Source organism: Lutjanus erythropterus, chromosome 4 (assembly GCF_056507025.1).
Source record: "Lutjanus erythropterus isolate fLutEry1 chromosome 4, fLutEry1.hap2, whole genome shotgun sequence".
Lineage (NCBI taxonomy): Eukaryota > Metazoa > Chordata > Actinopteri > Lutjaniformes > Lutjanidae > Lutjanus > Lutjanus erythropterus.
The window spans coordinates 9842903-10089375 of record NC_139320.1 but is presented as its reverse complement, the minus strand read 5'-3'; the positions used below and the strand labels follow the sequence as shown (position 1 = coordinate 10089375).

The window sequence follows — 246473 nt, the reverse complement described above, 5'->3', positions numbered from 1 at the left end:
GAATGTAAAATTGATAGTATCTCTGTGTAGGACTACATTAAGAGTAGCCTATAATGTAAGCAAAATCATAGCGAGAGAGCAAATAAACAGTCCTTGTTGTGAATCTCCTGTCAGGTGAAGCTTTCATCAATCTTAAGTCTGAGTGTTCCTGTTTTAAAGACAAGTAAACGCTATGTTCATTCAGCGCATGAGGCCTTGTTGTGTAGCAACCTGTTGTGCTTTTGGCATAAATCAATAAAAGTATGTCTGACCACACACAACAATGTCTTCAGGGTCTTAATGCTCAAACATTTTAGCCTAGGGCACTGGCCTTTTTTTCATAAATCAATACAGTAGGTCTACATCATGACTTCCAAATGTCTTAATATATGTCAACTTTTCCAGACATTCAGTACATATAAAAAGGGAAAACAGAACAAAGGAACAAACAAACAACAAAAAATCCAAACAAACCAAAGCAAAAACAGGAAGACAGTGAATTACAACACCCAAACATTATAGAAAAGCACCTATATGTACCTTAATGAACTGGAAAAAAATATTCCAGATGTCATTGAATTTCCCTTCAGTATTATTTATGTAAGCCAATGAGTAATCAGAAGAGGCAGTTCCGCCATGAACTTAAACCCACTCAGTGAATTCTGTTTTTTGTGTCTTTTTCTAGTTTTGTACAAAAAAAAGTTCATTTCATTTCATAACAGGAAATTTAATCTCTGATACAATATTCATAGGAAATAATCTGCTGTTTTAAATAAACGTCCTGAAGCTATTGTGTTCAGTATTTGGGTTAATTGTACAGTTTAATGGTTGTTCTGTACATGTTATTGTTATGCATTAAATATAATATGAAATATCCGTAAAATATGAAACTATAAAACTTAGTCAGGGGTCATCAGTTTACTCAAAAGTATCCTTGAAGGAAAAAGGTTGGAAACCCCCGGCCTAGAGCATCAGATTTCACAAGCAGCCCTTCAATGGTATTTGAAATCAACCTGGTAATTTCGTCTCAATGTCAGTCAAGGTTACAAACTGCTACTTGGAACTATGAAACTATTTTGCAGAGCCAGGGATAAGTTGATCTTCTTATATGACTTCAAAGGTTGGCAGATATGTCCTCTTTATTAGCATCAGAGTACAAACTTTACTGTGTGAGACTGTAAATATGTAACTGGCTAGACTGAAACATGGCTGTGTGGGCGTGTGGAGGTGGTTTGTGTGTGTCAAGAAGGTGGGAGGTTGGTCTGCACCTGCCCCTGACGCAGACGGGGCCACACACAAACTCTCACGTACATACACCTGGACAGAGGTAATACAGAGCCTTCAGCAGCTCAGGTGAGTGATAACTTACTTTCCTAAACAGTTAAATGTTAAATCAAATGTGCATGTCATAGAAATCAATCTGATGTATCCACTTCAAATGATGTTTGAACTTAAAATGCCTAGAAATGAGTATAAACTACTACTGTGAGATTATAGGCAAGGCAAGGCAAAAATATATTATAAATAAGACATTAAGAAAACATTAAAATTGCACTTAAAAAACAAAAACAAAACAGAAAGTGAAAACAACTTAAATAGTTTAAGATTAAAGAAACTGCATCTAAAAGATAATGAAAACAAAAAGCAAAGCAAACAAATGCTTACAGATTAGTGTAAAAAGAATTAAGAACAATTACTGCATCTATTTCATTGGAAAGATGCAGTAGGACCAAGTTTCTCATGAGTACAACATTAATCCAGGCTCTGGATCTGGGTGGATTTAGGGGGATTTGGGGTTGGTTGAGCTCTATAATGTGTACTTCTGTGTGGAAATACAAAGTATTGGGATTCCTGCAATGAAAAGTAAGCTGCTCCCTTATTTAATGAGGCAAAATATAAAATCACACATGCTCCACTTAATATGTGTTGTAAAAGTGGGTTTAGAGGGCAGACGGTACTTCGTTGTCACTGTTCTTGTTAATTGAAGAAATCTAATAGCAGTGATGTATTGCTGCACTTTAGGGGTGGTGGTATGTTTATCTGCTAAAATCACTGGCTATCAATTCTGTCTAGGTGTCACCTCAGCCACTCTTTCTTTCCTCCATCTATAACCTCGATCAGCCTGTGCAAGGTTCAAGGTTAATGAATATTGGGGCTGTAATATATTAATGAGTAACTCTCTGGTATGCCCTTCTGCTCAGTGGTGCATTGAAAAGGCGTGGACGCATAATAAATAAAAGCACAATTCACAGTGGCACTTGCTCGAACAAAATGGAGACAGCCAGGGAAATTTTTACTCTGTTAATCTGTGTAAGTTAATGATTATAAGTCAGGAGATGTAGATCAAACGACAAGCTTGTGTACAATGTGTGAGTGTGTCTGTGTGTGTGAAGGATGGAGAGAGGAAGGGTGGAGGAAGGAGGATCAATATTGCCATTAGCCTCTTAAAGTTCTCAGCAAAGATCAAGACAATCATTGCGCTCTTAAGTCTGTAGCAGGGCACCCAGTGAGGCAATTTGTCAGGACGTATAGAGTTTCCGAACCTTTCAGCTACCTCTCATCTAAAGTGAATAAGCTGATATAAATGAGACTCTAACCTAATTAAAATGGAGGGACTGTTGAAACCAAATCTACACAAATCTTCCTCCAACACAGACCTGATTGTGAATACATGTATTGTCATTGTATAATAGATGTTCCTGGTTCAGTTATTTAAATCAGCAGACATGGATGGGCAGCCAGCTGGCAGCTTCTGTTATCACCAGGCTTTTGTTAACTGTTTGTATTATGTCTCTCCAGTTTTGACACCTGAACACACACACAGACGAGACATCATGTCTTCCAAAGGTAGGTCACACTGCAGCTGAACTGCTGATTATCTACAAGCAAAGAGCCACTTTAACATGACACAAGCTGAGTGACATAATACAGTATTTGCAAGGCCAAAGCCATTCTTTCTGTTTCTGAGTCAGAAGCACTGACAACAATGTGTAAATCATATGCCAGAGTAACATAAGGATGACTTATTATTTATATCCTGGGTAATGATAAACAACAATATTAAGCTTAAAATAGGTCATACAGTGTGTCGCCAGAGAGCCTGACAAAAACAAAAAACTGAAGGGGATCCTGAAGCCTCACAGTTCAGGGTCACCTTATCAGATTTGAGCATTCAGTCACAGCTAATTATGTAAGTAAAATTCACCAGAAAGGCTCAGGATTACAAACTTTCTGACAAAATGTGTTTTATTTATAAATGAAGAAATGCACTTGGGTGGAATTTTACAGAAAATCAAATGGAAAAAAATCTAATCTAATCTAATCTACCTAACACTGTCCATCTAAAATTCTATCTAACATCTATAAAATATATTAGCACCCTTTAATGGAATTTTTCCAAACTGGCACAGGAGGAGGATTTGGTTGTTACCATGTCTGATGTAGCTTAAAGCTACTACAAAGAACTTTCATAGTGTGTTGATTTTGAAGACCCCTGTAGACAAAAAGCTGTACTGTTTCCACCATAATAATAATAATTATCACAAAATATAATGCCAAAAATAAAATGATCTAAATAAAAATTCAGTTTAACTGGCTAATTCACTGCAACCTGAAACCAAGCTTGTTTCATCTGAGATCCAGGAGACTACAACCCCGTGACAGGCATTAATTGCAAACTGCACTTTATTGATCACACACACCGAGGAAATTCACAGGTTACAGCAGCTCAGAAAGTACAGATAGAAAAAGAGGTGGGTTACAAATAGAATAAAGATCAGGTAAAAATAGAGCAAAAACATTAAAGAATAAAAATATAGAATAGAATAAACTACCAACACAGACTATATACAATATTTACACCTTTGAAATTGAGACTGTTTCATAACCAGTTGAAAAATCCTTGTAGTAGCTTTAAAATGTACACATACCACCTCTGTCTGCATAATACATGGTGTCATCCAATCAAAGCCATATATTGATTGCATTATTTACCTGAGAAATTAGCCACAATATACTCTGACACCAACCCTGGAGCTGTCGAGATGTCAGCCCAGCTACACTAGGTCCCTCATTCTGCTAGTTGAACTCATTAGGTAGCTTCTGAGTGAAGGTTTCAGTAGATCATAGCCTCATAAGTGCTGTGGGTCAAGGAAGTACACTCCACAATTCCATTAGAGAAGCTGAGATATAATCAGAATAGCATCCGGGAAGGACATATTAAAACCTGGGCCCCCCTTTCTAGAATTTGTAAGTATGCCCTTCATTTGAGCCCGTTGGATCTTATGAGATGTTGATATCTTAAACATTGCTAAACAAGGAATTATGCCCAGCCATATTATATGTATTTTTACTTGTATTGTTATTATTACTATTGTCTCTTGTTCTTTTTTCACTGAGGCCTTTGAGGGCTCAGAGGTCTATGCTGCTAAAGTATGTCCGTTTTAGTTCTGTAAACTGAAAATGATGTAGCATAAACCTCTTAAAAATGGAAGACAGTGAACATAAGTATAAAAAACACTTCCTGAATGTTGAATGTTTCTCACAAGCATACAGCCTGAGAAAAGCATGTGTAGTCATGTCCATTCCTTGTCTATACCCAGGTACAGATGTTGACCTTGATGCAGACTTTGTATATGGTAAGTAACTGCAAATTTAAAGTCTATCTAACTGATGAAATAGTCTAAATATTTAACTTCTGCCAGTGCTTTAAAAAAAGAGAGTAGAGAAAGCATGCACAGAATAGAGTATCTGTGAGGGCATGTAAGTATTAGATAGGAAAATAAAGTGGGCATGTGTAGAGAGATATAGCAATAAAATAGAAAGAATAACAGGAGCTTGGAGTAGAAGGTGCACAAGATAATGGAAAATGAATGAAAGGAAACGCAGAGCGCTTAAAAGGTGCAAAGGAAATTGAAGGAGATGGAATAAGATGTGGTAGATTGAGAGACAAACGAGGGGGTAGAGTAATAGGTAGCATAGGTGACAGTGATGGTGTGATGATAATGTCTAATGTGACTTTGTAGACTACCATACACTACGTGTTGGAGGTCTGGTCTTCGCGGGGATCATTGTGTTCCTTTCCATCATTCTGTTGGCAGGTAAGTCAAAAGCTACATCCGGTTTGTGTGTTTAAGTATTTCCACATGAATTTCAGCTGAAGAGACAAGGAAAGTCTGACACAAGGAGTGAAAACAGAGACAAGAAGGTAAAAACACTGAAACAGAGCAGCTGTGAATGGGGTTAAGATTGTATCATACAATATGTTCCTGGCTGAATGCAAACAAAAGTGCCTTTAAAACCATTTTCATTGAGTAAACGGGGTTGAAATGTATCTCTTTCTCCCATCTTACAGCTCTGTTTCTATCATAGGTGTTATCAGAGCAGCTTTGTTTGAATAGGAAGCACAGTTCTGAGCTTTGGGAAGAAACAATCACTCAATCTATTGTTTTTTCTACAGGCAACAAGCTGGCCAACTGCGGCAAATCCTCGGTAAGAGAACTACAGTTAAACAAATTAAATATGACTTTATAGTGACATCTGCTGGTCATACACATGAAAAATAAATATAAAAAGGTCAATGACTATTTAATTCATGCATACTTTTGTGCTTACATGTGGCAGGCTATTCGACAACTGATATTAACATGAGATGAATTGAAAAGTGTATTAAAAGGCATAGTCCCTTGATGATTATGATAACTGCTGTTTTATTGTCTGCAGCCAAGAAAGGTTGAAGAGGAGTAAAATGAGCAGAAGCAGCCAGGAACCAGGAGAGTGCCAGAATGTGATACAGTGTTATCAGCTGTTATGTATGTAAGAATGTAAGGCTTTTGTATTAATAAAGTGTATGTAACCTTACTGTGTTTGTGTTTGTTTGACATCACTGCCGCTCTGGACCACCTTGATCATGAATTATTTAGCAAATCACCACAAATAAATCAATAAACAGGCTTTGTAGGCCCTCTTCATGAAGTAAGATTAACACCTGACATTCAAGTGAGCTTTACCAAAGAGATACAGCACACACCAAAACACACAATGTAGAACACTAATATAAAATTGACAGAAAACAACAATATAAGTGCCAGAGGTGGGAAACAAAATACTGTCAACCTAAACCGATTGGACAATATTAATAGGAAAGACAATTTCTTGTTGTGTAAATCAGTGCCTGCAAAGCATGACAGACTCAACAAGACGAAAAAGATGTAACAATATGATAAACAACGTAAAAGACAAAAGACAAAAAAAACAGCACAAAATATGTAACAAGACAAAAAAGATGTAAGACGTAAAAGATGTAATAAAACTAGAGATGTAAAAAGACAAAGAGACATAAGAAGAAATGCGACATATGAGATGTAACAAGACAAAAAACTATGCAAAAGATGTAACAGGACCAAAAAGATGAAAAAGACATGACAAGACAAAAATCAGCGTAAGAGATGTAAGAAGACAAAGAGTCTTGACAAGAGGAAACATACCATGACGTAACATGAAAAAAAAACAAAGAAATGGAAAACGACATGACAAGACGAAACAACACAAGACAAACTTAAAACATGTAGCAAGACTAAAAACAATGTAACAGATGTAATAAGACAAAGAGACGTTACAAAATGAAACATGACATATAAGGTGTAATAACACAAAAAACTAAAGATGTAACAACACTAAAAATGACATAACAAGATGAAAAAGCTTCCGGTTTCCTCTAATCAATTTGGAATGGAACACTTTTGGTGGTGGTTTTAGCAAGATTTTATAGTTGCTTGCAAAAAATAAGCCATTGAAAATCAGTGATGGGCAGTAGCGGCGTTACTAGTTTAACTACGTTTCTCAGTAACGTGGTCGTAACGCCTGTTTTCTACATCAAATAGCTTTTCAGTAGTGAAGCTACTTTAATGATCAAATAACGCGGTAGCGTCCACAGAAGCTACATTTCCCCACGCATTTCTAAACCTTAAATGCATCTCATCCATGTGACGTCACGTACCTGTCCTCCTGCTGATACCTGTCTTAGACTGGGTATAAAAAAATGCCCGCGAATTGTCTGATGCAGCGGGGTGGGATGGAGCGCGCGCAGCAGGAGATAATGGCAGAGAAGGGGGCAGAGACGTGTCGTGAATCTCCATGACCAAACTTTAACAAGTTCATGTTACTTATCGAATTCTCACAGAACAGTTACACGTTCCGGTGTTTACTGTGGAACCCTAAAAGGAAGTTCCTGTCAACATCCAAGACGTCCAACAAATTTAAGGACACACATTCAGGTATTTCCCGAAGTTAACACAACCATCGCTAGCTAAGCTAATCATCACAACTCAGTCAGCAAACACCAACAGCTAACATTAGCTAGCTAGCAACATGTCCTCTGACAGCAAAACAATAAAACTGTGTGTGTGTGTGTGTGTGTGTGTGTGTGTGTGTGTGTGTGTGTGTGTGTGAAGGGAATTTAGGCAGGAAGAGGTAAGAAGAATGAGAAGACAGGAGAAGCTGACTAACTTTAGGTTATGTTACTCAGAAATATCACTTGTATAGTTTTTTTTTTTTTTTTTTTTTTACAAACTTCTCTACAAAACCAAATTGTTGTGGTCAGTTTAAATAAATAATTTGATATTTGTTTAGAAGGCTCTTAGTACAGAAGGGGGCTAATAAATATACCACTAAACACAGACGGACAGATACTTTGTTTTTACTTTAAAAAATAACTTTGATGTAGTTAAGCTACTTGTGTCATTTTATTGTAGCTTAGCTTGCTACATTTCTCTGGTGGGTAACTTCAGTGTAGTGAAGCTTCATTTAATGTAGAATAACTTGTAGCTGAGCTCACTACATTTTCCAAGTAGCTTGCCAAACACTGTTGAAAATATACCAAAAAACAGAGGCTCATATGGCTCCTGAGACTTGTGGTAACAAAAATGATCACAAGGTGGCGCCATAAGACCATCATGACGGACAGGAAGAAGACGTTCAGCGGCCTCAACTTCCCTCGACAGGCCGAGAAGAAGCTGCTGATAGAAGGGAGAGAAATCAAATGACCCCAAACACTGTGGGAAAGAACAAGTAAGTGAAAAAATAGCTTTGATTATTTAAAATTTTGATGGATGTCACAGATACCATCAGGGGTTAGACTATAATTCATACAATAGTCTGAGAAACAGCAGATCACATCAGATAATAAATAAAAACAAATAGAGACACGATAAATTCACTAAAGCAGACAAAAATATAAAAATGGACCTTTTCCTGAGGCTATCAGATGGGCAGTAACAGACCACCCTCAGTGGTCTCAATTATTGACTTTATCTTTATTTACAGTCAACGATCCCTATGTGAAAAACAGTACAAACTGCAGCTGACTGTTTTTGTTACTTTAACTGCTCCTGGCTACTTAAACAGGACGTCCTTGTTTTGCAGCTCCATCAGGGGCAGCTAAAGCCATGCAGTGGCATCATACACCACTGTACTTTCATGGCTGCAGCAGAGATGACAAAGCGTATTAATCATACCGCCAGAAAACTGCGCCTGATTAATTATCCCTGAATAAATAAGTCGTTACAGGCGGAGACAGGAGCTGTCAGCTGGGTGAGTCCCAAGGACCCCCTGCTCGCTCTTCCTCTCTTTTTTTCTCTTTCAGCCTCCTGAATCTGAGGAAACCTGAAGGACCGAGCAGTAAAAGTTAACAGCCTACAGCCGGGCGGTGAACAGGCGGTTTTACCGGTTGAAGCCCTCAGGGGCTTCAGGTCAGCTGCTTTCCATCAGGGCTTCAGTTGAGGTAAGCATGATAAGACATTTATCACACAGTTCACCAGAGCTGATAACATCAGATACAAATGCACACACTGTGTTGGACAGGTGTGGGAGGGCTGATCACTTACTGTTCCCATAAGCATTTAGGATGACAGCTAACTGCTGAGACAAAAGGCATCAACAGGGTGACTGAGGGAAACAAACAGGTGGAAAGTTGATGAAATGTTCGTCCTTGCATGGATGGGTTTGACCCACATTTTTGAATTGTTGACAAAATCAAACTAAATGAGACGTGACTAACACAAATAAGAACAACAACAACAATAATGATAATAATAAACTGTTTCTCTGTTTGTCACTACAAGCTTCATAATTAACTCTTCTGGTTGTTGTGGTGCGGCTGTACACCTGTAATTTGGGTTTAGATGAAATCATCTCATAAATATTGTAAAATATTGTAATCTGGAAATTAAGAAAAGCTGTCAGACAAATGTGGTGGAGTAAAAATTGCATGTAAACTCTGTGATGCAGTGGAGTAGAAATGCAAATGCTCAAAGTACAGTACTTGAGTAAAGTCAGTTACATTTGGTGCAGTCGATTAGACTTTTTTAATAGCTGACAAAATGCTGCTCACTAGCCCACAGCCTAATATCACCAACCGTTGTAACAATGTAGCTCCACTGTTTATCAAACATTTAGATTACAGTTTTTCTCAATTGTTTAAACATGTTTCCAGAAACTAAAGCTCAGTTTCTCAAAACTCAAACCTGAAGAGAATTAACAATTTTGTCAAAGCTATACAAATCTCTTGCAAAATGAAGCACACAAGGTCAGGTTGCGAATTTCATTAGAAATATGGGCTCACCTTCCCCTTCCTCGCTCTCCTCCTCCTCTTGCTCTCACTCTTCCTTCTATTGTCCTTCCTGCTCCATTTTTACCAACACAGTAGACATCACCTGAAGTCTCTTCCATGCTCTGATGCATGAATGAAGAGTTTTGCCAATTGAGATTGATCAGGTGAGAAGTGAATAAGACCACTTGGATACTAGCGCGTGGCATTTGTGTTTTCCAGGTGAACAAAGTGTGCAAAACGTGATTTGATTGTGATTTGTGTTTAGATCTTTGCAGAGATGTGGTTTAAAAGTTCTGTTTGAGTGAAACCAATCATTTTTGAAGTCTGCTGTTTTTTTCCCAAGTCAATAAAACCAAAATAAACCTATATAAAGTTTATTGTGGGCTAGCAGAGGTTACATATTGTAGAAGATTGGGCTAATGGCCTAGGTGGAGGCCTGCACTCTCCGAGTGCACTTCTAGTCTTGTTATTGTAGCAACTTTTGTTTTTAACAATTCTCATGAAAATCTTAAACCTCATGAAAACCATCCTTAATCCCTCTTTCAGTGCTACCTTAATATATCCTTGGCTCTCAGTCCAAAGCCCATAAAAATCTTAAAATGCCCTGTAAATCTTAAAATGCAGGTCAGGAATTTAAAGTTTAATTTTACAGGGTAATTTTTAACAAACATTCCTCAAACAGGAGCAAATACAGTATTCATATCATCAGCCAAGGACTTTATGCACCAGTGAGTATTTACAGCAGCTGCACCGACTTGACTTGACTCGCACGAGGGATCTACTCAAAATAAACTGCAGAGTCCATGTTCATGGGGTGAAGGAACAAGATGTCGGCCAGTTCAACAGTGTGGTTCACTGATGTGTTTTATTACAGAGAAAGCTACAGTGTCGTGCTTTGGCTGCACAGGTAGTACTTGTTGGAAAGATCAATTAGTTTGTTTGTTTTAGTCATTTCACTGGATTTGTTGATGATGAAGTTTAGAATATGACCAATTTTGTCCTTCAAAGTAATGTCAGTGATCCCTTCTCAGGGTCACTGCCTGCTTTTAATGAATCAGTTGGCAACAGTTTCTTGAAGATAAACTTTGATTTACTTCTTAAGTTCAGTTTGATATTCCTGTAGTTGTAGAAGCTGAAGATTTAAATAAGCTTTTCTCTGCTGGGCAGCAACAACATTTTGTTGTTGGGAGGTAGGTGTGTGTGTGTGTGTGTGTGTGTGTGTGTGTGTGTGTGTGTGTGTGTGTGTGTGTGTGTGTGTGTGTGTGTGTGTGTGTGTGTGTGTGTGTGTGTGTGTGTGGAACAGGTTCAGCAGTAAGACAGAGGTACAGGAGTGTTAAAGCGTGGGAAAGTGATAAGATCAAAGCACAGAGGGTCAAGATGGAAAATCTGCCCTCAGCTAAGCTCTACATACAACGTCCTCTCACACCTGCCAGCACTGTCTCTCTCCGTCTGTCTGTCTGTCTCCCCCTCACATCAGTTTGTTGTTCACTTAATGTAATGTAACAGACCAGAACTGTTAAGATGTGAGTGTAAACAACAGTTTTGTTTCTGTTTTTTCATCCCTTGAGCATAATATTTTTCAAAATGCCCTGAAGATTTCTTCAGTTTGTCAGTTTGACAGTTTGTGTGCACTGTATTTCTGAGTTACTTTGGATACAATAACCGATTAATTATTATTTTTATATACATATGGATAATATCTTGACGGATTTGTGGTGTAGGGAACACACAATAAGGAAAATGAATGGAGTTTAAACAGTGTTTGGTGGTAATCAATTTACCACCACTTTTGGCCACTGTGTGTGTAAAATAACACCACGCTGTGATAATTTCACACTCTTGTTACCTTTCTGGTGTGTGTATTGATTGAACACACCTGTCTATGCTGTTGTAATTTAAGACGTATGGCATTAATTCAGCTCTAACATATTTTGGTTTATGTAAGTCAGAGGGCCCCATTGATCTCCCATTGTGCATGTGTTCTGTTGTTTTCATCATATGGTGCACACAGCACACTACACATGGCAGCTTCATTATTTGTCAGTGCTGTATTAAAGCTGTCGCTTTTTCCAAAAATCAAGTTCAAACAAATTTGAAATGACACTCAGTTCATTCAAATAGATTCAAATGTGAAATACTTTAAAACATTGCTTCTCAAAAGCTTTGGTGTTGGGATTGCCTGCTCAAGACTGGGCTTTGCATGCTAATGTCCTCCGTTTTTGGAGTAATAAATTACATTACATTACATTTATGCATTTAGCAGACGCCTTTATCCAAAACGACTTACAAAAAGAGGATTAACAATCAAGCTACATAGAAGAGGCCCTAGAAGAGTATCGCTAGATCAGGACAGGAGATGCTCTCTGAAGAGCTGGGTCTTCAGGAGCTTTTTGAAGGCAGAGACGGACGCCCCTGCTCTGGTAACGCTTGGTAGGTCATTCCACCAGCGTGGCACAACCCATGAAAAGAGTTTGGATTGTCTTGTGCGAGGTGCTGGGACAGCCAGGTGGCTTTCCTTTGATGACCGGAGTTGCAGAGGGGTAACATGAGCTTTAATGAGAGCATTTAAGTAGGTAGGTGCAGAACCTTTGAGTACTTTGTAGGCTAGCATTAGTGATTTGAATTTGATGCGGGCAGCCAGGGGTAGCCAATGTAGCTCAATGAACAGAGGGGTGACATGCCCTTTTAGGCTGATTGTAGACCAGACGCACCGCCGCATTCTGGATCATCTGTAGCGGTTTCACAGCACAGGCCGGGAGGCCTGTTAGAAGTGCATTGCAGTAGTCGAGGCGAGAGATAACCATGGTTTGTATTAGCAGTTGGGCAGCGTGTTGAGTTAGGTATGGTCTGACCTTCCTGATATTGAATAAAGCAAAGTGGCAGGACCGGGTGACAGAGGCAACATGATCCTTAAAGGTCAGCTGGTCATCAATCATGACACCTAGATTTCTTGCTACTTTGGTAGGAGCAAGGGATAGGGAGTCAATTTTGATGTAGATGTTATGATGTATGGTTGGCTTGGCAGGGAAAACCAGCAATTCGGTTTTTGAGAGGTTAAGCTGGAGATGATGGGCTCTCATCCATGCAGATATGTCAGAGAGACAAATTAACTCATGTTGTTGACTGATAGGTCAATAGGGCATGCAACAGGTCAATCTGATAGTGAAGTTTTAGGAGTGCCCTCTGCTGGACCACAAGGTAAGCTACTTTAAACAATATGTTGCGCTTATTGTCTGTAAATCTTGAATTTGAACAGATTATTATAGGCTGAATATGAACGTTGTCCCCCACATTCAAACAAATGTTCGAATTTCAAATAAAAAGTGACAGACCTAACAACAATCAATACTCCTGTCCAGGAATAACACCACAGTGTTGCATCTTTGTTGTTTGTCAGTTAGTTTGTGGTTCTGTGACTTAAAATGACTTTACCATGGCGGAGTAGTGCAGTGGTTAGCAGTTTCACCTCATAGCAGGTGGATCTGCGGTTCCAGTTCTGGTTCAGGCAGGGCTTTTCTGTTCGCATGGTCTCCCCGTGCTTGTGTGGCTTTTCTCCAGGTTCTCCCAACATTAAAAACATGTATGCTTGGTCAGTTCTTCAGTCAGTGCTTTAGTCAGTGAGGTGGGGGCTCCCTTGGCACTGCACAGCAGCTGCCCTGTGCTCCTAATACAAAGTTAAATGCATAGACTAAATCTCATTGTGTAATTGTATATCTGACACTAAATTTGACCTATACTGTTGCCCATTGAGTAGGGATGGATCTTGAGAACCACCACTAAACCAGTACCAGTTCCTGACTGGTCTGTACCAAAAAATCGCTCCTAGATAAATGATAGTATTAACTGTATTTATGTAATGTCAGATAAACAGATGAAATGGCGAAATGTTCAACAGTGTGGGCTCACTTTACTGAATTTATTTTTATTTACTTTAATTACTTTTCAAAATTTTGAAAATGCAGCTAAATCCTGTAACTCAGGAAACAATTGAACTCGTTACTTATGCAAAAAAGTAATAATAAAATAACTGTTGAATCATTTTACATCTTTTCATGTTGTCTTTATCTTTATTTTTAGTATCAATAATCAGCTCAGTAACAAAATCTGTATCCATAAAATCCTAATGATACCATGGGCCAAACTACAGACCCACAGCTACAAGATTAGGTCATAATGCAGGACTTTCCTCAGTTGATTTTACTTTAGTGGTGCAGATTCCCTTACAAAAATAAAATTAACCATGTTAGCAAAACCAGCTGAACTGCAGGAAGCAACAGACTTGTTTTGATTGGTACACTGACCTTGTCAGAAACAACGCTGAGCCACTGATTATTTAGAAACCAGTTAAATGGAGAAGTTTTGTCAGACAAAGTTTTTAAAAAAAAATAGCTTTCATTTAAAACTAAATTTAACAAATACTTAACAAATTGCTTGTAACAATTTGTTCAAACAAATTTACTTAAAGTGAGCAAGAATTGATCAGCTGGACATACTGTGACCTGGAATTGGGGTCACCTAGTAGTTTATTGCACTGAAAACTTAAAAGAGCAAAGATCAGCCAATAGAGGAGATTCAGCATGAGATCTTCTAATGATAACATCTTTAATTGTGACCACTGGGTGTCACTAGATATCTCTGATCAATATCTCTGCAAAAGCCACAACCACATTCATCTGGCTCTGTCTTTAATATATTCAAATTCAAATGATAAATGTTAATCCTTAACTGGGCTGTTCAAATTTCATTTGCCTTGTTATGCTTGAGGAGCACAGTCGAAGTCAGAAAGTGTGTTTGTGTGTCACCCACTGTGGAGCAAGAGCAACGGGTCTCTGGGTTGGTCCCACAGAGGACGCCTCCAGCGGCAGCCATCTTGGAAGTGGTGGTATCGCCCTGGCACGGTATGTTTTTGTCTGCGGGCGTTCTGTCTGCCTCCGAATCGCACCGTTCCCCATCTTTAGTTCTTTTTTCTTCTTCCTCTTTTTCAGTCTAATCGTCGTCCTCCCCCCATCTCCCTTGTCTCCCTCCTTCTCAGCCATGCAAATAGTCTCATTTGCAAACGTGAAAAAACAAGTGGGGGGGGGGAGAAAAAAGAGAGAAATGGAGAGATGAACCTCCAGCAGAAGAAGGTGCCCCCCTGCACACACCTCCTCCGCCCCTCACCCCATCCTCTCGTTATCCTCCCCAGCTCATTTGAATAAATTAACACCCCTTGATGTCTCGTGTGCACACACACGTACTCTCATGCAAAAAGCACACGTACGCAAAGCAAACATGCACTCCCCAAATACATGAGCACGCACACCCAACTGTACTGTAGGGTAAGAGAGCAGCCAGAAATATATGTCCTGCTTTTTGCTGCCATGTATGCACACATACACTCACACATCTGCCACAACAATCAAGCATGCTTGGTTAAAGGCAAACACACTCCATTGGTCGGCGCCTTCCTGTTAATGTACTGCAGCACGGTGGTGTGTGATTCATGTTAGCCTAATGCAGAGGCTCGTTCATACACAGCGTCATGCAGAGCTAGCTAGGCGGCCCCCACTGAGGTGACAGAGTTCTGCAGCAGCTTTTGACAATGTTTAGGACTGACACTTAGCACAAACTGCAGTTTTTTGTGTTTTCATCAGCCATGATGTGGTTTTTAAAAGAGCACAACTCCTCTGTTTGACCCATCGTTGAGTGCCTCCAGCTCCTCCAACCACCACCGTCCCTTTCCCTGGATCTCGTCCCATTCATGTTTGGATCCCTGTGACCTTGCACTGAGCTAAGCAGCAGCACCATGTGCCCTCTTCCTCTCCTAATTCTGACCTTGTTGAGGTTTCATTGGGCCGGGGGCTGTGCATTAATACTGGATACATTAGCGCTAATATGTTCCTAGCATGTAGTCAGGGCCTGAGGGGAGCTTTGATTGTCTGAGCATTAACATTAACATCCACATTAACTTATCCGCCTCATCACTCTCTCTGTCTGCCCCTCACCACCCTCCTCCCTCTGCTTGCTCTCTGTTTCTGCCCTGTTCATCCGTTTCTCTTCCTCAGTCAACAAACTCTCTTTCCTCTCCGCTCCTTTCCTATCTCCTTCCCTATCTCCAGGCAACGACGGAGCAGAGTGATGGGGAGAGTGATGGAGATGAGTCACATGGCGTGCTTTTTCTTTAGTGGTGTGGTGGCAGCCTGTCCTGGGTCCTGTCCTCAGTGACAGTCGCTCGAGCTGTCTGGGAGCTGCTTGCCTTTTCCCTGGCCTGGCTGGCCCAGCTCAGCCTGTCAGCCTCCATGATGATCACTGGCTGACATACAGTACAACCTGCTTGGCGCTGTCAGGCCGACTCACATCAGCCCCTTAACCAGCTTGCCACGCTGCCTTTTGAAGTCCTGACAGAGACTTTTCATGCGTTACCATACAGGGCTGCTGGGTGGAGCTTGGTTGGAGTGTCAAGGTGTTTGGTGTTGTTCTACGACTGATTTGTCATTGGGAAAGGAAAAAGAGTGTTGGGTAACGCTTTATAATAACCATTGTTAATCGTTTATTAAATTTAACTTAAGTTAATAGTTATTGAACTGTTACTAAACGTTCAACTAATGTTTATATATGCTTTATAAAACATTTTTAAGCAGTGGTAAAGTTTTATAAACATCAGTTGCAACTTCACAGTAACTATCCAGAGAATGTTTTATAGCAGCACTTACTCACTCCCAACTCGTCAAATATGACAGTTTGGTCAATGGTGCTACGCTTCAAACCATGAGGTTATAGGTAAGTTAGCAATAATAAATATGCAGCGTCTGGGTAGACTTTCAAAATGTAGGTGGAGATTCCCATTTCAATACCTGAACTGTCTATAAGCTCTATGGGCATATTTGTTATGTATTTTCATGGCAGTTTCCATTTAATACATTTAAGTGAAACTACTGAACATTTTATTGAACTACTCTCTGCTATTGATTATGTGTCTATCACTGATGGATATTGCTATTGTTTTATCACCCAGGCCTCCCTGAACTTTTTATTTTTTAACAGATATTTACTGGATAGATGGGTGTGATGTGATTTCTGTCATTGCTGTATGGCCTGGCTTAAGTTGAAACCTTTCTAAAACATGAATAATTCCATAGAGAGAATGAATGCCATAGAAAATGACTTCATCACAGGGAAAAAGTGCAAAAAGTAGCAGGGTCCCTTTTAGGGGACACTTCACCCCAGAATTAAAATTAAAACACATTTTTCCACTATCCTGTAGTGCTATTTATCCATTTATTTATTTTTTTTTGGTTTGAGTTGCAGAGTTTTGGAGACATTGACTGTAGAGATGTCTGTCTTTACTCTGTTATAATGGGATTAAATGCCACTTGTCTTGTGATGCTTAAAGAACCAAAAAAAAAATTACATATGAAAAATTCCAAACCAGTGTCTCTTTCCAAAAATAATGACCCAGTTACTCAAGATAATCCACAGACCTTATTGTGAGCAGTTTCATTTTATAGGAACTACTTTCTTTCTAGTAGAACCAAAGTTTTGATTTTGAACAGAACTGTGATCTGTAAACTTTCCCTTTAATCAATTACGTGTTATTGAACAGGTGCATAGATATGTATTCGCTGAAAGTTAGTGTATTACAAACATCAGTTGCAACTTTATAATAGTAATGTTTCTAGGCAGTTTACAAATTAATAACTGACAAAGTGTAACAAATATCTGGTCTCTCTATGTAAAGATTTCTTAAATGTTTAAAAATCATTTGGTAAAAATTAACAAGTACTTAATATTGTTAACAGTGAAATAACTATTGACTAATCTTTAACTGTCAATTTACCTTTTTATTAATGATGGTTATTATGAAGTGTAACTGAGTGTTGAGGTGTAGAACACATGATGCTGAGACAGATGATATTCCCTGAGGTCTGTCAGGTTTCTAAAGAGTGCCCATATCACTCACTGTGCACTACAGGCTGCACTTTAAACTTGGCCTATGGTTTGTGGCTGGGAAAGTGCACACAGCTGAAAATGTGTTCATCTATAAAAACAATTTCAGAGCACACATTCCGATGTACAGAATGGATAATGGAAATGCTCCTGCGTGCACTTTAAATATGTCCCTGTCATCGTCATGAGATTTGTGTGTGTGTTTGTGTGTACAAGTTTGCGGGTCTGTTCAAGAGAGAGAGAGAGAGAGAGAGAGAGGGTGCGTGGGTGTGTGTGTTTCCACCTGTTACATAATAGAGAGTGGAGGCAGAGTGTGCTGCCTTGCCTGCCACACTACAGCAGCAGCTCTTCAGTGGGAGTGAGAGAGGCCACAGCTTGCCTCAGCAGCTCAATTCCACAACCAGGACTACTTTTGGTTACGACTCTCAAAACACCACATTATTATTACTGAGAGAGACACACAGAAGAGTGATTGTGGAGGTTATGTCAAGTGGAAGGTGTTTGATGTCAGATAAGTAGAGCGACTGAGTGGACAACGAGTAGAGGCTCTGTGGTTGGTCTGAAAGGGATGAACAACAATCAGCTGAGCTTTTGATATTTATTTTATTGTGTGTTCATCATTCAAGTTTTGAACTGAATGACAGAAAAGAGGGGAGGAGCTTTGAACCTATCCAGTATTGAAATCTCAGAGGCCATGTGGTTCAGTAAATAGTTTTTTAAAATTTATTTATTTGTGAAATATGGTGCCTAAAACCTGTTTGAGAGGAAAAATTTTGGCGTAAAAAAAGTGCAAGCTAAGATTAGAGACAAGTTAAGATTAGATACAAGTTAAGATGAGTCCAAAACATGAACCCCACATGTCAGTTAATCAGTCGAAGTAGTGGTACTGTTGACAATAGATTAGGTGGAACATTCACTCCCACTTAGGTTGTGTCCGGACCGTATTACAGAAACTTCCTAACTTATCTTATCTCATGGTGCGTTCCATTCGGACTGGGAAGTCGGAATTTCCAAGTTCTCAGTTGGAGAGCAGACAGAAGTTGATAAGCGATATTGGATTGAGTTGGGATTTCTTAACAGATTTGCTTCTGTTTTACCAAATTTGAAAAAATCTTATCTTAGACGATCATCTTCTCTTAAGACTTATGATAGGAAGTTTCTGTTTTATCGCCTATCAGGTACTAAACTGCAGTGTAAACACATGTAAAATAGATTTGTGTGATTTGTACTCCTTGCCATTACTATTCCTGACTGTTTCCTTCTTCACTCCTCATGTTTTTAAGTAGTTTGCAGTCTGTTCAACTCACAGTGTTCTCAAAGCTATTTTCAACAAATAGCTAGTCAAACTAAAACCACTTTCAAAAAGAAGTTCAACTACACTTAAATCAAATAGCGATTGTTATCATTAAATCACATCAGTGCATGGCCAACAAGCTGTAGCATTGTGCCATATTGTATGGCAAAAAATGTCATGAGAATACTATGACTGTGTAGTTTGTAATTAACTACCTAAACAACATGACCCAAAGTATTTAACTACTTAAAAAGCTACTGAATGTAATTTAATTACCTCCCACTTACTGCAAGTTGTAGTTAAACTAATAATTGAACTCATCTTTCATTCATTCATTCTTTCTTTCATTGAATGAATGAATGAACACAGTTTGTTAGGCCGTGTGTGATATTTTTTCTTATATATTTTAATATAATTTCATGGTTAAGATAGATTAAAGCACAGGATGTTTGGTTCAGAGACACAATTCTCCAGTCAGTAACCAACAAAGCTGACCCTGATCAGTGCATCTGTGAGCACATACTTTTCTGCTTCCCGTGTGTGTGCGTGCGTGTGTATGTGTCATAAAGTCAAAGGGTTAGATTTATTCATTGAAGCTGACATCCCATTTATACCTGGTAATTAGGATGTGGTCTGTATTTGGATATGTTATCCAGACGCTGAGAAATGCACATTAATGCAAGGTGTAAATGCTATTGATCAGACTATGATCAGATCTGCCAAACCACATCTGAAGGTGGTCTGGCTTGCATTGTGTTTGGATCTTATTGTAGGTGTAAACATAATCCAAACATCAATCATCTATCTTATCTGGATACAGATCACATTTAAATACCATGTGTAAATGGGGTGTTAGCGATCATTCCTATGCTGTGTTTTAATATCAATACTATTCAGTCTGTTCTAAAGAAAAGTTATTTGAGCACATGATGAATTACTAAACAGGCCTACTGGGCACTTCAAACAGGCTTTGGCTGAGGGGCCCCCTAACAGCTTGGGCCCCTCAGCCAAAGCATCAATTTGAAGTGACATTTCCTTTCTGAAAGTCAATACCACAAAGAAACAAAAACCAACTACATAAACACAAAACTGGCTGATGCTGTTGCCAATATGAGGGAATGACGCAATTCTGATATTGATATATCAACAGATATTTTTTATACAGAATATAGAATATATACATGAACACACATTTTTGCAGCGATCCTCAAAGTGATGAACATTTGACAAAGATGGATAATGGAGGCAGGATATTTTACAGTTTAACAATAAACTTTATTGTCCAAAATGATATCAAAACACCAAAACAATAACTTTCACTAGTATTTTCAATAATTATAAAAAAAAACAAAACACAAATGGAGCAAAATAAATATTAAACCTGAATTACAAAAGTCTCAAATATACAAAGAATGACACTTATGAAGCTAAAAAAAAAAAAACAAATTAAATAAAAACTGTGCTTTATGTACTGTTAAAACAAGTTTTTTAAAGACATACATCAGAAGTATATGCCGATACCAATAGAGACTGATATACTCGTGTGGCTCTACACAACTAACACTATGACACACAAAATGACAGACACACAAAATGACTATAAAGACACAAATGTACCACACAGAGAGACAAAACGTCTACAAAAAACATAAAAACTGACGATGTGTGTCTTTCAATCAGGTGTACTCCCACAAAGGAGGGATGGGGGCCTTACATATCGTCTCATAATCTGTCCATGTTTGGACGCCACGAGTGTCAGTGGTGACACGAAAGTGCGCAGCGCAGAGCGCACCGCCTCTCTCCCCTTGAATGAAACGAAAGCTGCAGCTCCTCTGCGCTCTTCCTGCTCCTCCTCCTCACCTGAACTCCACACTCCAAGATGCTCCTGTTCTTTTCTAACTTTACACAGTGGGACAGTCTGTTGTTGCGGACAGTCTTACTTTCCCTCCGCGCGCACCAGTGACAGTGACAACTGATTTATGGAAATTATCCAGTCGATTTGCATGGGAGATACGCGCAGGTATTTTCCTCCAACGGCTGTGTTTTTTTTAAAACTTCCTCACATAAAAACAGCATTTAAATGATGGGAAAGACGGTACGTTTTGAACTTTGCCAGTGGAATAAAATCATCGATCCAGTGCGCGCAACACAGACGTCCCAGTGGTTTCCATTCGGTTCCCCTGTGGTGCGTACGACTCACCTCTCCATCAAGGCGCATCATTAGGATACCGGGGGTGGGGCGACGGCAGCCTGTCCCGGTAAGGGGAGGAGAGAACAAGGAGCAGAGGCGGTACTTTCTCCGCGGCTCGTTTCTCGGCGCTGGAGAGTGTGGGACCAGGGCTGGAGAGACCGCCGGGGAGCATCAGCAGAACCAGTCCAGCACGGAGCCTCGCCTGGCCGGACCGCTGCGCCGTGCACTCTTCTCGGGGGGACTGCACCACATTCCTGTGAAATATAACTGCTTTTAATGGCATGTGGCTTGTAACTTTACTTCTGCTGTATTCTTTGCAAGAAGGTAGGTTGGAAACGTGTCTCTCACTGCAAGTGTTGCTGCTTATCTGCATGCTGTCTCCTCTCCTGTGCAAGTTGGTTGTGCGTGTTTATTAGGTGATCAGGCTGATAAATGTTGTTGGATTGAATTGATGAAATTCTCACAGAAGGGGCCGAGGTGTCAAATTAAACTCTTAAATTACCTTTTGGGGGAGACCGGTAACTTTTTTCTTAATGTTTTGAAATGATGCTTTCCTGATCTGCGTTCATTTTCCTCCTGAGCAAGAGAGAGCTCAGATCTCTCCTCCCGTTCTCACTGACTCACAATGATTAGCTGATAATATGATTTTAAAAATGGTCAAAACAGCTCATCATGCGACTAAAATCAATATACACTTCTTTTTTAATGAACAGTGAGGAAAAACCACACAGATCTCCAAAGTGCACCCCGCGTTTGTAAAGATGAGAAAGACAACGGCATTTGCATTTTGCATGATGAATATGTGGAGGTGTCGTGAATATGGAGGCTGTTGAATAGAAATAAGGGGAGGCTGATAAGGATCTGCAGGCGCGCACACGGAGAGGGCGCTGATGCTGCTGTTGGCCACAGCTGGAGGCTGTTTACTCGCAAAAGTCCAAGAGGGCAGAAGAGTTTAATGTATATGCTGACTTTTTCTGTCCTGTCCCAACACAGATAACATTGTGTGTGCGCGTGTGTGCGCGCTTGGAGAGGGATGGAGGGAGGAAAGAAGAGGGAGGGGGGTTCCCTAGGGGTTGAAGCATCCTTTTTATCAGTTAAATTTTTGATAGGACCTCTAAAATAGTGCAAAAAGACCAACGTGTGTGTGTGTGTTGAGGAGTGTGTGCGCCTGTGTGTCAACAAGGGTCAATAGATTTTATGAGAGACGTGTGAATGAACTGATGCTGGGGGTATTATTGAGCGCTGGCCTTTAATTTTAGGATAATGTGCCCCAGTTGGATATTTAAAAGACGAGGCCGGTCATATATTACAGTTTATTTTCTTTGATGAAATGTAGGAGTGTGTGTCAGCTTGTATGCACACTCAGTTGTTATCATCCTCCTGGTCTAATTATTCATCCACCATTTTCTGTGGCACCAGATTCCACTGATTGGCTTCGCTCTAAATGCTGCAGATGGGAGAGAATGAATCAGGTTTCCCTTTTAAATATAAAATGTTCAGTTCTTTTGTTTGATATGAATTTATAACACTTTGTAACAACCTGACAATAGGAAAAAGAACCACATTTTTATTTTTCACTCCATTTTCGTGCGTTTTCTTCACGCACGGGTGGTGAAACTGAAGCATCTCGATTATAAATTAAGATTAATTAAGAAATTTGAATTCAAATTAAGCATCTGTCAATGGTTTTGGGTGTGTTTCATGCTCCTGGTCTCAATCATTGGCCTTGGCAGTGCCCTCTGCCAGGCTGCAGCTGCGGCGAGGACTTGTGTGCTGTTTTTGTTGTATGTAATTGGATTACAGGGTCTATTTCGATTATACACACTGTACATCGCCCTGTCCTGTGACTGAACGAGATGTACTGTGTGTGTGTGTGTGTGTGTGTGTGTGTGTGTGTGTGTGTGTGTGTGTGTGCGCACGCACGTGTGTGTATGTGGTGAGGGGAGGAGGGTTGGGGGCTGCAAACAGCCACTGGAGCGGAAAGAGTGCTTGAGATGGGAGAGATGTAGATAACGCAGTGGAAAACAAACTTCCATTTTCCGTTGTTTTTCAACGCCATGTTCCGCTCATTTTGCACGTATCAACTCTGATTTATTCTCTCGTGTGGCTGATGTGTATTTTAGATTTGTAGAATTTTTTATAAAGTTTATTTTAAGGGGGAAAGGTAACTCTATTATCATACATGCATATGCATTAGTACTGCGTATTTTCCTGGCTTGGCCGCGCCTCCTAGAATGGCACAATTCTCTGCTTATTTTTCTTTATTTTTACATCAGCATAAAAAATATATCTCTGATCACACCACACCATATTTTAAAGAATTTTTTTCTTTATGTTTTTGTGTCATTAACTCGACATTCATTAGGTTATTACTGACCGTTTGTTGCTTTGGCTTGGCTGCATATCAGCACACCTGCACCCATGAGTGCGGAAAGGAGGAGGGGGAGAGGAGAGGGATGGATAGATGGATAGATAGAGGGAGAAGAGTGGGGAAGGAGGAGGGATACACTCATTCTTCTTTGTCATGATTTGGGAGGTTGCTTGTCATTTTATGGAAATAAAATTGAGACAGCTGAGGAGGCTGTGTGTGTGTGTGTGTGTGTATGTAAGGGGGGATCTGCTTTTAGGCCTGACAGGCCACAACAGGGCCCGAGAAATAGGAAAAGGCTTAAATAATTATAACAATTTATACATTTTTAAATCAGATAGGAAAGCGAGAGTCGCTTTGGTGTGGGATTTAAGGAGATGCAATCAGTATTTGTACAAATTTCAGGGAAAAATGGCGTGGTGTGATCGAGATGGAGTGAGAGCTCTTGCTATAATTATTTCATCAATTAATGTGATTCCGGTTTTATCCAGTTTCGCTCGACAGCAGACCCCCTGCAACACACAGTCGACATTAAACTGAATATTGACTGTGTTACAGTGTTTATGCTGCATAGATGTCAAACACACTCTTCTTTATTATACATGCACTTTATGTTATCTGTGCATTTGATGGATTAAGCATCGTTTCCTCTTGATTTTATTTGTTTAGACATCTACTGTGTGGCCTGGCTGTCCGTTAATTATCTGATCAGATGAAGTAATGTCAGTACATTTTTAAATTGATTTCAGTAAATAATGCACAAACGTTCATCTCCATTTCATTACATATTTGAAGTATTGCGTGTAGTTTGGGTGTTTCTTCTGTTGTAAACTCGCCCGTTTGGCGTATAGTTAAGACAATTTTCTCATTCCTTGACAAGGACTCCTGTGTGTTCTTGAGGCCGGCCTAAAGCAGCTGATCTGCGGCGTTGCAGACTACGGTTAGTCGGTCGGGCTGTGTGTAAATTTGGAATCAAAACAGATACCGACTGGAGAAGAAGTGCTTGGAGGGGGAGCCCAGTAATTGCGGTATGAGTCAGACTCTGGTGGCTACTAGGCTACACCCGCGCGATGCACTCAGAGACGTTGCGTCTGGATTGGACAACTATAGCTTCAGTGGATGATCGAAGTAGGATGACAACAACTTGAGAGTTCGTTTTTCTCTCTCTGTCTCTGTCCTGAAATATCACAGTGTACAATCCGGATGAATTTGCACTCGTAGTTCAGCATTTACTATTTTGGTGCAGTGATTTGTGCAGAACTTGGAGGAGGAGTGGCTCCATGCGTAAGAGTTTCTGCTGATTTTTAAAATGCCACCTAAAACCCTTTAAGTGCCTTAGCTTAATTATACTACAGAATCAATAGACAGTAAAAGGCGAGACCCTCCTCTGAAGTTTTCAAACACTTATATCTGATCTATCTGTTTATAATCAGTGAACACAGTTATACCGTCCAGAAACTGATAATTTGAATGGAGTTTACCCACAATCTCTCCAGTGCGCATCGCTCCAATAACGCACGATCGTTTCAACAAGAAAAAGGGCCACTATATGTCTTATTTCTCCGGCTGCGAGTCCCGTTTCGCCTGCACCACCTGTCAGTTTTCTTGGAGAGAGAGAGAGCTCCGCGGTATAATAGCTACATGTCACTCTCAGGTTAACTCGCCTCCCTCGTTGTGCTCAGGCGAGCAAAGCCTGTTTTCATTGTCAAGTGTTGGCGCTCTGCTGTTGGCATTTGAACCATGAATGCAGCGCAAACACATCCATCTAAGCGAGTTTTATATATTCAGTCTGAACATTTTGTGTTTGGCTTGACACACACGAGCACGTGGGCCAATCGTGTACACTGATCGCCTCTGCACTTTTACCAAAACAAGAAATTCTCCTAACAAATTGATTTGGCGAATTTTCTTTCAGCTTAACGAAAATATGATTTTCTAAGTGAAGAAGAGGGCACGAAAGGACTTGGTAAGAGGGATAATCTTCAGTTCTCGCGCACCACTCTCTTTCTCCCTCTCTCTCGCTCAAAAAAAAAACAAACGAAAAAAAACAATCCCAAATGTCTGTTTATCATCACTCAGCTGCAGATCTTAAAGACCATAGCAACAACATTGTTGTTGCGCTGAGCTGTCGCTTAGAGAAGTGCATTTCTGACCGCTCACTCAACAGGTTTTACGCACAACAGTGGTGTCCGGTAGCCCGTTGCCCTCTCCATTACGCACAGGAGAGAGATTGATGCTCATGTCTTGGATGACAAAGGAATCCAACAATCACACTTTGGCATCTCACAATCTTTCACTCTGCTTCTCTTTCTCTCTCTACTGCTGCTCTGCTTACTATCAAACAATTTATGGCCCTGTCTCTGAGGGAGAATAGGAAGAAAAAAAACATCTCTACAAATCTGACACTCACTTCAACAGCGGAAATCATCCTTTTGAAGTGGGAGATGTGAATTTTCAAATGCTGAAATGGCTGCCTAATATTTTACTGACACTGCATAAACTGTGTATAGGGGTTGTTTACCACCACCACCACCACCACCCACCCCACCTCCCCTCTCCTGTACTGTATGTGTGTGCATCCTAATATCATGCCATGCAGTTTTCTGTCTTGTGTTTCTTCCCTGCGAAATGACACCATGTTAGAAATTATTTCCTTTCTGACTGAGCACAAAGGCAGAGAAACACAGTGTCATGCAGCCATAATACATATCTCAATCTGGAGACATTGTATAGTAAATGAGCAGCACCCTCTTTCAAACATGATCATCGTATCTTTTGCCTTTTATTTGCTTCTGTTTTTCTGTAGCATCACTGCAAAGGCTGTATTGCCACTCACTTCAATGCTTCAGCTGTTATTCAGCCTGAATGTGTTTTGTGTGCTGTTATCTGTAGTGCTACATGGTTCACCACATAGAAAATCTACTTGCTATTATGAACGTATATGTGCAATCTCAAATGTATTTATGACTTTGTGTGTGTTTGAAGGAGAGAGTGAGAGCAGGAGGGAGAAGGAGAGGGATTTATAGCCCTGTTTTTCTATGCACGTGATGGTATGAATCTCAGTGTGTGTGTGTGTGTGTGTGTGTCTCTGAATGAATGTAGATGAGACAGAAAAAGCTGCATTATGCATAGCGGTTCACCATAGGCAATATCCTTGCTTCTCCAGCATACATATTCATACTCCATTTTCATATCTACTGCAAGAACAGGAAAAAAAAAGTGCAAATGTATTTGAGTGTACAGCAAAGAAAGATTTGAGTCAAAAGAGAAACTGAAAAGGAAAACACGGGCGGAAAGAAAAGTGAAGGTTAAAAAAAGAAGAGGAAAAAAAGAATAAAAATATAGAGAGATTGTGAAGGGTTGTGAGACCAAAGAAATCTTTGGGTGTTTCACCCCAGATCACTTTGACCTTCCTCATTGTAATCAATGCATCCGGGCTTGAAGAAGCAAATCAAAATACAGTTCATGATCGGATGAGTGCTGCTCCTTTGCTCCTTCTTTCTCTGCTGGGGAAAAGGTGGAAAGGGAGCCTGGGGCTATGACAGATAACCATCTATGGTTAGATGTTGCCCAAATAAAGAGGAAAAACTCTTATTGTGCTTCATGATGTTTGCATGAGATGTTTACAGTTAGTTATGATATTTGACTGTTCCTTTAGTGTCCCTGTGCAGCTATACATTTTATTCAATTTTCATTGGAAACTCTGGGTTGAACAATTTGTTTATGCCCTTAATCATCCCGAGTTTGCAGGAGTACCATGTAGGAAGCTAAGCAATGTACTGCTGTGACAGGATCAGCTGCAAAATGTATTTTAGCCACTTAAAAAGAGATGCCCACCTAAAGTTTTAGTGTATGCTATCTTTGGAATATTTTCACTGCTTTTCCTTGCCATCAGACAGTTGCAGAAACCAAATCTCACTCCTTCCAAACCAGCCAGACTCCAGTGGCTAAATCAGTAATTTTACTTTGCAGAACTCAGGAGTTGCTGGTCTATCGCTGCCGCGATTGGTTATTTTGTTTATGCTACTGTGTGACTTTGGTGTTTTAAAAGTATAGTTGGGACACACCAAAGTCACACAACAACACAGGCAGACTGACTGAGACAGCAACTCCTGTGTTCTGTGAGGTAAAATGACTGATTTTCTCAGTGGAGTCTGGTTGGTTTGGAGAGTGTAACATTTGGCTTACATAACAGCTGTTACAGTATCAAAATATGTTTTGCTGCTGACTCTGGCCACAGCAGTTCATAGCTTCCTACACTGGTCCCCCTGCTGCTTCTCCAAACTGGAGGCATGATGATGATCATCTATTATAGGTAATTCTGAACCTGAACTGTCCCTTTAATGCGGCTTATTGCATTTTCAGATGAAAATAATGGCTATGATTACTGTCCTATTTGTACACTTCAACTGTCAGCTATCCAAAAGAGGCCAAGGCTACAGGGAAGAGAAGAAAATAAGAACTCCATCTTTGTCCAGCAACACATTACAGCTATTCAACAGTTATGTCTATGTCATATCACACAAGACCTATTCTTCTGCCTGGAAACACCTTATGTCAAGTGACAACAAGTGGATAGACTTTTGGGCAGATGCTTCATCTTCCTCATCAGCCTTCCTCATTCTATTTTGATGTTTTGATGTCAAATTCTGAACCATTACTGCAATAAGGCACATAGGCGTCATCGTCACAATCTTTTTTGCTGGAGGCCGTAAACTGTACAGAGTAGACCATGGCTTGTTTCCGTGTGGCTGTACACACGTGTCTTTGCGTGCATGAGTGTGTGTATGTGAACTCAGTGACCTGAATTCATACCGCAGGACAAAGCGATTAGCCATCGCATCATAAGTTGCTGCTTTTTAAAGGTTTTCCCTCTGAATTTTGATTTGAGGCCTTTTGTGATGATGTCACAGGATGATTTAAGGTTTGTTTATTTTTGAATAGATTGTCCAGTTTTAGAACATATTGGGAATAAGCTTTGGTTTCCCAACCCGGGGATTAGGGTCCTTGTTTATAAAACAGATTTACAATCAAGTTTGATCTTAAATATGACATATGAAGGAAACAATGTTAAGTAGTTTTTTTTTTTTTTTTTTTTTTTTTTTTTTATAAAAGGCTTAGTTTCATGTGGAAATGATCTTCCTGGTTGTGTAGGGGTATTGCATTTGCACTGCAAGAACAATGTGACAGGAATTATCTGTTTGTTTTTCTGTCAACTCATTATTACATCCACTGAAAAATACGTTTAACCTGGCTTTAATCTGCACTACGATCACTATGATCTCATCTTCCAAAAAGTTTGCATGTCTCTTTTGGTTCATGGCTATTCCTGACTAAATCATAATTTATGCTAGTGCAGTATAAAGGAAAAAACAGAAACAACAGATTCTAATGCAGGTGGCATCTGTTTTAAGTTTATTTTAGGTCTAGAGATCACAGATAAGTTACACATGGATTTCTCAGAACCTGCGTAAGCAAGGTTTTTTATGCTCAGGATCTTTTATGAATCAAATGTAAGCACACAGTCAGAAATTATCTAAGTTTATAAAAAAAGGCCCAACCCTACAGGGGATCACAGAACAAATCTGACACGTCGGCATATGATTAACCATCCTGGTTTCAACAAGTGGCGTAGGAATAACATGCCAGCCTCTTTTGAAGATTTTGTGCCATGTAGTTTGAACAGTCTTATGTAGAAACTGTGTGTCATTTTATGTGTGAATGTCATGAGAACAAAAAATGTCAGGTGACATAGTTTAAAGAGTGACAAAGTGGAAGGTGGGACAGATTAGTGGTCAAACAAACCTGGGAGACTTCAGTTTGTGTCAAGTATAGTTAAAACCAAAAGTCATTGTAACTTATTTTAACTTTAGTACGTAAATTAACTTCTGTAATGTACTTAACTTCACATTTGTCAGTAAGTTGCTTAAGCCTTACTACACAGCAACTATTTCACAATGTTAACCACTACGAAGATCACCATGATGATGAAGGTTATCTGACTATTGTTACCATGTACAAAAAAACTCATACAATACACCCGGCTAAAGCTAGATTTTAAAATATGTAGATGTGACACACAAAATGTCCTTAACAGTGGCATGTTTATACCATCACACCATGAAATTGTATTGGATTAACAGGTGAGGAAAGGAAAAAAACCTGATTTTATTACTGAACAGCTCTACCTCTTCAGGCAATATTTAGCAATTATTCTGATAAAAAAAAAAGGAAAAATAGTCTTTGTGCTTACTTCATCACTTCTTCATTTTAAGGGGTTAAAAGCCAAAAAAAAAGAAAAAAAGAAAAAGTTTGGGAACCACTAGTAAAAATCTGTTTCCTACCATTTTGAACAAATGAGTTACTTCTACAGTAACTAGGAGTAGCTGAAATATTGTAGAGAAACCTAGTTAATTTAATTAAAAACAAATACTGATTAGGTTATTTCAGATTAGGATTTCTTAAAGGGTGACTCCATCTGTGTTCTTTAATGTGTTTTTTCCGAAAGTGCCCACTCATCCTTTGGCTAAAAGCAGTGACATATTCCCTCCCCTCCCTCAAATAGAGGTTTTTATTTGTAGCAACATCATTATCAGGTCATGTGTCATGTAGCATCTTGATGCTAAATCATACGTACTTCAACCAAAATGTGAAAGTTCAGATATGAATACATAAGGAACATGACAAGGAAGCTACACAGTTATCTACATTTCTCGAAGAAACAAAAAACAATATATATACGTTATATTTACATATATGTGTTTAGGAGGAATATCAACACACAAGTAGGATTACAAATTGGTGAGACACTAAATTTAACCCTTCAAGCTACAGGCTGACTCATGCTTTATCACCAAGATTTCCATGAAAAATAGTTATAAAGTCAGCATAAAAGTCAGCATAGATGAGTGAAAGTAATTGATAAACGGTTAACACATCCAGCTGCTGCTATTCCAGGTGACAGCTGCATGTAAACTTGACCAAACCTTCTTAAAAATTAAAAAAAAAAAGCACATTACTGAAACATGGACAATGGATCACTTTGTCTTTTATGTGCAGTCACATATCCACCACAACCATAATTTCTCTGTGGTGAAATGCGATTAAACAACTCCATGAAGGTCATCTCATCTATCACAGGGGCTACTTGAGCTCATTTGCTGGGGCTGCGTTGGACAGAAAAAACTGTCAACCTCTAATCTGAAACGTAACAGTATTTTGTGGTGACAGTACTCTGAAGACACGTTCTTATACAGTGAGAGTGTGTCTTTTGTGAGGGTTTACAGCCAGAATAGATGGTTTTTGTCATGAAAATATTCTGCTCCTAAAAATAGCATTAGTCATCAGAGAGAAGCAGGTCACTGTTACTGGTATCATCTGGTGCTAATAGTTTCCTCCTTGTTTGCTCAGAATGGAAACTCTTGTGTGTGTGTTTGTGTGTTCCTCACCCTCAGCTGTACATTACGGTGCTCTCCGTGGTGCTGAAAGTGCAGATCAGACAGCCTAGCAGCCTATGAGAGTGATTGACACGGATTCGAACGGTAGGATGGATTGAACTTGACCTGAATTCAGATTTTTTGAACACAGAGGATCTGCTCCAATTTTTGCTGGTAGGCAGGAGAACAATGACTCTCTACCTCCTCAGCATCTCTGCTGCCGTGCTCCGAGCAGCGATCACATCTTTTTCCTGCACACCTCAGCCTCTGCTGTTTGACATCAAGAACTGAGGCAGTCATTTAACATTAACCTCTCTATCCATTTGACCTCACCACACACTCACTCAGTCAGTCACTCGCTTGTATCCAAACGCCTTTGCACCTGAGCACCTCTCCCCCCGATCAGCCACCCGTGTCCTGTCTACAAAATTGCGCTCCTCGCCTGGCTCCTTCCGCTCCACACCCACACACACACACACGAGAACCAGGGAAGTCGGACACCGGCCTCCCACAGCAGTGTGATTACAGAGTGGATAGACTGTGTGTGTTAAATGTGAGAGGAGATTATGTGGGTTTAACTCTCTGCGTCTGGCATACAAATTCCAATCGCAGATCATTGCCTGTCTCCACTGTGGCAGGAAAAGACACGAGAGAGGAAGTGTGTTTGTGTCTTGGAGGAGTGAAAGAATGACAGCAGATGGGAAACACAAAGAAAAAGATGAGCAGAGATGGGCCCAAATACATAAAAAAGTATCTTGTTACAAATGACAAATACTTGCTCATCAAAAGTATTTCAAAAAATTAATTTATTCATAATTTATTTAAATAATTGGTCATTTGTAATTTGAAATTACAAAAATACATTCTATACAAACTGATATTATGACATTTTAGGCATGTAGTAGGCTCAATATGGGTCTGACCTTAAACAATAAAATATATGTATGTATGTATGTATGTATATATATATGTGTATATATATATATGTATATATATATATATATATATATATATATATATATATATATATATATATATATATATATATATATATATATATATATATATATATATACATACATATATATATATATATATATATATATATATATATATATATACATAACCAGCTAGCCCATTTGGTCTTGTACTATCACTTTCTACCTCAAGGGGCAATAGTGAGTCATTGTAGCATTCAGTCTGCCCTCAGTTCAACATCACAGAAGTGTTTTTTTTTGTTTTTGCTGGGTTTGGTGCCTGGCACCCTGGGGCAGACCCTGCCGTAACCCCTGTTAGGCCTCGTGAGGTGGGCATCGACTAGGGCTGAGTATTGTTACTCAATGCCTTTAATTTATTTATTATTAACAGAAATAACCTGCATTCATTACTTTTGTTTTTGTTTTGCTTGCAACCAATTGCTGGAAACATTCACTGTAAAGAATGTTGCCTTAAATAACTGACTCACTACTACAGTTACAGCTTACAGCCACATACAATCTGTGATGGTGACGTCAAGTATGGTGTATTTGACAGAGTTTGTAGTTCGGCATTCCAAGATACCACGAAATTCTCAAAAGTATGGAAATAGAAAAAAGGTATTGAATGAAGTATTGGTGTCACTTTCAGGATACTGGTATTGGCTCTGGTTTCATAATTTTTTAAATGATACCCAGCCCTGACATTGACCAATGTTTGACCACCCTCTTGCTCTTCTCCCACTTCATGGCTCTCTTGCCCCAGAACACAGTGTATCTTCGTCATTCCCATCAGAGCTGCTCTAAATCACCTTTTTACTGTATTCCTTGGCCTCTTGGATGTGGTCAGTCCCAGTCCCGCCATGTTCACTCGGAGTTTGCTGAGTCTACTAGCTAATGGCAGCTACAGTTAACAGCAGTTAGTGATATTCTGGTGATATGCTGCCCTCTCTTTGTTTGGAGTAGAAATTTGACAGTTGGCCAGTTCTTACGTATTGCACCTTTGACGCCCGACATTGAAAAGATGAGCTCTGCTAATTTTCAACATAATAAATTTGAAGTAGCCAATCTGGATATCTTGAGAGGTGGGAGGCTGTAAATTCAGGACTGCATGCTGGGTGGTTTCTGTTCGTCAAAGTGATTATTGACTTTGTCAGAGTGGAAAATTTGCACCAAACACACATAGTTCACAGTGAGTGTGTTGCTGGACGTGACAGAATATGTCACGTTATTCGCTTACATTTAGACAAAGACGGTTATTAGGCTAATTGTTGTGCATTTTTTCTACAGTTTAAACATGGGGATAAAAATGTGTCTCATTTGAGAATAAAATTATTCATATAAAAAAATTAAGTGCTTCAAATACACAAATACAAGCTCTACATTTTTTGTTACAAATTACATCTTAGTTTTTCTACCCTGCAAAATACAAATTACAAAATACTCAAAAGTAATTAAATATGTATAGTAAGTACAGTTAATTGAAATACTTCCCCCCTCTGAAGACAAGCAGCTCATAAAGATAAGGCGGAGGATCAGTGCATAAAGTGGCAGAGAATGGAGGAGAAAGTGAAAACCACCTTATGTCAGTTTGGGATTTATCTCCTAATCCCTGCATTTTACTCCTGAGGCTTTTGTCATGTGATTCATCCCATTCATTTCATGTTATTAATGTCATTATGTCATTGCCTGTTACTATTTATACCAGACAGAACAGATATACAATAAAATTGGACTTTTCTATCAACCATTCATCCATCTTGAGATGTATTAAGATCTTAAAAAGACAGCCAGCAGCCTTCTTTCTCTCCTTTTAATGGCTGGTTACTAATGATATCCATTGATGTAGAGGATCTGTAGAAATTAGAGCCTAAATGACATCTGATAGTGTCTTTATATCTACATTGATGTGTCTTAGCCAACACCCAATTTTCTCCCCGCGCAGAGAGAATTTAAGAGATAGGGCTAATCCAGGCATTGTTGACACAATCCGGGAAAAGGGATTAATTAAGTATCATTGTCTGAGAAGAAACTTCTCTGGCTCGGGGCACAGCGTCTTCCCCTGGCCTCCAGCCAAGCTGAGCTCAGCACTTCTTTACACTCCTCCTCTACACCCCCCACAGCAAACACACACACACACACACACACACACACACACACACACACACACAGAAACACAAAGATCTTAAAAGACGCCTCGCTACCCGGCGCTCTAAACTGGAAGAGGGCGTTTGAGAGAGAGGATATATGGTGGTCTATCTCCCCTAGGACAACTTATCTGGCAGCAACTCTTCATCTGTGCTACAGTACCATTGTTTTACAGCAAACATCTGTGGTTTCCAGCTCCTCGGGCTCAAACGGCTACAGATACGACCCACAGTAAAGTAAATATGACAGACTTGAGCAGGCCTAAGGAGCACAGCAGTTAACTATCACGGCTGTGTGAATACTTTGTTTTCCTGAATGAAGGAGGATGTCCACAGAAAAAGATGATGAGGGTGGTGATGGGGTCGAGTCATGTGACCCATTTTTTCCTCCAGTTGAGAGGCAGATTTCCAAAGGGCTCTCTGGACACATATATTAGATTAGAGATATTAGGATAATGCATATGGGATGAGATGGATGTCTGCAGTTTGGCACACAGACTGGAAGTTGTTTGGGTTGAGGTGACCTGAATGCCTGTCAATTCAGTTTGTGCACTGTACGTGGGCGTTGGTGTAAGTTTGTGTTGGATCAGGGCTGGACAATATACTGATATTATATTGGTGTTGTTATGTGAGACTAGACATTGACATGTTGACTTGACATTGATTTTGGATATCGTTATATTGTGATATTTTATGGTCTTGTCTTCTTTCAGAGGCTGCATTACAGTAAAGTGGTGTAATTTTCTGAACCGTGAACTATGTGTGTTTGGTGCAAATTTTTCACTCAGACAAAGTCAATGGTCACTTTGACGAACAGAAAGCACCCAGCATGCAGTCTTGAATTTGCATTTTGATCAAAACTTTTAAAATGTTTTTTTTTCTTTAAAGGGGAATCTGGACAGGTTACCATGTTAATATTTCCACTGATAAAACTTTGACAACCAGCTAGCTGGAAAATTTTTATGATCCCATATCTTACAATTTATTACCTCAGCAGTCATTCAGTTCAGCTTTAGTAAAGAATACAGATAAACAATCTTTGTTAGTTGGGGCTGCATGATATGGTAAAAACAAAAGTCATACTGTGATTATTTTGGCAGATATTCCTGTTGTGATATGATTTAGGATTCGTGTTGAGTGATCAATTTAGGTCACACTTTTCATGTTCTCTGAAAAAACTTTTAAAATCATGATGATGTGACATTTCTTGGGGTCTGTACTAAACTGCAAATTTTAGATACTTTCCTTAATCCATCACTGTTAACATTAACAATCAATTAATCGATTACTCATTAACAAAAAACTAAGAAATTTTCCTATACCAAATGGTACCAAATGAGTGTTTTTTGTGCTCAATCAAACAAATGTTCTTACATCTGGAGAACATCTGGAGATGTCCTACAGATGCAGGACAGCACATCTCTGCAGCTCTACAGTGCTTTAGAGTTGCAACGACAAGTCAATTAATCGATAAGTTGTCAACTATTTAATTATTAGCCAATTATTTTGATGATCAATTAATCATTTTGAGTCATTTTTCAAGAAAAAACGTCCAATGCTCAGGTTTCTTTGAATTGTGTGCGAAACAAGACATTTGAGGACATCAACTTGCTCTGAGAAACAGTGATCAACATATTTCAACTTTTTCTGAGATTTTATAGCAAAAAAACAACTAATCAATTAATTGAGAAAATTATCAAAATATTAATCAATAAAGAAATAATCATTAGTTTCAGCTCTACAGTACTTCATTATAATACTGCCTTGTCACACATTTTTCCGTTATCAAAAAATTGTAGCCTCTGGTCTTTGGATATTGCACTTGGCCATATTGTGATTTTGATAATATTTCGATTAATTGTGCAGCCCTGGTTTTATGAAGTAATTATTACATCTGTGTGCATACTGTGTTAAGACATCCCTGTAAGATGTATGTATACACAGGTTCTTTCATTATTTTAATACTGTAAAATAGTACAGTGTTACAGTTTATTTACACTCTGCTATATTATTCAATGTTCAAACAGCTTTCATCTTTGGTTTTAAGTGTCACTTAAATGTTGACTAGTGCAGTTCTTCCTCAGCAGTGCACACATTTTCTTGTCCACGCACTCCCCCTCTTCATGTCTGATATGAGAATGTTGCCTCTGTACATGTGACACTTCACTAACTCTGTCTCCCTCTCTGTCACCCTAACAGTCAACAGTGAGGATGTTGTCTCTACGCGGCTGTACTTTGTGAACGCCTCCCTGCAGCGGGTGACCTTCTCCAGCTCGGTGGGGGTGTCCCTGCCCTGCCCTGCGGGCGGCGCCCCCCATGCCGTCCTGCGCTGGTACCTGGCCGCCGGAGACGACATTTACGACGTGCCCCATATCCGCCACGTGCATGCCAACGGCACCCTCCAGCTCTACCCATTCTCCCCCTCCGCCTATAACAGCATTATCCACGACAACGAGTACTTCTGCACTGCTGAGAACCAGGCGGGCAAGATTCGCAGCCCCAGCATCCACATCAAAGCAGGTGAGGGATTGACACACTAGATGCAGTTTAACTAATGGTTGAAGAGACTTATTCTATTTGAGTCGTCTGGATGCATTTTGAAATTATTTTCAATGGTGACATTACTATTTTAGCTCAGTTTTTGGATGCCTTTTGTACAAATCATATCAAACTACACCCAGAGAAATGCACTGTGAACTATCCCTTTAAAAATAATACCTATAATATTGTCTTGCTGTATTTATAATAATAATTCTAACTTTATTTATATTGCATCTTTTAAAAACAGTTGCCAGGCAAAGCAAGGCAGGGAGTCAGAAAGCACTGTAACACCAGAAGCTAAACAGTAAGGCCTAAAAAGATCAATACCAAATGAAGATAAAAGTTGAGACAAGAAGACAGAAAAGACGCTAAAAAGCAGGATGCAGAACGTTGAAATATATTACAATAAAAATAAAACAATGAAAGCAATTAAATAAAAGAATAATTAGGAAAATAAAATAAGATAAACATAAGAACAATAAAAAAAATAAGTGACTAAATAAACAAAAAAGAAAACAGAAGACAGCATCATTTAAAAGCAAGTTTAAAAATGGGCTTTAAGAAGTGATTTAAAAGTTGTTACTGATGTTCCAAACCTTGCCTCCTCAGACAAGTTCTTCTAAAGTTGAAGGACTTTGATGGAAAAAAAAACATGGTTACCTTTAAATTTAAGCCTCGACTTTGGAGCGTCTTGGCTGTATACTGGTTCATAAGGGGGTCAATATTTCAACTCTGTAGCTTGGGGCCAGACCCAGACAGAAGTGATGAGGAAAATCTTAAAATCAGTTTTTAAAATGCACAGGGAGCCAGTGGAGGAAAGCCAGGACAGGGGTGATGTGATATCGTCTGTTGAAACCAGTACCAGTTTGTCGCACACGTTGGAAACGTCACAACATATACAGCCCAGCATCTGTAAATATGGTCACTGAAGCGGCCGTCATATTGGCACCCTAAACCAACAACTTCTCTCAGCGGGTAAAAGTGTCCCAGAGCTCGGTGTCGTGACCCTGTGTATTGAAAATCCTCCAGAAGACAGACACACAGCCACAGAGACAGTTGGCTCTGTGACCTGTCCGCACTCCCTGCCAAGGTCAAAGCTGGAGAGAGGCGCTGAACACACTGAGGGAAGGTGTTACTGCTCTTTCTCACTCACACACACACACACACACACAAACACATAAACACCATAAACACATGCATATGACCTAATGTAATACACACTGGATACACGTGTATACAACACATGCACGAATGTGTGTTCACACGCACATATTCACTCAGACACACACACGCTTACATGCACACCAGCCTGTGCGTAGCTCATGCCAGCAAGCCTCCTGTCTCCCAGTCTCTCCATCTGTCCATGGACTGGAAAGTCCCCTAACTGCACACACACACACTCTCACACACACACACACAGACACAGACACACACAGCCATTTTCGTCAAGCTGGCTCTTGGTGTTTAGTTGCCAGCTCTTTGTCAGGGTGTTTGGCAGGAGAGATTTTGGAGAGTCAGCTACAGACATGGAAAGATGTGAACAGAATCATGAAAAAAGTGGATTTTCAGGTCATGGTAATAGCCAGGCAGACATTTTGACTGTGTTGATCAATCCTGCATGAAGAGACAGTCAGCACTTCGATTCCCCACACACAGAATTATTCTCCAAAATGCTGCCGGATTCTCTTCCTCACACACACACACACACACACTCATATAAACACACCCATATGGCTTGTGTGGTCCCCAGAGGAGGACAGTCCCTCCAGCGTGAGAGTGACCTTCTAGCCAGCCTCAGTGTTGGGATGACCTTCCCGCCCAAATAATTACAACAATTAATCAATTAAATGCTGAGGCAACCACAACTCCACAGCTCCATAACCAGGGCTCACGTGCATGTGTGTGCACCTCATTACCTCCTGAGTCCTACACACACATTCATGTACACGCTCACACACATACACAACCCCACAGTTGCCATGGGCGACAGAGGCGTGAGCGCTAGGGTGTGGCATGCCCTGTCTCAGGTGGCGCAGGAGAATGATGACAGCTGACAGCTCGCAGTGTGACACCCCCTCCCAAAAAAAAAATCTGCCCCACCCCCGCTCCCCTGCTCCCCCCTCACCATCCGTCTCATTCTCCCTCCCTCTTCACATCTTCACATCTCTCTCTGTCCCTCTCCCTCTTTCTCACCCTCTCCCATGCATGCTGATTGTGGTCCAATAATAGCACGAGCACCTGTCTGGATGGCTCTACATTTATTAAAATCACTATGTGGGCTGCTTGTTTCCCTCTATATGTTTTTATTTGGCTCGCTCATAGCAGCTAATTGAGTTTTTAGTTTTTAATCAAGCTCCTTTGTAAATACCAACCTATTGCACACATGTACTCTATTTTTTGGTTCAAAAACGTAAAACTATTTAATAGATTTCATGTGGTTTGATACAGGACCTGACCAAAACTAGATTTCTGGGCCAATGCCAAAAGAGATATTAGGGAGTAAAAAAATTCCAATATTAATTATTTTTCATCCAGTATATTCTTTATACAGAATACAATACAGAGAGTATAGAATAATAAACAGACTTTCAAAATTTAACTGATTAAATTTGTATTAACTGACAATTAATTGATATTCCTAAAATGGCTGTAGTTGCCGCTCATTTGACATTTTTTGTTTGACAGAGGCATTTATTGAAAGAGGAAATTTAAAATTAAACTTAAAATGAGGAAAAAAATTGTAAAAAAAAAAAAAAAAAACAAGAAAAAAAGAAAAATGTGTGTTTTGTATCTTATTAATTATTAATGATTAATCAATTATTATTGTTTTCATTTGTCAGTGAAGGAAAATGCACCAATTTTGCCACCCTAGGTCCCTCAAAATCATTAACAGTTGTGACAAAGATATGTAATGGAGGCAGGATATTTTACAATTTAACAAATAACATTATTGTCCAAAATTATGTCAGGTCCCTGAAAGAGTAAACTCTCACTGGTATTTTTTTTTAAATAATAATAATAAATAACTATAAATAAAAAACACAAATATTTGTATTCATTAAACCTGCGTTAAAAAAAAATCAAATATGCCTATAAAACTAACAAATAAAAACAATCATGTATTATCTGAAAGAAAAAAATCTGTGCCGTGACAGACCAGTATCGGTCTGATAATTATTGGTCAACTGATCGGGCTCTAATCTGAGAAACAGCTCAACAGCTGTTCAATAATAACGAGTTTGTTTAAGGAAGAATCATCACAAACTGGAGTGTTTATGGCTCTCAGATTTCAGGTGCATCTTTAATTTGCTCCTTAACTACAAATCATATGTACTTACTATTGAATCCTGGTGGTATTTTCCAAATGTATGCTGTAGCATTTGTCTTTTCTTACTTTTCAGGCAGACATTAGTTTCCATTCATTACATATACAAAAATCAAACGGCAAACTTTTAAAACTGGCTTGAGTTATGTAATTCATCACACCAGACATAACTGATTTGTCATAACAATTAGATAACTGGGACAAAAATGAAACAAGACTTGATGTTCTCTCTCTCTGCGATGCATTATGCAACTCAAGTACATTTCAAGAGGCTGCCATTTAATTGTCACACCATATGGAAATTAATTTAATCTAATGGATGCTTTGAAGGATGGAAAATTAAATTCAAATAACAACAATAGTTGAAAACACTACAGGAAGATTTTTGAAATACGTGCCCCTAGGATTTGAGGTAATGGGGATAAACATCTAAAATCACCTGTTATGTTTTAATTTTTTTTTCAATAAACAAAAGGATCAAATGAACTGAAAATATATTTGCTTGTCAACAGTTTCCCTCTGATTGCTCACCTCCAGCCTGTACGAGTGTCATTTACACTGCAGCATGTATTTGTGTTGGATGGATTCTGTTGTACCAGTGGTAATTTTTATTGTATGGCTGTTTCACTTTCTCTCTAAACAGTGTGGATTCAAAAAATATAATGCCTATAGTCTGCAATGATGTTGGTCTTTTTTTTTTCACCCTATTGTGCAGCGCTTACTCTCATCTTATGTCCTTCAGCATGCAGTCATGTTGGATGGATTCTTTTGTACCAGTGGTTATTATTGTAGGGCTGTTTCACTTCTTCAAACTGGTTGCCTTAGATTAACAGTGTGGAATAGAAATTCCTATTAGGAATTCTTTTAGTGTACAATCATGTTGAAATCATGAAACTCCTTTCTTCCCATAGTATTTGTCTTGTTTCTAAAACATGATCCTTTAGTTTTTCATATTTTTTCAGGTACTTTTTCTAGTTTTAGTTTTAAACAAAAAAAACTATCAAAGTTTTATTACATATATTAATCAGCTTAACATAATCATTTCTGAGAAATGTATTTGTTGACATTTTAACTTACATGTAACTCATTCTTGGAGACCTCTTTCAGTTTTGAAACTGAGTTCTACCTACAACAACACATCATCTCCACTGATTCCTCCTTTTAGAGAGGAAATCGGTTAACTTTCCAAAAAAAATTTGTCAGTTGTCAAACCAAGCATTGTCAAGGAAAAACAGCAAAGAAAATCAATTTCACATTGACAAAAAGATTCAGTACTAAGCCACTTTTGTGAACTGGAACCTGACCCCTAAAGCAAAGCTTTTTGTGTGTATGAAATATCCAGCAGTTTGGCAGCATCTAAAGCCTCAGGTATACGGTCTTACTGTATTTTAAGGATTCCTCTCCTCCCCTCTCACACCTGGGCATCTCCTCCCAGTGCATTTAGCATGTTTTTTCTCCACTTTTTTCTTCTTCAGGATATACAAATCATTTTCACGTTTGGTAAGAAGTTAAGGGACCCAGTGTCAGAGGTTTGCAGATACAGTTAGTCATTGCGGTTTGTGCTAGAAACAAAATTCAGCCTGAGTCAGAGGGTATTTTTGTGCCTCCCCTCCTTGCACAAAGTTAATAAAATGATATGAGGACACCTGTTCTATGAGCTCACCTTGTCTCCCTTTTGTCCCGACTAAAACACACAAACCTATGGAGACCTGGGCCAAGGCAGCAGGTGTCTAGATCCCTTCCCTCCATCTGCCCTCATCATCTTTTTTTCCTGGCTGACATTTCCTTACTAATACAGTAAGTGGGGTCCCTGAACCTGGTACACAAGGACTGCTGTTCTTATCATTCAATAATGAAGCGTGTGTCCATTCATTTTTCCTGTATTTCATTATTTTTCTGCTTCTCTATCTCTCCCCTTCTCTGTGTTTTTGCTGCTTGCTTTATGAATAAGTAAATGCAGTATTTGGTTTCCCTGTCGTTAATTATTGAAGCGACAGTGATACAAGACTTGCCTCCCAGTGCGCCCAGTGCACCAGACCCATGTTTTAGCTCGTTCCTAGGCAACCAGGCTGCATATAGTCAGGCATCAGTAACATCCTAATGATTCTGCTGCGCATGCGATGAGGGGGAGTGCAATTTACACACAAATCAGTTGGGCTACCATTTGCATCCTGTCACAAGGCTTAAGAGAATGAATATGTAATGTTTTTTTCCTCTGTGTCTTTCATATCTTGGAAGAGGAACGTGTGTTAAATGACAATGCTATCATAACCTCTTACTTGAGCTGGTTACATGGTCGTGTACAAGAGCATGTTGCCATACAGGATGATTTTGACTGATTTTAATTGGGAGAAGAATGCCTGAACAACACTTTCTTAGAGGTTAGCAAGTGTTTGACAAGCTGGGGGTCAAAGCAGAGGAAGTGCAAACCTGATGTGACCTTGACTGGATGTGAACCTCCGCTGAACTGACGTGTGATGACTGTCATCATTGCACCAAACATTTACAAGCTGTCAAGCTGGTTTTAAACACTCTGTGAGAGGCGCAGTGGGCATTGGGGATTTTCCCTGCTATTGACGAGAGGCAGGAGGGTCAATCAGAGAGTAAATAAAAGATTGAAAGAATTGGCTGGGCCGCAACAGACGAGGCTACTCAGTCGATCCGAGATATTGATTCGCAGGTAGATGGCATCAGTGAGAGGCAGGGGCTGTTTAAATGAAGAATTGAAATGAAGACTTGATTGGAATTATTTGTCCTTTAGCTTTGACTTGTTTACAAATGAGGCTTCAGCTCAAATTAGTGTCCTGTTTGTCAGGTGACCAAAGTGAGAAGTGATAAGTTTCCCAGAGGATATCGTACTGCAACCTTTAATTTTGCTGAGCTACAAAGCAGCATCAGTAACACCTCAGCTGGTAGTCTAAAACAGTGGTTCTTGTTTTGAGTTGCAACCCCTCCAAATAATCTGGTAATCTGGTGTTAGTGAACCCCCAGGTTTCCTGACACCATTCATGGATTACTGTAGAACATATGAAAACTACAAAACTCATATTTGAACGCTTGTTCCTTATGTTGAAAGTCTTTTAGAGTCCAACATCACTGAGAGTTGCATCTTAGCTCTCATTACACGCTGCTCATCACAGTATTTTATTTTTTTCTCCACAGCCATCTGGCAACCCCCAGAAATAATCTTGCAAGACCCTCTGGGGTCCAACCCCCAGGCTGAGAACCACTGGTCTAAAGGATAGATATAGAAACGATGATACCGCATTCAGCTTTTGGTTGTGGCCAAGCAGCTCAGTTGGTAGAGCGTTTGCCTCATGTAGTGAGGCTGTAAGTCTTCTGCAGCAGCTGTGGGTACAACTCCCACTTACAGCCCCTTGCTGCATGTCATTTCCCTCTTTCCTGTCATATCTTTAGCTGTCCTATAAAAAACAATAAAAGGCATTTTAGCCTTTGTGAGTTTCTCTAAAACTTGTTTTTTGTTTTAGTGTTTAAAGGGGAAAAATAAAGATTAAAATAAAATATTTGAGATTTATTATATTTTTGTCATTGTTTGTGTAATGGAAAGTGTCCAGCCTGCAGATGCAGAGTGATCATTGTGTCAGGGTGAACATATGAACTGTGTAGATGTTCTTCTCTTAACTGGAGTCTGAGGAACAAATATAGTATTTTTTGTTTTATTAATGCATTGATTTAATTATTAACACAATAGCAAGCATCCAGATGAGTTTCTAACAATATGATAGGGGTGTTTATGATGATTTCTTATTCAATTAATTGCCATTAAGAATTTAATCAATTAAGATTGTATTAATCGATAGTATAGAAATGGCAGTAATTGCACCTCATTTGACATTTCTTGTCTGGTTGAGCCATTTTTGAGTAAGAAAAATTAGGAAAAAAGAAAAAGAAAAACAAATTTGGAAAAAACATGCATTTTGCTTTTTTGAATCATTTAATTGTCAACATTTTCAACTATTGGTTAAGGAAAATGCACAAAGTTTGCATGCATACAATTTAATATATATAGAAATCTACATTTTTCACCTGCACATCCCGGTGGAAGTTAAGGAAGGAGGAAGGTTAATATTTTGGCATAGAGTTGATTACATCACCCCCAGTAAGTGAATTTAATCCCAAAAAGCAACCACTATCATGATCAGTTCTTCACTTTTCCAACAAAACCAAGTTTCATGAAAATCTGTTCAAAATTAAGTGAGTTGCAGTTGATTGTGTAATGAAATCTGCATCTGTTAAAACACACTGTATTGTTTAGTAGTGGATCTTGACCTCTGGTGATGGTGGCCACACAAACTCATTGTGGAGACATACAGCAATGGCCAAAGAAGAATCTTCATTTCTATATCTATGGTCTAAAGACATGAAATCCAATGTTATAAACCCCATTTGTGTTTGACATGGTTACACATATGATGCAAGGTTACGTTTCATCAGTGTTGACAGAACGGTCCCTAATCCACTCCCAATCTGAGCTCCTTCACAAGTCAGGAAAGAAGAAAGAAAGGGTCCAAGGTCCAGCCAATTCTGAAAAAGTAGAACGGTGTAAAAGCAATGGACGGAATCAGACAAAGACTTGGGAGATTAAACCTCGGACTTTAAGGTGAAAGACTCCCCACCATTTGGACAAGGACATCGGCTTTGGTTCCACTGGGTTCCAGTGACAGTGGCGGCTGGCATAAAGCATTATTAATGACCAAGGAAACTGGCCTTCAGGCTAGGCGTTAATTATATCACTGGAGAGCTGGGGGAGAGAGTGAACACACGGGAGGGCGGGGCCACTCCCTGTGTTGTGTGTGTGTGTGTGTTTATTTTACATTGTTAAGCCATTACTGTCCTCATTTCTAAGGGAAGCCTGGTTGAATAGAAGTGATAGATTGTGGTAGATTGTGATGCAGAAACAGTCCCCATCATCGGCCTTCCTGTGGCCCCATCCCTATTTTATTTTTCCATCAGATAGTCTTATTTTGTATGTGTCAGATTTCCTGGAAAAAAATTTGGCAACGCTCCTTTATACAAATGAGATCAGTGTGGAGGTTAAGCCTGCACAGTTCAGCTCAGTCGAGTTCAGTGTTCATTCAGTCAAGCTAACATGCCCTTGAACTACCTGTCTCTCCTCCTCTCCAAAATAATCCATTAATTTAATTTCATTTTACTTAATTTATTTAATGAAAATTTATGCTCTGATTCAGCATTTCACATTCCTCACTAATCTAAATGTGACAGAGTTAACTGGAGAGATAATTTGGTTAGCTACAGGCTACTGTTTTCATCATTAAGCCCGTCTTAATCACCACCATCCTTTCTGTACACTGGCACAGATTCACAGCGTAGTGCTCTGCATGCCATGTGCACGGGGTGTGTTTTTGATGCCTGGCGCCTGCATGTGACAGGTCCATCAGCCGTGAGCAACCCTGCACTCCTCGCCGTCTCATAGCATCTGTGGCATCGTTCTTTAAAAGGCCAAGGGCCGCTCACTGTGTATCCCCTTCAACGCAGCTCCATGTCAACCCTCCTTACGATCATAGTGTGACTTCAAATCTGCATCGAAAGAGAGAAACTCTGGCTTAATGTGGTTCAACAGGACACCAGACAAGTTTGTTTACTAAAACTGCTCCTGCTTTCACTCAGGGTTAAACTGGACAGAGGGATGTCAGCTGTACAGTGTCAACATGTGTAGTACAGAAGAGTGTTTCTTTTATATAGTGCTGAAATAATTATTCACCTTATCAGTTAGCTCTCATCTTTAGGTTTTAGACTGCTGGGTGGACAAAATAACAAGCCTCAAGTTTGATCTTATGACTATTGCCATCTTGATATGCACAGAACATGAACAGTACCAACGACAGCGAGATGGGAGGTGCTGCCTCATCACAAAGTTATGTGTAGTACAGCTAAAGAGTGCAGTAAAATATATTTCTGAAAACAGGAAGAGGCAATGCAGTAACAAAATCTAGATCCATATTTGTTTAACATCGCCTATTTCAACAGTTTAATAATGGCAGCTACCTGGTCACCGTCTTTCTTGTATTACACCCAGACAGTGCACTAAGCAGATGTAAATAAAGCAGAGACTGATGTGGTGCAACTCTTTGCTGTAGTAATGCTTTTCAGTGAGGAAAACAGAAGGACAGGCTAAATGCGTCTGGATGATAAAGTGTTTGAGGACACGCATCAACACGGGTCATTTATTCTTCGGCCAGAACAGGAAGTGAGATTTTAACTGTCAGTCTGTGAGCAGTAGTATGCTGCTGGCTGACATTAGCCTGAAGAGCTAGCAAGTTTACTGTTGTTTGGAGACTTCGTCAGCTGCCCAGCCGCTCCGTCTCCCTGTGGGCTGTCTGTCTTCTCTTTATCCTGTTCTTGGAGTCTGTCATTAATGCTAACTTCATGCAAGCGTGTGTCTGTGTGTGTGTGGCTGTGACATTACTGTCTGTGATGCTGCATGCACGCATCACCATTGTGCAGAAGATGTGTGTGAATCTGACCGGTACAGAATCGGAAATGTGACACTGACCGGCTGGTCATCGGTTGGGGCTGGTCACACTAAAAAACAGCTGGTTCTGTTCTCTGGCCAGTTAGTGCATCTCTACTAACTTTACCTAACTCGAGATGTGACTGTAGCCTGTATATGATGCTTTTATAGGAACAACATCTTTTAACCATCTTCAAAATTTGGCATAGCACATAGTTAATATATCTAAATACAGGAAAAGAGGAGGTTGACAGATATCAAGCTTGCTCAACTGTTATTGGATTGCAAAGTAAAAAGAGGCGGGGCTTAGGAAGGATCAGTTGGTGAAAATAATTGCTACTTGCAGCCTTGCTTTTATCTCAAAGCTAACTAAGGTGTCTGTTTTCACTTCTACCACTCTGTCATTACTTTACAACTTAAGATCAAGGTTTGTTGAGCTTCACCCCCCCTTTCTGAGACCTCCATCACCACCCAGCTAACATCCTTTTGTGGACTAACTTAAGCTCTTTTCTCCGCACACCAGTGTTCAGGGAGCCCTACACAGTCCGTGTGGCCGACCAGCGCTCCATGCGAGGTAATGTCGCCGTGTTCAAGTGCCTCATCCCCTCAGCCGTCCAGGAGTACGTCAGCGTGGTGTCCTGGGAGAAAGACACCGTCTCCATCGTCCCAGGTAGGAAACTCAGCTGATGATAGTCATTAAAGAAGACAAAAACCACCTCCACATCCACCTTGTGCTACTGTCCAAATGTGCCTCTCTTGCTGAAATGAACTGTCACTGCAAACTCGATCCATTTGACCATGAGGGTTATATTTGGCCGAGTGCATGCTCGCTGTGTTTGATCAGGTGGTGGATAATAATGGAAAGCAAATGATCTAATGTCATCCCAATATGTCAATGGACTCGAGAACATTTGCCCTGAGAGAAATGAGAAATCTCTCTGGTTATTTTTAGACTGAATAAATCCCAAACCACAAATGCTTCAAGTTCTGTCAGCATTTTAAAAAATGTGATTTTCTTCCAGATTTTCTCCTTGTTTGCCATGTTTGTGTGATTGCTGACAGCCCTTAATCGATACTAATCAATTCAATTGTGTCACTGACATCCCCTATTTTGTCAGTGAGAGAGGATGGAGGAGGGTTTAAAAAAATGGACCAATCAGTCAAAAAGAAATCTGATGAAATGGCCTTTCCCTCGCTCCTCACTCTGACTGACACTGCTGTGGTTAATAGCTGTGTTACAGGGATAAATCAGACATTAGTAGACATGCAGTGTGCGTGTGTGTGTGTGTGTGTTTGAGAGAGAGAGAAGGACGAGGGGTGTGTGTGTGGACTCGGGCGATCTAATTTGATGAGTGATAGATCTGTTTAGCTGCTCATCACAGTCACCCAAAAGAGAGCAGCCACACCTCTAGGGCTCTGCTGTGTCTGGAACTGTTCTCCCTGCTTCATGTGAGCCTATATGCTGTTAGAAAAAGGGGTTCCAAAAGTGTTCTTCCTCAAGGGCTGTGGCTCTACCTAGAACCATTTGCTTCTGAAGAACCCTTTTATGAAGAAAAGCTTTGTCAAGGATTTTTTGTAAGACTAAGGGTTCCATTTAAAAGAGTTCTTCAAAGAATACTGAAATCCTTGAAGACCTCTTTCGTGAAGGGTTCTTTGGACCATGATATAAAAAGGTTCTTGGCAGAGCTGGATGTGTTTAAGATAAAACCCATGGGATATAAAAGTGTTTGCAGTAACCCTCCTGCGTGGGTTCTAGATACAACCCTACAACAGAAAACGATACGACTGATGGTAGAACCTCCTTGCTGGGTTCTTGATAAAACTTTTGGAATATAAAAGCATTCTCATTAGAACCCCTGGTTGGGTTCTAGATTAAACACTTGGAATATAGAAGCATTCAGAGTTGAAAACCCTAGTTGGGTTCTACATAAAACCCGTTATATAAAAGTGTTCATGATAACGCCCTGTGTGAGTTCTAGATAAATCCTTGGGATATGAAAGGGATTGTGGTAGAACCCCCTGGTGGGTTCTAGATCAAACCCTTGGAATTAGGGATGCACCGATACCACTTTTTTCAGACTGAGTAGTACAAGTAAAGTACAAGTACTTTCTTTTGGTTACTTGCCAATACAGCGTACCAAGTTTCTTCTTCATGTCCCTCTTGTCTAAGAGCTAATTAGTTCCTACCTGTCATTATTTAGGGGGGACAGATATGAGTGTGGTGCCATGTGTGCAACAGTTTTGTTGAGCCTGCTGTGAACCCTAAAGAGTTAAGTTGCGTGGTCAGGCTGTTTTGGTGAAGAATAAATACACAAAGAGAAGTTGTAGCAGCTTATTACAAAGAAATGGGCGGCAGTGTTTTTTCTTCTTCTTTGGATTAATTTGCCGAGGCATTCAACTAGTTTACACCCGCCAGGACTTATTGGACAGCGGCTGGCTGCAGTCTACAGGTGGACTCTGTGCATTTATTTCAGTTTTACATGGACTTACATGGGATTTTACAAACAGTGTCCAAAGTCGCTGCGGTCATTAGTGGATGATGTTGAGGACAGTAAGTCTCTCGCTGATGATGACAGCACGTCCAAAGAAACAGGGTAAGCATCAGCAAACACCTTGAGCTGTGCATCATGGCAGTTCTGTTGTGTTATGTTTATTGAGTGGCTACTTTTCATGATGTGGTATCCAGTGTTGTATTGGAGTAGTTTTATGAGTATGAGTACGTGAGGACAGTAGCAGACCAATATCCGATGCTGGTATCGGTATCGGTGCATCCCTACTTGGAATATAAAAAAAGGTTCTCACAGAAACCTTAGCACCCTTAGTGGGTGGAGAGACTGTTTAGAAGCCCCAGAGAGAGTTGTGTGTGGAACTATTGTACAATAGAAGGATCTCCTTTAAAACCTCACATACAATCCATACAATCATTTGTATGAGGTTCTCAATAGAACACTGAAAGTTGGAGCCTTTATTATGGGTTCTACTGGGAACCAAAAGAGATTCTCCTATGGGCACAAGCCAGAGAGCCCTTTATGGTTCTAGTTTGCACCTTCATTTCAAAGAGTGTATTCAAATCAGCTCATGTTTGACAGAGGAATAATATTATCAGTTTGAAACAGAGCCTCGTACATGTTGCTGTACTGTATGTTGTGTCTATGTGTGTTCTCTCTGTGTGTGTGTGTGTGTGTGTGTGTGTGTGTGTGTTTGTGTGTGTGTGTGTGCAGGCTTGTGCGGTGCAGTGTTAACATTTGCTCCGTGGAGCAATGGCAAATTGTAGGGTGTCAGATGAGACTGTTTAGGTCAGATGATACGTATTGCTCCCTCTGCCCCTTATCTCGCTCTCTGATACCGAGCACTCCTTTCATCTCTCTCAATAGTGTGTGTACAGAGGTGTGCGTGTGTGTGTGTTTGTGTGCCTCTTTGTATGGCTCTGTCCTTCACACGGGAGCACTCATTGATCCAGCACAGCTGTTGTGTGTGTGTGTGTGTGTGTGTGTGTGTGTGTGTGTGTGTGTGTGTGTGTGTGTGTGTGAGAGAGAGAGAGTGAGAGTGAGAGCGTGTGTGGCCTAAGGGGGGTTTCCAGTCTGGATCGATACGGCTTGCTGTTGGATTCCCCTCTCTCTTGTCACGGATCTCTCAGTGTGTGAGCGGGCCATTCTGTTTGACGGTAAAACATGCACATATGAACAAGCAAGAGCATGTGTGTCAACATGCACACACACACACACACACACACACACACACACACACACACACACACACACACACACATTCACATGAGCAGGTTTCTGTGGTTAAACTGATCAGGACAAGTCATCCATATGCTTTAATATAAAACCTGTAATATAATTTGCGATGTGAACATATGACCATAGTTAGGACCTGACTGATACTGGATATTTGGGGCAGATGTCAGCAATTTCAGGTATTGATAAATCAGCTGATATTCTTTACAAAGAATATAATATAGAGAATATAGAATATGTAAACACACATCTTTTTGCAGTTCCCCTAAAGTGATTGATTCAGATTCCAGTTCAGAGGGAGCTATGAAAAATTAACATGCACACATAAAATGCTGCCTATGAAGTGCACAAATAAAAACAATCTGAATTATGTTGTTAAAAAATGTTTTCATATCGGCACATATCAGACAACATATATGCCATAACCGATATAGACCGATATAGCTCTGACAACCAATATTGGTGTATTATCGGTCGACTGATATGTTGGTTGGGCCCAAACCATAATACAGTAACAATATATTTACAGAATATCCATATCAATATTTAATGTAAAATTAAGCTTATACTGTAGAGTCTTCATAAATTTTAATCATGTCCAGATGTTCAGAAATATACTGTAAAATTCAGTATATTCTTGGAGGGGTAAAGAATATGACACTAATTTTAGAGCTAAATAGTAGGCTAATTAATAAAATGTCAACATAACGTGTTTTGCTATTGACTATTCTGATAATCAGTTACTAATTTCAATTAATTTTCAGGCAAAAATTCTCACCACTTGCTTACTCCAGCTTCTCATAGGCGATGATTTGCTGGTTTTCTCTATTTAATATCTTTGTAAACTGAATATTTTTGTGTTATGGACTGTTGATCAAGCTAAGAGGGTTGCAATATACCTTTATTGAGGATAACTGTGATATTAAAAAATATTGATAGCATTTTAATAATACATATATGGTAATATCATGTATCCAGCACCTCTTAAACACATATTATAAATAATATCTGTTTCCTTCTGTTTACGCTTTTCGGACACTATAGACAAAATGATTAATCGATCAATCCAGAAAATGTTCAATAGCTTATTCGATAATGAAAATAATCGCTTGAATTTGCATTTGAAAATGTTTAAGAGCTTTTTTGTTTTCCATCTTTCTCTCCCTCTCTTCTTTCTCTCTCTCTGCAGCGCTGATGAATAGGTCTTATTAGTAACACAGAGCTCCTCTTCTTCTTTCTGTCCATCTCTGGCTCGTAGCCTTCTCTCATCTCTCTCCCTCCCTGGTACAGACTGGTGGCCTGTGTCAGCATCATGGCCACACATACACACATACACACATACTCACACACGGAGTGCACGTGCGCACCTCTCCCACCCCACTCACACTCCAGCACACACCTCATCTATCCATCCATCCACTCCATCTATCAGCTTGTGGTGGCATGTACAGCTTTCTCTCTTTCAATAGCACTCGAGATGCTCTAGTGGTTCGCCATTTATTAGGGACAGTGTGTGCCAAGGTATTGGCTTGACAGGATGACACATGTCACACAGACGGCCGTGTTGGTCAATAAAAGCTGAGTTTGAATGGGCTTTGATGAAGAGGCAGGAGGGTGTTTGCTGACAGCTGGCCTCACTGCGAGACGACCCTGCCTGGGTGTCGTGTCACTGTTTGACAGCCAAATCTGTTTGCGTTGAGGCCCGTTCATGAAGCAAAGTGTGCGTGTGGGGGGTGGAGACAGATACATAGACGGGCAGACAGTCAAACAGAGGGCTTTGTGTGTTGACTGGCTATCCTGGATTTTACTCCCCTGTCATACCTCCCCTTCTCCTGCTATCTCTCTATCTAGCCTCGTCTCCCCCTCTAATTGATGGTTTGCTGGTGTTGCCGTTGGTTAGAAAATTAGCATTTGTTTGCTTGTCAGTTAAAGAAACTGAAAGAGGACGCTCTGTTGACGGATGTGTATGAAGGAACTTCATCTGTGTGTGCGCGCACACGTGTGTGTATGTGTGTGTCACTTTGTTAGTATCCATCTCCTCCTCCAGTTGGAGCTTAAAACAGTGTGAGTTTTATCTGGTCACCATGGTAACGGGTGCGAACCAGCGGGCGGAATGAGGAAGGTGTGAGGATGCATCGCTGCCTGATTTTTATTAGTGCATCACCACGGCTCGGCTCTGCTACACACACACACACACACACGCACGCACGCACACACAAGCAGATACACTTCAGTGACAGGTAGTGTAGATATACATGTCATCACTGTCAGGACACTGAATCTTTTATCTCCACATCAGAAGATAAAACCTTTGTAAATTCTAAAATGTGAATATATTGTGGTTTCTTTACTTCTTCATGACAGTAAACTTAAAATCTTTGGGCTGTGGACAAAACAAGACATTTTAGGGTGACATCTTGGGCTTTGCAAAACCATCTTATCTCGTTTCATAGACCAAACAACTGATCGATTAATCAAGAAAATAATCCTCAGATTGATTGACAAGGAAAATAATTGTTAGATACAGCTCTACTGTGGAATGAGACCAGTAATATGACTGGGCCAATGTATCTGCAAATATCATCTTACTGCAGATATATTAACAGTTAGTCCTCCACTATGGTAACATTGTGATTTAAAAGCCCTCTATGTTTGAGGTAGAGCGTCCCCTAAGAGTTATTGCCATGTCCCATTTATTATTTTATTATTAAACACAAACATAGCAACCCCTGTGAGCTAGTTCAGGCAATCAGTGTGAGCTGCACTACTCTTCACATGTGACATGTCTCACTCTCCATAGTACGTGCCAAACGCGCCCTTCCAGTCTGGCGGTTTATTTAAACTGCAAAACCTTCCCATCTCTCCCCCTGCCTGTCAGTGCCATTGCTGCCTTGCATCAGTATCGCTAGCCGCCACCACCACCCCAGCGTCCACCTGCAGACTCTGACAGGGGCTTTAAGATATTTTGCTCTTCACTCCTCAATATCTCTACGTAAACACAATCTGCAGGGAGTGATGAGGTTAGAGCCTAGATGTCAAACTCATTCTGCTGCTGTAATAACGATTTAAAACATGAGTCACACTGAACTAAGTTACAGACGTGGAACAGAGACAAAGACCCATTTAACTCAGCAACGGTACCATTGTTCATGGCAGTGTTTCACTTTGGACATCTTCATATGCCAGTTTGGTAGACAAACCCAACCCTGAGCAGAAAAGCAACATGAAATTGCATTAGAGACATGTCTAAAGGCATTTACAGGATTTTAAGGTTCTGGAAATCCTTGAAAACACTTGAAAAACTTGAAAACATGGAAACTGCTTGAAACTGTACTTACTTACTTACATTACTATCACAATAAATCCCTTCCTGACTATGTTTTTTAGATAAAGACATAAAATAAGTCACATACTGGATTGGCTCAGCCAGGTCGTATAGAAAGTCTGCTTACAGACAGGTGGAACATTTTGAAACATGAAACTTTGTTGTGTTTTCCTTTAATTTTTCTTCCTTCTGATTTTGGTTGTTAATGGCACTATAACATCTGATTTAATGTGATGAAAAAGTGACATAATCATTTTGAAGTTACATATATAATTATGTAATTTACCACAGCTGTAAGGTGCTGGAAAATACATCCTGAAAGGTGCTTGAATTTGACCTTTGAAAAGGTGTAGGAGCTGTGCATTTAGGGTGTCACCATCTCAAAGTTATATATTTACAATGTGTATAATCATGACTTTTTCAACCAATCTATCATTATTTGATTTTTTAAACTTCTCAAATATCAGTAACAAAAATCAAGTATTATAAAACATGTAATCATAATCTGCAGTGCACTCCAATACACTTCTGTGTTCTCATGAAATACTGCTCAAAGTCAAAATGCTAAAATAGAAAAGTAAAGATTTGTCTGGAATTATTTACAGTACAGTTAATGTTCATAAATTTGTGCTATTTGTAGTCAGTCTTTCTCTTGGGAGTTGAAGAAAACATGACTTATGACTACCACTATCATAAAAATACACAGATAAATGTTTAATATAATTGATCCAACACTTCGAAATGTCACACACATTAGATTTAGATTTATTTCCTCAGATACAAATATCATGCTTATGTGAATCACATTGCATACTGTGAATATATTTAACTGATGGCACCTGAGCAGTGTGCTTCACTGAATGTTGGAGAAATCATTGACAGTGTGAGTCATATTACATCAGTAATAAAGGCTAAGAAATAACTGTCTCTAACAACCTAAATTTAGCTGTAACATTTAAAAATGCTCTTTCCATTTTAAGAAAAAAAAACATGAATAATACAATAATCTTAATCATAACTTGTTCAGAAGTTCCTGTGGATTCACTGAGTCATTGATTGGCTGATTTAGTGGGAGAGACGGAGAGCGGCAGAGTATCGAGGGTGAAGAGGGTGTGGAAATGTGTGACGTCTGTGTTTTTGCATTCATTGATTGAGGTTGTTTAATCCCTCTTCTCTTTCACACACACTGCCTCTCTCCTCTCTCTCTGTGTGAAGTGTAGCGTCACCACAGCTGCTGCGGCTTCTGTCCCAGTCTCCATTTTGTGGCCACTCTGCAGAGGCCCTCTATCCTCTATCTAACCACTCTTCTCTTAACTTCATCCCTCTCTCAACCCTTCCTTCCTTTTCTAGAAGCACTTATTAGGAAGAAGTGACAAAGCGTCGTCTTCTCCTTCCACTCCGTCAGAGCTGAAAGTGAACAACAGATAGGCGCAAAAAATGGCAGAATAGGCAGAAAAAGAGAAGACAAAGTGGCACAAAAGCATGACATGCTGAATTATGCAGATGGCAAAGTGGGCAGCATAGGATGGAGGGATGATGGAATGAGGCTGGTAGGTATATGAGAGGATGGGCAGATGGACAAAGAGAGAGGTGTGTGTGTGCTCTGTTTTCTTGCTGTCCCCTGCACCCCAGGGAGGAAGAGGAGGCCAGGGGCTCTAAAGCCGCTGTGTCCTGCCATTAAAGATGCATCTGACAAGCGCTTAATGCCCCCCCCACCCTCACATACCCTCTCTATCCTCCACCTCTCTTTCTCCTTTAGTCGTTCTTTATTCATCCCTGTTTTGACCATTAACCATCTATGTGTGTTTGTCTTTAGGATGGTAGCAGTTTGTACCGAGTGTGAGGGGTTGTAGCTGTGGAGGGAAAATAGGTAGTGTTTACTTATTGATGTGTGTTTATGGGCTGTGGTGTGTGTGTGTGTGCATGTGTGTGTGTGTGTGTGAACCTGGCAGTGATTCGTGTTAGGTTGGGTTATTTATTCAGCACTCGTGTTTGGATGTTTTACAGAGAGAACAGGTGCAGAGCGACTCTGAGCGCGCTCTGTTTGAGCGGACTGTGTGTGTGTGTGTGTGTCTGTGTCTGTGTCTGTGTCTGTGTCTGTGTGTGTATGTGTGTTAGAGACAGACAGACAGACAGAGAGAGAGTAAGACACAGGGGCATTCACTGCCTGTCCGGACGCTGATAGGGCTGCAGTGTGTATCTGAGTGGTTTACATGATTTGATGGATAGATAGATAGATAGATAGATAGATAGATAGATAGATAGATAGATAGATAGATAGATAGATAGATAAAGAAATTACTCAAAACGATTAATTCAATCAATTTAGTTGGTGATTACTGAACTGGAAAATTCTTAAAATTCTCTTTATCTTGGTCTTATACTTAAGGAATCCCTTAAAGTTGCTGTTGGAGAAAAGACCTCAGGCTGCCTTCACACAGTGAAACTTTCATGCACCTAATTGCAAGTTGCAAATGACATGAAACATAATATACATGCAACTTGACAGTTACACAGAATATTTCAAAAATAGTCAAAGTCTCATGCAACACAATTTAATTTAATTTTACTACAGTGAGCTGGCTAGACTGGTAATTTTTCATCTGTTTTATTGATCTTGCTAGATTATATCAAGTGGGAAGTGTTATTCTAACTATATTAACATCTTTGATCTTATTCTGTATCTGTTTGGACGTGTTGTGTGCTTTTTCTTCTAGCACTGGCTGGCTACGTTGTTTCATAATGTCTATTCTGCAGAATACAGTAGATAGAAAGAAAGACAGACAGATAGATGGTGGGAGAGATGGAGGGAGGCTGAAGGAGGGAGGGAAGTAGGAAGTTCAATTGACTACATTTACCATCAACACATGACTAAACATCCTCATGAAAAGTGCCAAATCTTCCCTTTAATGTTGCAGCTGGAAAGGGAAGGGCTTTTTGATAGATAGATAGATAGATAGATAGATAGATAGATAGATAGATAGATAGATAGATAGATAGATAGATAGGTAGTTAGATAGATAGATAGATAGATAGATAGATAGATAGATAGATAGATAGATAGATAGATAGATAGATAGATAGATAGATAGATGGATAGACACTACATGCACAGGAACATGGATGTTCTGTGTAGAGATTGAAATGGCGGGAGAGATGGAGGGAGATTGAAGGAGGGAAGGAGGGAGGTAGGGCTGTGCACGAGGAGAATTTCAATGGCACTCCAATCATGCAGGCAGTCTCGTTAGCCCAGGGAACATTTGCATAGCGCTTCGGCGAATTCATTTGGCCTTACTCAGAGAAGATGGCTCCCTTTCCTCTCTGCTAGTTAGTTATTCATTAACCGCATGCAGCCAAGGTGTGCGCAAGTGTGGATGCATGTGAATCTGTCCAAGCATTTCTGTTTGTTTCTGACCTGCAGGCCGACATGCTTTTTAATTTTTATACTGTATGTGTGCTTGTTTATGCATGCTGCTGTGTTTGCATCATGGCGGTGCATCCTTCTGACTGAATGGATATGTGCCTCGTCTCGTATCCTCCTGCATATATACTTACAATAGTAGCGTAAGTACATGCCAGCAGCCTGAACCGCTGTCAGATATTTTGCCAAATGCAGAGCCGACGTCAGAGCATTACTCATCACCCATCATGATCTCCTCCTTGCCAACACCCTCTTCCTCAAACAGCATCAACTTTCTGTATCACTGCTGCATTCCTCCTCCTCCTCCTCCTCCTCCTCCTCCTCCTCCTTCTTCTCCTCCTCCTCCTCCGCCTTCAGGCCAACCAACTAATTAGGGAAAAAATACATGATGGGGGTTCAGACAATCATATCTATACTTGAGGCCATCACTAATGGGGATCATGACTTTGCCTTAAAAAGTACAGGGTGGGGTAAGTGTGTGTGTGTGTGTGTGTGTGTGTGTGTGTGTGTGTGTGTGTGTGTGTGTGTGTGTGTGTGTGTGTATGTCAAGGGTGGAGGTAGGAGGGAGTTGGGAGGAGGAGGACGGTGTCAGCCAGAAAGCCCAGTAAGTGAAGATGACACACATAATGAAGAATACAGTGGATGTGTTATTCTAATTATCCCACTGACACTGCCTCGCAATCTAATGTTGTTTGACAGTGCACAACAACCATGGTGGAGATGCGCGTGTGTGTACATCTCTATGTGTGTGTGTGCATGGGTGTGTATGTCTGAATTTGCAAGCAAGCATTTGCTGGAGTCTGACAGTGTTTGTCACATCTGGCTGGGCTAAAATGTTGAATTTGTTTAGTGTGACCTTTCCCAAAGAGAAGTTGTTCTGTTGGCCATTTTAAGTTGACACAGACAGAAAACATTGTTCAGTGCTCCATGCTTATAACTTTTATTTGATAACACATACTGTAGCTATATTAAAAAAATAATAGAATTAGATTATATTAGCTTTAAATGGCAAATACTCTTAAATGGTACAGTACAATAGTACAGTCTCTCATTATTTGTTAAGAATTATTTGAAAAACCTTTAAGTCAACAAACCTGGCTACACCAGCTCAATTGACTTAAAGGTGCCCAATGGAGTTTTTTGTTTTTAGCTGCCAATTAGCTGTAATTACAGAGTTGTTGAGTTCCTATATGGATGTGTGAATATAGTATAGTTTTGTGTCCTGTTTTCAGGAATTTCCCAGGCCTAAATAGAAAACAGGATATAGTTCAGAAATATATTGTAAATAGATCCATGCATCATATAGTAAATGGTTTTTTAAACAATTAGTAGACAAATATCAGTCTCAGGAGTTTCGCACAAGATAACAAATGACGCAACATCAGTTCCTGGCCTTAGACTTGAGAGACCTGACATGGTGTATGTTAAGTGTAAGCGTGAAGCACTGAAAATACAAGATAATTAATATAGGAATCCTCATCTTTTGTGAGTTGACTAATAGGCCAAACAACTTATCTATCGTATCTTATATCTTATCTTTATCTTATCTTGCTGTGTGTGTGAGTGTTTATAAAGAGAGAAGGATGAAAAAGAAACAAAAAGGAAGAAAGCGGTCACAGACGTGCATGTGTTACTGCATATTTGTGTTTTTTAGTAGCGTAGTGGGGGCAGGGCAGTATGAGAGATATCCTGTTCAGACACATCCCCTCTGGAGCTGACTTAATGACCCGTGACCTGAAGATGTACATGCCAGCGAAGGAGAGGGTGGGAGGGAGGGAGGGCAGCCGAGGAGGGACAGAAGGGGTGGAGCAGGAGGAGGAGGAGGAGGAGGAGGAGGAGGAGGAGGAAGGCAGTGGGTTGAAGAAGTGGGAACAAAATGGTTGAAAACTGCAGCAAATAAAGCAGAATGAGAGATGCAAATGTGTCCTGTATGACGCATCAGTCTCTCTTGTGTTCTCGCTGAGATGTGTCCTAACATGACCACAGTCATATCCATCAGCTGCAGGAGCTCCTCCTTTTACCTCTTTCCTCTGCGTCTTTGCTGCTTTCACTCACATTTCCTTATTCATGTCTTTCATCGGGCTCATAGATCACGGCTAATCATAGACAGGATGGAGACAGCCAGCAGAGCTCTGACATGCAGCCCACAATGGACACAGGCAGAGGCAGCGAGAGAAAGATAGAGAGGCTGAAAGTGAAAGGAGGACAGGGAGATAGGAGTAGAATAACTGGGTAGAGGAGTGGGCAGAAGACAGGTGAAATAGATTGGCACAATTTACCCTTTTTTCTTAAGTCCTACTCAATTTTTCTTTTTCCCTTTTGACACTCATTTTTTTATTCTGATTTTTCTTCTACTTTTCTCCCTGTCTTTTTCCATTCAACCTGCACCTAACCTCATTTAAACTGCATAGCTGCCTGTGTGTGTCTCTGTGGATGTGTATGTGTGTGTGTGAGCCCTCGCTGACCTCCCCTGTGAGCAATGGCATCTCTATGCTTTATTAATAGCTAATCAATTGGCTCTCTGGGATGTATGGGATGCCCTGAGGACTCCCACAAGGCATATGCCGGCGTGTCAGCAGCACACACACGGACATCTCCCCACACATCAATAGCTCATAAGAGTCAGCAGAGTATAACACATGTAACGGTTATTTTGCCAACAGTGTTTTTAAGTTTTTATTATGTTTTTGTTTAGCCACAAAATGCGACAAAATTATTTATTTATTTAGCAACAAAATGATGCAGACAGCTCTGATCCATTGTAGACAGTTTCCTTTTTGTTCTCTGTGTTGCCTTATTTGGTTTATTTGCATTAAGGGGCCTTCACATGATGAGAAATTTGTCTCGGACTCACCGCCAGGTAGGGTGCAGAGAGGCAAAGCACAGCGCTACAACCGGTACATTCTGTCTGCCAGGTATAAAAACGTCTGAGCTAACTCACAAATTATGTGATTCACAAATCTTATAACGCAACCTGACTCACATGCCAGGCATTACCTTTACCGGCAAGATCTGCTTTTTTGTCGTGTTACAGAGTTTGGGAAGCCCTGAAACACTTTCCTTCGGTTGCGTGTGGAAGGGAACCTTTGATATCCGAAATTCTCGTGAATGTTGTTCTTCATTGTGACATTAAAATTACCACTCTCGCGAGATCTTCCGTGCGTCTGGGGTTCCCATCACGACTCGACCGTCAGTTTCTCCAACCTCTGCTTGTGCCACTTTTACGAATCTGTGGTCTCTTCTGCCTGCACCGTCATAAACAGCTGTTATCTCATTGGTTGTGCTTTGAAAGGTAAGCGGCAAACGAGGTCAAAGTTCAAGTAATTTGAACTTTGATCAAGATCCGAGCGGTGTGCCAGGATGCTGCTTGGTCGGGCGCCATCGCTCTCTCCATAGGAAAACAATGGGACAGCCAGCACAAAGCGTTTTTACAGCTGATCATGTGTTTGGGCCTTTATAAATCTCTCTTTTGCTTCAGTTTATATGCAGATTAAACACACTAAAAATAACATGGTACAACATGAGCTTTAATGCCGGGCAAGTCATTTCCCACTGCGTTCAGTCTTAATGCTAAACTTCACCAACCAGCTGTTGGTGGTAGCTTTATTTGTTAACCTATATAAAAATGGTATCAGTCTTTTCATCTAACTCTCGTCAAAAAAGTGAATAAGCATATTTCCAGTTGACCCTTTGTAAGTCTTGCCTGTTTTTGCTCTTTGCTCCAATAATATTTGAGCAAGCTTACTGTTTACTGTTGACAAGACACCTCGAACTGCAGACAGGGTCAAAAATGACTCTACTATGCATTTTTCAATCCATGTAGATTTTGTACTTATTTTTTAACTTTAAAGCCAAGAAAAGTGATTCAAAATTCTGTGATGTCATTGAAATGTATAGTCTATGGGCTAAATGGGAACTTGTAGGCTGGGGCAAGGTACCAGGAAGTAAACGCAGAAGTTAGAAACTAACTAGCTAGTGAATGATTGATATAGATGATCTAGCTAGTTCGCTTGTGTTTTGCTAACATTTGTGACTTTAAGATGTGATTATGTGTGACTTTTACTGGTCTCCCAGCAACATTTAACTAAACATCTACAAATTTTGGTTTTCTTCTCAACATGTGTCCAGAAAATATAATGTATTAAAGTGTATTTCAGTGGTAGTTGCTTTAGTGATGGCAGTCTGTTCTTGTGGATTATAACAATTTGAAATTACACCCTGTTCCCTTAACCTGATAGTCTTATTTAAGAAAAAGTGCACTTAGTTTTCTCTTAGTATTGTATGTCTGACAACATGACATCTGTGTCTTTCCAGATTTTCTCCCCTGCAGTTGAGCTCCCATTTCCCTTGGTGATTCAGAAAGAAAATTAAGTCTATTTTGCTTGTCTGTTTTAAGACAAATTTATATTTTGTGATCAAATAATGTATTATTTTAGATATTAAATGGTTCACTATAATTGTGTAATTTTTTTTGTTTAAGTCTTTGTAAACTCACTTAACAAAACCAGTACAGGAAAAATACTTTTCCTGAAACCATACAATTAGGTTATTGAGGAGAGGTATTTTACTTTTGGGTAAAGACAATAATTGGGTTATAAAATTGGAAACGTGCATTTAATTTTAGCTTGCATTAAAGCAAATTATTGATTTAAAAGCAGTCAGATTATTAAGTACATTGGATTTAGAGCAGTTGTGTTCATATAACTTATTAACTTGATTTGAAAAAAAGTCATTTGTGTGTAACTAATTGAAGTAATTTTTTAAAGTCGGCCCAACAATTCTCTTGTTTTTTCAAGTACAGGAAAAAGGAAAGGAGAAAGACTGAGGTTTTGTAAAAATGGGTGGGCTTTATAGGACAGGTCAATTGTTGAACCATTCCTTCACCTGGGATTTCACACATACAGCAACATACAGGAATCAGTGGAGTATAACATATGTAACAGTTATTTTGCCAGTAGTGTTTTTAAAAGTTTTCTTTATGTTTTTATTTCGTATCTGCAAAGAAACGATGCAAGTAGCTCTGATTCATTGTAGACAGCTTCAGATTTGTTCTCCATGTTCCCCCATTTGGTTTGTTTGCATCATAAATGCACTCTCTGTTTCTCACTTTCTATTTTACCTCCGCCTCCCAGGGTTCTCTTGCTGCTTGACTTGACATTTATTCCTCTCCAGCGCTTATCAGGCCCACCTGACCGCCTCTTGTTTTGCATCATTATTTTCCTTCCCTTTCTGCTATTTTCAACGTGCCTGCCCTCTTCCTATTCTTTCCTCACCTACTTATTTTCTCCGCGCCACTCTCACTTTCTGTACCTTAGCTCTTGGTATTTTGAAAGTGCCGTCTTTTTTTTTTCCTGGTCTGTTTTGTTCATGTGCATAGTCATTGTTTTACAATGCCCAGGGCAATGCAAGTTTTCTGTTCCTCTCACTCTGTCTCACTGGAGACATTGTTTGAAAACAGCAATGTGAGTTTCAAACATGTCTTGTGAGGAATCCTCCATGTTTTTTTTTCCATTTTACCGCCTTTTCTCCTCTCCTTCTGACTGAGCTAATAGCTCCCTCCTTACTTTTTGCAGTAGTGACATGTTGCTTGAATAGCCATCCTCGCCACACATATAAATTACAACTAAATTACATGTCTTACGATGTGCTTGTAATTATATGTGCATGTCAGCATCCCAAACTAAAGGATGATGCGAGTGATATTCTACATTTTTGTGTATTGTCAACAAGTCCCATGGAAAGAGACTGAAAGACACTGTTTGTCAGTCTCTATTTACCATCCTTTCTATGGTGCTCAGCCACAAGCCTGTAGAAAATTGGTCACAAATGAAAACTGCCATATAGGGATGAAACAATTGTCACTAGTATTACAGTTTCAAATTTTAATTATCATTGTGTTGGATTAACACACTTTAACAAACTCATGGTAGAGGAGGCTACTTTCAATAAAAGTTATCAACAGTCTCCTTGACATAGGTGCAGCATGTAACATTTGGTGGCTCTGTGTTTGTAAAACTTGAAATGATTGGTGGAAATGATTTCAGTGTGTCTGTCTCCACTTTATTGTCATAGAAAAAAGGGATAAAAAAGGCTAAATAATTTCCTATATACACTTTGGCACTGTAGTTTTTAGGTAACATTTTTTCCAAAAAGATTCACTAGCACATTTGTTCTTGATTGCCACAAATTTGATGCAGTAGTGAGTTACAGCAGAACAGTGGGATTGGCTCAAAATAAACTACAGTGCTAATGTTCATGGTAATGAAAGAACATGTGGTCCAGTTCAATGGTGTGAGTCACTGATGTGTTATTAATAGTTTTTGGACAACTATGGAGGTCTGTGGCTCGGAGGAGAGAGTTATATCAGGCTGTGGTCTAAACGGAGAACAGTTATTAGCGGGATTGTCTTCCAGTAACTTCACAGTAACTTCCTGGTGTCTCCACTGGTTGCCTGGTGACAACAAGACTCCAGGACTCCTCGGCAAGAAATAGTCCAGCACATAACACCCTGTACCACAACTTGTTGTTTTTATTCTTTGGCTTTTGGACAGATTAAACAAACAAATTGAAACAAATATAACATGTTCATTAGTAAGCTTAGAGGTGCTAGATTTGTTACCATTTGATAGACCCAGCCGTTTTCTTCTGTTTCCACTCTTAATGCTAAGTTAGGATAACCGGCTTTTGGTGGTAGTTACATATGTAACAGATGGATATCAGAGTGGTGTCAATCATTTAACTTTCATCAAGAAAGTGAACATTTCCTCATGTCCGGCCTGTTTTTGCTCTGTACTCCCATAGCAGTTGAGCCAGCGTGATACTCAACATAACCTCGGTTTCTTCTGTCCTGTTGCTTGTACTTAGATATACTTTGTGCTTGGCTTGTCTATGCTGAAAAAAAACCCCAAAATTTCGAAGATGGTTAAAAGATGTTGCTGGGGGACCTGCGAAAGCAACATATTGTTACATCTTAAGTTAGCTATTGTTAGCAAAATGCTAGCAAACTAGCTTGCTAAGGAGTGATGTAGATTAGCCAGCTAGTAAGCTACAGCCAACCACCCACTCTGATATGATTGTCTTTAATGTTTTGTGAGCCCCTCCACACATGTACATGCAGTCTGTACATAATATCCACTTGAAATACTCAACATGGGTCAATGAGAAGGATGTGCTTGTGAAGAAGCACATAGCTCAGCAATGTTTGGCTGTGACTATATGTTGCTGTTACAGGCGTCCCATCAATCATTTTGAACCACCCTCAAAATACGGGTTTTGGACATTGACAAGCCTCGCACATAGCACATTTAGTGAAACAATAAGAGAAAGTTGACCGAGTGCATGAAAGGGAGCAGTAATTAGGAAGGGTCAACTGTTGAACAATTCCTTGCCATAGGATGTCACCGTCCATACAGTACCTACATCCAGCTGTCCTTTGGCTAAGAATGTGTGTGTGTTTGTGTGTGTATGTTACAGAGAGGGAGAGAGGGAGAGAAGAAAATCTTTTTACATCTGAGCTTAGCTGACTAAGGCTCCCAGAAGACAAAGGAAGGGGGAGAGGAGTGCGGGAAGGGAGAGTATAGAGGAAAAAGAGAATGTAATTTGAATCTCATATACATTTCAGTTGAAAGTCATTCTAGCCTTGATACATTCTCTCTGGAGTCAGCCTCACACACACACACACACACACACACACACACACACACTCCCCCCACTCACTATTGTGGACAAAGCTCTTGTGTATGAGCACAGATTGACAGTTGAGTAGTCGCACTACAGCTCATTCATCCTTGTTGACTACGTCTCTGCTGCCAAGTTGAAAATACAATGTATGTCAGATGCAGACTCTCTGCAAAATAAAATGTATTGTAATAGCCACAGTCGCCTGAACACTTAAATACCCACAATACAACATTAGAAGCTCTAAAATAGAAAGAATGGGAAGAAAACACAAACTGTGGGCACTAAACTAGTTTGCCTTACCGCTCTTTTACCCTCCAAACTTATTTTTCTTTTGTCCTGGTAAACATAATGCTCTACCACGATCCCCTAAGAGGAACAGAGGCATTTTTTTAACTAACTTAGGTTTTCAAGTGTTGTAAGTTGGTCTATAAAAAATCATACATATGTCACAGTTTAGTTTTAATATGTTTCTTACATGGCCGCGAGAAAAATATGTGAACAGTGACCTTAAATGGATAGTTTTCACTATTTGATGTAAGGTTGTATAAGGTACTTATTGATAGTAAGTGCATTATCTAGAGGAGATGCTGGTCAGCATGCCCCAGTTTGGCGAAACAGAGAGGAGCAGCAGGATAGAAGCTAAGCAATGTACTACTGTGAGCAATGCCAGCAACAAATGGTATCTTTTTTTTTGGTACACCTAAAAACATTAGTCTCAGTTTAGAATATTATAACCACTTAACTTTGTCAAACAGCCTTTTCTGATGGGAAACCGCTGTTATATAAACCAAATATTGTTTGATCCAAACCAACCAGACTCCATAGGTGAAATCAGTAATTTTATCTCACAGAACAGAGGAGTTGCTGATCTACCACCTTAATCAGTGCGGTTGTTTGTGTCATCGTGTGACTTGTGTTTGTATTTTAAAAGTGAGGTTTGGAATCACTAAAGTCACACAATGACACCAACTAACTATCAGATTGAGGACCAAGTAGACAGTACAGTACAGTAGACCAGCAACTCCTGTCTTCTGTGCAGTAAAATTCCAGATTTTGCTTACGGAGTTTGGCTACGTTGGAAAAATTGATATTGGCTTATATAACAGGGGTTTCCTGTTGGAAAAGGTTGCCTAACAGCAAGTGGTGGTGGTGAAAATATTGTAAATATAGAGTACAATTAACATGATATTGTCTTTTTTAAATGGGATCTTTTTAAGTGGCTAAAATACTCTTTGTTGCTGACCCTGTCCACAGCAGTTCATTGCTTAGTTTTTGTACTGGTACTTTTTTTGTTTTCAACATTTATGATGTATTTTCTTGCAATGCTGGAGATCAACCAAGAAAAAGTGACATTCATAATGCTTGCAAGCTGCTGTACATACTATAATTTAGATGCACAGCTATTCCAAGGAAGGGCTATGTATCAAGTGCTTCTTACCATGTCAAGAATATACATGCACATTTTTTTTAACTTGTGTCCCTCTTTAAGCTCCCCCACTTGCCAACAACACCCATCTCCAGATTTGCCATTTGTGTGTGCGTGTGCTTCTGTGTGTGTGTGTGTGTGTGTGTGTGTGTCTCTCTCTCTCTCTTTTCCTCTGCATAAACAGTGTGCCCTTCTCTCGCAGGCTGACAAGTGAACGCCTTGTTTATTTCTGTTGAGGGGAAAACAGACGGGTATTTATTCCATCGGTCCCCTACCTCCCAATTCTTTCTCTTACTCTTACCCATCTTCAGACAAACACAGAGCCACGGCAGAGCATCATACAGTAATGAGCTAATATTTCATCCAGGTGAGGTTGTTTGAGTGATGACAGATGAGGATAAATGACCTTCAGAAGGTTTATTGTAGGGTTTATATTGCCGTGTAGCTAACTTAATGTTGTGACAGCCTATATAGATTATATATCTGCATGCAACATTATGGAATAAGAAGAACATGCATGTATTTGGAGAGAAATAAGAGCCACTTTATTGTCACATACAATAATACACAGTGAGATTTGACCTCTGCATTTAACCCATCCCTGAGGAGCAGCGGGCAGTGCTGCGAGGGACCAAGTCCAGCCCTAAGTCAGTGCTTTGGTCAGGGACGCTGACAAGAGAATGACACTAATAGATATGTTATTTTTATTTTTTTAAATATTTGTCCAATTAGATGTAATCTGTGTGTCTCTCACTTCTGTCTGGTCAAGTGACTCCAAACCACTGCAACTCTGCACTTATGTAGACATTACCCAGAAGAGCTGAATGTGTGAACACAAATGTCTGCATTAGTTGGCCTGGGCTTAACCCTGCCACATCCTGGGTCCAGGAGCTGGCAGGTTAAGTCCAGGTGTGAACAGAGCACCTCAGTGTCCGGAGCGAGCAAATGCGTGTGTTAATGACGTTGCACATATGCAGCTGCTTTGTTGCTTTTCTATTTGTATGTATTTCAAAACCATTAGTCCCTGTTTCTATCACTGTTTTCCACTTTCATAGTTTGTATTGACATCAACAGTCATCCAAGGTCATTTTCTCCTCCTGCACACTCTGCAGGTGCCACCTCTTACCTAAACTATGGAGTATTTCCTACATGTGTAAACACATCTAGCGTGGACATACAAAAACAGTCACCTGATTTCTTAGTTGTTTGGCAAAATCATAGAGGGTTGAGACGGGATTGGCTTCTTGTGAGTCTCAGCATTGTAGAGGTTACACAATATAATTACACAGGATTGTTATTCAGGAAAGACCACATGAGGAAATTTAATTTTGTACTTTGCATGTTTATCATTTAGCTTAAAGGACTAGTGTGTAACATTCGTGAGATTTATTCTCAGAATATGACAGAAATGGAATCTAATATTACAAGTATGCTTTTATTAGTGTATAATCACCTGGAAATAAGAATCAGTGTGTTTTTGTTACTTTACCGAATGTTCACATTACACTTTGATTTGTAGCACATCATGCATGACAAACAGCGGTGAGTGTCCTATGTCAGTTTCGCCCTTCATGTTACCAGCTTCCACTAACAATGACGTGTAGCCTGATGTTTTGTTGCCGATAGTCCAAACGATCTGTTTATATCTGCAGAGGGTCCTGCATAGAGTCCGTCATGTTGCACCGCCATCTTTCTTGCCTTCTGCAAGTTTTGTGTCCACTATAGATTCTTCTTCATGCATGAATATAAGGCCAGAGATGTGGAGTTTGTGGCCCACAAACTCACTAACAGGTGCCACTAAATCCTACAGACTAGTCCTTTAACATGCATGTAAATATATTGTTGTTCAGTAAACACCATTCCTCCACTGGTGCCAGTTAATTAAAAAATTCTGTTACTTTTATGTTATTACATTTTTGTTTTAATATAATTTGTCTCTCTTGTCCCTCTTGTGTTTGGACTGTTGATGTGTGAGTTATATATCTACCATCTGTAACATTTGCAATTTCCAAACATAATCTAATCTGATCTGTAAACAAAAACACTATATCACTGCTGCTCTGAAGTCTGACACCCCAGTATCAGATTAGCATCTGTTGCCATGGAAACAGCATAGACAGCATAGATCACATAACTTTTAGTTCCCACTGACTAAAGTTGAAACTTCTTCTTCATCCTTTGAACGACATTTAATTAAGTTTATTTTCAGTTCAGATCATCCAAGTTGATGCATTAAACAGTTGTGTGACTGTCGGGAATTTCTCAGATTTAAATCCTGAATTTACAAAACACTTACAGAACCTGTGGCACTGCCTACTTTGCTGCTACTCACCAATAAACCTACCAGCTAACTCACCAGTCACTCTGGAGTGCACACTCAACATTGACAGAAAGCTCAAGAAAGTGAAGTGTATCAGCCATGTTTAGAGTCCATAGAGGGTCAGTGTTTGGTACTTAAAACATTTTGCAATAAGCTTAGATGTAATGTGTCTTGTTGTATTCTTCTTAGCTATTTCTTAAAGCTGCATTACATCTGTTTCTGGTATCTAAATGGCTAAGTTGATTTCTGTGGGTGTTGAAGATGTTAAAGCAGCTTTGTTAATTTTTGATTGTAGTAAGGCCGTGGGAGGTGTCTTTTACAGTCATGGACCGGTTTGTCCATCCAGATTGTGTTTCCAAACTATTTGAAGCAGACTGTCAGAGGATCATGTTCCAGTGTTTCTTTTGAAGCACCGGGTTTTGATATTTGTGTGCATGCTCCTCCTTTTTCACGCATTCTTTCAGTCTGTGCATCACTGTAAGCCTAACTGATATTACCATATCATATAGACATATCTGTAGATATCTGACTTCCTTCACCTTGTCCTGTGCCCATTGTGCTGCTTTTTTCTCACTGGATGGTGCAGAACCCTGCAGTCAGTCTTCATCTTGAACAGGAACAAATGGGTGCAGAGACTTGATGCTTGGATGGATGAAAGAGTGGATGGATGGAGTGATGTAGATGAAAATTTCTACTGTATGAAATAAGTTGTGCTTAAAAAAAGACTGAAAATAACGGTGGTGAAAAGTTGGCATGACATGATGTTATATCTAGTAGATAAATAAGAGGAGACCTACATAGATTAGTTGATTAATCAGTTAGTTGGTTGAAATAAAATTACTAACTTTGTCATTTGGGTTTTGGATGGTTGGTTGGACAGAAGAACCAATTTGAAGACGTCACTTTGGGCTCTGTCAAATTGTGACAAGCATTGTTTTTGTAATTATGACAATGATTAATTGATTACTCATGAAAAATTCTGCAAATTAGTCTATAATGAAAATAATCATCAGTTGAAGCCCTAAATGAATGTCTATCTGTACCAGTAATCAGAAGAGTCCTGAGCCTTTAGTTCTGTCTATTTAAGATCTCACAAGAGTCACTGGGACCTCATTTGCATCTGGAAGCCTCAGTTTCCATTTCTGATCTTCCTCCACCAATAGGAAGTGACCTATTTTTTCAATTACATGAATTTCTTGGCTGTCAGTAATATGATCATTATAGTTTCATATGCGGAAGTTACCTCTCTATCTCACACACACACACACACACACACACACACACACACACACACACACACACGCTGTGAGGGGCTGGGAGGCAGGTGGAGGGTTGGGTAATTGTGGCATCAGTTGATAACCAGTGGACATGACTGTATGTTTTCCTCTCCAGAAGTCAACAGTGCGTAGCAGCGTTCCACTAATAGGGAGAGTGGCTCTGCATATACGCAATGTGTTGCTGTGCAGGAGAGAACCATTCTGCCACTGTCAGTGTCTGTGTGTGTCTGTGTGTGTGAGTGCGTCCTTATACTGTCTGTGTGCATGAGTTCGTACATTTATGTATGCATGTGCATGGTTGTGTGCCTGTATGTGTGTTCGTTCATGCGTGCTTGCCTATCCCGTGTGTACACATTTGTACGTGTGACAATAATATTTGGGTTTGCTCGCTGACAGGTAGAAGATAAGAAAGGGAGATAGATTGAGCGAGAAGAAGAGGATATAAGATGGAGTGATGAGAGAGGGATGCAGCATAAAGAAAAAAAGAGCAGTTGCTGAGGAGAGAGTGAAAGACAGAGGAGTACTCTCCAGAGGGATGCACACGGGGACCAAAGACACATTCTGCCACCATAAGCATGTTTAAATTTTGAACAGGCACTTAAGAGGGACAGCACAGAAATGCATATTTCTCAAAGAGGGTTTCGGAGCAGGCACTTGTGGATAAAGCAGTGATTTTTGTGCGTATGAGAGAGAAAGAGGTGTTTAAAAAGAAGGGAGAGAGCTGGAAAAAGGGGACAGAGGAGTTAGAGTGGAGACGAGAAATGCAGGCTTTCTTAATGGAGGTGTTTTTGCTTCACTAATTTTAGGGCCCATTTAACAGAGTGTGCTCCTCTCCCACTGTCTCTGCCTCCCTCCCACCCTTCCTCCTTCCCTCCATCGCTCCCCCATCCTTCCATCTCACCCCTCTTGTCTCTCTCCCTACATCTCCAGTTAATTTAATGAAGGGTTGCCCGATTGCTTTTAGCATTAATATTCCAATACCAAGTGATGTAAATAATGAATGCAACCTCCCTCTATTCTCTCCCTCTCTGGATGATGTTGAGCCCCATCTGTCGTCTCTGTGGTGGCACAGAGCACTCCCCAAGGATGAGAGGGAAAAGTGGGATAAGAGGGCACAGAGAGAGAGAGAGAGAGAGAGAGTGAGACAGAGAGAGAGAAATAGGAGGGTGAGGGAAGGTGTGTCTACAGGGATAACATGAGCATGTCTTCCGTTTAGTGTCAACACTGAGATTTTCTGGTTGTGGGTTTATATTTGTCTGAATGAAAGATTTAGCTTTACACGTTTTAAATTTAGAATCACAATAGATTATTACAATAAGCACTGATGACTTTAGGGGTCTCCAACCACCAGCCTGGTGATCCGTTGATCCATGAGACATGAGACAATTTTGAAAGACCTGTCCATTTATTTTTTTTAAATTTACTTTTACATCTGGACTCCAAATTATATTTTTACATTCTCCCATGTTAATTTCCCCCCCAGTCTTTTATTTTAGAATGATTAAAATTTCTACCAAACTGAACTTTTTGTTATTTTTTTCTGTGGCGTTTGTTTGTCAGCAGGATTACAGGAAGACTACTGGCCGATTTTCATAGCAGGGTGTAGCATAGGCCAGTTTGAACTGTAATTTTGTAAGGTGCCCCTTACTGTGTAATTTGCAAATCTAAACACTAACTCCCCGATTTTCTACAAAGCATCTGACCCCCAACAAATTCTCTTTCTAAGTTTAAAAGAAAGGTTGATTTGAAAGAATGAACAATTCATTCTGTTTTTTTAGGGAGCTCAATGCAACTTTAACCTATTGGAGTTGCCATTATTAAGATTTTTTTTAGCATTAGTTAACATGCAAAGCAGTACAGCAGACATGATGGAAGGGAGTTGCTCGGTGTTGGAATGCATACACAACATTTTGAATTTATTACTGAAAAATACACTAACATTTTTTGTGTTTAAGTTGCCTCCTTAATGGTGTGTGGTCTGTCATTTCAATCAATTTCATTGCTGGATCATTTAAGCAGTCTGTGTTGATTCACTCTAAACAGCCAATGTTCCTTAATGGAGAAGTATGTAATATGTTTACTGTACTAAGTGATACAATGACCATGATATGTCACCATAGACCAGGAAACATGCTAAGTTGAAATGCTGGTTTCTGCAATAACAATGCTGCAGCCAGCATGTTCTCTTTTGAAATTTCCATTAGGATAGGCTTAGCTTTATATTGACAGAGTTAAGACAGTACAGGCTTTACTGGTCACCAGCGAAGTATGTTGTGCTCATCTTATGCTCATGTAGGTTATACTCCGAACAGACACATACACAGACAGCTGCGGACACCACAGATGCCTTTTAGTTCTGTTTATAGTACTTTCTTGTGTCTGTTTGGAGGTAAGTGTCCCTTCAGCCTGTGGGGAACCTGCCTGAGCTGTGAGTTTGATGAGGAGGATGTGGGGGAAAACAACTCACTCCTCACACTTTAATTTGGATTGTAGTGCCCATTTTTGAGCATAAGGGTGCTGCATATTTCACCTTTAACTGTACATGTGTTGGCTGTAAGCTACCTAGCTACAAATGCAACAGTTGAGTGTGTGTGTGTGTGTGTGTGTGTGTGCTCAGTTGAGCTTCTGATTGATCTCAGAACTCAACAGGAACTACAGTTCTTTCTGTACATTCATGAAACAAATTCATAATGCCTCAGGTGAAATTTTGCTCAAGTCGAAAACATTTTCAACTTTAGTAGATGCCTCAGTTCACGCCAGCCAGGCACATTTGCATCAATTCACACCCACTCACATCTTTCTTTTGACTTTCTATGCATTATTGCAGCTTCCAAAATTTGACTTGTGTTCTATCTGAAAAAATCAATGCATAAACTCATAGAAAAATATTCCCTCTCAATTGTCACACATGAGCCATCAGAAGTATGTGGCAGTGCCTGCATCCACAGAGACCCTGCAACCCTCTGTCCGTACTTATTATTATTTTTTTTTTTTGTCATAATTTTGCTGTTAGTGACCCTTTACATCTTCAGTATGAGACAGTCAGCTACCTTTCTGTTGTGTTTGTAAACAGCAACTGATAAATCTGACTTATTCTACATTTAAGAATGAATAACCTGACCAAGTTTTTTTTTTTTTTTTTTTAGATATACAAACCGATTATTGTTGTTTTTTCTTTTCTCGGTCTACTGATATCTGCAACTCTTTCCCCGCTATTTACGATATATCTTGTCAATTGCTGTTTTCACTGTGATGTATCATCTGACAAAAAAATGACACTCAAAGAAAAAGTTAACCATTGGAATAAGCAGCAGCAGAAGGAGATGATGTTATCTAGCATGAAAACATCGATGCTCAGCTGCAGATTTGCGTGTCAGAGAGAATCACACACCTAATGTTAACCACACTGGTGACAGTGATGTCACACATAATATAAAGTGATAAAAAACAAAAAGAAAAGTTGGTATTCTGCTTAAAAATGTCTCTTTCACAAAAATTTTTTTTGTCTGAAAAGTGAATTTTTTGATGCAACCAGTGAACAAAGCTAGAACAAAATGTTTTTTTTTTTTGTAGATTTGAAGATCTGTTCTTTCTTTTGATATCCATTTTTAACATATTTATGGAACTGAATACCCTGTGAATGTTGGAAAATCAGTGAATCTTGTGAAAAAAATGCTGGCACTGGCTGTCAACTTTATTAAAAAACGCTGCTGTGGAAAGAATTAATATGACACTTTTTAAAATGTGCATCACAGTATTTCATATGGCCTTTTAGGGTCTAAATCTAAGTTAGGAAGGCTTTTAGTCATGAGAGAGGGTGAATGAAGAAGAGATTGTAAGAAAGGCAAGTTGCAGAGCTGGTGTCTGGTTTAGACTGCAGGCCTACTGCAAACTAGTAATGAGTGGAGCTAATTAATTTAGACTCTGCCAACAGATGGCTAAAGCCACATGGCAGCCGCTAAGGGAGGTACTCCTCTTTCCTCTCACTCTCTCTTTCTCTTTTCCTTTAACTGTCTCTGTCCATCTCTCCAGCAGCACTCACTGTTAGTCCTCTTTGCCTGTGTGTGTGTCTTCGAAGTTGTCACCGGCAGCCAGAGTATTTGATCGATCTTCAGTGAGCAAAGGCCTCTAGGGTAGACATGGGAGCTCTCAGGCTATTAAACAATTACACACTCTCAAGGTGGTCACCTCAACCTTCAACACAGAGAGATAGAGTGTGTGTGTGTGTGTTTTCCAGGTATATGTGTTTATTCCTGCAGGTAGAGGAGACCGAATGGAAGGATAAGAGAAGGCAGATGGAGAAATGGTGGAAAAGGGTTTTGGTATTAATGGCTACATTTGTCTGCGGCTTTGCTCGCTCGTGTAAACACCACTCCAACATCATATTGTGACCCCCCTCCTCACGCACATGCACATACACAGCCACTAACCACTTAAATCTCCTTCTCTTACAATGCTGCCACACACACACAGAAGCCACAGTACAACCACTCTGGTGTTTCTGCAACCAAAGCCATTTCTGAGGAGTTTCCCTGAGTACTTGAGCGGGAAAACACATTAAAGTTTAACTGGTGGAGGAGAGAAAGGAAGAAGGAATGAAAGAAAGGGGACATCAGAGTACTGTCGCACACGCTATTCTCCACCCCAATACTCCCAATCTGAATTCTGGGATTTTTCTTCTTTCATTCCTGGCTACATGGAGAACTTAAAGCTGTATACGCAGTTTATTTTTGGTGTCGTTAGGGTTGGGCAAATTTAAAAAAAATTCAAACTGGTTTGATTGTTCATAGTAAGTTTTAATGTTTTGCAGTAAAAAAACTGTTCACTTTCCACTGAAAGGCCAGAGGGTTAGTGGTTAGGGGGCTTAAGGTTAAGGTTAGGTTTGGATGTGTGCCAGAAAACAAATGCTAGTAAGATTGGTTAGCAGAAAATTTGCTTGTTCTTGGGACATGCAATGGTTTGAACTGGTAGAACTGGAAATTGACCCAACCCTAGGTGTCATCAGGCAAAACCTTTAAGCATAATATTATGCAAGCCGAGGTGGGAGACTCGCAGATCGGTTAGATAGTTTATTTTTGAGTCTCAAGATGTTCCAATACCATTTTTTCCTTCCTGATAACTGAGAACTGGTTGATACCAAATATTGATCCAATATCAGTGCATTGAAATAGAATTTGATCAATTTGGTAAAGAGTAAAATCAAGTTCAAAAACCCAAAGTAAACTCAAAAAGTCTGTTGCAGGTTTTTACCACAGATCCAAATGAAACCAAACCAAATCAGGAAAATAAAGATTGAAATAACAACTCCAAAGACCTGACTCCCTCTAATCATGAGCTGGCAACAATAATGTCCCGGTTAATAGTGTCTCCCTCCTCCACTGACCATATAAAATTGGCATATTGGGCACTACTGGAACGTAGCAGGATACCGTTTCAAGGCTAATGAATTAGGACTTTTACATAATCACTTTTGGCCACACTGAGTCAGAATGGCTTTTCTATGATCAGTTTTAACACACCAAAATGTGCCATGTCACGCCCAAGATGGATCCTCTCTGGAGTAAGGCCAGAGCACATCCCACACGTCTTCAAGCAGGTAACGGTGGCATCTCATCCACCACTGTCAACCTGTGATGACCCCTCCATCTCCCCCTCAAACTGGCTTGTTTTGTGAGACTTGCCTCATGTGTGCAGGAGACCACAGAGATTTTTAAAAGTGTGTTCAGCAGTCAGTACTGTGCAGCTTCTAACTGAATCTCTGTGGTTTGAAATGTATTTTCTCTCTTAAGTTACTGCTGATGAAACTTGATTTTGGTGTGTCATAATTAAAGCTGTTAAATGACAAAATAATCAGGGACCTTTATTGTAAAGAATTGATAAGAAATTAAGTGTTTATTCACCATTTTAAAGCTGCTCAACTTGAACTAAGCTCATCTTCAGTTAAAAGACACACCTTCATGTTGTAATGGAGATACAAATTCCTGCTGAACTGAGCTGATGTGCTGAGTCAAACCAAGTCAAGTAAAGCCAGCACATGTGTGTAGAAAAGGGGTAAATGATGTGGTATTGGATTGATGTATAGACTCACATGTTTGCCGATACCAGATTCTGCATTTTAGCGGTATCAAAGGCATTTTCCAATACTTGTATTGGTATCTGAACAACCCTTGTTGTGTTTCCTTACAAAAACATAAGTATCTGACAACCTGGGAGTTAAACTCAACAATCAGCTATCTTTTTGCAGAATCAGTTACTTCACCTTTAAAGGATTTAAGGGACATGCAAGGCGAGGAGTGGAGAAATTGAAATAGTAGAGAGGACAATCAGGTATTGGAAAGAATAATGATATTTAGTAATAAGTCCATCACACTACTGATGCGTCATTTTATTGGAAAATCCACACCCCTGAGTAGGATGACCAGCTGACTGCAACCGTATCAATATGTTTTGTCATTGAAAAAGGATCAACAGTCTACTGTAGAACACTGAATCAATGTAAGTAGTAAAAATTACACGTCTTTATTCCAGCAATCTTCCCTGCTCTGTAGTAGATTTCCTTTTTTCTGCCAAGTAACGACTGTCAAAGGGTGGAGAAACAAAAACAGATAAAAAATGGAAAGAGGGAACAGAGAGAGAAAAAAGCAGGGAGAGAGTAGGGGACAGATGGGGGAGCTGGCAAGCACGTGGCACACTTTGCATGGCAGTGTGTGTATGTGTGTGACACACAATAGTGGTAATTATCTTAGCCGTTGAGTGCACAGAGGGCTTGGCAGTATAGGGTATGATGAGGGGATGGAGGGAGGTGGGAGGGTGGGCAGTCAAACAGTAATATAATCATAGTCCTTTGTGTGAGCGAGAGCAGAGGGCAGCTCAGTGTCAGCTGTTATTGAGTGCTTATCCCCTAACGGCCTCCCCTACAGACAAACACACACACACACACACACACACACACACACACACACACACACACACACACACACACACAATGTATAGCCATGTCTATAAAATTGCACTATTCATACATTCATGCTCAGCCACTTTCACACGTCAGTTCCCTGCAAATCCATCAGTCACAGATGAACAATGTGCATTATTTAAACCAAACATTATGCCTAATCTGACATGCGAGGAAGTGTTCCTACAGGTGACAATTTGATCTGCTGATACAAAGCCAGATCACTATAGTAACCAATGTTAATGTTACAGTTGTCTTAACTACAAGCAATACAAACTTTGTTTTTTCATCTTTTATTACCTACTCTCCATACAGTCTGAAATCACTACTGTTTGTGTAGAAGCCATTATCTCTGAAAGTGCATGTGTATGTATGTTTACTTATATTTAGGGCTGGATATTGTTTAAACCTAAAGTGATACTAGTACCAAATACTGATACCCGTCATGTGAATAGGAGCATTCTTGAAATAATCCTTCCACATTTTATAAATTTATTTTTATCAGACACTACAACTGTGTAGTATAGCCTTTTGAATGTTTTGGTTGCATCTCAGACAAAGACACTGTACATACATGCAGACTGTATGGATTGTAGCTGCTGCAGTAGAGGGCCAATCGCACATTGCATGCCACAGTAAATTGAAGAACGCTTGTGGTGATTGGCTGCAAGTAAAAACAAACAAAGTATTTTTTTTATAAACCTTGCTACAAAAATGATAGTAATTATTGTTTTACTGGAGAAGCTTCAATACTACTTGGCACTGGGTTATTTCAGTTGATGCCATAAAGGTAGTGATACCTATCCCTACTTTTATTGATGACATTTATCTGACATATATCTCACAGTTACATTATGGCAACTCCCATTTGTGGACACAAAGCTGGTCTCCACAAAGTTGTGTCTTTTGGTCATGGTTGGGATAATAACTAGGCCTGAGCACTAGAGTGAGCAGTTATATTGACAGTATTACACTTCTCCACGGAGTCCGCCATGTTGTACTGCCATGTTTCTACAGGAACCCCAAACAAAAAAACACTCTCTGGCTCCAGACATGGTTGTTTGCATTTTCCATGAGTTTTGTGGCCACCGTAGGTTGTCCTGCATGCTTGGAAGGGGAGGGTGAGGCAAGGGGTATTCAGTCAGTTGCAACCCGCACCCCATCACTAGATACCACTAAATCCCTTGAATGTTCGCTTAATGCATCAAGCAAAAATGCAGACAATTTTCTGGTTCTAACTTTTCAAAATTGAACATGCATTCAGATTGAACACCTAGTCAGTTTTCTGCTTTGCATTATTAAAATTTGACCACTGGGCTGATTCTTCAGCCATTTGCTTTAGCTTGCTAGCAGTGCACTTAGGTTTGATGTTTGACTCAGAGTTTTTGTTCACTCTCAACTTAGCTCCTTTGTTTTCCTCAGTTGCTCACCTTTTTCCTTTTCCCTATCACATTTATAAAGTAGTGTCAAAGGGCCTCAGGATAGACACAAATAGAAAAATGTCCATTTCACACAGACATCAATTTACACTGCATGCCAAGAGTGAAGAAGTGTCTGTTCATGTTGACTTCTGTCTGTCCTCTTTGTATATTATCAAGTCACCTCTAAAATTCACTCCATGTTCACATACCTTTAGGACTTTTATTCTATAACAAAAAAAAAATGGTAATAATAAATGGAATATCTTTGCTTCTTAGTGTGTTGATCTGACAAAGAAGCAAGTAAATGTTGTCACCTTGGGCTTGGGGAGTGTGAAGCTTGAGACTGAATAGAATAGAAGTGGAATCAAATAATAGAAAAATATAACAGTGAGATTAACCCATTAAAAAAAAAACTTCTCTATTCATTTTTATTTTCATTTCTGGAAATAGTGTGTGACAAGAGTCAAAGGATGACCTGGAGCCTGGAACATCAAAGTGAGTGCAGTGAGGGGTTAAGCACACACTGTAGTATGGAAGCCTGTTTAGGACTCATAAATGATTCTCTGGCCTGGTCTTGATCCTTCAGCCCTGAGGAAATCCCACAGCTGACCAGAGAAAACACACAGGACACATCTTAGACTTGACCTTCTACTGCATAACCCACACACAAAACACACACAAGCCTCCTTAGACAGCTCTCTTTCAACATGGCCTCTTTCTGTCTCTTGACCCTCACTTACTCTCTTTTTCTCTTTCTGTCTCAGCTCTGCAGGGATCAGCTCAGCTTCTACACATCCTCGATGATAAATAAATGTTTCGCTTTGTCTCCTCATCAATAATGCAGACTTACTTTAAGTGCTGCTGTGGGGGCTTGCATTCTTTGTCTTTTCCCTCTGTTGTTCCCTCTCTCAATTCGTTTCCTCACCTCCATCCCTCCATCTGATAGAGCAGAAGAGGGGAAACACAGAAAAGCACTCAGAATCTCCTCCAGTCTTTCAGAGCCTACCTGTGGCTTTGTGAGAGAGTAGCAGGGGTTTACCTGAGCAACAGGAGAAATGAAGAAGATGCAGAAAAACACAAGAGATTAGAACAGATTTGACTTTTATTACTACTGTAATGAGATTGAGTGGAAAAAAAAACATTCATGCATACAGTATGTTGACTGGTGAGGTTATCTTAGCAGTATCAGGTCTGCTCAAATACAGGAAAATTATTTATTTATTCAATGTTTAGGGCTTAAATCGTTTGGATCATTTGAAGTGGGGGTATTTGAGGTATTTAACAATTATCACTGTGTTACCTATACTACATGGTGTTTAATACACCTCCAAGCTTGGGCAGGGTCAGCAGAAAAATGTATTTTAGCTACTTTAAAACGGCCCAATCAATACCTGTGGAAATACCCTGTAGAACATGGGACTTGCTGGTCTTTCACTGCCTTGATTGATGTTAGTTTGTGTTATTGTGTGATTTCAGTCAATCTGAACTATCCTTTAAAAAAACATTGAAGTCACACAAAAACACAAACAGACTAACAGATTTAGACATCAGTATCTAGTAACTCCCTTGTTCTGCAAGGTAAAATCACTGATTTCAACCATGGAGTTTGGTTGGTTTGGAGAGAGATATTTGGTTTATATAACGGAGGTATCCTGCAGGAAAAGGCTGTCTGATGGCAAGGTGAAACTGTAAAAATATCTAAATATAGCGCACACCTTTTTAAGGTGGGCCTTTTTTTAGGTGGCTAAAATATGCTTTGCTGCTGACTCTATCAACAGCAGTTCATTGCTTAATTTCATACACCCAGACCACTGATGCATACACCAGCTGGGAGCGTGGCAAACACCATCTACCGTAGGTAATACATTGACTTCTGATTACTAAGTGCCTCATATAATGTTTTTGATTGTTTATAAAAATAAAAAAATAATTAAATATTTTTGCAGAAATGTTTTGCACTGTGCATAAACACCTGTATTAAAGACGGATTATTCACATTGGTATATGGCTTGCATACTAAAATCATAAACGTTACAATGTTGTTCACAACACCTGAACTATTTTTCTCATAGCAGCACTCAAATTTGCATGTACGGGTTTTTTGTTTTTAAGCGGGACAGACCCATTAATCCCCAGCACTACAGGTTGTATGGCTGGTTCAATATTTGCTGTCTATTTACTGTACTTTGAGCACACTCGAGCACCATTAACTCTTATGCCTTGGTCTTACATTGTAGCAGATAATAGTCTATAGACTGTACAAAACTCTGTCTGTCTATACATGGAGCATGCTGTTGTTGTCCTTAAGGATCTCCTTGACTGTCTGGACTGCAGGGCACTTACCAGTGTCTTCAAGATCTCAGACTTTGCAGTACTCCAGTGATGAAAGTACAATTTGAAGTACCTTTTCCCCTCTCTCGTTTACATGATCTACTCATTTATACTATATATATACATATTTACATGACATTTTCACTGATTGCTCTTTGATCACAGGAGTATTGTTGAAGCTGCTTTTTATCCAACAAAGCCAGGTATTGAATATTATTGTTGTATTCTCTCTAAGTCTTATTGTGTAAAAGCAGCTGCATGTCTAAAGAGTGATTGCACTGTTAAATTTTCATACAAGAAGATTAGACTGTTGGTCTAAAGGCATGAGTCAAAAGAAAAGGAGCACAGAAAGTGAAGGCTTTCGCTATATAAAGGAATCACCTTGATGCTGCAGTGATACTGCAATAACACATTTGTATAATGCACCTCATTGAACGCATGTACGCTTGTGTGCATGTGCAAATGTATTACGTGCTTGTGTACTCGTGTGTGAGTCAACCACACTCTCAGAGTAAGAGAGCAGAACTTCTTCTATCTTTTGGAATATACAAAAGGTTGTCATTTGAGTTTTACCCTGCACAGAACAACTTTAGTGAAGTTCCCTTTTTGTAAGAGCAGAATTCTAAAAAATGTAATAGAATTCTGAGCAAAAGGGTATTTTTTCCTTTATTCCAGTTTCAAATGCCCAGTTCCAACTGCAGCCCTTGCTGCTGCTAACATCTACTCTTGGTGTCAGGCGCATGTAGACGGTAGAGTGTAGATTATGGTTGGGCAATATTCAGCAAACTGACATATGACGATGTCCACGTTATCCTTCTAGTTATACTAAGGAAGAAACACACGAACACCAGCCTGCAGAAAAGAAACACAGCTGCAGCTAGTATGATTACCATTAATTTTAAAGCCCTATGTTGTATCATATTTTTAATTTTCATTTTATTTTGTTGTTTCATTTCTTTTCAGTGCAGTTGGGTTTTGCTGTTATAGTATTAGACTTTTGCATGTTTGTTATATCTTATGGAATTTTTCTTTTCAAGTGTCAGTGTTGGTATCCAGTATTTTACACTTTTATCTTCAGTAAGTTGGACAGTCAGTGTTGTATCTTATTTTTGGCCTGCTCTTTTCATTTATTTTTTTCATCTTTTGCATCATTAATATGTCTTTTTTTGGACTCTGCCGCACTTCCTATTTTTTCCTCACTTCTGCTCAGTATTGAGCTCCTGATATGTGCCTCGCCCCTGTTCCACCCATGCCACCTCAAGGGGAGTGACTTAAATAACTGTTAGTTCAACCTCAGTTTCAACAAATATATGCTGTATTTTGTATCTTTATGTTGTAACAAAATGTATACAACCGCTCTCATTAAGGCTTTGTTTTTTGGATGCTCCCCAGCAGGGAGACAACGATAGAACAACAATATCATCGTCGTCCATTGCAAAGTTTCACTGTGGATAATTGTCCTATTCTAATTCGGTTAGATTATTATAGAATTTGTTCTAGATAAAAATAACCAGGTGGGGATGAGAACTTTGGACAGTCCTATCCAGTAAATTAAATAGTTGATAAAGCAGATCTATCAATCACAATGATATAAATCTAATTGTCTTTTTCATGGAAGGAGGAAAAGCACAGTAAATAATGAAATTAATGATGGCTAAATTCCAGTTAGTCACGGCTTAGTGGGTTACTTGAATAGAACAGAGTCATAGTTAATGTTTTTATTAACACCTGTACTTTTTGTTACTATGAGGAGTCAAAATGTGTGCCGCGAAAAAGGCCTATGTTGTCATAAAGCAGCCCACTGTACTGTAGGTGCACCCATTGTACTGCATGTCCTCTGAGAATACTGCAGGACAATACTGTACATGGATATGTCTGTGTGTGTGAGTGTGTAGCTGGTAAATGTAACCTGACAGTATAAAATGCCTAGAAGAGTGTGTCAGCATTCGGTGATGCCAGCGACGGTATCTGTGTGTCATTGTGGTCCATGAGTTTCTGGGTAAGGAGCTGCTGTGTATCTGATGTGATGTGCAGTGTATGCTGTGTGTCACAGCAAAACAGCTGTTTCTTTATACAGCCGTTGGGCACCTGTGTTAGCGTGTGTGTATTTGTGTTGTTGTGTGTGTGTGTGTGTGTGTGTGTGTTTGTAAGGGGCAGACTGCCTTGTATCACTGTCACTCACTGAGACAAAGAAAGACACTGATGTTGTTTCACACTGACACTTATCTGACTCCACTGTCCTTAAGTCTTACCCTGCTGCAGGCAGATATATGTGTTCTTGTGTGTCACACAGTCACATCACATCAAACCACGGCACCAAAACTCTGGCCTAAAGCCCGTTCCTCTCCTCCGCAATCATTTTTTCACATCCCTCACTCCACTCCTCCAGTTTCTTGTCTTCCACTTCTTTATCAAACCGTTTGTCAGTCTGTCTATCTCTTTAAGTTTGAAGGATTTATGAGTGGACACTGGTAGTTTTATTTCTGTTTGCTCTCTGTGTGTGTGTGTGTGTGTGTGTGTGTGTGTGTGTGTGTGTGTGTGTGTGTGTGTGTGTGTGTGTGTGTAAGCACATGGGAGAAGTTAGCCTTCAAAACTTTCTCCCAGAAAGAGTTTTCAAACATGTCTTTTCTAACATGTCATTTTAACCCAAACCATGATCTTTTCCTAAACCTAACAAAGTAGTTTTGTTGCCTAAGTATAACCAAACTGTACAAGAAAAGAGAAAATACTGATTGACAAGTCTAAAAGTAACAGTAAACATGGAAGTTGAACCACATTCATCTGCACCTACTATGTTATGACTTCATATTGTCTTACAGTCAGAAACTTTTCAGACAGAAAGGCTTAAGGACAAATTTCTTAAGTATGTGTGAGAAGCGTTGGTTGGTTGATAGCATTGTTTCAAATCAGAATCCACTGGTCAAATTGCAACCCATTATAAAGTTTGATGATATCTTGATGCATCAAAAATTTTGATTTCTATACATGATTTATTTTTTTTCTCACTATGTGACTGCTTGCTCCATAATTAAGATAAACAGAATCATTTCTTTCCATGATCTTTTATTAATACAATAGTAGTTATAATTGTAGTTTCTGGGTGAAAATGTGAAATATTGTTTGTCATGTTATGTATTTTAGTGTAATTAAGACATAATTTGTATATGGTATGGCTTTTGTCCAGGCCTCTATTCCCTTCAACTTCATAGAAGCCAAAATGCTTCCATACGATACTTTTAAAGTTAGTAGGTTCTGGTCAGATTGTATCCGTCTGTGGTTGTTCACGCTCAGCCATCCTCACCGAAACTCAAGAAGCAGCTTAGTTTAGAACATTAACATGACGCACAGTTACGTCCGTTACATTTCATGATCTAATTGATTCAGCTGTAAGGAACAGACAGCTTGGTCTTACAAAATTGTTACAGGTGATCAAAATGTTGAAAATGGGGTTTTAAATTCCTGATTATTGACTTTACTGCATGGAGACATAATCTTTCAGGGGAGAATTGTGATGCATCTAAGAACTGATTTCCCCCTTTCCCTTAAGCAGCTTTTGGAAATGAAGCCTAATGTGTGTACAGTATAGACGTATTTGCCCTACACAGTGGCTGTGTGTCCAAGCACACGCTTACTATTAGCCAATTTGACGGCTGCCGTATTGCTGCCACATTAATGCCATGTGTCTGCTGTTGTAGCAACACAAGACTGTAACCCTCAGCAGAGGTTTGTGGGTCACATTCTTGTGTCTTGCATGCTTTAATTGTGTTTTTCTTGTACCACTAATGTCATAAAAATGGAGCTGAAAGAACTCTGATCTCTTATGAAAAGAGACAATTACAAGTAATAATGACTTTTGGCTAAACAGAGGGCTAGTCTCCTGCCCTCCAAGTCAACCTCCTGGCTGTTATTATGAATTAAGTCACACAGAGGGTTTGATGTTTACCTGGAGTGAGCAGCGCCGTACAGAAATATTCTTTATTTTCTGCTCTAGTTCTGTTACAAAAATACTGTCTCTGATGTTGTTATGCTCTGAATTCATGGGGTTAGGCCATGGCACACACACACACGCACACACGCATGCACACAAGCACACACGCACACACACACACACACACACACACACACACACAATGCACATGCACACACACACACACACTCAGCAGTCATGTTCTGCCAGCACTCCTTGTAATCCCTCAGACAAATTACAACGTCTTCTCCTCCTCCTCTTTTCTCCTCCTCCACCTCCCTCACTCTACTCTCTCCTTCCAGCTGCAATTGGATTTGGATAAAGATGGCTTTTCCTTTTCTTCTCTATTCTTCCCTGCTTTGGCTAAAGAGGGATTTGCCCGGGGAGATTACACGCAGACACACATACATGCATGCTCACAGACTTGCAGCGCGGAGACATCGCATTTGAGGAAAAAACATCTTCACTAACAAACAAGCTGCCCCCCTCCCGTCTCACTCCCCCCCTGCTTTCACTATAGCGACAAGCTCCATAGCCAGAGGTCAACAACCTCTCTTGCCTTTGCTGTCTTTCACTGCTTTGCTTCTTCTTCTCTCCCACACACTATGATTGTTTAACTATTTTGCACCACTTTCTCCATCCTTTCCCTCTGTCCTCTTTGCATTTTCTTGTCAAGGCCCACCCCCCACCCCCACCTACTTCATTCACTCTTCCTCTCCTCCTATTTCATCTCATTATTGTCCTCAGTGCTCTTGTTCAGGTCAAAGGAGTTGGCCTCAACACAGTGTGATGTTAACTCCGCGCCCCCTGCAGAGTACTGCTTTCTCAGGGAGCAGGGGTCGACCTCCCGCCATTCCACTGCAAGCAGTTAAACTCATGTACTGGACAGTGCGTATTTGTGCTCTATCTGTGTGTATGTGTGTGTAAAAGGGATAGTTCAGGGTTTTTTGAAGTGTGTGAGGATAGTCAGTGTATTACCTATAGCAGTCGACATGCTTCCTGTTTGAAGAACCTGCAGGAGTACTGGTGTAGGAAGCTAAGCAAAAGAAATAGTAATAGTAATAGTTTTAATGTACACTATATTTAGAACATTTTCATTGCTTTAGGTTTGCCTTAGCCATCAGACAGCCTTTTCCAATGGGAAACAGCTGTTATATAACCCAAATATCACTCTCTCTAAAGCCACCAGACTCCTTTTGCAAAAAACAGTAAGTTTACCTTGCAGAAAACAAGAATCGCTGGTTTGCTATTATGTGACTTTGGTGAATCACAATTAAACCTTTAAAACACCAAAGTAACACAATAACACAAACTAAATGATTACAGCAGCAGTAGACAGCAGGTCCTGTGTTCTGCAAGGTAAAATTGCTGGTTTTGCCAATAGAGTCTGGTTGGTTTGGAGAGACAGATATTTGGCTTATATAACGGTGGTTTTCATCTGAAAAAGCTGTCTGTCAGCAAGTTAAAGCAGTGAAAATATTTGAAATGTAGCGTACACTGAAACTGATATTGATCAGCACAAGACAACACAAAAAACAACAAGACAGCAAGTGAAGGATCTTGATTTCTCCATATCAAAACATATAAAGATTGAATGTGCTATATTGTGTGTACTTTGTAACCATTTACTTAAGGCAACTTACTGTGCTCTGTGAAGTACTCTTTCAGATTTGTGGGCCGATGATTCCACTGTACTGCTGCACTGTGGAGAAATGTGTTTTTGCCCATTAGGCTTTGAATCGATAAGGTATGAAGTCTGTCAAGCTTCCTCTTGTAAATTAGCCATTATTGTCTTTTAAAAATGAGAAATAATTGATTAGTACTTTGGAACCATATCACTGACAGTTTTGCAAGTGAGCAGCAACTTGATATACATGATTCTTTTTTCCACTGTCAACCAGTCAGGCTCTACCTTTAAGCTGTCATGAAGCACAGTGGAGAAGGAGACTCCCACAGAAAGAGAGTAACAGATAACTCAGCCATTTTGCATAGTGCACTGTAGTATGCAGAGTATTAGGCTATTACAACACACTGAACGAGGAAATACACCCTCAGGGACTAATTTGTGTGTGTGTGTGTGTGTGTGTATGTGTATGTGTTGACGTAGAGGGGGTTGGTGGTAGTGTGACTGAATAATTGAAGGGTGGAGGCAGCAGATGGTCTTTAACCCTGAACCCCAGACAAGACAACAATCAATATTTAAGCAGAGAAGGAATGATACGCTACACACATACAGACACATGTGTACTGTATGTAAACTCAGTTACACTTCCTTAAGAGAGACAGTACACTGCTGTCAGTGTGTGTGATATATGGAGTGTGTTTTTCTGCACACCGAGGGAATTCGCACTGAGTGTGCAGTGTGGGAGCAGGAATTTAAAGTAAAGATTTTGCTTGGGTGTGTGTGCTTGGATGACCAACAGACCTGAAGTCTGTCTGCATTTAATTGCCAGCTGACAGACCTCTGTGATTCACAATTTTTAAAAACCTCGAAAAACCTTCCTTTATGTCACTGTGGTCAGCAACAGCCATGACCACAGTTTTCCAAAAATCACACGAATGCAATATCTCAAGAACGCCTTGAGGAAATTTCTTTGAACTTGGTACATATGACCACTGGGACTCAAGAATTAACTCATTAAATTTTGGTTGTCAAAGGTCAAAAATCAAGGTCACTGTGGCCTCATGTCTGTCCCATTCTTGTGAACGTGATAATCTCAAGAACATCTTGAGGGAATTTCTGCAAACTTGGCACAAACGTTCACTTAGGCTCAAGACTGAGCTGATTAGGTTTTGGTGGTTGCAGGTTATTGTAATTACACGTTCATCGCACTCTCGTAAAAACAATGTGTCAGGAATGCTTGGTTACTGAGAGGAATTAATTTACAGTTACTAATCAAAATGTTGTTTCATGTTAATGACAGCTCAGTGACAGTGATTATAAAGGGTTTACATCAAATACTCTTTTTGAGTTGCCTGGAAGACAGCTTCACTTTACCATGTGCACTTCTCTAGTTTGCAAGTAATTTTTGTTACTTAAGATTGTCAGTGTTGCACGTTTGTGGCCAACGTTAAAGCGTGTATCAAAATATGTTCGTGCAGACAATGTTTCTATGCAAATATGCCATGATAATATATGTGCACAGAAGGGGACGCACGTCATGTGTTTTGAATTGTACAGACAGTTGGTAAGAACCACAGTGTCTTCCATTTCTCCCCCCTTTCTCTCCCACTCACTCTTCCTCCCTGGGCCACCAGTAGTGGTAATGGGGAGGGACCTGTCAGCTCACTTAATGCAGCTAATGTTTGCCTGCGCCTGGGGACACGAGCACAGAGACACACACAGTCCTGACACACACAGCGCTCCGCTCTCTCCCTCTGTCACCACTCTGTCACATTCCCTCTCTTCTGCCTCCCTCCCTCCCTCCCCCTCCATCCCCTCGCTCCATCTCCCACTCTCCTTCCCCTCCCTGCATCCCTCTCTTCATTCTCTCTTCCAGCTTCTTCTTCCACACTGCACTGCACCCACTCTCTTAATATTTTTCAGTTCTTTTCCCTCGCAGCTTGAAGCTTTTTAGGCAGTGGCTATTATAATCACCTTCACCCTCCATATTAGTTATGTGCTCTTGTTATTGCAAATGACCCCCACAGCAGTGAAGTGGTCTTTTTCAAGTGAAATACTCTTACTTTTCTTTCACTTTTCTCTTCATTCCCATGAAAAGAAAATGCATTAGTCCATCTATCAATACTTTCTGATGTCTCTGGCCTGTTTATAGCACTCAGTTGCCAGTTAATTCCTAGTAAAGATGCAAATCTCCATCAGGTCACAAACAGGGGTAAATGTGCATACACTGGGGACAATTTCATCTGTGCATTAATAAACATTTGGTACATTGGTGAGTATTTATGGCAGCAGGATGGTGAATGTGGGATTGTCTCAAAATAAACTACAGTGGCCACATTCATCATGATGAAGGGACATGTCGCCCTGTGCAGTGGTGTGACTCATTTATGTGTTTTTAATAGTCTAAGAATAAGCTATATCGGGCTTTGGCTACACAGACAATACAATACAATACTTGTTGGGGCTGCAGCTATCACTTATTTAAGTAATCAAGTATTCAACCAATCATTCCATCATTTACTTAACTGATCAGATAAGCAGTACTTTATCTTTATTTAAGAGAAATAGTAAATACACAAAAGAGAAAATAAGACAAGTCTCTTAAAATGGACAAGTAAACGGTTTCTTTTTTAAAAAAATCAACTTTGTTTTTTTATTGCTGAAATTACATGCAATAATATTTTGTGTCAAAACCACACCAAACCACAGAAATATACCTGCTGTATGTGTGTGTGTGTGTGTGAGTATCATGATGCTCAGGCTTTCACAAGTTGAGTGCAGCATTTTATTTTGTGGTAATTTTCTTGAGCATATCTTAGCCAACTTGGAACATTATAACTTTAAGTTCATTATAACGGCACTATGTTACATTCTTAACTAGGTCTCACATATAGCCATAATTAATGTAATTCATTCACTCATTTCAACTAGCAACTATATTGATTCATTTTGAATGCTAATGTTAATGCTGCCTTGTGTCTGGTCCACTAGTGGCTAGTTTGGTTTTACTGTACAGAGTTTATTATTTGTTTCAGCTTCTCATGTTTCTCAGCCTTCATCTTGCAATTGCACCATCAAATCACATCCTCGTCATGTTCCAATATAGTTATATGGATAAAAATAAGCTTTGAAGATTTTTGCTAATATATCTACTAAATAAAGTCATTGTTGGCTTCTGTCTTTGTTTACATTTGTTGCCATTAAAAATATATATGATTTCACCAGCTCTATCATTTAAAGTTGATTAAAACTAAATTAGAATTAAAGAATTGAAGGATCCAGGTATGGTACATTCTGATCCTCTTCTCCCTTTTCTTTGCCATAGTCAAACCATACTCACACACACAAACAAAAATAATAAAATTCAGACATTTTGAATGCAACACTTTGCCTTATGCTTGTAAATACTGCTATAGGCATGCCCCTGTAACTGAACATAAACAAATATAAGCCAGTGGAGAGCACAGGAAACAGCTACAAGGACAGCCAGGGAAGCTTAATAAAAACAAATGGCTTATAGAAACAAAAAAATACTTATGCGTTTCTTTCTCTCTTTTCCCTCCTCCCTCCCTCGCTGCTGTTGCCTCCCTTCATCTATTCCTCCCCTACGCTCTGTCGCTCTGATGAATATCACCCAAGCAAATCTGAGATGCAGAGGAATCTCTCTCATTTCTCACCCCTCTTTCCCCTCTCCTTATCTCTCCCTTTCTCTCCACCTCCCTCTGTGTCTTCGGCTCCCCTGTCTTTCTCTCTTCTCTCTGCCCGATTTCCTTATCTACCTTCCCTTCCTCCCCCTTTGCGTATGTGGATCTCATTCTCTCTCATTATGATGATTTGAGGTTCAGCTTCAGTTGCTGGCCCATTAAAACCAAGCAGCAGCAGCAGCAGTAAGCCTTGCCTCTCCTTATACTGCAGGCAGACAGCTCATAAGATGGCCTCTACTCTGCATACTGCATTATAAACTCAAATACAAAAATGGCCCATGTCTCTGCTGTTCTTGCATCCAAATATAATCTGTTGGAATTCTCTAATGCAGCAGAGGTGGTGGCACACACACCGACATGCTGAATGACCTTGGCAAGTGCCACCTCTAGCCAAACTGCCATATCTCAGTGCCAGCCCTTGATGAGACCTCCCATTCTTCAGGGAGGGATGTTGAGGACTGTACAGGGATTGGACAGTGGACAGAGGAGGAGGAAGAGGAGGAGGGCTCTATGCTGTAAAACCTAGATGTGGGTAAGAGGTGGGGCATGGGCAGGGGGCAGGAGATCTCCATGGCTCTGTCATGCTATCCTGATCTGTTCTACATGGCCGGATCCATATGTATCTGTACCCAGAGAGTTCATCCACTGATGTATTTGGGTCGTCACTAACAAGAGACAACCCAACAGTAAATCAACCAACACACAAAATGCAATTATTATGTGATTAAAATAATAATAAGGAAGGAAAGTTCATGAACATGGAGAACTTCAGTTACATGATGCATGTTGTGCTGATGTGGGTGAATTTCTTGATGAAAAAGCTCTACGTAAAGTGGAGATTAGTGGGTCAGGTGGTAGGTGTGAGATGAGGTAGGGTAAAATATAACAAAGGCTGAGCTGCAGTTGTTTGAGCTGAAGGACGTGTGTGAGCGTGGGACAGGATGGAGTAGCCAAACTGAGATTTAAGAGGATGAAAGGAGGAGGGATGATGGTGTTGTGGCTCTCAAGCTAATGTCACTAAATTTTCCATATATTAAATCAGTTAGCTAAATCAGCTAAACCTATAAACTGATTGCATTTGGGTGAAAGGCCTTTGATGTGAAGCCAGCTCATAGCTGTTGCCTGGAAAACATTCATAAATGCACACTATTTTTCCATTATTATTCTAACTAATATGACAGTATTCTAAATTTCGTACAGGCATCTAAACAGCATATTCAGTTTGGATAGTCCTAATTAGGCCTTATTCTAAATGTAGCATTTTCCAATCAAGACTTATGGGAAATGCCAATATTATTTGGCCGTTAGGAGCATTCCTTGGACATATACAACACATTTGCATACGCGTCTCATTCAAGGTTTCTAACACAGTTTGCAACACATGGCCTTGCCTGAAATGTAAACAAACCAACCAGCTAACAATTTGCAGATAGATGAGATAGATTTTCAAAGAAAAGTCAGTATTTGTAGTCCAAAGGGGAAAGACATCTACTTTTAAACATTATGAAAGTCTTGGATATTATATAATTACAGCATATAAATTATATTCCTACATAGGGTGTAGTTGCAGGCTCTATGTCATTACGTTAACTGAGGAATGCATGGCTGCAGGACTGCTGTGGATCAGTGGAAGAGCAGGTTGTCCACCAATCAGAAGATCTGTGATTCAATCCCCGGCTCTTTGCATGTCAGCCTTGAGTGTGTGTGAATTGGTCAATGTGACATGTAGTGTCAGCAAAAAAGTGTAAGCACTGTCAGTGGTTAGAAACCAAGACAGGCTCTGTATAAATGCAACTCCATTTAGCATGCATGTAAATAATAAATGTGGAGACTGATGAGATAAGGAAATTACAATGATAATATGCTTAAACTTATTCTTAAAGTTTTATTAGGATGACAAGTTCGCCATTGTCAGAGAGGCACTTGGAGTTTTATTATTCTTTCAATGCTGAATGGATGTTTAGGATGGATTTTTTTTTTCTGTTCATTTGCTGCTTCAAATGAAAATAATAACAATAATACTAATAATAAGTATGGCATATCTTAATTAGTGTTACGTTTTGCACATCAGGCACACTGAATTATTTCAGAGTACAGCCAGAACTTCATCCAGGGTCATCAGTGCTTCTGTGCTTGAAGGCCAATGTTGTTCTTGTATACACTTAAGGTTGCTCATATTGTTTCTTTTGACATGACTTTTTCACAGCTCCTTTATTTGAATTAATTTTGTCTTGCCACAGGAATGTAGCAGTATAGTAAGTACCACGTCAGCTTACAATACACGGTGTGCCAATTGATTCAGACAAACATCTGTCAGTCATAACAAAGATGACAGAGACACAGCACATTAATTGTGATAAGTCATCCTCATTGAGAGTTTCATTTTCTTCTAAAGTGTAATGCTTCCAAATATACTCTCTGTGTTGCACTCTGTCTCTTTCCTTCTTGTGGGAAAGTGGTACATTGAGGAAGGCCAAGGTTCACTCTGTGGTGCATTGCTCATCTACTATACACACCTCTGTCATTCATGATTGTCCCATCTAACAGTGACAGTAAACAACCTTTTTTAATCCCTTAAAGGGGAACTCCATTAATTTTATGGATAGAAGTCTATTTACAGGTCCTGGGGATTAGAGCCGCATATGTAAAGAAAAATCGGATAAATTGCCTAAAGTGATGTCATCTGAGTCAGTATTGGTTGCGGCTGAAGACAAAAGGTTTATGATTAGAAAGAAGTGAGCTTACCAGACCTTTGTAACCCACTCACCATTTCTGCTTTAGAGAGGCTACTTTAGCTTTTACTACGACAACACACTTAAATCTCTCGCTGCATTCCTTTTATCTCAGACGTAGGAGCTGGGAATGATGTCACACCCAAGTTGATCACGCTCCAGTTCAAAAAAATCTGAAAATCTCTTCCAGGAAAAACCTTTGTTGTGCTTAATAGCAATGCATTACACAGTATTTAAATAAATTTACACCATAGCAACATGTCCACAGATTTAGTGAGATACGCCCGCAAAAGGAAAAAGGGCTAATAAACAGTATATTACTACAACATTCACTTCTGTTAATGCACAGTGGAGTGGATTTTGAGGTTGGGGTTGGTGAGAACTTTCTCCATCGGAAATCTGACTTTGTGGATCATTCCAGCTGAAATTTCCAACTGGGAACTCGACAGGACAAATTGACAAGTGCATATGAGAAGACCATAGTATGACAAGAGAAAACAATAAGACTCCCGCACACTGTTTTCTGTGTGTGTAATTGAAGATTTAAACAAGAGCAATGTTTCGCTACTACAAAATAACCCAATGAAGATTGTGCAGATGAAGTGTGGGAGCCTTTTTGTTTTGCAACTGGGAACTGCGACTTCCCAGTTCAAATGGAATGCACCATCTGACTGAACTGAGTGTGTGCATTGTGACTAACGTAGCCACCAGAAAAAGCACCAGTTGACTGAAAAATGATATCTTTGGTTTTGCAGCTTTAATTCTGAACCTTTTCTCAACTGTCCCTCATTATTCTAGCAGTGTGTAATTCTAAGTTTGTGGAGTCATCTTTTGATAACTTATATTCTCTCACTGCTTTCACCCCCACCTTTACTTTCTTAACTCTATGACTCTTTGCTATAGTGTAAAGGTCAGTACTAATTTGTTTGTGTCCAGCAGGCTGTAGCTATCTGTAATGGTGAGGTGAATGTAGGACAGTTAATAAATTTAACCGTATCAAAGCCCCACAAAGGGAAGGAAACACAGTGTTTATTGAACCGTTTGGATTGTTGTACTGCTGTCCTGTTAAGCATGCTTATCTCCAAGAATCACACATCCCTATGCCATGGGACACTGGATCAGTTGACAAGACCACAAAGCACGCCTGACTGGCTACTCCATGTGTGTATGTGCCTGCACATGCATGTATTTGCAGTGGGGACTTTGTGCTTGACTGCCTGTGTAACTCTACATATGCTGAGTGTGAAGTGTTTGTGTGACAAGGAGACAAAAGAATTCCCAGACAAGGGGTTGTGAGAGAGGAAATCTGGATACATGAAAGCATGAAATGGCACCTTAGCTGGACTCCCCATAGTCTCCTCCGGTGTCAGGGTCCTCATCATCATCATCATCATCATCATCATCATCATCATCATCATCATCATCATCCTCCCTGGGATCTTCCATCTTTTTCTTCCAGTCCTCAATCTGTCTTTCCTCCTTTTCCCCTCTTTTTCCTCCTTTTCCTCCCTCTTTCTCTTTCTCTTTTTTTATGTCCCCTCCCCCTTGGTCTGGCAGTGACATTGGGCTAAAGTGGGACAGAGTGTAGGGGGGCAGTGAGGCAGAAGAGACAGAGAGACAGCCAGGCAGGGAGGCAGGGAAAGCTGCTGCTCTGCTGTGGTGACCCCCCCCCCCCTCCTCCTCCTCCTCCTCCAAGCACGTACCTCGGGCACTCTTGGCCCCTCAGGTCTCCCCGCAACGTCTGGGGAACCCGCTTTTAGCATGTCACCACTACTCCACTCCAATCTGTAACATCTGTCTCTGCAGCTCTTTTGCTTCCCATCATCCCTCATTTCTTTGACTCCTCCTCCTTCTCCTCCTCCTCTTCATCCTCTTTTGGGTCGCTGTCACCAAGATGCCCAGCAACAGCGGTGAGGGTGCATCATCATCATCATCATCACGGTGGCGCAGGCGAGCGAGGAGAGCCAGGGAGGGAATGCGTAGGAGAATCGTAGGCCTTCTCCCCCTCCACCTCCTCCCCTCCATCCCTCGCTCTCCAGATCTGCCTGCCATGCAAGGTGCACTCAGCCGCACACAGGCCATGCTCCCCGGTGACCTCCTGCTCCTTGAGATTCAGTGTGTGTCACTGTGATGCTGCTTACATGCTGTGGCACTGTAGTACTCCCACTGAGGACAGCATAGCTTTACAAAGGGCAAGGCATTATTGATTTGTGTGAGAGTTTATCACACGTGTGCCGGCACTCTGCCTGTCGCTCTCCTGCTCATGAACACAGATACTTGTAGACAAAGACCTGAAGCTTTGTGTGTGTATGTGTGTGTGTCTGTGTAAATAGCTGTGTTTACACGGCATCATTAAAGCGATAGTTCATATTATTTGATGCAGGGTTTTATGAGGTACTTATCAATGGTCAGTGTGTTACCTACAGTAGATTGAGGTCTAGGTTTGGAGAAGCAGAGAGGAGCACCAGCATGGAAGCTAAACAGTGTGGCGTACTGCCTCCTGACAGGGTCAGGTATTTTTTTTTCATTTTAAAAAAGTCCCAACTAAAAAAATATATATATCAGATGTTTTTTTCAGATGCAAGTGTACACTATATTTAGAATAATTTCACCACTTTACCCTGCCATCAGATAGCCTTTTCTGACAGGAAGCTCTCTCCAACCAAACCAAACTCCATAGGTGAAATCAGCCATTTCAACTCACAGAACACAGGAGTTGCTGGTCTACAACTGCCTTAACCTGTTAGTTGGTTTGTTATTGTGTGACCTTGGTTAATCCAAATCAACCTTTTAAAACTCTGAAGTCACATAATAATACAAACACACTAACATATTAAGGTAGTTGTAGACCTGCAACTCCTGTGCTCTGCAAGGTAAAATTACTGATTTTGCCAGTTGAGTCTGACTGGTTTGGAGAGAGTTATATTTGGCTTATTTAACAGTGGTTTCCTGTTGGAAAAGGCTGCCTGATAGCAAGTTAAAGCTGTGAAAATATTCTACATACAGCAATACACCTCAAGCATTAAGTACCTCATACAACTCCACCTCAAATAATCCCAACTATCACTTCAACTTGCCACAAGTAGAGAGTGGAATCAAGTTCAACAGCTAAACAGCAAGTCAACTCGTTGCTTTCAGAGGATCCATGATCAGTGTTTTCCCCATTTGTTACGTCTTCCTTTTCATAATGGATGACAGTGGCACAAAACCGACCTGTGTGTGAAATTAGACTTGTTCACACACCGTTGTTTTTGTGTTTTCCACAACAGAAATAAGGCCACGCTTTAGTAGACTTCACTCTGTGTGTGTGTGTGTGTGTGTGTGGGCATTGTGGTGTTTGTAATGCATTAGATATGTCCCGTTAGCCTTCTCATGACTGGCGAGCATGTCTCTATCTATAATCTATGAGACTAAATAATTAAAGACAAAAGTGACACAATGCACCGCATGTTGACAAGTCTGGAGTGTGTGTTTGTATGCATGTATGTATCATTGTCAGCGACCAAATGGAATTGTAGATAAATGTAGTTAGAGACGTTGTTTTTGATGTGTTTGTGCTGCACAATGTGGTTAAAAACAATAATTGGATTTCAATTATTTTGACAGATATTTTCATTGATTGATTCACAATTACCAGGAATAATAATTTTTGCATCACAATTTTCATGTTACTTTCATGTTACTATACTTGAAAAATACTGAAAATCTTTAAATCATGATGGTGTGATGTTTGTTGTGGTCTGTACAAACAAACATGTTTTCTTACATCTGAAGAGGATCTGATGAAGATTTGTAGGTCAAGGCATCTCTGCAGCACTAGAGTAATTCATCATAATGATGTTTTGTCACACATTTTTCCTTTATCAAAAATGTGCATAATTCACTTAGCTATATTGTGATTTTAATAATATTTTTTGATTAATTGTACAGCCCTGCTCTGAGATACAGAACATAATTTTAACAGGAAAGACAAACATGCAAACAATATGATGACAATCCTGTGTTTTTGTGTCACTTTGTCTTCACTTATTTTTACATCTCTCCCTTTTTATGCCTCTTTCCTAACAACTTTCTCCTCATCTCCTCATCCAGACATCTACCCCTTGCCTCCATCTTTGCTGCTTGAATATTTATGGCCATTCCAATTAGTGTGGTGGAGGCCCTTAACCATTACAGAAGTAAAGGCATAGATGAAGACACAGGGAGTGGGCTGATGATAAAAACAGACAGATTATCAGATTTTGTCTTCTTTCTATTTCTTTTGGTTTGGATGAGTGCATTTTTCCATTTCCTTTATTTGTTTTTCTTCTTCCTCCTCTTTCTCTTTCTCTCTCGCAGTCTCAAGCATGAGTTGTTCAGAGAGGGTGAGGGCTGTGTGGGTGTAAGGGGTGTCACCTTCTAACAACAGATATAGAAAGAGAAACGGAGAGACAGCAGCAGGAGGAGAGACGGAGGTAGAGAAGAGAGAAACCAAGGAAACGGATAGATATCGAGATAGGGAAAGACAAAGAAAGCAGGAGACGTGGTGGTTGTGATGTTGGGGAGGGCGGCAGCTGGCATTTGACGGTGAAGCATGCCTTTTTAATGAGTGCATTAGTCGTCTGCATACCTATCCTCAGATCACTGCATCACACTGAACCTGGTAAACAGACGCAACAAGGGAGGAAAGGAAGGATGAGAAGGTCAAGGATCGGGGCTGAAAAACCAAAACACTCGTAGAGAACTAAGGACAGGCCGAGTGTGTATCTTGTATTTCCTCTTCAATTATTCTGCCTCTGCATGTACTACACTTCAGTGGGGTGGCTGTCTGAGGGGCAGGGACAAAAAAAATGTATGCATGGGGCACCGGTGCACTAAAAGTCATGATGCATTTTATCTCATTTTGTCCACTGGAAGGACCTTCTAGAGGCCAATTAATCACATTTGTCCATTGGATTGGCACTCTAGAGGGCACTTCATCACATTTTATCCATTGGGCACACCAGAGCAGTTTTTCCCAATCCTGGTCCTCAGGGCCCACTGGCCTTCATGTTTTGGATGTTTCCCTGCTGTAACACACCTGATTCAAATGATCAGCTCGTCATCCAGCCTCTGCAGAAGCCTGATAATGACCTGATCATTTGAATCAAGTGTGTTGGAGCAGGAAAACATCTAAAACATGCAGGTCAGTGGGCCCTGAGGGCCAGGATTGGGAAATGCTGCTCTAGAGGGCACATGATCACATGTTTTGTCCACTGGAAGGGCTCTCAGGGGGACACTTATTCACATTTTCATCACTAGAAGGGAACACTAAAGGGCACTTCACCAAGTTTTCTCTATTGAGAGTGCACAGAGAGAGCACTTATTCACATTTTGTCCACTGAAAGGGCACTTTAGAGGGCACAGAGTCATGTTTTGCCCAATGAAACAGCACCATAGAGGGTACTTTGTCACAGTGTCTCGGGCATTAGGTCAAGGAGGCATTTATCATATTTTATTTACCATAGGGGCATCCAAGAGGGCACTTTTGCTGTGTGTTTTTGAACATGGGTGCATAAGTGGGGGCAATCATCACTTCTGTTCCCACCTTGAGTCCACAAGTGTAAAGAGAGAAAAAGAAAAAGAGACTGAGCCTGTTTAACTTGCACATCTCCTCTTCATTAGCCTTCTCCTGTTATTTTGACATAACCTCTTCGTAGTCCTTACACAAGCTTTTTGTCTCCAGTTGAGTCAAAGAAAGAGGCAGTAATATGCCGTCCTTGTGGCTCTTTCTATGTCTGGTTTGTTCTCAGTAGCACTTAACTGTTATAGACTACTTTGAATGTGAATAGAGAGGAGATAGGAGCATTCATTTCATACTAGAGAGCGGCTCAGATAGGGAGAGCGCCTATTGTCGCTAGGTGTAGATTTCCCTTTGTCAAACACATGTCAATTCTTCAGGCCCAACAGAGGAGAGGAGAATAGGAAAATTATAGCAGCAGAGACAAGGATGAGGGGAGAAGAGGGCGGGTTGGGAGGCGGGAGAGGCACAGAGGAGGAGGGGAGTGGTATTGATTTGACACTCGGGGAATCACACCACAGCTCTGTTCATTTTCATTCATCTGCCCTTGTAATGGGGGTGTTAATATGGCAGATAGGGGGAGAGGGCAGGAGGGGGATTTAGGAGGATGAGAACATTTTATTAGAATCCAATCGTTATTATCCTTCACCCCTGCCCACCTCTCAGCCCCTGCACGCACCAGACATGCATGTCTGCACCGGTGCACGTGCATGCTTTAGACACACACACACACACACACACACACACACACACACACACACAAAGACACACTCATGCCTCTAGATGTGAGTGAAGGTGGGGTGAGGGTGTTAATTACATGTTGGGACTGAATGGACTCACAGTTGTACAAGTCATGTTTTATATAGTGCGTGTGTGTTTGTGTGTGCATGCATCTGTATGACTCAAGGAGGGCGTTTAGATACAGTATGAGCAGCTCAAATGAAATAGCTTTTAGTAGGCCTTCCCAGTGCCTCCTTGAAATCAGCCATAATGGGCCCTTGGTAATTATCAAATAAATTAGCCGGGGGAAGGAGTGGAGGAGGAGAAATCAGGACCGACTCCCTTCATTCTTTTTCTCTTTACCTGCTCACTATTTGAAATAACAAATGCTTTTTTCATTTATCCTTCATATATTTTTTGCAAACAGGCATTTTGAAGTCTTGTGTAATATCATTATTTCATGCATATTACAAGCTAATGTACAAGGCTATATTAGCCAGGAACATATTTTAGGTGGAATTTTTTTAAATTAATCAAATAGAAAAATACATTTAGTGTCGGTTTCTGAGGATGACTGATATTTAACTGCATTATTCTATACATCATGACATAATGTATATTTAACACTACACAGTAACCATTTTAGATTAGGTTTACTGTAATTTACGATAGGAAGAATGTGTTAAAATTTAGAAAAGACATTGCTGACTGAGGAGATTTAGGCAAATGTTCACACCTGGATTCGGAAGACTTTTGCCCAAGGTTTTTTCACCATTTCCCAAACCTCACAAGTGCGAGGACTAACGTTGTGGGAGAGCAGTCGCACTGAAGAGGCTACCTGCAAACATTTTTGTTTATCATTTTTGTTTATTGTTTGTTAGTGCAGGGACTGAGTAATTGACCCACTGATAAATGGTCTACCACTACCTTCATGTAACATGGTGCTCGTCAGCTGAAGCAGAGTTGATGAATTTAGGACTAGCATGAAAACAACAGTTAAAACAAACCACTGAATTTTAGTCTTCATGTCCTCAGGCTTATATAAGCCATTATTTTTTAGAGAAAATTCAAAGATCAAAATAGTTCCAAACCACATAAACATAATAATAATAATTATTATTATTATTATTGTTGTTATTTCAGGTCACTCTGGACGTACAGCTCTGTCCAGTGAACATAAGAAAACACACAAAAAAAAATAAAAATCAAATAAGTCATAAGCAGTATTTGTATTTGGTCCAATGACAAAATACAATGTACGAAGTTTGCTTTGACTGGAATATATGTTTCTGTGGAACTTTGTGGAACTCTTTTTTATTGGTGTTTAGGTTTTCAATTTCTTATCAAAATGATTGGATTAGAGAACCTCAGAAATAAATGAAAATGGTTGTGTCCATTGTTTATACTGAAATCTCACAGAATGCATTTTGATGCATCCAATTATACTGAAATAACTGTCCATGTTGTGATCATGGTTTACCAATGATACTTACTACTTCGCTCCTTTTACAATCATTTTTAGTCACTTGTTGTGTTGCATGCTGTTAAGACACTTGACACTAATTTGGCCTAACACGGTGTCACATTTGTGGTAGCTACACTAGCGGACGACCGTTTTGGATGAAAACAAAGACGTCATGGTGTTGCCATGTGTGTCACTGTTTATGCTCTGTTGCTGGGGTGTTATGCTCTTCACTGATCCTTGTGTATGTTTGGCTGCTTGCAAGGTTTTTCCACCGTGAGATTCTTCGCTGATTACCTCACCATGATGCCTTCTTGTTATATGGTGTTTACTAATGTCAGATGCTCTGCTACTGTCTCTGGTCGGGAGTTGACTGACTGCTGGTAGGCTGGGCTGTAGCACTGGGCCATATGCCACATTACTATTTTATTATTCTGCCACAGTATTCACTAACATTAGCCCCCCCCCCCCCCCCCAACACACACACACACACACACACACACACACACACACACAGAGTTTAATTGTGCCAACCACTGTACCATGGAGACCTGTATGATGAGACTTTATACAAGAAGGTTTTCCTATTTTGGGCCTCAGCAGCAGCAGAGCTGTCCGTGGTGCTGCCTCAGCCAGGATTCCTGAACATTTGGAAAAGTAACTGTCCAATGTGCTGATTTGCTGTGAACCTTGGATATGTCTCTTAACTCCACCTCTTCTAATGCACTGATTTAAGCGTGGCTAGGTGTACTTCTGTAGATTTTGTAAAATGACATGTTTTCTAGCTTGTTACAAAGTCCTTACCCGTACAAACAGCTCTGTTTGCTCACTGGGTGGTGCATAAATATTCAATGAAAAAAGTTCAGGTAGAGTCATCTTATTTAATGCTACTGATGTACAATAACTCTCGTGGTAAGCTCAATCCTACATCATCAGACATCCTTCAACTTTACGCCACTGTAGCACAAATATTATATAGTAGGTCATAAGTAAATGCCTCTGCTCAGTAAATCATGTGCATGTGAAGAGGTCTCGCCCTTTGCATACTCATACACCAGAGGGCTTTTTTTTAGCTTGAAACCCAGAAAAGAAATTTGAAGTTTCCCTGAACCCAAACTTCCAAATTTCATTTATTTTAATGAATTGTTATAGCATCTACACATATAAAGCACTCAAAGACGACTGATGAATTTAAAAATGGTTATGAAATGTATTTATTTCATTATAAAATTACATCGTAGCAATAATTAATTTTTCTATGTTAAGTTTCTCACCACCTCATTACAAAGTTGCACTGTCAACTGAAACAACTTTCAGTTTTAGCTTGTATTAACAGAGTATTGCAGTTATTTTATTTATTTAACATGACAAATGGGAATGGGTCAAAACAAGGCTTTACTTTACTAAAACAGCCCACATTTCCTATCATACCTGGACTGAGTTGTTTATGAACTTTGCTGTTTTATGTTCTGAAATGCAATAAAAATAATGGGTCTGTGATCCATTTTGGGTCCTGACCCTCAGTTTGAGAAACACTGTCTCTATTTGCCATTTTAGTTATGTGTGTGTTTACCTGAAAATCAGTATAGAATTATGAGTTTAGCATGTCTGTGTAGCCTTCTTGTTCTCAACTAGATTTTAGTGGAATAAAAGGCAGCAAAAACTAAACTGGACCTTCTTTTCCAAAAATGTGGGACTACGAGTGTATATAGAATATAGTCCAGTGATACTGAGTCATGTATCACAAAAGTGGTTTGAATTAATGATAGCAAAACTGTCAGAAAAGACAGAAGGATTTTATGCAATTTGTGGCTTTAAAGTTAAGATGGAGCTTTCAAAACACTGACAACTTATATGTTGGAAACAGGTAAATACACAACATCCTGAAACACACAATGAATGAACTTTCTTGATGTCAAAGAAATAAATTAAGGTCATGTACATTTGAATACATAGTAATTGGATTTAAAAAATACACACAGAGATATACTTTTATTTTGTGAGTTGATTGTTTTATTCTGATGTAGCATGATGTGATTGCATGGTGTGAACAGGACTGTCTGGTGGAAGCTCAGGGATCACGATGGAACCTGCACTTTGTCGTGTTATCCCCCCCAAAAAAATAAAATAAAACAAAATAAAAAATCAAAAGTAAAACCTGAATGTCTCACACATACTCCAATGTGTATTCACATATAAGTGCACATCTTCTGGTTACACTGGTAAATGTGGGACCACTTATGTGTGTATGTGTGTGAGAGAGAGAGGGACAGAACTTATAAAATTGGCACTGTAATGATGAGGGGATATATGGAAACAGAGTGGAGAAAAGAGAAGAAAAAGCAGAAATGAAAAGTTGAATCATGAGGACGAGTATAAATAAGGAATGTGTAGGTGTACTCCACTGTCTGCTCAGTGCTGTGGCATCCTGTAGTGAGGACGCTCTACACAAAAACACACACATACTCACAATTTGTTGAGTGCACTCTGCAAACGTGGATTGTGAGACAGTGGGAGGAAGACTGTGTAGATCGTGAGACAGATTGTGAGTGTGCTGCATGAGTGAGTGTTTGTGCAGTCTGCTGGTCTGCATTGTACAGAGCCTGTGGTCCATTTAGCCTTAAAATCTGAAAGGCAAACCTCGACAATAACGCTCATTACAGTCTTCAGTGTGTGTTTTTTGTTAAAAAGTGCAGAGCGAAAAATAAAGTGACATGATGCACAGAGAGATGTGTTGAGCTCTTCTGTGGCCTGTGAGCCCGGGCCTGTGAATCAATTACAGATCCATTCAGCAGTTCCTCTCCTCTCCTCTGATCTCCATCGCCATCATTTAAATGGCTGATTCCGTTTTTACCTCTAATGAAGGGTACTCTGTCGCACACACATGCAAAAACACACATGAAACGCACACTCGCACATGTCGCTGTGTGCCACCGCAGCGCCCCCTACCCAGCTGTTGTCACGTGAGTGCACGGGCCCTAGCAACAGCGAGCGAGAGAGCGAACAAAAAAGAGAGATCCTGGCGAGAGCAGGGGAGAGAGGAATGGGTAAAGAGATGGAGGGAGGGAGGGGGGAGCCGTAGAGCATTAATAAGTGATGAGTCCAACAGTGTGAATTGCTGTTAGTTAGCATTGCTGCAGCGCCGCCTTCATTTGCATGGCAGCAGCAAGAACAAACCCCCTTTACTTACGCCATTTCCTCTCCGATATCACTTTCTTTCTCGCTTTCACTCGTTTTATCTATTTCTGTGTCTTTCTTTTACCCAGCATCTCAAAATATGTACATCTTTTCATAGTTACTTTCTTTTTTATCTTTCTTTTCTGTCTGATCTGATCCTCCTCTTCTCCCAACCTCCCTGGTGACTGCAACATTCCTACATCAACATTATCATTCTCTTTTGTCCTTGTTTCTGCTCTTGATGTTGTTCTTCATTTCTGTTTGATGATAATGATGAAAATGGCAGCCACATACTATAGCGGGATATATTTAGCTGTGCCTTTTCTGCATCCCTTCATCTCCTGTCTCCATCTTTTACCTCCTCTTCCATCCTCCTCCACCTATCTCAAAGAAGAGGGGTGTCCTCTCTCTGGGGGAACTTTGGGGGGGAAGACAAGTGATGCTCCAGGGCTCCCTAATCCTTTTTTTCCCTGTCTCTCTGTCTTGTTATTTGCGTGTATGTGTCTGTCTGTCTGTGGGATTTCTGGCACACACACTCACAGATACACATACAGATCCAGCAGCTTCACTCTGCACTTGGCTTGACTTCGTGCCTCGGGCTGATCAGCTGAACTGATTCCATTACTTACAGACCCCCCTGAAAGAGGAGGAAGAGGAGCACAGACTAGAGGGGAAGAAAAAGGCAGGCATAGAAAGAGGTAGAGGGCAGAGGGGAGACTGGAGGAGAAGAGGCCGGCAATGTAGACTAGATGTCACGGCCATAGAAAAAAGAATTTTCAAAGAGCAATATGTAGCAACTGTGTGTGCAGAAATGAGTACTGCAGTCCAAATAGCAAGCTGGAGCCATAGACTGTATATTAAATAGCTTGAAATCCTATTTAATATACAATCTATGGTTAAAGGGAGTTGGCTGGAGTTTAAGTTCAGTGACTTCCTGCCTTCTGCCTGCCAGACTCCATTAACATATTGCTCAATTTAACCACTGCAAACATCTTCTCCCTCTAAAAGATTATTAATGATTTCTTACAATTCATAAACAATCCATAGTGTGTATTTTCAGAGCAGTGTGCTTTTGATGTAAGAACTTATTTAATATACAGTGTATGGTTCAACTCACTGTTTGGACTGCTGTACTCATTTTTGGATGTGCAATTGTTGCATACTGCTACTTTAAAGAAGGGGAGGAAAGGGTTGGGAAATAAGGAGGAAGTGAGGGGATTTTGCGCCTCCCTTGGGTGCAGGATAGACCTCAAAAAATCTCATCCTGCCTCCCACAGCAAAAAAAAGAAAAAGCAGACACAGAAGCGCATACATACACTCAACAACAACAACAACAAACTCCTGGAGGCGTAGGCAGACTAGACGAGAATTGATCTCCTCTCCCACAAGGAGAGGCTTGCGAGGGGAGAAAGAGAAAGAGAGACGGAGGAAGACGTGGAGGAATTGTTTTTACCCATGTGTGGCTCTCAGGCCTGCAGGCCCCTCATCCCTCTCACTCTCACTCCCTCCTCTGTCACTCCCAACGGCATGTTTCTCTTTATCTCCCTATCTCTCCCTCCATCAATCTCCATCTGCCGTCCTCCTCCCTGTAGGGTCAGCCCCCTTCCTCTCCTCCACTGCCTCTCCCTCCATCGCTGCCTGCCTGCACCCTCTCTGCTGTTTTAGATGTGTCACATCTTCACAGACAGCAGACGAGCAGGCAGCGACTAGAAATTAGATATCAGGTAGAAAAAAGCACCAGTAAAAAGAGGGGAGAGGAAGTGTCGAGGGTAGAGTGATTTTATTAATGAATATTTCACTTCATATGCCTCTCTAGACAATTAGATGATTAATTGATTAGTTGTCAAGTATTAAATTAATTGTCAACTATTTTAGTAGTTGACTAATCATTTTGAGTCAAGGAAAAATGTTCAAATTCTCTGATTTTTAGCTTCTTAAATGTGATGGTTTTCTAGTTTTTTGAGTCCTCTATTTGTTTTGTGAACAAAACAGGACACTAGGGCATCTCCATTTTCTGAAATTTTATTCACTTAGAAACTAAACAATTAATTGATAGTGAAAATAAACATTAGCTTCACCCTCATGCCACTCATTAAGCAATCTAGCACTGAAGTGATTAATCAATCTCAAAATTAGTCAACAACATATCTCATAATTAATAAATCTTTTGTCTGTTTGACACAGCTATTTTTGCTTAGTCTTTACTCCCTTACTTTACTACCTGGTACTATTTTTAAGGTAATCTAAGCTTCCTTATTTCAATTATGGATGAACATGTTTGATTGCAGTACTACATTACACATCATTCTTTGCATGAGGGCTGCTACTAATGATTATTTTCATTATTGATTAATCTACCAATTATTTTCATGATTAATTGTCTTGTGTCGTCTATAAAATGTCAAAGAATTGTGGAAAAAAATGCTTTTCCAACCAACTTTTGACAATTAGAAGAAAGACAAATCAAAGAAAAGCAGCAAATGATTGACATTTTTGCTTGAAAATGACTGAAACAAATTTCCTCCCAGTCATTGCAGCTTTAGTCTTTTCTCCTTTTATTTACAGGATATTATATATTATATTGTCACTATAACACTTGTGTCATAGGACTCTATTTATTTGCAATAACCCCAGCATCAAGCCAGATTATCAATAGATTATCAATTTCTTTTTAACACACAACCAATGTACATATATTAGTGGCTCTATAGAAACCATGTTCATGGGGGAAACCATGTTTTAGAACTGCCATGGAGGTTGTCATGTCGCACCACCTTGTTTCTACAGAAGCCCAAAATGGACAAACCAAACACTGGCTCTTGATACAGCCTTTCACGTTTTGTTCGGGTTTTGCAGCCACTTTAAGTTTTCCCACATGCTTAGAAGAGGAAATTGAGATAATGCATTTGCCACTCCTCTCTATACACTACTCCTCTAATTTATTATTAAGTAATAAATTCACCTACAGGGTGACCAGTGAAAGAAATAAAAATAGCTCTAGGTTAAAAAATGGAAGAATCATAGAACAAGTTTCTTTTACAACCAGCGCTGACAAGCTGCTTCTCATTAATGTCCCCTGCACCACTTTTCTTTTCTCTCCATTCTTAACCATCTCTGAATTTTTTACTCTACCCCCCACCACTCTCTCCCCCTTTTCCTCCACCCCCTTCTGGTCTGTCTTCCTCTCTACAGGCATGTTGTGACAGGGTGTAGCAGTGTGTTATACAGGGTTCTACTCGCCAAGTGCATATTATCCTGTAAGGCTTAATACCCAGGTTGGAACAAAAGGGCAGGCTTGGAAATTACAGCTTACGTCGGTTAGCACTCAGCACAACAGTCTGACTCACATGAAAACACATGTGTGTGAACTTTCACATATGCACGCAGATATGCAGATGCATGAGCATCTTACACACTTGTATATTACTCTGACGTATATACACACACACACAGATGTTCTAATGCGTTGTATAGACTTTAAGGACCAGTGTGTTGGATTTGGTTGCAACTAGTTGTCAGCTTACAGATTGCAAACTCCTCCTGTCACTCTCCCCTTCAAAGCATGAAGGAGAATTAATGGTGGCCGTGAAAGCTGCACAAAATATGAAAGCCAGAGTTTGCTTTGTCCGTTCTGGTCTACTGTAAAAACATGGTGGTTCAACATGGCGGCCTTCATGGAGGAGGACCCACACCCTTGAGAGATATATCGATATAAAGGGCTCATTGTAAGGTAACGAAAACACAAGAGTCTTGTTTTCAGGTGATTATACGATAATAAAAACATTGTTGATTATTGTATTCCGTTTCTGCCAATAAATCAATGTAAATCTTACACACTTTACCTTTAAATAAAATGCAAGTGTTCAGTTGTTTTCTGACACAAACGTTTGAAGTTGTTCTAATATGTGCTTACGTTATTACTCAAATAATTGATTACTTGATTGGAAAAAAATGAGTCCACAACCGTTTTGGTTACAGTTTAATTTTTCAAGTTAAGTCAACCAAGTTTTTCATATCATTGTCAATTAAATATCTTTGTGTTTTATACACAAAAATTTAAAGCATCTCCTTTGCTTCTTGGAAAATGTGGTGGACTTTGTATAGTCAGTCTTGTTAGAGTGATAGAGAGAGTGTGTGTGTGTGTGTGTGTGTGTGTGTGTGTGTGTGTGTGTGTGTGTGTGTGTGTGGCAGGGAGCCAGGCCAGCCCTCTCTGTTTTAATAAATCTCCTTTGGATGGAGTTGTGCAGCCATAAAATTCATCGATTGCCGTTGCTCACATTGTGGCAGGAGAAACACACACACACGCATGCACACACACACACACACACACACACACACACACACACACACACACACACACACACACACACACACACATCATACTAGCTTGGTTATTGACACTGACCTACACATTCATCTACACATGTTCATTGATACTCACACACACAAAAAATCATATATTGAAATTTTGACATGCATACATTCAGAAATATGCACACACAGTCTTAGAGCTGCATTAATCTATGAACATACATTGTGTTGATCAAAACAAAGGAAGAACGGACAGAATAAAGTTGCTGTGCTGCTCACGAGGTTCTGACCTTTTACTTGGAGGTGTGTGTGTGTGTGTGTGTGTGTGTGTGTGTGTGTGTGTTAGGGTTAGGGTATATCAGGGTATCTTGTGGGGACCTAAGCCTAAATGCACATTAACCCAGGGTGACAGGTGTCACTGTGGGGGCCTCAGAGAGATGTCTTTTTGAGGGTTAAGACCGGCTTTTAGTGTTCAGTTTACAATTAGGATTACTTTAGGTTACGCTAAGTGCAGTGTGCAAAATACTTAGCCAGACTACCTCTAGATGTGGTCAGGCACTGATCACATCACAAAGCATATACATCTTGCATCAACATGCAGTTTTGATTATGATGTAATCATAATCATGATGTCAAAAGCAGAAAAACAAAAAAATCCAGTGCTTTTCAGGTCATATTGGTTAACGTTTAACATAACAGTTAACATATTAGATAAAGTTTTCTACACAAAATTTGGTTGAGGACCATTCACAACAGCGTTACCCATGGTGGGAAGCCTTACCAGCAACTACTGGGTGTTCTGTAGCGATATAAGAGAAAACATCACGGCAGTATTTTCTATAGTCATATTTATTAACAAATGGTTTGCAATTTAAGTAATGAATATTTGACATAGTAAGCTTTTAAAATGAATATTTAGTGATAAAATGGTCTCAAGTGTCAATCAAGGGGGTTTGGACCCCCAAGACCCCTGTGTTTTGCACCAGGGGTAAGGGTCAAGGTTAGTCTTTTAGTTAGGATATGTAGGGTTAGAGTTAGGGCTGGTAATATATAGATATATTGATATTATGATATGAGACTAAATATTGTCTGAGATTTAGGTTGTTGTTATGTCATGACACGGCATACGTCTTGTGTTTTCCTTTTTTTAAAGGCTGTGTTATGGTATAAAATAATGTAATTTTCACTTTTAATCACCAATAGTGGTGCTACAATAGTACTGCAACATAGATACATATTGAAATTGAGGTATTTATTCAAAATGTTGTGATAATTTATTGTGTGTATGTGTGTATTGTATATTTCTAGTGTTCAACTATTCGATGCATCTGTGTTTTACTCAAGCCCTTGCTTGTCAACATTGCTAAAAGACACTGAAACATGATGTACAACAAACAACAGCCAGCATGTTACACACTCACACACACTGCAAGAGCATTCATATAACCAAACAATCTGCAATCTACTACAAACTCTGAAGTGCACACTGTCTAAAATAACCCTTTGGGGGGAACAGAATACAAAAAGATTCAGAGAAGCGGAAAGAATCAAACACTGAAATACACTCTCCATCATCTCTCCTCTCTTCTTCTCTCTCACACACACATGTGCTGTCTCTATTGACATGAAGATAAATCAGAGGAAGACCAAGCAGTCACTGATGTGAAATGAAAATGACTCTAATCTGCTGTTACCATAACACACAGAGACACATCAATTATTAACACCTACAATAACTCTCCCTCTCTTCTCTTTTTCTCTTTCTCCTCATCTGCCTTTTTCTATTGTGTATATCTCACTGGATGGATGGGACAGACTATGTTAAAAGCTCCCATGTGTTCACCTAAGTGCTGTGCTTGGGCCTTTTCAAGACATGTATATTCTAGTCCTGCTTTTATTCTTCTGAAAAAGTGATTTCTCTGGAAAATGTGCTCAAGGTTTGCCAAGAGGGTCTTATGATGGAGAGGTTGGTAACTAGAATACTTCAAAAGCAGAAGATATCTTAGATGTCCTTTCCCTCACTAAATAGCAGTTTTTCTTTGCTCGGTTTGCTTTTTTCAATTGCAAATATATATAAATGAAAATTAATTAATTCAGCGAATACAGAAGTTCTCTTGGCTCAAGTAAATCTGTCTTACAACATTTAGAATGATGAATACAACTTGAAAAGACATGCAGGCATACTGTTGCTGCAGAACTGTATTTGTGTGGACTAAGAGTTGTGAAACACAAGGTTTAAGGTATTTTCAGTGTATGGACAAAGCATTGTGTGGTTTGTAAGGACAAACAAGGCTTTTTGCACCCTAAATCTAGTTAAGTGGTTTTGCTGCATAAACCTAACCACACTGCAACTGAAAAATGAAAATAATTCTCTGAGATGAGTCTTGTGTTTGACCCATTGATCCAACACAATCTTCTCCCTATATGGACTTTTCATAGCTAGATTAGCGAGCCAGGAGTAAGTCAGAAGCTGAATAACTGCTATTTGACTATTCTCAGTAACATCAGCAACTGTGAGCTACTGGTCAAACCAGAAGAAAAGTACAAGGACATGTTTTATGCTTGTGAATTCAGCTTTTTTTGAAAGATGACAATAGTGCCTTTTCTTTTTTCAAAAGTTACATGACAGTTGAAAAATCAAAAGCCTTTACTTTTCAGAATAGATGGATATTATTTAGCTATAGAAAAGCCCATAAATTAAGCAGAGCTTCATAGTAGACAATATGAAATCCCGAATGTGATTATTGGCTTGAATATTTGATGAGATAATCTTAATCCTTAACATGGCAAATGAGGCTCAAATTTGAGATGCTAAAATGGACAAGAACTCTGCCCAATGCAAATACATCCGCACAGACACAATACTTTACATTCAAATCATGTGCCTTTGTATAATGGCTTATTTGTTACCCAAATATGTTGACTAATGTATATTTCTTCCCTCTGCAATCTGCTGTCCTCCACAGGTAACCGTTTCTTCCTGACCTCATTTGGCGCTCTTTACATCTCAGAGGTGCAGAAGGAAGATGCTCTGTCCACCTACCGCTGCATCACAAAGCACAAGTACAGTGGAGAGACTCGCCAGAGCAATGGAGCCAGGCTCTCTGTTATGGGTAAGAAACAACTTACCATTTCTACTTATTGTAGTTGATAAATGTCCATCAAAGCATGACTATATGAGTCGTGGATTGTCTTTTACAGTCATTTCCTTCAATACATTTACAAAACAGTTTCATCTTTAGTTTTAAAGGAATAGTTCAGCTAATACACTTATTTGCATTCTTTCCAAGAGTTAGATGAGAACATCGATACCACTCTGTGCTGTAAGCATTAAGCTGCAGCCAGGAGATAGCTAGCTTAGCCTAGCATAAAAACTGGAAACATGGGAAAGGAAACAAAACCCATCTGCCAGCACCTCAAAAACTCACTAATTAGCATGTTATTTTGTGTTTATTCAATACATCCTACAAAGTATGAACCAACCGTGATGTCACCCATTCGTTTGTGGACAACCGTTCTGAAGTGTCGAGGCTGGCATTATTTGGGTTGCCATCTTGTTTTGTTGCCACCATAGCCAAACAGAACTGACAAGAACATGGAGCTAGTGGATGACTTACTGCAACTTGGGCAGTGCTTTGTCTTGGCTTGTTCGTTTAGCAGGAAATAATGTTGTAATCTTTCATGTAATACACCTAAACAGTACACTAAAATGCAATCTTTGCCATATTATAGCTGAACAGTACCCTAAAACATGTTTCTGACAACATTTTAGGCAAGAAATAGGCAAGGCAGTAACAGAATCTTGATCCATATTTGATCAATACTGTTTTGTGAGCCCTGTGTGTTGCACTGGATGGACTCACTGAGAATTCCTTCTTAAAATTACTTGTCTTAAAGCACTCCCTACTTCATCATCTATTTCACTCTAAATGGGACCATAATTTCCAAAATGAATATCAAGCTATATTGAAGAAGTCTTGAAAGTAGTAATTGAGGCCATAAACTCAATAGGAAACTGTTTACTGAGGTCATAAATCAAGAGAAAAGTGGGGTCATTTTCGCATAAAGGTACTCCACCAGTGGAGTCGACCCCTGCTGGCCATTAGAATGCAAGTTTAAGGCATTTGCATATTGGCTTCAGTTTTCAAACTGTCCCAGTGTTACAGACAGCTATGTGCCAAAGGATTTCTTGGCCCAAACTTCCTGGAGTTTTGTCATCACTGTTGCAAGACAACCAGCAAAGACAAAAAGGTACAATATTATGTGAGGCCAAGAAATAGTGCCACAAATAAGTTAGTTTTACTGATGGCATTAGGTGGATTTAGTTACCTGTGGACAGAGCCAAGCTAACGGTTTACTCTGTTTACATGTTTTGTCCTAAGCTAAGCTTGCCATCTGTGAGTGGCAGTGGTGTAAAGAGTACTGAAAATCTCACGTACAAGTACTGTTAGATTACTGAAATATTATTCAGTTACAAGTAAAAGTACTGATGTGAGAAACATACTTTAGTAAAAGTACAAAGTACTTGTCTCAAAAACTACTCAGAGTATTAGTTACTTTTTAACTGTTGATGTTTAATATATTATCAATAGCAGACATTGAATCAGAGGTTTCTGTTTCTCCAAATCTTCAGTGTAAATTCCTCCTATCGTCTTCTGCTCAGTCGTCACAGTCACCTCTAGAAATGAGGGTGGCAAATGTTTGGTTTTCCTTAACCAGTAGTTAAAAATGTCAACAATCAATTAATCATTGATATTTGATAAGATACAAAATACATTTGTACCCCTGAAAATACTCAATGAAAGTGACGTATGTATTTGTAATTAGTTACTTCCACCCTAGCAGTACCTTATTTACTGTACAGACCTGAAAGTGGTATTGATCTTTTGAAATCCTGGCAAGAAAGTAAATAAGTGTATTTCCTAAAATGTCAGATGATTCCTATAAGCATCTAAAAATCAGCTAAAAGACTAATGATTCTAAATAAATGTTGAATTTTCATGACAGACCCTACGGAGTCCACCCCGTCAGTGCTGGACAGTTTCCAGTCCGGTGAGGTGCAGGTGGGGCACAGTGTAGAGCTGCCCTGCATCGCATCTGGATACCCAAACCCCACCATCCGATGGCTAAAGGATGGGCGGCCATTACCTGCAGACTCCCGCTGGACGCGGCGCATCACTGGCCTCACCATTTCTGACCTGAGGCTCGAGGACAGTGGCAACTACATCTGTGAGGTCACCAACAGCTTTGGCTCCAAAGAGGTGACGGGTCACCTCAACGTCATAGGTGGGTAAAGCGATGAAGAGAGTGTAGTAGAGAGTATAGCAGAGTAATGAAGTGACCATGACCACCTTTCTCGGCACACAACACGGCGTCACTGATCACTTTATCTACCTCTTCTGACCTCCACTGTTCTACACTGACAACTACAGATGGAACAAAAGAGTGAGACGGACAGAAGTAATGAATATGATGTCAGGTCACGGACAGGCGCGATGGAGACATCATTTAAGCTCCGTTGGCTTTGCCCTGGCCCCGTGCCTCCTACACGCCTCCCAGCCCGCCCTCGTCTGGGCCGAGCATGAGCTTGATCTCCAAGGACGGCATGTTCCCCCTGCTGTGCTCTCAAACCTCAGCGAGGCGTCGCTACGGTGACAGAGCAGAACAGCGGCTGTGCTGGCCTGTCGCTCTGTTTACTGAGGACATGAGGGGAGGGAGGGCAAGACAGAGAATTTCATAATGTTGTTTGTATGAATGAAAGACCTGAGGAGGAGATGATGCAGTGAGAGGAGGCGCACTTGTGGAGAGAAACGGGGGGAAGTGGAGGAGGTGGAGATGGAGCATGGTTGAGAAAAGGGTGAAGTTAGTGGACACTGGGCAGACTGGCCACAGGGCACATCACAGCACAAGCCACAAACCTGCTATGACAGGACATAGGAGGTGGTACACACACACGCGCACACACACACACACACATTTGGATTTACAGTACATGCACTTATTGCCCGTGAAGAAAGTCTTACACATGCACTGTCGCTCCCTCACACACATTCAGCAGCCTCCAGCACTTAACACCAGCTGCTTTATTGCTCACTGACATTTTCTCCCCTTTCTGTCTTTCCGTCTCGGTTTTCCTCGCTGCTTAATACACACACTCGCACATACACACACAACCAAAAGCAATGGCAGAAATATTGATACACAGACAACAAAATAATAACAAATCACAAAAATATGATTTGTGTAGCTTGGTGTAGCTCAATTCAAATTGCTTTCATTCAGCATTCAGTAATACGAGTACACTCGTAGAAATAATGGTGCCAACTACAACCATAACGGGTTCTTCAGCGTGTCCCCAGAGACAACATGAAGGGTTATACCTAAACCTCAGTGCTATTTAGCGAACCAGCTTGTATTTCTACCAGTTATGGGTGGAAATATCATAATCAACCACTAAGGTTCCAAAGTAAAACTCCTATTATTTAGTTCTAGCTAGGATCTAACCTTTAGGGTTCAGAATCTATTTATTTTTGTTGTTAAAAATGAATGTGCAAACTGCAATGGTGCCAGTTCCACGTTGGTGGAAATAAGCTTATCTGAGGGCTCTATCCAGAACCTTTCCACCTTCTAAGGGTGCTAGGGGTACTCCAATGGGTTCTACCAAAACCCTTTTTATTTAGGGTTTTATGTAGAACCCACACAGAGAGTTCTACAGAGAACCCTTATACTGTATATTAAGGGACAAAGAACTATTGACAACCCTTGATGTCAACAATCCTTGAAGAACTCTTTCTTCCAAAAATGGTTCGCAATGGAGCCCTTAAGGGCTGTCCACCCCTGTATGGGGTACCTAGAACTATAACTACAACTATTAAAATATAGTTCTAAAATTGTTCTAAGTCAAGTAGATGGGGAGTCTGGACTGCTGCTTTAACGTTGTGGTGTGGACTTCCTCATCCACTTGAGTTAGAACGATTTTAGAATTATACTTTTTATAGTTATAGCTATACTCCTTTGTGTGGCGGCCCTTTAGCCTTACAGAGAACCCTTGACAAACCTGTTCTTCAAAAAAAGGTTCTTCAGAAGCAAATGTTTCTGGGTAGAACCTCAGCCCTTCAGGAAGAACCCTTATTTCTAAGAGTGTGGCATCCTTGACTGCCTAAGACCTTTGATATTAATGTAGTAACTTGTAAATGAGAAGGTATTACTCACATTTAAAAGAACATTTTCCTCTTCCTACCTTCTACTCTTTTTTAACTTGGTTCTACCTGGTCCTCCTTCTGTCTCCAGAACCACTGCGGGTCACCTTGTCTCCCAAGAACCTGAAGACAGGGATCAGCAGTACAGTCATCCTGTCCTGTGCTGTCCAGGGTTCCCCCCACTTTACTGTGTCCTGGTACCGTAACACAGAACCTGTCCTGCCTGATCAGCACTTTTCCATCCAGGGGGCTCACAATGAGACATTGTTCATTTCCGCTGCACAAAAGAGACACTCGGGAGCTTACCAGTGCTTTGCTACACGCAAGGGACAGACCGCCCAGGACTTCTCCATCATACTGCTGGAAGGTAAGGACAGACGGGTGATCAGAAAAATACTGGGCCTCAAATTCAAAAGGAGCTATGATGTATATTAATTTAATCACAAATCACTGTCAGCCCTTCATCCAACTGGACAATCAGTATTTTGACTTAAAACATTTTGGGCCAAAAAACACTTTTCGGCATTTTTCTGCCAAGTAAAATTATTTAGATAGTCTTTAATGTTAATTTTAGCTATTTCTGTCTCATATATGGCTGATAAAGTGAACAGAAAGTATAAAACAGCAGAATAACCCTATTGGATGACACATGGTGTAACGTTAACAGCAGCAGTGCAGAAATCACTTTTAACACAGAGGTGATGAAGAAACTTCTAGAAAATCTATCTTAAGTGACTTCTATTAACAGAAACATGTCCCAGGTGTCGATTATCCTCATATATCATGTTTGTGCTGACAGAAAGTAGACAGGAGGAGGGCAGATCACTCAGTGCTTCACTTCCAGCACACATGTGAAACAGTTGACCCACTGTGATAAGTCACATCCAGTTTGTGGAGCTAAAGAGAGCCCAACATTTGCATCTATGTCTAAATTATGACCACACCTTAGATGGTGGCGGTGAGTCTTGCTCTCTGCAGCTTGTTCTCTGGGTGTATCCATTGTCAGGCCAGGTGCAGCAGTTCATAGCGACACGCTGAAGCACAATATACAAATATAAATATAAGTGGTGTCAGTTACGTTGATGAATCGCCCCAGCCCTAGTTCTAGCACACCAGAACATTGGATATACTATGTTATACGTCATACATATTCATTATTGTTACTGATGTAAAGTGTCACTTTTCCCTTTGGTACTTTACAGTAAAAATGTGTTCATATTCTGTGTCAGTATGGGTTTACCAAACTAAGTTTAAATGAGCAAAAACAGATTTAAGCAGAGATCTGTTGCACAAAAAACTAATCTCAGTAAATGCAAGTTTATTAATTTAAACCACCTGAAAAATTCACAAAACATGACATTTTAATCCATCTTTCTACCATGATGCTGATTTGTATCCAGTGTGATGCTTATTTGTTTCAGTATTTGTTTCTGAATTCACACCTCACACCTCTTGGTATGTGATTATTCCTCAGATGGCACACCCCGTATCGTTGCCTCGTTCAGCGAGAGAGTGGTGGTCCCTGGTGAACCGTTTTCCCTGATGTGCGCCGCCAAAGGAGCACCTCCTCCCACCATCACCTGGACCCTGGACGACGAGCCTGTGGCCCGGGATCTGTCTCGTGTCAGAGCCAGCCAGTACACGCTCTCCGACGGCAGCACTGTGAGCCACGTCAATGTCAGCAGCCCGCAGATTCGCGACGGAGGAGTGTATCGGTGCGCCGCACGAAACTCGGCCGGTAGCGCCGAGTACCAAGCGCGCATAAACGTAAGAGGTGCCTGTCTACTTTTCAATATCAGTCATACAGAGGCTACTCATAGCCTGACCCCTACCCTTACCCTGACCCATATCCTATCCTGTACCCTTCTATCTCTACCTCTATCTCTGTATGTGTTTTTCTTTCTCATGTACTGCATATATTTTTACTTTTTCATGTATATTTTGTTCTGTCTGTCAATCTTCTGTATGTTAATTATCTGCAGCAGTCAGTGTTTTGTTTCTGCAACAGCTCATGTAGTGTTCAGTGTCTGTCTTATTCTGTCTTTCTTTCTTGCAGTCTATTTCCTCAAGCTTACTGTCCTGCATGTGTGCCCTTGTGAATGCACACAGATATAGAGCTGCAACGATTAGCTGATTAATCGATTAGAAAGAAGAAAAGACAAGAATTGTAATTGAAAATTAGTGACCAACTATATTGATGATTGATTAATTGTGACTTTTCAAGCAAAAATGTCAAACACTTGCTGGTTCCAGCTTTGTAAATGTAAGGATTTGCTCATTATTTACGACATTAGATAAGTCTTTGGGTTTTCAGGGTTCAACTTTAATGTTGGTTTTTCACTTGCCCTGTAGTTGTTGTCTAAAGTTGTCTTATTTATTAGTGGTTATCAAATGATACCAAAGTTAACTGTCATGTTTAATCCGGGGCTGCAGTGTCTATAAAATGACTAGTGAAAAATGTCCATCCCAGTTTTTTCAAAGTTCAAGGTGATGTCTTTCAGAGATGCAACTATTAATCGATTATTTATAACTATTAAATTAATCACCAACTATTTTGTTAACCAATTAATCACTTCGAGTCATTTTTCATTAAAAAACAGTGAAATTCTGGTTTATTTAGTCCTCTGTGACAGTGACTGAATATCTTTGGGTTGTGGACAAAACAAGATATTTGAGGATCTCTGGAAATCAGTGATCAACATTCACAATTTTTTGACATTTTATGGACCAGGCAACTAATCGATTAATCAAGAAAATAATCAACAGATTAATCAATAATGAAATTATTAGCTGCATCCATAATGTCTTTAAAAGTGGGAAATCTCTTTTGAGAATATTTTAATAGTTAAATTATTTTTTTACCGCTTGCCCAGTCAGGCAAGAGTTGCTAGATTTACTTTCTATTTACTTTATGTTGCATTTTGTTTGCTCTGGGCAAGGGGGCAATCCTTATTGTTGAACCCTGGATTTGGACTGTTGATTGGACAAAAGAAGCAATGTGAGGGCGTCACCCTGGGCTCTGGAATGTTTTTTTGACATTCTATAGAGTAAACGATTAATCATGATAATAATCAGCAGATTAAATGGTAATAAAAATAGTGGTGGCAGCCCTGCACAGATGCCAAACAAATACACCTGCTCATCCACCTACTGTAGCTTTCTGTGTGCATACTCACACGCACACACAGACTCGTTTGCAGGCAGGCAAAATGTTAAGATAAAGAGACTGTAGCTCCAACATATGGATAGAAAGAGTGACTAAAAGAGAGGACGTGAGACAAATGGATGAAGAAACCTTAGAAGGGAAAGAAACAGATGGCCAGAGACGGAGGGAAGAGAGAGAGAATAGATGAAATGAGAGAAGGGGAATGACGAGGAATGCTAGCGTCTGTTGGGGGAGTGATGGTGAACTCTGGTGACAGGACTGGTGATGGTCACTGTCGTCGGAGACAACAAGGATGAGGAGTGACACCGATGGACAGGGCTGTATCTCAGTCTCTCTGTCTCTCTCTCTCTGTCTGTCCTTTGATGAGATGTGTGGTTGTGACATTTAAGTCTGCTCTAAGGAGACATGCCAGAATGATCATCGGAGTGAGAATGAGTCCCATTGCCAGAGAGCTTCAGCAAAAAACTGACACAAATACAGCCAACACACACTCACACACATTCATGGACACACACATGCATAACCACACACGAAAAAGCAGTAATACACTAGTATGCTTATCCACTCACTGAAATGTGATACACTCAACTTGTCCTATTCAGCGAGGGGGCCAACAGCAAAGATACTGAACCACGCAGACATAGTTGAACACACATGCACGTGTATACTGTATATGTGTTTGTGTGTGGCGGGGCGTGTGTGTCTGTGCGACGGTGCTACTGAATAATACATCTTTCACTCGTCAGAACTTCAAAGCTCAGCACACGCTGAGAAAGGGAGGAGAGCGAAAGAGAGAGGGAGAGAAGTGGGGGTAGGAGGGCTGGAAGGAGAGACAAAAACAAAGATACAAGACGAACAATGGTGAGAAGGTCAGAAGAAGAAGTGACGGATGATTGAGCGATAGCTCCCAGTGTCTCACAGTAATGGTAAACACACTTTGTGTCCGTCTGTCTGCCTGCCTGCCCACAGCCTTCAGTCTCTGTCCTCTGGCAGTGAAACATCATCAACATATTGAGTCAGTCAAGCTTCATTTTTGTTACATTTTTGTGTTTTTAGGACATCATTCACATACATTGTGTTCCAGTTAGTCTATCAATTATGTCTTGTGGTCACTATTGCTCAGTATTACTGCCAATCAACATACTATAGCTTATTTAGCATGACCTTCATAGTGTTTGCAGCTCAAATGTTCATTAGTTATGAAAATAATGCATTTGTTACACTGCATCAAAGATGCACAGTACTTTATCCAGGCCCAGCAGTGAATAAGAAACAGGCAATAAGGGAGGGACTGATCAACATTTGAAGTGGCTGGGTGGCCTGGTAGCTCAGTTGGAAGAGCATTTTCCCCATGTACTGTACTGAGAGACCTCTGCAGCAGCAGTGGGTTCGACTCTCTCTCTCCCTGTTTCCTGTCATGTCTTCAGCTATCCTATAATTAAAGTTATAAAAAAACATTTAGAGCAGTCAATAGCACCATTTTCCATGGATGTGATGCTAGGAGGGACCGCAGTCCTATTAACTGACTCTTCATGAACCAAGAGCTCCCTTTGTTTGATACCAAGGTGGTGGCCAAGTTTTGCTTGCAGCACCCTGGATCTGAGTCATGACTAACCAAGCTAACAGCAGTTAGAGCTTAGCTAAGTTACTTCAGCAACAAGTAAAGCTATCTTTCCATCAGGAAACTCTTTAAATGACCTTGGTACCGTCTTGGAGTCTGTGCTGAGCCCAGTTCTATTGCCCTATAGCTAATTTGGCAACAAGTAAGCTAAAGCTCTCGTCCATCTCCATCTTCTATCACGAAAGCCCAAGAATTGAAGCTGAGCAGCCGGAGGGAAAACCAGAAAACATTTTCTCCATAAAATATAATCCAGTTTCACCTAAATCACTGAATAAAGTTGTGTTTTTGTGCAGTGGGGCCCAGTCCCCAGAAACACACCAGTTCGCTACAGTGAATGGATGTATTCTCCTATCATAATCTGCTGAATCATAAACAACAGGATGACTCATCAACAGTTTCAAATCAGTCAGATACTGACGTATAGCGTGACACAGTACAGAGTACGCTACACGTGTTCACACATTGCACTTGAAATGGTGGTCTTGAGTACGGTTTATGTATATTCGAGTACTGATCAGATCAGGTGTGAAAGCTAACTTTTTTTTATTGTTACAGTTAAACAGGGTGTACGTAAATACATTGACATAAAAATACTGAAAACAAAACAAAAAACATCAAGTCAGGGGAGAGGAGGAATGAAAGAAGAGAAACAAAACAAACAAATCTAAAATAAAGAGTTTCCTGCTGTACCTTAAGTCCTTTGTTACATCTAAAATACACTTTGAAAAAAAAGAAAAAAAGTTAACTTGACGAGCTATAGCACAGTACAAAGCAATCGTACCTAATGTGAAAGTACCTTTACTGGTTACTTTGGAATCGCAATTTTGCAAATGACTATTATTTAGAATTGGATCTCGGTGTCCAGCCTAACTGAGCAAGCTGATCCAGCTGAGCTAATGGCAGCTGTAAGATAACTGAAGCCAAAAATAGTTAGAGCAAGAGTATAGCGAGCAGCAATCCGCAGTTACTCTAGTGACACGCTGCTCTCTAGTCTTGGAGTTACCTTTGACAGGTGGGCTTCACTTTACTGTATACATTGTCCCCTTTAAAGCCGATGCCTGCAACAGATCCTGCAGGTCCTGCAGCACCCAAAACAAATGTGGAGGACGCTGATCAGCATGAATGAAGATTAACATATGAAAATGCAGTATGATACTGTGTTATTATTGGGCTTACCCATGCATGTAAATGCACTCCCTGTCAGTAACTGAAAGCCTCTAAATAAAGTTAAGCGTCACTTTAGTTTTTCTTTTCTGCTTCACCCACTCACTCTCCCGCTTTCGGCTGATCTCTCTTTTTAGACTCCTTGTGTCGGTTACATTAAATGTTGGTTTGTTTAAATGTCAGTAACATTAAATGAAATTGCCATCACTAATCCAATCTGACCTGTAAACAATAACATAATTGCTGCTGCTCTGAAGTCTGACATTCCTGTATTATCACTGCATTTGGTTTGTGTTTGTTACTGGGGGAAACAACTTAAACCATCAGAGAAACAGGGGTATGATCCATAACATGTTCATCCACTTTTTGCTCTCCCTGCCTACAGGCTTATTTTTAGTTTACATCTGCTCACATAGCTGAGTAACTGTCTTTCTCCAGACTTAAAAATCCATAATGACCTACATGTGTCTGGAATGGGCTGAGCAGATTTTCAAGAGGAAACTGTTGTGGGTGGGTGGGCAGGAGTGGGATGGTGCATCTTGGCAGTAATGGTCAGAAATTGTGCATGAGTGTGCAGGTGCTCCTCCAGAAAACCTCCACAACTGAAGCTCTTTTTTAACATTAAGACAAGACATTCTAGCCTCTCTCTCTTCCTATACCCTGTTCCTCTTCTGTCCCCTCCCTCCTCCCCAACTCCCTTCCCTATCACCCCTCCCCTTTATTCCTAAAATTCCACAACCTGCTCCTGACACCATCAACTAAAGATCTTTTTCTTTTCTTCCTCTCTTTTCTTTTCTCCCTCTGCCCATCAGGTCCTCCGAGGATTCGGCCTATGAAGAACATCACTGCAGTAGCAGGAAGAAACACTTTCATAAACTGTCGTGTGATTGGTTACCCTTATTACTCAATCAACTGGTACAAGGAGGGGCTTCTGCTGCCTGACAACCATCGCCAGGTGGAGTTTGCTTTCTGCATTTCTGCTCAAAGACAATGAAAATATATCAGAACGCATATTCTGCACAGCGTGCTAGTCTTTTTTGTACAGCTTTATTTACAAATGTGTAAAATGTGTATCTATAAAAACATAATAACTTAGAATAGTTATTGTCTGTGTTAGCATGTGTACTGAAAGACCTGTGAAAAAATCTGAGAAGTAGTAGGGCTATATTTTTGTTTCACAGATACACATTTTTAAGTGATTTTACATTTCAGTCTGAGTTAAGTCTGAGACATGTATGCTCTCAAGACTGTTAGATACGCAAACCTCTATGGTCCCTATGAGACACTTTTTATTGTATTGTATATTCCATTACTCTGTGCTTTTGCTTTTTTAAAATTTATCGGTATAACAAAAAAAGACTTCAACTAGTTTGAACCTGAAAACAGATGAAGGCACATCAAAGCATCATCTCAGTTAAAGTCACAGCGGTTTCTATGAATAAGAAACCCACACGTGTACTATTTCTGAATGTCACACTGCTTATGTCTGTACAGGTTGTGTATGAGAACGGGACTCTGAAGCTCAGCGATGTTCAGAAGGGGATGGACGAGGGGGCCTATGTTTGCAGTGTACTCATCCAGCCACAGCTGTTCATCACACAGACTGTCTACGTCACCGTCAAAGGTCAGTCATGGTGCTGATCGTTTTAAAAGTGATGACTTTATTGAAGAGTTAGACAGGCTTTTTTTTTAAGGCTGTGAAGATAATATAAAAGGTGGACATTCGGGAAAAGTGTACAAAGCATCATCTATGTAAAAATACAGAGTCATCCTCTCCTCATCCTGTCATAGTTTTACATGTTGTGTCCCGTGTAACACCATTATCTGGGATGTGGGAACAATAGTCTCTGATTTCCCGTTGCTTGGCCAGCCTGAGTCCCGTTGATCAGTTTCATTTACCTGACTGGACATTGGCCAGGAGCAGCCTTAGATCCAAGTTGGAGCACGACTCTTACCCTGACTCACCTCCTCTCCTCAAGGGGTTGTCTGTGGTGGTACATCCAGTTGATCTGGCTGGGTGTTGAAAGATGCTGCGTGGATTGTTGATGATCTCAAGGTCCACTGCTTGTTAATTTGAACCCCATGCTTCCTTTCCTAATGCCTACAACTGTATTTCTGTCATGGGTGTTTCACCAATAAAGGCCGGAGGTTAAAACAGTGATGTAGCGATGTTTGAAGGAACGACTAGCTACAGCATTTGCATGCACCGCTGTTGCCATGAAAAGCTTCAAAATGCATGAGTGGAGTATTTGCTGACGTATTTTATGTCGTAGAATAAAATGTGAAGATCTCTTAATCTTGACAGACCTTATTTCAGGCAACTAACCAAAAACCCGTTCAAAAGACCCACTGACTTTGAGACAAGGGATCCAGAAGTGCTAATTTACTAACTCATTTCTGTATTTTACTGTACTGACTCATTCCTGCAGCACTCTATCTGAGTCTAGCTTTGTTTTACTGGGTTTGGGAAAAAAAATTCTGAATGTAGATGAGGGTGATTGTAAGAGGGATGGATTGTGGGTAAGACCGGTTTGTAGCACGAGGATGTGAGTGAAACAGAAGGACAGGAAAGAAGAAAGCTGTATGCATTGCCTCTAATAACCCCTGATTAAGGGGCGGAGTGGCCTAGTGCGCTCTCTCAACCACTCAGCAATTACATAGAGCAGGAGTGCTATTGTATAAGATGTGTGTGTGTGTGTGTGTGTGTGTGTGTGTGTGTGTGTGCTATACGTATGCATATATGTGTGTGAATGACAAAGTGTGTGTGTGTGCTGTACATATTCTGCATGTCACCTTGTATGTTATTTCGCTTGGCTCTCCGTGGCGACATGTTTGTTTTAGGAAGTTGTCGAGTGTGAGTGTGGGTTGTGTGTGCTTCGACTTGACATTAGCAGATGTGTGAAATTTGCGGTGGTCTTCACAGTGTTTGTGTGTGTGCGTGTGTGTGTGTGTGTGTGTGTGTGTGTGTGTGTGCATTTGCTGTGTGTGGGTGTAGGTATGTGCTTGTATGAATGTGTGCTCGTCATGTCTCTGATTTAATTAGATGAATTTTAACGAGGCCCAGATTAAATCCCCCAGATGTCTCAGCTGTAACCCCCCCCACCACCACCACCACCCTTCCCTCCTCCCCCCACTCCAAACCACCGCCATCACCTCCGCCACTCTCCATAGCAACACCGTTCTTCCCCCTGCGGATGGGGCTCTAATTAGAGCAGCTATTATGGGCTGGCTTTAGCAGGGCAGGGTGGAGTGGAGTGGAGGGGTTGGTAGGGGGCACAGCATGCTGCAGAGTGGGTAGTGGGCTAGTAGGCCAGGCTGCAGGGGTGTGGAAGCTTTGGGGTTCACACTCTTAGAAATGAAGCATTACAAAAGGGTTCCTCCTGCAGGGCTGAGGGTCTACCCAGAACTTCTGAAGACCCCATTGTTAATGACAGGGTTTGTCAAGGGTTCTTTGTAAGACCAAGTTTCAGAACCCTTGTCATTCAAAGAAACCCTTTTTGGAAAAAAAGGTAATCAGTTTCATTTTCCTGACGAGATTGTTAAAATCCTTGAAGAGCTTGTTCATCAAGGGTTCTTTGTACCAAAGGTACCAAAATGGTTCTTAGTAGAACCCCTTGGGTGGGTTCTAGCTAAAGCCCTTGAAAATAAAAATGGTCTTAGAAGAAACCCCTGAATGTGTTCTAAATAAAGCTCTTGGAATACAAAAGGGTTTTTGGTAGAACTTGCTGGGTGGGTTCTAGATAAAACTCTTGGAATATAAAAAGATTTTTGGTAGAACTTGCTGGGTGGGTTCTAGATAAAACTCTTGGAATATAAAAAGATTTTTGGTCAAACCTCCTGGGTGAGTTCTTGTTAGCACTCTTCGATACAAATGGGTTCTTGGAAGAACCCCCATCGGTGAGTTTTAGGTCTAACTTTTGGAATCTCAAAAGGTTCTTGACAAAACCATTTGATTACAAAAGGGTTCTTGATGAAACCCCCAGGGTGGGTTCTAGATAAAACAATTAAAAAGATTAAAAAGAGATTCTCAGTAAATCCCCATGGGTGGGTTCTTGTTAGCACCCTTAGAAGGTGGAATAGTTCTGGATAGAACCCCCAGAGAAGGTTCTGGATGGAACCATTACACCATAGAAGCCTTTTTGGTAGCACTGTGAGACCTTTCACAGATGCTTCTATAGACAACCATCAAGTTTCACCTCCATGAAAGTTTCTACCAAGAACCAAAAAGGATTCTCATATGAGAACAAGCCAAAGAACCCTTTATGGTTTGAGTTAGCACGTTTATTTGTAAGATCTTAGATGACAGACAGACCAGTGTGTCAGGTAATTGTGAACTATTTTCAGTCTGTCTTTTTGTCTCTTTCCTCTGTATCTTCCTCACCCCACCTCTTGGCTCTCACTCTCCCACCTCATGTCCTCTCGATGCCCTCGAATCATCAAATCTCTGTGTGTCTGCCAATATTCTTCCTCTGTCGTCACATCTGACTCTCTGTCTTTTCTCTATCTTTCACTTATTCATATCTGCCTCAAATTTCTGTCTTCACCTCTTACTCACCCCGCTCATTTAAACAACCCTCTGTTTTCATCCATCTTTTTTTCTTTAATTCCATGCCCTCTTTGCCTTATTCTGTCTTCTCTTCTCTATATACCCTTTATTTCACCCTGTTGCCTGTCCTTGCCTTTTCTCTCTGCTGCTTTCCTTTTCATCATACATTTCCTTGACTTGCTCTGTCTCTTTTACTCATCTTCTTTTATCTCATTTCCCCTCAATTACTTTGTCTCTACTGCATTTCTATTTACTCTCCTTACACTCTATCCCTCTCCTGCTCACTCTTTCATTCTCCCTTTCTCTTCTTCCCTCTCAGTTCCTCCACTGATTCAGCCGTTTGACTTTCCGCCGACTTCCATTGGTAAATTGATGTACATCGCCTGCGTGGTGTCGTCTGGAGACATGCCCATACGCATCACATGGCGCAAGGACGGGCAGGAGATCGTTCCCTCCTCGGGCATTACCATTGACACGAAGGAGTTCATGAGCTCCCTCCAGATCTCCAAGGTGTCGCTCAAACACAACGGCAACTACACCTGTATCGCCAGCAATGATGCTGCCACTGTCAGCACGGAAAGGCAGCTCACAGTAACAGGTAAGGAAGGAGGGAGTGAGAGAAGATAGAAGATATGGAAGTGATATTTAGAAATGGATGAATGGGATTCATTTTAAAGGAGCACTCAGGTGATTTAATATTTGACTTAAATAAAGTTGGGTAACGTAGAAGATTAAAAAACGTGCGGTCAAAAATGAAGCGGCAGAGTCTGATTTATCCTGACTTTGTTATGAGTAAAAATTACTGGATCCTTCACTTCCCATAATGCAACTCAGAAACATCTTTCACGAGACCTTTGTTGTGTGGTCATAAACTCCACAACCTCCAGTTTGTGACACAAACTTTATGTTTAGCTGACTGATTGAGTCTTTAGAGCCACAGAAGTTACTACACAACTAATGCTGGAAGACTTCCTGCGACTCGAACATCGACTCTGACATGCAAAACCAGCAATGGTGGAAATTAATTGAGTACATTTACTCAAGTATTGTAACTACATTTTGGGCCACACATATTTGAATTATATGGTACTTTATACTTCAGTTCTACACTGCACTCCATTATATTTATTTGACAGCTGCTAGTCACACTGCAGAAATGTTGTAAGTTAAATATGATGCATAGCTGAAGATAAACCTGTGATTCCAGACTTTTATTTTCACATCATGAAGGGGGAATGCCAAAAAAAGTTTGGGAAACACTGCTCAAAAGAAACATGTCCCAGCTAATGGATGTTGAAATTAAATTATTGTTTAAGAATTATATATATATATATAAAATATATTGTAGTTAAAACTAGTGGCACCACAACATCAAAATGCTACATCTACATTGATGCATTAGTATTAATAATTTAATAATGTAATATAATTCAGTCGCAGGGGCAATTTTTCTGTGGAATCATTGCATTTTGCGTCTACTTTTTGACTTACTTGCGAAATTCATAATATCTATAAGAGGTTGTTAAGAGGTACCTATCATCCCTACTCTAGCTGGTTTCTAAAGAAAACATACACATGTACCACTGAAGTTACTCATGCATAACAAAAAAGCCAGTTTTGAATGAAGCTGGAGCCTTTTAGCAGCTCGTACTTCACATGCACTAACATACATGTGTGGCAGGTCTGGCTACCAAAACAAAGTGAAGAGAAGCTTGGATTACTACACACACACACATCCACATCATTGCCTCTCTATATCTCTACATAGCAAATTGTTGTTTGCTGCTATATTGATGCTCAAAATTTCATATGTAGGACCTTTAACTATGATTTTAAGTGCGGGACTCTTTTATCTGTATTTTGTCATTGTTGTACTGGTTCTTTTACTAAAGTAGATAATCTGAATGCTTCTTCTCTGAAAATCAGTGGAATACCCCTTTAACTGTGGAATAGCCCTTTAACTGGATCCTTCATTCATTACATTTGATTTAGTGACACAGCATTGATGATGTTCTGACTGAAACACTATTTCCTGGTTATGCAGGAAACATCAAATATGGTGCCACTGTGCAAAAAGGACCAAAAATGAAGTTTTTGTGTGTTTTTTTATCTTCTCTTTTAACATCTTCCTCCAGTGCCTCCTCGGTTTGTAGTGCAACCCAACAACCAGGATGGGATCTATGGGAAGGCAGGGATCCTAAACTGTTCTGTTGATGGATACCCTCCTCCCAAGGTCATGTGGAAGCATGCCAAAGGTACACTAGGTACATGACCCATCTTTCATTCTTTATCTTTGTACTGTGATGTGTCTCTGTTGGCCTGTCTCCGCCCATTGTCATATTCATAGTTTCATGCTTTGACATAGTAAATTTGAATAAAATGAAGGGATTGTCAGTGACTGTAGAATTCATCGTGATTTTCTTCTCTATTTGTCCAGCGGGTATTGGGAATCCGCAGCAGTACCACCCTGTGCCTCTGACGGGCCGTATCCAGATCATGAATAACGGCTCTCTGCTCATCAGACACGTCCTGGAAGAGGATCGGGGCTTCTACCTCTGTCAGGCCTCCAATGGCGTGGGCTCAGACATCAGCAAAAGCATGGTCCTCACCGTTAAGAGTGAGTATACATATACACTGACTCACACGGGCTAATGTACCTGATTTTTTTCATGGCATAGATGACTGGAGTGAGACCATCGAGGATGCTCCAGTGCTCCTGCTTTATCAGTCTTAATGCACACACACTCGCTAACTGTGTCAAACCAATGAGCCGGCTCGCACTACTCTCCCTGCGCTCCGTGGGCTTGAACATACTCACATAACGTGCACACCGATGAACTGGTAGAACAAAGGTGACCGTGGACGTAATAGCAAAACAATAAAAAGCAGTGAGAGAGGGGAGTGTGTGTGTTTGTTTGTGTGTGTGAGAAAGCAAGCAAGTGAGCGATTGATCTTTTGACTCTTGGGATCTGTCCACAGACAATCAAAAACACTTTGAGCTTAATCATTATGTGGAATCAATCTCTCCATCCGGCCCTCGCTGTCAGTAACACCCTGTGTAATGCAAAGTGAAAATGCATAGGGAAAATGTCAGGGCTGCCCCTTGAAAGTCAAATCATCAGTGGGAGACCCCTCAGTTGACTGAGATTCTTCCAGATTCAGTGATTCTTGACCTTTCTCTGTCAGTGTGCTTTAAAATAACAGGATAGAACAGATTGACACCTACAAAAATGCAAAATATTTCAATTAAGAATCATAAATTGTTTTTTTAGCTGGTGCACTTATTTAAAAAATAAGAACCTTGTGACATGTACTAGTGGTTAATTGATGAAAGAAAGTGACACGGTAACAAGCTCTTGTTTTTTAGCGGTGTCACTGTACACTGAGCAGTGTAACGGAATGGCAGGCTGCAAATCAAGTTTCTAAAACTGTGTTCACACTGGAGGCAAAAGTGGCCCATATCAGATTTTTTCTTTTTTCTCAAATGTGTCATGACAGTGTGAACAGCACAAATCACATGGAATCTGATCTTTTCAATTTTGATTCGGGTCATTTTCATATGTAGTCCTAAATCCAATACAAGTTTCAGTTTGAACAATCCTATCTGAATCCATGTACCTTTTCAGTGTTTTGCTGTGAGACTGTTGTGGGTGTGTGCTGACAGATGTAGTTAAAAGTAGCCCTTAATATCCTGACCTTTTGGATAAAGTCTGTTTGAGCCATGTATGTCATGGTCCCACCACCCCTGGTGCCAACTCCACATTCACACTCACCTCTTGTCCTCATTATCATCCATTGTGTCAACTTATAAATGAATCATTTTGCACATGCAGTCATTCACACTAGAATCTGATTTTGGTCACATATTAAAAATAGTTTAAACAGCCAAACATAAAAAATCAGACGTGGCTAGTAAATCAGAATTGAACACTGAGGCTTTCATTGTGAACGCAGCCTATGTCACCACAAACCACAAAACTAACTGTGATGGAAGTGGAGAAGAGTGATGGAAACAGAGCACAGGTGTCTGGCTCATTATGGAAAGGATCACTACAGTCAGAAAGATATGTTTTGTTTAAGCTGCTTTATTGCTTTTCACTAAACTAAAAGTTCTACAAATCTATCATTTTAATGTCATTGTCAGCTTCATTCAAACTCAGATAAAACAAAACTCAAAATAAAACTGTTCCTAACAATCACAAACTCTTCCTAACTATCACACACTCTAGTTTAGTCTAAATAAATTATTAATTCAGGGTGTGATGGAGCGTGGAGCATGTAGGACAGGTGATGCCAGACAACACTGCAACACTGTCAGCAGCCCTGCAGAAGAGAGCTCTGCGGTGCACTGGGATTTTATAACTGAACTATGAGCAGGAAACCACACACTTACTCTGACTATGTGAAAACCTGATGTTCTCATATCACAGACAAAGAAAGGCATTAAAACAAGTCTTACTGGTAAAACATACTCATGTGGGCTGAATTTAGTGTGGCGCACTGAACTGGAAAAATTAAATGTCAAATATTTGTATTGAATGGCCAAATCTGTTTCAACTGAAAAAAAAATCCCCTGTACAGACCAAGAAAATGTACACACAGATATACACACATATACATTCAGACTGTAAACATCAAGCAGGGCATGTAGTGGTAGCATGCACTACCATGACCTTACAAAATAGCAATACTCACAAAAGAGATGTTAGCGCTTCATTTCTGGCTCCTTTTGACACACAGACACGTAAAAGCAGGTGCACACAAATATAACTGCTAGTTTCACCATGTTCTGCTATCACAGGATCCCCCCTCTCTCCCTCGTTCCGCCCTCCCCTCTCTTCTCTTCTGGTGTTAGTGTTATTGATTGAACCGTTCCTCTCCTCTGCCTCCCTCAATTCTGTCTGTTTTGCTCAGCGGAAAGGGAGGAAAAGAGGAAAAGAGGGAGGGTGAGATGAATAAGTGATGAAAACAAAACAGCAGAACCCTCTTCAGATCGGTATTGTGTGTGTGTTGGCCAGAGAAGATTGAGTATGTGTGGGTTTGTGTGCACGAAAGGTAGAGTGTATCGTTTTCGCCTCTTCATTCACCTAGACCCCAATGTTAACTATTGGAGAATGAGAGAGGAGGTTTATTGACTTTACCTCATTGACCATAGCTCTTCATTACTCCACTGCGATGGAACTTGGCTACTCTGAACTCCACCTTTTTAACTTCCAGCTGTCCTGCCCTTCTCCTTTCCTCGCTCTTTCACTTCTTCCTTCTCCCTTTCCACTTAAACCCTGCTCATTATCCACTTACTCTTTCTTTTTCTTCCCCCTCTACCTCCTTTTATCTTCCTCTGTTTTCTGATATCCCTCTCATCAATCTGTTTACTATCACCATTTCTCCACAATTTGTCCTCACATTCTCTTCATCTCACACTCCATTTGCCTTCTCCTTCCAGTCCCAGCGATGATCACCAGTCACCCAAACACCACCATGGCGAAGAAGGGTCACGTGAAGGAGCTGAACTGCACAGCCAGGGGAGAATGGCCCATCATCATCCGTTGGGAGAGAGGCGACACGGTCATTGACCCTGACCGCAACCCCCGCTACTCCATTACCACCAGTCCCAATGAGAAGACGGACGAGGTGTTGTCCACACTCAAGGTGGGAAACACTTAGAACACATTAAGACAGCAGTATCTTTATAACCCTTACACGGCTGACAAACAGATTCAATTTTCTCTTTTCCACTTTTCTCTTTTGTCTGTTTGAGCTGTTTTCATGAGTCAAGAAGCAGACAGAGAAAACATAGTCTAGTGAGCTGTGTGTTGAGCCCATCATCGTATCAGCCAGTGTGTTAGAGGTAGTTTAAGGCTGGAAACAGTCATGGCCTTTTAATTTCTGGGACAGTGTGAACATACAGCTGTCAGAAAAGATGAAAGGTACTACAAGTGGTTCTGGAGAAAGATAGCTGATTGTTTCAGTCTCATTCCCAGGTTGTCATATATCAGAGCTTGGGTTGGTGACTCTGGTCAAGCCACCAAATACACAAATCAATGATCCTTGTCCAGAATCTCTTGCAGTTCCTTTAAATCCATTTGTTTCTGGACATACTGAATGCCACCTTGTCATGATTTTGCTCTTCCACACCATGTCGGCGATAGCAGCCACGGGTCTACCTCTACTGTGTGAGATGTGTCAGGTGATAATTTGCTAGAATCATCATAAGCATATGCAGAAAAAATAGGTGATTAAATATGCTGTTTTAATTGATTTCACCATTTGCACAACATTTTACACACATCAGACTCTACAAATACACTAATATAACCCATATAAGCCACAGATTTGTTTTCCACTGAGAAATTTCCCAGACTCTCTTTAAAAACTATGCAGTTGTGTTTCGTTGAATTAGGAGAAACTTTATAAATGTGAAATTCTCTCTACTACAAAATCTTAATCATCTGGGCCCTCGTGGAAATTTGGCACATCTTGTGTTCATTTTTCCCAGCAGGTTAGTTACTACTGGTTAACAATATGTTTGTTAACATAAATGATGTAGCTATGTGTTTATTTGTATATGGAGCAGGAAAGTGAGATTTGATCACAAGCACAAGTACAATGGTATGAACTGACTTAGTCTGAGTTGACCACTAGTGCATTTGGTTTGCATTTATGTATCTATTGGTTAAAGAATGTACATATGTAGAGTGTGGGCAAAACATGCTTGCAGAGGTCTTTACCTCACCAGCTAAAAAGTGATTAAAAAAAAGAGGGTGTGTTGGGCATAGTGCACTTTGTGACATTTTTCAAGCAGGTGATTGAAAAGGTTAATCTTGACACCAAAAGTGCAGCAGAAAGTCGACTGGATTGGTGACACTTCTCCTGTTAGTCCAGTCAGTCTATCTTAAAAAAAAAAACAGTAGAAATTGCAACAGTAATGTTTTAGAGTTTAGAGTCATATCTGATGACTGCATGTGAAAGAACATTATAAAACCAATGTATAGACATACATTATATCAAAATGGCATGTTCAGAAGCAGAGATTCACACCTCTTTGTGTGATGCCCCAGATTTCAACCTCTGAATTTACCCTGATCCACTAAGTATATAATGGTATATGTTTAATATGTTCTTTGAATACCCCACGGGATCACAAAAAAACAATTTTGCCTGGGTCAAACCACAGATTGACTGGACTACACTGCACCTCTACTCCCAGTGTAGTGCACAGTGAGCCTCCTAAATACTAAACAGGCATGGGAGAGGAAAAACTCTCACTGGGCCACTTCTCTATCACAAAGCTGTGCTTTATACAATTTACCTGTACTATCATATAGAAAGAGTCGTTTATCTCTCTCATATTTCTCTTTCTACCTTTCTCCCTACAGCTGAAGCCAGCAGAGCGTGAGGATTCAGTCTTCTTCTCCTGTCATGCCATCAACTCTTACGGGGAAGGACGAGGCCTTATCCAGCTCACCGTGCAAGGTAACCAGTTCTGTAGAAACACGTACTGTACCATCCTCTCTTTATGCTCTAATGCTTTGTCTTGTCTCCTCTCTTTTGTTGACTCACTCTCTTTTACGTCCTCAGAGCCCCCAGATCCTCCAGAGTTGGAGGTGCGAGAAGTGAAAGATCGCAGTATGAATCTCCGGTGGACGCAAAGATTCGATGGAAACAGTGTCATTACGTCTTATGACATTGAGTATAAGAACAAGACAGGTTAGAGAAAAGAGTATTTTCCTCATTTTGTGGAAAATTAAGAGAAAAAAATCTGACCATATAATAATATGAATAAAATGCTAAACTGTGCCTCTTGTCTTTATTTACGACACTGCAGAATAGACTGAAAGTGACTGTCAGTGTCAAGATACAGAAGGCTGCATTCCTCAAGAATTTTACTTTCTTTTAGGAACATTGAAGGCATGAAAACAAATTTAATATTAAATGAGATTATTGAGAGTGAGAAAATACCAATCCCCTAATAAATCAAAATGAAAAACATCACATCACACAGTACTATTATTATTTCTTTTGTCAGATTCCTGGGAGCTGAAGCACGCCACTCGAAACATCTCCCCCACCAACAATCAGGCCAACATTGTGGACCTCCACCCTGCCTCCGTCTACAGCATCCGCATGTACTCCTACAACGCTATAGGCAAGAGCGAGGCCAGTAAGGAACTTACCATCAGCACAGAGGAAGCACGTAAGTAATTCAGCAGCACTGTTTTTTATTACTAATCTGAATCTGAGTGGATATTTCACCTTTGCTTGTTGTATTAGCTGCTGCATCTGTGGCAACACTGACAGCTGTCCTTGAATTAGCATTTGTATCGGAAGTCTTTCTAAATGGGAAAAAAACTGAGAAAAAACACATTTAAAGCTTCTGTACAGTTTGTATGTGTCAGGGCTGTGGGACTGACTGGAATCATGAAAGCAGCTGACACAACCAAAAAGCCTCCACCTCAACCCCTCCTCTGTCTGTCTCTCTGCAGAGCCTGATGGTCCTCCTATGGATGTGATCCTGCAGCCGGTGACTTCTCAGAGTATTAGGGTTACCTGGAAGGTAAGGTGGTAATGATAATCTGCCTTCTGAGCAGCTACGTACTTCCTCAAAGATTATTTATTTGTCTAACCTTATGTTATCTCACTTCATTACATTTTGCTGCTTGCCAAGTAACCTAATATTTGTTTTCCTGATTCCTTTTTGCTTTGTTCAGTTCGTAGAGGTAGTTAGTAATCATGCACTACATAAATAGCAGAGAAAGGAAATAACAAAGTACAGATACTTCATTACTACACTTAGCATTGCACAAAAACAGCAGGTAAAGATCAGAGGACCACTTTTTACCTTTTATACTTTGAGTACATTTCAGAGCCTGTACTTTTTCACTTTTTTTTAAAGGTAGAATGAGTAGGATTTGTTCGAGCTGTTCCTAAATGCACTAGAAAGATAGTTGATTGTTGAGTCTCATTCACAGGATATCAAATACAGACATTTTGGGTTGCTAAAGCGTTTCGAGTACAACAAAATAACGAGCAAATAAGGAAATACGGGCAGAAGGGAGGGTCTCTGCAGGTATAGCCACCACCACACACTTCTAGTGACTCATAAGTAATAATTGGAAGGGTTTATGTTAAAATGAGTCTATACATTGTTTTTATTGCATATTATGTCTATAAGTATTTTTTTACACAAGTATCTGTACTTCTACTTGAGTAAAGAATTTACGTACTTTTTGCCATTTCTTGATAGAAATAGATGATTCTGATGTCACGACTGTCGTTTCTCCAGGCTCCCAGGAAGGAGCTACAGAACGGGGTGATCCGGGGTTACCAGATCGGTTACAGGGAGAACGGCCCCGGCAGTAATGGCCAGTACAGCATTGTGGAGATGAAGGCCACAGGGGACAGTGAGGTCTACACCTTGGACAATCTGAAGAAGTTTGCCCAGTATGGTGTAGTCGTCCAGGCCTTCAACAGAGCCGGCACAGGGCCCTCCAGCTCTGAGATCAACGCTACCACACTGGAAGATGGTGAGGATCACAGTAAACAACACACATGCAACACATCTCATCATATATATGAAAAGGAAGATAGGTTAAACAACATGGTGCATTATAGAGAGGAAGATCTACTGTCTGCTTTGGCTTTGATTCACAGTTACTGCACTTTTCCCACTGTCATTGTTCTTTTTGCTTTCTGGCTGTCTGATCTGTGTCAAATCATACCACGCTTTGTAACCTGAAATTACTACATACTCTCTTTTCTTTTAACACGAATGAATGTTGGCTGCTGGAATCCAAATGCTTTTTACAAATATCAAGGACACACATGGTCTCATAGACTCAACACACATTCAGCAGCACTGCAGAGAGGATTGAGTGCTGTGGAGATACTGCCGTGCATCCTGAAGGCTAACGGGTGGATGGGACAAATGTTCAGTGAGCAAATAGACGAATGAATGAACAAATGGCTGAATGAACTACAGTACAAAAGCATTTTGGCAGTAAAAACCTCTTCTGAGGCTGCACAATCCTCAGCAATATTTATAAATGTTTAAACTGCATCTGGCTGTGATTGTGTGAGGAAATGCACATAATGAGAGACAATCATGGGATATATGTGCAAAAAATAGCATACATGTTCAACAGGTCCCAGCTTTGCAATCTAAAAAAAATCTTATGAAAAAATACAACACCTTCACCTAATGAACCAAAACTTAATCTCTTATTCTTTCTAATTATATTCAAATCTATCAAAAATATGCAAGTTTCAAGATATGTTGTTAACTACAAAACACAAATTTGGCCAAAAACATCCACTAACTCCATGGTGGAAGTCACTTCCAGAAATCATAATCTGAAAATTATGACTTATAACTTATTGCCTCATAGGTTTACACATACAACAAATTGACCTAGGTGCATAACAACAAATGTAAAAAAATACCATACAAACATTGACCATAAGATATGAAAAAATATTAAGAAGAATTATACAATTACAAATATATGTACAATTTATTGTTTGCATAGAAGGACTATACAGTTTTGTACGGAAATGTGCAAAGTTCACAATATACCAATTTAAGAATATTGAAATCTAATCATGAAAGATAGTGAGTTTATTGAAGACTGTCAAAGGTAGTCTTGTGAGACATAGTAAAGGGCTGGTGTAAAGCGGTGGGACAATGGACCACTGGACTTCATTTAGTTTGTTTGTGGATGTGACTTCCAAAGGCTATAATTTTCTAGGTACTGCAACTTTTCCTTTTATTCATTTCTCATAAAAAAAAAACAAAAACATTTTGTAAGCAAGCTGCATTAATTGACTTTTGGCCACCAAGGAGCCAAATAAATCAAAAACAAGCTGACAGATGCTAACATAAAAACACTGATAAATACATCTTAAAAAGGAAAACAACCCAATTTTATTTTTTCTCTGAACAAAGCCTGTTGTACGTCTTGTACTCTTATGTTCTTCCTTTTCCCCTTCCTTTTTTCTTTATTATTCTTTTGTTGAGCTGTAGTGTAAAGGCAGAATATGCAGGATTTGTTAGTTGCTGTTAGCAACTAGGAAGATAGTTGATTACAGAGTCTCATTCCCAGGTTGTTAAATACAAATATTTTGGGTTAGTTAAGTGTCCTGAACACAGTAAAATAATGAGAAAATAAGACAATATTTTTTATTTGGGTCCAAACTATTTTGGGGAAATCCTGCAAAGAATGCCTTAAAAAACAATAAATCTATAAACTGTACGTGCAAATAGGCAATATTCTAAATATTTTAAATACATGCCACCTCTATCATACATCATGCATTTGAGTTTTTCTCCCCATACAAACAATTACAAAACACACAGACACACACACACACACACACACACACACACACACACACACACACACGTCACATACATACTTGTCCACCCAGCGAACAGTTGGCTGAGCCCCATTGGTCCAGAGCAGACAGAGCCCTCCAGTTCTTCCCTGTGGCTGTCACCGTGGCGACAGTGATATTGATGGCCATTATGATAATAGTGATAACAACAAGCATACTAAAAATAATTATAATTAGCTTGTCTCTCTGTCTGTCTCTCTTTCGTTCCCTCTGCTAGCTTCCTGCTGTAATTATCCACAGCTGAGCGCATTGTCTCTCTGCTCCCTCTTTTCATCTTTTTCTGCCCTTCCCTTGCTCCCCTTGGTTTTAACTCTCTTCCTCCCTTCCTCCCTTCTTCCTCTGCCCCTCACACCCTCCATCTCCTCCTCCCTGTAGCCCCATTCCAAAACTGGCTTTCATTATGCTCCTGTGTTCCCCATCTTTTGTTCCTCCAAACTTGTGTACTTATTTATGGAAGGTTCTTTTATTCATCACCAAGCTTAGCTCTGATTTAATGCACTTTATTTTCTTTTCCTCTCATTTGCCTTCCTTTATCTATTTAACCCCACGTAAACTAATACTAACAGTTTGGAGGCCCTTGAACCAGCACATCTTTTTCTTCACATCCTCTTTCAGTATTTATTTCTAGTTTTTGGGGTTTTTTTGCCAATATCTGATACGCTGATATTTTTGGCTGATTGCTGGTGTCGATGCGTGTATGGACATATTTTTATTATCAAGTCTCCTCTGGAATTGACATATTATTCTGCCTACCCTTATCATGATGGCCAGCAGCTGGAAGAGACATAAATACATACACTGCTTTTCAAAATAAAATACAGTGCTTTTCAGAATAAAATAGTGCTTTTTAAAATGGATACACTTAGAGAACAAAATAAGAAAACTACTGCTGACAGTTTTTTTTTGTTACACTGTTTTTTTTTGTTGTTTGTTTTCTTTCTCTGTTTTCCCCAAATTTGTCATAATGATTGGGATACCAGTTTTTGTGATGGACAATTAAATTTATAGTGTTGAAGGAATGGGATTGGTTCCACACTAAGCAACCATTGGTAAAACCAACTTTGATATCCTTTTCAGAAACTTCAGAAACCCTCCACACTGTCAGCCTTTCGAGCCAATGCGATATTTCATTATAGAGCCATTATCGGCCGATACAGATGATGTGCATTAATGTGGTGCATCCCTACTTATTTCTCTTCTCGCAAAGGTGTGACTATAAAGGGAGAAACTGGTCTCTGTTTTGGTGCCTCCTAATTATTTAGATTCAGAGCCTAAAGGTTTATTCATGCAAAATCCTGTTTCAGTTTTCTAATCCTCCTTTCTCCTCTCCCTCCCTTCCTCCATCCTCCTCCTCCTCCCCACCTCCTCTCTCTTCACCAGCTGCAGAGAAATTCCCTGGTGGACTTGGCCCGATCTCTCTCTTTCATTGCTCTCTGTCTTTCAGTCGCCTCTCTTCCTCTCTTCCTGCCCCTCCTTCTTTCTCACAAGTTGACTTCTGTTCATCGTCAACAGTGCGCGTTATTGAAAGCCTGAAAGACTAATGGTCAGCGGTAGCCAATAGAAGAGACACCTGGACTGGCGGGGACAGAGGGAGGCTTGTACAGAGAAAGAAAGAGAGACGGTGGTTGTAGAGATGGTCCTATACATCAGGCTGGATGCATGTCATGAGCTTTTTATCTATCGCTAGCCTGTTCACTCACTTCAGGTTTGATATGGAAATGCCTCTTAGGGTTTCAGAGAGGGTTTATTTATTTATTTATTTATTTATTTATCAGCTAGCCAATGCAGTCCTGATTTTGAGACAGTGGCGGCCTTTGCTTTAATATAGAAATAACTTCCATTTTTCACATTTGTTAATTATTGACAAATGCAGCTAAGCCCTGTTTAAACCCACAGAAGTTTATTTTAAATTGTAGGAGGGATGCACCTGTATCTGGATACATAATGCAATAAAGCACAAGTAATGTGATGAAAATTTTTGATGAATATTTTTTCGACCTGAAGTTGCTCATTATTATTTGGAAAAAGTCAGCTTCACATTATTCAGGTTATTCTCTTCAATTGAAGGGATACTCTTCTTAAATATCTTTACTGTAGGGGTTCTATTTCCAGTACAAAGCAGAATATTTCCGGTGTCTGATCTTTCAGTGTCCCACAGTTAAAGGGGAAGTGGAGGTGCGCTTCAGACAGTTCATAAAACTTTGTTTAGCTAAAAATATTAAAGTAGATGAAAAGTACAGTATGAGGATGTGGATATATTTCATAATTGATTATATGCCAAAATGAAATTATTTCTGTTCTTCTATCCCAATACAGAGACAGATAATTGCATTGGTTGAACAGATACAAATAATGGCATCTCTGTGCACCTCTGAATTGTAGTGGAGTGCCACAAATACTCATAGACACAAAAATATGTCAACATTTTGGGGAAATGTGTATGAAATGATGTAAAATACATCCATTAGTTGGATGGGTGAAGCCATGAATCATATATATATCATATATTGGATTTGCATATTTCACTCGGTTAGCTTCGGTCAGGGTTCCTACAAAGTCTTGACATTTTGGCAAATCCTTAATTTTAACCTTAATGTTTTCAGTGCTTGATTTCCAACATAGTCTAGTGTGTCATCCACACAATCCCTCATGTAAAGCAAAAATCTTAATATATAAAATATTTGATCCTGTCATATTTGTTATTCATAGCAAGATACCTTCACTATTGATTCCTTACTCTGGAAATTAGCAAGCAATAAATTGTCTTGATCAAAGCATTCAATAAAAGTTCATATGAGTGGCTAGTAAAATAAATAAAGTGTATTGCAGTGAGTTTAAAGGAATTTGCAATTGCATTTATAATAACAATTTAGATGTGGTGATAAAGCCTTCAAGGGACTGCAGATTTTTGGCTTTAGGTACCTTGAAAGTGTTTCATAAGTGCTTGAATTTTAATCTTAAAAAGATGTACGAACCCTGTTCAAAGAAGAGCTAGAAGCAGTTCACACAGAATATGTGATTGCCAAATAGTGAAGATGATTTTTTTTTCCAAACTTAAAGGTCAATATAAACCCTTAAACTTTGCTGACCTGTTTTCCAGAGTTTTCAAAGATACCAAATATGAACTTGAGAACCTCTACATGTACAGAATTGATGCACAAGACATCTATAATATTGATTTTTAAAATATTTTATTCAGTGTAAATACCACACAGCTTTAATGAAGAGGTGGGAGAACTTGATACAGAACATATTTGATATTGTCACAATGTGGAATAAGATCAATTTCAAATCTTAAATCTTAAGGGGTTAAAGGAAACTGGAAATTTAGGGATTAAAAAAATCCTTAATCTTCTCCAGTTTACCTGTGTATTTTGCTCATCAAACGAGTTGTGGCTGCGTTTTTCATTCTTCAATGAACAGACATTTTCTACTGAATTGCTAAATTCAATTAAACCATGAAATGCATCAGGTTAAATAAGTGAAGACACATGGTTTTGATAACTTTTCTTACCTTTTCTCGTCCCTCCCTCTGTTTGTCTTCAGTACCCAGCCAGCCCCCTCAGAATGTGCGAGCCATTTCTGTAACATCAGACGAGGCGGTCATCACATGGGCTGAACCTCCCAGGATGACACTGCACGGCGTATTGAAGGGATATCGTGTAGTGTTCTGGGCTGTCTTCCCGGATGGAGGTGAGTTAAGGGTGTCTGCCATCTTACTTAAATGACTATCAACATCTCCATCCGTGGCCTGAACATCTCTATGTGCCATTTTTGCTTCTCAGAATGGGGTGAAATGCAAAACATCACAACCACCAAGGAGCAGGTGGAGCTCAGAGGCCTGGAGAAGTTCACCAACTACAGCATCCAGGTGCTGGCCTACACCCAGGCTGGAGACGGGGTCCGTAGCAACGTCCTGTACATCCAAACTCGTGAAGACTGTGAGTTGACATTTTTCCTGATTACTTTTTATCCTGATATAGAAAGATTTCTTTGCAAACATAATGATCTGGGGCCATATAACAAAAACATCCTAACTTGCAGATCTTAAGCATTTGGTAACCATGGCAATTAGGCTTAGGACCTGATGTAGGAAAAAATCATCACAGATTAACAGTTTCTAATTCAATTTTCCTAACCTAATGTAAGATACAAAAGTGTATCACACAAACATTCTAACTTTTCATTTTTCCACCTTTAGTATTAGCTAAAACTAATAGTAGTGTTGTAAATTCCCCCCAAAATACATTTGTTCTAAGACAATATTCCTGTCCTAATTTAGGATAGGAAATGTGCATTATACTGACATCCCAACTTCCCAAAATCTTAAATAAATTCTCTTAACTTTAGGATAACCATTAAGCTATCCTACCTTTTTTCTCCCAAGTTAGGGTTGTTAGATTTCTCTTACTATCCCCTCTAACTTGTCTGTCTTGAAGTTAAGTACCTGTCAGCTGTCATATCTTTCAATTTCCACCTGTAGTAGGCTAGTAGCTAACTTACTAACTAGCCAGTGATAGCTAACAGAAGTGTTTGCCCACAGTAGTAAATTTTACAGACCAACACCTCTAACTCATCTATCTTGAGATTAAGTGTCCGTTGCTCCATTTTGTGCATGTTTCAGTATGTTTAAATGATAAAAAAACAGCTGTTAAAAAGGTGTCAATCTCTGCAAGATGAGAAAAGTAGTATCGGTTGCCAGGTAACAAACATAAAAAAGTTTGTAAATGGTGTTGGATTGAGTATTTAGGATTTCTTAATCTGAGATAAGATAGGCTGAAGTAAAATAAGATAGGATGCCTAAAGTTATTTCGGATTAGCTTCTATAATCCTGTCTTCATATCTTAAGACTGTACAGTTTCTGTAATACAGCACTTTGACTATACAATATACAATAATATGTCATTTGCTTTGACCACACCTTCAGGCAGGTCTAAGGGTTTTTGTGGCTGGTTTAGGCTGCAGTGTGGGAGGCACAGTGCCAGGGAGGGGGGTAGAGGGGGTCTTTGTAAGGCTGAGGTTGCTGATTAAAACCTCTTTGTGCTCTGATGTGCCATTACCAGTGCTAATGAGAATTAAGAAGCCAAAAAGAGTATGTGTGTGGTTAAGGAGCCTAAGGGTGTGGGGTCTGTGCGTGTGAATATACGGAAGTGTTGGCGGGGGTTAAGTGTGTGTGTACATGTGTACAATGTCTTAGCTTTGGTGTGTATGTATGGGTGTATGTGTGTGTACATGCGCTATTGTTTGTGTGCAAGTCTAGCTCAGCACCCAGCACAAGGAGAGGGATTAATTCTTTGTGGCTTAAAGAGAATTAATTTTGTGCTTACACTGGCGGGCTGTGGATTACATCCGTATCCGCCTCTCCTCTCCCTCCCTGGGGCCAGGCAGAGGAGGAGGCAGGCGTCTGGAGATGGAGAAAATGAAGGAGAGAGAAAGAGAGGAGGGGGAGCAGAGATTCTAAGAAGTGTCATTTCAGAAAAGGCCTTTATTCTCTCTTCCTCACTATATCTCCATTTTATGAGCTGGCCTCACTGCGATAGCTCTTCAAATATGTGTGTTGTGTTAGTCTTTGAGTGTGTGCGCATACATGTGTGTGTTTGTGTGTGAGACAGTGTGTGTGTTTATCAGGGGCAAGCTGAGTGTCTCTTTTTCCCTGATGCGGGTTGACACTGTGTCCAGGGGCAACCTCTTCACATACGTTCAGTGTTCTGTGTCTCTCTGGGTCTCTGCCTCCCTTTGCCCTCAGTTCTGTCTGCAGCATATGGAAACGTGTTTGCAGTGGAATTGTGCAAACAGACAGTTCTCAGCCTGCCTTTTTCTGCCTCTGTCTCTGAGACACAAAGACAGTAGACAGTAAGCAAAGACGTGAAGTATTTTGTTAATTTTATAGACTATGGGGCCATACACACCAGGAACCATAACTGTAACTATAAAAATATTTTAAAAATCAATCTAATTCAAGTGGATGATGTAGTCCAGGCTGCAACTTTTTAGTTGTGATGTGGCATCCACCATCACAAAGAACGCAGATCGATTTTTAAAACTTTTTTTTTTCCAGATATAATTATTGATCTTGATATGGATGACCCATTAACCAGGATTCAACAATATTTTACTTCAGTAGAGCCATTTTTGGCCAAAAAGGGAAAAAAAAATATCTGTCTGGAGCTACAACTATAAAGTCTATATTTTCTTTTCTTTTCTGTTTGGCATCCATAACTAGCCTAGGCAGACTCAAGACTTTACAGGACTAACCCTGAGCTGTAGATGTAGGCTATGACACACATCTTAGTTTACAAATTAAAACTTTTTAAAAAATAATTATACATCTTTACAACTGGACAATGTACAAAACACTTAAGATCTAAAACAGTGATAAATGATAATTTAATTGTTATGAAAAGAACATTTTTTCATCTCAATATATTTTTTTGTCTAAGCCACAGGTAAACAACAAGAAAGGGGCAAAAGAGCCACCGCCAGCTCCAGAGTGGCAATTGTGAAAATAATTGGCAGATTAATCAATGATGAAAATAATCATTAGTTGCAGTCCTATCGCACCAAAAAACAAAAACTAGGTTCACACATTTATCTTTTTGTTGATGTTTAAAGAAGTGGTCATCTTACCCCTGAACAAATACTTCAAAACAAATCAGTAATTACTAATCAATTATTAGCTGGCGTACACCATGCTAACACTTAAGCAAACACTACAAATTAGAGTTTCTGTTTTTTCAATATATTAAGGCAAGTTTTCCATGACTACAAGTTAGCATAAAGATGAAATTGTCTTTTTAACATGAGTTAGTAACATTCTCTCAGAATTATGTTTTTGTCACTTGTCACTTGTCAAGTAAGCAGTAGTTCACAATAAGTTGTCCGTATGGCAGCAAAGGTTGAGAGTGTCCACGTCCCAGTTGGGTAAGGGTGCTGAACAAAAGCAACAAACAAAAGAAAAGAGAGGTGCATTAGGGCTGCAACTGGAAAATATGTTCATTATTAATTAATCTGCCAATCTGTTAATTGTTTGGTCTATAAAATGTCAGAAACTTGCGAAAAATGTCCTTTACAATTTCCTAAAGTCGACCTAATCGCACTGCTTGTTTTGTAAAACCAGCAACCCAAATCCTAGAGACAGTCAACCCCAATATTGATGATTAAATGAAGTTGAGGATGAGATGTTCTCTCACTCTGGTCTACATCCACACTGAATCTTGTGAGCTAAATTGTCTTATAAGGACTCGGGTGATCAAAATGGGTCTTATGGCAACTTGCAGTATTCCAAATAAAACATGAGGCAAAGTTGAAAAATTACACTACAGTAAATAAGAATTCTGGAGGGCAGGAGGGACCTCTTATTTTCTGCTGTGTAATTTTCCCAGGGACATTATCACAGTTATAAAATGAGCATGGAAACAAGAGCAAGGCTGTTTCAATTAAAGGTGCAGTAAGAAGTATGGAGAAAGACAGCTGATTGTTGAGTCTCATTCCCAGGTTATCAAATACTGTCACCCATAACCCAAAGACAAATTATCTGATGACCTGGGAACGGGACCCAACAATAAACTATCTTGCTGACCTGTGACTGGCCAAAGTCTCCCGTCACAAGATAGATTTTCATAAACCCGAAAAACAGACTGAAGAGGAGGAGCACAAGTCTAGTTTTCTGGAGGCTGAAGATTTTAATGGTACTTGTTAGCTATCTACACTATACCACGATAATGCACTATACGACTCAAATAATGTGTATGGAGTACCAGTAACATGGTAAAGTGTCTAATAGGCGCACATGGATGTATTTGATGCCAGTGTTTTATTCATTTAACCGGCTACAACCACAAATTGGTAAATCTCCCCAATCTGTTCACCCGTAAAGCTATTAATTCTGTTTACTGTACATACAGCAAAATAAAACTGGCTCACGTTTTTACTCTGCCCTCCATTTCCCTCTTTTCTCCCCTTTATTATGCAGACCCCGGACCCCCAGCTGGCATCAAAGCTGTGCCCTCCTCCGCCAGCAGTGTCGTGGTCTCCTGGTTACCCCCTCACAAGCCAAATGGAATCATCCGCAAATACACCATCTACTGCTCCAGCCCCGGGTCAGGCCAACCGGTGAGTTACAGGAGGGGTGCGGAGAGAGTTTCACATTTGAGAAGTGAATGAAAGATGAAAACGAGGGAGGAAGAGTAGCATCCAAACATGGCTGCTGATGAAGAAGATATGATTGTCTTTTTATGCAGAATATAGCTTCTGTAAAACATTTCATATGATGTTAAGATAAAAGATTTAATTATGATGTTGTTCTGCATTTGTGTGTTAGTGGATGTGTGTGTGTGTATCTATAATGTGTGTGTGTGTGTGGTCTAGTGCTGCAGTCTCAGCAAGATGTGTGTGTGAAATGAGCTCTCCTCATACCGCAGTGTGTGTGCGTGCAAGCTCACCCTCCAGCCTCATTTGCATATCTGCGTCTCATCACGTTGCCAGGACAACCTCATCTGTTCATCAACGAGGGCAGAAAACAAGCCGACAGCAAACACACACTCTCACTTACGTACAGACACGCACACACGCACACACACACACTCATAAATGCATCACACCATGTGTATAGAGGTACATATATAAATGCACCTTATGTTTTTATGACTGAATCTATCTATCTATCTATCTATCTATCTATCTATCTATCTATCTATCTATCTATCTATCTATCTATCTATCTATCTATCTATCGATCTATCTATCTATCTATCTATCTATCTATCTCTTTCAGTCTTTCTCTTCCTCTCTCTGAAGCCCCCATGCAGAGTTCGGGATGATTACTATGTAAATGAGTGCGACTGGAGAGAAGGAAGGAGGGATGGGGGGGTCAGACACACCGCGCGGGGAGTACTTTTGTTCCTCTTTTCATTATCTCGCTCTATCGTTCCCCGGATCACCGCTATCTCCACGCCGGAGGAATATTTTAATATCCGTTACAGCAACACACACTCTGTCACTCCTCCCTCTCTTCCTACCAACAACTACCCACCCATTCATCCATCCATCCATCTGTCCATCCATCCATGCATGCATCCATATATCTGCCTGCATTGAGACAAATGCACAGAGAGGAGCAGAAGAAGACAGGGGGGGAAAATGCAGAGAGGATGTAAAACAGAGGGGGGTACTGGAAGGGAAAAGCGAGGAGTGGGCCCACACATGACAGGAAAATGTTGAGAGGGATGGGGAAAAATGAAGAGAGGGATGAAGAGTGATGGCAGGAGGAGAACGGAAAGGATGGCGCAGTGGGGTAAAGGATAGGCAGAGAGGAAAATACAGAAAAAGGGACGGAGACAAGAGGAATGGATGATGAACAGGGAACACAGGGAAGCAATAAAAAGCCCAGTGGATTCCTCCATGACGGCCTGCTCGTAAATGTGAAAAACAACATGAATACTGGAATCTGTTTGCCCAGAATAAACCCCCGTTCTGCAGACAACAACCCACAACCCAGCAGGCTAGGACGGAGCTCAGCAACACTGCAGTCAGTGTGAAGACACTGGTTTTTACAGGTCTGCTGCGTTTACCAGCTATTCAAATCATTTGACACTCATATCGCCACCTGTATTTCATGTGTGCACGGGTGCCTGTCAGTCACAAATACAAGTCAGTGTCAAAATGTAGTAAAACATGTGATTTAGAGGGCGACAGTGAATGTTAGGTGCCACCTTGCAGTGTGTGTGTGTATTAAATTTGTGATTTTTACCACATTCATCTATTCTTAGTTGAGACCAGCAGCACAGTAACAGACAGATCTGTGTGTGTGTGTGTGTGTGTGTGTGTGTGTGTGTGTGTGTGTGTGTGTGTGTGTGTGTGTGTGTGTGTGTACCTGTGTGTTGGGATACCTGAGGAGTAGATGAAGAGTAGGAGTTGAAGGAATAAGGGTATAATTGGTGGGTAGGTGAATAGTGACTGGCAGGCAGTAAAAAAAAGAAAGGTTATCTAGTGTGTGTGTTAGTGTGTGTGTTGAGGGGACAGTGATGCGTATATGTCTAGACAGCAGACACATGGCTGGGTTAAGCACACTGCAATTACACATCCACCTCCAGGTCATGTATGCCACTGTATGTGTGTGTATATATTTGTGTCTGCCTGTGTGTATCTTGCAGTCCTCTTTCTCTGCCTGTTTATTAGACTCCTTTCCTTTCACTTTCTGCTTCTTTCCTTCCTCTTCTTTCCCTGTTTTCTTTACTGTTCTCCTTCTTTCCTCAATTTTTCTGTCCCTTCCTTTCATTTCTTCTCTTTTCCTTTTTTCTTTCCTTGCATTTCTTATTTCCACTCTTTGCCACTCCTTTCTTTCTACTGTCTCCTTTCTTTTTGTCACTCCTTTCCTTTCTTTCATTTCCCTTTGTTTCCTTTCCTTTCCTTTATTCTTTTTACCTTTTTCCTTTCTTTTCTACGTCTCTCCTCTCCTCTCCTCTCCTCTTCTCTCCTCTCTGTCACTGCTGATGCCTGCAGTAGATAGGCCTCATTAGTGTATGACTGTTCATGATATCTCTGACTGACTCATTTGTCTGTCCCCCATTGTCTTCCTCTGTCTCATATCTCTGTTTGCCCTCCCTGAGGAGAACAGAGGAGGAGGAGAGGGAATGGGCTTCACTCCCCCCAGTTCAACCCTCTTGTCTCTCCCCCCCAAGCTCCATCCTTACACAAAGATTTTTTGGCATTTCATAAAATAATGTGTCCCAGAACCTCTGTATATACCTTCATCCTCCTCCTCCTCCTCCTCTCTTCTCCTGTAGTGCTGAATACAAGGCTGGGTTCACATTAGAATGATGTTCACTCAGTCCTTCACATTATGTCTGCCTCCAAGTGACAAAATGATCTCAAGATTTTATTTTGTACTCCCCAGCATGTATGATACAATGCTGATTTTGTGATATGGCAGAGAAAGTTTTGCTGTCAGAACACAAAAGAGTAAATCTTTAATTTGTCTGAAATGCAGAAAATATGTGGAAGATGTCTTTATGGACTGTGTTTTTGGGGGCCTTTACAGTAAAAGGACATTCCTTTTCTTATTGTGCAACTGAAGTCTATCTGTTTCCAGAACAAGTCAGTTTGTTTTGAGAATATTTTGATGATCCAGTACATCTGCTTGTTTTTACAAAACTTTACAAGCTTCAAAAAGAAGTGAAAGTATTTAGCCTATAGAAGATTTCGTTATTGATTTTAAATATATATGTGTGTGTGTATATATATATATATATATATATATATATATATATATATATATATATATATATATATATATATTCTCTGATAAAATAAGGCTATATATAATATTACATGACATGTTAAGATGTTAGCTCTGTTAGCTGTAAGCTCTTTAGTATAAAACTAAGAGATTAATACTTTCCCCTTTGGTTTACCCCCAGCTGCCCAGTGAGTATGAAGCCAACCCAGAGCTGTTGTTTTACCGAATCACTCACCTCAACCACAGACAACAGTACCTGATCTGGGCGGCAGCCGTTACCACTGCAGGCCGGGGTAACTTCAGCGACAAGGTCACTGTGGAGCCAGCGGCCAAGGGTGAGTCCCTGAAAGGATGATAGAGTGGATGACAAGACAACATTTCATTTGCAGGTCAAAGGACGTCTTAAGAGAATTTGATTGAAAACTGACAGTTCTTTGTGCGTCTAGCATACATGTACATGTTGTTCCAGCAGTATTTACAAATGTGTTAATTTAATTATTTGGGAGTAATACTGCATATGTGAAAAAGTTGTATGAAGCCTTTTATATGTTCAGAAGTAGTTGTGTGAAAGTTGAGGCTACATTACCCACTAATAGCAGGGCAAGCAGCAACTGTGGCCCCAGATTGACCTGACAAACAACAATAAAGTGCTTAAAACTGTCCTTAACTGTTCTTCAAACTGTCCGTAACGAGTCGACAGTGTTATAGAAGTACGATGCTAAATCATGGCTGAATTTCAGCATGTATTTACACACAGCTTCACGCTGAAATATTGTCATTGAAATACAGTTCAGATAAATTTATATAGACGTTATATGTAGTTGTAAGTTGTTATATGTAAGGAAGTTTATTTTCTAATCAACCTCGACACCTGAAAACTGTTCTCTGCATAGTTTTTCAAACTCTCTTCTTGTTTATGTGTGACTGCGTGTTTTGACAAAGCAGCGGATGATATTGATTTCAGAGTTCAGAGGGCATCAGATAAACTGGCCCAAATCAGGGAAAGGATAAGAGTGGGAGCAAAAGGGAAGACATTAGGTGGAGGGAAAAACAGAGGAGAGAAAATGACACGACAGGAGCAGAGCTAACTAATACTCAAGACAATAGAGAGGTCGACTGTTTAAGAAAATGAAGAGGGCAGTTAAATCAATAGGCTTTGGATTAAAAGACAGGAAGAATAAGGGAGTGAGAATGAATAGAGTGCACTCACCACCATGTTATCCTTTTCTTTATCTGTTCGTCCCTTTGACTGCTGGATGCAAAGGTTTGCAAGTGTGTGTGTGTGTGTGTGTGTGTGTGTGTGTGTGTGTGTGTGTGTGTGTGTGTGCTCGTATGGGTGGGTGCGTCAGCTGATCGGCAGCTGTAAAAGGCAGTGTCCTCCAGGCTTGCCCACTCAATACTTCATTCAACCTTAACATAAGTGCACTAGAGCACCAGCATTAAGACGCCAAGCCTGAGAAAGAAAGAGAGTCAGAGTGGGTGGGGGAGTGACGGAGAATAAGAGGGTTATGTGCCTGAATAGATGGATATTTTTTCATATCCTCTCTCTGCTCAGTCTTTGTCCAGTATTATATTATTATTCATATGCTATTCTCTGCCGGACAATGTCACATTTAACACAGATTTCTCCTCCACTAAGTGTGAATCAGTAAATACATTGCACTTTCTCTACTAGTAAATCCTGTTTATTGAAAGAATCCCAAATGGAAAGCAAATCAATGTATACGCTGCATATCAACCATCACATTTCACATTTCTGTATTGATTCAACACATTCTGAAGCCTCTACAGCTTTTTATTGGGTTTGGAAATTGTTTATTTGACAGTGGCAAGATTAACGGATTGGTAGATATTAATTAGGCTATTTCCTTTCCTGTGCCAATAGGTCTGATGATCTTTTTTCAGCGTCTCTCTCTCCATACTCCTTTTATTTTGTTCTTCATCCTCCACCAGCTCCAGCTAAGATACTATCATTTGGAGGCACAGTGACCACACCTTGGATGAAGGAGGTGCGACTGCCCTGCAGCTCAGTAGGAGAACCTACACCGACTATCAAATGGACCAAAGACAGGTGAGAATCCTGCCCAGAAATGTTATGTAAAGATGAGTTCAGAGTGCTCCTGCTCTAAGAGTGAATTAGTATTACAGTATCTCAAAAGGATCTCTTAAATCTCTTAAAAGGACGGTTCACCCAAAACTGAATATTCAGTCATTCTGCACTCACCCTCATGCCGATTGAATGTCGAGTTTAGTTGTTTTATTCACTAAATGCTGCAAGAGTTTTGCAGGAAAACAGCATTGCAGACTCTCCCAAACAATTTAAGTGAATGGTGATGGAAAAACAACCCCCCCCCCCCCGCAAAAACACAACATAAAATATCTCTATACTGCTCATGTATAGGGTGACATCGCACACACCCAGTTCAGACAGTGGCTCAAAGCTAACGATCTACAGTGAAGATTTAAGATAAAAATATGGTGTAAATTACATCTTTCAAGTCAACATGGCATGTTGGGGTTTTAGGAGACTTGGATTATGCCTGATGAGCAGTATGGAGGAATTTCAAGTCTTGTTTCTGTTCTTTTTTTGGTTGTCCTTTCCATTTGAAAACTGGTCACTATTTGCTTAAATTGTTTGGGAGATTCTGTAACGCTGTTTTCCTGTGAAACTCCAGCAGTGTTTTGTGTATTAAAAAACAGAACCTGAGCTTCAGCTGGCATGAGGGTAAGTAGAGAATGACTGAATTTTCATTTTTCAGTGAACTATCCCTGTAAGCCCAACTCTTTTTGGTCTGTGATCCAATAAAAGTTGAACAAGCTTGGTACCCAGCAAAACCTCAGTCAAATGTCTCCCTTCCTGTTTCCTTTACTTATATATGCCATGTGCCAGGCTTGTGTTAGAAAGAAAATTTTGAGGATGGTTTAAGATGTTGACAAATATAGACTATAGTCATAACTTCCGATAGCTAACACTAGCTTACTAGCTAGTTAAAGATTGATGTAGATTAGCTGGATAGTGAGGTGGCATTTGCTAATAGTCAGATGTAATTATCTAACCAAAGACTGATGTAGCTTGGATTAGTTAGAGTTAGAGCTGGTTTTGGAGCACAGAGCAAAATTGGGCAGGACTTAGGAAGGGTCAGTTGTTTTAAGACAGTGATCTCAAACTGTTTGGTGTGTGTGTATTAAGGGAGAACAGGATTGGAGATGTGCCTCTGTTTTTTCCTTTTCTAGACTTTCCAAATGTTATTGGATTGAAATTCTGAGAGTGGAACGAGTTGGTTTGAGCGGGTTATGGTGCTCAGAAATATTTATCTACCTTTTTACAGCGATGTCTTTCACAATGTAATCTTATGGGAAAAGGTCTTTGCTTCAGAGCGCAGCACATGTCCTGGGGGCTTGGCAAAGAGCAACTGCAGATGGAGCATTGGTGACCAGAGGAAAAATATGGAGTACAATTTAATGGTCATGATTTATGTATAAACAAATAAGAATTTGCTGATGCTACTGATGCTGACCTTTATTTTACTAAATTTTAACTTAGGTTCTTTTTATTAGTTACTTCCCTTATCATTGTAATGAGTGATCAAAAAATATGGGCTATGGCACATGACCTTTTTTCAGCTTCTGAAGTGGGGCTGTGAGAACCACTGGTTTAAGAGAAAGTCACTTATGCAGATGCTTATGTGTTAATATGATGGAATAATGTCAAAAAGTAGCACATCTTCAGAACCTCCTGTAAAGTAACACTAGAAACCAAATAAATAATCTCTTATCTAAAACCTAGCAAGAATCTTATGATGTCCTCTTTTTCTCTCTCTGTTTAGTGAGGACACGGCTATCCCTGTGTCACTTGATGGACAGCGTCTCATTCTGGCCAATGGGACGTTGGTGCTGCGGTCTGTCAAAGCTGAAGACTCTGGTTACTACACCTGCACGGCCACAAACACACTGGGCTTCGACACTATCATCGTCAACCTTTTAGTGCAAGGTAGGAAAATAACATCAGTAATGGCAGTGGTTCAAATACCTTTTAGGCTGTTTCATTCAGTCCACTCGACTATGACTCACCTCACTTAGAGACAGGCTGTTCTTGCTGAAAATGAGAAGAACAGTGCTTTTTTTGTACCTCCTCAAGAAGAATCTATAATATTTTCGTAGATACAAGTGTTATTGAGCGGTTAACTGTTTGTATCTCTTCCTCAGTCCCTCCAGACCAGCCTCGTCTGACCGTCTCCACCACCTCCACCTCCTCAATCACTCTGGCCTGGATACCAGGAGACAACGGAGGCAGCTCTATCAGAGGTTCGTGGCCCTGCACAACAACTCTGCCTTCCTGTGTACTCACATCTCTTTATTCTTGTCTGTAGCTGTCTGTGTCTAAAGGTGACACTGCAGAGTATTGCTTTCCCTTTGACTTCTGATCTTAGTTTACCTTGTGCCTGTCTTTTCTTTCTATTTTACCTGGCATGTTGCCAGGGTGCACACTGATCTATTAGTTTATTGATTTGCCTCCTGGTTTTAGGTTTTCCTTTTAACCATGTGCCTGTTTGATTATCTGATTGCTGGTGATTTCTGTGTGAAGGTGTGCATGGTGTGTGCGTGCCTGAACGGACATGCATGCCAATGTTGTTCAGTCCGTTTTCTTAGTGTGTGCTGTTTGTCAGTATGAAGGTGTTAGAGGGTCATCTGTCTGATTCCCATTTTACCTATATGAGACTTTATGATCAAATTCCAGACATGTGATCATTCTTTTGTAGTGGTGTAAAACCTGTCATCATTACTTAAGAAACTAAACTAAAAAAAACTAAAGACATGGTAATAAAAAGGGAGGGTCCAAAGTGACGGTAGGCTCTTACTTGCATTTTGTAGAGGAAGAAAAATGTCATTGTTGTAAATCCCAGTGAAATATGGTCTAAATGTGAACATTTAGACAATGTCTTCAAATAGTCAGTGAAAAATGTTCACCTCCGAATGTATTTTGAACATCATTTCGCTTGTGACCATAATTGTTTTTTAGCGAAATACTCACTGTGTATTTCTAGACTTAAGTAAAAAAAAATCTGAGTGCTTCTTATTATACTGCAAGGAAGACCCAGAGAAAGACGCTGGTTAGCATGCATTACAAGCACACAAGTAGGAAGTAATATAAACTTTTAATACAAACCTGCACACCCAACACACACCATTTAACCCAAATAAGGATGGACCACAAACCAGTACTGTATTTGCATACATCACCCAGTGTCTCATACGTCTGTTAAGCCTATCTGTATAATATCTTGTAGGAATAGCAGAAGGCCTGTCTGTCTGTGTGAAGCCACCTGCCATGTTGTCAGCACTGCTTAACTTCCCCGTCAAACATGTATTTTGCATTACTACTGCAGTGGTAATCCTGCAGTGAGGATTGATGTTATGTTCTAATCTGTTCTGCTAGTCTCTTATTCTGTTGTTCTGTGCTGTCCTCTCTGCTTTCTTCTATTATGTTCTGCTGTGTGACTGTAAAACTTATAAACAAGCAGTGCATTATCTGCACATGTTAACCCCTCTAATGTTTTGGGCACTATCGCACCATCTGTTAGAGAGACAGAAGAAAAAGAACGGTGGTACAAAGAGTACAAAGAAACACAGAGAGGGAGACGAGACGCTCATATATACATAATGATATGCAAACAGAAAGAAAGACAGACAGACAGAGATGGAGGATTAGATGTAAAGTGTCTCAGAGCAGGAGGGAGTTGGCTCTCTGAGGCAGCTGATTATAAAAACAGTCACCACATTGCATACCCTCATTTACATAGATGCTTAGTCAGCGCCATCCCAGTCTTGGGGTTTGTAGGTAACTAATGGCGGCGTAGACAGGGAGCAGCTAGACCGTCCTCCAATCGGGGGCCTATCTGGGCAACAGAATACAGTCTGACACTGCCATCTAGTGGACAGTGGAGGTAGCAACGTCAAAAGTATAGCAGGGTTAGTGCAAAATCAGTCCTTCATTTGAACTGTAAAAAAGAGAGAATTATTTAATAAACTGAGAAAATCATTATCATTGTGTTGCAGGTTTTGTGCTGCAGTATTCTGTAGACAACACAGAGGAATGGAAAGATGTTTTCATCAGTTCTAGTGAGCGCTCCTTCAAATTGGACAACCTGCGCTGTGGCACCTGGTATAAAGTCAAGCTGGCTGCAAAGAACAGTGTTGGGGCCGGACGCATCAGTGAGATCATTGAGGCCAAGACCCACGGCAGAGGTGAGGAACCTGCAATGGACGAAAGTAGTGTGGGTGGATAAAGGTGAAAAGTATATATAATTTTCATTTTTTCACAAAGGAGGGGCAGGCATCAAATTAATACCGGAATATATGTTGAGCAATAAGGCAGTTAATGAGTCCAAATGACTAATTTTGTGGACTAAAACTCACCAGAAAATAGGCCATACGTGAGAGATCTCTGTTTGCAGTCAACAATGAAGCTTTAAATATACAGCATCACATTCATCCAACAATATTAAGAACCTATAAAAACTTTCAAATAAATCCTCCATCCTGAATCAACAAATGGTTTCTGTCTTTACAGAAAGGATCACTTTTCACCTCTTTGTGCATCATGCTTTATAGTCAAAATGACGGGTACATTGTATCTTGAAGCACACTGAGTTTATGCTTGTCAAATGAAATGTGCTATATAAATAAAGTTGACTTGGCTTGACTTGGTAAAAGATTTCTGGCCTTTCACAGCCAGTGTATTACTCTGGGACATTTAATACACATTTCAGCTCCCAAGTATAGTCATTAATTGTTTAGGAACACATTTACTTCCCCACAGTCACAATATTTAATGAAAATAACAAATTATAAAAACATTGTGTCTTACCTAGTGTAACATTAGTAGCCTTCTCCCCTGTGTCTGACTGTGATGCATAAAATCTATCCTCCTGCCAAGAAAGTTACTAAAATACATCCAGCTTTTCTGTTATTCCTCTCTTGCTGATTGAAACAGCATGGCTAATCCACTCATTATTGCAACTTCAAAGTCCACTTTCTGTGATGGATGACAAACATAACCCAATTAGAAGCATCGGGCTGGCCGTATAGAAAGTGGATGTGGACCTGTATCAGATCTCAGGTCCTAGAGTTTGGGCAGACCCGTGAAGACTTTTAGGATATGGCACAAAATGTAATTTTTTAGTAATCTGAACAGATGTAGACAAATGATGTTTTTGCTTCTTTTACAGAACCTCAGTTCAATAAGGATCAGCCGGTCTTCACCCACATTAACTCCAGCCATGCCCGCCTCAACCTGCAGGGCTGGGCCAGTGGAGGCTGTCCCATCAGCGCTGTCACGCTGGAGTTTAGACCAAAAGGTAAATCACTGTTTTGTCGATTTGCTATTTTCGTTGTATTCTGAGATATCACACAACAAATGAAACAAAAACAATGACCCTCAGTTAAATCTAGCATGAAAACAAAGACATTTATTGTTGGTATTGAGGTAACTTTGCATCTTTTTAAGGAGACGAAGAAGAAAAGAGACTCAACGTTTGTATTTGTACTTGTTACAGGCACATGGGCATGGCAGAATGTACGCACCAACGCGACCACAGACGTGTTCCTGGCAGAGCTGCGTGAGGCCACCTGGTACGAGCTGAAGATGAAAGCCTGTAACAGCGCTGGCTGTGGAAACCAGAGCTCAGAGTTTGCAACACTGGACTATGATGGCAGTGAGTAGAAGACTTTTTGTTTGCAGTTCAGTTGAATAAATTGTGTTGTCTGCTACTTTTAATGAGAAATTCATTAAGCTGGGTATGTTAAAATAATGTTGAATATTGTCTTAAAAGGGCATTAACTAAATCTGTGCTCTTCCTGGGTGCGTGCAGGCACAATCCCACCAATCAAATCCCCCCTGGAAAAGAACGATGATGTCAAGAAGCTGTTTTCTATTGGCTGTCCTGTGATTTTGGTCACTCTGGGTGTTGCACTGCTCTTCATCATTCGCAAGAAACGCAAGGAAAAGAGGCTGAAGAGACTGAGAGGTGAGAGGAGAAGTAAAAGGAGAGGAGACAAGCTGAAGGAGTGAATTGGCAAGACGAACAAAGCAGACATCAGAGAGAATCGTGAATTAAGTCTCTAGAGTTGCAATTTGTTTTAAAAGATTGATTTGTGTATCAGGAAAAAATAATTTATGTTTTCTGCTCCCTCTAGATGCCAAAAGCCTGGCAGAGATGCTGATAAGGTAAGACTGCTGATTCCTGTTCCTTCTTACAAAATCTGTGTGAAATATTATCACAAATCCACAGCTTGCATCTTTTTCAAAACTGTGAATGTTTGTGTGTGCTTGTCTTGTATCTCTGGATTAGTAAAAACAACCGCAGCTTTGACACCCCAGTGAAGGGACCTCCTCAGGGCCCACGGTTACACATCGACATCCCCAGAGTGCAGCTGCTGATTGAGGACAAAGAAGGCATCAAGCAGATCGGTGAGAGGAAGACAGGGAGACAGAGAGTTGTTGTGTGTGTTCATGTGTCAGTAAATTAGCTTTGGATCCAGTGATCTTTATTTTAAATGTATCATGAAAACTGGGAGACATTAGCTTTTCTGAAATGTTGATTCTTTTTGTTCCAGGTGAGGACAAAGCAACTATTCCCGTGACAGACACAGAATTCAACCAAACTGGAAACCCTCAGAGCTTCTGCACAGGTGTGTCTGTCCATCACCCCGCCCTCATCCAGAACACTGGACCTCTGATTGACATGTCAGACATCAGACCAGGAACCAGTAAGTCCTCTTTCTTCTCACTGTACATTTTATACATAAAAGCTCAAAGTAAAGCTGCATCTCAAGGAACTAAAAGTTTTCTTCAACCCACCTTAATCTGCATTCCCACCCTGGTCAAAAGACACAGCTAAGATTAAAGAAAAGTAGTCCACTGATGTATAAAAAAGTGTTTTTAGATTTTATCCATGCAACTATCAAACAACAATGACCACATGTAAAGCGATGGACGGGAATGAATATACCATTATCATTATATATTATATATACATATATATGTTAGTGTGGACATTGTTGTCAGTCCATCTGTCAAATATTTTCTTCTGTAACTCCATGAGATGCTGATGAGTTAGAGCACAGTGAACAAAAAACAATCTTGTTTGTGACTGCAGATTTTTAAAAAGGGTGAAGTAAAACGTTGTAAGCACGGCCCACCTCAAAGTTCCTGTACTTTTGGCAAATAATGCCACCCAAGGAGGGAAGTAATCATAGACTTATGCCTTTGGATTGTACATCAGTGTCGCTGTATTGACTATCCTGTAAACAAATACAGGTGAACATAGAAGCTGCATTTTTTCTGGATAAAAAATCCTGTAACATTTACATTTCCCAACTCATTTCAGTGAGTTATTTTTATAGTCAAGGGTCACTTAAATTGATTGAGAAATAAATGTAAGAAGAACAGCAGCTCCCCCACTTATATGTGTTTGTTCATAGGCCAGACCTGCCCTGCCCTACATATATATATATGGGGGAGCTCAGGTGATAAAATGTGTACAGAGGCTGAGTCCTCAGCTGCGGCCATGGGTTTGATTCCAGCCTGCGGCCTTTTGCTGCGTGTCTTCCCCCACTTTCTCCATTATTTCCTATCATCAAGCTGTCCATTTGATTGAAGGCTAAAAAGCCAGATTAGAACTGTGGAAGCGCAGCTTAAATGAAGCAGTTTTTTACTGCTCACAGTAGATACATGGTGAAAGCATAAACTGTCAAAATTTGCTGAATTTCTTCTGAGTTTCTCGCTTTTGTTTTTTTGGCCAAATAACAACAGCAATTGAATTTTTCTTCATCTTTACATATGAACATTTTCTCTTGATCTGTTAAAATCCACTATGGACTAGAATAAGATAAGCCTGTTTTGTTGCAAATGCTTAATTTTCCTGTATGTACACCCCCTGTACATATCAAGGTTGTCAAAAGTATTGATATTTCAATACTTTCTCAGTACATCACGTATAAAACAATACAATACTGACATTCAAGCGTATCAAAAGTACTGAACCTATAAAAGAGAAAAGATCCTGTTCCTCAGTCTTTATTACTAGAACAGGTTGCAGATTGTTCGTTTAAAAAAAAGAAAAAGATTATTCTATTTTGTGTGGCTAGGACTTTTCATCCTTTTTGCAGTTTCATTACAGGTATTGAGTATTATTTACTTTAACAGTAATATTAGTATCAAAGTATTGTGTCAAAGTTTAAGAATCTGGTATCATGATAACCCTAGTGCATATCCACATTATCACTTCTTCATCCATTTACCACCAGACCCAGTGTCAAGGAAGAGTGTTAAGTCAGCCCACAGCATCAGGAACCGCTACTCCAGTCAGTGGACTCTGACTAAGTGCCAGGCGTCCACGCCAGCCCGTACTCTCACCTCAGACTGGCGCACAGTTGGCTCCCAGCATGGCATCACTGTCACAGAGAGTGACAGCTACAGTGCCAGCCTCTCACAGGACACAGGTTGGTGAAATGACACTTACAGCCAGTAACATGCACATAGAACTGAAACTATTTTTCAAACGTGGAGGAGAAACTGCTTTTTCAGTGGGGTATACCTCAAAAAGCAGGTGTAAAAATGGATGGTTTGTGCTTACATTCATTCCTTTTCTTTCTCTTCCATAGATAAGGGTCGTAACAGCATGGTGTCAACAGAGAGTGCCTCTTCCACCTACGAGGAGCTGGCAAGAGCGTATGAGCATGCCAAGCTGGAGGAACACCTGCAGCATGCCAAATTTGAGATCACTGAGTGCTTTATCTCTGACAGCTCATCTGACCAGATGACCACAGGTACCAATGACAATGCAGACAGCATGACGTCCATGAGCACGCCGTCAGAGCCCGGTATCTGCCGATTCACTGCCTCGCCACCCAAGCCCCAGGACTATGATCGTGGCAAGAATGTAGCTGTGCCCATTCCACACCGCGCCAAGAGTGAGTGGTTCTTACAAAGCATCAGTGTTTTTTTACAGTGATTTTTCACTTGGTATTTTAAATGTTTAAAATGGATTTATATATAAACAAAGTTAGTCACTTGTGTCATGAATATTTCCAACAGACAAATCTGAGGAACAAAGTTGATGGAACTAATTTTTAACTGTTAATTCTGACCTTGTCAACAAACATGCTAATGAATAAATTTAAGTTTGGCGTCCGCTGTAGTATAAAACATTTGTAACTTGATTCAAATAGTTGTTCATAAATATAAGATGTAAGATATAGATATCCTGACCATTCAAACACACACACACACATATATATATATAAAACATAAATTTTGTGCACAAACAAGTATGATGTCATTATATAGATTCCAGCACTCCTGGTAGGAGATGGTTCTATAAAAATTCCATTTAATAAAACTGAAGAAATGAATGTGAACTAGTTGATTTTAATCTCTGTGAACTTTGAGCTCTGTCTTGTGAGTCTGTTATGAGAGTCAAATGGTAGTTAACTTCCTAAGGGCCCACATACATCCTTGAATATATCAGAATCACAATCAGACGTCACCAATTAAATGTGTGCTTTGATTTGGTGCCGATGTCAGAACAGCAGAATGAGGAAATGAGATGGCTGAAGTAAGATAACAAAAAATGTAGTAAAACCACCATGGCTGTACTTACATACATGTATGTACTTACAAACATCATACAATAATATTTAAGGCACAAAAACCATATATATAACTATGTTTTCAGGGGCAGTAAGGTTCTGTTCGATGGGTCATATATATGTGGTTTTAGCAGGTTTTGGTAATCACATCAACTTTGACTTTTCCCTCCAGGTGACTACTGCAACCTTCCCCTCTACATGAAGTCAGATCCCTTCTTCCGAAAGCAGTCGGAGCATCATGACCCATGTCCAGTGGTTCCACCACGTGAAGCCTCTATTCGTGGCCTTGCCCAGCGGGCATACCACACCCAGGGCCGTCATGTGACTATGGACTCTGCAAAGCAGCAAGCCCTGAGCATGGGCCACTCTGGCCTGTCCAACCTCACATCCTCTGGGGCTTCCTCTGGAGGAGCAGGAGGCGGTGGTGGAGGTAGTGGGAGTGGAGGGGTGTCTGCTAGCTCTAGCAGCTCCACGCTCCCCCAGAGGACTCTCACCATGCCCAGCTCCTCTGCCTCAGTGGCCCAGAGCGCAGCAGCAGCCGCTGCTGCTACCGCCGCGGCCACTGGGGCATCGTCATCCTCCGGTGGAGGAGGAGTAGCGGGGGCCGCAGGAGGGACTCCTGGAGGTGCCTCCTCATCCTCCTCCAAGATGGGAGGATCCAGAGACTCTCTCCTGGAGAGCAGCTCCTCGGGCTTAGGCAGACTGCAGAAGCAGAGGGATGGAGGGGCAGGGGCCTACTCCAAGTCATACACACTGGTGTAGCCTGCCATCACCGCGGCCTGTCACTGTAACTCTTAATGCTGGTCGAGCCAGCGCTTGCCTGGAGCCTCTATGGAAACGTGGGGTGAGGAACACACACATGCACAGCTGACCCGTCAGTGCCTGCGCTGTGCCAGGCTGCAGGGGGCTGCTTGGGTTCCCATTGACACTACTGTATGAAGGGGTCAGAGTTGGGTCTCCACAGCACAGGGGTTTGCCTTTCTTTCTGCCTGATTGCTTTCTATTCTTATTGTGTCATCTTTCTCTATCTCTTATTTCATCACCCTGGAAATCACTTGCCAAAACATAAATGATTTATCTGTTCACTTCATACTTTCATTTCCTGGTACGGACACAGTACTTATGCACAAAATGCTTTCCACGTGCACTGTCTTGTCTTCTGGATCAAGACAGGCGTAGAATGAACCAGGTCACTTGAGTTTTTAGGTTTATAAAATATGTTACTTTTCTGGTCTCTGATGGAAGAAGAGCTCATATCATAGCATTGTGCCATGGCAGGATGCTTTTATTGTATGCATAAAGCACCAACCTTGGTGTTACACTGGCTCTGAGAGGTTACTCCATCATGGATTCATACTTATGAGGCCATGGAAGGACTCTCAAGCGTCTCAATACCAGGTTTGAGATGTGGAGAATTTTCTTATACATGCAAAGGATGATACAGCTTAGTGGTCTTAAGTGATGCTTTCATAAACAGACTCAAAAAAATGTCAAGCATCATCAAGTGAAAAATGAATCCAAACCTTTTTTTTCCTTTCATCAGTTTTATGTTTATTTTTCTGATGATGGAAATATAATCTCATGTGCACTAAGAAAAAGTTAGAATGGATCCAAGTAACAGAAACCTTCACAAGCCTGCGTGTGTGTGCGTGTGGGTGTACATGTGTAAATATATATATGTATACATGTGGCAGGCACACACCAACCAACAGTGGACCTTTTTAAAATCAATCTGTATGCTGACCTCTCGCGCAGACGTCTGTGTCAAAACTGAACCCCCGCCACCCCCACACCGTTCATTTTGTACCTGTGAAAGGGGGTTCTGGGGGCAGTAACGATGATGATGCTGACGACGTAACACTAATTTGGTCCAGCATTTTGAACATTGTTTTGTTAAGTGTGATTGACAGCATTGCTTAAACGAGAAGTGGGTTCAAAAGAGAGCAATTACAGATGATAAGAAAGAGGTTTCTTTCTTTCTCTCTTTTCCTGCCTCAGAACAAAGAAGGACGAGACCCTTTTATGATTCATCATGGCGCCACAATGCTATTATTCTTTGTTTAACTAATTTTACTTGTACCCATTTCCCCTTTCTACCCTTCTCCACCTTCACCCCTACCCACCAAGTCCCCCATCATATCCATACAGTGTCACTGTGACCTACTGCTAGCATACTGGCTAGCTAAAAAGACAGACAGACAGACTGAGAGAAGAGGTCTAATATGCACAGACAGGCAGAAATGCTATTTGCTGTTCACTTCACCATATTGACACGCTCGTCATTTTCATACAGGATGGAAAGCTCAAATGATTTTATCAAAAGGATAATGTCAAACTGCTGCACTCCAGATTGTAAGTCATCTATGGGTAGAAAAATGGACAAATCATTATCATTTCACTGATTCATGATTGATCAGCAACTGAGAAGACAATGGATAGTGAAAACCTGGAGGAACTTCATGCCAACAGCTAATGTTAGCATTACATCACATCCTAGCAAACATTACTGTTACTGTGTTACATGATATGATAGGAAAGGCCTAAACTCATTCTGAAATTTCAGCTGAAGCATTAATTTATTCATGAACAATAATGTTAGCAAAGAAGTAGTTGAATGCTAATGTTAGCTGTTGTCCCAGGGTAGCTAATGGGTTATGAAAGATGTTACTTTGGCTTGAAATATGGCTAGATATCCGTCCAGATTTTCACTGTCCGTTGTCTTTTCAGCTACTCATCAATCAGGAAGCAGTGAAATGAAAACGACAGGTCACTTTCTCTGCAGTTACACAACTTACAAGCTGGAGCACCGCAGTACGACATCTGAGCTTCCCAGCCCAAGTGTGAATATGGTGAATGACAACTTGAATGAAGAGATAAGTTGCAAGCATACAGCAAATTTATTAAGATGTATACAAGAAAAGAAATCATATTTGTATGAAATGATCTTGAATTTATGAGCAGACAATGACTTTGAGATTATAGACAAGAGAGAGATCAAGTGTTGATAGAATTTGCAGTTGTTGTTAGGGAAACGGGGAGGGGGGTTGCAAAGCAGAGAGATACTTCAGAAATAAGTGGTCTTCAAAACTAAAAGATGTGTTTTCAAGTCCCTCAACCTCACTGAGAAATTTATTTTAGCTTTATGCATGGTACTGTATCTGTTAACTTAAAGTTTATTTTTTATTTCTCCCACATTTCTTCTCCCAAAGCTTAATCCCATAACAAAGATCGTTCCAAAAACAGAGTTGCTCCAAATGTTTTGCAATGGTAAAACGTAACATCAGGGCTCTCGCAATAGAAAAAAGAAAAAGATATATGTTTGTTTTCAAAAGTATGTACATATATATTTCTATTCAAATATATAGCAAATATATGAATATTGAAAAAAGCAGAGAAATATAAAAGCCGTTCTAATTGAAAATATATATAAAAGATCACAAGACAATCGCTCAGAGTGAAGAACTGCAAGAAAGAAGGAAGGAAAAAAAAGAAGAGGGAGGCTTAAACGGGTAGCACAACCATGGACGGGAGATCAAGGAGAGAAAAAAAAGTGGTGTGAAAGAAAGTTAAATGGTGAAACTGAGGTTTGAAGAATGATACAATGACCCCCTTGTGATTTTGTAAATGTTCCAGCTGCAGCGCCGCCGCCTGTGCAGCAGGTACTGCAGCAGCTGAAAGGACAAGCACAGTAAAGTCAAACTATAGTGTGAGATTGTGTTGCTGGTGAACTGTGGTCTATGGCTCAGTGCAGAAAGTGTGGTGTTGAAAAAGAAAACAGTAAAACAAAGGACAGCCTATAACAGTAAGTGAGCCTATTGTAAAATGTTGTATTGTACCTTCCAAAGGTGTGTTCACAAACTCAATGCCATTACCTGACTTATAATTAATGAAGACAAACAGACCGACAAGTATTTCTGTTTCTTATCTGTGTCATAGCGAGTCCTTCCCTAACTTCAGGACAGGCCAATAAAACATACCACGCAGTAAAGACTATAAATGTATTCATGCTCCCTTTTATTTTAAAACTAGACAGGAGAGAAATGAACATTGCTTTACATTGTTAATGGTTACAATGCCTTTCATTTTGGCCTTTATGTTTCAACTTGTGCAAATACTTTTAGAAAAATAAGAGTTTGGAAATGGGAAACCAAAAACAGAGGCTTCCTTACTCCAGATGTATGGATATTGGATGGAGTGATGAAATAAACTCCTGTCCAACCTGCTTTCCCCAATTCTTCAATGAAGTTGCCTCTACTGTAAAACACTAATCGACTGTCAGTTTGTGCAAAGTACTTGTAATTTGTACTTTTAAGGAAAATTCCACTGTCTTTTGCAGTGTTATGGAAAATATCAATGGTACATATTGTTAGAAACAATACTATCACATTTTGGAAAACAGGATTATTTTGCTTTGTGCTAAAAGTTAGATGAGACTGATCAATACTAGCAGAATAATCATGACATTACATTTTCATATAGGCCCAGACCTAATTCAGCTGAAATTATAATAATAACAGCCTGTTATTGTATTAAAAACTAAAATTGTCTGGTTTCTTTCAAGGCAAATTGCAAATCATGCTACCATATGAAACTGCTAACCATAGTGTGCACAGACACTTAATTCTACAGTCTTTTTTCTCTTATTGAACATGAAAGCTGCAGATTTCTTAACAGCAGATGTTCTGAACATCTGGTCAGATCTCTGCAATCCTTAAATGACTAATAGGTGATTTTGGGTGGATTTTTTCCTTAAAATGCAACAACATACTTTTCAAACTGACTCAGTGTTCACGAGGCCAACTTCACTGTGCCGCTTCCCCGAACCTTTTCCACAACCAATCAGATTGTCCCCTCTCACTGTACCCCTTGCCCACCTATACAACATAATTTCTACTCCATAATTGAAGACTTGTGTACATAGGAAAGTGTTTTGTATAAATGAGTACTATTTTCGACATCTTCACTAGAAACCAGGGCACAATGTAAACTTTGAACTGAAGTTATTGTAATGAAACAGAAAAGGACTTAATGAAAAACTATAGAATTATACAGACACTGCTTTATCTTGATTTATGGACCAGTTGAAACATGTCAGAGTGGACCATGCATAGTTAACAATATTGATTTCTTCTTTTACAGGACATTTGGTTGCATTGTCTCCTTTTTAATTTAGATTTTTATATATTTTTTGTTTTGTTTGTTTCTTTTTTTTTTTTTACTTTGTCACAGGTTGCTTGATTTAGAGTTTGCCTTTTTTTTATTATCCCACTTTTTGGGGGGAGGACAGCAGCATTGCATGTTCTGAAAATTTTGCTGGTTATAAAAGAAAAAGGGAAACAGTGAATTGAACAATTTAAAAGGGGGTTAATTAAAACATTTTAAAAATGCAGAGGTTGTTCCTTAAACTTTTATGGGGAAAACGTTGCTTCAATTTGCAATTGCTTGTGTTTAACTCTACATTTTCTTTTCTATGAAAACAAACAAAAACAGAAAAAGAGTACTCAACACCTTGTGCAATAAAGCTATCTTTTTATGAACTGTGATGATATTATTCATTCTTTCACAACTATGTAATAGATAAGCTAATGGGCTTTCCGTATTAGCCAGTTTTTACTGGAATCAGAACATGATTCACTTGTTTGTGAGTTTGGCTCATTCATCCCTTTGGCACCCAACTCTTTTTAAGATCCACGTCATTGTGAACAGATTTTAAAGGGGTAATACTTTAAAATATACTTTATATTACAGCTCAGCAATAACATGTAAGAGTGGGCTTTTAATTTGATGATAAAGAGGTAGCCTGTAAAAATAAATTATTTGTTTTCACTTAACAGAAAAAGTTAGTGTTTTGGCTGCCTTAAAATTAACTGAAGTTTGAATTTGAAAACACAAGTTGAGATAATTTTGACTCAAAACAAACTTTTCTTGTCAAATGAACATGATACTAATTCAGATGTACTTGAGAAAAGTGTGCAGGGGCAGAGACAGAATTCAATACTCATATAAATGCAATATTCATCATTTATGTTTCATTCAAACTATGAAAAAGTTGGCTTTCAGGAGGGTTTTACTTCTCAAACAAAAAATGCAGGCTGGGAAGTCTGCTAATATGCTGATCATGTTTCCTTAGAACCTGAATTTAATTAGTTGATTGAACTGTGTACATTATATTCATTCAACTCATCATTTCAAGTCAGAAGACTGCAAATTAAAATAACTCATGTTTATGAGTTCTTAAGTGTTCTAAAAATCAATACTACTGTATGTACTTACTAAAGTATTGACCAGATAATACCATGTTATTGATAATGTGTAGGTTGTATCTGGATAATATTAGACTGAAATGCATGTAACAGTGTAATAAAAGGCCAGGAACAAATGGTAGTAACAGGGAAACACATTTATAGGTAAGGAAAAACAATTACTTTAATAGATTTTTTTAAAATAATGTGTTGAATATTTTGGTAACAATATGGTAACCTATTAATAATAAAAGGGTTATATCAGTGCAATATTTGAATTTAAAAAAGGCACATCAGTAGGGTACTAAACTGACAATAATGAGGAAATGTAGGTTGATGTTTTCACAACATTACAAACTACTAACATCTTCAAAGTCCAAATTCTTGGATGTCAGATTTGGTAATTACCATATTATAATGCTGAAATGGATAACTTCCAAACATTCCCCTTTGTTTCAGGTTCATACTGTACAAATCTTTCAGAAAAACTATCTGCATCTCATACTGCTAGATTTCAATTAGATTTCTTTTTTAATTAAAGAATTTGAGAGAAACAATCTTTGACGTTCGTATTCCGGTATCTGATGAGGTGGGATGACAACAGGTTGATGCTGCACTTTAAAAAAGCTCACCTAAACCTTTTACCATGAATTCATTCCTCACACTGCTTCTTTGATGGTAAAACAACAATGTGCAGCAATTTAAGTAGCCACATATATATCAACATCTGATGTATGTAACTTTTGGGTTAACTGTTAACTGTAATTTGTCTTCAGGTTTTTAGCCTCGTATGGAGACCTAAAGTGCTCAAAGTTAAATATTGCGAATAAATAATGCTATGGATAAATACACACAAAAATATTAAAATTAATTCTTTTAAAAGTGAAGAAAAGAAACTTAATGGAGGCTTTTAACCTGAAAATGTAGTTAATCCATAATATGATTCTGAACATGGTGGAAACACTAGAGGGCATCATGCTGCAATGAAACACGACACGGGATTACAGAGGAGTTTATTGAAATAGTTTGTTTGAGAAAGATCCACAATGTTGACAAATTATTTGATTAATTTTTCCATATTTATTTACTCAAAACACTGGTCATATATACATTACATTCACAGTCACTCACACACTCACACTCTCACATTCAGATATACAGTAACATTCACAGATATTGTTCAGACAGAATTTATAATGGGGTATTACAAGGGTATGGGGATATACTCTATTACTGTATGTTATTGTTTATTCTGTGTCACTAATCCAGGAGCTCTACTGTGTTTATTTTACAGATTGAATATATGTGCATTTGCATATGTATGCTCATATGCATTTGTCAGTTCATTCATCCTTTGGTGAATCCACCTGCTTCCTGTTGTCTTTCTCCATCCCTCTTTGTCCATCTACTTTCCGTTCTTCTGCTTCTTCTGTTGGAACTTCCTGAAGTGGGTCTGGATGGTGGCGGCGGCCTTCTCGACTTCGACGGGGCTCAGTGGAGGAACGGGGCTGAGTGAAGGAGCAGCAGGCAGGGTGCATGACCCGTTGCTGGCGTTGGAGTCTGAGCACGACAGGACACAGGGTATAGCCAGAGAGGTAGAGGCAATAGCCATGGAGACATAGTCTGTGGCAATGATTAAGTTCAAACACACGGTGTACATATTAGGCTCGATTTGAGCGGGCTATTTTTCTGATCAAAGTTTGAGAGATTTTAAGGGTTTAATTTGAATCAAACCCTTGTGGTGACTTTAAGGTGATACTAATAGATGATACAGCGGCAGAAAAATAGCCTGCATTTCAATTAATTAATGAACAGTATTACTCACTCTTTCTATACACCCCGATGCTGTTCCTCCTCAGTCCATCAAACTGTGAAAGAAAGAGAACAGTTGTGGGTTAGAACAGAGGTTCTCAAGCTTTTCTCATCCAAGGACCCTTCACAAGACAGACAGTAAATCAGAGACCCCCTTATAGAAGTCTCCCCAAATACTTTAACATAACCATTTTTTAAACTATTACTTAGCTATGTGAATGAGCGATACAATGAAAATGTATTACAAAGAGATTAGAAGAAGTCCTGCTTCACCCTATCTGGGTTTATTTCACATAATTACACAGCTTTGTAAAACACACTTCTGTTTTATTTAGCAGACTGTTGCCATGGACACAGTTCTGACTACAGACTCTGTTAGAGCAATAAAATCATTTTTAAAACACTGTTTTGTATGAAATTGTTGATTTATTTTGGCAAGTAACTGTAATGTAAGGAATAATATACAGTGAGCAGGTCATTATTGTGAAATAAACAGGATGATGCAGGTCTTGAATCATCCTGAAGGGGTTTATTTCTCAACAATGACCTGCTCACTGTATATTATCCTACTTACTACATGGTTACTTACCAAATATATTCATAGATAGATAGATATAGATATTTGATACATATGTATGTGACACAAAATATTTTATTCTTATTAATTATTTTAAAATGATTTCAGTGATTTAACAATGATTTTATTGTTTCTCCAGTTTCTATGATCAGAACTGTGTCCATAGCAACAGTTTGTTCTTCATAGCAACAATCAATGTAATAATGTGAAGTAAACCCTTTCAGGATCATCCAAGAACTGCACAATCCAATAATAACCTGCTCACTGTACATCATACATATATTTTCTAGTAAACTGTAACATATCCTGCCTCCTGCCTTACATTTCTTTGTGACAAGTATTAAACACTTTTGAGGGACCATTACAAAAAATCATTTATGTATATATACTACATATTTAGTACATTTTATCCTATTTAAAAAAAAAAATATCTGCCAATATAGAAACATCAGAATTTACTCCCTAATACCAGTATTGGCATCAGCCCCAAAATCCAGTGCAAGTTGGGCCCTAAATGTTTGATAAGAATGATAAGAATCTATGAACTGAATTTAAATTTTAAAATATTATTCACTGAACTATGGAACCTTTGGTAAAAAACAAACAAACAAAAAACCCAAACAAACAAGCCAGAAAACCTTTCTTATGTCATGATAGTCTAAATAAATGAAACTGAAAACTTTTCATTGACCCCCTGGCAGAGAGCCATGGACCCCCTGAGGGCCCAGACCCATATTCGGGAAGACCTGGGTTAGAAGACAAGACACTCACTGACGCACACAGAGAGAGATACTGATCAGGTATGATAATTATCAATGTTACCATCTTATCGAGAACTCAGCTGAGACATTTTTCACATGCCAATGACAGCACAAAATCAGACACGTGAGCAGATAATGACACGGGTTAAATTCTTCTCCTCGACTGTACAAAATGTGCAGTCTTAAAGGAATGAATGTGCAATGTACATGTGTGACTGACTGAACCCGTGTGTGTGTCTGTGTGTGTGTGTGTGTGTCCTTTCTATCTACAGTTAATGACCTCAAACACAAATCCTCTTGATTGGGATTACAGCTCAAGCAGAGCAGTGGCAGGCAGACCAGAGGCTGACGACTGTACCTGTTTAGGCTGCTTACCCACCAGTTTGGCTACATGCCTGCGTGCATTCAGTCCCACACACACACAGACTCCATGACCTCATCAATGAGGTTTACTCTCTCCTTTTACCACAGGGAGACATTAAGGTGACAAAATGGCTTCCGTCTTTTTTTGGTATCTCCCTGCTTGCTTCATGGAATCTTTCTTTCGCCTCCTCATGTCGGCACCTGTGCCCCTCTGGTTAACCACGGAATTTCTTCTTCCTGCTATCATCCTTTGCTTTCATCTGTTCATTTGTCAGTTTGATCTTTATAAAGGTCTAAGTCAGAAGCAACTTTCAAACAAGAGTTGTGAACTTTGGACTTTACTGAGATGATACAAAAAACTGAAGTCGTTGATCCCTGTACAAGCACTGACAATGTTATTTTCACTGACAATGATGTTTTACTGTGGGTCAAAAGGTCATTATTTAACTGAGTGTCGCAAAAGTTAACTTTCTTAATTCATTACATGGTTTTGTGAAATACTTGATTTGAGTTGGCACTCTGAGGTCTGTTATTTCTGACAAACAGACTGTTGCTGTGGACGCAGATCTGATAATAGACTCTGAAGGAACCACAAAACCATTTTAAAGCAATAAAAACACTTTAAATTACATTAATTACATTAATAGTTTGCATCAAATAATTGATCTTAAGCAAGTTTCAGTGTAATAAGCAGGTTAACGTGTGGTGAGCAGGTCATTATTGTGAAATAAATCCCAACGGGGTGATGCAGGACCCTGATGTGAATCAGACTGAAGGGGGTTGTTTCACATTATTCCACGGCTTTGTTAAATACTTGTTTCTGATTGACCATTGCTATGGATGGTCTGTTCTTCATAGCATAGCTGCTACACAGAAACGACACACTGTACAATACTGTAATGACCATTCAGAAGTATATTACTATGTACTTCTATATATTATTCGAGTATAAGTGTAATATAATAATGTGAAATATAAATCATGTTCCTCCACTGTCCTCCACTAAAACTATCAGCAAACACAACGTGTGACCAAGTTTATATGTTCACATGCTTAGTCAAGCTTGACTGGTGAGCTGTCCACACGCTCTGCCTCACCGTTAGACAGCAGAGGATTAGAAAAACAAATTTATGAGTAAAAATTCCAGCCACACTGGCAGGGGAAATCCAGCTTTAAGAAAACTTAAAAACTGTCTCCTTATCCTCAAACATGACCTGTGAAAGATATCAAGATAACCCTGAGATGACCCCAGTGGAGCTGCTCAGTGTGAGGAAGAGAATATGTGGTCATAGTGGATGACTCGATCATGTGCAGAATGAATGTGTGTCGTTTGAGCTGTGAGCAATAAACTGCCTTGGTGCATGTGTGTTCTCAAGAATGCAGATAAAGAAAATCTTCAAATTAAAAGGCATAATTCAGTGACCAGTTACATTTGAATATCACCATGCCGATCTTGACACATCGTCAGGTACAGTCAAATGTGTTTTACCACTGTTAGCTGGCTAATGTTCCCTCAGATGCAGTGACACAAAATGGATCAGTTTTTGAAACAAAAAACTGGAAGATCTGGAAGACAGCGCTGTGCCAGTAAAACCTCAGAAGCATGTGGTGATGAATTTTGACCATGAATGCATTAAATTTGTATTCATAATGGCGGTGATGCTGAGCTGAAAGCACAGTGGTCTGAGCCCAGATAGTTTTTCTACTTTTCTTTTCATGTTTTTTCTCATTTATTTGGGAAAGTAGTCCTCAGAGTTTTTTTTAACAGTCAGAAGTGTTATTTAAGCTACAAAAAATTGCAGACAGAGCATCAGCATGGAGACGTGTGCAGATCTCATTAAAACTAACCTCGTCTACTTTGCTGCTCCTCCGACTGTGCGACACTGAGTGAACCTGCCAAGGCAAAGGCTGGGACACCATGTAAGGCAGAGGGTCCTGTTGTCGTGAAAACCGCACCCCTATCTGAAAGTGAAGAGGAGTTCAGGTTAGGGATGCAGATGTCAGGGTCAAAGTGAAGTCTGTTATATTTTATTACAATAATGACAACAGTTACTTTATTTATAGCGCACTTTTTACAAAATGATTTGACAGACAAAGCAAGAACAGGGCTCCCAGAAGGTGATATAACATCTGTAAGGCCAGAGAAAAACAAGGCAAAGTTAAGCTAAGATTAAGGTAAAATTAATACACAAAACCAAAGATGCAAAACATAGTAGAACTATGACAGAATGATGAACAAAGAACAAGTAAAAAGTATTGGAAAACAACATTTCAATATAAGTGAAAATAATACTTCTCTCCCACATCTCAGGTTTACTTGTTACATAAAAGAAAAAATAATTAAATTTTCAGTACAGATGGCCTACTGGCAGTACCTGACTTGCTTTTGGAATATGAGCATCAGATGTTACATAACAAGCAGAGAAGAATCAGAGAGAAAAATGCAGCACCTTAAAAGTTTAGTTTATCATTATATTGATTGTATTTGGATGCTGTTGATAAAAACACTGTTAGAGTTTAATTTGACTCTGACTGCCTGTTTTAATGTCACCATAATTCCATTTTCATGTCTATATAAACTTGATTTATATTTGACACTGAAAAGCAGCTGGTGAGAAACCCACAATGTTATGGTTACAGCAAAACCACAGAGCACTCTACTCACATATGTCTTATGATATTGAGGAAGAAATATTTGTGAAAAAGAAAGGATATACTTAAAGGATATAATTAATTAGGAAGGTATATTTAAGGAAGAAACATTTAAGTAAATGGGAAATTAACTTAACACACTTAATAAATCTTAAATCTAATTTCCAGGGAAAATAATCAGCTTTCTTTTTCTATTCTTCTCTTCTATTCCATCTATCAGTATAATTGTCTTACCGTTTCTACGACTTTGACCACCATATACATGGCTGTTAGCATGGTGATCAACATCTTGACCACTGTTCCTTTAGTGTCTTTATTAATCCGTAATGTTTTCCTTGGTTTTCAGTCAGTTCTGCTGGAACAGGAACAGATCCGAGCAATCGGGAATGCAGTGAAGGGCAGCTCAGTGGCAGGACAATTGAACACACAGTGTTGAGTGTGTCCACTCACACAAGTTTCTCACATGAGCACATACTCATCAAACATGTGCACACGCATGCACACACTTCATTCTCACAGTCTCTGACACACGAGGGGTAAGACTGCTAAAGAGCTTTGCGGGACAGAAATAGAGAGACTGTAATCTTTTCCTCTGCACAGCATTTATCCTTCAGGTGTGCTTCCACCTCTCAGGCAGTCAGGGCAGATCAGGTTTTATTCAGAGGTGTAAAATTAAAAAAAAACCAACAACAACAGAATAAAGCTCAGTGATAATTAGCTTTGCATATGATTTTTTTCCTCCTAGTTCAAACATCTTACATGCAGATTGTACAAGCTCATGTTTTACACTGGAATGACGGAGGAAGTTCCCAAACAAGTTGATATTTAGGTTCCACAATCTATTAAGGCACCCTCTATGAAGTCATTATAAATTGCAATTAATTAATTTAGTAATGGTTAATAAGTCCTTTAGTAAACACATTTAAGCACATTTAGGATGGTCAGGTATAGCATGATGGTGCAGTAGTTAGCACTTTCACCTTGCAAAAAGAAAGTCTGTCTTCCCGTGCCGGTGTGGGTTTCCTCCAGGACCTGCAGTGTCACTGAGGAGGTCAATTCTACAGTCAGTACCCTAGACCAAGGTGCTGGCTTAGAACTGGTCCCTGGGCGCAGCATGCTGGCTGCCCACTGCTCCAAATACTAGGATGGGTAACTGACGAGACTGAATCTGACTGTATAATTGTACTTTGTATGGTTATACAAATGTATATGTCACAATAAAGTTGGCCTTACCTTTTTTTATCTTTTTTATGTAATAAAACCATCATAAATGTTGGTAATCCACTGATAAATACCTTAAGATTTACAGGGATTTACTGGCAGAATGTGGAGGACACTGATTATAATATTAATACTTATGTTTTCAATAATAAGAAAGAAAAATGGATTTTGGTCCAGATTCTGATGATCCAAATATGGTCCAATCAATCAAAGGTATTTTTTCACACCTTAGCATCCAAAAGCTTGCTTGAGTTTTAAGCTTTACTAAGTTGTTTATTAGCCATTAATAGAGGAACTGGTCAAAGCTGATACAATAAAACTTTTATAAATCAAATCAAGCCATATTACAGTGTGGTACAACATACACAATTAGATAAGTGTGGTGTAGCCAAATAAATGACACCTGCTTTCTCTTGATAAGACTCAAGATCAAGTTGGCTGATTTTTGTAAAAAGTATAAATACAACTGAATAATTCAACCCAGAACAGTTATTTAAAAGGCTGACTGATAATCTCCTCTGCTCTCTTAAAAATATGATTATTCAGTCTACATGCACATCCACTGATAATTAGAAAAATTTATCATAGAAAGGGTCTGCCTGCATTTACAACTGACAAACAATTTCTAGAACAAATATGTGTCAAATGGTTTAAGTTTTTTATAATCTCAAATAAAACATCTAGGACACATTTTTCAGCAAATCGTGCTGATTTTCTGTATTTTGTAGGGTCAGGATGATATTAGTTTCTGCAAAACATTTCATTTACATTGGTTTTATGTTATCAATTGTTGCTTTTTTTGTAATCATATTCTTGTGATTTCTCTCTCTCTCTCTTTCTGTGTGTGTGTGTGTGTGTGTGTGTGTGTGTGTGTTTGTGCAAAACAAACTCTCATTTCTCTCTCTTGTCCTAAGAGCCAACAGTTAAGCCACGAGTTTCTAGGAAAAGAGCTCAAAGGTGAAGCTGGAGGAAGCAAATTGCAGCAAGGAGAAAAGACTTTCTATGAATAAAGGGCAGGATCAGTATGCCAGCTATTTATTTGTTGTAATCAGATAGACCTATATCTGCAAGATCACACATGACTCAGGGTGCGTGTGCGTCATTGTCTGGAGCCTCGCCTCTGACCCCTGCAGACCAATGATAATCCTTTTGGCACTGAGGTGGCTGTCAATACATTTTACCAGCAGGCTCTGCACAGTGACAGGCAGACAGACGCTGCCTGCTGTTATCTGAGTATCGAGCCTGTCATGTAATGAAGTTTTACATAATCACTAATGTCACATGTGTCCTCTTGTCTACGTGTTGGATGCATCTGATATTCACTTTGTTCTAGAAATGCAGGAATGTGTCTTATCACTAAACAGAGTGCTATAAGAGCTCTGGTGACAGAGAGACACAACCACCTGGTGAAAAAATATTAAGGATACTCGTTTTCTTTTGCAGAGCAATATGAGGAGAAATAGGTAAGAAAATCTGACTTTAGCACAAATTCTACCAAGGAACACCACCACTATTACAAAGATAACAAAATATTTGCACTCATAGCCTCTATATTTGTCCTAATTGAGAAATTATATGAAACAGCTTACTTGTTGCATGAGGTGAAATATTTTTTGTGTGCATATCAAATACTATGTTTAAGCCAAGCTGAGTATAACAAATTCACTGAGGCATGCAAACTGTTTTTACCTGATTTTCATTTCATTTATTTATTATACAGGAAAAGATTAAAAGTAACAATAAAAATCAGTTGCCATTAATTGAGCCTGACTCAGTTAAAACTGGTTTACAGCAGGTTCCTGTTCTGCAGCACATGAAAGACAGAAACACATCACAAAACAGTAAAAGTCAACAAAAACATAAAAACAAACAGCAACATGGACAATTAGAGAGGCAGGGACTTGAATGAAGTATGCACACATTATGGGTTAAGTTTGTGGTTGCATGTGTATCCTTCCATCAGATATTGTTTATATGTCTGTTTAAGATGTATAACAGAGGTTATTGTTCTAATATGATATGGTATCTCATCCAGAGTTTGGTATATGTGAGAAAAAATTATATCTGACCATAATTATTTTTATAATCTGGTCCTGGGATAAGTGCTTGGGAGACTGATCTAGTGATGCGTTCCTGTCTTATGTCGTGTCTTGGAACCAGATCAGTGAGTGTTGGAGACGTGTTCTTGTTTTGAATCCAATGATAAAATTTCATAGCCTGATTATTTGTGTAGTCCTGAAAGGTCAAGGCATTAGAATGAGAAAGTGCAGTGCAGTGGTGAGTCCAGAGGGGAAAAGGATCTTATAAACTCTGTTGTACAGTCTGGCTATTGGTTCAGTAGTTTCCTTTGTGGTGAGGGACCAGACTGGGAGACAGTAGGATATCATTGAGAGAATTACTGCATGTAGATACGTGTCAGAGACAACACTGGTCAGATATGGTCTGATCTTGTTATATACATACAGTTTCTGGTTGAGCTTCTTTGTTAAATAATGAACATGATTTTGGTAAGTGAGATGTGAATCGAGAACTACTCCGAGATATTTATAGGTTTCTGTAACGGATAGCTTTCGACTAGCAAAGTGAACACACTGGGAAGATCATTGATGTACAGTAAAAAGAGTACGAAGATACTAACCTGTGGAGCTCCCATACCACACATTAACGGGACGATGTTACATGACCAGTTTTAACCACCTGAGACCTGTCTGATAGATATGAAGAGAGCTAAGTTTGCTAAGTTTGTGCAATAAAATCAGACAAATCACTGTATCAAAGGCTTTGCAAAAATCAATAAAAATGGCTCCAGTGACATGACCTTTGTTGAGTGAAATACATATTTGTTCAGTGACTCCTGTATGTAGTTTGTGCTTCTTTTCATGTTTCACATGTCAGTGAGTTGTTTTAGTTGCACAAATGAGATACTTTCCCTCTAAACTTATCTCTATTTATTATTATGTTATTTATTTATTGTTATGGTATTTATTTAAATAACAGTTTGAGGCCTAATGAAGTAAAATTATTCAATATTGAAATAAATAAATAAAAGATTAGAGATTTGTATATCAAAACCTTTTATTCTTTCTTGTCTTATTAATCATCTCACAATCACTCAGATTTATCTTGTGACTCTTTGGAAGAACCACTGGACTAAACTAAGTGTATATAATGACACTAATGACACTTTCAGTATTGAGAATCTAATATTGTAATATATAACAATATAAGGGAACATTTTACTGTACAACCACTACTTTTGATACTTCAAGTGCATTTCATTGAAAATACTTTGCCCCTCTTGATTCCAGCAGTGTTTCAAGTGATAATACACAAATTAAAACACACTCATGAATGTTATATTCCATTCCATTATTAACATGTTTTACAGTGTGGATATGAACTACGTTTTCTATTTGTTGTAAACTGATGTATTTTGTGGTGAGCTTTACTAAAACCCATATTAATTTCTTCCTTATTTTCACCAACCTTATTTCTAACAGCTGCATATTCATAATATTCCTGCTCTTCAGTAACAAGGTACAGCCACTGCTCACAACTGGAAAGCTGCCAAACCCAAAGCTAAACAAACCCTAGAGAGCTGTAAGCTTTAAGTAGTGAAGTGGTAAAAAACTGAGAGTCACCTCAGTGTTGACATATCATTGTGTGTGCTTTATCCTTCTGACAGTCTGCTGATCTGAGAAGAGGACATTATGTCAACATATCATGTTCAGCCTGTCATAGATCATGTTTTATTGTGAAACGCAAAATGAAACAGGGAGGAGAGTTTTGCTTCAGTGAAGCATTTCAGGAAGATAAAAGTCATGACAAACCAGCCTCCTCCGTTCTTTCAACAATGAGCCCCTGAGACAGCAGGCTACAACATATTATCATCTATTGTAAGTAGGACAACAGAGGTTTTCACATTTGCAGATGAAAAAAGAAGGTACTTCTGACTCTGTTGTGATGCCTTTTGTGTGCCAGTAATGTTTCTGTTATGAATTTTAATCACAGGTTTCCACTTCACATTGTCAGCTGCTGACCAGAGAAGAAAAACTCATTTCATGCAGAGGAGAGACACTCAGTGGGATATAACATGTCTGTCAAACTTCACAAGAGGCTGAGCAGTAAAAAGAGAAGTATGTTCCTTTTCTGTTTTGTTTTCAGAGGTTTTGGCTTTATTGAAACTATTTATTGTGATTTTTTCAACTTACCGGAATGCATATATTGATTTTTTTTTTAAATGAATGAGGGCTATAGTTTTTACAGAAATTGTCTTAATGTCCTACATGTCCCAAAGATTTGTCCTTGTAGCATAAGATAGTGTTTAATATATTAATAGATGAGATGGATTGATAAAAACAACTACATAACCACCTACATAAGGAAGATCTTAAAGCAAGAATTCAAGATTCAAGAATTTGTGTTGGACAGCACACACATTTCCTGAGGGACAAATGAAGTAAATGGCAAAATGTATGACTTTCTCATTCTGAGGCTTGTGGCAGAAGTTCAGAGTTTGGAGAGTTAAGACCTTATATGAGTTAAAAATAGTTTGGCTAAACTGTCTTTGTGCCAAACTAAAGAAAAACTACTCCAGGTGTAAATTGGTGCATCTATTTTAATTCTCTGTTTAATCTGTTTTGATTATCAGGTATTAAATCTCGTAGAGTTGCTGCTGATAACAAGTCAAAATAGACATATCCCCTAAACCTCAGCTAATTCAAATATGTTTACATTCTACTGAAGTGAATGCTTTATATGTTAATGCTAAATGTGTGCAGAACAGCTGTGATACCAAATCATTTGACTAGCTGTCAAATTTAGTTTTGCTAGGTCTGTTCATGTCATGAAGGAAGGCAGAAATTAATTTAGGCTGACCATGACAGGGGCCCCCTGTCACTGCTCTGGCTTTGGAAACAAACTGAGATAACAGGCACAGAGGAATATGTTTGGATAAAAGCAAAGCATTGCTGAATATTTTAATGTGTTTATTTGTTATTGATAATTACGTTTGTGGCAGCAAGTGTAAACTTTGATGTTAATGACACCATAGGATGGTTCGTTTATTACTGGTTTGTTTGCGGGTATAGCTGAGACCCTGAGCTAAAATGTAATTGCTAATTAGCTACAGGGGTCATGTATTTGTTATGTAAGGCAACACATATTAAGCATAGCTGCTCCCTCAAGTCTGACCCTAACTCCAGCCACTGCGTAATTTTGAACAAAAGGGCTGTTAGGTGGGGCTGCACAGGACAATGACTGTAGGAGGGCATGGTTACGACAGTGACCAGAGAGAGTGATCACCACTTGGCTAGTGCTCAGAGCAGCTGCTGTCAGACTCTCCACGTCCAAACACTGGAAACACAAAGAGTCTGACTGTCCCTTTGCAGTCACTTTGAAACATTCATGCCACTTTTTGAGAAAGCTCCTGGTTTGTACCTGTGTTGTAGTAAGCTACAACAGCTCAGAAAGGCTGCAGAGACTACAGAAAGGGTATTCTTTCTAGTGTCTGTGTGTTGTAGGCTAGTGGTGCTTCTAGAGCCATCAAAACTGCCAATATGAAAAACTGAGTGAGGGATAGCAAAACATAGTAAACTCCTCTGAATGATTAGCCTTCATCATATAGTTGAAAATTAGCATTGTTTCACATACTGAAGAGCAGGGGCGACCAACTCTGATTAGAGGGCAATAGCCTTATTTTTTTAATATATAAATCTCATGACAAGGAGTTGGCTCTATCTCAGCACTGGCTCAGGATCATTTTAAAGCAGTGGGTGGGGTTTTAGCCATTTCAATCTGTGATGAGTTTTTATACATTAATCGAGAAATGTCAAAATGAAAAACCATTGATTAACAGCATTGATGTATTTCATCACAGTGCAGTAATATAATTTTTAGTTTACAGCTCAAAAACATTTTTAGACGTGCAGTGCTTCCTTAAAATGAGTCAAATGCAACTGCTGGAAACTACATAGAACACACATTAAGGATTGATAAAAAACCTGGTGCAAGTCTATACTTTGTACATTTAAAATATTATATTCTTTCTCATTTTTTTTAAACAAAAGCAACTTTGATTAGTATACTCTGCATGTATACTGTATTGTACTGTACTGTACTGTCTAAAGTATAGATAGAAAATATTTTACCACTTTGGGCCAAATTCAAGGTATTCTTTGCCTAACTTAACATGCTTTTTTGTTTCAAACCAGAGTCTCTGAAAGACAATGCCCAGTTAGAGGTTCTAAACAAGCTGGGCCTGGAGGCCTTCTGGACTACACCACTGGACCCAACATCTATGTTGGACATCAGCACTTGGTCTTTGGAGAACCAAGCTCCTCTAGTGTCCAGGGATCTACCAAATGCATTCCTCCAACGCCTTTGGCTGCTTAGCCCAGATGCCCGGAGTCCTTGCTGCAAACCTCAGCCTGATGTTTTTAACAATACCGACAAACCACCCCAGGAAAAGGTCAATGGTTTTGGAGGAGAAAGCCAGTGTGACATCAACCCCCTTGATCTTGTTTCAGCTGTCTTTATGTCTGCCAACACTTTCCTTCAGCAGGAGATGACTATACGGATGGTGCAATGCCAGTTTGCTGTGCCCCTGGTCCTTCCAAACATAGATCCAGAAGAACCTAGTCACTTCCTTCTTTGGCCTTTGAGAGGTGTTGTGAGCCAGTGGAGGTCTCACTTTCCAGATGGAAACAGGAAGATCCAAGAGGGGAATTTAGCAAGTACACACATGCCAATGGTTTCTTGTGTAAAGCTTGGTCGTTGTGGTGTGTCCAAGTCTCAGGTGCTAAACAATGTTATGAATGGACTCAGATCTCCCACCGAAACATTTCTCCACAGAGGTATGGATGGCGGACAGCTGCCCCGAAGGCTGTCCAATGGCCTGGTAGAGATTGGATGGTATCAACCCTCTGGAGACACCACCAGAGATGTTTTCCCTGTCCCTCTGGTCATATCTAACCTACGTGGTGATGCCAGTGCACATGAAAAATACCTTAGCCTTCTATGTCAAGTGTCCTCAGCCGTGGTTGTTTTCTGTGGGAATCTTAGAGAGAAAGACAAACAACTTCTTGCCTCCTGCAAATATATGGCAAGCAAGCTCATACTGATTGACTTATCAGACACTGAGGCAAATGAAAACAGAGTTGTGGGGTTTGTTGATCAGAACCTTGAAGAAGACATAGGGCTTCCCAGAGGATCAGTGCTGCAAGGGAAAGCTTTGAATGAGGAGGAAGTGGCTGATAAGCTGTGTGGCACCCTTAGAGATCTTTTACCAGATAGACTGAAACTTGTTACACTTGAGGCAGCAGCAAAATTAGCAGAGGAGCAAGGCTTTCGTGTTGATGAAGGTGCAGTCCATAGAAAGGCAATGGCCACTGTGGAGGAAGTATTGAAAGGTTTAGATAAGGGTTCTGCTCAGTTTAGGGAGAAACAGCTTCCTTTGCAAGGGCATTTGTGGAGCAAACTGGCCGAAATAGACAAGAAGGAAAGAAAACAGAAGAAAGACAGAGAAGAAATGAACCCCCAACTGCAAAAAGAAAAGAAAGACATCTTGTTAGAGTTAAGCAGCTACAAAATGACCCCAGCAATGAAGCTTTTCACCAGTGCACTTTTCACAACAGATAAAGTGGAGAGAACTTGTTTCCTTACTTGGATGAAGCTGAAGCTGAAGCTGGTGCAAATGGAAAAACAAGACACTCCAAAAGATCTACTCACAAACCTGCAGACAGAAAATAGCATGCCTGAACATTCTGATGCACTTGAAAATGGAGCCGATGACAATCTAAGGGACAATGATAGTTTCTGCACAGATTCAAGCTTTGAAGAGGAACAAACTGAGGAGCAGCCTGTAAATACTGATCTGCAAGATTCTGAGCAACAATTTGAGATAGGCCAAGATTTAGAGCAAATGTCTCAGCAGTCAACAGAAAAGACCATAGATCAACAATCACAAGAAAAAGAAGATCTTGAGTCCAGTCCAGTTGATTCTGTCATAGAGCAGAAGTTATATGAGGAATCAAAAGGACAAGAGATTGAAGGTGAAGAAATTATTGAAGAACTAATTTCAGATGCAGTCTCTGAGGACCAAAACAGTCATTTGGAGTCTAGAGAAAATGAAACCTTGAGCTGCCAAGAGAAACAAGGAAATGAACCAGAGCTGACACTAGCTAATTCAGATTCAACTTCTTCTTCCCAACAGCAAATATGCCAAGATGTTTTCTTTCAACATCAGGCAGCCCCAAGTACACAGTCTCCTGAACCTGATCTACCCTCACTTGGTCTTGAGCATTTTTTGCGTGAGATAGGCTTAATTTTTGAGTTAACACACATCAGCCCTGGCAGTGGGAGCCACAATGTGTTGCGTCTCCCTAGCTTAGCAGCAGATCTTCTTCTTTACGGCGTTCCACTTGAACTAATGGATGGAGATGCCTCAAACATCCCCTTCCACTGGCTGGGCTGTGTCTTTGCAGAGCTCAAACGCCGCCTACCTCAAGGACAGTGCAGGACCCGTGTGCTGACAAACCTCGGAGTGCATTGTGCTAAGAATGCTGAGGTTCTTTCTGCATTATTTGGGGTGAAATTTCCTGAAGGAAGGAAAAGATCCACTAGAGGAGTGTACATGGTCGCCCTGTGTCTCCCCGATAACCTTAAAAAGGACATGGAATGCGATTTTCTATTTTTAACTAATGTTAAAGGTCTCTGCTCAGACAAAAACAGAAACATGCTGATCCAAGACAATGAGATGGCCACTCTTGCAACAGGACTGAGTGATGTTTTAATGCAGAACATCTCTTCACATGCAGGTACTGAGTTTGAAACTGAATTCACTGTCATAGTCAATGCCCTCCTACGCATCAAAGAATGTGGCTTCATGCCCATTTGCCAACTCATGGCCCAAGATGAAGGAATAAACAGCGTTTTACAAGCCTCACAATTAAGACGTGTATCTGATATGTTGCAGACTGAGACAGGGGATAGAGGAACTAATGATGCTGATAAGCATTATGCAAAGACCACAAGCTCTATCATCTGTGTCAAAGGACCTTGGCACAACATGTCACTCTCTGAACCAGTTGATACACAATATAGTAATACTGTGTTAAAGCTTAAGCAAAACCTGTTTGGAGCACTGAGGAAGTGTGCAGCAAAGCCTGAAGCCACAGGTCTGCCTGAATTCATGAGCCGTTTGTGTGCTGTTTGGGATGCAGTGAAAACAGAATCATTCTCCATTGGTCTACAAAATACTGACATAGCTTTAGCATTCTCTTTATTGTGCACTGAGCTCTCCCAGTGGGAGGATATTTTCCTGGAGCGCATGGAAAGCTGGCTTACAGGGGCAACAAAGAAAATCTTTGCCACAAAGGCAAAGGCTTTAGATGCTACGGTCCAAATTGGCCTTCTGAACGAGCTGAAGGATGAAGCCAGAAGGGAGGTCACAGCAGGGGTGGACAAACTCAAGTCAAAAGTAGAGGCCTATTTAATGAAAGATGACCTCAAGATGAACACATTCAAGCCAGTCCTCATGAACAATATGGATGATCTCCACAAGCGAGTAACTGAAGAGATAATACAAAGGTTGGAGGCAGGCAACGAGAGCCATTGTTCTTCAACACAGTTGCAAAAATTCAAGGCCTTACTGGAAGAAGGAAAGGAATCCAAGCTACAGGCACTGGTAGAGAAAAGCAAGTCAACCAAAGTCCTGCTTCAAGATGCAGAACTAGAGGAGGAGTTTGAGGGTATCTGGAGTAAGATGTTGTCCAACTTTGACTTCAGGCCTTCAGAAAAAGAAGACATTACTGGAAGAGTGACTGATATTCTAAAACAGAATCTTATCAGCCACGGGCTCCAGAAACACATGAAAAAACTTGAAGTCATTGGCCAGAACCACACATCTATCTTCTACGTGTATGATGAGCACTTTGGATACCGAAGTAGATTAAAGCACATGTTTGAAGACAACAACAGACTACAGAGGTTAGAAGCTCAAAAGGTTGCAAGCAATATCATAGAAGAAAGCAATCAGTTTGTAGCAGATAAATGTAGCTCACCAGCAGATTTCTCTGACAGCTACATCACAGAACTGTTGGAAAATGTTGAAAAAGCTTTGAAAGCAAAATCTATGGAAATAAAAACGGCTTTTGAAGTTGATCTGAAGGTTTATCTCTGTGGGTCTGCATGCCAAGATTTCCAAAAACTACATGACCGCTTTGCCAAGGACAAAGAGCTTTTGGCATGTATTTCTGCAGCCAAGGGTAAGTACTTGGCAGAGTTTATCTATCAGTACAGGAAAAGAGATCAGTGTCAGAGGATAGCTCAAGCATTCACCTCCATGGTACTGAAACCTACAGTGTTGGACTACATCTATAGACCACTGGGGATGCATATTGTAGAAGAGATCCGAGATAAAGCCCCGCAGTATCAGTCCAGTCGTGCCTTCCACCAAAGCTTGCTGGAAGAACTGATAAAGGAGGACAGCTTTGAGAGCTTCCTCGAATATCTGCATTCCTATGACAACTTCAGACTAAAAAAAGTCGAGGAGACAGTGGTGACTCACCTCTCTGAATCAACCAACTTGAATAAATGGAGGCAACAGAGACTTGGAGAAATTGTAGGAAAGATTGCAGCAGCAGTCAGCAACACAGCAGAAGGTACCAATGGAGTGCTAAGTGATACAAAGCCGCTGCTGGAGAGAGTGTGCCTCATTTTAGAGAAAGATGGAGATGTGGATGTCACCAGGGCCCCTCTGAATGGACCTCTCTTCAGTATCACCACACAATGGGATCGCTTTGTTACATGTCTAATGGAGTTGCTGGCTGTAATGCGTTTGGACCTGGCCCAGGAGTTCACCCAAAATGTTGATATCACCCAGTTTCTTCAGTGCCTTCCAGTTCAGCCTCATGATTTCCTCTTCAACAGAGTGCGAGGCTGTGACAAGCAATGTCCTCTCTGCAGAGCCCCCTGTGAGCTGGAGGAGGTGGGGCATGAGGTTCACAGGGCTCTACTCCACAGGCCCAATGGCATGCTGCCCCATAACTCCTCTCCTTTGCAAAGAATGACCGAGGACAACTATAGCCAGAGCCAGGACACAGATGACATGTCAGTTGCTTGCAGAGACCCTCATTCCCTCTACCCAGACTGGAGCATCTCTCCTGAGCACGCAAACAGCCAGATGCTCAGTACTTACTGGAGGTACTGTATGCTTTATTATAGCTTAAATATAATTATCATAATACTTGTATTGCATAAGCTGTATTTTATGCACCAATACATAGGTCCTGTATTGAGCTAAATATTCCTTAATCTACAGGTATGTGTTAGTGAGGTTCAGTGAGAGGTTTGCAAACAAATACAACCAGGCACCGGCAGAGATCCCTGACGAGTGGAAGAAGATCACCGAGGAGGAGGCATTGAACAGCCTGAAAGAGACCTTCCTCTCTGGACAGTGCTGATAAACGGACGGCCCTCTGCTGACTGCTCTCATCAGAATAGATGTGATATTTTACCTTATTGTTCAAGTTTAGGTTTTATCTGTTTTAGGAGTCATCAAGGCTGTTGATGTTGATAATAATGGTAACAAAATGGACCATTCATTCAAAACACTAATAATGATAATAATGATAAGATTTGTTTTTGCTACTTGCATTTTCTTTTTATTTACTTGATAAGACAATGTACTTTATGTAAAATATGCCTTTAAAATATATTGCAAATGTTGACTCCTTATTATCTCCCTTTTATTATTTCCATCTCCTTCACTGCTAACTAGTCGAACAAAACAGTGTCAAACATTGTAAGTTACCCTCAAAACTCACCACCGATAAAAATTTTATTGTTTGAAAAGGAATACGATTGTATCGGGAATTAGAAAAGAGCAGATGTATGAATATTTCAGAATCAATACATCAAATGTCTTGTCTCTTCTTTTTCTCACTATATATCCAGCAGTGGTTTACACTATGTCAGATCTATTTGTTTTTGTGTTTTTAATTGACTAACTGGAGTATGTAACTGTTTACCTTTTTATTTTTTACACAGACATACAGGTAATGATGCTGCCACATTTACCTATAAAGATATTACAATATTTAAGTGAAACATAAAGTGTAAGAACTTCATTGAAAGTATTAAAATGATAAAGAACATAAAATTACTTTGCAAAGTATTTATTGCCTCTTTGCTTGCAATTTGCTCCACATTTCATACAACAGTGGATTATGACAAGATTAAGGTCTTCTGCAGATTTTTTTTTTCTTTTTTACAATAATGCATATAGATTTATATAAGATAAATCATTGACAACATTGGATCATGTGCATCCCACAACACTGAAACAACATTGCCATTAAACTGTTTTATCTTGTACGATGGTAGCATGAAAAAAGTTTTACAAACGTAATATGTCTGCATCATTTTTTTCACATCAGCACATTTGCCATGATGAAGATGACACATAACTCTTTGTCTATGAGCACAGACAGGACATACAGTAATAATCTGCTTCATCAACTTGCCCTTCTTATTGTTGCAGATACACACTTTATTCACTCAACATCAGTCGAATAAAGGAGGAGAATTGATGTAGAGCAGAAAGTCAAATGGTGAAATCCACAAGAGGGCAATGTGGGATGGAGGAATCCCTGATAGCTCAACGCTGAGATGTAAGAACAGGGTTTATTGTGTTTTTTATAACCACATACAAAACCTGAGCTGATACCTTACTATCAACTGTACCAGTCCATTCATATATTCATCTGACCATTTATTCTACTTCAACGGGGCATTTTATTCAATGATTGTTTAACATTACTAACTATTTGATCAGTCATTGTGTGCAACAGCAAAACACAAGTATATTATTCATTGTTAAAAACTGCCCTTTTGGAAGATTTAACATTTATATTGGCACTGACAGTGACTTACAATAACTGGACAGATCCCTTCAGACAGGTCACAGTCTGACAGCATAGGTCACCTCTGGTCTGCTTGGATTCTGTACAGCCATGTGACCACAAGGATCTCAGGCTTTATGTGAAGGCTTGTGAGGGTTTAAAAGCTCAATAGCAGGTGCCAGGCTCAGAGCCAGGTGATGAAGTGCTTTAAAATAAAATAAAAAGTTTTCTTAAATGTACAGGATGTGGTTCTCATTCCATATTTTGGTGGTGTAAAAAATCTTTGAAAAAGTCTCTGCACACCTGAATATGTGACAGGCACATTTGAGAAAGGTGCAAGTGGACAACAGAGAGTAAAACTCCTGCACCCTATCTTGCTTACTGCTGGCAGAAAGCAGTAGCAAGCGAGACAGCGTGCAGGATTTTTTCTCTTTGTTTTCAAAGTGGTGTAAAGACTGCAGTGTTTCATTATGCACCCTCCTCCACTACTCTTCAACACTTTGTAATAAGGGGAACTGTATTTCATGCAAAAGGTCAAATGATGTAAAGTCAAGTAGAGTTTATTCATACAGAGTATAAAGTTCAATCTATTTTCTTATCTCCACTTCTTTTATGTAAAATAGCTTCATCATTAATGGAAAATATGCAGTATACAATTTGAGAGGGTATGAGGGTGGGTACTGTGCCTGTTGTTAGCAAAATGACAACAACACATCCCCTTTGTGAATTTGCCATCCTCCCTCTGCATCTCCTAGTACCAGAGAGAGTGCAGGGGCAGAGGGGGTGTTTAGTTGAATATGTTCGTCTAGTCTGCCTGACTCATTGATCCTTTATCTGACTGAAGTTTGCTCAGATGGCCCTGATCATGGCTCTGAAATATCAGTAGGCTAACTGTGCTTTGTATCAATAACTGCATGGCACTGTAGTAGCAGACAGACGCTCTTCAGGCAGCTTCATCTAAGATCTATAATATTCTCTAAAACAGATATTATAAATATTCAATTCTACTATATTGGAGCTGATAAACTTCATAGAATAGTGTCACTGCTGCCTGTAATATTTCTAAAATATTCCAATAATATTTCTATGATCAATAAGTAGTATCTGTGTAACTGTAAATACACCCTCAGACCCATGGGGGTTAGGAATAAAAGGAACCCCTCCCACTGGACCATCCATCTGTTAAAATTAACAAACCACCTACTGATTATATGACTCTAAGCACAACTGTTATTTTGATCATTCCCTGATCCTGCTGCTAATTTCTAGTCTGCTCCCCTCCTCAATAGCAGAGGTGCATGGAGATGTCATTATTCATATCTGTTAAATCAACAAAATTATCCGTCTATGTATCTGTATTTGAATGGAAGACCAGAAGTGGGTGTGGTCTGTGCAGGAAGTCATGTTAAAATGGGCAAACGTCTTATTTTACTATACTAATATTTATTGGCAATGCAATTGTTACAAAACATTGAAGTGATTTAATATTGGCATCTTCATATTGTACTGTCTCTTTTCATTTTTAACTTAACTAAGTTTCATGAACTGGTTGAAGCCCACCACCACCTCCCCAGGTGATACCGAAAAACCAGAAACTGAAAACAAAGTTTTATTGTTAAATTGAAAGATTGTATTTTGAATTGGAAATACAAAGGCTACATAAAAGTATATAAAATATCCTTCAGTTGAAATCAGTGATTTGGGTAGATGCAACCTTTTTTGATTATGCCAAGGTAATCATGGAGATGACTTTTTCTAATGAGCAACTTCAGATAGAAGAAACATCTGTTTCCACTGCAATATTTTGTGCTTTCCTCAATGATGTATTTAGATTTGGGTGCATCCTTACTGAATAGCAGGATTATCATCACAATATTATTATTAACATGATCATTATTATATAGATATGAAAACACAAGATCTGTATACTTAAATACTTTATATAGTCTTGTGTAAACACACACATATACCACACACACCCATATAAAATCAAAATATCCCATCAGTGACCCCCAGTTCTTAATTAAATGAAATCAGCAAATGATTTCTCCACAGACCTGCCTCTGAGTGGCTGTTCTTTCCACATCACACAAGACATCATTATCTAAACTCTTTTTCCAGGCAAATTATTTGTGAGACAAACTGGGACATCCAACTTCGATCACATTTTTGGTTCATTTTTTCCAGCCAATAACCTCCAGTTGTGTCTGTTTTGATGATTGATCACAGTATGGTCCAATCTGCTTTGCAGCCAGATGGAGAAAACAAACAGCAGCACGCCACAAGCAGCAGATTTATAGACCAGCTGGATAAATTTATTCTATCATACCTGTGGATGGATTAAGTCCACTGCTCTGTATGTATTCTAGACAAACGACAAAGGAGGAGGCCAAATAAATGAATAAAAAACTAGGATTTCATTTTTCTGATATTGGTACGTCATATCTATTATGTCTATAAGGATAAAGCAACAAATGTACAAACTAGGTGTGGTATTCAGTGCTAGTTACATAATTTTGCACAAGAAAAGCTTAGAGTTTCTCTTCCAGGCTTCATCAAGGAGAGATAATTTGAATTAGTTCCTTCATGTGGCATTAGAAGAGGCAAGAAAATGGAAACACTGCATCTCTCTTCTTCAGAGGGTGAGCTTGACCCTCCTGACAAAGCTGATGGTTTGATATCGAAAGCTCCATGTCCCAATTTTCTTTAACACATTTATTGTTTCTTAGAAAGCTAAAAACTCTGAAATTTGCTTGTAACAAACACATTTTTTCCATTACTTAAATATAGGGGATTATGTTAAGAGGGTCACTACATTGTTCTCATTTCAAAGTTATTGTGGCATAGAGAAAAAGCTTTTCTTATTACATGTGGGTAAATTTATAAGTTTTTTTCACAATATGCTAAAAGGTCATGGTACTACAGTCACCACTCACTCAAAGGAAACATGGGAAAAGGAACTTGATGTAGATACTAAAGCTGACCAATGGGATGATGCCTAGAAAAGAGTGATGACCCTAAGTATCTGAGCCCATATATCCCGTTCCCCAGCCATACTTTTAATGTGTGTCTTAAATGCAAAATAGAGACGGCTATTCATGCACTGCCTGTGGTCTTCCCTCTTTCCTTGCATAGCCTAGATGTTGTCATCAGCAAAGTTGGACAGATGACGACTCATAAACAGTGCACTTTGGCAGTAGTTTGACCTTGAAAATTAGAAAATAACATCACTGTGATCTTAACAGCTTCAAATGGGTCGTCATACAAATGATATTTTTTCCAACAATGTTTAACATCATCATTTTTGAGTGTTTTCTTAGACTAGTCACCTAGCCTAAACTAAAGTTTAAGTTTAGTAGACAGAGAAATAAAGTGCCAGGAAGATCCCTAACCACTGCTGATAAGTTATTATTTTGACTTGCTGACTGCAAAATTTTTCAGACACAAATCTTTGCGAGTGAGGCTGAAGAAGAAGGAGTACATGTCAGCCAGATAAATATAAAGTTAATACTGTAATTTTCTGGAAGTTGACTCATCTTGCTATTTTATTGACTCCCACACACACAGACAAACAGTACAGTGCACTGTTGACACATCTACACATAAGTGCACGCACACAAAATACATAGAAACATACATAATGGAGGTGACACAGAGTTTACACCATGGACCCCAAAGGAACTTATCTTTATTTACTCGGTTTGTAGTCTGCATTGACATACACTGAGAAAGAATCATTTAATGAATGAAGACAAGAGAGATTCTCATAGATGCACAACTTGCATTTATGTTTTTCTGTATTTGAATAACACAATTTACTAATGATTAAAGGTTATAACTGTAGATCTTTTTATGAACTACGTTATCTATAATATATAGTTCTGATGAGCCTGTATAATTTAAAAATCCATGTGCTTCCTCTAAAGTTCTTGCTTGTGATTGAAATTGGATCTGTGCTGCCCATGTGTTAATACAATGCAGCTCTAAACTCTGAAGCACTACAGTCTGTCACTCTGACATCTCAAATGGGTTCAAAAGCACTGTCAATATCAGACCCCATTTCTTTGAAGGTGTTCTGAGCTTTGGCAGATTTTCACCCCGGACTCTGTCACAAATAGCCACGCAACAACTGTCACCACATGCAGCCTGTGATACACAGCTTTAACCTTTTCAGTCTGGTGAGTGGAGTGAAAAGACTGACTGATTATACAACAGCGTCTACCAACCTGAGAACTGAAAAATGGAAGTACCTGCCAGGAGATTTTCCATCCAAACTGAAATGGATGGGAACCAGTAACTGCCTGAAAGGTAAAGGTAAATCATTCAAAAGCACATCTTCTGTAAAGAACACAGTTTGAATAGAAAAGGTGCAGAATATATAGAAAGACTTGCATGATTTCAAAGTAATACAGTGCAACAGATCAAATAAGAAATGAATTAATAGTGCAGCTTGTGGCAGTGTGAGTCATCAACCTATGGGGAATTCTGGTGAGTGAGCAGTGTTTCCTGAAATACATAAAGATCAAGTCTTTACAGAGCTCCATGCATTTCAGCTATGATATAGTCTACATGTCAAAAATTAACAATATACATTTATTTATATTATACTGATTAAAAATGTGTTCCATTTAGTGTAGCAGATCTCTTCCCCTGATCCTGAATTGTAAACTCATTACACTCCATTTCCATCTTCAGATTGACTCCACTCTAACTGATGGGAGGGGGGATTTGATTTTCCTAAACCAATCACCAGAGAACAACATGTACACCTGAATCTAACATAATTTTGAGGCAACACCATTGACATATATAGAAATGGACAACATGAAAGCTTCCCAAAAGTGAAGCGAAAGCATCTTGATTGTCCCCTGGTGGCTGGTTGCAGTATAGGTTAGAAATCCTGCAGTGTGCATGGATAGGACATGGGCCGAAAAAAAAAATCACGTCAAATAAATGGTGTCGTTTTTTGTAGTTCTTATCACACTGATGTGTGCTCAAGTTCATTTTTCTTATCAGTTTGGTTTTAATTCATTATTTGATACTATAGAAAGGGGTGCGATTGACAGCATCCAGCTGTATGGGCGGGGACTCAAGAGCACAGTTCCAATCACTTCTGTACCGATTCCACTGGTCACCAGCACATGGTGGCAGTACTTATATCCTGGATGTTTTGGCTCTCATTTTTGAACAGAAGGAGGAATTTGAGACCATCTTTATTCATGCCAATGTTGGACACTGGTTTGTTACCACGCCAGCGTACTTTGTTTTTGCCCCTGCAGTCTTTGGTTTTGTGAGACAGTGAGTGTATGAGAGATGATTACATTACTGTCTTCCACTGCTCTTTATAGCTGCATGAGTAAGAGGAAACTGTACAGTCCCATGCTTCCTTTAAAAAAAAACACACTAGTGTTGAAATAGTCATCTGTTTGCACCATTAAAGGCTGTATATTCAGTGTGCTCCAGTCCCTTTTGTTCCCTAAATGGGTGGTTATGCTCCTTTAGTCAGTCAAGTGTGTAGATAATGTGTGTAGTGAAAAGAAATGAGAGGTCCCTTTAATATTACTACGTTGTCTTCATGTATTCTTCACAGCTGAGTTTGTCCATACTTTGAAAAGCTAACAAGTTAGCAGCTGAGAGTTCATCTAAAGACAATTAAAATAAAACTGGAGATCTGTGGAGATCAGATGATTGATAGCGTTTCTTTTGATCGTGGGCTGACATGAGGTTAGCTCATAGCTGCTAATTAGCTTGTTCTGCTGTTGCATAAACATATTACCTAAACAGGGGCTTTTTATTTCTTTACTGTGGCTGCAAACACGACACATAGCCTTTCAGTAGCTACTATGCTACATACTGAGCTGATCTATGCACTTCATTTCTTTGGTCAACTTAAAACAGCCATGATATCAGCATCTATCTTGTCTATAGCAGTCACCATGACGATGTTATTACTCGTCCTTGGTTCCAGCTGTGACATATATAGAAATGGACAAAATGACAGCTCCCTAAAAGTGAAGCCAAAGCATCTTGATAGCCCCTTGGTGGCTGGCTGGAGTATAGGTCATATATCCTACCTCCCTAGTGTGAATAGATAGGAGATGGGCCAAACTAAAACATCAAAGTGCATGACAAACAATTATTTTGCAAAGATGGTTTATGTCATTTACACTGATGTTTGGCCAATTGTTCATTTTTCTGATCATTTTGGTTTGTATTAGCTATTTAATGCTGCAAAAAGGGTGTTTTACATCATGATTGACAGCAGTTGGCTGTGTGGGCAGGGACTCAAAAGTGCAGCTCCAATGCTGGTCACTACTGTGAAGACTCTGGCTCCAAATGATGTCACCAGCAGGGATATTTTGGCTTGGAGGAAGCAGAGCTGCAGATTTGCATAATCCCGCCCCCGCCGTCAACGGTACCAACATGTGTATATAAGTTGTGTGTTGTGTTTGCTGCCACAAAAACAAATAAAAAGTTTCTGTAATGATCTCATGTATTCTTCATAGCAGAGTTGCTCCAGACTGTGAAAAGCAAAGCCAGAGCCAGTCAGAGCTGGAACCCACACATAAAATAACAAACAGTGGTCACAGGCCGACATGAGGTTAGCTTGTAGCTGCAAATCAGCCAGCTCTGTTGTTGCATGAACACGTTACATAAACAGGGACTATTTATTTCTTTTCTGTGGCAACAAATACAGCCCACAGCCTTTCCATAAGTGAGCTTATCCGCACATTTCTTTTCTTTAGTAAACTTAAAACAGTCTTAATAGCAGCGCCTATCTTGTCTGTATCAGTCATCGATGTTATTAATCTTCGTTGGTTCCAGTGCACTGCTTGACCACCCTTGACAACAGCTAGAAAATGGAACAAACTGATCCTGTGGTGCTGATTAGCTAATTATTAGTCCCACTGTGATGCTCATCGGTCATTCATTGTCAATCAAGAAACCACTGTTACATGTCACAATGCCGATGACCAGAGAATCAGTCGACACAGTGGAGTAGGAAGATTTGACAGTATGGACCCAGCCAACAATAGCTGTAGCTATAAACAGCACACTGTTTGACCTAAATGGAATGCAACCTTAATTAGTATCATTGCCATTACCTGTCATGTCAAAGTGGTTGTTTTGAAAAAAAAAAAAACATTTTACACAATTTCTATCAGTCAGAGATTTGCAAAGTCAGGAAAGTGCTAACATGCCTACAATGTTAGATTATTTAAACTGAAAGATTTCAGAGAAAACAAAGTCCCTGCCTTATGCCAGTGTTTCACAAGGCAGTATCAGCCCCTTTCAGCACAGCTCATATATAATAAGGCATTTATTTTAGCTGAGGCCATGTGTCCTGTAAATCAGAGATCATCCAGTCAGCTGCTGCCATGGCAGACAAATATAAACAGCTGCAAATAGTGCCTGAACTAACAGATGCATTTGACACAATAGTTCTCAAACACTCTCCAGCTATGTCCTGCTCTATTTTGTCTGGCAGGTCACCACTCATTATGTCTCCAGCTGGCTCAGGCACCCACTTGGAGCAGCAGGCAGGCAACAGCATTAATTTATAGTCCATAGCTATCAGTAGACATAATGAGGGGCAAACATTCCCATTTGGCCCAGACAAACAACACTGGGGCACATGTGGAGTTAGCCTATTTAAAAGGCTATTTATTTAAAAAAAACAAAATGGCTGTCAATTATTCAAGGTTATTTTTGTCACAGTCAGAGAAATGTGTGTGTCACTGAAACTTGAGCATAGAGGAAATTCTTATGTAATTAAAATCTTACAATAATTCTACGAAACTGGCATTTGAGGAACTGTCTGCTGCTTTTGAAATATTTACAAAATTTCATGGGGGAACTACTGAAAGTGTGTCTGCTAGGGACAGGGTAGCCAGGTCTGTGGGGGGTTTTTGGGCTACTTTTGAAGTATTGCCACTGAATATTAAGCACACATATGACATCAAATTACATTATCATAATATCTATAAATACACATCCATATCTGAAATGAAATAATGTATTTATACTACCAAAGTGACTCCAGATCAACATGTACACACAGATCAAATCACACGCATGCTCACATGAACACACACAAATACAATGTGCCTATGCTCTCCAACTGCTGGCGCTGGTGTTATTGCCCTTTGTGCTGGTTGTGGGCTGGTTTCGATCTGCAATTGTACTGGTTTGTCACACAAACCTGGCAGCCCTGGTTAGGAATGTCACAAGAACCGATATAGTCCAAGGGCCAAGCCAGACTTTGGGACCATCTTACCGGTCAATTGCTTGGGCACGGCGTGTCTGCACTACGGTTTTGATCCATCGTTCACACATATGCATCCCTCTGCCAGCAATATGACTGTAACTCATAGACTTGAGGATACTGATATAAGGATTTTAGGCATTGTTTTAGGCAAGGTACTGGAACAACAATAGTTAATGCTAAAGGAAGAAGAAGAACTCTACGGGCACAGAAGAACAACTACAACATGATGAACATGGCAACAAGTGGAGCTGCACTGACAGCTCCGCCTCAACTAACTGATAAAAGAAAAACTATTGTGTATGGAAATACTTTGCATTCAGGGCAATTCATCAGGGATTAATAATAAATGTGCAAAAAACAGTATACAAATGGTGCCATTGAATTCTACAAAGGACGTTTCACTTCCTGCTAACACTACATTAACAAACCAAATATTAACAATGTTATCCTAAATAAACAGTATTCGGCTAATGTAATGTAACCATAGCTCATAGTAGTGGGCTACCATCCTGACCCCTCATTAGAGCTGCAATAATTAGTTGACTGATCAAATTATTTAAATTAATCACTAACTATTTTTACAATAAATCGAGTCATTATTTAAAGGAGAAATCTGTAATATATATATACTGCAAGAAATCATGAAATGACTATGATATGTCATTAGAGATCAAGGAAACATCAAGCTGAAACTCAACTGAATTCAAAGTCCAGTGTGTGTATGTTCAGAGCAGTGGGCTTTTGTTTGTAGGATAATGGGCTGAACTTGACATTGACAGACACTTAACAGTTATAAGTAACTGGTCAACTTACGGTGGACCTGCGTTCCTGCTGTGTTCCTGCAGCCTGCAGAGCTTTCTCTGAGTCTGGGGAGGAGAAGGAAAACCATAGATTGTATATTAAATAGGATTTCAACCTATTTAATATGTAGTCTATGGCTCCAGCTTGCTATCTGAACTGCTGTACTAATTTTTGTATGCACTTTCTATGTATTGCTTACACTTGCAAGGCAGCTGTATTCACAAGGTCATGAGTTCACATGAGAATCTATCTTATCAGGCTTCAAGTTATCCCTTTGAGTCCACACCAAAAGAACCAGTAACACCAGCTACTGGCATAGTTTTAGGTCTGACAACTGACAGTGACTTGCATCAGGCTTAGTAATTATCACTCCAAGTTTTTTTTCCTAAAAGCTCAGGAGAGTTTTTATTTCAGAGAAAAATAACAATATCTAAATTTTATTTTATTTTATTTTTATTTTTTTTTTACTGTGGTATTGAACTTGGTACCGAGAATCATTTAATTTAACTGATATTGGTATGGACTACTAAATGTCTGGTGTTGTGACATCCCTAGTGTCTGCTATCTAAACTGAACACACAGTTCATGTTGTATAGAGCTAAACAGCTTTTCTTCACTCTCTCTGCTCTGCTGCAAAATCTGCTGCCATGCTAACCACAGGCCACAAAAGTCAAGCTGTAAATGAAGCAGTTATTTTGAGGGGGAAAAAAAACATTATGGGTGTGAAAATGTCTTTGAGACTGTAAGTAAGTACAGGCAAGCTATGGATTTTCACATCAGTGGGTTTAATGATGACTGTGGCATCCAAGCATGAAATTAAGATGACTTATTTGTTCTTTCTCTCTTCTGACAAACACACTCACACACTTTATTTCTTAGTTGTGAAAATCTTTATTGTGTCATTATTTTCTATCAAGTCTCCTGAATAATTATCCTGTCTTTTTGTCACTTAGTCACTAAGTGCTGCATCTGTTTCATTCATGCTTTTTGTTAAAATCAATAGAATAATCCTCTATTTCTATTATACACTAAGAGCACCATCCGTCTGCTTTCACTTTAACCGCTAATCCTCTTAACGTGGTTACCTCAGTTCTTTCTGTCTGCTTCATCGCCACCCTCGCCTCCATCTCCACAGCATTCCCTTCCTGCAGGGTGGCTTGTGTACATACAGACATATGGAGGTCAGAGACGAGATGGGGTGTGAAGTCAAGCTAATCTGCCATGACTGTTTGTTACTAAAGGTGTCCTTAAGGGGCTCTGATTCAAACTCAGGCAGACTGTGACATTTAGCGAAGCAGACATGCTGTGCTGCTGCACCCTCAAAACATCAGAGATCAGTGGTAATCAAAATCACTGTGAAACAACCTGGTTTTGTAAAGTAACTGTTAAAAGTAGCTTCTGTCTTACAAGTGCAACAATCACTCTTACTCTCATCTACTACTGCAATGCAGTAGTAGATGAGAAATGAAAAAAATAGCTAAAATTTATGGCAGATAGAACTTTTTTCCCTTCTTTTTTTACCTCATTAATCATCTCAGAACCCCTCAGGTTGGGTCCCTTAGGACTGGTGCTTGATGTGTGTGTGTGTGTCTGAACCTACTTGACGGGACAGGAGAGTGAGCGGACGAGAGGAGGACTTGAGCTCCTCAGCAGCTGCTTATCAGCAGGGTTGGGAGGGTCACTTTAAAAATGAATTCCAATACAATTACTCATTACCTGTCAGTAATGTAATGCAAATATTACAGTATTAAAGTAATGTAACTTGCCTACTTTCCGATACTTTTGGATTACCTCAGTATAAAATGTTTGGCCTAATATAGTGTTTTTAGCAACTTATGATTATTTTCATCATTGATTAATCAATCAGTTATTTTCTCAACTAATTGGTTAGTTGTCTGGCTCGTGAAATGGGGAACAATGTTGATCAAAGTCCAAGGTGATGTCCTCAAATGTCTCAAAGGTATTAAGTTTTCTGTCAGAGAGGAGTAAAGAAAAACAGAAAATATTCACATTTAAGAAGAAATCAGAGTTTTGACTAATTTTTACTAGAAAATTACTCAAAATTATTAAATTATCAAAATATAGATGCAGATTGATTTAACAGTTGATTAATAGTAGATTAATTGTCACAGCTCTAAGTATTTTATGTTTGTTGTTAGATTTATTAGTTTGTCCAGCTGTCCCTTTCTTTGTTGTCCGAAATTGATTGATTGATTGATTGATTGATTGATTGATTGATTGATTGATTGATTGATTGATTGATTGATTGATTGATTTTAATAAATGTATCTGCAATCTGATTACATCTTTTTTTTATCTGTAACCCTAATGGAATACAGTTAATTTTTATTTTTTTCAGTATCCAGATTATATAACCCTGTTACATATAACAAGTTATCCCCCAAGCTTGCCTTTCAGTCAGGGCTCTGTACAGTTTCCTTTACAGCTGTCCTTTTTTTAAAAAAACTCTCTCTCTCTCTCTGTGTGTGTGTGTGTGTGTGTGTGGGTGGGTGTGCATGGGTGTGTGTGTGTGTGTGGGGGGGGGGTGCGTGGGTGTGTGGAAAAGTTGTCACTGTGCAGTACATTGAATGAATGATTCACTGAACAGGAAGTGATTTAGTTCAGTTTGTTCACTTTCAAGTGTCATTCTTTCGAACAAAACATTTGCTAAGGACACAACACTAATTGTTTCTCTGTCCACCTGATAAAATACTTGAAATACTTTGTTATGTAAAGACCATGTTTGGGGTTTAAAGAAGTACATTATATTACGTGTGTCATATGGTGTAAATTAAACAGTTCCCAAGAGAAAAGATATGACACAAGTCATGTGATGCATGCAATGTTATGTTACAATATAACTTTAGAAAACATCTTGGTTTCCTGAGTGAAAGTCCTGTGTTTGAGCCATCCATCTACCCCAGCTCCTCCAAACATGGATGAGGTTTATATTGATACCATTAATGTGTGGTGCACTAAACAGTACCTTGTGCGTCTATGTAAGTCACAGAGCAGCATGACAAAACGTCAGTGTTCGAGGACTCGGGAATGAGAATGGCTAACTGCGTCTGTCTGTCGTTTGGTGCTGAGCAGGTAGTGTACAATGTATTTTTGAAGTCTTGTCATTGAAATTAGCTGCCTGTTGTGGCCAAAAACAACACAAGAGTGGTGAGAGTGAACCAAAACAATACAGAGGCAGACAGACAGCCAAACAATGAGCTGAAACTCTTAAGTTTCATAAAGCCAAGCGCTGCAGATTCAGGTGATAATTTGTTTTGAGCCACCCCTTTCACACCGTCATTTCATACATTCTCACAATAAAAATCAATTTGGCCACTTTACAGTGAGTCAAAGATAAGAAAACTTCCACCATCTCTGTAGGTGTAAATGAATTTGAAAAAGATTGGTACATTGATGAGCAGTGGTTGATAGCTGCTATGCGTGTTTGTTCTGCTTTTTATTTCATCTACAGCACCAGTGCAAACCCACTTTTCTACAGAGCTTTGAAGTTGCGGTTACACATATTTATAATTATATCCCGAAGATAAAAAATCATTATAAAAATGGTTTCCGTTCACTGTGTACCATACACACAAAGACATTTATGCACACACTCAACTAATTAATATGCTTCTACATAAAAGACACAGTAATTTCACTGACAAGTTAATTACACAGATAGCTGTGACACACACTGATAACAAGGTTAAATAAAAGTAGACTTATAGCTCAGTGTCATTGCTAAAAGCCTGCTCATATGTCAGCAGAGAACAGAAGCAAAAGTGATTATTATTCAGTCCAAGGGTTAGACATTAGTTTAGAACAATGCATAAATACATATATTGAATATGTAATATTTACATTATAGTTGGTTGAAGGATAAATTTAATGTACTTTTAATGTTATGTTTATTTTCACCATTCATCTTTAAGACCTGCAGCTGAAAATCTCCTGAATGTCTTTGCCTTTTCAGTCCCCTTTTCTGTGAAAGCTTTCTACAGTAGGGTGACAAACCAATCAAACATTCAGCTTTCTTCCAGAGTCCTACAAAAGGACAAGCCATGCAGAATTTCTCTGACTGTAACAATCCATATCTGCTACTTTGCCCTGTCTTTGTCTTTTTACTCTGCCTTGATTTGCTCAGAGCTGGTTTGCCAGGATGGTGTCCTCTATTGAATGGTCTGTCTTGTATCGAATTGGCCCCGGTTGATGTGGTGTGAACTGCTTGAAGGGATCCTGTGGAGCAGATTTCTGAGCTCAAGTGTCAGATTCTCAGCATACGTCCAACAATAGTGGCAAGGAGAAGCCTTTGCCAGAGAGAGATGAATGGAGCAAAAACTATCTGAAAATTATTTAATGGCACCTTCATTGTAGCTGCTGTCGATGCATCAGCATGGGTTCCTCACAGAGATCATTACATTACAAAGATAAATGACATTACAGCTCTGCCTGGTGTAGACAGGCTCACAGCCTTGTGTGCTGTTGTTTTAAACTGTAACTGTGGATTTTGTGTTTAGGATTTGATGTACAGAGAGTAAGGATGATGTATTATGGATGTGTTTTTTGTTCCTCACCTCACTCATTTGGGTTTGCATCTGCAAATGTTTTGTCTTCTTTGGAGCAACAATGAATATTTTTCATCTGGATAATAGGACACATTCCTTTGTTATCAATTTGTTAAATAATATAGAAGCAGCATGTGTATTTGATGTCTTCTTCAGTCCTCAGCACTTCACACATTTGCAACTGCAAATTTTTTGTCTCCACCGGGAAGAGATTATGTGATTGGATCTGTGTGTGCATGAATGTGTGGGTGATCACCTGACCTGCATCTTGTCCACAGCTAATCTCAAATACTAATGCTACCGGACTGATCAGCGTAATTTTTTTTGTGCACATCCATGACCATATGCTGGAGAACCTCTGTGAAAACGACTCAAAGATGTGAAATGGTCAGATTTTGGTGGTCAAAGGTCAAGGTCATAGTGACCTCCCTAAACACATTTTGGCCATAACCCAAATACCTAACTGGATAAAATGATGAAGTGAGGATGTTTTATATCCAAAAGGTCAAAGGCTGTCTTCACTGTGACATCATAATGTTTAGCTCTGTACTCCTCTGAAGTGAAGACAGCATGTTTCTCACTGAATTATTCACCTGAATCTCTCTCTATATATATATGTATATATTCATTCATTCATTTTCTGTAACCGCTTATTCCGTAAGGGTCGCTGGCTGCTGGAGTCTATCCCAGCTGACATTGGGTGAGAGGCGGGGTTCACCCTGGACAAGTCGCCAGTTCATCGCAGGGCTGACACATAGACAGACTATATGTATATATATATATGATATACATTTCAGTTTGAAATCTTGTTTCAGTCAGAGACAATGTATGTAGAGGTCATGTAAATGTTCAAAATTTCCTTTGAAAATCTCTGCTGGCTGCATCTGGCAGTTATGGTGACGATGCAGTAGGTGCCTCATCATTTGTTGCCTGGCAAGGATCCGCACTCTACCGAGTGACCTCTTCTAGTTTGGGTGTGCATCTGCAAATGTTTTTTTGAAGCAATAACTAGACATTTTTATTTGTACAAAGGGATGTATTGTTTTGCTGTCAGTTGGTACAATAATGTAGAACAACATTCATATTCGAAGTCTTCTTCAGTCGTCTGGACTTCACTCATTTGGGTATGCATCTGCCAATTTTTCATCTTTTTTGGAGGAGTAACTGGACATTTTTCATCTTCCTCACCCCAGAGACAAAATAGTAAATGTGTTTCTGTTCTTTTTTTCACACTGTTGCTCATTTTCCACCTCATTCCTCTTCAGGTGTGGACAATTGAGGCTTTCTTACAGCAAGTAAAGCAAAAAGAATAGGTTGCCCTCGCACCTGAGGGTAAATAACAGGTTGCTGCACAGGTCTTCACAGCATGTTACGAGAGACACATGCAGGGTGCTGCACATGTTTTTGTGTGAGTGTGTGTGTGTGTGTGTGTGTATTGGTGTGAAATGTGCGGATACAGACAAAATAAAAGAGTATAGGTGGGAGGGGGCACAATTTATGAGGATTTCAGGGAGAGAAGTGATGTGGGTCCCTTTTCTTCCTCCCTCCCTCATGTCACTCTCGCTCAGAGCTGAGTGAGGCAACATCATTTCCCTGCCTGACTCTTCACAGCACTGTGGGCTTCTTTAGAAGGTGCTGGAAAGCATTTCTTACTAGAGATTTAAGATTTATGATTAGAAAGAAAGGAGTGAAAGGAAAAAAGAAAGGAGAAGAAAATAAGCTCACTCACTGACCTGAGGAGTGTCACACAGGAATATTATCAGCAATTTTAAACATCTGCACAGGTAAGATACTTTCTCTATCCATGATTCACTGAATAGAGTGACATTTACAGATATGCAGCCACACAAGTAAGCGCACATACACACACACACACACACACACACACACATACACACACACACACACACACACACACACACACACACACACACACACACACACACACACACGTACATGTACAAACAAACATGACAAGAACATTTTTTTCCACAAATGTTTGCTAATTCATGGACTTGTTTTAATGGCTTTTAATTAAGAGGTGCAATTTAATATATGTTGTAATTTGCATAATTGTCTAATTAGAAGGTTTATTTGCAATTAGTTACTATTTCAGGTTGCTGATTCAGAGGTACCATTGTATACAAGCAACATTTCCAACATAAAAAGGCTGTAAAATAACACTAACATCTGATGGAAAAGCACATGAAAGCTGAAATAACTTTATCACAATAGCAAACGCTGACATGAAAGACAACCAAATTAAGATGAAAGCCAAATAGAAGCAATAACCATTTGTCTGGTAATCAACACTTTAATATGTGAATTTGATATGTGAATTTTTAATGGGGCATTAGACCAACAGGAGAACAAAGAAGCAAACGCATCTTTGTCAAAATTGCAGGTGTGTCAATCATATAGGTATGATTTGCAGGCTGGGGGTAGTTCAGTACTTCATATATATTATATGACATGTAGGCTATGTGTATGCACACACACATATATTGATATTTCTATGAATAAGTATTTTATTTTATTATTTTATTTTAAATCTTGATGAAATATATGCTAAATGTACACAAATAACACTGAAAAATGACAAATTGCAGTTACAGAATAAAACTAACATGTATGGGACATGAACACACGCAGGGCAGTATGTCCCTGATATCACATGTATTTGGGCAGCTTACCCACAAAGATTTACACCAGTTCCCCATTTTTTTCTAAGGCTAAGTGCTATGCAGCAGAATATGAGGCAGTAATTTTGCAGTAAAATAAAAATACAGTGAAACAGTAAAATTTTGTTGCATGTCATGTATGTCAATAAAATAAATAAAATAAAAGCAAACCTGTATAAAGCCCAGTTACAATTTATCTACATTTTTAAAGTATGTTTTTGCATGTCTTAGTCCATTTACTACTGAGTATGGATTTTCAATAGGAAAAAAATCAACAATTTATCTTGTGCTTTGTGGCATCTCTTGCGCATCTGTATGCATCCTGTCAACATGAATGAAGACCAGAAGGGATGGATGTGCCCCGTGAATAATAGAGTTGAAAGCCAAACAGCACTGCATTTAGAAACTCTATTGTTAGAGAATCACACCCAAGACAAACAAGATAACGAGATAAAATTGCTAAAACTTCCATTAAAGTGGCAAAGAAAACTACTTTTGTATGTGAAGGAGCATCATTCAACTGTAATACATGAATGTACACTCCTACCCTGCAGCATCAACAACCACATACAAGTTCTTGATCATTGGGAGATCATAATGTCTGTGAAATGACATTTAACCAAACACAGTTGACCTTTAAACCTTAAGTGTTAATTTTTCTGTTCCTTGCACTTGTTCAAATGTGTACATAGGTGTTTGCACGTCAGAGCAGAAGCTATTAGAAATGTTTTGTCCTGTCGTAATGAAAGGATCAGCAGGAGATAATAACATTTAGCCAGCAGCTGACCATAAGCCCTGCAGACTCAGAGGGACATTCTCATTGCAGTGTGAAATTACAGGATACTGGCTTTAAAGCACCTAAGCAGACCCAATATCTGGTTCAGACATCCATAATACTGCATTTAATACAAATATTGTCAGCTGCAGAAATGATATTGTAGTGACAAAAATGCATTATACAAAGGTGGGTTTTAGTTCTTTGAGGTTATTGTATCATTCTATAGCTTCCCAGTAGTGTTTCTCATGTATTTAAATCTAAAGAATCAAATTTTGGTCAAAGCACATATGTTTTTGCATCAAATTGCTATTTTCCCGAGCCCTTCTCAAAGCATTTTCCCGAGAAACCTGAAACAGGTTTCTGCTTGATGACATTGCTACATATAACAGACCTCAGACAGTTTGGATTGCCAGTCTCACCTTCTCCATTAGTGCTCAACACCAGAGCCCCCCAGGACTGTGCTCAGACCCCTCCAGTTCACACTGTACAGCCGCGATTTTAACCCCCTGAGAAAGAGAGAGAACTCTTGTGAAATTTGTCGATGATGCTACCACCATCAGCCAGATTTCAAACAACAGTGAGACCTCCTATCAGAAGGAAATCAGCTGTCTTACAGAATGGTGCACAGAAAACAGCTTCCTGCTCAATGTCAGGCAAAGACACACTTCTGTCTACATCAGTGGAGCTGAGGTAGAGCAGGTGAACAATTTAATGTTACTGGGAATCAGCGTCATAGACATCACACATCTCCACCCAGGTAAAGAAGGCTCAGGAACAGCTTTATTTCTTAAAGAAATATACAAAGGCAAAATTCCTGTTCTTGTGAACTTCTACAGAGAAGCAACTGAAAGCATCCTGAATGGAAATATCACAAATTGGCATGAGATGCACACGACTCAGGACAGGAAAACTCTGCAGTGGGTCATTAAGACAGCCCAGAACATCGTGCAGAACATCAGTGATATCTGGGAGGTGAGGTGCCTGCACAGATCACAAAGGATACTATACAACAATACCTGCCCCAACCACAGTCTGTCATAGCACCAGACTGAACAGCAGTTTTTTGCCTCAGGTTTTGAGACTGCTTAACTTATCCTCAGCACCCGTCAATGTAAATCAGTTTGCTCTATATTTTTCAATATTTTCTTACTTTATCTCTTCAGTCAATCCAATCAATCAACAAGGGAACCATTGTGAAATCTTGTTATACAACTTTGTTGTAAATGATAGATGATACATTTCCTTTCCCTCCTTGTATAAACGTTCTTGACTGAGCTAGTTGAGGGCATCAGTGCTGTGCCTATGTCATTGCCTTTTGCCAAGGGCTGAGTGGGAGTCACCATTTGAACAACCTGGAAAAGAGCTCAGATGGAGTCGCCCTTTAAGATCTGCGCTGAAACCATCAGACATTTCGTGTGGGTATAATGTAAGTTAAAAGGAGCAGGCCTCCTACATTCATGAGGTACACCATTAAGTCACCTCATCAGAATTGCATATGATCAACTTTGACCTCATTTGTGTCACTTGTTTGTTCGCCCTCTGCCTCCAGCTGTCTTTGGAGGCCTCAGACTGATGGAAATGTAAAATTTATATAAAGTGCTTGGGTTAGGAAATGTCAGGGGAGTCAGAGAGAGCAAAAAAAAGTTTATGTAAAGAAAGAAAAAAAACAGAGCAGACAAAACAGGGCGAGAGAGCCATCAGGAGTTGTCCTTCCTGTTTTGCATTTTGAGGGTCCTCAATTCTCATCACGCCTCACAAATTAGCTGCAGGGTCTGAATGTTTTCCACAAAGGCCATGGCAACAGCGTTACTAGGCAAGGGTGGGTTTCTTCCGAGCTGTCAGATAGTGTAGAGAGAGTTAGACCAGATGGGATCAGCACACATATTCCTGCTGTCAATTATGGACATGTGCATTACAAATTAAAAATCAAAGGCACGGTGCAGTCTGCCACTGAGAGACACTAGAGTTAAAGTGGAGAGTGCCTCTTAGCAAGTAATGGTTACTAACAGGCTTTGAATTGGGCATGGAAAATATTTTCACATGCCATTCAAATTGATTGCACTGATGTTCTGCACATATTGAATCACTGGAGTGGATCCGTTTACTAAAGATTTTATCAACTATCTGACAGTGATAGGATGAAAACCTCAACCTTCACCTTTCTAAACCAAGTCATTATTGAGAGATTGTTTCTTGTAATTTAAAATTATGCATGAAACAACCTCAGTGATAGTTTCAGTATAGACAAACTTAACATTCTGCAGCAGCTTCTCAGTAGTCTTAAACAGTCTAATTGGGATCATAACCCTGCTTTTAAAAAAATGAAGCTGGCAGGATTGTCAGACATGACTTTATTCATTATAAAACCCACATTATGCTTTCCCATGGTATTTTTTTTACTTGATATAGAGCCTGTCACTGTCTGAATGTTGGTCTGAAATCCCCAATTGAATTTCATTTGAGCGGACACCTGGTGACTGGGAACATCATACCATATGTTTCACATCATTTCTATACTCATCCAACCACTCAGTGACCCATCCTGCTCTACCAACACCTGCAAACTGCATGTTTTTCCACTCATTTTATAGTTAAAAGCCACGCTCAAATAGCTCCAGGGATGGCAATGTCACACCTGGCCAGTCAGTCCGCCAGTCCGCGCTCCAGACTGAAATATCTCAACAGCTATGAAATGTAGTATGGGCATTCATGGTGCCTGAAATATGGATCCTAATGACTTTTGTGATCCTTGACATCTTCTCTAGCGCCACTGTGAGGTTGGTATAAGTAGTGAAATGTTTGACAATCAATTAATCATTAAAGTAATATTTCATGCAAAATGTCAGAAAATTCTATTTTAAGCCTTCTTATGTAGAGAGTTTCTGCTTTTCTCTATTTATTATCGCTGTAGCTCCCTTCACAACAACAGATGGAGGTCGGTTCTTTGAAACAAGCGTTTATAGCATGAGCACATTTCTTCTGCATCCTCACCTTTCTGCCATCAGACTTCCACCATGAGAACTGTATCCATAAATAAACACATTACAAAACATCTGAAGGAGTTCACATGAGGCACACAACATGGAAATGAAAGTAAACACAAAATGATGCTCAGCAATGACATAACCACAAACTTATATTATTTTTTAACTGTTGCACATCAGATTTTAATACATCAGTTGTTCATGCTATATTAAATTGTTTGTTTATAATATTTATTATAAATTACTCATCAGTGCATCATGAACACCAAACCGAGACATTTAAAGACATCAGCTTGGACTTTGAAAAACTGGGATGGACATTTTTCACTGTTTTCTGACATTTTATAGATGTTGCAGCCCTAGATTAATCATGACATTTAACTTCAGTCTCTGCTGTTATTTAATAATCACTAATAAATAAAACAATTTGTAGGCGGACAAGTAAAAATTAACTTTAGACAAGTAGTTTTCTGACCCACTGCCCAACTGGGCAAGTAAAAAAATATTTACGTTGAACCCTGAGGTCAACTTTTTAATTTGTAAGATACTTACAAAACCTGTAAAACTAAAGACATTTCACCTGCTTAACACCGGTATATTACATAAATATTACACTGTACACTGTGGCTTAGCTGCATTCAGACCAACCTGGCCTCTGATTCATTTATGAGACAGTCCAGTCCAATGTAGTTGGGGTGCCAACGCAGCTAACTGGAACTTTTGTCCCAATGCAACACAGCATAATTTTGGCAAAGCTACACTGGCCAGTCATATAATCTATGTGTACGTTCAAACTCTAGATTACTGCATAAGGACAGAGACACATCGCTACAGATGTGGCTGTTTTAAAAGTGCCTTGGCAAAGCACACTGGGCAAATCACCTGGTGGCAATCAAATATGATTGAAGGCAAAAAATATGAATTCAAGCAGAGACTGAGCTTTTGCAGTTGCAGGGTTACTGAATGAGGAGGAGGAGGAAATTTCATGACATACTGAAAGGTGGAAACTCTATGATGAAGCACTGATCGGTGACTCATCACCTCATAAATTAATAACAGCATCTCTTCAGTGAGTTGTGAATGGATGACAACCTCCTTAACAGTTGTTCACCCCCCCCCGCTCCCCTTCATATCCACTCCAAGAAAGTAAGATGGGAGGAAAAAACAAAACAAAAAGAAACGTAGCTAACCTAAATACAAAGAGTCTGCAGAATCTGCAAACAGACTTTCAGCACATCACCTTCTCATCTGCATTTGCCATTTTCCCACATTTCATATCACATCTACCAGCATCAAAACAGAAAGGAGGTGGTAAAGCCTGTCTCTTGTTTGATTTGTTTGATTGTCTGGGTCAAGTGTGACATTTAAAAGCAGTGTAACTGATTGGTACCTGCAGCAACACGACCCACCCAATGCAGCCCCATGTTTCAATGCAGAGCTGTTTTCTTTCTGAATGCTCACAAAGAAGCTTCACAGAAGTGCTGGCATGACTGTGGACTCTTAGTCTCATTTTCTTTATGTTGTGCACAAAAGAACTAGTAGTCAACCTAAAACCTAGTATATCCTTGACTGAAATTTACCTTTTGCATTGTTCTCCTTTCTGCTGTGTAACAAACATATCGTGACAGGATACTAAATGAACACTCTCAGCTAAATATGTACTGCATCAGCTGTCCGTTATCATAAATATAAAATTAAAATACCTTCATCTCTTAGACAGAATAAAATGTACAGTTGCTGAATGCTGAATTTCAGAACTGGAGAACAGTGCTTATATTCTATGTTCAAATGTGACTCTGCTGCCTGTAAAAACATTTGGAGACATTACCACACTTTCAGTCTTACAGCAAAGCAATTAGCATAGCATTGCAATCAGCCATTAGTTATCTTCCAGTGGGAGAGGTTGGTTAGAGAAATCATAAGTACTTTCAAAACAAACAACAGTTTAAGTCACTTTCCTGCATAACTAGTGACATTTATGACTCATACCTATTTGGGATGCTGTTTGAATATTACAGAGGAAAGCAAAAAATTAAAAAAGAAAGGAAAACAACGTTGTGCCCCTCTGGGTATTTCCTCAATTTAAACAGAGACAGAGAGCGACTCTGTCTTTTTGTTGTTTTTAAAAGCTAGGCCCTGAATTTGCCTGAATGGCAAATGTGTTCCCCTGAAGGTCATTGCACTTAGTGTCCTCAGCAAATTAAATGGCTTTTAGTCAGGTACACTGTAACAAAAGGTAGATGAGTGATACTTAGCCTATAGGACTACAGGCTTAATAAAGGCATGACAGATCATTAGTGGAGCACATGAAATTTTATGCTTTCAGCTGGTCAAAAACATGTTGCACCAAATCATAATACGCTTTCCTGATAATTTCCAGGAAGCATAAAACCATTTGAAGGGCTGTCTAAGTGACACTTCACCTAAATATTACATATCACAAAAGTGAAAATGAATAGCTCTGACATATCCACCAGAGTTTGTTGAATCCACTGCCTCAGTTTGGAGTGTGCCACAACTTGTACTCATACTCAGTATGTTCTTATGGAAATTCAGCACATCATAAATCTGTTTAGAGACATCAGAAAAAAAATCTGTTTCTGACAGATAAATAATTTGGGGTTGGTCAACTCAGTGGGTGAGGGGTTGTGGTAGAGAGTTGGCTACAACACAGCTCTGCATTCATGAGCTCACTTCTGTACATGGCCTTTAAATCAATATGTTCTTTCAACAGACCGGAAAACTTTAGGTGAGAGCAAATCTATTTGGCCACCAGAATAAATTCTATATGGGAAACACTGCTCTGTAGATAAAGGTCAGGATTCTACATTTTCAAAAGAGAGGGTAGTTGGCATTAACATAAATATTCACAGACATCAGAAAATCTTTTAAAGTGCTGGCAGTAATTTACTCAGTGGATGGAGGCAGTTTTCAGTATTAACTGCCAAGCTAAAAGGCCACACAGTGATGAAGAACTGCTACTCTAACCCACCTGCACAAGAACGTGGCAGGTGCAGGTGGCGGATAGAAAAGACAACAGACCTTTTTCAAGGCAGCCATTTTGACATGAAACAGTAGGGTAAACACAGGTGTTATCAATGATACCAATTAAGGTCCCATTCCATTTCGTGAAGCAGAGCCATTAAGTGAGCCAGTGTTTGACCTGAACAGAAAAGAAGCGTAAGTAGTATTACCAGTAACACCTGTGTTTCAGGGCAAAACAGCTGCATAGGCATTTTTAGCATCACCTGTGCTTTTCCTGCTTAGACAAGTCAAAGTTTCTGCTGTAAAAAGGTCTGTGGATGTCTACTACTGTGAACAGTAAAAACCTCTTCATTTTAAGAAATCAACCACTCTAACTCCCATGCAGTACCAAAGGTTATCTGACTAAGAGTCTCAGTAAATGCCAGTGATTCAGCATTCACATCACCAACACCCTGGAGCTTGGTCACCTAAATAGAATCCAGTCATTATTAATTATATTAATTACACCTGCACTTCCCTTTAGTGATTCTGGCAGCTATTAAATTACATAAAGGTAAATTGCAGGTTGCTGACACCATGTAAACCAGTTGCCTACAGATTTTACCAAAAGTTCAGTATCAAAAGATCATAGTATGTTCTGTCCTGTATCTTGCTTAGGGTCATAATAATACTTTTCAGATACTTAACATTTGTAAATTATCCTCAGATATTCCATCAAATATCCTTGAAATATGATCTAGCATCTTGAGATGTCTGAATTGTGAATGAAAACTGAACTGACTGAGCTGATTATTAATGTGCAGCACAAAGTGAGACTGCAGACACTCCCCTATGTCTGCTATTGTAGCCACAACAGTTACGGATCAAGATATTTTTTATCATTTGGAGTTCTGAGAAAAAGACTGTGCTAAAATTTAAACAATTCAATATACACAGTTCAAATGAGTTCAATGTGATTTTCTTTCTTCATTGTATTTTTATGGCTGTGGACTTAGCTGTGGCTCTACAGGTGGCTCTGATGGAGCTGCAACAGCCAGAAATAGGATTTAGGCCTAATAGCTGTTTGGTGGCCCAAGAGTGCATAATGTTCCATGATACATCATTCACAAAGTACTGGGAAACAAAAATACATCCATCATCTTTGACTCTCTGGACGAATGAGTAAAACCTCAAAACATTTCTCATGAGATGCAGTGGTGGAAGAGTACTGAAAATCTTTACTCAAATACAAGTACTGTTACATTACTAAATATTACTCAATTACAAGTCAAAGTAGTGGTTTTAAAACATTTCAGAGTATTCATTACTTTTTAACCGTTAATGTTTAATGCATTATCAACAGCAGGTATTCAATAAAAAGGTTTTCTGTTTCTCCAAATTTTCAGTCTGAATTACTCCAAACTTCTTCCCTGTTCTAAAAAAAACTGGGGTTGCAATTTTTTAGTATTTTCCTCAACCGATGGTTGAAGACGCTAGCAATTAAATAATCGTTAATAATTTATAAGACACAAAACAGATTTCTCATTTTCAAATTTTTCTTTTTTTTCCTTTTTTTTTTTTTTTTTTTTTTTGATTTCTCATTTTAAGTCTAAGTTCCCGTCTTCAGCAAATGGCTCTGCCAGACAAAACAATGTCAGATGAGGTGCAATTATTGCCATGACTATTGATTAAATATCCATGAATACATTTTCAATTGGTTAAATTCTTGACAGCAATTAATTGATTAATGATTAATCATTGATTACTCCAAACCTATACTGCCACAGTGTTTTGTTATTTGCTTATATCTTTGTTTTCATTGGTCCATTCATGATCAGATAGCCTTATTGGTTACTAAAATGCAGATGAAAAGTTTGAATAATTATTCAAGTTATACTCTGTCATCAATTATGATTTTAAAAGTAGCTAAGTAACTTACATAATATAATGCATACTTAAGTGCAAGTAAAAGTACAGACATGAAAAGCTACTCATAAAAGTACAAGTTCCAGAAAAAAACACCTAATTACAGTAATTTGAGTATTTGTAATTAGTTACTTTGACCCATGATGAGAAGTTATTTATTGTCAAACGCAGCTCATTTTTCTTCTTCATTTTCTGTAGGTATTATTCACCTTCTCCCAGAACTGCTGCCAAAAAAAAAATACTACAGATAAGATTCCATTTGAAACAATAGAAAATAAACCAGATTTCTGCAGTGGCTCAAAGATAATGAAATATGATTCAGTGAAATTCCTGTGAGGATGAAGCAGATGTTCTTCCAACACACTTAGGTTGTCACATTGCTGAGTGGTTTTGTGATTTTTTGAACTGAGAGATGAAAAACAGGTGTATTGTAAGATCAAACTCAATCACAGTTTTATGATGAGTTTTGGATCAAAACAACATAGTCTGCAGGTATAATCTCACTGCAGTCTCTACAACTGTAATAACCTCTCTGGCCTCCCTAAATCAACCATCAAAAAACTGGCATACTTTTACTGGTCCCTGTTTTTCCAAAATTGAAACAAATATTGGTAAAAAGAGAAAAAAAAAAAGGTTAAATTACTCCATGACAATATAGTAACTCTCCATACAAATCATACATGGAAGAAATAGGGGTGTAATGATCCATCAGTCTGGATCAGTATATTGCTTCATTGTTCAGTTATCCACTTGATGCAAAATTAAAATATAAAAAAATATATACAGTACTGTGCAAACATTTTAGGCAGGTGTGAAGAAATGCCATAAAGTAAGAATGCTTTCAAAATGATAAAATATAATTGTTTATTTTAAGATGTATTTTGCTGCGCTGTTACAGTGGAGGTGAATGGAATTTTAATTGTGTTACTCACAGCTTTAGAAACCTATGTATATTACGTATATAACACTTGAACCATAACTTTTCTTTCTAGAAACAGTGTCTTCAGTGACTGTTTTCCAGTGAAGAAACACAGCCATAGACTGTTGAAACGAAAGTGAGAAACATGTTCCTTTTTCAGTGTTACACCTACTGAAAAATTAAGTGGAGGAAATATAATTAAATGTAGGCTGTTATAGCTGTCAACAGTGTGAAATTACTGAAATGTAAAGAGGCGTCAGTGACCTTAAGATTTAGTCAATTCCCTATAAAACAAGTGCAGGCTACACATATTGATTATCCATGTGATCCCAAAGGAATCCAAAAAGTGAGGGTGATTACTTACTTATGATTCCTATCATAGTCTACCTACTGATTTATTGCTGATCACGCTCTCCCTCATTTTAAGGTTGGCCTCCAGAGACATGGATGTCCTCATGGATGAAGATTTCAGCATTACTGGTAACACCAGCCATGAAACAGGACTAGCAAGACTAGAAGGCAGCAAAAGCCAAGGACTCAACCACAGTGACCCCCTGGACATGTTTATAGGCATGGAACTTCTTCTACGGTTCAGATCTCTCTTCCTGCCTCTCTACTGCCTCATAGTGGTGGTGGCTGGTGTCGGGAACTCCTTCCTGTTGGCTTGCATCTTGGCTGACAAGAAACTTCACAACGCCACCAACTTTTTCATTGGAAACTTAGCAGCCGGAGACCTGCTGATGTGTTTGAGTTGTGTTCCACTGACTGCATCTTACGCCTTCGACACCCGTGGCTGGGCTTTTGGGAGACCCCTCTGCCATTTGGTCCGATTGGTGCAATGTGCTACAGTGTTTGCATCAGTGCTTTCACTCACTGCTATTGCTGTGGACCGCTACGTTGTTGTAGGTAAGGAACGTAAAGGGATAGTAGATTATATGATATGGGGTTGCATGAGGTACTTATTGATTGATTGATTGTGGGTCACAAAAACTCTTAAAGCTCTTAAAAAAGCTCAGTGTCAGTTAAATATTCATTGTATTTATAACCTGAATATTTCTCTCACCAAACCAACAAGACTTTGACTTTTATTCTTACTATTTGTAGAATTTCAAAATTGGTTTCTTTGAAACCATATGGTATTTACATTAAAAAAAGACACTATGGTAGACAACAACGCATGCTGGTTACTCATCCCTCTGAATCAAGTGGAGATACTGAGATGTACTTTTTTTCCCTTTTGGTCTCAGCTCACCCAGTACGGAGGAGGATCTCTGTGTACGGTTGCGGTGCAGTGACTCTAGGGGTCTGGCTGTTATCTCTGGTTTTAGCTGCTCCTCCGTCTCTCTACACAAGCTATCTGGACCTGCGACCCACTGGCATTGACCTGATAGTGTGTGAAGAATTCTGGCCGCATAGTGGCAATCTGCGGCTGCTCTACTCTTGCTTTATTCTGATAGCCTCCTATATGATACCACTGCTGTCAGTCAGCATATCCTACTGTGCCATCACTATCAGCCTAAAACGCTATTCTGTGCCTGGGGAGCCATCCAACAGCCAGCAGCGCTGGAGCCAAAGGAGGAAGAAGACCTTCACTCTGCTGGTGGCCTCCGTGCTGGCCTTCGCCCTGTGCTGGCTGCCCCTGCAGGTGAGCCTTAGATCCAGACTGTTAGATCCAAACCGTGAACCATTCTTAGCTGGGCCGTCTTTCTCCATTACTTTTTATTTACCTTATGCAGTCAAATTGGGAGGGAGATCAAGTTTTCTTTCTTCTTTTGGGGTGGGGAGTTTTTCTTTACTCGATTCAAGGGTCTAAAGGACAGAGAGCGTCATACTGCGCACAGACTGTAAAGCTCTTTGAGGCAAATGTGATTTGTACTATTGGGCTATATAAATAAAATTTGATTTGAGAATATAAACTTTTATGCATCATTAACCACAGAAGGTCATCACTTTGTTTATAAAGCCAATATTATGTTCAAAATGAGCCATGCAAAAACCTAACAGATTAGGATTTTGTCATAATATTAATGTGGTATACTACCGGTGGATGTGGTGCAGGGATACAGAGAATAAAAATACTGCCATTAAATTCCCTTATGGTAGATAAAACATGATAAAGTAGGCTCTACTGTGGTCTAATGTGCAAGAAAACGTGATGAAGTGCCATCTAGACTGCCCAACCTGCTAGAAAATGAGTTGGCCTATACAGTTGAAGAGGTAATACCTGTGTTTTTATTACAGGTGGGATAGTAATACTACAAATCCAAGTCATGTAATAAAATAATTTCACTCTAAACCAGGTTTGGAACTGTTTCACCATAAATGCATGATGACTTTCTGTGTGCTAGTATCCCACTCCTTTTTAATATTTTTTCGACTATGACCCACAGAAAGCCAGGTACAGGCGGTTATACATTAGGTTACACAGACCTGGAGCTGCATTTCACAAAGATGTTTTGTGAGCACTGCATACATGCAGTTCTCATGGTAGCAGCATCACATCATGAGTCAGTGCAATTAAATACGACCAGGACTATAATACAAGCTTTTCCATGTCACTCTGTAGGTGTTGAACCTGTTGCTGGATCTGGACCCAGACTTCCACATCATAGACAAGCGCTACATTAATGTCTTACAAGTCTGCTGTCATTTAGTGGCTATGAGCTCTGCATGTTACAACCCCTTCATCTATGCCTCACTGCACAGCAAGGTGCGCATGCATCTGAAAGGCTACCTCTGTCCTTGTCGCAACCGCCGGAGGGGCATGGTGGACAGAACGACGTCCAGGAGCTGATTTCAGACCATGCCTGCTATGATACAACTGCTGTAGCAGCCCCCGACATGGACCTGCACCTCTAACAGCGTTAATGTCTAAGGTGTCCAGGAGAAAATAAGACAACTACTCAACATCCATTTAAACCAGATTTCTCCATGTATTTAAGTCATTCTGGGACTTCAAGACATTTGGTCCTCTCTTGTACAGTGTCATCAGAGGCAGTGCTAAATAAGGCCACTGGTGACAAGCAGGTGAAGAAGCAGATCCAGACCAGGCTGTAGTTTAGTATGATGATGAAGACGGTTAAGCCATCCACTGGGATCCCTGTGTTTTTCTTGGAAGGTCTTGCTGCTGGCATAGACACTGAACAGATCCTGCAGCTTTAAAAAGGCTAGCAGTGGCATAAACACACCCTCAGGCGGAGGAGCTCTGTAGCAGACCCATGCTGGAGGCTGAGACCAGGGGTGGCTGCTCTGGTTACAGGGCCTGGTTATACTAAAACAGTAAACGCCTGACTTCAGGGAACTGACCGAACAATGAACTCTTCTCACCAGACCAAGAAGAGGATTTGCAAAAGACACAATGTGATTGTTTTAGTTTGTCTCTGGTACTGCATGTCTGTGCTTCAAAATTATATTCTTAATATCAGTTAGGTCTCTTTTGTATATCACCTACATTATATTACAACCCCAATTCCAAAAAAAAGTTTGGATGTCGTGTAAAAGTAAATAAAAACATAATGCAATGAGTTGCAAAAACTTTTCAACCTATATTCAATTAAATACAGTGCAAAGACAAATATTTAATGTTCAAACTGATAAACTTTATTGTTTCTTGTAGTATACAATCATTATTAATTTGATGCCTGCAACACATTACAAAAGGGTTGGGACAGGGGCATATTTATCACGGTGATACATCACCTTTTCTTGCAACAACACTCAGTAAGCATTTGGGAACTGAGGAAAGTAATTGTTAAAGTTTTGAAAGTGAAATTCTTTCTCGTTCTTTCTTTCTTTCTAGTCCGGAGGTTCTGTTGTATTTTGTGCATCATAATGCATTACATGTTTTCAATGGGAGACAGGTGTGGACTGTAGGCAGGTCAGTCTAGTACCCAGTCTTTTACTAGGAAGCCACACTGTTGTAACACATGCAAAATGTGTCTTGGCAATGTCTTACTGAAATAACTAAGGATGTCTTTAAAAAAAGACTTCATCTGGATGACAGCATTTGTAGTTCCAAGAGCTGGAGCCTTTCAGCATCAACGGGGCCTTCACAGATGTGAAAGTTACCCATGGGCACTCACACACACCCATACCATGCTGGCTTTTGACTTTGTGCTGGTAACGATCTGGATAGTCCTTTTCCTCTTTGCCCCAGAGGTCATGATGTCCATGATTTAAATTTAAAATGTGGACATCAGACCTCAGCACACTTTTCCACTTTACATCAGTCCATCTCAGATGAGCTCAGGCCCAGAGACGTCCACAGCCTTCCTGGATGTTGCTGATATATGGCTTTCACTTTGCATTGTAGAATTTTAACTTGTATTTATAGATACAATGACAAACTGGGTTTACTGACAACTGCTTTCCTGAAGTGTGTTGCAGGCATAAAATTCAGAACGAGTGTATATTTACAAAAAACCCCAGTAAAGTTTATCAGTTTGAACATGTTTTTGTACTGTTTTCAGTTGAACACAAGTCAAAAAGTTTTTGCAAATGATTACATTCTATTCTTGTTTGCGTTTTACACAATGTCCCAACTTTAGAATAGGGGTTTTTAGATGAATTATGTTGAAATACACATTGCCGACTTTGGTTAATGTTGTTATGTAGTGTTTATTCTCCATGATTTGGCTCCACAGTCAGACTTTGTGTGTCATTTGTACACATGGATAAATAGGTTTGTGTTAGTGCAGATTGATAGATGTTTACTTTACTGTTCCCAAAGGAAATCAAGACAACGCTTGCATGCATATGTAGTGTGGGCAGTTTGTGTGGAAGTGGGTGGAAAAGATCAACATGTACAGCAGTGGGAGATAAAATCTGTAGCTTCTATTTCTCAAACATCTGTAAAATGCAACCAGGGCCAAATTCATAGAGGTGTTAACAAATTAAGAAGGTATCAGTGATTTGGCTCTGTCTGGAAAACAAGACTGACACAATTGTCAACTTAATATTCAGAGCATGAACATTAAAGTCGCCCTTAAGCATTACTGTGGTGCTGCTGCTGCCGTTGAGTTAGAGTGTGATTAATGCTTTCTTTGTTTGTCAAAGCCTGATTATCAAGTCCATTTTAGAACATACCTGCTGTTAAAAGACCAGAGGACTGTCTAATGTGACCTAAATTTCATTTAAGCAGCATTAATTCTGTTCAATTCAGAGTTCTACCGTTTTCATGATGATTGCTGCTTATGTTAAAAAGGCTGTATTTTTGTACTGTTAACTACAGAGGTTGTAAATCAGGATTACAGACAACAGAGCAGGGCAGATTCTCCATCAACAAACCTGATCAGTCCATTCAGAAATGGCAAAACACCTTTTGTTTGGTCAAAAATACTCAATGTAGCCAATGCTGCTGAAGCCAACTGTCACCTATTGACAATCACGGTTAAAGCCCCTGAGGTTTGGTTTGAAATATTTAGAATTTCTGAATTACATTAAATATTAACAATTAAATAAGCAGATTAAGTCTTTAACAATAAAACTCAGCTAATTTGTTTCATTGGGACTTTGCGGCTGCAAATATTACTGCATCCTGATTGGACCATCGCTAGTTGAGCGAAACAGACGTCCTCAAACCACTGGGTGACATCACAGGGGTTTCCACTTGGTGATAGCAGGGCTGAGTGGTGACGCAGTATCCAGCTCTTTTACTTCAATGCACATTTGTCCTGACATAGCAACACCCAGCAGAAATACAGAATGATGACATGAAGCTTGTGTATAAATACAGTAAGTAGGCTGCGCCTACTCAACCTCTACTGGACTCAACTACTCTTTCAACCTCCTCAAAAACTACAAAATTGACTAATCGTCATCATTTTTTTCTATAAAGGTAAAAAGAATAAACAAAGAACAAACACGTCATGCAGTGGAATCAAAGCAGAATTACTGCACTGTGGGTGTAAACATCAAATATTGCAGTATTATTCTTCAGCCTCTCACAGTCATCAATAACAAGCAGATAAGCTGTCAGAAATCTTGATAATACAAAGCTGTCAAAACACGCTGGGTGCTTTTAAAGAACACAGTAAATGGTAAATACAAATAAGAAAAAAAAAAGACAGGCAAACTGTGGAGATGTTATTTTTCCCCTTTTTGGAAGAGTTTTCAGGGCCACTTTAGTTGTTTGGAAAAGGCTGAGAGCTGCACCAGTTCATCTGCTTTATATTATAATACACGGATATACACACTTTGGTGTTTTGACTGAAACAATGGTGATGGATTTTGGGTAAATCCTGCTTTTATAAATAAACTACTCCTAACAGTGAGGATTTAAACTTGCTTGTCTGCTGAGCTACCAGACAGATTTCATCATCATGACAGGGAATTAGATATTTCTATAACAGTGTGAATCCAGATATGAAAAGCTCCTGCTAATCCTTTCCAGCACTTAATTACAAATGTGCTCTCTTGATATCAAATAAACAAAAACAAATATGGTTTTGATAATTATAAGTTGTTTGTGATAACTGGCTGGCAATGATATTTTGTACAAAAGTTGCTTCATGTGTATTTTAACTTGTGACAAACACAAAAAAAGAATATTGTGGTTTATCTGCTGTGCATGCATGCATGTGCAAGCAGAGTGGTGAAAAACAGAATGCAACTGAAGACCACAAAGAAAAGGAGGCATTAAATTTAGACAGGTGTAAAACGTATCGTGGTGAGTTCTTGTTAGTTCCTGCCTGTGAATTAAAACTGTGTGAAAATGTTTTGTGTCTTCATTTGGTATTTTTTGCACATTATTTCCGAGAACACCATCCTACATGCTAAGCAGAAAAGAAATCTATTATAAATGCATGAGAGTGTCTTTTTGTGGGCCGGAAGGTGTTATGGTTAAGGTTGTGTGTTTGTCATGTGCAGATGGAAAGTTTTGATATTTGACATACATACAAAGCAACTTGTGCAAGCAACAGCTCTGCCACATATTTGACCTCATATATAGACATGTTTATTATTGAGGTGGTAGTTAGTGATGGTGCTCTACAGCGCTGCTCGACAGCATCATATTAAAATTTATTTCCAATATTCTACCCCCCTTGTGTCTGTAAAACAGGGGCGCCGCCAGAAATCTTGGGCCCCCTGAAAGATTAGATACATAATATTATTAAAATAATATTGATAGCCCTCAAAGGGCCCCCTGTCAGGCCCGGGCCTTTAGAATCGTCCTAACTTTTCCCCCCCTGGCGGCGCCACTGCTGTAAAATAAAACAAACATCTCTCAGTATGATGTAGTGGTGTGTCAACACCACTGCAAACTACAACCTCCATAGTAAACATCATTGATAGTGTCAATCAGAACTAAACATCAGAAATTTTCAGTGTATCAAGCTAATTGATTTATCTTTACAAAACACAGCAAAAAAGAAAGCTGTAGTCCCTTCAGGCTCCACATACATACAACATGTACAGAGACAATTAAACTCAGAGAAGGATTAAATACAAAATAAAATCTATATATATATACCGTTATTTATTTACATATGCACGTATCACCCAGGAAATGATTCACTTGTGCATTTTTTGACTTTGTGCCAGGTTGAATGTAACAGCAGCAGCAAGATGGTGATGATAATATGGTCGTGGGTGGGGCAGAGGGAGCAGTGGCCCTGGTCTGGGGGCCCAAATCTGCCCATCTGAACCAGCATATTTGTTTTTTAGTTGAATATTTTGAATAAAGTTTATCTGTGTTTTGATTGCAGCAAGAAATACAAAAGTCAGACTCACAGCACATCTGTGTCTGCTTATGAAACAAACAGCACAAGCACGGAACTGTGGCCTGCAATGTTAGAGGTCAGAATTTCCCGTCTGAAATGTCAAACCTCTGACCTCAAAGCTTTCCAGGAGCCAAACACCATAAGTAAATAAACAGTATACACTCAGTTAAACCATCAGAAGTCACTGACACAGAGAAGCAAAAATGATGTGCGAGATAAACGATGCCATTTTATATTTTATTTTAAGAGCAATTTACGTGTCAAACAGGTTTTATTATGCGATGGGTGCTGCCATTGTTGTGTGATGTCAGACAATACTTTTTTTTTTTTTTATTAAGGGGTTGATGGCTTTGCCTTCAGTTCGCAAACGAACTCCAACTACAACTTTGAGTGGCGTTTCATTGCACCTCCTCCAATAAGAAGTCGGAGTTCCGAGCTGTCTGAAACGCACCATCTGTACCCCACGTGCACCCGAGTCAATCTTACTTTGACTGCGGGAGTTTTAAAAGCTGCACTCTGTCAGATACTGTTTCACTCGCTGTTTTTTATAACAAAAATGTGTTAAAAAAAAAAAGAAAAAAGTCCGTATAGGATCGTTGACATACAGTGTCAGTCTGTTCACCTCCATACTGCAGGTGCTGCGTGGCGTTTCTTTTACTTGTGTAGTGTGCAAATTATCTGGCTGTATTCTGTCTATTGGAAAGTCTGGAGCACTGAAGGAGCGGAGAAGAGGAAGAACCTCACAAACTTCTTCTGTCTCTGAAGTCCAACCTCCATGTGTCCCAGGTGTCCTCCTGCTGGATCCATACAGGCCGAGCAGGTGAACGCCTTCGCGAGCTTAAACGCCTTGGATCCGTTTCGTACGCTACAGTGGATTTTATGTGATTTTTGGCGGATTGGATTCACACTGACAGCTGCTGATGAAACTTCATTGGTGAGTCGTTTGTGATTCATTATTTGTGGTGACAGACGTGTCAGAGGTGCTGCTGTGTGGCCTTTTACAACATGTTGTCTGATGCTGCTTTGTGTTGCAGACCGCCGTGTCTGCTGGTTGTTGTAGGAACAGCAGGCCACACATTGTTGGCACACTTGTAGTTTGTTGTAGTGTGTGTTTGGCAGAGATTATTTAATAATCGTCTAGTTTATCTACATTTACCTTCACTCAGCCCTTTTGCTGCACATGACCCCACGCAAAACAAACAGAAACTCTTTCAGCTGTACTCGTCTCATGTCATTTATAACATATCAAAAGTCTTAAAAAATCAAGTGGGGGAAAGTATGGAAAAATACTGAATTCAGTGATGCCACAATCTCCCATTGTCACCCATGTTAAAAAATGATATATGCATGTGTTCTTGTCTGATGTCCACACAAAGGGCTCCGTGTTGTCCCCAGACACTGTGTTGTACATGAGACATGGAGGCAGTTATAGTACATGGAAAAGGAAATCCTTGACTGGTAGATCCATAAGAGGGTCAAAATTAGTGGGTTCGTTGCCTTGCAATGTTTTTGTAATACAAGTTTTTAAAAAAATCTTAAAATCTTAAAAAATCTTCAAGGTGCCAATTTTACAGGCAGGACTATTGATTGATTGATTGAAATATACATAATTTTATGTATATTTATATTTTACATTGTTATAAGGATTAGTGCCAATATCTATTGACGTGCATACAGGTATACCAATAAGCTATAGTGATGTTGATTATAATTATTGTAGGAAGCAAATGGGATACTTGCCCATAGTCAATTTTTATGTGCCCCTGTAGAAATTGTTTTACTAGAGTTAACAAAGAATAACAACAAAGACTAAAGTTAATCGTCAGGTTTAATCTAAGGCTGGAACATCTGTAAAAGTCCAAGGTGATGTCTTCAAATGGCTTATGTTGTCTAAAACCCAAAGATATTCAGTTTTATTTGATAATAACAGAAAAGAAGTGGGAAATCACCATACCTTCAGTGGCTGAAAGCAACATCTTCTGCTCTTTGCATGAAAAATTACTTTTATGATGAACTGATCATCAAAAAGTTTTATAATTTAATTCATTTTACCATTTGGCTGGTGAGTGGCCAGATTTGCCAGAATTATATCTTCATTGGAGGCTGTTTGCTACTGTTGCTCACAGTCAGACACTTCCGCCTCAAAATGTTGCTGCTTCTTTACAGTGATGAAACATGGGAGTCGGTATGGGGAGAAAGTTAGCACACAGCTAAAACACCTGTGATAGTGCCCTTTTACCAGCTCTGGTAAAAAACAGGGGTAAAGTAAATTGTCAAAACATCATACTGCCAGAAAGTTAAGATGTTAGTTTACTTTCACAGTATCATATTGGCTGAAAACATTACATAATAATTTATATTCATAGTCAAAGTGAAATTTTGAAATGTGGTAGCAGCAGCTAGCAGTGGCACCCCTGGAGCATCACAGACCTGCTGCAGCAAATGTTGTTGGTTGAGACAGCTGTCACGGACCTGCCAAGGCAAATGCCAGTCGTATGCGTCTGCTAATGATATGTATATATGTTAAAATAAATCTTCTAAAAGTATATAATATAAAAATGCCAAATGCTTTGTTGCTATCTGATACCTCAGTGCAGCTGTCATTACTATTGTCTGAAATGACACAGGTGTAATTTTCTCCTACCATGTTGTGCACGTAGCAAATGTATGTCTGCCCATTAGTGCACCTGTGGGTGTGTAAAGTTGATAGTGCGGTATTTTCCTGGTATAAGATGTGCCCACATGGGTGTATACTACAAAAACACATTACATTTAATTGCAGATGATGATTATGAGAGTGTGAAGTAGGGTGAAGCTGTGTGTGCACAAGAAAGCAACACTGTGCCAATTTACACACAGCAGCAACTTAACTGAATGCTTAAATCTGACAGGATGGGTCAAGATCTGATATTAATTAGTGTTCTGCGTTCTTCTACACATCCAAAATGTCTCACTGACCGTTCATACAGTGAAACTGGTGTAAAACAGCTGTCCTGATAAATCCTCACGTTCATCAGAGCCGTTTGAAAATATTTTGTCTCTTTACTCTCAGGAGTTTCCTCTGTCCTGTGAAGTTTGTAACCAGTTTTGCTGCTTAAATATTTGCTGCTCTACTGTTGATATCTTACTGGGTGTTGTATTGATCTATGAGTGCTATCAGTAGTTAACCTACTGCAGTAATGTTTGTATGTGTGCTGTAACAGCCTCTGATCCCATGTAACTAAATTCACAATAAATCTTCAGATAAAATCACAATTTTTGATATGAAGGGTATTACATAGGTAATTATTGATTTATTATTTATTTATTTAATATGAAGTGTGAGTGTACAGAAGTACGCTATTTACCACTTTTATATGTGGTAAAACAGTAATGCTATAATATAACCCATGATATATATCCCATAGAAGTGTATGATTTTTTTCCCATAGTCCAGTGTTGAAAAATCAAAAATCACAATAAATTTTCATATGAAAACACAATATTTCAAGAATAGTAATAAATAACAACCTGTCGTGCAGCTGCCACTGATCTGCACTGTTGTGGCAGCTGCTATGAACCTGCCACAGTAAATGCCACTCATGTGTAGCATCTGACAGATGCCAAAGATTTTTATACATATAGAGATGTGAACGGGCAGGGAGAATATTTGACTGAATTGCACAAATTTGTGTGGATGTGAATGGCAGCATTAATCATTCATTAATCGTGCAGCCCACATCGCTATATGTATAAAAAGGCATGGCACCTAACTAGCAGATACCCACATGGCTTGTATTTCCTATGGTAGGTACATGGCAGCTGCCAGATACAGCGGCAGGTCAGTGGCAGCCGCCACAAACAGTTTCATTTGCTGCGGCAGGTCTGTGCTGCCATATGCTTCTTTAAGACTTTTCTCATTCAGAACACATTGAGGACACAATCCGTTGATTGTGTTTATGTTGAATTTTGTGAGACTGACCCACACTTTTGGGGAAAAATGCCTGGACTACATGAAATACAAGCTTGTGCTTGACATTTATTATTCATATTTCAACTAGGGGTGTAAAATATTAAACTGAAGCTGCATTATGGGCTTTTGCACCCTCCTAGAATCTGGCCTATTCTCATTAACATGCTTGTGAGTCAGAATTTTTTTGACATGTCATCACCATTCCTATCTACACCCAATGTGTTTGCAGTTAAATATTTTGCAAGACCTTCAGTCTAGTTCTTCACATAACTACACTCTTAATTTTGCTCTCAAAGTGATGCATTTAGCTTTAAAATATACACGATTTTGTTGTGGGGTAACATGCTCCTGGATCCCTCTAGGGTTTATGGTCTGTGGTTGTTTTGCATCAGCTCTGCTGATTTTATTATTTGGCATGTAGTGAGGGAAACAGAACTGCAGGTAGCTGTTTCTTGACTTAAGAAGTAAAGTGGTGTAGAAATGCAAGAAAATTTGTTGCAAATTATATTTATTTTGTCTGGGGGCAGACCTCCACACTGTTGTAGAATATTTACTAAGTTTAATGCCCCATTTTCAAATATAACCATGTGTCCATGACAGCATATATACACTTAATAAACTTACAGAAAGCACACTGTACAAGAAACACTAATGTACACTCAAAAAACATGTATTTAAATTAATGACATATTTGAATAAATTGGTATAGTTTATCTGTGGCAGCCAGCATGTCTGTTGTTATAGTAAGTGGTGGATTATAATAACCGAATATCCTGCTTATTGTTTTGCTAATGAAATATCAAATCTAATGATAAACCACTTTGGGTTTGTGGTTCATAAATGCATTAGGACTTTGACTGATTGAGTTTGATTACTGAGATTTGCTGTTTCATTAACGACACTCAGTGACCAGCAGGAGAGAAACAGTTCAATAATAATATCAACTTATTAGCAATGATTGCTCATTATGGGAGAAGAAATTAAACATAATTTTCTGTTGAGTGCAGTTTTGTATATGTCATAATACTGAACTCAATGCTAAAATAACTTCAGTCTCAGAAAAGCAATGTCTGAATAATGCATTTAGACCAACCCTGCAATATGAGGCTATGACTTAGAACAGCTAATCAATGAAACCATATTGATTTCCCAGGGAGTCTGGCTACCACCAGAGTGACTGCATCTCATTAAAAACTGAGTCTTGAGAAAATGGATCTATAATATCTTGGGCCTAATAATACAGGATGATGGACAGCATTGACTGCAGTTTAATATTTGCAAATTTGGCTTAAAATCTTTTTTTTTTTTTTTAAGTAGAGCTTCTTCAAATGTCCTCAAGCTCTGTGTCAATTTATGTGTTCATCATAATGAGGAACATGTGCAAATGTGTGGCTTGATGATGTCTTAAATAGTTTTTGGATGACTAGCAGTTTATGACACAGAAGAATAAGCTATCTTAGGATCTGACTGCGTAGACATTATAGGTGGTACCAATTCAGTTGTTTTGATCTCTTTAGGGAATTTGTCCGAAATAAAGAAATGTAAAACATCAGCCTTAATCTTTCAAGTATTGAACACTGAGCAACAACTGCTCTGTTTGTCTAAGAAATCGTATACAACAAATTTGCAAAAGGAAATGCAGTATATCTGGAAAAAAAGGAAGTACCTGCAAAGTCGCAAGTCCACATCAGCTAGAGCTGCAATAATTAATTGATTATGATCAACATTTTCCATAATTTTCGGTCATTTTATAGACCAAACAACTGAATTGATTAATCAAGAAAATAATCAATAGATTAATCAACAATGAAAAGAATCATTAGTTGCAGCCCCAATATCAGCAAAATCTTTAAGTCTTTTCACAACATATCTACTTTGTTTCCCTACAATAGTCACTCATCAGGGATTGAAAACACATTGCTAGTTAACATAATCCAGGCTGTTTTAGGGCATTAAATCGATCGCAACTGGACTACTAAAATTGTCTTGGAAGACGTTTCGCCTCTCATCCGAGCAGGCTTCATCAGTTCATGCTCATCAGACTAGATTGCTCTAGTCTGATGAACAGTAGTTGGAATTCAATTATTTATCCTCTAAGAGAGGCCGCCTCCAGACCAAGAATGGTTTCACTCTCATTCACAGGCATAATCCAGGCTGCAGTTACATTTCCACTTGCCTATTAGGCAAAACATTTTATAAGAGGAGGTTTTCAGGAGACTGTGTTGCTATATACCACAAATAGATCAAGGACTCAGCAGTATAGGCTTCTAAAGAAAAAGAACTATTGTATAAACCTTGACAACCTCAGGGTTCACACTGGTTAAATGCCAAGTGCTCAGCTGGTGATGTATCGATGTGCCTGACAAAGTGCTCTATTGATGCATGAGAGAGCCATTGTATGAATAATGAACAAAATATAAAACAAAGCAATAACAGCATTAATGTTGCTGATTCACTTTCTCCCTCCTCTTCCCTTTCTTTTTTCTCCCTTTCTTTCTTCCTCTCTTTCTTTCTTTTGCTTGTTCTGTCTTTCTTTCAACATAAATTCATAAAATCTTGCGCTACATAAAGCTGAATATGTCAAAATTGGATATTATTTGCAGAATGCCAAAGGAAGCCTTGATGCTTTGGCACAGAAGATGGACATTAGTTCATCCAGGATCCTGGGTCTGAGGTCTGTGAATCCATCACACTTAATGTTGAAAACTGTCTTCAGATCAAACTGTGGGATGATGGATATCATTACAGTTTTCCGTCTCTTGCTCCTGCTGTGGGAGAGTGGCAGGAGAAGGGGAACAAGCTGCAAACCTTTGCAACTCCAAAGCTTGGCAAGTTTGACAGCCAATGGAGAATAATACATGGGGCGATAGCTATGAACAGACACACAGCACACATACCTGAATCCTAGCCAGGGGTTAGGTTTTTTGTTCTGTTTACACGAGGAATCACTGGCACATTTATTTTCTGTGTCTCTGAGGTAGCTGGTCTGCTGAGGGTCATGTTGCACAGGTTTCAGAGACCAGTTTTATTTGTATATCTCTGCTCCTAAATACTTGGTGGAAAAAGGCGCATCTTCACTCTTTTGAACTTCATGTGTACAGTAGATATCCAGGAAAATTTAGACTAATGGTGCAGGATGTACAGATGGTGCTGAGGTCTTGAAAGGTTGCAGCTCATCTGAAGGATGAACATGCTTACCATCAAACAGTAAATAATGTGGACACTCAAAGTTGGACATGACCTCCTGGAGGACCAAAGCAATATTCTGCAAAGGGGCCATCTGTGAGCCATGTAAACCATTTACCATTGCTCCACAGTCACACCACCCAGTGCTCTCACTGCAGTCCGCCCTCCTTTCAAACAGTTTGCTCCATCTTTCAGTCTAAGAATTGGAAGATCTACGCAGAACAGAATGAGGTATAAACTAGGGCTGGGCAATATAATGATATTATATTGTATGACACTAGATATCGTGATAGATTTTGGATATCATTATATCGTGATATGTCAGAAGTGTTGTCTTTTCCTGGTTTTAAAGGCTGCAATACAGTTAAGCGATGTCATTTTGAGAATTTACCAGACTGTTCCAACTCATCTATTATTTGCCTTCACTCACTTAGGAATTATATCCACATTACTGATTATTATTTATCAATTAATCTCACATTTTGTGAAAGCACCAATTGTCATCCCTTGCAATATATAATACAACAAACTTATTTTATCTCCTCAGCCACTTCCACCCTTTGGACCTCACAACATATCAGTCACAACTTACACGATCAGTAATTATTGATATAGACCAATATAAAACTTCACTATCATGATAGGTTTTTCAGCTATATCGCCAGGCCTAGTATAAACAAACAATATTTACTGAATAGAATATTCTCTATAGATAAGTGAATATAAACATCAACCAAGAAATTGTTAAAATATAGAATTTTCTTTATTCGTTTCTTCTACCTGCCTGCTTTAGCCTGTATTGCAGATTGGCTTTATAGTATGTTTGTCACCATCATCAGGAAGCGCACACACACACACACACACACACATGTCTCCTGATTGCAGCCTTTGCCCACTTGACACTTGTGCAGCTTTGCTGGATTTATGATTACCTTTATGTGTGATGTTAATGACAAAGTGCTTGGATGTACAACTTTATGAGAGCTTATCACCTCTGTCCCCGTGGAAATGTATTAATTGCCAAGTGACAAAATTGTTCATCTCATATTTTCTGCATAAACTAAACCGAAAACCCGAGCCAGCTGTTCAAACCACTGATTTATTTGGATTTACATTCAGCATGTTTCACTGACAGCCAGATATTCAGGACACACAGTCATGCTTATAAATGCATTTTATGGTATGCTTAAGCATTAATGCACTTTTAGCTGTACCAGGGTCATGTAATCACAAACACAATATCCTTGATAGATTGGATGGAAAACACAAGGGCTCTTCAACTCCAGCAGTGTCCAACCACAAACCAGAAGTGGACGCCACTGAAGAACTCTTGGGAGCGCAGAACCTGGGAGTGCAATCCAATTACAGAGCTCTGAGATGCATAATTCTCTGCTCTCTCTGCTATCCTGCGCAGGATATGGTGGAAAGAAAAAACAGACAGAGGCGGCAATGTGGTTCACTCAAAGGGCGTTGATTGTCTGTACATGAAGGGTCGATTATGGGATGTAAATAATCCTAGCTGCTTGCTCGCTAACTCTGAAAATGAGGACATGAGTTGAAACAGTAACAGTACTATGGATAATTGTATGTATATATGTATATATATGTGCACATACACATGCATATGATAACTTGTCCACCCACGTTCAGCTTATTTTTCATATTAAATTATTATTACACTTGTCTCTGTTGTATGCAGTTAGAGCACAGTCTGTATCTGTTTGTGTCCTTCTGTGCCGTCTCCAGCACAGTCTCAACTCCTCCTGGACTCCATTACTGACCAGCACATATAGTATAGGGTCCACCACGCAATTCAGACTGGACAGTGCCAGTGTACATGAGAAGAAAAAGTGCATTTTTTGTTCAAAGTCGCAGTAATTTTCTGTTTTACTGTGGTAGAAGACCAGCGAGCGTGTGAGCAGGAGAATGTGATACGGAGCAAAGCACATTGAGAAGATTCCAATCACCCCAAAGGACAGGAGGCGGATCTTCCTCTTGGCTTGGGCACTCAGGCCGGGACTCCGGCCCACAGTGGCCAGCACCCTCCAGTAGCTCACTGCCAACACCAGCAGGGGCACCACAAAGCCGATGCCCACTCGGATCATATTGAACAAGGCAACAGGTGGCTTCATGGGGTAGGTCTCATAACAACGGTCGTTGTTGTTATTTTCATCATGGGCATCTTTGAGATCATCCAGTACCAGTACCATGATGTGTAGCACCACCACTATAACATAAACACCAATACACTGTGCCCAGGCATAGCGTGCTGTACGGTGGGTCTTAAAGTGGAAAGGGAAGATGACCATCAGGCAGCGGTCCACAGAGATACAGCAGAGCAGGAAGATGCTGATGTACATGTTGGAGTAGTAGAAGAAGCCAGCTATACTGCAGGAGAGAGCATTGAAACTCCAGCGGTGGTCCTGCCGGTAATAATTGATCCAAAGAGGCATAGTGAGGAGGAAAAGTATGTCAGAGACAGCCAGGTTGAGCAGGAAGATGCCCAGAACATTTTGTCGCCGCATTTGCTGCCAAATGGGGCAAATTGTCAGCACATTGAAGATCAAACCAAAGATAAAAGCCAGGATATAAACAGACATCAGGAAGTCGCTGACGGCACTCTCGCCAATTTTAACACAGGTTGTGTTTGACACTGGTGGCGTGACTGTCGTGTTCATTTTTCCTTTTGTTTTCTGTCACTTCCCTGGTTAGAAATTCACCTGCAAAAAAGAAAATAAAAGGCTTCCAGTTAGGGTCTTTTTTAAAGATTATTTTAGCCTTTCTCTATCTATCTATCTATCTATCTATCTATCTATCTATCTATCTATCTATCTATCTATCTATCTATCTATCTATCTATCTATCTGTGTGTGTTATGTATACTGAAGTTGTAAATGTAACATGAATTTATTGCAATACAAATATTTCAAAAAAGTGACACAGGCAACATGAGTTTAATGTGGGAGTTTAAAATCCATGGTGCAAGCTTGGACGTTTTGTATCCTTCATCCTATTTCCTGGATCAGTGAACTCAAGAGATCATCTGGTCGTCCTCTGATGTTTCTGAATGTGAGGCAGTTTCCCTCGATATATGGTGTTTGGCCATAGAGGCTTAGTCATGCTCCTTGACGATAACAGTTTGCACCCACAGTACTAATAGAAATTGAGATTAGAAAAATTCCCTCCTCATTGCTTCAAATGCTCTGTGTGGGGAAAAAATGTCCTGCCTTCTCTTCATAAATGTCCTGGTTTTATAGAAACTTTGAGCATTACGGAACTAATGCTTTATAACGGGTGAATTAGATGTAGAAACCTGTGCTCGAAGCCCCCTAGCCGATCATATTATCTTACGTTAATGCTGCTGTTTTTTAAACTGTCTATAAATTGTTGCACTTATTGTCCTGCATGATCTGAGTCTGAGTGGCAGACAGGGGCAGCATGGCCTGAACTCACAAAGTGAGCATTTGCATTTTACTGTAATCAGTACAACTTAAGTCCAATTTATTGGAGCAATAAGAATTTGTGATTCTGAGGGACAAAACATCCCAACAGTCAGTTATTGCTCATTTAAATGTATTTTTTCAGCGACAGACTGATGGTCCAGTTTAATGTCTGATGTAACAGCCATTAGCAGAAACGGGTGGCTGAAGCGTTTCTCCCAGACTAGAGGGATTAAAATCTTTACTGTGGCTTGAAGGATGAGTAATGTGAACTCCATGCTCTATATGAATCAATCAATTAATTCTCTCCCTGATTTACGCTGTAGATGCATGGTCAGTCGCAGAGCTGTGGGTGTGATTCCAGCCTGTTAGGCGGACACATCTGAGTCTGTGTTGTTTCCTGTTCAAAATGTTCTGTTGCGTGGGTGCCCTGGTAGCTCAGCTGGTAGAGCGCGTGCCCCACATACAGAGGCCATGCATCCAATTCCAGCCTGTGGCCCTTTGATGCATGTTATTCCCTCTCTCCATCTCCCATTTCCTGTCTATCTTAAGTTGTCCTATCAAATAAAAGCTAAAAAGCCCAAAAATAATCTTCTAGTTCTGGTGCACAGAAAGGCCAAAAAAGACTGCTTGAACAAGCAAATGTCATCAAAGAATTGGTTATTTTAAAGGGATAGTTAAAATTATTTGAAGTGGGGTTGTACAAGGTACAAGGCACCAACAGAAGATGGAAGTCCCCAGCTTGGAGATGCAGAGAGGAGTCCCGGTGAAGAAAGCTCGAGTGACATTGATTTTTTTTTTCCTGCTAACCCTTTCCACAGCTTGTTTAGCTTCCAAGGTTTACCTTCTTGGTTCTCCTGCTGCTTCTCCAAACTGGGAGTGTGTTGCCCTCCATCTACTATTGGTAATACACTGACTATCAATGAGTACCTCCTTCAAAAAAATCTGAGCTATCCCTTTAAACTCACCTCTCAATGATCCCTTGAATCATTTCCTACAAAGATAACATATGGTTGCTATTTTTTATGTAAAATGACAAGAGCCCTCAATAGTTTCTTTTTATATGTAGTTCTTATTCTGTCAATTTCCTGTCTCAGAGATTTCAGCATTAGGAAATTAAACCTTTGTTCTGTACCTTCATGGATATTTTGATATATTTTCAGTGCATTTTAGTGAAATTTGTTTTCTCTCCACGTTCTGTTCTATCGCTCAGGCTTGGCTTGGGTGTGTTTATAGGCTCAGGAAGCATCTAATGCCATTAGCGTCTGGACAGAGATAGGCTGTCCCATCCAAACTCAATAATGGAGAAGCCATTTAGAGGCAGACCATCTTTAGTGAACAATAATGTGTGCCTGTGCGCCCACGCACATCTGCCTGTGTGTGTGTGTATATGCGTGCATGTGCGTGCATTAGGCATTGTGGAAATAGGTTTGATTTAATGGATTATTCATAAAATTTTCAAATAATGTGGGTTGGGAAACTACGCTGACAGTGGTCTCGGAAAGTTTTGCTCAGAAAATTGAAACCTTCTCTAAAATTATTCAGAGGCTGCTCTTTAGTCATCAGTCTGGTTGCTGTGACTAACCACAAATGGGTCTTCCCCTCTTAACAATGAGCCTGTACTGTAGGTGAGGAGTTTGTTCTACTCACTTTCAGCTCTGCTTTTTACAATGAATACGGGTTCTTTTTTTCCCCTCCCTTTTGTGTTTTTTTTTCCACATGCAAAATCTTTTTTTCTGATTTATTTTAGCACATAATCCTGATACATGGCTATTCAACACAGCTGGTCCAAGCTTCAGTCCGCCTTTTTCGTCCATCTGAGCCAACTATGTGTTTGTTAATATTATAAGCCTGAGGTAAGCCTGGTTGTTGTTATACAGACTTGTCACCAGTGAAGCTTTATAAGACCATAACTTCAAGAGGGAGAGAATATGCTGCATGCATGTCAAAACTCTTTTTCGAATTAAAATGGAAAAACATGTTATTTTATGTTTTATAGTTTGCCTCCCCAACATTCCTGTGAATTTCCACAGTTTCTTTCTTGTCGATGAGTTCTCTGCTGCACTCTTCAACCTGCTGTAGTGACCACCGCTGGGAGAAACGCAGAGAACATTCAACCCTATCATAATCAACATTTCTAGCCTAATTACATTTTCAACACTGACTCACACAGCCTCAAGCAGTCCTCCCTTGACAACAGTCCACTGGGGACAAAAAGAAAACTAACAAAGAAAGTGAAGTATGAAACTGAATTAATACCTTTAATACCCTGCTTGCAAAACATTCAAAAAAAAAAACATCATATGTCCTGTTTTTGAGTGTTTTGTTTTTTTAAATCTATCTTTTCGAGACATCTTAAATCAATATCTGTAATCAATAATGACCTCACCTGTTGTTTTTGATAAGAAGTGTCTCTCGATTGTTAAAGCAGGCTGTCCAGTAGGTGAAGACTTTCAGACACATTCCAGAGCTGTCTCAGGTTTGGCAGAGTTCAGTCCAGGAGGGTCAGAGAACGGGCTTCAGGAGACACTCTTCAGAGCTGCTGACAGGCAGCCAAGCCTCTGCAGTCCCACATGGTACTCTCTATACTAGATAATCATTAACTAATACAACACCTATAGAGTACAATGGTTACTCTCTCTCTGTGGACGGTCTGATATTTTATTGTTCTGGTTCAGATGACATGCAGTTGATAGCCCCAGCTGAACTGTCAGGTTGTGGGGAAGAGATGAAACAAAAAGGGGAAGACACATGTAGGAGGAGGGAGGTTTGATTTGTACACGTGCACAGAGGAAGTAGGCTTCAGGGGAGGGGAGAAACACTAGACTATGGTGGAGCAGACATGATGCACACATTAATGCTCCTGAGAGACAGAGGAAAAAGTAATCTTCCCCTACTGAGTAATGTATATAAGGGGAATTGAAACTTTGTGGTTAGATACCCAGATAATTTTGTCACGTATTTAAAACTTGATTCCTCCATTTTACCTTCACATTAATTCAAATCCTTTCATTTTGTAATCATTTATGAAGCTATGTTCACTTCTTTGGAACAGCTTTCACTTTATCATCTTTCTTCCTCAGCCAGTTCCCTTGGGTCAAAGTTAGTCTGATTAGTCAGAAATTTGAAGTACTTTAATCATTTCACTGCTTGAGGTTCCCATGAAATCAAAATCTATGTTAAAGTGTTTTCATGCTATTCATCATCTATTGGCCAGTATCTTGACAATTACCCAACAACATGTACAAAAGAAAACAGTTTTGTCCATGTTGTTGGGTAATTGTAATCGTATTGACTTTTACTGTCAAATAAAATAAATAAAAAATAAAGTGAAACAGTGAAACAGTCGCTTATGACGCAGCAGAGCATGGAAGGAGAATACATAAGTTCATTGGAGCGGACAGGAGCATTTCTGAGAAATGGGCCTCACTTTGCAAATGCACAATTTCATAACTTTTTCACTGATTCTGGAGAAACTGGATCATACTTTGTGGAGATAACATTTTCTGGTTTTCCTTCTGATGTCCTCTGGCTGCTCAGCTTTGATTGTTGACCTAATTGCAGAGCTTTCCTGATGGACAGATAGCTATAGCTTACTTTAGCATACCAAACTGGTGATGAACACAGCTCCCATGACTGAAAAGGAATACAGTACTGAGGTCATTTACACAAGTTCCTGGTGGAAAGAGCTTTACTTTTTGCTAAAGTAGGTTAACTAGCCGCTAATTGCTGTTAGCTCGGTTAGCCACAACTCAGCCCTATGGTTCTGGCCCTTCTTTTTTTCCCAGGATGGATGAAGGCTTAACCTGCCCTGCTTTGTTTAACTTGAATGTGAAATGTTGTTCATCCAATCAAAACAAACATTCTTCACAGGGAACATGTATCGTTTATCATGTGAGATGTGGTAAAGCGACAAACCAGAAGTGGTTGCTGGACTGAGAAGCAAGCCAGCTAATGTGAGCTATTTGTGAAATGTCAAATAACGCTGAGCTAAGACAATGTTGGACAAACAATGAAAGGCTCGAACCCTGGACTCATGCTATGATAGCTTGCTGTGATAAGCCCAGCTAACTGTTTTGCCTCTTTTTGTTTTTGTTTCCTCTGATTAATTTTTCACTTCAGATGTCACCCAGTGTTACAAAAAAAACCTGAATCAAAGTTCACTCTAAAAGCAAACACTGTATTGACCCTGTTTTTGTATATCATCCTTGATTGGTCAGACAAAATTCTTGGTTTTAACCCAGTTATTTTGAGGAGGGTTTTATCAGAATAATATGAAAAAGTCAACTCATGTCAAGTGACAGTAGTGACACAAAGAAAATCACCCTCATAATGAAACTTTGGTAAGTTAAATAAATTTAAATAACTCCACACTGATGTTCTGTTTCATGAAGGATTCGAACCCCAGTCTTCTGAGTGAAAATCCTCTGGTGTTTTTCTTCCATCCTACCTCCTCCAACGGCAGAATTTCTTCCTTCTTTAAAAGCAGTAAAGGCTTATTCTCAGGTGCAAATGTGGTGATTTGGAGACACTGGCTGCTATGTGGTCAGAGTAATGGCAGCTCTACTGTAGCAAATGTTAGACCTTCCCAGTGTGGTGTACAAGCATCGTGTCACACTAAGCTAATCACAGGTAGAGTTGGGCGGGTCATGCCTTCACCCTCTGGGAGATAAAAGTCCAAACTCAGAAAGAAAACCACCTTGATACTGTAATCTATTCCCTGTTGTCAAACTGGCCTGGGTTGGTCTCAGAGGCTGTTTTGGTTCTGATCTGATGGTGTTCACTGGGACCTCTGAGTCCAGGAGGAGGCTAACAGGACTGCTCTCCCTCCCACCGTTACGTATATCCATGGACTGCTTTAGCTGCTTGGAAGGGGAGCGTAATGCACAGCACTATAGGCTACTGTTAATGCCACTCAATGTCAGCAACCAATCCCTCCCTCGGTGCCTGATTTACAGAAAACTTTAAGCAATCAGCTAGCTGTTTCATAGGAACTTTGACTGAAGTGAAGCAGTGAGCTGAGGCTGACTTACATGTCGTAACATCTGTACCAGGCAGCGTTATGAAATATGTGTAGTTATCTGATGCTGTTATTTTACCCAGAACAACCCTGTACCAGTGCAATATCCATGACTCTTTTCATGTTTATGAAAAGAATCTGTGTTGGATGCCTGCAGCCTATCTGTTAATGTGTTGAGTAAACATTTACAACAGCTGTGACTGTTGTGTATTTTCCTACAAGCAAGAATACATACCTGAGGTCAGCTACAGAGATAGCTGAGAGCGCGGAAGAGGAAGATCAGATAGAGGAAATGGTTAATCATTTTTCCAGATGAGTCTCAGAAAAAATATTCTGAGAGGAGATTTCTAGCCTCACCGCCCCTCATCCATCAACTTTTTTTCTTTCTGTCCACAGAGGCCAAGTAAGTGTTTCACAGCCTGGCTCTGCGGTAGTGGATCATATTTTTACCTTCACCGAGGGGGTTATGTTTTCAGTGCCATTTGTTTGTCAGCAGGATTATGGAAAGAATGACTGGCCTGATTTTCATGAAATGTGGTGTGAGGGTGCAGTATGGGCCAGAGAAGAAACCATTAAATTCTGGAGCAGATCCAAATCACAGGGCAGATACACAAATTATTTTTCCTTTTTGATAACATTGTGAGAGGGCATTTGGCCTTGGTGAAGGTCTGTGCTTATGTTGGATTTGTTGGATGATAGTAAACGTATTTGTAGGTACCTGTATTCTTTCAATTTTCAGTTCATTCAGCAAAAACTACAAACCCCAATTCCAAAAACTACAGCAATGATTTGGAAATACTTTTCAGCCTGTATTTTGCAGCATTTCCTGCAGCAAACAGGTTCCTAATAAACTAATCTAATCTAAACTAAACCAAACTATTGAACTGACATAGACAAGATACTTAATGTTCAAAATGATGAACTCATTTTGATATTGATCTCTGCAACATATTCCAAAATAGTTGAGGCGGAGGCATGTTTACCACTGTTATACATCACCTTTTAACAACACTCAGCGATTCAACAATTAGTGTCCTCAGACCTGAAGTTTTGAAAGCGAAATTCTTTCTCATTTTTGCTTGATACCCGACTCCAGCTGCTCAACAGTTTGGGGTCTCTGTTGTCATATTTGGTGCTTCATAATGCACCACACATTTTCAATTTTCAACTCTTGCTATGAGGCCACGTTGTTGTAACACGTGCAGAATGTGTCTTGGCATTGTTTTGCTGAAATAAGCAGGGACGTCTCTGAAAAAGAGGTTGTCAGGATAGCAGCGTATGTCACTCCAAAACCTGCGTGCGCCTTTCAGCATCAGTGAGGCCTTCTCAGATGTGACAGTTACCCATGATGCCATGGGCACCAACACACCCCCATACCATCCTAGATACTGGCTTTGAACTTTGCACTGGTAGAAATCTGGATGGTCCTTTCCCTCTTCAGGCTGGAGGCTGGACTCGTCAGGCCACAGCACACTTTCCACTTTGCATCAGTCCATCTCAGTTGAGCTTCAGCCTCAGAGAACCCAGCAGCATTCTGGGTGTTGTTGATAAAATGGTTATTGCTTTGTATGACTTCCCAGTCTTTTGTTGCCCTTGTCCCAACTTTTTGAAACATGTTGCAGGAATCAAATTCAGAATGAGCGTATATTTACAAAAACAAAAGTTATTCAGTTTTAACATCCAGTATCTTGTCTTTGCACTCTATTCAATTAAATATAGGTCAAAAAAGATTTGCAAATCATAATGTCCCAACTTTTTTGGAATTTGGGTTTGTGAAAGCAGGGCTTTGATCACATCATATTTATCATTTTGAAAGCATTTCTCGAGTCTTTACTAGCCAGACCCTTTTGTATCTGTTTTACTGAGCAGAGATGGCAAAAGTACTCAGATTCCTTACTTGAGTAGAAGTAAAATACCTATGTAAAAAAACGACTTGAGTAAAAGTAAAAAGTACTGATCCAAATATCTACTCAAGTAAAAGTAAAAAGTACAGGCTCTGAAATGTACTCATAAGTACTTTTAAAAGTAAAAAGTATTTCTATTGCACGACTCACTGGCTGCAAAGCTATTAAACACAGGATAATTTATATGGAATCTACTTTAGCAATGTTATTGTTTGAACAAACACGACCTGCATAGTATCTTAATGTACTTCACTATATAGTCCTTTAGGCATTTGTATTGTACACTTAAAGTTAACACATCACACTTCTGAACACTGAATTCTGGACCAGGATTAGCTTCTAAACTATGGTGTCACAAATCATGCTCATAGGCCCAACTTAACAAAAAAAAAAAGAAAAAAAAAAAAAAGCTCTTTTAAATAAGGCCATGGGTGCTGCTCGTCGAGGGACTGCTCCTGTGATTGCGTGGGATTCTCACCGTTGTCCATTTCGTGCAGCTGCTCTAACGTTAGTGGTGTAACAGGTATGGGCGGAGTGGCAGACCTGCTCTGACACACACACCACACGCGCACGCTTGCACGCACGCACACACACAAACACAGACAGCCGTGTCTCCTCCTGCCAAAACCCGACACAGCGCATTGGTGTCGCAGCGCCAAAAAATAAAAAATATATAGGCTTAGGCTATATATATAAAGTAACGAGCCTTTTTGGGAAATGTAAGGAGTAGAAAGTACCGATATTTATGTTGAAAATGTAACGGAGTAAAAGTAAAAAGTCGTCAGAGAAATAAATACTTCTAAAAGTACAAAGTACCTGAAAAATCTACTTAAGTACAGTAACGGAGTATTTGTACTTCGTTACTTGCCATCTCTGTTACTGAGAGACTAAAAGTGTCTACAAAACGTAAAATCATATGGGATTTTTAAAAAAATAGCTATTATTCCATGGAAACGGCATGAATCAAACTGGATTTTCCAAAGAAACACACCTACAGATGAGCACCCAACCCTGGAGCTTGTGCAGACTTGTACTCCTAGCAGACATGAAACTAAATCTAACTTTCACTTTGTGCTGTTAATTTTCAGAATTCACATTTTGAGTCTATGTCAAATCATCACTTCCAGGCCAGGCACACTGAAAGAGTGATAAGTTGTTGTGATCATTACTGGGTGTGACCCCGTCTTACTAAGGGAATTAAGAGATGAAGGACAAATTCCACAGTCCTTTTTCCATACAAAAAATGCACAAGATTTTAGATGAACTTTGTATGAGGTTTCATCAGTTTGTGTTGGTCCAGTTATTTGTGTTTTTATAAAGTTACCCTTTTCTTTTTTGCTTCACCAGACAGTGTTTCCTCACTGAGCTGCAGCAGGTTGTGGACGGAAGAAACATTTTGTAGTAAAAAGACTAACTTTGACACATAGTTAGTTATTTATTCTGACTCATCATTTCATTTTCAGCTGAACTCATTTTGGCACAGAACAGGGGTATTTTATTTATTGTATTTTATTTTATCTCATGTATTTATTTATTTATTTATTTATTTATTATTATATATACTTTTATTGTTTTAATATTTCAAGTTTATCTCCTGTTTCCTCATTTCATTTCTTTTTAATTCAAGATGGCATTTCCTCAGTATCATGATGTAACATGAGTGCTGATTGTGTGGGTGTGTGGGCGGGGTGGGGGTGGGGGTGGGGGGTTATTCTCTTTTCTATGATTGTAAAGCACTTTGTGCTACAATTCTTTTTGTATGAAAAGTGCTATACAAATAAAGTTATTATTATTATTATTATTTATTACCTATTAAGTTATTTCATACATTTGTTGATTTGCCTAAACATCTGACTGTATTGTGTGTGAAGGCAACATACTGCACATGGAAATCACCAACACGTCAGATTTACCCGTGGCTAGTCAGTGGTTTCACACCCTGCCAGTTGTGTTACCTTACTGTGGTGCCTCTTCCTCTTCAACAGAGAACCCTCAAATGACCTTTTGGTCGTGTAGGTGGGAGCTTTATGGTTGTAAGTTCAAGTGTTGACAGCTGTGTTGAGATTTTAAAAATAACAAAGCTTGTTGAAGTTTTCTCATTGGGACTTTTTCTTTCTTGAGCAGCATGTGGAAAACAAAATGTAAAACAAGCCGACGTGAATTCCCATCACCAACGCTAAACCTCCGAAAGCTCAGCTGAGCACAATGTGTACTTGGCTCCACCCACTGAAACAAGTCATCAGTTTCATCTAAGGCAGCATGCACCTCCAGTGCTACATGCAGATGTTCCTCACCAGTAAAACAGCAGCACTGGCTATGTGTTCACACAATTAAAACAACTTCCTTAGGGTTTCCTGAGAAGTGAAGTATCGATGTAATGAAACTTTGACTTTGACGTAGAGTGTGAGGGAGAAACTAGTTGTATGACTAGCTAGCAACAGACACAACAGCTGTGACAGAAATGTAATCATGAACTGAAAACAGGATGAACTGTAAAATAGAAAAGTTAAAAATAAATATCATTTTACAAATCCATTTATCAATTAAGAAAAGTATCATCCAATCAAAAGACACATATGATGAAATGGAAATACAAATTCACATGTTAAATTAGCATAGCATTAGCAAGCCTTTTTTTTTTTTAAGTGTTACACCCTTTACTCGAGCCTTATTAGACTTTATTAGAGGGTAATTTGGGACACATTACAACAGAACTGTACTGTAAACTCAGATAAGTCCCTAATTACCCTCCATTAAATTTAATACAAAGTACAGCTTGTTAGGTCTCTTTAGTTTACTGTAAAATAAATGTACAGGCTTCTCAATTTTGTGATCAAGTATGATAAGAAGTTTTTCATAAAGTTAGAGTTTAGTTTTTGCTCAGACAGACTGGTGTGATGTGAAATGAGCTGTGGTGTACCTTATGGTTTTGCATCTGTCTGACAACCGGAATTGCTCTGCAATTTTCTGTAATTTTGCAAATTGTTTTACACAGTTGAGTTTCTCGCTCTCAGAGTGCATTATGCCTGAGTGCAAGAGCAAACTCAGCAGCTGGCATAGCCTTTTAATGTTCATGATGGCCAAACTGCAGGTCATTGGTTGTGCAGTCAGAACATCTGATGAGGACAGTGCAATCAGAGTTTGTGATTATGTTACACGATTACAGATTCAACATTTCCCGAGCTAACAAGGTTTTGTCTTGTGTGTTGACTGACATTGTGTCAGCTGATGGTTATCACAGGGAGCAGGATTACTGAGTCACTGAGGTGACTTGATGACTGTAATAGACCTTTTTCTATTTTTTTTTTTTTTTTCTTTTCTTTTTTTTTTGTTTCTGGGTCCAAACCTCTGTCCACATTCCAATTTTGGGAGGTTTCTGAGTTTTTCTGGGAAATGTTATTAACACCATTCATCTTGATTTCCTGTATTTTCCCCAGAGTCATATAAATCAACTGCTGAATTATTTGATTACCAGATTTTAGTCAATTAATGATTAAACATTTTTCTTAGAGGTTTAGGTGATTAAACACTGACCAGCAGTATCGCTGTCTGTCTGGAAGTCTTGCTAATTCAATATCACTTCAAAGATTACTTTTCAGTTCTTTATACAAATGAATAATTTTTGGTGATATATATTTCTTATTGTGACCCAAAACTAACAATGAATTGATCAGACTAACAAGAATTATCTATGCCAAAATACACATCAGCACTGGTGACCTGTCAGTCCCACAGACAACTTTCTGCTGCTACAAAGACTCACTAAAGCTTCAAAGGCCGTATTCATAAACACTCACAGAGCTCTGAAATTATTAAAACTTCTAGCAAGGAGTCCTAGCTCAGGAGTGATTTAGGAAAACTCTCAGAGAAACTGGGGAGATGTGGGTGACCCTGTTGCTAGGTGTGACTCATGCTTTGAAAGAATGTGATTGTTTGATCCAGAACACATGCAATCTTGGTGAAAATGGGCCTAGATTGGACAGTAAATTCAATAGAATTTAGTCTGAATTAAGACATGAATACTATTTAAGAACATCTCTGTTGAGTCAATTGTAATACTTAAAAAGTACCCAACAAAATGTTTGAAAAGAGGCAAACTTGCGCAGCTGCCCGTTCACATGCTGACAATTATGTTTATTTGCTTACATTTCTTTACCATTCTGCTAATTTTAGTACACTATAGCCTTTTTTGAGCCTCTGTGTGTAGACTTCCAGTAGAAATGACATGAAGTGCATCATTATATAAGCCTGTTAAGAGTGTTGTAAGTGTCTGTGTGAGCATGCTGCTGATGAGGGTTGCGACAGACTGAAGTCATCACTGCTGTACTGTTGCAAATATCTTAGTGTTGTGATCACTGATGCTTCTGGCATTACAGTGTTATTGTGTTTGGTATGACATCAGTCTGCTGGCTTTATTTTACTTTTTAACATTGTTAAGAACAGTGATATATAAATAAAATGTCTTATTTTTATTATTATTATTTTGTGAGCGCATCTCTAATGAGATTGACGACAAACATCCCTGCATGATCTAATTTGTAGTGTTTCATTAACTTACTCAACTGTCATTTTCTCCTCTACTTAAGAGTCTCTTTTAGACTGTTAAAAGTCCTCGTCCCTACTCCTCAGTTTTTCACCATGGGAGCTTAAGGGCAAGGGTGCTTTATCTTTACCTACTCTAAACTTTAAGGGGAAGTTTTTAGAGAATGTCACTGTTTGACATTTGACTGTATTTTCAGAGAATTTGATCATCAAGAAGAGCTCTTTGTACTAGGAAACTTTGTGAATACAGCCCCAAATGTGTATTAATCCACTGTTGAAAATAGTCCCAAAAGAATGTGCTCTTTCCATAGGATTTTTTTTTTTTTTAAAGAAAACTACTTTTTGTAAAATATTTTTAAAGATTTAAGTCTTCAGTGGAGGAACCAGTGGCCTTTGGATTAACTGACACATTACTGATTATGCTCTTTTTTACAGGATTTGTTAATAATAACATAAATGCAGAATATTACCATTTTTAAATAAAGCAGTAGCCCCAAGAGACTGTAGTTTACAGGGATTTTAGAATAATTTAGGGGGTGTTGCAGCATGGTACATGCCTGTTGACTCTGAACAGGCACGTTGTAATTGCATGGTGCCAGAAAAAGGAATATTTCTCCAGTATCTTCCTTCATTGTATTTTGGATTTTACTAGGATTTCAGGGACGATTCACATGTATGCCCTGACATGATTTTTCTTACATGCAAGCTAACTTAAGTTACATCATTAACTTACCATCAACTGTTGATGTAGTTTGTCCACTTTGGTTGGGAATAAAAGGCCGGTGGATTGGGTAGCAGCAAAGAGAGGTATTTCTTCAGTGAGGTGATAGGACACAGTGGGTTCCCTGGCTGTTCATTCTGTCCATTCTGTTGTCTGTGCTTTTGTTGAATGATAGCAGCAGCTGCAAGCATAGGTGTATTTTTATTTGAGCAGCACCTTTCATTGCTCAGACCAGACGAAATACATTGCAGTTTTCAATGGGAAACTCAAATTTCTCAAGTTATCCTCCTTTTATGACAAAGATGAGCTGTGCTTTTCTCAAAAGCAAAATACAGGCATCATCGCTGAGTTTTGGCTCTGTGTCTTTTGCATAACTGAAGGGGTCTCCACTGCCACTTGTCAGGGCAAAGACAGTAGCCTGTGTGGCTGATGGGATTAGTGACAAACCTGCCTACACTTGAAAGACACAAAAGGAGACAAGATGAGAGAAGGAGTGTATCATTTGGCATCATTTTGCAAGGATGATGGATGTAATGTAGTAGGAACAAGGGTGCACTTTCACCAGAGTAGCTGACTGAAGGGCGCTCATCACAGAATGGAAAACAAGCTCTCTCCTCGCCTCTACAGCCACAGGATGCTCTTGAGTGCCGCCCAGTCTGCGAGGTGTAATATGTTTAAAAAAAATCGTCTTTGTCCTCTGACACCTGAGAGTATTTGTGTGTGTGTGTGTGTGCTCAAATGCAAATATAAACCACTCACATCTGAAGTCCATGAATGTGTCACGAGGACATCCTTATGACACTGAAGCAGAAATTACAGCTGATATATCTGGAATAATTTTGTCCCCCTCTGAAGAAGATATAACAGTCAGACTGAGTTGTAAAGTAAAGAGAAGAGGAAGAAAGAAAGGGAGAAAAAACACATGACAGACAAGTATTTTAGCATTGAATCGTCATCAGACAGCCATGACGACTCAATTTTGTGTGTTTTCTCATTAGAGCAATGGTTCAAACTTTTTTGCCTTCTGCAGGGGGGTAAGCCAAACCACTGCTCTAGAAAGCTGAGAAAAGAAGATCCCACACATTGGTCTTGCTCTTAGTGATCATTAGAGATGCACTGATTCCAATTTTCTTGGCCAGTTCAGTTTTTTAAAGGGCCGGACCTGCTGATACTTTTAAAAAGTCCTCCAGGTTACAGCTAGGCCTTGTTATATAATTGTATTGATATTATGTGCTAGAGGGAACATGATCCCGTGAGATTTCGCAGGATGCAATTCCATGTGCTCTCATGTGGAAGCAGATGTAAACAAACCAGACTGACACGGTGCAACAGTTTGCTGCAGTAAAACTTTGCAGTGAGAAACTACAGAATGAAAAGTTAAATGAATCTGGATGAGAAAATGTTCATCAACACATTAACAGGTTGTTTATTCTTCAGCCAGAACAGGAGGTGAGATCTTAGCTGTCCCTCTGTGAACAGCAGTCTGCTGCTGGCTAACATTAGCATGAATGGCTAGAAAATTTACAGCTGTTAAGCAACATCGTCAGCTGCTGCATCTCCTTTAGACTGTCTGTCTTCTCTTTATGCTGTTCATGGAACCGATCACAAACACTAACTTCATGCAAGCATGTGTCTGAGTGTGTGTGGCTGCTTTTGTGGATTTGACATTATGTCAGTGTGTGCTGCACACATTACATGACCATCACACAGAACATGTGTGTGAATACGACAGGCACAAAATTGGGTATGTGACACTGATCGGCCGGTCACTGGTCAGGTCTGGTCAGCTGGTTCTGGTCTCTGGCCGGTCAATCGGTACATCTCTAGTGATCATACTAATGTTTCTGACCCTCTGGGTCCTTGTCAAGTGTTGTCAACACCGGATTAAAACACTCTTGAGGAAGGTCTGGAGGGAATATGATCAACAAATTGTTGAATCTTCATTCCTGTTAGCTTCTTCATCAGTATTGGTATAGAGATATTTTAGGCATTGTATCATATTGAAGGCATAATTTTGGTAATGTGACAACACCTGTCAATACTACTACTACTACTATTACTACTACTACTACTACTACTACTACTACTACTGCTGCTGCTGCTGCACTTGAAGTTTGAGTGAGAAGTGTGAATAGCACGTTACTTAAGAAAGTACATGTAAATGTTATTTATGTTATTTATCTAAACATTCATTCATTTATACTAAAGAAAAGAATAGCTGGACAAAGAATTAGTAAATCCAACAACAAAATAAAACATTATATTAGACAAAAAAAAATATTCCCCATGTTAAGTATTGTGGTAATCCAGAAGTTACATCACTTGAATATTGTGATCAAATTATTGACTGACTGACTGTCATCAAGCCCTGAAGTTTTCTTTTTTGTTTCCTTTTTACTCTTCAACATATTGAATAACGTATATTTCTGTCCTTCATCTGTTTGGACAATTTCTGGGACAAGTGATTACTGACATTAATATATAAATACTCAATATTATGATAACTGCATTGTGAGAGCTGTGTGTGTATGTGTGTGCTTTTTCTGATTTGTGCAATGCACCTTTTGTCACATCCCTTCCAAATTCACCATATCCTTTGCACAGGATAATTTTAAGGGTTGGGGGCAGAGCGTCAAGGAGGGTCAGGGCAGGCTCGGGGAGAAGACTGGGATAGAGGAGCAAAAGTCTCAGGAGCCTGGAGAGGATCCAGGCCCCCAGGGCATTTTGTTCTAGTACAATAAATAAAACAAGCCAAGAGAGGATATTGTTCAAAGTTTGTATTGTCTGTTTCCATGGCTAGGATCATTCTTCAAACATGTTAAACACAGTCTACGCATATTTGACAGCTACATAAACTTCAGGTTACACGTGAATAATACACGATCTTAACTACATACAGTATGTTTTATGTTGTATCTAGATAATTCTACTTCACAGAAACATGCAACATATTGACATATGACAGATAGTCAATAATAAAACTACATACACTCTCCAAGATCTAGTTTAGTAACACAACCTGTGCATCTATGCGCATACATCACAGGGAGAGGTCTGCTCTTCTTCATAACAACAAACAGGGAGCTGTGTTGTTTAGAAGAGGTGTCCATTTACCTGCGTAGCTTTAAAAATGCTGCCTCCATTGACAGTATTTGAATCTGTGAGGACATGTTATTCACTATTTAAATAATACAACAACAGCTTGACTCCAATGATGGCTGAGAGTGTTGAATGGCGAAAATTGCTTCTATTGTGTCGAATCGCCCAGTCATTGTGACTGATGTTGTGTAATATGTCAGCTGCGGGTAGAAACGTCTCACTGTTAAAAACTGTCTGGTCATTTCAGGTAATGAGCAGCCTAATGAAAGTTCATTTAAAGCCACAACAGCATCTCTAATCACATGTGATTCTATGAGTCTACTGTGGCTCAAAACTAGTGGTAATTACTGAAGGATTTGCTGTTGTCAGATCAATACTTCCAGTCTTCACTACAGGACGTGCATTTATGGGAATGCATTTGTGACTACAGACGGGTTTGACTCTATGCCTGAGCATTAGTAATTACCAGCACAGAGGAAGTCTTTTGTCACCATAAAGCGCTCTGCCACTCTTTACTGAAGACAAAACAGGGACTGTAATTCCAGTCAGTCCAATTAAATGACACTATAAATGTTACTTTTCTATTATTGGGAGGCATTTTAAATTGATAGCTAGGATTATTTGATGTGGATAGATGCCAGTCAGCATCCCCGAAGCAGAGAGGAGTACCAGCACAGAAGCTAAGCAATTTACTGCTGTGGACAGAGTCAGCAGCAAAATGTGTTTTAGCCAATCAAACAAAACCCATCTAAAAAAATTAATAATTTTAGGTTTTTGTGTACACTTTATGTAGAATATTTTCACTGCTTCACCTTGCTGTCAGACAATATTTGGCTTATATAACAGCAATTTCCCATAGTGAAAATATTCTAATAGAGTGTACACTAAACTGATATTAGTTTTTTTAGATGCACCTTTTTTAAGAGTTAAAATACGTTTTGCTGCTAAGCCTGTCCACAGCAGTACGTTGCTTAGCTTCAGTGCTGGTACTCCTCTCTGCTTCTCCAAACTGGAGGTATGCTGTTGATAATACACTCACACAAGTGCACTTCAAATAATCTGAACTGTCCCTTAATACAA

The 246473-nt window shown here is 39.6% G+C and overlaps 5 protein-coding genes across 5 annotated transcripts; 3 read left to right on the top strand and 2 right to left on the bottom strand.

The window, feature by feature from the left end:
• Positions 1-21150: 21150 nt before the first annotated feature.
• dscaml1 (Down syndrome cell adhesion molecule like 1) lies at positions 21151-161753 on the top strand. Its single transcript, XM_084716922.1, has 35 exons — positions 21151-21321; positions 36122-36442; positions 46805-46951; positions 110383-110529; positions 112424-112702; positions 114707-114982; positions 116090-116389; positions 121379-121521; positions 122061-122190; positions 125432-125710; positions 127248-127376; positions 127550-127729; positions 130556-130761; positions 132489-132585; positions 132691-132819; positions 133139-133306; positions 133596-133666; positions 134396-134636; positions 140050-140196; positions 140289-140444; positions 144476-144615; positions 147921-148074; positions 149693-149810; positions 151567-151730; positions 151946-152044; positions 153797-153985; positions 154969-155097; positions 155296-155454; positions 155611-155766; positions 155936-155966; positions 156091-156209; positions 156356-156508; positions 158048-158242; positions 158405-158713; positions 159564-161753. The coding sequence occupies exons 1-35, from the start codon at positions 21279-21281 to the stop codon at positions 160151-160153; spliced, it is 6294 nt and encodes a 2097-aa protein (XP_084573048.1). The 5' UTR covers positions 21151-21278; the 3' UTR covers positions 160154-161753.
• Positions 161754-166780: 5027 nt separating this feature from the next.
• Positions 166781-172150, bottom strand: LOC146328077 (uncharacterized). The gene is made up of 4 exons (XM_084716339.1): positions 172033-172150; positions 170995-171108; positions 167459-167501; positions 166781-167256 (listed from the first exon to the last, which is right to left on the bottom strand). Exons 1-4 carry the CDS (start codon positions 172084-172086, stop codon positions 167039-167041), a joined length of 429 nt encoding a protein of 142 aa, XP_084572465.1. The 5' UTR covers positions 172087-172150; the 3' UTR covers positions 166781-167038.
• Positions 172151-179209: 7059 nt separating this feature from the next.
• On the top strand, positions 179210-184691 carry gvin1l2 (GTPase, very large interferon inducible 1-like 2). The gene is made up of 2 exons (XM_084716269.1): positions 179210-184221; positions 184340-184691. The coding sequence occupies exons 1-2, from the start codon at positions 179210-179212 to the stop codon at positions 184479-184481; spliced, it is 5154 nt and encodes a 1717-aa protein (XP_084572395.1). The 3' UTR covers positions 184482-184691.
• Positions 184692-212215: 27524 nt separating this feature from the next.
• LOC146328075 (prolactin-releasing peptide receptor) lies at positions 212216-215201 on the top strand. The gene is made up of 3 exons (XM_084716338.1): positions 212216-212714; positions 213056-213453; positions 214375-215201. The coding sequence occupies exons 1-3, from the start codon at positions 212252-212254 to the stop codon at positions 214600-214602; spliced, it is 1089 nt and encodes a 362-aa protein (XP_084572464.1). The 5' UTR covers positions 212216-212251; the 3' UTR covers positions 214603-215201.
• Positions 215202-227752: 12551 nt separating this feature from the next.
• Positions 227753-232819, bottom strand: gpr184 (G protein-coupled receptor 184). The gene is made up of 2 exons (XM_084716337.1): positions 232497-232819; positions 227753-229387 (listed from the first exon to the last, which is right to left on the bottom strand). The coding sequence occupies exon 2, from the start codon at positions 229343-229345 to the stop codon at positions 228326-228328; it is 1020 nt and encodes a 339-aa protein (XP_084572463.1). The 5' UTR covers positions 229346-229387; positions 232497-232819; the 3' UTR covers positions 227753-228325.
• Positions 232820-246473: the final 13654 nt, after the last annotated feature.

Coding starts and splice junctions, on each gene's coding strand:
- gpr184 (XM_084716337.1), bottom strand. CDS start 229,345: ATGAACACGACAGTCACGCCACCAGTGTCAAACACAACCTGTGTTAAA.
- dscaml1 (XM_084716922.1), top strand. CDS start 21,279: ATGTGGCTTGTAACTTTACTTCTGCTGTATTCTTTGCAAGAAG. Junction 151,731..151,945: donor CGTCAACCTTTTAGTGCAAG/GTAGGAAAATAA, acceptor TCTCTTCCTCAG/TCCCTCCAGACCAGCCTCGT. Junction 153,986..154,968: donor GGCCAAGACCCACGGCAGAG/GTGAGGAACCTG, acceptor CTTCTTTTACAG/AACCTCAGTTCAATAAGGAT.
- LOC146328077 (XM_084716339.1), bottom strand. CDS start 172,086: ATGTTGATCACCATGCTAACAGCCATGTATATGGTGGTCAAAGTCGTA. Junction 171,109..172,032: donor TGGTCAAAGTCGTAGAAACG/GTAAGACAATTA, acceptor CTTCACTTTCAG/ATAGGGGTGCGGTTTTCACG. Junction 167,257..167,458: donor CATCGGGGTGTATAGAAAGA/GTGAGTAATACT, acceptor TCATTGCCACAG/ACTATGTCTCCATGGCTATT.
- LOC146328075 (XM_084716338.1), top strand. CDS start 212,252: ATGGATGTCCTCATGGATGAAGATTTCAGCATTACTGGTAACACCAGC. Junction 212,715..213,055: donor GGACCGCTACGTTGTTGTAG/GTAAGGAACGTA, acceptor TTTTGGTCTCAG/CTCACCCAGTACGGAGGAGG. Junction 213,454..214,374: donor TGTGCTGGCTGCCCCTGCAG/GTGAGCCTTAGA, acceptor GTCACTCTGTAG/GTGTTGAACCTGTTGCTGGA.
- gvin1l2 (XM_084716269.1), top strand. CDS start 179,210: ATGCTTTTTTGTTTCAAACCAGAGTCTCTGAAAGACAATGCCCAGTTA. Junction 184,222..184,339: donor ATGCTCAGTACTTACTGGAG/GTACTGTATGCT, acceptor CTTAATCTACAG/GTATGTGTTAGTGAGGTTCA.